Source organism: Populus nigra, chromosome 11, assembly GCF_951802175.1.
Source record: "Populus nigra chromosome 11, ddPopNigr1.1, whole genome shotgun sequence".
NCBI classification, from domain to species: Eukaryota; Viridiplantae; Streptophyta; class Magnoliopsida; order Malpighiales; family Salicaceae; genus Populus; species Populus nigra.
In genome coordinates, this window is record NC_084862.1 from 15,515,035 (window position 1) to 15,803,392 (window position 288,358).

Sequence of the window (288,358 nt, forward strand, 5' to 3'; positions counted from 1 at the left end):
GAAAAAAAAAATGATTGCATTGCTAATAATTTGCAAGAGAGAATTCTTTCACTGAATAGAAAAATATTATTTTTAAAATAACAAGAAGTAAATTTAAAAATTAGTATTTTTTAAATAAAAAACTAGAAATTCCTGATAATATTGAATAAAAAATAAAATAAAAAAATTATTCTTTTCAAGTAGAAAAAATTATAAAAGTTTAATAAAACTGAATAGAAATAAATACAATTTCCAAACTAAATAATGAGGTGTATATTTTGAAACTACATGATTTTCTTTTTTAATTATATCCTTTAAAGTTATTTATTTTTTTTTAAAAAAAACTCGTTAGTTTGCAAGTCCACTGCATCAAATTTGCAAAATCATATGGCCCATTGATAGAAGGTGTGTTGAAGCAAAATCTGTTTTATTGATCATTAAAAAAAAATGATTGCATTGCTAATAATTTTTTTGGATTGCACGATGTAATTTATGTATTTGCACAATAGTCGTGTGATTTACATATATTTTATTTATATTGAATGATATTTTTCCATCCTACATTAACCATAATTCTATAGGTAGAATCACCTTCGAAGTGACTAAATCTGCTTTAATATATTTGAGATTCACGCAATGCCACTCTCATCGGTATTCTAAAAGCGAAGAGAAGAGTAGAAGCAATGTGATAACTATAGAGGTGGGAATTGATAATTTGTGGTAATAATTGTTTTTTAAAATATTTTTTTATTTAAAAATGTATTAATTTAATGTAAAATAATAAATAAAATTTAAAATTTTTTAATTGTTTTTTAAAATGTAAAAACAAAGAGGATATAGTCAACCTCTTGATGTCACTATTAATTATTGATGTCGATTGATGCAAATGCTAACACCAGCGAAGAATTAAGAGGCCAATAAGCCAAAGAAAGAAGACTCAACTGTACGTGGAAAATTATGCCATTTGATTTGATATTGCAATTCAACTGCCAAGACACCACGGCTGATAGATGTAGACAGCTAGCAGTAATGAACAGGAAAAGTTAAAAAAATTAAAATATTTCATGTCTTCACAGTCGTTTAGAAAAGAAACAAGATCAAACCTTGGTTTCATTTTGTCAGTTGACTCCAAGTCAATGTCTAAATCTCCTCTAAATTCCAAACTGGGTCACCCAGCTCCAAAGAACACTCATACTCCAATATCAGCAAGCACCACGAAAGTTACCACTCTAAATTCCAGCTCAATAATTTATTCTTTGACAATTATTGCATTGCTAATAATTTGCAAGGAAACATACTCGCAATAAATAAAGCCAGCAAAGGCAGATGTGTTTGTCTATATATACATGAACCGCTGATTCGATTTGAACACCCCATTTCTCCTATTCAATAACTTCAGTTGCAAAACTTCTATCTCCGATTGCGGCAATTTCATAGCTAACTCTTTGTTATACACAGGTATATACGGCTAACTCTTCTTTGGTTCTTTCTTGTTTTAATTTCTCTCTAGTGTTTCACTCTCTTCTCTCCACACATAATAGCATAAGCTCAGCTTGCTATTTATACACGAATTCAAAACAAGAAAATTCAACCTTCAAGTGTGAAAACGGCTGGCAGTTGTGGCGACAAACAGCTGGTGGCTGGTAGCTGACAACTGGACGGTTGGTGGCTGGGCAGTGACAACTGGTGGCTGCCTTCCTTGATCTTCTAGATAGATTGAGTTTAATACAATGTAACTTCAGTTGCTATTGTCTTATGCTCTCTCATTATTAAGCTTAAATTGCTGTATTATCTTCGATGATCACTTCACATGTATCAGCAATTGCTAATTGATTGTTCCTTAAATTCTGCAGCTGAAATGACAGAGCCAGAGTCTTCTCGTAGTAGACCAGAAGGGGCCTATGATGTCGTCCTGAGTTTTAGAGGAGAAGATACTCGCAAGACATTTGTAGATCATCTATATACTGCCTTAGTCCAAGCAGGAATCCACACTTTTCGAGATGATGATCAACTTCCTAGAGGAGAAGAAATCTCCGAGAATCTTCTCGAGGCAATTCGAGAATCAAAGATATCCATAGTTGTCTTCTCAAAAGGATATGCTTCATCTAGATGGTGTCTCAATGAACTTGTAGAGATTCTGAAGTGCAAAAGGAAGAAAACCGGTCAGATTGTTCTTCCTATATTCTATGACATTGATCCTTCAGATGTGAGAAAACAGACTGGCAGTTTTGCAGAGGCATTTGATAAGCATGAAGAGCGTTTTGAAGAGAAGTTGGTGAAGGAGTGGAGAAAAGCTCTTGAGGAGGCTGGAAATCTATCTGGATGGAATCTCAATGATATGGCAAATGGGTATGCCTTTTTTCCAAATTTATGGAGTCACTATACTTTACATTTTTCAATGTGAAACAATAAAATACTTAATTGACTTGCTATCGATGACTTGCTTTTGTCTATGAGCAGGCATGAAGCAAAATTTATCAAAGAGATCATCAAGGACGTGTTGAAGAAATTAGAACCCAAGTACTTATATGTTCCTGAGCACCTAGTAGGTATGGATCGGCTTGCTCGCAATATTTTTGACTTTCTAAGTACTGCAACAGATGATGTACGCATTGTGGGCATACATGGGATGCCAGGAATAGGAAAGACAACTATAGCACAAGTTGTATTTAATCAACTCTGCTATGAATTCGAGGGAAGCTGTTTTCTTTCGGATATAAATGAAAGATCAAAACAATTTAATGGTGGTCTTGTTGATTTACAAAAGCAACTTCTTCGTGACATTTTAAATCAATATGTTGCAAACTTCGATTGTGTTGATAGAGGAAAGGTTCTGATCAAAGAACGACTTCGTCGCAAAAGAGTTCTTGTTGTCGCTGATGATGTGGCTCATCCGGACCAGCGAAATGCATTGATGGGAGATCGAAGTTGGTTTGGTCCCGGAAGTAGAGTAATTATTACAACAAGAGATTCAGATCTTCTTCGTGAAGCAGATCTAACATGTCAGATCGAAGAATTGGAACCAGACGAGTCCCTTCAGCTTTTCAGCAGGCATGCCTTTAAGGACACCAAGCCAGCAGAAGATTACATTGAGCTTTCGACGAAAGCCGTTGGTTACTGTGGAGGACTTCCTTTAGCTCTTAAGGTTATAGGAGCTTGTCTGTACGGGAAAAACAAAGATAGATGGGAAAGTGAAATTGACAACTTGAGCAGAATTCCAAACCAAGATATTCAAGGAAAGCTTCTAATAAGTTATCACGCACTTGATGGTGAACTACAAAGAGCATTCCTTGATATTGCATGCTTCTTTATTGGTATAGAGAAAGAATACGTCGCAAAAGTGCTAGGAGCCCGTTGCCGCCTCAATCCAGAAGTTGTTTTGGAAACTCTCCGTGAAAGGTCTCTGATTCAATTTCATGGGTGTAACATTAAAGATAAAAAGCAGTTGTTTGGAGAGATGGTAGCCATGCATGATCTATTACGAGACATGGGAAGGGAGGTCGTTTGTAAAGCGTCTCCCTTGCTTCCAGGAAAAAGGACCAGAATTTGGAATAAAGACGATGCATGGAATGTACTTGACCACCAGAAGGTAAGAGCTAAATGCATACACGAAAGCATAGTCATGCGTATTTTCTAGTCAAACTTATTACAAATAATTGTATTAAAGCTGTATTGTTTTTTTTTAGGGTACGGAAGTTGTAGAGGGTCTTGCACTGGATGTCAGAGCATCAGAAGCTAAATCACTTAGCGCAGGATCATTTGCAGAAATGAAATTCTTAAATTTACTCCAAATCAATGGAGTATATCTCACCGGATCCTTCGAACTGCTTTCTAAAGAGTTGATGTGGATTTGTTGGCATGAATGTCCTTTGAAATATTTTCCATCTGATTTTACCGGAGACTATCTAGTTGTTCTTGATATGCAGTACAGTAACCTCAAAGAACTATGGAAGGGAAAAAAGGTGCGAAACATGCTGGAATCCCCAAAATTTCTTCAGCATGTAATTTATATTTACATGTTATGACTTTCTATGATTAATTGTCATTATTTTACTCTCTATTATGACAGATTCTCGACAAGCTAAAAATCCTTAATCTCAGTCATTCTCAGCACCTTATTAAAACACCAAACTTGCACAGTTCAAGCCTAGAGAAACTAATTCTAAAAGGTTGCTCAAGTTTAGTTGAGGTGCATCAATCAATTGGACATTCGACGAGCCTCGTTTTCTTGAATCTCGAGGGATGTCGGAGTCTGAAGACTCTCCCTGAAAGCATTGGTAATGTAAAGTCTCTTCAAACTCTGAATATTTCTGGATGTTCACAACTTGAGAAATTGCCAGAACGCATGGGTGATATGGAATCCTTAACTGAGCTGCTAGCCGATGGGATTAAAACTGAGCAATTTCTCTCTTCAATTGGGCAATTAAAGTATGTTAGAAGGTTATCATTGCGTGGATGCAGTCCGACTCCACCAAGTTGTTCTTTGATTTCAGCAGGTGTTTCAAATTTGAAACGTTGGCTGCCAACATCTTTCACTGAATGGAGATTACTGAAACGTCTTAAGCTTTTTAATGGTAATTTGTCTGATCGCGCAACTAACTGTGTTGATTTTAGGTGTTTGTCTGCTCTAGAAGAATTGGATCTAGATGGAAACGAATTCTCTAGCCTGCCTTCTGGGATCGGCTTCCTTCCCAAGCTAGGGATCTTGACAGTCCGTTTTTGCAGCAATCTTGTATCAATCCCAGATCTTCCCTCAAGTTTAGACTGTTTGGTTGCATGTGATTGCAAATCATTGGAAAGAGTAAGAATACCAATCCAGTCAAAAAAAGAACTACTTATAAATCTATATAACAGTCATTCGTTAGAAGAAATTCAGGGCATTGAAGGTCTAAATAATAGTTTCTGGAGTTTAGAAGTTGATAGGAGGAGCGGGCATTCACCAAAGAAATTACAGAAGAGCGTTTTTGAGGTACTATTTCTTTCGGTCTCTCTTTCGCACAACAATAAACACACACAATTGGCACATGCATTGATTAATGTCTAAAATCTCAGCATTCCTTGAAATCAATATGTATACAGGCAATAATCATTATTATTATTATTTTATTTTAAAAAATAAATATCATGTTTAATAATATTTTTTATTTTTCTTATTTAATCTAAAAAATTAAATATTATCTTTAATAATATTTTTTATTAAATATTTAAAGTCTGATTGGTTTTATTTTTTATTTCTTGATTTTATGATAATATATTTATACAGGCAATGTGCAACGGTCGTCACTCATATCGTATTTGCCCCCTTTCTGGTAAGATGCCAAATTGGATGAGCTACAGTGGAGAAGGATGCTCATTGTCATTCCATATACCTCCAGTCTTCCATGGCTTAGTTGTTGGGTTTGTCTGTCCAGACCCAAATTATTATCCCATGGAGACTCGCGTTATTATTATTATAAGAAATAAAAGCAATGGTATTCAATTGTTTGACGATAAAGAAATAGCAGAAACTCTCCCATCAACAGGTGTGGGATGGATAAGATACATAAGTAGAAGTGAAATGGCAATGGAAAATTACTGTGGAGATGACGAATTGGAACTATGCATTTCTTCAGTGCCATCACTGTATGCGGTGTACAACGGTTTGCAAGTCAAACCCGTACACGTTGAAGAATGTGGGGTCCATGTGATCGCAGGGAAGTCAGATTCATTTGAAGAAGCGGAAGTGGGAAGAGATACAGTGATGCTTTCACCACCGCTGTGTCATCTGCTTCCTCATCCCCATTGTGGTTCAATTACAGCGTCTACACCTAAGCAATGGAGTGACTTTTTATTTGCGAAGCTGCAAGAACTTTCCTTCGATATGTGGATTTCTGGTAAGAGCAAATATTTCCTTTATTTATTTTTATTCTATTATATTTAATTTATGAGATTAAATATTATCTTTAATGATTTTATTATTATTATGTAATATAAAAAATTAAATATCATCTTTACTAAAAACAAATATTAAAAATTTAAGGCTTTTTGGTAGGAATACATATTTCCTTTAGTTATTTCTATTTTATTCTATTTAATTTAAGAGATTAAATATTATATTTAATAATGTTTTTATTAAATATTTAAAGTCTGATTGGTTTATTTTTTATCTCTTGATTTTATGATAATATTTTTCTTTTTTAATTTTAAAAAATAAATATTATCGTTAATAATTAGATCTATCCAATATCACTCAAAAAATAAATTATATCTTTAATAATTATTTTTTGAAAAACAAAAAGCCAACAATCACTAACATATTTTATTAAAATCACTTTAGTTTATTTAGAAAATATTGAAAACTGATTTTTGCTTTTTTACATTTAAATAAAAAATTGAATAATGTTTTAATATTTTATTTCAAATTCAATATTTTAAAACAAAAATGAAAACAATATGATATTAACCTTTTTTTATTACAAAGTAAGTTTCTTAATTAAAAGTGAAGGGGAATTGTTTTTAATAACAAAATGCATATATAATCATGCACGGTTAACTTTATTTCCAAACTTGAAAGTTCTACTGAATTTGTTGGTTTTATAGGTATTAAGGACCTGGATGGATGAGATATCACAAGATCATTTTACATAGAGATGCTTGAAGTTACTTCAAATTAGTACGGTACTTCTATCTGATGTATTGATATATATTTATTGGCTTGAAGATCATTTTTCAAGCTTGAAAGTTTTATTGAACGCTCTTTGAAATCTTTTCCATCCGCTTTTATATTGGACATCCTAGTTGTTAATTATTATCCATGATGTAATTTATATTTTCAAGTTATAAATTTTGATGAATATTGTTTCATTTTTTTTCCTCACTTCAAAAGATGAAAATCCTTGATGTTAGTTAGAAATAAATTGGTTTTCTAGGAAGAGATTATTGATTGGAAACAAGAGCAAAAGGAAACCACCCCCATCTTTCTTGTTCCCATTCCCTTCTTTACATGGCTTACTCAATGAAAAAGCAAACACCCCATTTGATTTTCATTCAGTATGAGAGTGAGAGAGAGAGAGGTAATTTCGACTATACAAAGAACTCGACAGGACAGAAGACTTAAAGATAAAATAGCATTGATTTACATCAATGGCTTCAAGGGCCTGGAATAGGACCAGGAAAAATTCATGTATCTATTAGTTGGCAGCAGTTATCATTCGGTCCTTGCTTCCCACGAAATCCCTTTATCCTGCTGTTAATTTTTTAATGACGCGTATCAGGTGTTTGATAAAATTCCTCAACTGGAAAAAAAATAAAACCTTGTTTAGAATGCTTTAGTCATTTTCGAGTGGAAACTGATGTGAAAGTGGGAAGTACTATGAGAGCTTTATGCCACTTTCTGTCTTAGATGTAATGGCTTTGGCAAAAAAAATGTAACAAAAAAAATTCCACACAAAGATGTGATTAACAGATTAAAAAGATGATGGACATTTTTTAGTAAATTAATTTCAATTCAAAATAACAAAATAAGGTTTGTTGAGGCTTATTGTGAAACCTCTCTTTGGAATGAATTGATCACGAGAATAAGAAATCATGTGCAAATTATACAAAATATATTATTAATCATCAAGATTTATTATTGATTATCAATATTTATTTTATTGAATTATGTTTAAAATGAAATTGATAAAATTAAAACACAATTAATGATGAGATCGTATATTTTGAGACTATATTGAGGTTTTTGAATTACCTTCAAAGATAACATGATTTTAATAGGTGAACGGTACATCTTTTAAATTTATTAAAATGAACGTGTAATAAATATAGTATGAAGCACATACCATTAACTAGCGTTTTCAATTGGATCTTTTATTTAAATGAAAAATAAAATTTATTTTATCATGAAAAATATTTATCTTTTTTGATATATCTTATAATAATAAATTAAATGATAGTAACAAGAAAATAAGAATTAGATCGAATAAGTGAAACCAGTTTATATTATGATATATCTAGTGAAAGAAAGTAATATAGTATTAATAAAAAAGAAAAAAATGTTTTAATAAATATAAAAGATGAATGAAAATATTAGAGAATAAGAAAGAGATGTAGAATCTATTTGTAAGATTTCTAAAAACTTAATTACAATTACATTATAATTTCTTCCTTAGAATTATTCAAAATATAGTATTAGAATTACATAATGCTAGGTTTTAATATATAATTAAAGAGTCTCTCCTTAACCGAATAATGAAAATATAATAATGTATAATATAACTTTCTTGAATGAATTGTTAACGTAGGGATTGTTTTGGGTATCCAACTTGGCTGATTTAATTTGAATATATTATTTGTTAGTCTTTGACTGATTTGATTTGAATTGAATTTGATTAGTCCAATTATAGGTTGACTTTACTATTGCTGTTTTGCATTGACTCGAAATTTATAGTATTTTACATAGAATTGTTTTTCTAGTGCTTTCTACTTAACAATGAATTGAAGAACTATCATTGACTGAGTTCTTGCAAAGTATTCGCAAAAAGCTAAAGAATTAAAGTTTGTTAATTTCTAAAATAAATAATACCTTCGTTCTTCTCTTCTCTATCGTAACAAGTTTTTTTTTTTATTATTATTATACTTATAACAATCACATTAAAATTAATTAAATCACGGGATAATAAGATAAATCTATATACCATTATAAGTCAATATAATTAAACAGCATGTAATGTTACAAATTAAAAAATATATATATATTATTTTAATATATTTTTACATAAAAAATATTTAAAAAATTGACTATAACCATACTTATACAGTCCAATAATGGAGGGGAATCAAAATCTTTGTTAGCGGTAACCTGTTCGACTTGGGTGATGTTAACGCGTGGACCCCAGTTCTTGTGGAAATTTTGCATAGGATCTCGAGGAAGAAAAATGATTGCATTGCTAATAATTTGCAACATAGAATTCTTTCACTGAATAGAAAAAAATATTATTTTTAAAATAAAAACAAGTAAATATAAAAATTATTTTTTAAAATAAAGAAACTAGAAAGTTTTTATCTGTTAAAATTATGAGTTAACTCATAAAATTTTATGAGTCAATATATATTAACATATTCCATCGGATTAAAAACTCAAAACCAGTAAAATCAGACGTAACTCCTGTAAAATTAGTAAAATCAGTAAACTCAATAAAATTGGTCCTATTTTACAAGTTTACTAAATTTATAATATGAATCAATTTAAGTTCAAAGTCTTAAAATGTTTGCTGACTAGTTTTGCGAAATTAAACATATCTTTCAAACTATATATTAGATAAAGCTGAAATTTTACAGGGAAATATTAGATACATGAAAATATTTTGTGGTAAATTTTTATGTCAAATAAAATTAGTGAACATAATATTTTAGAGGGTCAAAGTTTATAAACTAATATTGTCAAATATGTAAAACAAGATTTGAAATAAAATTGATAAAAGACATGGTAATTAATGATGGCATTGGATATAAAAATGAGTAAATTAAAAATTTTCAATTATCTTTAAACATATCATGGACTGTGCATACAAATTATAAAAAAAAATATTTTTCTAATATAGATAGTATTAATATAGTTTTAGAATTACATAATGCTAGGTTTTAATATATAATTAAAGAGTCTTTCCTGAACCAAATAATAAAAATATTGTATAACTCTTTTGAATGAATTCTTAATGTAGGGACTGTTTTGGGTCCCTGACTTGGCTGATTTTATTTGAATATATTATTTGATTAGTTTATTTATAGGTTTACTCTATTATTGCTGCCTTGCATTGGCTGGAACTGGAAATTTGACTCGAAATTTCCAGTAATATACGTACACAGGAAATTTCCTGGTGGTAAACTTTAAAGAATTTCCTGGACTGATTTAATTGCAAAGTATTTGCAAGAAAGCTAAAAAAGTTACGAGTTTTTCAAAATCATTGATAGAATGGTGTGTTGAAGCAAAATCTGTTTCTAGCAGTAGCCTCTTCGACCTCAATAATGTGAACGCGTGGGATCCAATTGCTGCAACCACCACGAAATTACCGCTCCAAATTCCTTGTTCTTTCTCCGTATATTATTTTTGAAAAACTGCCGTGGAGGCGTGAACTAAAGTATTTGCAACAAAGCTAAAAGAATTGGAGTTCTTCGATTCCTAAAATTCTAATTTTAATTTTAAATTGTAAAAAAAATCAATTATTTTTAAATTGTTTTAGAAAATAGAACATCAACTATTTATATAATAGCTAAATAAATCTATTAAAATAAATCGAGAATAACTAGGAAAATCAAGCAAATAATCCAAAAATAACAAGAAAATAAATATATTTCCTAGATTTGAGTATATTTTTTTATCTTGATTGACTGACTTGTCAAGTCTTGATAAGCATAAACAAACTTTACTCTAAAAATCTGTTTGATATTTCTTTACTTATCAATAAAATATTACTTTTACTGTACAGAATATAAATAATTTGGTTAACCGTCGACGCTTATGTCACTTTACTCTTCAGCTCGTCGTAATTTCATAGCTTCTCCCAGCTGGTGGGATCCAACTAATTTCATAAATCATAATTCTTCCCAAGGGGATGCCAAATAGGTGCTAAGAGCCTACCGAATTAAGCGAAAACATGTTGTGTCCATAGTCTTACAGCTTGAAAAAGTTGAGAAGCTTGATAATATTGAGTAAGAAATAAAATATAAGAGTTTAATAGTACTGGATAGAAAAAAAAATAGAATTTCTAAACTAAATAAAAGTAACTGAAAAAAGTATTTATTATTCCACACAAATTGATGTTAAAATCTCATTTATCATATTTTATATCTATAAAAAACTAATTTGTCATGTGGAATAAGTCTATATGCTAAAATCAGAAAAAACAAATGTAACAAAAAAAACAAATTCCACCCGAGGCTGTGATTAGCAGATTATCTGATGGAAAGATGATGAGCATTTTTTAGTGAGTTAAGTTCAATTAAAAAAAAACAAAATAAGGTTAAATTGATGATTAATAATGAATTTTGTATACTTTGCACAAGATTTTCTTATTCTCGTCAATTAATCTTAAAGCGAGGTTCCAAGATAAGCCTAAAAAATATTTATTATTGATCAACAATGTTGAATAATGGCTTATTTTCTAGTATAAATTATGTTTGAGATAAAATTGATAAAAGAGTACATGATACACAATTAATGATGGAATCGTATATTTTGAGACTAAATTAAGATTTTTCAATTACCTTTAAATATATTATGGTTTTAATAGGTGGACAATGCATCCTTTGAATTTATTACAAGTAATGTGTAATTTAAATTATAAAAAAAATATTTATTTTTCTGATAAACATGATAATAATAAATTAGAAAATAGGAATTGGTTTGAATGAATTGTACTAGTTCATATTATGGTATATCTGGCGAAGAAGTTCGAAGAATAGAATGAAAAAGAACAGAAAAGAAAACACAAAAAGAAATAAAATATGTTTTTAATAAATATAAAAGATGGATAAAATTAGAGAACAAGAAAGAGATATATAATCTCTTTGTAAAACTTCTATAAACTTCCTCTTCTATCATGCTGTAATTTCATAGCTTCTATAATCTGATCTACAAATATAGAGGTAACTCATATTTTATTCTGAGGGGATGCCGAATAGATCTACAAATCAAAATGATTTAAAATAATTAAGAGTGCAGCCATAGTCTTACAGCTAGTACTAAAGTTTTTTTTTTTCTAAATTAAAGATGAATATTTTTTGCTGGCATCAAATAATTTAAAATGAGAATTACAGAGCAAAGGGTTTAATCAAATATTAAAAGAGAAGGTTTTGTGTAATTATTAGATAATTGAAATCATCAGTAATCTCCTTTTTTCAATTTTTTTTTTTATTATCCCTAGCATGCACGAAACATTGAAACACCGCAATTTTTCATTTATTAATGCTTGATGAATTGTTAGAAGAGTGAGGTCTTCACAAACATTGAAACACCGCAATTTTTCATGATAAAATCCAAAGAATTGGTACTTTGGTGTTTGTGGGGCTGGTAAATGGAAGAACACGTGTTTGTGGGGCTGTTATTTCTTTCAAGGTGCGCACTTTGGTGTGTATCACGTGTTTGTTGCATTTACTGAATATGATAGTGGGAACTTATTTATCAAGATTTAAAGCAGTAGTTGCTTATGGATAATTAGCTCTTCCATCCAGCATTAATTCTATTATCAATTGTAGTTTAGTCACTGGTTGCGTAGATAAAAGATTTTAAGATATTATCAAGTTTTATTTTTATCATTTAAATTTATAATTAATTCTATTATGTATTTAAATGTGTTTAGTTACCTTGTAAACCGTATGGTAGAGTCCCTCAAATATTCTGGCCACAGCAACCACTATATTTTATGCGAAGCAGTATTTTGTCCTCGAACCCTTGGCCCTCTAAATTACCCAAAAAGGACAATAATTGAGCACAAGTGGTACAGGTCAGGGTTAAACTCAGCTTGCTAGAGCCAGTTCTCAATTTTAGGCGCCAGTTCTCAATTTTAGGTCGAATTTTAGCAAAATCTGGGCTAGGATTTGGAACAAATGTAGCTATTTTTTCTCCTTTTATTATTAAAAAATAATATTCATGGATTAATTTTCGTATAATTTAAGAAAGTAAGTCCTTTAATCAAATTTTAGAGTGTTGCAATTACTACGAAAGGAACGCAAAAAGACATAAAGTTTTTCGAAGAGAGAAATAAAAAGGAAAAGGAAAAGGAAACAACCCCCACTCCATCTTTCCCTTCTTTCCATGAAAAAAGCAAATATCAATTATATGATTTTGATTTTCAATCAGTATGAGTGAGAAAGAAAGAGAGGACAAGCCGACAATTCAAAGGTCCTCTCTCTCTTTCCTTGCTTTTTTTAACGCGTGGAGCCAGCAGTTGTTGCCACCAAATTCCTCTACGTACTATTACCTTTTACCTCTTTTATAATTATTATGATTATTGCATTGCTAATAATTTGCAATAAAGATGATGAATATTTTTTAGTCAATTCAAAATAACAAGATAAGGTTTGTCTTACCTAAAAATTCTAAAAATATTTATTATCCTAAAAATTCTTATATTAAAATCTTAATTTATCACATGAACTGAGCATATACCAAAAATAAAAAATGTAACAAAAAAAATTCTACACAATACAATTAATTATAGGATAGTATATTTTGAGACTAAATTGAGGTTTTTGAATTATCTTTAAACATAACATGATTTTAATAGGTGCACTGTATATCCTTTGAATTTATTAGAAGTAACGTGTAATGTAAAGTAAGAACCGCTTACCATTAATTAGCTTTTTCAATTGGATTTTTTTATTTAAATGAAAAGGAAAATTTATTTTATTATGAAAAAAATATTTCTTTTTCTGATATATCTAATAATAATAAATTAGAGATAGTAACAAGAAAATAGAAAGTAGATTGAATAAATGGTATCAGTTCCTATTATGATACATCTAGTGAAAAAGAATAGAATGAATTAAAATATTCTTAATAAAAAAACATAAAAAAATATTCTTAATAAATATAAAAGATGGGTGAAATTAGATAACACGAAACTATCAATAAGTAAATTTCAATCTGTAATTGTGTAGGTTTTGATTAAAAGGGCTTTAATTTAGGAAGTATATTAAAAAATAATATAAATTATATTCTAGAATTTATTTTAATAGTTTAAATTTTGAGATGAATTAATAAGTCTTTACAAATAAAAGATATAGTTTTACAATAAAATGCATTTTTAGAAATGAAATTATATTAAATTAAGCTTGCTCGAGATTGTTCAAATTATTAATTAATTATAATTAACTTTATGTCTTCAGAGGAAACAAAAGGAAAGGACAAAATTATCTTCCCCTCAACGATAGACCATCATTCTATTTACCTTCTCATAAATTGCTTTTTTTCTTTCCAGCTCGTCAAGCAGTTTGGTCTCCCTCACTGGAAAATCTCCTTCTTCCCTGCCTCTGCGCACGTAGGGGAAGAAGGAGAATAGTATTGTTCAAAACATCATTGTTTTAATTTTTTTTTGAAAAAAAAAAAATAAATTTAAGAATAATCTAAAAATAGGTTATGATATTTTCCATCACTTTTTCTTATCATCAACTTCAATATGTTGCTTCTTTTTTAAAGGTTTAACACTAGAAAGCCTTTTTTTTTGTTTCATTCTTCAAATCTTAATAACAAACGTATGTAATAGACAATTGATAGTGAAATGAAAAGGTTAAGAAAGATGAAATTGTAAAAAAAGAAAATTAATTTAAAATATTTTTATGAAAAAAACAAATAACAATAAAAAATATAGACCAAAACTTGATAGATAAAAAAATTAGAGGTGAAATTGAAAAATAATTATAGTTTTATAAATTATTAAAAAAAGATTTCAAATATTTAAGGATGAAATCAAAAAATATTAACTTTAAAAATTAGCCAGAAAAATTCAATAAATAATAAAAAAACAAACTCAAGAAAATCTAAATCATTTATAAAATTAGGAAAAACTTCCACACTAAGTAAACAAATAAAAACAAAACAAATAGAAAGAAGGAAGTAAAGTCTGTAATTAAATATATACGCGGAGACAAAAACATGGGCATGTGACAGGAGACAAAAGGCCAAAGGAAGGTCTATATCTAACTTCCTTTTCCTTTTTCTTAGAAAAAAAGTGACAAAAGCTGATAGAACACAGATTCCATCTCTTTTTCATTGGTTTTTTTTTTTTAAAATGTTTATGCATGTGGCTCAACCTTTCTCAGTAATTGCAACATGTTTCTTTGTTGAATAAACTGCAATACTGGTCTCCCTCACTGGACCCCTTTAGAATGAGAATCACACGAGGAAATTTAAAAGTAATTTGAAGTATCATTAAAGCCTATAAAAATGAAACTGATAATAATATAGTTGGGATTTAAAAAAAAAAATTGATAAAAAACCATATAAAAAGAAATTTGAAACCAAGTAATCTTAAAAAACCAAAATAAACATGCCATGAAAACAAATTTAAAATAAACAAAATACTTGAAAAAAATTTAATTCAGCCATTTCTTCATAAAAAAACAGTAATTGGGTATTACTTTATGGTCAAAAAGTACAATAATGCAAAAAAAGAAGAAGAAGAAGCATTAAATAGCTAGTATGTTATACTATGCTCAAATTATAATATTTGATATTTAGAATATTCCTCAACTTACTTCCTCCATTCGTTGAAAGGAAAAGCCACCTTTAAAATTTACGAGGGAATTTTTTTTTTATTTCATTGCGGGTCAACTTCGGCATTTTAGAATATTAATTAGAGCAACTTGCAAGTGTACATACAATATCCATAATATCTTTGCACAACTTGAAAAGTTTCAGGCACTACCATTGAGGCCAGGGGTTCTTTGGTCTTTACCTATTTTCGTTTTGGCCACCGAATTTTATATTTTTTTTTCAATAAAAGAGAAGGTTTTGTGTAATTATCAGATAATTGAAATCATCACTAACTCCTTTGTTCATTTTCATCTTTTTTTATTACCCTTAGCATGATACACAGAAAAGAAGAACGGTCAAGAAAGAAGAATAATGGAGGGGAATCAAAATCTTTGCTTTGATTTTCTGTTGTGTTTTCAGTACAATGGTCAACAATAGCTTGCAAGAGTTTGATAGCAGTAACCTTTTCGACCTCAATAATGTTAACGCGTGGACCCAGTTGCTCTGGAAAGTATGCAGAGGAAGAAAAATGATAGCAGTGACCTTTTCTACCTAATAATTTGCAAGAGAGAATTCTTTCTCTGAATATATAGAAAAAAACTATTATTTTTAAAATAAAAACAACTATATAGAAAAATTATTACTTTTTAGGTAGAAAAACCTCATGATATTGAATAAAAAAATAAAATAGAAAAATTATTCTTTTGAAGTAGAAAAAAATATAAAAGTTTAGTAATATTGAATAGAAATAAATATTAAAATTTCTAAACTAAATATAAATAACAGAGAAAAATATATATTATCCTAAAAATTCTTATATTAAAATATTAAAAAGAACTGAGTTTACATGCTTTAAACAGAAAAACAACAAAAAAAACAAATGTAACAAGAAAAATTCCAAGCAACATAATATATATGATATAAATTGAGGTTTTTAAATTACCTATAAACATATCATAATATATATGGTACATCCTTTGAATTTATTAGAAAGAAGCCATTAACTAGCCTTTTCAATTGGATCTTTTATTTAAATGAAAAGGAATATTTATTTTAATATGAAAAAAATATTTATTTTTTATATATATCTAGTGATAATAAATTAGAGGATAGTAACAAGAAAATAGAAATTAGATCAAATAAATGGTACCAATTTTTATTCTATATATCTAGCTAAAGAATAGAATGAATTAAAACATTCTTAATAAAAAAAAACAGAAAGAAATAAAAAAATATTCTTAATAAATATTAAAGATAGGTGAAATCAGAGAACAAGAAAGAAATAAAGAATCTCTTTCTAAGATTTCTTGTTCCCTTTCCCTTCTTTACACGGCCTCCTCAATAAAAAAGCAAACACCCCATTTGATTTTCATTCAGTATGAGAGTGAGAATGAGAGAGAGGTAATTTCGACTATACATAGAACTCGACAGGACAGAAGACTTAAAGATAAAATAGCTTTGATTTACAACCATGGCTTCAAGGGCCTGGAAGAGGACCAGGTACAAGTTTGTTTCTATCTAAGAAAGCAAGAAGCTCCCACTAATGCATGCTCTCAACAAACTACCCCCAATTTCGCCACTACAGCTCAAGTAGCTTTGAGTCATTCCAACAAGTAGGAATTGAATTCAAAGGAATAAATCATTAAATGCGGAGTTGGTGTTCTCCTGTTTGTGGTTCTGATAAATGTAAGAACGGACAGAGAGATGAAATAGGAAAAATCCATGTATCTATTAGTTGGCAGCAGTTATCATTCGGCCCTTGCCGCCCACGAAATAATTTTTTTAAAGACGCGTATCAGGTGTTTGATAAAATTCCTCAACTGGAAAAAAAAAAAAAAAACCATGTTTAGAATGCTTGAGTCCTTTACGAGTGGAAAGTGGGAACTATCCACTTTCCCATTCTCCACCGAGCGTGAAAGAGGGAACTACTGTGAGAGCTTTATGCCACTTTCTATCTTAGATGTAATGGCTTTGGCAAAAAGAAACAAATAAAAGTTAGTGTTCGCACTGTTTTAGCCCAGGAGTCTTTCATGGTTGCCGTGGATTGATTGACAGGAAGAAGTCTGAATGTTTTTAGAAAGAAGCAGTTTTCATTGCCTTTCCAAACCAATCTGTATCTATTAACAAAAACTCTAAATCGCGAGTACTAGACACAATTAATTATTTTTTTTGTAATTATTAGATAATTGAAATCATCACTAACTCCTTTGTTCATTTTCTTCTTTTTTTATTACCCTTAGCATGATACACAGAAAAGAAGAACGGTTAAGAGAGAACAATAATGGAGGGTAATCAAAATCTTTGTTTGATTTTATGTTGATCAACAATAGCTTGGAAGAGCCTTTTCGACCTCAATAATTAATGTTAATGCGTGGATCCAGTTGTTATGGAAACTTTGCAAAGGATCTGCAGGAAGAAAAATGAAAAGCTTTTCAAACCTACAATATAGAGAGAGAAATAAATAAATAAAAAGCTTTTCAAAACCAATCCCATGCCAGATTGGTTTGTCTGTCCAGTACTTGAGCTTGCACACTTCGTTTATATTCAAACAATATTCTACCGTTGCTTTTATTATTTATAATAATGTGATAGGAATAACATTATTATAAAGAATATGTTATACTCGCTCATGCCAAATTGGATGACAATGAGCATCCTTCTCCACGTTAGCTCGTACCATATTGGATGAGCTACCGTGGAGAAGGAAAAATGTTCATTATTAGAAAAACTGTCATTGAATGATTTAATTGCAAAGTATTTCCAAGAAAGCTATATCAATTACAGTGTTTTAATTTCTAAAATTATAATTTTAAATTGTAAAAAAAATTCAATTATTTTTAAAATTGTTTATTGAAAATTTTGCTTCAGGAGCTGTCAAGATTAAGTTAAGTTAATCTTTATTTTCAGTAACAATAAATAGCTAAATAAATCTATTAAAATAAATAAAAAAATAACAAGTAAAATTAAGCAAATAATCCAAAAATAACAAGAAACTAGGTCTGATTTCAGTATGTTTTTTTATCTTGATTGATACTTGCTAAGTATTTTCTAAGTATTTGCTAAGCATAAATAGCATTAACGAACTTCAGAGTCCGTTTGATATTTTTCTAACTTTTACTATTTTACGTATTCCCGCAATAAATAAAGCCAGCAAAGGCAGATGTGTGCGTCTATATATACATGAACTGCTGATTCGATTTGAACACCCCATTTCTACGATTCAATAACTTCAGGTGCAATAATTTCTCTCTCCGATTGCTGCAATTTCATAGCTAACTCTTCTTTGCTTCTTTCTTGTTTTAATTTCATGTCTTTACCAATAACAACAATGTGAAAGCTTTGTTTGTTTCATGTTTAACTTCAGTTGCTATTGTCTTATGCTCTCTCATTATTAAGCTTAAATTGCTGTATTTTCTTCGATGATCACTTCACATGTATCAGCAATTGCTAATTGATTGTTCCTTAATTTCTGCAGCTTCCATGACAGAGCCAGAGTCTTCTCGCAGTAGACCGGTAGGGGCCTATGAAGTCTTCTTGAGTTTTAGAGGAGAAGACACTCGCAAGACATTTACAGATCATCTATATGCTGCCTTAGATCAAGCAGGAATCCGCGCTTTTCGAGATGATGATGAACTTCCGAGAGGAGAAGAAATCTCCGATCATCTCCTCAGGGCAATTCAAGAATCAAAGATATCCATAGTTGTCTTCTCAAAAGGATATGCTTCTTCTAGATGGTGTCTCAATGAACTTGTAGAGATTCTTGAGTGCAAAAAGAGGAAAACCGGTCAGATTGTTCTTCCTATATTCTATGACATTGATCCTTCAGATGTGAGAAAACAGAACGGCAGTTTTGCAGAAGCATTTGTTAAACATGAAGAGCGTTTTGAAGAGAAGTTGGTGAAGGAGTGGAGAAAAGCTCTTGAGGAGGCTGGAAATCTATCTGGATGGAATCTCAATGATATTGCAAATGGGTATGCCTTTTTTCCAAATTTATGGAGTCAATATACTTTATATTTTTCAATGTGAAACAATAAAATACTTAATTGACTGGCTATCAATGACTGGCTTTTGTCTATGAGCAGGCATGAAGCAAAATTTATCAAAGAGATTATCAAGGATGTGTTGAATAAATTAGATCCCAAGTACTTAGATGTTCCTGAGCTCCTAGTAGGTATGGATCGGCTTTCTCGCAATATTTTTTACTTTCTAACTACTGCAACACATGATGTACGCATTGTGGGCATACATGGGATGCCAGGAATAGGAAAGACAACTATAGCAAAAGTTGTATTTAATCAACTCCGCTATAGATTCGAGGGAAGCTGCTTTCTTTCGAATATCAATGAAACAACAAAACAATTCAATGGTCTGGCTCTTTTACAAGAGCAACTTCTTCTTGATATTTTAAAACAAGATGTTGCTAACATCAATTGTGTCGATAGAGGAAAGGTTCTGATCAAAGAACGACTTCGTCGCAAAAGAGTTCTTGTTGTTGCTGATGATGTGACTCATCAGGACCAGCTAAATGCTTTGATGGGAGAGCGAGGTTGGTTTGGTCGCGGAAGTAGAGTAATTATTACAACAAGAGATTCAAGTTTTCTACATAAAGCGGATCAAACATATCAAATCGAAGAAATGAAACCAGATGAGTCCTTTCAACTTTTCAGCTGGCATGCCTTGCGGGACACCAAGCCAGCAGAAGATTATATTGAGCTTTCGAAGGATGTAGTTGATTACTGTGGAGGAATTCCTTTGGCTCTTGAGGTTATGGGTGCTTGTCTGTCCGGGAAAAACAGAGATGGTTGGAAATCTGTAATTGACAAATTGAGAAGAATTCCAAACCGCGATATTCAAGAAAAGCTTAGAATAAGTTTTGACGCACTGGACGGTGAAGAACTACAAAATGCATTCCTTGACATCGCTTGCTTCTTTATTGATAGAAAGAAAGAGTACGTCGCAAAAGTGCTAGGAGCCCGTTGCGGTTACAATCCAGAAGTTGATTTGCAAACTCTCCATGAAAGGTCTCTGATTAAAGTATTGGGAGAGACGGTAACCATGCATGATCTATTACGAGACATGGGAAGGGAGGTCGTTCGTGAAAAGTTTCCAAAACAACCTGGAAAGAGGACCAGAATTTGGAATCAAAAGGATGCATGGAATGTACTTGAGCAGCAGAAGGTAAGAGCTCAATGCATACATGAAAGCATAGTCATGCGTATTTTCTAGTCAAACTTATTACAAGTAATTGTATGAAAGTTGTATTGATTTATTTTTTAGGGTACGGATGTCGTAGAGGGTCTTGCACTGGATGTCAGAGCATCAGAAGCTAAATCACTTAGCGCAGGATCATTTGCAGAAATGAAATGCTTAAATTTACTCCAAATCAATGGAGTTCATCTCACCGGATCCTTCAAACTGCTTTCTAAAGAGTTGATGTGGATTTGTTGGCTTCAATGTCCTTTGAAATATTTTCCATCTGATTTTACCTTGGATAATTTAGCTGTTCTTGATATGCAGTACAGTAACCTCAAAGAACTATGGAAGGGAAAAAAGGTGAGAAACATGCTGCAATCCCCAAAATTTCTCTATTATGTAATTTATATTTACATGTTACAACTTCTTAAGATTAATTTTCATTATTTTGCGCTCTATTATACAGATTCTCAACAGGCTAAAAATCCTTAATCTCAGTCATTCTCAGCACCTTATTAAAACACCAAACTTACACAGTTCAAGTCTAGAGAAAGTAATTCTGAAAGGTTGCTCGAGTTTAGTTGAGGTGCATCAATCAATTGAAAATTTGACGAGCCTCGTTTTCTTGAATCTCAAGGGATGTTGGAGGCTGAAGAATCTCCCTGAAAGGATTGACAATGTAAAGTCTCTTAAAACCCTGAATATTTCTGGGTGTTCACAACTTGAGAAATTGCCGGAACGCATGGGTGATGTGGAATCCTTAACCGAGCTGCTAGCTGATGGGATTGAAAATGAGCAATTTCTCTCTTCAATTGAACAATTAAAGCATTGCAGAAGGTTATCATGGCGTGGAGACAGTTCGACGCCACCAAGTTCTTCTTTGATTTCAACAGGTGTTTTGAATTTGAAACGTTGGCTGCCAGCATCTTGCATTGAATGGATATCAGTGAAACGTCTTGAGCTTTCTAATAGTGGTTTGTCTGATCGCGCAACTAACTGTGTTGATTTCAGTGGTTTGTCTGCTCTAGAAGAATTGGATCTAACAGGAAACAAATTCTCTAGGCTGCCTTATGGGATCTGCTTCCTTCCCAAGCTAAGTGATTTGTCTGTTGAGGGATGCAAAAATATTGTATCAATCCCAGATCTTCCCTCAAGTTTAACGCGTTTGGGTGCATCTTATTGCAAATCATTGAAAAGAGTAAGAATACCAAGCGAGCCAAAAAAAGAACTATTTATATTCCTAGATGAAAGTCATTCATTAGAAGAGTTTCAGGACATCGAAGGTCTAAGTAATAGTTTCTGGTATATTTTTGTTGATGACCGCAGTCATTCACCAAGTAAATTACAGAAGAGCGTTGTAGAGGTACTATTTCTTTCTGTCTCTCTTTCGCACAAAAAGAAACACACATAATTGGCACATACATTGATTAATGTCTAAGATCCTAGCATTTCTTGAAATCAATATGTATATAGGCAATAATCATTATTATTATTATTTTATTTTAAAAAATAAGTATCATCTTTAATAATATTTTTTATTTTTCTTATTTAATCTAAAAAATTAAATATTATCTTTAATAATATGTTTTTATTAAATATTTAAAGTCTGATTGGTTTTATTTTTTATTTCTTGATTTTATGATAATATATTTATACAGGCAATGTGCAACGGTCGTCACGGGTATTTTATTCGCCACACTCCTGGTCAGATGCCAAACTGGTTGAGCTACAGTGGAGAAGGATGCTCATTGTCATTCCATATACCTCCAGTCTTCCATGGCTTAGTTCTTTGGTTTCATAAGGATGATAAGGACACTTACGATAAAGTTATTATAAGAAATAATAGCAATGGAAGATTACTGTTTAAATCTACGACATGGTATTATCATCCAAAAACTGGATGTATAAGATACATAAGTAGAAGTAAAATGGCAATGAAAAATTACTGTGCAGATGACGAATTTGAACTATACATTTCTTCATCACTGGAAGCATGGCGCATCGGTCATTCATTTGAACCCGCACCCATTAAAGAATGTGGGGTCCATGTGATTGCAGGGAAGTCAGATTCATTTGAAGAGTCAGAAGTGGAAAGAGATACAGTGATGCCTTCACCATCGCTGTATCATCTGCTTCCTCATCCTCATTGTGGTTCGATTACAGCGTCTACACCTAAGCAATGGATTGACTTTTTATTTGCGAAGCTGCAAGAACATAGCATCAGTTTATCGCTTTATGGTAAGAATACATATTTCATTTAGTTATTTCTATTTTAATATTCTATTTACTTTAAGAGATTAAATATCATCTTTAATTATTACATTTTTCTTATTTAATCTAAAAAAATAAATATTATCTTTAACAATATTTTTTATTAAATATTTAGAGTCTGCTTGGTTTTATTTCTTTTCTTGATTTTATGATAATATTTTTCTTATTTAATATAAAAAATAAATATTATCTTTAACAATTAGATCTATCGAATATCACTTAAAAAATAAATTATAAATTTAATAATTATTTTTGAAAAACAAAAGGCCAACAATCACTAACATATTTTATTAAAATCACTTTAGTTTATTTAGAAAATATTGAAATTGATTTTTGTTTTTTTACATTAAAGTAAAAAAAAAATAATGTTTTTATATTTTATTTCAAACTCGATATTTTAAAACAAAAATGAAAAAGATGTGATAATGACCTTTTTTATTATAAAGTAAGTTTTTTAATTAAAAGTAATGGGAATTTGTTCGTAATAACAAATGCATGTACAATCATCATGCACATTTAACTTTCTTTTCAAATTTAGAAACTCTATTGAATTTTATGGTTTTTTAGGGGAAGGTAGAGGAGGCCTTAATTGACATGAGAGTACAAGATCAGTTTACATAGAGATGCTTGAAGTTACTTCAAATCAGTACGATACTTCCATCTGACATGTTGATATGTATTTGTTGGTTTGAAGATCATTTTCCATCCGCTTTTATACTGGACGACCTAGTTGTTAATTATTATCCATGATGTAATTTATATTTTCAAGTTATAAATTTTGATGAATATTGTCGCACGTCAAAAAATCCGCGCGGCATCGGCTGGCGATTTTTCATTGTTGTGCGTTTGCTTGAATTGGTTTGTTGGAGTCGCCACCTAGCAATTTATTGAAGGCTACTAGGAAACTGGATGTACTGGTCTTGTTAGAGATTCGCGGGTAAGGGACTGGTTGTGGTTAGGGAAGGTATTAGCACCCCTAACGCACCCTACCTGAGGTAAGCTGCTTCGTGGCTTTGACGTGTTAAAGAAGTTTTAATAATTGTCTTTTCATCGGATATTAGAAATACAACTTACATGTAAGTTAATAAATCTTGACCGTGATCCAATCAAAATATTAAATTCTTCAATAATCTTTGCAATTTTATTTATAAAAAAATAATACATAAAACAAATACAAACAACACACATACACTTTCACTATATCTTTTCTTTTCTTTTCTTTTCTTTTTTTTTTGCTTCCATATTTACAAAATACAATTTCTAAATAAACTAAACAAAAATTACAATAATATTACAATAACATAATCTAAAAATTACAAAAACAGTCCCTAAAACTCCAGAAATTGCAAGGAAGCCCTTCTGCACTGGTATTGGACGCAGGAACACTGGCGGCGCGTGAACCCACGTGCCGCCGTTGGAACTCCAAAACAGCAGGGGGCCAGTCACGGTTTCCCCTCTTCTTCCCCTCACCGGTGGTGACCTGCAACAAACAAAGAAAACGCACACAATTGATTTTAGTTGTTTTATTTTTGTTTTCAGATCGGTCTTCCTCCTCTCTTTTCAAATCTGCCGCATCTGGAGCTGGGCCTTACACGCGCCGCCGGCGACGAGCCAGGCATGTGGACGGCAGGATCAACAACTTCCCTCTGCCTCCTTCATTTCCACACCGGCGGTGTCGTCCACCGCTGCCACGGTTGGGAGATCGACTGGCTGAGAAGAGGTGGGGCTGCCAACTGGAGGAATTGGGTTGATGGTCTTCCTTCACTGCTGTTGTTCGTGGGTTTTGCTGCTGGAGCTGGGTCGGAGCTGCGGGCGCAGCCGTGCGTGGAGGAGGAGCTGGAGACGGCGCCGCTGTGATGAGGAGACGCTGCTGCTGGTGGCAGATCTGTGGAGGAAAGGGAGGGGCGCTACTGGCCGGTGAGGAGATGACGAAGAGAGTGGGGGCTGTTGCTGGGTTCGGCTGGAAAAGAAAAATGGTGGAACCGACTGAAGAAGAAAAACAAAGGAGAATGGGGTGGCTTGGTTTCTTTGGCCGGCCAGCAGAAGGGAGAGCTGTGGCTTGTGCCGGCTGGGTGAGGGAGAAGAAAAAAAATGTAGCCAGCGGGAGGGGGCTGTCTGTCCAGTTGCGGGAGAAGAGAAAAAAAATTCAAAGGGGAGGGCCGGCTGTGCAGTTGAGGGAGCAGGAGGTGTAGCGGCTGCTGACTTCTATGGATGAAGAAGGAGAACAAGCCGGTTGGGAGAGGAGAGGATAATCAACCGGCTGTGTGGGGAAGAAAGTTTCCAACCAGGGGGGCTGCTGTTTTGGGTGAGGCGGCTGGTGTGGAAAAAATCAAAGGCAAAGGGTGGGGCGGCGGCTCTCCTTGAAAGAAAGATGGGTTTAGGGTTAGGGTTTTTTGTATTTTTTTTTTTTAAGTTGTCAAAATTGCCCCCCCCCCTTCTGAAAATTCAGTGTAGCATGGTATTTATAGGAAAAGTTTTGCTAGGTTTTCAAATTAGTCCCTTAACTTTTCCTTTCCTTCTCTTTTCCTCTTTTTTTTGTAAATTTTGATTTTTTTTATTTTTTTTGTATTTTTAAAAGCGAGCAAATATCAACGTCGACTCAATGTGGAAAATCAATGATTTTAAAAATAACGCGTTAAAAGTTGAACGCGTTCCAAATGTCTTTGAAAATTTAAATTCTTTTGAGACGATGCTAAAAAATGCTAAAAACGATGCAAATGTATTAAAAATGTATTTTTTTGGATTTTCAATGTTTTTTGCTATTTTTTATTTTTTCTGAAAATTTATCAAAACATGGGTCAAAAATTGGGTAGCAACAGATGCCCCCTCTTTACAATGCTTACGAAGCAAAACTCCTCAATGTTTTGCGTAGTAAGTTTTGTAAAGAAAAACTTGTCTTTCTGTCTGCTTAACTTGCTCAACATCCACTCATCTAAAGACCTTGCTCTTTTTTCTTTTTCTATATATTTTTTTTCTTCGTTAACCTGAGATCCCATCTGGCGACCTCCTTGAACCAAAACCAAAATCTGTGTGGTTGGGCTAACCTGAGATCTCGTCCGACGATCCCCTTTAACCAGAACCAATATCCTGTGTGGTTGGGCTAACCTGAGATCCCATCTGGCGATCCCCTTTAACCAGAACCAAAATCCTGCGTGTGGTTGGGCTAACCTGAGATCCCATCCGGCGATCCCCTTTAACCAGAACCATTATCATGTGTGTGGTTGGGCTAACCTGAGATCCCATCTGGCGATCCCCTTTAACCAGAACCATATCCTGTGTGTGGTTGGGCTAACCTGAGATCCCGTCCGGCGATCCCCTTTAACCAGAACCAATAACCTGTGTGGTTGGGCTAACCTGAGATCCCGTCCGGCGATCCCCTTTAACCAGAACCAATATCCTGTGTGTGGTTGGGCTAACCTGAGATCCCGTCTGGCGATCCCCTTTAACCAGAACCATTATCCTGTGTGTGGTTGGGCTAACCTGAGATCCCATCTGGCGATCCCCTTTAACCAGAACCAATAACTTGTGTGGTTGGGCTAACCTGAGATCCCGTCCGGCGATCCCCTTTAACCAGAACCAATATCTTGTGTGTGGTTGGGCTAACCTGAGATCCCGTCCGGCGATCCCCTTTAACCAGAACCAATATCCTGTGTGTGGTTGGGCTAACCTGAGATCCCGTCTGGCGATCCCCTTTAACCAGAACCATTATCCTGTGTGTGGTTGGGCTAACCTGAGATCCCATCTGGCGATCCCCTTTAACCAGAACCAATAACTTGTGTGGTTGGGCTAACCTGAGATCCCGTCCGGCGATCCCCTTTAACCAGAACCAATATCTTGTGTGTGGTTGGGCTAACCTGAGATCCCGTCCGGCGATCCCCTTTAACCAGAACCATTATCTTGTGTGTGGTTGGGCTAACCTGAGATCCCATCCGGCGATCCCCTTTAACCAGAACCAACATGAGATCCCATCTGGCGACCTCATTAAACCAAAACTAAAAAATGTGTGGTAGCTCGGTCAACCTGAAATCCCATCTGGCGATTCCCTTTAACCAAAGCTACATGAGATCCCATCTGGCGACCTCATTCAAGTGGAACTAAAAAAATGTGTAAAAAGTGGTCTCATTGTAATGGGTAACCTACCCAGGTGGAAAGAATATGGAAAGCGGTCTCATTATGATGGGTGACCTACCCAAATGGAAAGAATGTGAAGTGTGGTCTTATTATAATGGGTGACCTACCCAGATGGAAGATAGAAAAAATATGAAGTGGTCTCATTGTAATGGGTGACCTACCCAGATGGAAGATGAGAAAGATATGAAGTGGTCTCATTATTATGGCTGACCTACCCAGGTGGAGGATAGAAAAAATATGAAGTGGTCTCATTGTTATGGGTGACCTACCCAGGTGGAAGATAGAAAAAATATGAAGTGGTCTCATTGTAATGGGTGACCTACCCAAGTGGAAGATAGGAAAAAATGTGAAGTGGTCGCGTTATAATGGGTGACCTACCCAAATGGAAGATGGTGGTCTCATTGTGATGGGTGACCTACCCAAGTGGAAGAATGACCTCATTGTAATGGGTGACCTACCCAGATAAAAAACATGGAGAATGGTCTCATTGTAATGGGTGACCTACCCAAATGAAAGATGTGATGTGACAAGTGTGAAAAATGGGACTTACCTGGCGAAGTCCTGAAGGGATGATAGAAGAAGGGCCGAAAAACTTGGTGCTTCTTGATAATTCTTGATCGCAGGGTTTGAAAACTCGATGCTTCCTGATTGCAAGGTTGATCTTTTCATTTCTTTGAGATTTTCCTAACAGAGAGGTTTATCTCATCTTCTTCCCGTTTCAAGGTCACAACCATGATTATCTGTTATTATCAGCTCAATGATTCTCCCCCCTTTTTTTTTTTTTTTGGTCCCCAATCTTGCTAAACTACATTGAGGATTTTTCCTGCAACAAAATAAAAAAATATGTACAATGTTTTAACGTTAGCTGACATGCATGCATTCTTACCTGATTCGAAATATAGGTCCCCGCCTCTTCGATGTTCCATCATCACAAGGTGCCTTTGTTTGCATTCCAAAGCTTTATTTGTTCTTTCGATGCATTGGCTCATTCATGTGCTAGCCATCCACTTAGTTGTAAGTGCAGTGCCCATCCATAATGGTTCTGGTTAAAGGGGATCGCCGGACGGGATCTCAGGTTAGCCCAACCACACACAGGATATTGGTTCTGGTTAAAGGGGATCGCCGGACGGGATCTCAGGTTAGCCCAACCACACAGGTTATTGGTTCTGGTTAAAGGGGATCGCCGGACGGGATCTCAGGTTAGCCCAACCACACACAGGATATGGTTCTGGTTAAAGGGGATCGCCAGATGGGATCTCAAGTTAGCCCAACCACACACATGATAATGGTTCTGGTTAAAGGGGATCGCCGGATGGGATCTCAGGTTAGCCCAACCACACGCAGGATTTTGGTTCTGGTTAAAGGGGATCGCCAGATGGGATCTCAGGTTAGCCCAACCACACAGGATATTGGTTCTGGTTAAAGGGGATCGTCGGACGAGATCTCAGGTTAGCCCAACCACACAGATTTTGGTTTTGGTTCAAGGAGGTCGCCAGATGGGATCTCAGGTTAACGAAGAAAAAAAATATATAGAAATGTTTTATTTTTGTTTTCAGATCGGTCTTCCTCCTCTCTTTTCAAATCTGCCGCATCTGGAGCTGGGCCTTACACGCGCCGCCGGCGACGAGCCAGGCATGTGGACGGCAGGATCAACAACTTCCCTCTGCCTCCTTCATTTCCACACCGGCGGTGTCGTCCACCGCTGCCACGGTTGGGAGATCGACTGGCTGAGAAGAGGTGGGGCTGCCAACTGGAGGAATCGGGTTGATGGTCTTCCTTCACTGCTGTTGTTCGTGGGTTTTGCTGCTGGAGCTGGGTCGGAGCTGCGGGCGCAGCCGTGCGTGGAGGAGGAGCTGGAGACGGCGCCGCTGTGATGAGGAGACGCTGCTGCTGGTGGCAGATCTGTGGAGGAAAGGGAGGGGTGCTACTGGCCGGTGAGGAGATGACGAAGAGAGTGGGGGCTGTTGCTGGGTTCGGCTGGAAAAGAAAAATGGTGGAACCGACTGAAGAAGAAAAACAAAGGAGAATGGGGTGGCTTGGTTTCTTTGGCCGGCCAGCAGAAGGGAGAGCTGTGGCTTGTGCCGGCTGGGTGAGGGAGAAGAAAAAAAATGTAGCCAGCGGGAGGGGGCTGTCTGTCCAGTTGCGGGAGAAGAGAAAAAAAATTCAAAGGGGAGGGCCGGCTGTGCAGTTGAGGGAGCAGGAGGTGTAGCGGCTGCTGACTTCTATGGATGAAGAAGGAGAACAAGCCGGTTGGGAGAGGAGAGGATAATCAACCGGCTGTGTGGGGAAGAAAGTTTCCAACCAGGGGGGCTGCTGTTTTGGGTGAGGCAGCTGGTGTGGAAAAAATCAAAGGCAAAGGGTGGGGCGGCGGCTCTCCTTGAAAGAAAGATGGGTTTAGGGTTAGGGTTTTTTGTATTTTTTTTTTTTAAGTTGTCAAAATTGCCCCCCTCTGAAAATTCAGTGTAGCATGGTATTTATAGGAAAAGTTTTGCTAGGTTTTCAAATTAGTCCCTCAACTTTTCCTTTTCTTCTCTTTTCCTCTTTTTTTTGTAAATTTTGATTTTTCTTATTTTTTTTGTATTTTTGAAAGCGAGCAAATATCAACGTCGACTCAATGTGGAAAATCAATGATTTTAAAAATAACGCGTTAAAAGTTGAACGCGTTCCAAATGTCTTTGAAAATTTAAATTCTTTTGAGACGATGCTAAAAAATGCTAAAAACGATGCAAATGTATTAAAAATGTATTTTTTTGGATTTTCAATGTTTTTCGCTATTTTTTATTTTTTCTGAAAATTTATCAAAACATGGGTCAAAAATTGGATAGCAACAAATATTGTTTCATTTTTTTCCTCGCTTCAACAAAATAAAAATCCTTGATGTTAATTAGAAATAAATTGGTTTTCTAGGAAGAGATTATTGATTGGGATATAGTATTTGAGTTGGTTCTTCATCATTAAAATAATTGATGAAAATTACCGATACACAAAAAAGTTCTGAGAGCATCTTAATTAGTCTAATAAATTAAGTGTTGTTAGTTTTGACAATAAGATCTTGCTATTTATTATTGCATGGTTTTTACTATTTTTTACTAATTAGTCTAATAAGATCTTCTTTTTGATAAAAGATATTATACATAATTAATTATGGGATTGACTAAATTAAGGTTTTTCCATTATCTTTAAACATATTATAATTTTAATAGATGTACATCATGTAAATTATTAAAAAATATTTATTTTTCTGATATATATATATATATATAAAAAAAATAATAATAACAAATTAGATCATACTAACAAGAAAATAGAAATTAGTTTGAATAAATGATACTAGTTATATATCTAGAGAACAAGTTCGAAGAATAGAATGAAGTCAAATATTCTTAATTAAAAAGAAAAAAACATATGAAGAAATAAAATATGTTTGTAATAAATATAAAAGATGGATAAAAATATTAGAGAATAAGAAAGAGATATAGAATCTCTTTGTGAAATTTCTAAGAACTTAATTATAATTATATTATAATTTCTTTCCTAAAATTATTCAAAATATAGTATTAGAATTACATAATGCTAGGTTTTAATATATAATTAAAAAGTTTTCCATGAACCAAATAATAAAAATATTGTATAACTCTTTTGAATGAATTATTACCATAGGGACTGTCTTAGGTCTCTGACTTGGCTGATTTTATTTGATTAGTCCATTTATAAGTTGACTCTATTATTCCTGCCTTGCATTGCTTTGACAGGAAATTTCACTAGAAATTTCAAGTAATTTACACAGGAAATTTCCTGGTGATAAACCTGGGATATGATTTTCAACTTTCGTAGGCATGCGCGCAGCTGCATCAATGATAAAAACGTTTCAGATGCGAAAAATAAAGATAAAAGTGAAAAATAGAAGCGGAAAAAAAATCTCAAATATCGACAAACATCCCAAATAAAGATATCCTTAAATTTAACCCATTCTATTTTACATAAATAAATGATAAGATTAGGTGAAGAATTATTTGATGTTTCCATGGAACTTTGAAAGAATAACACTTTTGAGAGATTAAGATTAATTTTCAAATTAGACATAACACTACAACATTATCCAGTTTTACCGACGGACTCATTCTGTCGGTAACAGCAATGCAATCCGTCGGTGAAAATAATACCGACGGACTCACCGACGGAACACGTCCGTCGGTAAAACAGTCGTCGGTAAATCCCAATTTCGTCGCTAATTCTGTCGCAAATAAAAAAAACCACCTACCGACGGAAACACCGACGGTTTACAGACGGATACGCGCGCGCCAAAAAAAAAATTTCCCGCGGGAACATTACCGACGGAATAAATCCGTCGGTAATTTCAAGGGTAATTACCGACGGAAAATTCGTCCGTAATTATGGCATGGCTGGTAATTTTGTTGCAACTCTCTGTGTAATACCGACGGATATTATCCGTCGGTAATTCCGTCGGAATTTAGTCACCGACGGATAATATCCGTCGGTGATGCCGTCGGTAAGGATGGCATGGATGGTAATTATTCGGCAACTCTCTGTTAAATACCGACGGATAGTATCCGTCGGTATATCCGTCGGTAGGTATTTAAAATATATTCATATTGGAACATAATAGTCATCTCGCAAATCCATAATTCAATTGATCATATAAATAATTGTTGATTACTTAAATAAACAATTATATAATTAAATACTTAATTATAAATTAAAGAGATGGACAACTATATATTTCTAAAATCTTAATTACAATTATATTATAATTTCTTTCCTAAAATTATTCAAAATACAGTATTAGAATTACATAATAAAATACAGTATTATAATTTCTCATCTAAAGGTCCAACATATCCTGGGAATCTGATCGGGTCAAGCTACGACCAATTAGGAGGCACGACCATCACCCACATGTAGCTTTGCAATATAATCCGGGACTTGCTAATAATATATTACGTACGGTTGTCAAAATTAATTATTATTAGCAAAAACTTATTTTATTTGTGAATCTCTCAACCGTTGGATTTGGATATGAGGATAAGAGATTGCGGGCACCTCTTTTTTTTTTAAATAACTAAAATCTAGATCACTTACAAAATAAATTTTTATAGCAGTTAAGTTTGAAAATCCAATTTAGATTTAATTAAAAAGATTAATATTTTAAAAAATAAAATTTAATTTTTATCAAATTAATTAATTAAAATCAGGATGCAAAATCACAACAAATTGAAGTTTAGCTTTTATCATTTCAAATTAATTATATTATTTTAAAAAAAAATCTAATGTCTTACCATTATATTATAATTATTTAGGAGGATAGTTGAACCATACTTTTTTTAAAAAATTAATTTTTGACGAGTAAAATAATCTGGAACCAATTGCAATAAATAAAGCCAAAAAAGGCAGACGAGTGTGTCTAATTCATGACTTGCATTGACTAAAAATTACCACTAGAAATTCCTAGGTTTATCCTCTATAAAGAATACAAAAAAGGCAGACGAGTGTCTTTCGTGGTGCTTTCTCGATGCTTGCATTGACTCAAAATCAATGACTTGCATTGACTCAATGACTTGCATTGACTAAAAATTAGCACTAGAAATTCCTAGTTTCGTGGTGCTTTCTCGGCCTGCAAATGAATAGAAAGCATATCCTTTTATCCTTATTAAAGAATACAATTAACAAAGCATATTTCAATATCCTTGCTTTACTCTCCAGCTAGCCTGATACATATGAGTCTCAAAACAGATGGCCATTGATAGAAAGGTGTGTTGAAGCAAAATCTTTTTTTATCTGTAGCGACCTCAATAATGTTATATATCGCGTGGACCCAGTTATTGCAACCACCACGAAATTACCACTCCAAATTCCTTTTTCTCTGTATATTATTAGAAAAACTATCATTCACTGATTTAATTGGAACTTATTTGCGAGAAAGCTACAAAGAATTAGAATTTTTTAATTTATAAAATTATAATTCTTAATTCTAAAAAAAATTCAATTATTTTAAAAAATAAAACATCAACTATTTATATAATAGCTAAATAAATCTATTAAAATAAATCAAGAATAACTAGTAAAATCAAGCAAATAATCCAAAAATAACAAAAAAATAAATATATTTCCTAGATCTGATTTGAGTATATTTTTTTATCTTGATTGACTGACTTTCTAAGTCTTCACTAAGCATAAATGAACTTTACTTTAAGAGTCTGTTTGATATTTTTTCATTTATTAATGAAATATTACTTCTACTATATAGTTATTGGGTTTCGAGTTGATCCATCCGGTCAATAGGTGAACAGTATATTTTTTGAATTTATTAGAAGAAAAGTGTAATGTAAATTATAAAAAAATATTTATTTTACTGATATAAATAATAATAATAAATTAGATGGTAATAACAAGAAAATAAAAATTAATTTGAATAAATGGTACGAGTTCCTATTCTAATATATCCAGGGAAGAAGTTCGAAGAATAGAATGAAGTTAAATATTCTTAATAAAAAAAAGAAAGAAAATATATTTTTAATAAATATAAAAGATGGATAAAATTAGAGAACAAGAAAGAGATATATAATCGCTTTGTAAAATCCTATTATATATGAATCAAGACAACAGTAGAATAACTTTTACATATTTTTCAAGTTTACTTAGAATAGTTGTGGAATAATTCTTTTAATATTTAAAAATAATAATAAAAATATTGTGTAGCTGTTTTGTATAAATTCTAAAGTTAAGGATAATAGAACAAAGAGAAGAATGGTTCAAGAGAGAAGAATAATGGAGGGGAATCAAAATCTTTGTTTGATTTTCTGTTGTGTTTTTGGCACACTGATCAACAATAGCTTGGAAGAGTTTGATAGCAGTAACCTGTTCGGCCTCAATAATGTTAACGCGTGGACCCAGTTGCTGTGGAAACTTTGCAGAGGAAGAAAAATGATTGCATTGCTAATAATTTGCAAGAGAGAATTCTTTATCTGAATAGAAAAAACTATTATTTTTAAAATAAAAACAACTATATAGAAAAATTATTACTTTTTAGGTAGAAAAACCTCATGATATTGAATAAAAAAATAAAATAGAAAAATTATTCTTTTCAAGTAGAAAAAAAATATAAAAGTTTAATAATATTGAATATAAATAAATAAAGTTTCTAAACTAAATAAAAAAAAATTTATCCTAAAATTTTTTATATTAAAATCTTAATTTGTCACCTGAGTTTACATGCTTAAAACAGAAAAACAACAAAAAAAACAAATGTAACAATAAAAATTCCACACACCATAATATGATGGGATGGAATCTTATATTTTGAAACTAAATTGAGGTTTTTAAATTACCTATAAATATATCATGATTTTAATAGATGTATGGTACATCCTTTGAATTTATTAGAAAGAAGCCATTAACAAGCCTTTTCAATTGGATCTTTTATTTAAATGGAAAGGAATATTTATTTTAATATGAAAAAAATATTTATTTTTTTGATATATCTGGTGATAATAAATTAGAGGATAGTAACAAGAAAATAGGAATTAGATTGAATAAATGGTACCAATTTCTATTCTGATATTTCTGGCCAAAGAATAGAATGAATTAAAACATTCTTAATAAAAAAAAAACACAAAAAGAAATAAAAAAATATTCTTAATAAATATAAAAAATAGATGAAATCAGAGAACAAGAAAGAAATATAGAATCTCTTTCTAAGATTTCTAAAACCTTAATTACAATTACATTATAATTTTTTCCTTAAAATTATTCAAACTATAGTATTAGAATTGCATAATGCTACGTTTTAATATATAATTTTTTATAATGTTGAAGAGTCTCTCCTAAAACAAATAATAAAAATATTGTACACCTCTTTTGAATGAATTGTTAATGCACGGACTGTTTTGGGTCCTGACTTGTCTGATTTAATTTGAATATATTATTTGATTGGTCCAAATAAAGGTCGACTCGAAATTTCTATTAATTTACAAAAAAAAATTTCCTAGTACTTTATACTGTATATAATTTGAAAAATTGTGACTGACCGACTTGCTTGCGAAATATTTGCAAGAAAGTTAAAGAATTAGAGTTTTTTAATATTTTAAATTATAATTTTAAATTCTAAAAAAAAATCAATTATAGAGTTTCATAGCCATAACATAATCATGAAATCTTCTTATATCAGAATGTAAACTTTAGATCTTCTGGATTAAAAAAATTATCCATCAAATAGTTAATCTTTCCCTTTTCCTTTCAGAATATATATATATATATATATATATATATAGTAATAACAAATTAAATGATAGTAACAAGAAAATAGGAATTAGTTTGAATAAATGATAGCAGTTCCTATCATGATATATCTAGGAAGAAGTTCGAATAATAGAATAAAGTCAAATATTCTTAATAAAAAAGAAAAAAAAACAGAGAATACAGAAAGAAATAAAAAATGTTTGTAATAAATATAATTACAATTATATTATAATTTCTTCCCTAAAATTATTCAAAATATAGTATTAGAATTATACAACGTTTAATTAATTAAGAATATAATTAATAAAAAAAAATTAAAACATTAAAACAAGATTCGTTTGAAAAAAATAATTAAAACAGTATTAAAATTAATATATTTTAACTAGGTGAAGATTGAACTCATCAAATTAACCAAATTAAATTGGATCAATTCTGGATTGATTTATTTAGACCAGGATATTGAATCAATTGAATCCTAATTTGATCCACTGCTGGGTAGAACAGATTGAATTTAATAATAGTGATTATTATCAGTAGCCTTCACTAGAAAGTAGAAACTGTCCCACCACTCCACTTCTGATTTTGCACACAGCATTAGCAAATTCATAGAAATAGGGTTAATTACTGATGTTTGTTCTCTCACATCCGAGAGTAACTCTGACAAGAGGCATTGTGGGATTTCAAATCAGGAAACTTTGGGGATATGTTTATATTATAATGCTAGGTTTTAATATATAATTAAAGAGTCTCTCCTGAACCAAATAATAAAAATATTGTATAACTCTTTTGGATGAATTGTTAATGTAGGGACTGTTTGGGGTCCTGACATGTCTGATTTTATTTGAATATATTATTTGATTAGTGTTGACTCTACTATTGCTGCATTGACTGGAAATTTCAGCATTCAATATCCTTGCTTTACTCTGCAGCTAACTTCTCTGTCCCATTGCTGCCATTTCATAGCTTACTCTTTGTTCTACTGAACTTGCTCTTCTTTGCTTCTTTGCTCATAACGATAACTTGAAAGCCTTCCGTTCAGATAGATAATCATTTACCAGCTCATCCTATATCATTCTATTCAATTTAGAAATGCAGAAAGAAAAACGCAAGCAATCCAAAGATGAAGAAAACGATTCATCCTCGCGAAAGAGAAGAAAAGCTGACCTCAGTAAGCCTGTCAGTTTTGTCTCCACAGGTAAGGCAGATGCCAATATGTTATTTGATTAGTCTGATCATAGGATAGGTTGAGTCTACTACTTCTGCCTTGCTTTGACTCGACATTCCTGGTGTTTCTGCTGCAAATGAATAGAAATCACATCCTTTCTCTTTCTCCTATACAAAGAATACAATTAACCTCATTTCAATATCATAGCTTTGGAATTTCATAGCTAACTCTTTGTTATATTGCTCCATTGGTAATTGATTGTGCCTTCACTTCTGCAGCTGCCATGACAGAGCCAGAGTCTTCTCGATCTAGACCAGAAGGGGCCTATGATATCTTCTTGAGTTTTAGAGGAGAAGACACTCGCAAGACATTTACAGATCATCTATATACTGCCTTGGTCCAAGCAGGAATCCACACTTTTCGAGATGATGATGAACTTCCGAGAGGAGAAGAAATCTCGCATCATCTCCTCAGGGCAATTCAAGAATCAAAGATGTCCATAGTTGTCTTCTCAAAAGGATATGCTTCTTCTAGATGGTGTCTCAATGAACTAGTAGAGATTCTTAAGTGCAAAAATGGGAAAACCGGTCAGATTGTTCTTCCTATATTCTATGACATTGATCCTTCAGATGTGAGAAAACAGACTGCCAGTTTTGCAGAAGCATTTGTTAAACATGAAGAGCGTTCTCAAGAGAAGTTGGTGAAGGAGTGGAGAAAAGCTCTTGAGGAGGCTGGAAATCTATCTGGATGGAATCTCAATGATATGGCAAATGGGTATGCCTTTTTTCCAAATTTGTGGAGTCAATATACTTTACATTTTTCAATGTGAAACAATAAAATGCTTAATTGACTCGCTATGAATGTCTGGCTTTTGTCTATGAGCAGGCATGAAGCAAAATTTATCAAAGAGATTATCAAGGATGTGCTGAATAAATTAGATCCCAAGTACTTATATGTTCCTGAGCACCTCGTAGGTATGGATCGGCTTGCTCGCAATATTTTTGACTTTCTAAGTACTGCAACAGATGATGTACGCATTATGGGCATACATGGGATGCCAGGAATAGGAAAGACAACTATAGCAAAAGTTGTATTTAATCAACTCTGCTATAGATTCGAGGGAAGCTGCTTTCTTTCGAATATCAATGAAACATCAAAACAATTCAATGGTCTGGCTCTTTTACAAAAGCAACTTCTTCATGATATTTTAAAACAAGATGTTGCTAACATCAATTATGTCGATAGAGGAAAGGTTCTGATCAAAGAGCGACTTTGTCGCAAAAGAGTTCTTGTTGTTGCTGATGATGTGGCTCGTCAGGACCAGCTAAATGCTTTGATGGGAGAGCGAAGTTGGTTTGGTCCCGGAAGTAGAGTGATTATTACAACAAGAGATTCTAGTGTTCTACTTAAAGCAGATCAAACATATCAGATCGAAGAATTGAAACCATATGAGTCCCTTCAGCTTTTCCGATGGCATGCCTTGAGGGACACAAAGCCAACAGAAGATTATATTGAGCTTTCGAAGGATGCAGTTGATTACTGTGGAGGACTTCCTTTAGCTCTTGAGGTTATGGGTGCTTGTCTGTCCGGGAAAAACAGAGATGGTTGGAAATGTGTAATTGAAAAATTGAGAAGAATTCCACACCACGATATTCAAGGAAAGCTTAGAATAAGTTTTGACGCACTGGACGGTGAAGAACTACAAAATGCATTCCTTGACATCGCTTGCTTCTTTATTGATAGAAAGAAAGAGTACGTCGCAAAAGTGCTAGGAGCCCGTTGCGGTTACAATCCAGAAGTTGATTTGCAAACTCTCCATGAAAGGTCTCTGATTAAAGTTAATGCCATTGGGGAGATAACCATGCATGATCTATTACGAGACATGGGAAGGGAGGTCGTTTGTAAAACGTCTCCAAAAGAACCTGGAAAGAGGACCAGAATTTGGAATCAAGAGGATGCATGGAATGTACTTGAGCAGCAGAAGGTAAGAGCTCAATGCATACATGAAAGCATAGTCATGCGTATTTTCTAGTCAAACTTATTACAAATAATTGAATGAAAGTTGTATTGATTTTTTGTTTTAGGGTACGGATGTTGTAGAGGGTCTTGCACTGGATGTCAGAGCATCAGAAGCTAAATCACTTAGCGCAGGATCATTTGCAAAAATGAAATGTTTAAATTTACTCCAAATCAACGGAGCACATCTCACCGGATCCTTCAAACTGCTTTCTAAAGAGTTGATGTGGATTTGTTGGCTTCAATGTCCTTTGAAATATTTGCCATCTGATTTTACCTTGGACAATCTAGCTGTTCTTGATATACAGTATAGTAACCTCAAAGAACTATGGAAGGGAAAAAAGGTGTGAAACATCTTACAATCCCCAAAAATTTCTCCATTATGTAATTTATATTTACATGTTATGACTTTCTATGATTAATTTTCATTATTTTGCTCTTTATTATGACAGATTCTCAACAGGCTAAAAATCCTTAATCTCAGTCATTCTCAGAATCTTATTAAAACACCAAACTTGCACAGTTCAAGTCTAGAGAAACTAATTCTGGAAGGTTGCTCGAGTTTAGTTGAGGTGCATCAATCAATTGGAAATTTGACGAGCCTCGATTTCTTGAATCTGGAGGGATGTTGGAGGCTGAAGTATCTCCCTGAAAGCATTGCCAATATAAAATCTCTTGAAATTCTGAATATTTCTGGATGTTCACAACTTGAGAAATTGCCAGAACGCATGGGTGACATGGAATCCTTAACTGAGCTACTAGCCGATGGGATTGAAAATGAGCAATTTCTCTCTTCAATTGGACAATTAAAGTATGTCAGGAGGTTATCATTGCGTGGATACAGTTCGACTCCACCAAGTTCTTCTTTGATTTCAGCAGGTGTTTTGAATTGGAAACGTTGGCTGCCAACATCTTTCATTGAATGGATATTAGTGAAACGTCTTGAGCTTTCTAATAGTGGTTTGTCTGATCGCGCAACTAACTGTGTTGATTTTAGGGGTTTGTCCGCTCTAGAGTTTTTGGATCTAGATGGAAACAAATTCTCTAGCCTGCCTTCTGGGATCGGCTTCCTCCCCAAGCTAGAGTTCTTGTCTGTTCGGGCATGCAAATATCTTGTATCAATCCCAGATCTTCCCTCAAGTTTAGACTGTTTGGGTGCAGCTTATTGCAAATCATTGAAAAGAGTAAGAATACCAATCGAGCCAAAAAAAGAACTACATATAGAACTAGATAACAGTCATTTGTTAGAAGAGATTCAGGGCATCGAAGGTCTAAGTAATAGCTTCTGGTATATTCGTGTTGATGAGGACAGTCATTCACCAAATAAATTCTCGAAGAGCGTTGTTGAGGTACTATTTCTTTCAGTCTTTCTTGCACAAAAGTAAACACACAATTAGCACATACATCGATATTTATTATAGGTCATTGATATTGAATAATGATTTATTTTCTAGCATAAATTATGTTTGAAATAAAATTGATAAAAAAAACATGAATAATTATTTAGTTTCTCTTTCGCACAAAAAGTAAACACACACAATTGGCACATACATTGATTAATGTCTAAAATCTCAGCATTCCTTGAAATCAATATGTATACAGGCAATAATCATCATTATTATTATTTTATTTAAAAAACTAAATATCATCTTTAATAATATTTTTTATTTTTCTTATTTAATCAAAAAAATTAAATATTATCTTTAATAATATTTTTTATTTCTTAAATTTAAAGTCTATTGGTTTTATTTTTTATTTCTTGATTTTATGATAATATATTTATACAGGCAATGTGCAACGGTCGTCACCCGTATCTTATTGAGTGCATTCCTGGTGAGATGCCAAAATGGTTGAGCTACAGGGGAGAAGGATGCTCATTGTCATTCCATATACCTCCAGTCTTCCATGGCTTAGTTCTTTGGTTTGTCTGTCCACTTGATCATGATTACTCACGGTCTCGCATTATTATTATTATAAGAAATAAAAGCAACGGTATTCAATTGTTCGAATGTCAGCAATGGTATCCACCAGAAACTCTCTCACCAAGAACTGAGGGATGGATTTCGGGATGGATAAGACACATAAGTAGAAGTGAAATGGCAATGGAAGATTACTGTGGAGATGACGAATTGGAACTATACATTTCTTCAGAGCCAACAGAGAATGCGGTGCACATCATTAAAGAATGTGGGGTCCATGTGATCGCAGGGAAGTCAGATTCATTTGAAGAGTCGGAAGTGGGAAGAGATACAGTGATGCCTTCACCACCGTCATATTATCTACTTTCTCATCCCCATTGTGGTTCAATCACAGCGTCTACACCTAAGCAATGGAGTGACTATTTATTTGCGAAGCTGCAAGGACATAGCCTCAGTTTAACACTTGATGGTAAGAACAAATATTTCATTTAGTTATTTTTATTCTATTATATTTAATTTATGAGATTAAATATTATCTTTAATGATTTTATTATTATTATTTAATATAAAAAATCAAATATCATATTTAATAAAAAAAATATTAAATATTTAAGGCTTTTTGGTAAGAATACATATTTCCTTTAGTTATTTCTATTTTATTCTATTTAATTTAAGAGATTAAATATCATCTTTAATTATTACATTTTTCTTATTTAATCTAATAAATTAAGTATTATCTTTAATAATATTTTTTTATTAAATAATTAGAGTCTGATTGGTTTTATTTTTATTTCTTGATTTTATGATAAAATGTATCTTATTTAATTTAAAAAATAAATATTATCTTTAATAATTAGATCTATTCGAATATCACTTAACTATATCATTATTTTATTGGTAGGAACTTATGAGTCTTTTAAGCCAAAAGAACAGTAGGAAGAGCTAAAATTAGCAAGGAATATTTAGAGTCTGTTTGATTTTATTCTTTGATTTCTTGATAAAAAATTTAAATTCTTGAAAGCAAAAATTAAATACTTATAAGTGTTGATTTTGATTTTATTTTTTTTGAAAAACAAAAAGCCAACAATCACTAACATAATTTTTTAAAATCACTTTAGTTTATTTAGAAAATATTGAAAACTGTTTTTTGTTTTTTACATTAAAATAAAAAATTAAATAATGTTTTTATATTTTATTTCAAATTCGATATTTCGAAACAAAAATGAAAATGATGTGATATTAACCTTTTTGTTTATAATAACAAAATGCATATACAATCACGCATGTCTAACTTTCTTTTCAAACTTGAAAGTTCTACTGAATTTTGTTGGTTTTTTAGGGAAAAGAAGAGATAACCGGAAATGAGGGCATTAAAAGATAAATGACTGAGCACAAGATCATTTTCAGAGAGACACTTGAAGCCACTCCAAATTAGTAGGGTACATCTCTTTCTGCCGAGTTGATATGTATTCGTTGGCCTGATGAAAACTACAGAAAATTCTGAAAGCATCTTTAATTAGTATAATAAGTAAAGTCTTGTTAGTTTTGGCTATAAGATCTTGCTATGTATTATTTCATGGTTTTTACTATTTTTTGACCCTTCTTTTTTTGTATATACAACTTTTATTTTTATTGTTGGTTTGTCATTAGCTTTATGGCACTAACACCAATTAATAAAAAATCTTGGACTATTATTAAATAAAGGAAAAACAAAAACATTGATAAAACACCAAACTTGCATAGTTCAAACTTAGAGAAACCCGATGACAATAATCCAATTTAGAAAATAATTAATTTGTCCTTGTAGTCTTAGAAAATAGTATTTAATCCTTATATTTTCATATTCATCTATGATTTAATCTCTTACATCCATTTTATTTTCTTATTATTTTAATCCAAAAAAAACTAAAAATCACATATCATGAAATACCAATTCAAAATAAATAAAATGTTTAAAAAATCTTTTAGTATTGCACCTTTTTTTAAAAAGAAAATAAAACTACAATATATTTGATCAACTTAAATTTCATGGCCTTACCACACTATGACAATCATGTAAAAATTAAATTTCAAAATATCAACCTCCTAGAAAAAAATACATTCCGAAGATAAATTTAAAATAAACCAAATGATTAAAAAAAAAGTTCAATCAAACATATCTTGTAAAAATATATACAAACAATAAAATATTGAATTGACAAAGACATTGTGGAATAATTTATCAAATTTATAATTCGCTTGAGTTTAATGATTTTTTTATTAAATTTATTTTTTATCTAAATATAAAATAGTAAAATTAAAAAAAGAAAAAGCAAAAAGAAGTCTAAATGAGTGGGTTTGGTGGCCCAGCATTCCTAAGCCTTCTTTTAAAAAAAGAAAACCTAGATGCGCAGACCTTGTAGTCTAGCCCACGCCCTTGAGCTTGGTTTTGTTTTTTTAAAAGTTTTAACCAATGCATCATTGGTTGTTTGTAGAATCTAGCCATGAAGGGTTGCTGGAAAAACAAGACTTTGATTTAAAAAAAATATATATTTTTCAATCCACAACACGTAAAAAATATAATAAATACATTGATGAATTTATTTATGGTCTTAAACAACCTAAAAAAAACTAAAAGATCTAAAATCAACTCAAACCTGAAAATCTTCCTGTTAAGAGGTTTACTTCATCAATTAAGAAAAAAAAAAAAAATCTAGGTAAAATTTTTTAATAAAACAAAATCTATTAATACTAAATGACAATTTTGGTAGTACGAATAGAAGTCAATATTCATTTGAGGAGCCAGAAGTGGGAAAAAATACAATGATGCATTCACCACCGTCATATCATCTGCTTCCTCATCCCTAATGTGGTTCAATAACAGCGTCTACACCAAAGCAATGAAGTGACTATTTATTTGCGAAGCTGCAAAAACATAGCCTCAGTTTAATACTTGAAGGTAAGAACAAATATATCATTTAGTTATTTTTATTCTATTATATTTAATTTATGAGATTAAATATTATCTTTAATGATTTCATTATTATTATTTAATAAAAAAAATTAAATATCATCTTTAATAATAAAAAAAAAAATATTTAAGGCTTTTTGGTAAGAATACATATTTCCTTTAGTTATTTCTATTTTAATATTCTATTTAATTTAAGAGATTAAATATTATCTTTAATTGTTACATTTTTCTTATTTAATCTAATAAATTAAGTATTATCTTTAATAATAGTTTTTATTAAATAATTAGAGTCTGATTGGTTTTATTTTTATTTCTTGATTTTATGATAAAATGTTTCTTATTTAATTTAAAAAATAAATATTATCTTTAATAATTAGATCTATCAAATATCATTTAAAAAATAAATTATAACTTTAATAACTATATTTTGAAAAACAAAACGCCAACAATCACTAAATATTTTATTAAAATCACTTTAGTTTTTTTAGAAAATATTGAAAATTGATTTTTGGTTTTTTACATTAAAATAAAAAAATTGAATAATGTTTTTATATTTTATTGCAAACACGGTATTTTAAAACAAAAATGAAAAAGATGTGATATTAACTTTTTTTATTATAAAGTAAGTTTTTTAATTAAAAGTGATGGGAATTTATTTGTAATAACAAAATGCATGTACAATCATGCACGTTTAACTTTTTTTTCAAATTTGGAAGTTCTACTGAATTTAATGGTTTTTATGGGTGCTAAGGATATGGATGGACGAGATAGCACAAGATCATTTTACAGAGAGATGCTTGAACTTACTCCAAATCAGTATGGTATTTCTGTCTTACAAGTTGAATTTGAAGATCATTTTTTAAATTTGGAAGTTTATTGAATGCTCTTTGAAATCTTTTCCATCCGTTTTCAAATTGGACGACCTAGTTGTTATTATCCATGATGTAATTTATACTTTTAATGAATATTGTTTCATTTTTTTTCTCACTTCTTCTATGTATTCTCCAAAAAATGAAAATCTTCTAGAAAATAATTAATTTATCCTTATGTTTTCATATTCATCTATGATTTAATGTGTTAATTGAAACTGGCAAGTGAGTTTAATTACTCAAGTATTGTTATATTGGTTTTGAGTTTAAATAAACATTTAAAAAGAGAGTTTTTCATGAATGAAACCCTTCATGTATTCAATATGAATGATGGAAGATTTTAATGTCTTGTGAATGCATTCATTTATATATGGATATGATTTTGCTAAGAATTGGTTGGTTAAAAACTTAATTTCGTTATATAAAAACCGAAGAGAGAACAATAAATAGCTAATAATTGATATGAAATAAATAATTTATATGTGTGTATAAGCTAATTCAAATGAAGATTAAAATAAAAAAGAAAAAAAGAAAAAAAGAAAAAAAAAGAAAAAATAATTTATATGTCTTCTTGGCATTGTTCAAAGGAACGCAAAAAGACATTCCAAGCGTCAAAGTGTATTATTGTAATAAAGTTTTTCAAACTTCCAATATAGAGAGCGAAATAAAGAGCAAAAGGAAACATCTTTCTTGTTCCCTTCCCCTTCTTTACATGGCTTACTCAATGAAAAAAGCAAACACCCCATTTGATTTTCAATCAGTATGAGAGTGAGAAAGAGAGAGGCCAAGGGGGTCCTTGAATATTTTGTTCTTTTATGTCTCGCTCACTGGGGCAAACCATTTTTTTCAAAATTTTGAATAGCATGCCATAAAAAAGAATTTTGTTCAATCCCAATCCCACATTGTCTGTAGAAGTATTTACTTTTGACTGTACACTTTGTTATTTTCCAATCCCTCCCCAGTTCTGCAACCATTTCTCTACTTTCTATGCTCTTGGCTTGCTAAAAACTAAAGAAAACACATTGTTCTAGCTGCCTGCCTTCACTCTTCAGATTGCTCAACAAATCCCTTGAGACCTTCTCCATAGTTAACACATCACATAATGGCTAAACATATCATAGTTTTAATAGGTGGACGACACATCTTTTGAATTTATTAGAAAAAACATGTAATGTAAATTATAAAAAATATTTATTTTTCTGATATACATGGTAATAATAAATTAGATGATAGTAACTAGAAAATAGAAATTAGTTTAAGTAAGTGGTACTAATTTCTATTCTATATATCGAGGGAAGAAGTTCAAAGAATAGAATGAAATCAAATATTCTTAATAAAAGAGAAAAAAAAACACAAAAGAAATAAAATATGGATAAAATTATAGAACAAGAAAGAGAAGTTAGATATCTCAAATTTTAGTAAGGATCCAATTGGATTGTTTAAAAGAGGAAAACTGTCATCGACTGATTTAATTGGAAAGTATTTACAAGAAAGTTAAAAGAATTAAAATTTTTTAATTTTAAAATGGCAAGAAAAAAATCAATTATTTTTAAAATTGTTTTAAAAAATAAAACGTCAACAATTTATATAATAGCTAAATAAATCTATTAAAATAAATTGAGAATAACTAGTAAAATCAAGCAAATAATTCAAAACTAACAAGAAAATTAATATTAACAAAATAATTGTATTCAATTATTTGAAGTTAAACAAAAATTGATATATTCCATCATAAAATTAGAAAAAAAAAATGAATTCATGAAATTCATGATATAAGTTATAAGACCATGATAATTTTATAAAAAAATAAACCAAGAAACATATATTTAACAAAAATCAAAGGAAAAAAACTATTAAATCTTATTTTAGTATTTTTATAAGACATGTAAAATAATAAAAATGGTAAAATAACATTTTATTTAGTACTCTTTTTAAAACAAACATACAAAATAAAATTTTATTATTATTATTATTGTTATTTTGAACTTTCCATTCAGCATCTAAATGGAGTATTGAACACGTACTAGCTCATAATGGAGCGCAGCATGGAATCTTGAACTTCCTTTTATCTACCCTGGTGACGTAAAAAGTTAGCAGAGACCTTCATTTTATGCTGTACTGTAGTACGTGGGCGAGGCTCCGTAGACATATTATTAGCTAGAAATTTGGAAGCTTTAATTTACTTGTTTATGAAGTTTAGGAACAAAGACTCCCTATTCTGAGCCAACAGAGTTTGCCGCCCACGAAATCCTTTTATCCCTCTGTTAATTTTTTAATGACGCGTATCAGGTGTTTGATAAAATTCCTCAACTGAAAAAAAAACAAAAAAACCTTGTTTAGAATGCTTTAGTCCTTTACAAGTGGAAGGTGGGAACTATCCACTTTCCCACTTTCCGCTGAGCGTGAAAGAGGGAACTACTGTGAGAGCTTTATGCCACTTTCTATCTTTAGATGTAAAAGAAACAAATAAAAGTTAGTGTTCGCACTGCTTTAGCTCAAGAGTCTTTCATGATTGCCTTGGATTGATTGACAGGAAGAAGTCTAAATGTTTTTAGAGAAAAGCAGTCTTCAATGCTTTTCAAAACCAATCTCTGTATCTATTAACAAAAACTCTATAATCGCGAGTAAAGTTTTACAAGAGTACTAGACACAATTAATTATACATTGCTGTAATAAAATTACGTATTTATTTTTAAGTGGGAAAAAATTAAGCCATGAGGCCAGGGGTTCTTTGGTCTTTACCTATTTTCGTTTTGGCCACCGAATTTCATTTTTTTTTCAATAAAAAAGAAGGTTTTGTGTAATTATCAGATAATTGAAATCATCGCTAATCTCGATCCTCTGTTCATTTTCTTCTTTTTTTATTACCCTTGTGAAAACCCAATTTTTAAATAAATATTAAAAAATAAATATATTTGAGAATGGGGTTAAAACAACATAAATTCAAAGTTCATGAATGAAATTATCAGATTTAAGAGTAAATTGGTCAGAAATTGAAGAATTAATAAGTTTGGAAATTTAGTTAAAATTTGGATTAGTTTAATTAATTAAATTAGAAGAATTAATAAGTTTGTGGACTTAATTAAACTTTGATTTAATTAATTAAATAAATTCAAGGATTTAATTGAAATTAATCCGAGGGTAAAATTAAAAATTTATTGATTAAAGGACCCAATTGATACATTTCAAACAGAAAGGGACCAATCCATAATCTGTCATTTTTTTCATGCCAAATGACGCCGTTTTGATCCCACCGTTCACCATCCCTTTCGTTTCGCACGGAGAAGACCGATTCAACAGGGAAAAATCCAGCAACTCAAGGCCACTACACCACGATCTCTTGCCCACGATCCCGCTCATGGATTGATTAACAGGGGAACGGGTTTCTGCATGCTCTCTAGCTCTATAAAAGGCAGAGCAGAGCAGAGAAAAAGGAGGAGGGGAAGAACACTGGGGAAAAGACCAGAGAGCCGAAAAATCAACCCAGAAAAACAGAGTTAAGAAAAAAAAAGGCAGAGAAAACAGAGCACAAATCCAAATACAGAGAGAAAGAGAGAACAAGAGGGCAGGAAACAGTGAGGAGAATTATCCTTGAAATTGTCTTCGGACCTGCAAACAAAGAAAAACCCGGATTCAGCCAAAGAACACTCACAACAAGCCGGAATCTTCTTTGTAGATTTAGAAGTTACAGAGAAATCAAGAAAGAAAGCACAGACAAGTGGTCACAGAAGGAAAACCAGAGGAGCAGTAGGCGAGAATCATCAGCAACGCTGCAAGCATCTTCGGTCTCCAGAAGCAGGTATGACTTCGTCCCCTTTGCATGTTCATTTCAAAAAGTAATTCAGTGTTACAAGAACACTGTGTGAAGGTAATTTAATTACCTTCACCAGTGTTCGTGCACGCGTGAACAAGTCACGCGTGCCTTTAGTTTTTGCCCAGCCCATGTGGGCTGAACTGGGCCCAGCCCAAAAATATAAATAAAAAAATAAAAAATATATATAATAAAAATTGTGTAAAAAAAATATTTTTTTATTTATTCATTGACGTCAGAGTCAGAATAAAATACCAATTCAAATTTATTTCATTGTATTTTATTTAGTTATATAAAAATAAAAAATGTGCGTGCAAAAAAAAAACATAAGATAAAATAAAATAAATTTATTTGGTATATTCACTGACGTCGGAGTCAGGAATAAAAAATACTAATGTAAATTTATTTTATTTCATTTTGTTTTGTTTTTATTTAGCTACATAAAAATAAAAATAATGCGTATGCGTAAAAAATAAATTGATTTTATTTGTTCATTCACTGACGCCAGAGTCAGGAATAAAAAAAATATTGATCTAATTTCTTTTGTAGCTACGTAATATTTACCAACGCCAGAGTTGGAGATATTCGTAGTTGAACATTCACTGACGCCAGAGTCAGGAATATTATAAGCAAATTATCATAGCATAAACTAATAAACATTTAGCAATTTAAGACAAAACCAGCAATGCAGTCTGTCTCAGGCAGAACGTTTAAGGGGTGATAATATCTTCCCTTTTACGTAACCAGTCTCGTACCATATAATTTCTGTTGATCAGTTAGGGTTCCTAGTGACCATAATACTAGGTGACGACTCCTTAAACAAGACCATTTCCCATTAAAAAACAAGATGCCAGAAATCTGTTCTTTTCCATGAAATAAGATTTTTAAGGCCACCGCGATGTCGGGTGCGACAACCCTTAGCATGATACACAGAAAAGAAGAACGCGTGGTTCAAGAGAAAACAAGAATGGAGGGGAATCAAAATCTTTGTTTGATTTTATGTTGTGTTTTTGGTACATTGATCAACAATAGCTTGGAAGAGCTTGATAGCAATAACCTTTTCGATCTCGATAAATAATGTTAACGCGTGGATCCAGTTGTTGTGGAAACTTTGCAAAGGATCTGCAGGAAGAAAAATGAAATTTGCTATTCCTATCACACATTATTATAAAGAATAAAAGCAACGGAAGAATATTGTTTGAAGATGAACGAATAGCAGCAACTGTGGTCCACTTGGGAATTGGAACTATGCATATATTCAGTGCATCGTATTCGGTTCCTTCCTGGTGAGATGCCAAAATGGTTGAGCAGTGGAGAATAAAAGCAACGGTTGGGATTCATTTGAACTCGTCCCCAAAAGACGTAGTGTGATAGTAAAGAGTTTGAGATCTGCATGGTAAGTCTCGAGTTCGAGTCAGGGCGTGCACCACTTGTAAGAGTCTAGGATAGCCGAGGTTTTACTCGCTCACCTGAACCTACAAAGTGCGCTTTCTGAAGAGTAAGATTTTCTCGAATCCAAAAAAAAAAAGTTAAAGAATAGTATTGACCTTGATATTAGTTAGAAATTAATTGGTTTTTCAGGGAGATATTGTTTTAAGTTTATTTCTTTATATAAGCTTGTTGAATTCTAGGCCTTATATGATATTAGTTGATGTGATTTTGATTTATTCTTGAGTTAATTTGTGTGTGGGTAGTAATAAGTGTATATGAATATGAATTGAAGTAAGTACCTTAACAAATGTGATGGGTTGGTGTGAAGCTTTGATTAATTGATATATTTTGATGTAATGAGCAAATACCTTAAGAAATTTGAATATTTGAAAGATAATAGGTAAATATTGAAGAATTGTATAGAAAGAATCGTATTGAAATTATGGAAAATATGATTTTGTCCCTAAATACTAAAAAATAATTATAGTTTGGTCACTGGTTGTAAATAACAATTTTTAAAATATTTTTTGATAAATATTGATGATTTATTATCAATTTTTATTGTTATCTTTTAAATTTAAAATTAATTATATTTTGTATTTAAATGTGTTTCGTTTCTTTGGAAACTGTATGCTAGAGTCTCTCAATATATTAAAAGGGCTAACTAGAAGGTAAAATAATGATCAGTTTTAGTTAGTTCCTGCAGGACTTTGCATTCTATATTTTATGCTATGCAATATTTTTTCATAGAACCTTTGGCCCTCTAAATTACCCAAAAAGGACAATAATTAAGCTTGGTGATCTACGAGCACAAGTGGTACAGTTCTCAATCGAATTTTAGCAAAATCAAGGATCCAAGAATTGGCCTCTGTAACATGGTTTGTATTCGAGCCAATCTGGGCTAGGATTCGAAACAAATGTAGCTATTTTTTCTCCTTTTATTATTCAAAATAATATTCATGGATTAATTTTCGTATAATTTAAGAAAGTACGTCCTTTAAACAAATGTTGCTGCAATTACTACGGAAGGAGCTATCAAAAAGACATTCCCTTTCTTGTCATAAAGTTTTTCAAACTTTCCAGAGAGAGAAATAAAAATAAAAATAAAAAGCAAAAGGAAACAACCCCAACTCCATCTTGCTTGTGCGCTTTCCCTTCTTTACATGGCTTCCTCGATCGATGTAAAAAAGCAAACGCCCCATTTGATTAGCACTATGAGTGAGAAAGAAAGAGAGGACAAGGGCGTCCTCTCTCTCTTTCCTTGCTTTTTTTAACGCGTGGACCCAGCAGTTGTTGCCACCAAATTCCTTCCTCAATATTTACCAGTACTACACGCTTGAGAAATTTCCTTGCTTTTTTTTCCTCTTACGTACGTGTTACCTTTTACCTCTTTTATAATTATTATGACTATTGCATTGCTAATAATATAGTTAAGAAGATAAAACATTGTTTAAAAAGCAATTTGAAACCAATTAATCTTTAAAAAAAAAACATGCAATGAAAACTAATTCAAAATAAATAAAATGTTCAAAGGAACGCAAAAATGCATTCCAAGTATGAAGTTAAAAAAAATAAATAAAAAAAGAGCCAAAGGAAACAGCACCCATCTTTCATGTTCCCTTCCCCTTCTTTACACGGCCTACTCAATGAAAAAGCAAACACCCCATTAGATTTTCTTTCAGTATGAGAGTGAGAATGAGAGAGAGGTAATTTCGACTATACTCGACAGGACAGAAGACTTAAAGATAAAATAGCTTTGATTTACAACCATGGCTTCAAGGGCCTGGAATAGAGTTTTTTGGCAAGAAGGTCCCACTAATGCATGCTCTCCACAAACTACCATGAAAAACATCTCATGAAGCAAAATCTTTTTTAGCAAAGCCTGTTCGAACTCAATAATGTTAACGCGCGGATCCAGTTGTTGCAACCACCATGAAATTACCGCTCCAAATACACGCTTGAGAAATTTCCTTGCTTTTTTTCCTTTACGTGTTACCTTTTACCTTTTATAATTATGATTATTGCATTGCTAATAATCTGCAACAAAGATGATGAATATTTTTTCAGTGAATTCAAAATAACAAAAAATAAGGTTTGTTGAGGCTTTTCTTGGAACCTCGTTCTGGGATTAATTAGCGAGAATAAGAAAATCCTGTGCAAATTATACAAAATTTATTATTAATAATAAATATTTATTCTTCATCATCAATATTGAATAATGGCTTATTTTCTAGTATAAAAATAAATAAATTAAGGTTTTTCAATTACCTTTACACATATCATAGTTTTGGACGGTACATCTTTTGAATTTATTAAAAAAAAAACATGTAATGTAAATTATAAAAAATATTTATTTTTTTGATATACATAGTAATAATAAATTAGATGATAGTAACTAGAAAATAGGAATTAGTTTGATAAGTTGAACTCCACGATCAGTGGAGATATCAAGTGTTTTTGTTATATAATTGTTGCTTAATTTTGCAAGTGCACGAATCGTAACAAGTAATAAAGTGATGAGTAGAGTATCGTTCCACGAGAATTTGTAAAAAGTACTACTAATTACCAAAGTCTTTTTAATTATAATCTATTTGAGTCTTTTTAATTATAATCTATTTGAGGAATTGAATGAGATAGTTTATGAAACAAAAATTAATGATAAAAAAAACAAACAATCAAATGATTAAATATTAATGAATTCAATTGTACTGGTTCTAGGATTTTTGACTTACCGTAACTATTCCTATGTGAACTTTCTCAATTGAATTAATTACTCCTAACTTTGATAATCAGGTTTTTCTAATTTAAACATTAATCTCTCTCGAGTATCAATGAATTATTTCGACAAGTAAATTTCATATACTCTACAAAAGTTCTGAACTTGTCGAAATTTATTAAGTACCGTAAAACCTGTAACGATTACAAAAGTTCCTATGATATCTCTATCCTATAGATTTCTTAAGGTATTTCAAATAATAGCTAAAACAATTATCACTTCTCAGTCTCAAATTGAATTCTAAATCATGCAGATGTTGGTCAAACATACAGAAGCATTACATATAGAATGAAATACTCAACAACTTAATGTAATAATTCAATCAAAGAAATTGTTCACAAATTCATAGTAAGGTTACATCAAAAATCTCAGAATAAAAGTCTACTCCATAGTTAAATTAAAGAGAAACAAACTTGATACGATGAACATCACTCAAAAGCAGAGAATTGCAGTGGAATAGATAGGTGTCCTCCAAATCTTATATCTTTTTGCCTTTGTTTTTCATCCCTCTTTTGTGCCGCCTCTTTCCCTCTTCTTTAGTTTCTTTTAGAGTTTCTCTATGTATATCTTCCTCCTTTCCAGACCTCGTTTCTTTTCTTTTATATTGTGGCTTTTCTACCCCTGCAGTAATGAGGATAGTTTCCTTTTCTGCATTGAATTCTTTCCTACCCAGACATTGCGGGCCAGATTTGAGGTAGGAAACGTGTGAATTCAAATATCTCTATTTCTAGAGAAATTGTAGAAAATCAAATCTTCTTTCCAACCGACACTGATCTTGCAATTTTTGGACCTCTGAGACTTGAGATAAAGGCCATAAACCGAAACAGTCTTTGCAGTGCAGGAATTTCAGGTTGATTCAATCCTTGTTTTTCAACTCGCCTTTTGGGCTTCGAAACAACAAAACTAAGTTATATGCCCTTTATATGTTTTGTAGACCTTCATCTCAGCTGTTTGAAAATGGTGACAAACATCTGGAACTAAGTTTTATAGCTTTATTTTCAGCACATAATGAATCACTGTCCAATTTTACTGTTGGGCTCTGCCTGCTCAGTAACCTAGTATCTGAAAACATATTAATTTCCCACGAGGTCAATAATTCAAAAAGGGATTCAAAATTCTAATTATCTTGTGCAAAATATCCAAAATATTTCAAAATCAAGCATGAATAGTGAAAATTATGCATGCTAAAAATTCCCTTATCAATAATATTATAGTTTTATTGATGAAGTGAGACGAGTTTAAATTTATAATTTTTACACTTATACTATACTATAGGAATGCGGTTATGTGGAAAAAAAAAATAAAGTTTAGTGATAACTGCTTTAGGCCAAGAGCCTTTCATGGTTGCCACAGGTTAATTATTTAATCTCATGCTCATTGCCTGCAGCTAAGCTTCGGCAGCCAGCAGCTAAGCTTCCGTAGCCACCAAGTTGCTATTAAGGTAGGTTCTCCACCTGCATGTTCTTCTTTTCAAGCTAAGCGTGGGCATCTTTGGCTACATTTACTTAGTCCCTGTTATTTGTAAAGCTTATAATGTAGTTCAAGTCAATAAAAGCTTAGCAGTTTGATACAAAAGCTCATGGCCAAGTAAAAGATGTTTATTTTGGATGTAATAAATATTCATATTGGAACATAATATTCATCTCTCAAATCCATAATCCAATTGATCATATAAATAATTGTTTTAATTAATAACTATAAGAAATAAAATTCCTTACTAGTTGATTACTTAGATAAAAACTCATGATTTGAGCAAAGTAAATAAATTACTTAACTAGGGTTGCCAAAGGAGTTATTTGAAGATTGAGTTACATAACAGTTTATAAATCATGCTATCATCTCCATCAACATATATAGAACTCTACAAGATAGGATAAGACAAGATTAAATTTAGTTTTACGGTTAAATCGTGTTTTTTTTTAAATGAATCGTTTTAATATACTAATATTAAAAATAAATTTAAAAAATATTATTTTTAATACACTACTATTTAAAAAGCATTTTAAAAAATAATTTTCACCTTCGAGACATGTTAAGGTTTTCCTAATACATGAATTGATGTACATGACACTTCTAGTCAATTTTGAGAATTTTGAATCCAAACAAGTGAACTTATATACATGCTTGTAAAGCTTGATTTTCTCTTTAATTTAATCAACAATAATTTGAGAGGTGTAGTTTAATTGGCCAGGTTTTATCTGAATTTGCTCCTTAGAGATCACAAATTCAAGTCTCACAAACCTCAAAGCCACTACAAGTTTATATGGTTATTAACTTTAAGATCCATGAGATTAGTCGAGGAACGCACAAGCTGACCCGGACACGTACGTTAATTAAAAAGAATAAAAGAGACAACATTATCATTCAAAAGTTAGTAATACAATAACCCTTACTTATTTTTCAAGTTTCATAGAATAATAGTGGAATAATTTTCTTGTAATTGGTAAAATACCTCATGCTAAAGCTAACAAATAATTAATAACACAAGAAAGGACCGAAGTTAACTACAATAAATTTTTTTTTTTTGAAAAACGGAGCCACAATACGAGGAAATCTCTTCACTTATCAATGAAATATTACTTCTTCTGTAAATGAATAGAAATAATTTCATTGATTACTGATTACTTGGAAGAAGAAAGCGTATCCCTTCTCACTTTTAAAAGTAGTTTGAAGTATGATTAAACCGGACAAAAATAAACAACCGATAATAATAATATAGTTAAGATGATAAAAAAATTGTTTAAAAAGCAATTTGAAACCAATTAATCTTAAAAAAACCAAAAATACCATGAAAACCAATTCAAAATAAATAAAATGCTTGAAAAAAATTAATCCATTCTTTTCTTCATAAAAAAGTAATTGGGTATTAATTTAGGCTAAAAGGATGAAATAATAAAAGAAAAAAGAGTTTGGGGTATTCATTTCATTGTTCAAAGGAACGCAAAAATGCATTCTAAGTATGAATGAAGTGTTTTATTGTTATAAAGTTTTTCAAACTTACAATATAGAGAGAGAGAGAAAAAAAAAAGAGCAAAAGGAAACAGCCCCCATCTTTCTTGTTCCCTTTCCCTTACTCAATGAAAAAGCAAACACCCCATTAGATTTTCATTCAGTATGAGAGTGAGAATGAGAGAGAGCTAATTTCGACTATACATAGAACTCGACAGGACAGAAGACTAAAAGATAAAATAGCATTGATTTACAACCATGGCTTCAAGGGCCTGGAATAGGACCAGGTAAAAGTTTGTTTCCATCTAAGAAAGCAAGAAGGTCTCCACAAACTACCCCCAATTTCGCCACTACAGCCCAAGTAGCTTTGAGTCATTCCAACAAAAAGGAATTGAATTCAAATGAATAAATCATTAAATGCGGAGTTGATGTTGTCGTGTTTGTGGTGCTTATAAATGTAAGAACGGACAGAGAGATGAAATAGGAAAAATTCATGTATCTATTAGTTGGTAGCAGTTATCATTCGGCCCTTGCCGCCCACGAAATCCCTTTATGCTGCTGTTAATTTTTTAAAAACGCGTAAGTGTTTGATAAAATTCCTCAACTGGAAAAAAGAAAAAACCATGTTTAGAATGCTTTAGTCCTTTTCGAGTGGCAAGTGGGAGCTACTGTGAGAGCTTTATGCCACTTTCTATCTTTGATGAAATGGCTTTGGCAAAAAGAAACAAAAATTTTAGTGTTCGCACTGCTTTAGCCCAAGAGTCTTTCATGGTTGCCTTAGATTGATTGACAGGAAGAAGTCTGAATGTTGTTAGAAAGAAGCAGTTTTCTTTGTTTTTCAAAACCAATCTCTAGATCTATTAACAAAAACTCTAAATCGCGTGAAGTTTTACTAGACACAATTAATATTATTTTAATATATTTTTAAATAAAAAATAATTTAAAAAACAAACACAACATCGGTTCGACTTCAGTAATGTTGTTGTGGAAACTTTACAAAGGATCTCGAGGAAGAAAAATGATTGCATTGCTAATCATTTGCAAGAGAGAATTCTTTCACTGAATAGAAAAAAAATATTATTTTTAAAATAATAACAAGTAAATTTAAAAATTAGTATTTTTTAAATAAAAAAATAGAAATTCCTAATAATATTCAATATTCAATAAAATATAAAAATTATTCTTTTCAAGTAGAAAAAATTATAAAAGTTTAATAATTCTGAATAGAAATAAACCAAATTTCTAAACTAAATAAAAATATTTGATAAAAATATTTTCTATCCCAAAAATTCTTATATCAAAACCTCATTTATCATATTTTATATCTATAAAAAAACTAATTTGTCATATGTACTGGGTCTATATGCTAAAACCAGAAAAAAATGTAACAAAAAAAATTCCATACAAGGCTGTGATTAACAAATTAAAAAGATGATAGCCATTTTTTAATAAATTAATTTCAATTTAAAATAACAAAATAAGGTTTCTTGAGGGTTATTGTGAAACCTCGCTTTGGAATGAATTGATCACGAGAATAAGAAATTATATGTAAATTATACAAAATTTATTATTAATCATCCAGATTTATTATTTATTATTAATATTGAATAATAGTTTATTTTATAATATAAATTATGTTTAAAATAAAATTAATAAAATTAAAATACATGAAACACAATTAATGATGAGGTCGTATATTTTGAGACTAAATTAAGATCATTTTCTTTCTCAATTATATTATTTATTTTTTTAATTAATAATTTAAGTATGTTTTTTTATCTTAATTGACCGATTTACTAAGTATTTACTCAGCATAAATAACATAAAACGAACTTTATTCTAATAATATAATATGTTTGATATTTTTTATAAAAAACTTTAAGATCTTATTAGGGGTTGTGATGCAACCCACTTTTTATTATAATTATAATTTTATTTATTTAAAAATAATTTTTTATGTTTTTTTATTTTTATATATTGATATTAAAAATTTTAATATCTATATATTATTTTAATATATTTTTAAACAAAAAATATTTTTAAAAATAATCATTACATACATCCTTTAACTATTTTACTTGAAAGTGTCAATTATTTCCTAAACAGTGGCCTAGCCTACCTGGCCTCCTCTAGGTATCAACAACATTTTACATCAGTCTTACCACTAAATTATAATTATAAATTATAATTATACACGAAATTAAAAATATTGCATTTTTACCTGTCATCTATTATACCTCCTTTGTCGCTCAAATAGCCAATTCTTTATTTCTTGGTCCTTGAGATCTTTACTTATTTTGGTTTTGGTCACCAAACTTCATTTTTTTCAACTACATCCTTGCAAGTTCTATTGGCATGCTTCTATTTTTTGTTATCTACTTCGATATCATATATCTTTAAATATGCCTGCATTGAATTAGAAATCAATCTTCTGAATGAATTGTTAACGGAGAGACCGTTTTGGGTCCCTGATTGACTGATTTTATTTGAATATATTATTTGATTAGTTTATTTATAAGTTGATCCTACTATTGCTGCCTTGTAATGACTGGAAATTTCACTCGAAATTTCTAGTATTATACAAAGGAAATTTCTACTTGCAAAGAAATGAAGAACTGTCATTGACTTGCAAAGTATTCGCAAGAAAGGCAGACGAGTGTGTCTATATATGTAGGAACTGCTGATTCGATTTCTACTACTTCTGCAAATGAATAGAAAGCATATCATTTCTCTTTCTCCTATTAAAGAACACAATTACAAACCTCAATTCAATACCCTTTCTTTACTCTGCAGCTAACTTCTCCTAAATTCCTTTGTTCATCCTCGCGAACGAGAAGAAAAGCTGACCTCAGTAAGCCTGTCAGTTTTGTCTAAACAGGTAAGGCAGATGCGTGTGTCTATACATGTAGGAACTGCTGATTCGATTTGAAAATGTTATTTGATTAGTCTGATCATAGGATAGGTTGAGTCTACTACTACTTCTGCCTTGCATTGACTCTAAATTCCTGGTGCTTTCTCCTGCAAATGAATAGAAATCACATCCTTTCTCTTTCTCCTATATAAAGAATACAATTAACCTCATTTCAATATCATACCTTTGGAATTTCATAGCTAACTCTTTGTTATATTGCTCCATTGCGAATTGATTGTGCCTTAATTTCTGCAGCTACCATGACAGAGCCAGAGTCTTCTCGATCTAGACCAGAAGGGGCCTATGATGTCTTCTTGAGTTTTAGAGGAGAAGACACTCGCAAGACATTTACAGATCATCTATATACTGCCTTGGTACAAGCAGGAATCCACACTTTTCGAGGTGGTGATAAACATCGTAGAGGAGAAGAAATCTCCGAGCACCTCCTCAAGGCAATTCAAGAATCAAAGATATCCATAGTTTTCTTCTCAAAGGGTTATGCTTCTTCTAGATGGTGTCTCAATGAACTTGTAGAGATTCTTAAGTGCAAAAATAGAAAAACCGGTCAGATTGTTCTTCCTATATTCTATGACATTGATCCTTCAGATGTGAGAAAACAGACTGGCAGTTTTGCAGAAGCATTTGTTAAACATGAAGAGCGTTTTGAAGAGAAGTTGGTGAAGGAGTGGAGAAAAGCTCTTGAGGAGGCTGGAAATCTATCTGGATGGAATCTCAATGATATGGCAAATGGGTATGCCTTTTTTTCTCTTAAGATTCACTTGCACACATTTAGGGAGTCAATATACTTTACTTTTTTCAATGTGAAACAATAAAATACTTAACTGACTCGCTATCAATGACTTGCTTTTGTGTATGAGCAGGCATGAAGCAAAATTTATCAAAGAGATTATCAAGGATGTGTTGAATAAATTAGATTTTGAGTACTTATATGTTCCTGAGCACCTAGTAGGTTTGGATCCCCTTGTCCATAGTATTAGTGACTTCATAAGTACTGCCACAGATGAGGTTTGCATTGTGGGCATACATGGGATGCCAGGAATAGGAAAGACGACTATAGCAGAAGTTGTATTTAATAAACTTCGCAATAGATTCGAGGGAAGCTGTTTTCTTTCGAATATCAATGAAACATCAAAACAATTTAATGGTCTGGCTCTTTTACAAATGGAACTTCTTCGTGATATTTTAAAACAAGATGCTGCGAACATCAATTGTGATGATAGAGGAAAGGTTCGGATCAAAGAGCGACTTTGTCGCAAAAGAGTTCTTCTTGTTGCTGATGACGTGGCTTGTCAGGACCAGCTAAATGCTTTGATGGGAGAGCGAAGTTCGTTTGGTCCCGGGAGTAGAGTAATTATCACAACAAGAGATTCAAATCTTCTTCGTGAAGCAGATCTAACATATCAGATAGAAAAATTGACACGAGATCAGTCCCTTCAGCTTTTCAGCTGGCATGCCTTTAAGGACACCAAGCCAGCAGAAGATTATATTGAGCTTTCGAAGAAAGCCGTTGATTTCTGTGGAGGACTTCCTTTAGCTCTTGAGGTTATAGGAGCTCTTCTGTACAGGAAAAACAGAGGTAGATGGGAAAGTGAAATTGACAACTTGAGCAGAATTCCAAACCAAGATATTCAAGGAAAGCTTCTAATAAGTTATCACGCACTTGATGGTGAACTAAAAAGAGCATTCCTTGATATTGCATGCTTCTTTATTGGTATAGAGAAAGAATACGTCGCAAAAGTGCTAGGAGCCCGTTGCCATCTCAATCCAGAAGTTGTTTTGGAAACTCTCCGTGAAAGGTCTCTGATTGAAGTTAATTCCATTGGAAAGATAACCATGCATCATCTATTACGAGACATGGGAAGGGGGGTCGTTCGTGAATCGTCTCCCTTGCTTCTTGGAAAAAGGACCAGAATTTGGAATCAAGAGGATGCATGGAATGTACTTGAGCAGCAGAAGGTACGTAAGAGCTCAATGCATACATGAAAGAATAGCCATGCGTATTTTCTAGTCAGACTTATTACAAATAATTGTATGAAAGTTGTATTGATTTTTTTTTAGGGCACGAATGTTGTTGAGGGGCTTGCACTGGATGTGAGTGCATCAGAAGCTAAATCACTTAGCGCAGGATCATTTGCAGAAATGAAATTCTTAAATTTACTCCAAATCAATGGAGTACATCTCACCGGATCCTTCAAATTGCTTTCTAAAGAGTTGATGTGGATTTGTTGGCATGAATGTCCTTTGAAATATTTTCCATCTGATTTTACCTTGGACAATCTAGCTGTTCTTGATATGCAGTACAGTAACCTCAAAAAACTATGGAAGGGAAAAAAGGTACGAAACATGCTACAATCCCCAAAATTTCTTCAATATATAATTTATATTTACATGTTATGACTTTCCATAATTAATTTTCTATGTTACAGATTCTCAACAGGCTAAAAATCCTTGATCTCAGTCATTCTCAGCACCTTATTAAAACACCAAACTTGCACAGTTCAAGTTTAGAGAAACTAATTCTGGAAGGTTGCTCGAGTTTAGTTAAGATGCATCAATCTATTGGAAATTTAACGAGCCTTGTTTTCTTGAATCTAGAGGGATGTTGGAGTCTGAAGATTCTTCCAGGAAGCATTGGCAATGTAAAGTCTCTTGAAACTCTGAATATTTCTGGGTGTTCACAACTTGAGAAATTGCCAGAACGCACGAGTGATATTGAATCCTTAACTGAGCTGCTAGCCGATGGGATTGAAAATGAGCAATTTCTCTCTTCAATTGGACAATTAAAGCATGTCAGAAGGTTATCATTGCGTGGATACAGTTCGGGTCCATCAAGTTCTTCTTTGATTTCAGCAGGTGTTTTGGATTGGAAACGTTTCCTGCCAGCACCTTTCATTGAATGTATATCAGTGAAACGTCTTCAGCTTTCTAATGGTAGTTTGTCTGATTGCGCTACTAATTGTGTTGATTTTAGGGGATTGTCCGCTCTAGAAGTATTGGATCTAACAGGAAACAAATTCTCTAGCCTGCCTTCTGGGATCAGCTTCCTTCCCAAGCTAAGGTTCTTGTCTGTTCATGAATGCAAATATCTTGTATCAATCCCAGATCTTCCCTCAAGATTAGATTGTCTGGATGTGTCTTATTGCAAATCATTGGAAAGAGTAAGAATGCCAGAGCAGTCAAAAGAAGAACTATATATAGAACTACAAGAAAGTCATTCGTTAGAAGAGGTTCAGGGCATCGAAGGTCATAGTAATATTTTCTGGCATATTCGTGTTTATAATAGCAATCATTCACCAAATAAATTACAGAAGAGCGTTGTTGAGGTACTATTTCTTTCAGTCTTTCTTGTACACAAATAAACACACAATTAGCACAATTATTGATTAATGTCTACAATCTCAGCATTTCTTAAAATCAATATGTATACAGGCAATGTGCAACGGTCGTCACCGGTATTGTATTAAGCACATTCCTGGTGAGATGCCAAACTGGTTGAGCTACAGTGGAGAAGGATGCTCATTGTCTTTCCATATACCTCCAGTCTTCCAAGGCTTAATTGTTTGGTTTGTCTGTCCATATTACTTACAGACTAACATTATTATTATTATAAGAAATAAAAGCAAAGGTATTCAATTGTTTGAATATAAACGAATAGCAGAAGCTGGGGGATGGATAAGATACATAAGTAGAAGTGAAATGGCAATGGAAGATTACAATGGAGATGACGAATTGGAACTATACATATATTCAAAGCCCATCAGTTTTCCATCTCAAGTCAAACTCATTAAAGAATGAGATCAGATTCATTTGAAGAGTTAGAAGTTCACCACCGCCCGCCATATCATCTGCTTCTTCATTCCTATTGTGGTTCAATTACAGCGTCTATATATATCAAATCAATGGTGTGACTATTTATTTTCGAAGCTGCAAAAATATAACCTCAATTTAAGGCTTGATGGTAAGAACAAATATTTCATTTAGTTATTTTTTTTATTCTATTTAATTTATGAGATTAAATATTATCTTTAATGATTTTATTATTATTATTATTATTATTATTATTTAATTTTAAAAAATAAATATCATCTTTAATAATAATTTTTTATTAAATATTTATAATCTGATTGGTTTTATTTTTTATTTCTTGATTTTATGATAATATTATTCTTATTTAATTTAAAAAATAAATATTATCTTTAATAATTATATCTATTGAATATCACTTAGTTATATCATTTTTTTTATTGGTAGTAACTTATGAGTCTTTTAAGCCAAAACGAGTAGCAGCTAGGACGAGCTAAAATTAGTAAGGATATCTAGAGTTTGTTTGATTTTATTGTTTATTCTTTGATTTCTTGATTAAAATTTTAAATTCTTCAAAACAAAAATTGAAAACTTATATGTTTTGATTATTTTTGTTTGAAAAAAAAAAGAAAAAGCCAACAATCACTAACATATTTTCTTAAAATCACTTTAGTTTATTTAGAAAATATTGAAAACTGATTTTGTTTGTTTACATTAAAAACTAAAAGTGAACAATGTTCTTATAAATTGTTTTTCAAATTCGATATTTTAAAACAAAAATGAAAACGATGTGATATTAACCCTTTTTCTATTATTATTATAAAGTAAGTTTTTTAATTAAAAGTGAAGGGGATTTGTTTGTAATAACAAAATGCATATATAATCATGCACGGTTAACTTTATTTCCAAACTTGAAAGTTCTACTGAATTTGATGGTTTTATAGGTATTAAGGACCTGGATGGATGAGATAGCACGAGATCATTTTACCTAGAGATGTTTGAAGTTACTCCAAATTAGTATGGTACTTCTGTTGAATTTGAAGATCATTTTCTAAACTTGAAAGTTCTATTGAATGCGCTTCGAAATCTTTTTCATCCGATTTGTAATTAAACAACCTAGTTGTTATTATCCATGATGAAATTTATATTTTCGAGTTACAACTTTTGATGAATATTGTTTTATTTTTTTCTCACTTTTTCAACATATTCTCTAAAAGATAAAAACTACTTATCCACAAGAAAGTTCAAGTTCAGAAAGCATTCTTAATTGGTCTAATAAGTAAAGTCTTGTTAGTTTTGACTATAAGATCTTGCTATGTATTATTACATGGTTTTTACTACTTTTTTGCCCTTTTTTTGTATATATAACTTTTATTTTTCTTATTTGTTTGTCATTAGCTTTATGACACTAGCACCAATTAATAATAAATCTTGAACTATTATTAAATAAAGAAAAAATATTAACATTGTTAAAACACCAAACTTGTATAGTTCAAACCTGAGAAACCCTACCACAATAATCTAATTTAGAAAATAATTAATTTGTCCTTGTAGTCTTAGAAAATAGTATTTAATCCTTATGTTTTTATATTCATTTATGATTTAATCTTTTACATCCATTTCATCTTCTTATTATTTTAATCCTAAAAAAACTAAAAAACAAACGAATATCATGAATACCTTAATAGCATGCCATCAAAAAGAATTTTGTTCAATCCCAATCCCACATTGTCTGTAGAAGTATTTACTTTTGACTGTACACTTTGTTATTTTCCAATCCCTCCCCAGTTCTGCATCCATTTCTCTACTTTCTATGCTCTTGGCTTGCTAAAAACTAAAGAAAACACATTGCTCTAGTTGCCTGCCTTCACTCTTCAGATTGCTCAACAAATCCCTTGAGACCTTCTCCATAGTTAACACATCATCACATAATGACTACTCTAAAAAATTTAGCCATAAATATTGAACACCTTAAGCAATCAACGGGCCTTCCTTTACAATATGCATCACCCATAAATCTTTCTTTTGGGATGTCGCCGGGAGTTTAATTTCCGAGTGTTAAAAATTATGTATAAATTTCTATTCTTTCCTTCCATCCATTACTTGTCCTCTATGAAGATTCTATGTATGAAATCTCGGAATGTTTTCGAGTACAACTTGGGATCAACAGCTGAGATAGACGTGGGATCCACTTTTAAGGACTTGTATGCATGCTCTAGCTTTTTGCTGATATCATAATCACATTAATAATTTATATTTGATCGCCTAAAAGAGCCTGGAATAGAACCAGGTAAAAGTTTGTTTCTATCTAAGAAAGCAAGAAGGTCCCACTAATGCATGTTCTCCACAAACTACCCCCAATGACCAAGTAGCTTTGAGTCATTCCAACAAATAGGAATTGAATTCAAAGGAATAAATCATTAAATGCGGGCTCCTATGTGGGAAAGGGAAAATGATTCACTATTAAAAAAGAAAAAGAAAAGCTCAAACACAAATTATAGCTTCGCCTTTTGTGAATCATATCTCAAATGTCATTGGCTGGATGATTTATTGATATTTTAAGAAAGAAGCAGTCTTCATTGCTTTTCAAAACCAAACTATGGGTCCATAGGCAACTAAAGTTAAACATGGGGCACATGCCTAGTAGAAAAGAAGATGCCACACCACTTCAGGGCCCCAACATTTTAGACTTTTGATGGCAACCAAAGCTAAATTTAAAAACAGGTCAAAGATCCAATTTCCAAAAATAGACTATGTATCATGTAGTTTAACATCTCTAAGCATAATTTTTGCAATAATCATCTATGCTTGACCATTCATATCTTTCACCACAGTTCTCTGTCACCACTTCACATGCACACATTCCCAAAAAAGAGATAGCATGGAAAAATGTCTTTGCGTGTCGTAAAAAATACCAGGGCTAAAACCTAACATAAGGAAAATAGATTGGGAAAAGGAAAGCAGAACCAAAGCAAGGCACTAACAATTAGGAGGGGCAAAAACATGAATTCTGCTGTTATTTTTTTCAAGGTGCGTATCAGGTGTTTGAAAAACTTCCTCAACTGAAAATAAAAAGGTTTTGCTTACAATGTTTTAGTGCTTTTCAAGTCTTCCAATGTGTTGCATTTTACTGAATATGATAGTGGGAACTTATGTATCACCTACTATCAAGAATTAACTACTCAGAAGATGTCTTCTAAGACGCATCTCTGTCTCCTCTTCTCTTCTTCTCTATAAAATTCCTTTTTAGTTCTCTGATGTACTTAATGTCCCGGAGGTGTGGCTTCTTCATATGAAGAATATGTTAAGATTCAATTATGATTTTAGATTTTAGATTCCATTGTCTACAAATTTGAACCATGATAATGTAGCATACGGACCAGTCAGTAGACAACATGTTTATTATATATGATAGAGGTCCTCAATGTATTTCACGTTTCTATGAGAAATTTCACGAGACTATGAGTACTCGAATTGATCTTAGTACAACATTTCATTCTCAAAATAATGGTTAATAAAAAAGAACCATTCAAATACTTGAAGATATGTTGATAGCATGCATACTTAAGTGGAGTTTGCTCGAACAAATATGTACCATTGGTGGAGTTTGGTAAGAGAGGGGAACTAAATCCTCGATATATTAGGCCTATGGAAATTTTGAAGAGAATTGGTGCAGTTGCTTATGGATTAGCTCTTCCACCCAGCTTTTTCATCTAAACATCCAGTATTCCATGTATCCATCACATGTATTGGAGCCATAAACCGTAGCATTTTGAAGAAGATATGTCATGTAATATCCGACTGGAGAGAATTGAAGATAGACAAATTAGAAAACTTCGTTCTAAAGATTGCTTTAGTGAAAGTAATGTGAGAAGGTCATACCTGAGAAGATGATACGTAATAAATATCGTGATTTCTTCATTCAATCAAGCTAGCAAGTTTTCTAATTAAATTTCGAGGGTGAATTTATTTTAACAGAGGAGGAAATGTCAACCCCACCCATAATATATAACCCATTATTTTTTTATTGGTCCATTTAGCTAGCCCATTTGTTATATACAGAAGGAGAGAGGTAAGGACATTGTTAGTCATTTTCTTCTTTCTCTCTTACGGGGAATGTTCTTCCTTCTCCCTTTTACTGCAAATATTCCCCCACAATCCTAAACCACCAATTGACCATATAACTCCCTTGTTTTGAGTAGGTTTACTTCAACTTTATCTAAGTGTTTATAATATTGTTTTAGGTTTATTTCTTTATATAAGCTTGTTGAACTCTAGGCCTTATATGATATTAGTTGATGTGATTTGGATTTATTTTTAAGTTAATTTGTGTGTGGGTAGTAATAAGTGTATATGAATATGAATTGAAGTAAGGTCAGGGATGGGTTGGTGTGAAGCTTTGATTAATTGATATATTTTGATGTAATGAGTAAATACCTTAACAAATTTGAATATCTGAAACATAATAGGTAAGAATTGTAAAGAAAGAATCGTATTGAAATTATGGAAAATATGATTTTGTCCCTAAATTCTAAAAAACAATTATAGTTTGGTCACTGGTTGTAAATAACAATTTTTAAAATATTTTTTTAATAAATATCGATGATTTATGATCAATTTTTATTGTTATCATTTAAATTTAAATTTAATTATATTATGTATTTAAATGTGTTTTGTTTATTTGGAAACCGTATGCTAGAGTCTCTCAAATATTCTGGCCAAAGCTAGGGCATACATGGCTCGAAATAATGGTCAGTTTTTTTTTTTTTTGAAAGAAATCTATATATTAAAAGGGCTAACTAGAAGGTAAAATAATTATCAGTTTTAGTTAGCTCCTGCAGGACTTTGCATTCTATTTTAGGTGGATTATACTTGCAAGTTGCAACCACTATAATTTATGCTATGCAATATTTTGTCCTAGAACCTTTGCCCTCTAAACTACCCAAAAAGGACAATAATTGAGCTTGGTGATCTACGAGCACAAGTGGTACAGGTCAGGGTTAAACTCAGCTTGCTAGAGCCTACTAAATTTTAGGCACCAGTTCTCAATCGAATTTTAGCAAAATCAAGGATCCAAGAATTGGCATCTGTAACATGGTTTGCATTCTGAGCCAATCTGGGCTCGGATTTGAAACAAATGTTGTATGCTGTTTGGACTGTCACTTTGCCTATCTATATTAATTAGAATAGGCCTTTTTTTCCTTTGTGAGATAAAGCGAGTTCAAAAAAAGAAAAAGAGCAGAAATTTGAAAAAAAGAAGATAAAAAAGAAAATGCTTTACTTTCTGTTTTTAAGTAGCTTTTTTTCGCTTTTCTTCACCTATATTGGCGCTATAAAGTTTTTTTGATTAAGGTTTGGTTAACAAACACTTATTTCATCCTTACTGGCGCTATAAAGCTATTGCTGTTTTTTCTGGGGGAGGATCTCAAGCAGTAAGATCTCAGCAGAGGTGATCCGAGCTTTGTCTGCTCTTTGTCCTGTTCTTGCATTCTTCGTAGCAGACTCCGATGTTCATAGCTTTCCTGGAGCTTACCTCCAGTTTAGACAGATTATTGTTTTCAGTTTATCTTTCTGTGTGATGTTATGTTAGGTTTTCATGTGATGGCAGAACAAACTCATGTTCTGATTAATTATATCAGCTCCTTCAAAAAAATAAAATAATAAAGCTATTGCTGTTGGTAGCTTTTGCTGGGTTGATCTCTTTGGTTTATCTCTATCTTTCTGGACCTCGTTATGGCCGTTTGATTGGAATTGATAATGCTACAAGCACTTTTACAAATTTGACAGCAGCAAGGGTGTTAATCTGCACAACTCGGAAGGAGAATATTCTTTCCGACGAGAATAGTATTGACCATGTTTTTGTTTCATTGTCTGGGAAAGTACTTAGGGAGTTGCCAGCCCTAGAGGATATTCAACACAATATGCAGCCTTTTGAAGGTGTCAAAGATGATGGTGATTCAGGTAATTTTGATGATGCTTCTTATTTCTTTAATGAATGCACTGCAAGAATGAATTCTGCAATGATATCGGACTGTGAGTATGGATCCCTGATTTGGGTGAATTTGAGTGAATTGTTAACTTAGGGACTCTTTTGGGTCCCTGATTTGGCTTATTTGATTTGAATATATTATTTGATTAGTCTATTTATAGGTTTAGTCTATTATTGCTGCCTTGCATTGACTGGAACTCGAAATTTCCTGTAATATACACAGGAAATTTCCTGGTGCTAAACTTCAAAGAATTTATTTTCTTTTCCTTTTGTATTTTCTCATTTTCTTGGCATGCGCGCAGCTGCATCAAGGAAAAAACGTTTCAGAAAGAATCCAATCGATGAATTAGATATATTCTCATTGGTCACAGCCATCTATGTTGTTTGCAGAATTCAAATGGTTAGACAGAAAGGATCATTAACAAAAAGAATGGACCTTGAGTGATTAATTGGAACCTCGCTCAGTGATTAATTGACGAGAATAAAAAATTCATGTGCAAATTATACAAAATTTATTATTAATCATCGATATTTTATTATTGATCATTAATATTGAGTAATGGCTTATTTTCTAGTAATGTTATGAGAAGCAGCAGAGTCAAGAGGTCATTTCTGATCTTGTGGACTGGAAGTTCTTAGTTGCACAGTTAGTCGTAACCTCTGAACAATGGAGTCGTGGGCAAGACTTGGCTATGTGGCCTATTTGATCACGAAATTGGCATTTCGGTTGATAACGCATTTGAGTGTATCGATTGGTTGAAGACTTATGATTGTCTTTGAATGGACCGACCTTGAGGGATTTTATTGTGGCCTGGAGACAGAGATTACACATGATTTCAATGGAAAAACCATCACAGATTACTACTGAGGGAAATATATACAAGAACATAACCTATTTATTACATATGGATGTTTGCTATAATTTTGCAAGAATATAATTTGCAATGAATGAAAAGATTCGTACTAGCTGAGATGATGAACTTGGATAGTAATCTGTAGCTTAACTGTGCAGAATTGATACAAAATTGATGCAGTCTTCCATGATACTTTCAACCTCTTACACTGATCGAGTCCTCTAGAAAACTATTAGATGCTATAAAGCAAGAGAGGAATATATTTTGGAGTGCCATAGATATTATGTTTTAAAATCCTTTTTATTTATAAATGTATTAAAATTTATTTTTAATATTAACACATCAAAGTAATATAAAAATATTAAAAAAATAATTTAAAACAATAAAACATTCAGCAACCACCATGAAATTACCACTCTAAATTCCAGCTCAATAATTTATTCTTTAGCGATTATTGCTTGCTCTTTGACAATTATTGCATTTCTAATAATTTGCAAGAAAACGTACTTTCTCAATTTGCAAGACAATTATTGCATTTCTAATAATCTGCACCTGCCACGAAATTACCAATAAGTAAATTCCAGCTCAATATTTTCCAATACGAGCTTGAGAAATTTCCTTGCTTTTTTCTTTCCCTGTGCGTGTAACCTTTTTTTTATCTTTTACAATTATAATTATTGCATTTCTAATAATTTGCAAGAAAGAATATTCTTTCTCTGAAAAGGGCTTGAGAAAACCCTAAGCATAGTAGATAATCTCTTATAGGAATCTCTTTATTAAATCATCAAACTATCAAAGTCTGTTTCCAGAAACAACTAAATAGAAAAATTATTATTTTTTAAATAGAAAAACCAGAAGAGCTCGATAATATTTAATAAAAAAAATAGAATATAAAAATTATTCCTTTTTAAGTAGAAACAAAATTATAAAGATTTAATAATACTGAATAAGAAAAATTAAAATTTCTAAGCTAAATTAAAAAAATAAAAATAACTAAGAAAATATTTATTATCCCAATAGTTCTTATCTTAAAATCTCATTTATCATATGTTATATCTATCAAATAATAATAATAATTTGTGACGTGAAAAAACAAATGTATGAAAAACAAATTCAGCTGTGATTAACAGATTAACGATGGAAAGATGATGAATTTTTTTTGTAAATTAATTTCAATTTAAAATAACTACAAAGAAGTTAATTAGGATTTCTTCCATAAAATTATTAAAAATATAGTATTGGAATTATATGATGCTAGGTTTTAATATATAATTTTTAATATTGTTAAAGAGTCTCTCCTGAACCAAATAATAAAAATGCTATATAACTCTTTTGTATGAATTGTAAATCTAGGAACAGTTTTGGGTTTTCCAATCAGAACTTTGGACTAAAATTAATAGCACAATAAGGACCAAAGATAATGGTATGTAAATTTAGGGATCAAAGATTTCTTGTGTTTTTTCATGTACTTGTATTGAAAAACTATCATTGATTGACCGACTTGCATTGACTGACTTGTTAAATAATTGCTGCTCCAAATGAGAAATGAGCAATCTTGTTTTTTCAATGCTGCCATTTAGCAAGTCCACGTGTCATGAGTCTACACGGCATCAAATTTGCAAAATCATATAGCCCATTGATAGAAATCATATAGCCCAGTTGTTGCAATACACGCTTGAGAAATTTCCTCTACGTACGTGTTACCTTTTACCTCTTTTATAATTATTATGATTATTGCATTCCTAATAATTTGCAAGAAAGATGATGAACACTTTTTACTCAATTCAAAATAACAAAATAACGTTTGTTGAGGCTTTAATTTCTCGATCAGGTATTAATTAACGAGAATAAGAAAATCCCCTTCAAATTATACAAAATTTATTATTAATCATCTATATTTATTATTAATCATCTATATTGAATAATGGCTTATTTTATAGTATAAACAATGTTTGAAATAAAATTAATAAAAGATATTATACATAATTAATGATGGGATCGTTTATAAAGTTTTTCAATTATCTTTAGACATATTATAATTTTAATAAATGGGCTGTACATCATCTAAATTATAAAAGAATATTTATTTTTCTGATATATATATAATAATAATAATAACAAATTAGATGATACTAACAAGAAAATAGTAATTAGTTTGAATAAATGGTACCAGTTCCCATGATATATCTAGAGAATAAGTTCGAAGAATAGAATGAAGTCAAATATTCTTAATAAAAAAGAAAAAACCACAGAAAGAAATAAAAATATGTTTGTAATGAATATAAAAGATGGATAAAAATATTAGAGAATAAAAAAGAGATATAGAATCTCTTTGTGAAATTTCTAAGAACTTAATTACAATTATATTATAATTTCTTCCCTAAAATTATTCAAAATATAATATTAGAATTACATAATGCTAGGTTTTAATTTATAATTAAAAAGTTTCCCATGAACCAAATAATAAAAATATTGTATAACTCTTTTGAATGAATTATTAACATAGGGACTGTTTGGGGTCTCTGACTTGGCTGATTTTATTTGAATATATTATTTGATTAGTCCATTTATAGGTTGACTCTAGCATTCCTGCCTTGATTGCCAGGAAATTTCACTAAAAATTTCAAGTAATTTACACAGGAAATTTCCTGGTGATAAACCTGGGATATGATTTTCAACTTTCGTAGGCATGCGCGCAGCTGCATCAAGGAAAAAACGTTTCAGATGCGAAAAATAAAGATAAAAGTGGAAAATAGAAGCAGAAAAAAAATTCCAGATATCGACAAACATCCCAAATACAGATATCCTTAAATTTAACCCATTCTATTTTACATAAATAAATGATAAGATTAGGTGAAGAATTATTTGATGTTTCCATGGAACTTTGAAAGAATAATAAGGAATAACACTTTTGAGAGATTAAGATTAATTTTCAAATCAGACATAATCAATTGAGAGATTAATACAAACTAAAAGATGATAAATAAATAAATAAATATCAATCAATTTGATACAAATACAAGTGGACGCTATCAGTGCATTCTTATGGCTTTCAGTTGTTTTCCTCCCTGAATTAAGTCAGTGTGTCTCCCACGGCAAAAACATTAATGCAATCAGTCAGTGCCTGCTGGAAAATTACTCCAAGAAACTTCATGGAACCACCAAAATAAGGAAGAAAACAAAAACGTTAATAATGGTGAAAATAACCTGACATTATCGGTCGAGATGATTTATGTTTTTTTTTAAAAAAAAATAATTACCTCTCAGATATTATATAATTGTGTTAATTTAAGGATTATTTTTTAGTTGTATTAATTTAGAAAATATTTTTTTTATATTGAATGATATTTTTCCATCCTACATTAACCATAATTCTATAGGTAGAATCACCTTCGAAATGACTAAATCTGCTTTAATATATTTGAGATTCACGCAATGCCACTCTCATCGGTATTCTAAAAGCGAAGAGAAAAGTAGAAGCAATGTGATAGCTATACAGGCGAGACTTAATAATTTACAGGTGATAATTTTTTTAAAAAATATTTTTTTATTTGAAAATGTATTAATTTAATGTAAAATAATAAATAAAATTTAAATTTTTTTAATTGTTTTTTAAAATGTAAGAACGAAGAGGATATTTTAATGTATTAATATTAAAAAAATAAAAAAATATATTATTTTAATATATTTTTAAATAAAAAATATTTAACGTACACGTACACAGATAATAGCGGTTAACAATAATGGAAGGGAATCAAAATCTTTATTAGCAGTAACCTGTTCGACTTCAGTAATGTTAACAAGTGGACCCACTAGTTGTTGTGGAAACTTTGCAAAGGATCTCGAGGAAGAATAATGATTGCATTGCTAATAATTTGCAACAGAGAATTCTTTCACTGAATAGAAAAAAAATATTATTTTTAAAATAAAAACAAGTAAATATAAAATTTATTATTTTTTAAATAGAAAAACTAAAAAATCCTGATAATGTTGAATAAAAAATAAAATAGAAAAATTATTCTTTTGTAGTTGGTAAAATATTTTTAATATTTAAAAAGTAAAAAAATACTGTGTAACTGTTTTGTATAAATTATAGAGTTAAGGACTCTTTTGTAGTTGGTAAAATACCTCACACTAAAGTTAATAAATAATAACACAAGAAAGGACCAAAGTTAACTACAATACGAGGAAGTTTCTTCACTTTTCAATGAAACATTACTTCTCCTGTACATGAATATAAATAATTTCGTTGACCGATTCATATTTCATTAATTATTGATTATTTGGAAGAAGAAAGCGTATCCCTTCTCACTTTTAGAGCGTATTAAGGGTATTTAAGAACGCATTATAAATCATGTTTTTTTATTTTAATTTTTTTAAAAAAAGTTATATAATTTTTTATAATTTTAAATTATTTTGATGTGTTGATATCAAAAATATTTTTTAAAAAATAAAAAATATTATTTTTATATTATTTTGATATGTTCACTTGACTGGAAATTTCGCTTCAAATTTACATAGGGTTGTTTTCCTGGTACTTTCTACTTAACATGAATTGAAAAACTGTCATTGACTGACTTATTAGCAAAGTATTTACAAGAAAGCTAAAAAATTAGAGTTTTTTAATTTCTAAAATAAATAATACTTTTGTTCTTCTCTAACATAACAAGTTTTTTTTAATTATACTTATAAAAATTACATTAAAATTAATTAAATATCAAGATAATAAGATAAATTTCTATACCATAATAAGTCAATATATAATTAAGCAGTTTGTAATGTTACAAATTAAATATTAGTTTTTTTTTTTGCAAGGTGATATCTCTTATTAAATCAGAGTTATTCTCTATCATTTACATGCAATATAGTCACCGAATAATTAAATAATTTACAAAATAAATGATTTTTTATTGTAGAATAAGTAAATACTAATATCTATAACTAGAAGTAACTATAATTATAATATTTTTTAAAAAAGCATAATAAAAAACCTGTATGTTAAATAAGAAACCACTTTTGTTTTCCCCTACGTGAAGTACACTTAATTTGGTGGAGTAATCATATTTATCGAATTGGTCTTATTTGGAACTCACAGCACGGTATGCTCATCTAACGGTCCAGCTTATTCTGGGAATCTGATCGGTCAAGCTACGAACAATCAGGAGGCATAATGCTATATATGAGGCGTGATGTGGGAATTGTTAATATACAACGGTTGTCAAAATTAATCATGATACCACTAGCTGTCCGCTCGCAGTGATCTTTTTAACACTTTCATTTTCACATCATGATCAATTTATCTGAATTAATTTAAAAATTAGATAAGATTCAAACCCAGGGGATTAAAGTGTAAAATAAAAAAAACACCCTTGGCAATCTAAAATAATTAAAGTAATGAGTACATGCATGAAGCAAGATAATTAGTTGATATTAAATTTGTCGATATTGTGACTATTCAAGATAATTATAATCTATAGGTAATTGTATACCATAAATTAATATCAACAAAATAATTGTATTCAATTGTTTGAAGTTAAACAAAAAAAATACATTCCACCAGGAAATAAAAAGTGAGTGAACTAACAAAACTCGTGATACATTCAACATTTTATTTTAGTATTTTTAACAATAATTTTGTGAAAAACAAACCAAGACACATATATTTAACAAAAATCAAAGGAAAACAACTAGTGAAAAAAAACTATTAAATCTTATTTCTGTTCCCTTTCCCACGGCCTCCTCAATGAAAAAGCAAACACCCCATTAGATTTTCTTTCAGTGTGAGAGTGAGAATGAGAGAGAGGTAATTTCGACTATACTCGACAGGACAGAAGACTTAAAGATAAAATAGCTTTGATTTACAACCACAAAATCCTTTTATCCGGCTGCTAATTTTTTAATGACGTGTATCAGGTCTTTGATAAAATTGTTAGGAAATGTTTGAAGAAGTCTTGCAGAATAAATGTTATCCCGATTTGTTAGGGATTGTGGCAGTCAAAGAAGACCACTTCTCCAGCCACAATATGCGTGATGTAATCCACGTATTAGCAGTAGCTAGTTTTTCTCAATTTCAGTTTGTAAGAAGCTGTATTTAAGCAGCATTGATTTCCAAAATAAACATCAAGCATTTTTCCCCAATTTTGTGAGCTTTATTATTTTGTTCTTAAGGTTCCAACAGTGGTATCAGAGCCCCTACTGGGTTACCTGACTGTAAGAGACTTAGGCAAAATCAAAGGGTACAGCTCGATAACAAGGAGTGAAGAAAATGAGTGAGGATAAGAGCCTGACGAAGATCCCTCATTTCGATGGTCAACATTATGATCATTGGAGTGAGTTGATGGAGAATTTGTTGCGAGCAAAAGGACTATGGAGTCTTGTGGAAATCGGTATTCAGGAGCCGATTATTGGGAGTGCATTGAGCACCACGCAGCAGGCACAACATGATGATGCAAAGATGAAAGATCATCAAGTGAAACACTATCTATATCAAGCAATAGATAGGGTTACATTTGAACAGATCTTAGACAGGTGCACTTCAAAAATCGTGTGGGATTCCTTGAAGAGCAAATTTGGAGGAAATGCAAAAGTGAAGAAATCTCTTCTCAACACACTGAGAAGAGACTTTGAAATTTTGCAGATGAAGCAAAGTGAGTCCATCACCGAATACTTTGCTAAAGTGACCTCAGTGGCTAATCAAATGAGGAGTAATGGGGAGATTATGCCAGACACTAAGGTAGTCGAAAAGGTACTCAAAACCTTGATAGAAAGGTTTACTTATGTGGTGGTTTCGATAGAAGAATCCAAAGATGTGAGCACAATGACAATTGATGAATTGCAAAGTTCTCTTGTCGTGCATGAAGCCAAATTCAAGAGGCTGGACAAATCTCGAGAAGAGGAGCAAGCACTGCATGCTTCAATTGGAGAAGGCAGAATCAACAGGGGCAGAGGAGGTGTCCATTTCAGAGGACTAGGCAGAGGGAGAGGAAGACAAACATTTGGCAGAACTACGGCAACATGTTACAAATGCCATAAACCAGGGCATCTTCAGTTTGAATGCCCCACCTGGGAAAGGAATGCACATTACGTGGAACTGGATGATGAAGAAGAGCTTCTCCTCATGGCTCATGTTGATCTGGAACTGGATGATGAAGAAGAGCTTCTCCTCATGGCTCATGTGCAGGGGGGATCCAGCAGAGAAGACGTTTGGTTCATCGACTCAGGATGTTCCAATCACATGACAGGCAACAAGAAGTGGTTCATTAGCTTGGATGAGAATTTTTCACATGCTGTGAAGTTGGGAAATAATGCCCGGATGCAAGTTATGGGACAAGGAAGCGTGAAGCTTAGAGTACAAGGAAGAACACAGATTGTGAGTAATGTTTTCTATGTGCCAGACTTAACAAACAATCTGTTAAGTGTTGGGCAGCTACTAGAAAAAGGATTGAAAGTGGTAATGCAGAAGGGAACCTGCAAGATTTTTCATCCAATGAAGGGGCTGATTGTGCACACTCACATGACTACAAACCGGATGTTTGTTATGCTGGCTGAACAACACAGCGATGCCTGTCTGCAAGTGACACAAGAGGACCTCACAGGACTGTGGCATAGACGTTTTGGTCACCTACACCAGAAGGGACTCCAGTGCTTGGAACACAAGGAAATGGTTGAAGGGTTGCCGAAAATTAAAGAGACAAACAAAGTATGTGAAGTATGCAGTAAAGGGAAGCAGCACAGGGACGAAATGCCTAAGAAAGCTAACTGGAGAGCATCAAAAAAATTACAGCTCATCCACAGTGATCTTTGTGGACCAATCACTCCAACCACCATGAGTAACAAGAGGTATATTCTAACTTTCATCGATGACTTCAGCAGAAAAACATGGATTTATCTGCTTGCCGAAAAAGGAGAAACTTTTGAGAAGTTTAGGCACTTTAAAACCAAAGTTGAAAAAGAGACAGGATTGAGCATCAAGTGTCTCAGGAGCGACCGATGAGGGGAATACACTTCCCAAATTTTTCTGGATTTTTGCAGCAATCAGGGAATAAAAAGGCAGCTCAGCGCATCATACACTCCTCAGCAAAACGGAGTTGCTGAACGTAAGAATCGAACTCTCATGAACATGGTTCGTTGTTTGCTTGTGGAAGGAAGAATGCCAAGGAGTTTTTGGGCAGAAGCAGCAACCTGGTCTGTGCACATCATCAACCGAAGCCCTACTGCAGCAGTTACAAATAAAACCCCCGAAGAATGTTGGACTGGACACAAACCAAATGTAGCACATTTCAGGATTTTTGGATGTGTTACATACGTGCATGTACCAAATGAGAGGAGGATCAAGCTAGAAGATAAAAGCTATAAATGTGTATTCTTGGGAGTTAGTGAAGAATCCAAAGCCTATAGGCTTTATGATCCTGAGAACAAGAAGATTGTCACCAGTAGAGACGTAATTTTTGCTGAGGAAGAGACATGGAATTGGGGGAGGACAAATGATGAAGAATTAACATGGGATGATGCAGACTCTTTCCATGAAACGGACAAAGAAGAAGGAGACGGGGGAGATGGCATTATAACGGATAGAGATGAAGAAGAAATACCAAGTGAACAAACTGCTGCACAAACCGAGGAAACAAGGAGACCAGCCTTTATCCCATCATCTCAAGAAAATCGTAGGGAGCAGACAAGAAGAATCAGCATACCTCCAAGACACCTACAGGATTATGTAACTGGTGAAGACCTTGCAGAGCAAGAAGAAGAAGAGCAATACTTGGTGCTCTATGCTGCTGAAGAAGATCCAGTGAAGTATGATGAAGCCGTGAAGGACATCAAATGGAGAAAAGCCATGGATGCCGAAATACAAGCAATTGAAAAAAACAATACATGGGAGTTAGTAGCGCTGCCTAAAGGGATGAAGAAGATCGGAGTGAAGTGGGTTTTTAAAACTAAGCTGAATGAAAAAGGCAAAGTCGACAAACACAAGGCGAGACTAGTTGTGAAGGGCTATGCGCAAAGGCAAGGAATAGACTACAGCGAAGTATTTTTGCCAGTCGCTAGATGGGACACCATCAGAATGCTATTATCTCTTGCTGCGCTGCGAGGTTGGGAAGTATTCCAGTTGGATGTAAAGAGCGCATTTCTTCACGGAGAACTCAAGGAGGTTGTTTATATTGAACAACCTAAAGGATACATTCGCAAGGGGGAAGAGCAGAAGGTATATCAGCTGAAGAAGGCATTATATGGGCTGAAACAAGCTTCTAGAGCTTGGTACAGCCGGCTAGAGGACTACTTTGCTGGTGAAGGTTTCGAAAAATGCAGCTATGAACACACTTTGTTCATGAAAAAGGAAGGAGGAAGATTTTTGGTGGTAAGCCTTTATGTGGATGATTTAATATTTACCGGTAATGACTTGAAGTTGTGTGCAGAATTTAAGGCTTCCATGCAATCAGAATTTGATATGACTAATCTAGGCAGAATTAAGTATTTTTTGGGCGTTGAAATACATCAAACAGAGGCTGGGATTTTCTTATGTCAAGGGAAATATGCAAGTGAAATACTTGCAAGGTTCGGAATGGGCAGCTGTAATGCAGTTAATAATCCAATGGTTCCAGGAACTAAGCTATCATCTCAAGAGAAAGGAGAAGAAATTGACAGCACCGAATACAAACAATTGATTGGCAGCCTTATATACATCACAACAACTCGACCTGATATAATGTATGCGGTAAGTTTTTTAAGCAGATTCATGGCTGCACCGAAGGAAGGACACTTACTAGCCGCAAAAAGAATCCTCAGGTATTTGAAAGGTACAATGAATTTCGGTATTTTCTACAAAAGAAGCTCGGATTACACTCTTAAAGGATATACGGACAGTGATTTTGCGGGTGACCTAGATGGAGGAAAAAGTACATCCGGATATGTATTCATGATGGGAGATGGTGCGGTGGCATGGAGCTCTAAAAAGCAACCGATAGTTACTCTATCAACTACTGAGGCAGAATATGTAGCAGCCACAGCTTGTGCATGTCAAAGTATCTGGATGAAGGAAGTCTTAAACAGCATTGAAGAAGATCGCTGCAAATGTGTTACGGTGTTCTGCGATAATAGTTCATCCATCAAATTATCCAAGAATCCAGTATTTCACGGGAGGACAAAGCATATCAACGTCAAATTTCATTTCATTCGCGATCTTATCAAGAAGGGAGATGTAGAGCTCATTTACTGTGGAACTAAGGAGCAGCTAGCAGACATCATGACAAAACCACTCAAACTCGAAGATTTTGTAAAACTTCGATTACTCTTAGGAGTACAAGAGAAGAAGAATTTAAACTGAGCATTCACACAGCATGCTCAGTTTAGGGAGGATATGTTAGGAAATGTTTGAAGAAGTCTTGCAGAATAAATGTTATCCCGATTTGTTAGGGATTGTGGCAGTCAAAGAAGACCACTTCTCCAGCCACAATATGCGTGATGTAATCCACGTATTAGCAGTAGCTAGTTTTTCTCAATTTCAGTTTGTAAGAAGCTGTATTTAAGCAACATTGATTTCCAAAATAAACATCAAGCATTTTTCCCCAATCTTGTGAGCTTTATTATTTTGTTCTTAAGGTTCCAACAAAAATTCCTTGACTGGAAAAAAAAAACCATGTTTAGAATGCTTTAATCCTTTTCGAGTGGAAAGTGGAAATTCCTTTTCCACTTTCCAGTCAGTGTGAAAGGGGGAACTACAATGAGAGCTTCATGTCACTTTCTATCTTAGATGTAATTGCTTTGGCAAAAAAAACGAATGAAAGTTAGTGTATGCACTGCTTTAGCCTAAGAGTTTTTCATGATTGCCTTGGATTGATTACAAGAAGAAGTTTGAATGTTTTTATGAAGAAGCAGTCTTCATTGTTTTTCAAAACCAATCTCTAGATCTATTAACAAAAACTCTAAATCGCGAGTGAAGTTTTACTAGAGTACTTTCCACTCAGTGTGAAAGTGGGAACTATTATGAGAGCTTTATACCACTTTCCCACTCAGTGTAATGGCTTTGGCAAAAAGAAGCAAATAAAAGTTAGTGTTCGCACTGCTTTAGCCCAAGAGTCCTTCATGGTTGCCTTGGATTGGATTGATTGATAGGAAGAAGTCTGAATGTTTTTAGAAAGAAGCAGTCTTCATTGCTTTTCAAAACCAATCTCTGGATCTATTAACAAAAACTCTAAATCGCGAGTGAAGTTTTACTTGAGTACTTTCCACTCAGTGTGAAAGTGGGAACTACTATGAGAGCTTTATACCACTTTCCCACTCAGTGTTCGCACTGCTTTAGCCCAAGAGTCTTTCATGGTTGCCTTGGATTGAATTGATTGATAGGAAGAAGTCTGAATGTTTTTAGAAAGAAGCAGTCTTCATTGCTTTTCAAAACCAATCTCTGGATCTATTAACAAAAACTCTAAATCGCGAGTGAAGTTTTACTTGAGTACTTTCCACTCAGTGTGAAAGTGGGAACTACTATGAGAGCTTTATACCACTTTCCCACTCAGTGTTCGCACTGCTTTAGCCCAAGAGTCTTTCATGGTTGCCTTGGATTGAATTGATTGATAGGAAGAAGTCTGAATGTTTTTAGAAAGAAGCAGTCTTCATTGCTTTTCAAAACCAATCTCTGGATCTATTAACAAAAACTCTAAATCGCGAGTGAAGTTTTACTTGAGTACTTTCCACTCAGTGTGAAAGTGGGAACTACTATGAGAGCTTTATACCACTTTCCCACTCAGTGTAATGGCTTTGGCAAAAAGAAACAAATAAAAGTTAGTGTTCGCACTGCTTTAGCCCAAGAGTCTTTCATGGTTGCCTTGGATTGGATTGATTGATAGGAAGAAGTCTGAATGTTTTTAGAAAGAAGCAGTCTTCATTGCTTTTCAAAACCAATCTCTGGATCTATTAACAAAAACTCTAAATCGCGAGTGAAGTTTTACTAGAGTACTTTCCACTCAGTGTGAAAGTGGGAACTACTATGAGAGCTTTATACCACTTTCCCACTCAGTGTAATGGCTTTGGCAAAAAGAAGCAAATAAAACTTAGTGTTCGCACTGCTTTAGCCCAAGAGTCTTTCATGGTTGCCTTGGATTGGATTGATTGATAGGAAGAAGTCTGAATGTTTTTAGAAAGAAGCAGTCTTCATTGCTTTTCAAAACCAATCTCTGGATCTATTAACAAAAACTCTAAATCGCGAGTGAAGTTTTACTTGAGTACTTTCCACTCAGTGTGAAAGTGGGAACTATTATGAGAGCTTTATACCACTTTCCCACTCAGTGTAATGGCTTTGGCAAAAAGAAGCAAATAAAAGTTAGTGTTCGCACTGCTTTAGCCCAAGAGTCTTTCATGGTTGCCTTGGATTGGATTGATTGATAGGAAGAAGTCTGAATGTTTTTAGAAAGAAGCAGTCTTCATTGCTTTTCAAAACCAATCTCTGGATCTATTAACAAAAAATCTAAATCGCGAGTGAAGTTTTACTAGGGTACTAGACACAATTAATTATGCATTGTTATAATAAAATTACGTATTTATTTTTAAGTGGGAAAAAATTAAGCCATGAGGCCAGGAGTTCTTTGGTCTTTACCTATTTTCGTTTTGGCCACCGAATTTTATTTTATTTTCAATAAAAGAGAAGGTTTTGTGTAATTATCAGAAAATTGAAATCATCGCTAATCTCCTGTGTTCATTTTCTTTTTTTTTTTTTACCCTTAGCATGATACACAGAAAAGAAGAACGCGTGGTTCAAGAGAAAACAAGAATGGAGGGGAATCAAAATCTTTGTTTGATTTTATGCTGTGTTTTTGGTACATTGATCAACAATAGCCAGCTTGGAAGAGCTTGATAGCAATAACCTTTTCGACCTCAATAAATAATGTTAACGCGTGGATCCAGTTGTTGTGGAAACTTTGCAAAGGATCTGCATTATTATAAAGAATAAGAGCAACGGAAGAATATTGTTTGAAGATGAACGAATAGCAGCAACTGTAGTCCACTTGGGAATTGGAACTATGCATATATTCATGCCTGCTCATAGACAAAAGCAAGTCATCGATAGCAAGTACCTTGAAATTACCACTCCAAATTCCAGCTCAATACCAATACGCGCTTGAGAAATTTCCTTGCTTTTTTTTCCTGCATGTGTTACATTTTTATCTTTTATAATTATAATTATTGCATTGCTAATAATTTGCAAGAAATAATCTCTTATAGGAATATAATCTCAGGTTTCTCTGAAAAGGGCTTGAGAAAACCTAAGCATAGCATATAATCTCTTATAGGAATCTCTTTATTAAATCATCAAAATATCAGAGTATATTTCCAAAAACTATTACTACAGTTTATATATATATATATATATATATATATATATATATATATATATATATGTAGAAACAACTAAGCAGAGAAATTATCTTTTATTTTCTTGTTCTTTAGCTTCCGTTTCGGCTTTGGCTTCTGATTCTTTGGCTTTAGGTACAACCTAAGTAGGTAAAGCTTCTGTTTCTTTGTTCTTGTTCCTTGATATATATACATTCTCAATTTCATAAAAAAAAAATTAATTAGTCCTTGAAATCTTAAAAAATAGTATTTAATCCTTATGTTATTATATTCATTTCTAATTTAATTTTTTTTCATCCATTCATCTTTTTATTTATTTAATAGCTTAAGTTCTTAGATAAAAGATAAATAGTTTTACTATTAAAGGCATTTTTTTTTAAATAAAATAATATTAAATTAAGCATGCTCAACATTGTTCAAATTATTAATTAATTATAATTAACTTGAGGTTTAGAAGAAATAAAAGGGAAGGACAAAATTATCTTCCCCACAACCATAGACCTAACCCCTTTCCAGACCAGTCCCCTGGTAAATGGAATGATGGTCCCATAAATAGCTTCTTTTTTTTTTCCAGTCCGCCAAGCAGTTTGGTCTTCCTCGCCGGACCACCTTTGCACGAGAATCACACTGTTTGAAGTATCATTAAACTTGATAAAAATGAATAACTGGCAATAATATAATTGGGATTTAAAAAAAATCATAAAAAAATAGCTTGAAAAAAACCAAAAATTAAACAACCGATAATAATATAGTTAAAATGATAAAAAAATGTTTAAAAAGCAATTTGAAACCAATTAATCTTAAAAAAAAACAAAATGAAACATGCAATGAAAACCAATTCATGAAAAAGTAATTGGATATTAATTTAGACTAAAAGGATAAATAATAAAAACAAAAAAAGAGTTTGAGGGTATTCATTTTATTGTTCACAGGAACGCAAAAATGCATTCCAAGTATGAAGTGTTTTATTGTTATAAAGTTTTCCAAACTTACAATATATAGAGAGAGAGAAATAAAAAGAAAAAAGAGCAAAAGGAAACCGCCCATTAGATTTTCATGTTCCCTTTCCCACGGCCTACTCAATGAAAAAGCATTGATTTACAACCATGGCTTCAAGGGCCTGGAATAGGACCAGGTAAAATTCATGTATCTATTAGGTGGCAGCAGTTATCATTCGGCCCTTGCCGTCCATGAAATCCCTTTATCCTGCTGTTAATTTTTTAATGACGCGTATCAGGTGTTTGATAAAATTCCTCAGCTGGGAAAAAAAAAAAAACCATGTTTATAATGCTTTAGTACTTTTCGAGTGGAAAGTGGAAATCCCTTTCCCACTTTCCACTCAGTGTGAAAGCGGGAACTACCATGAGAGCTATATGCCACTTTCTATCTTTAGATGTAACGGCTTTGACAAAAAAGAATCAAATAAAAGTCAGTTTTCGCATTGCTTTAAAATATTATTTTAATATATTTTTTTAAAAAAAGTTTAAAAAATAAACCCGACATGTCTCCTACGTTTTCAAAAAGAACGGTTCAAGGCAGAATAATAATAGAGGGGAATGCACTTGAGGGTCTAGCTCAGTGGTCAACCGTGTGGCTTTATTAAATATTTAAAGTCTGATTGGTTTTATTTTTTATTTCTTGATTTAATGATAATATATTTATACAGGCAATGTGCAACGGTCGTCACCGGTATTGTATTGACTACAATTGTGGTCCTCACCGGTATCATATTTCCTCCTTTCCTGGTGAGATGCCAAATTGGATGAGCTACAGGGGAGAAGGAGGCTCATTGTCATTCCATATACCTCCAGTCTTCCATGGCTTAGTTCTTTGGGTTGTCCATCCACTTGAGAAGGAAGATCGTTATTACTTCCACAATAGCATTATTATTATTATAAGAAATAAAAGCAACGGTATTCAATTGTTTAAAGGTCATGGATCACCAGGAACTGCGGGATGGATAAGATACATAAGTAGAAGTGATATGGGAATGGAAGATTACTGTGGAGATGACGAATTGGAACTATACATTTCTTCAGAGCCAACAAAGCATTACATTTCTTCATATCACAAATTGCACATCATTAAAGAATGTGGGGTCCATGTGATCGCAGGGAAGTCAGATTCATTTGAAGAGTCAGAAGTGGGAAGAGATACAGTAATGCCTTCACCACCGCTGTATCATCTGCTTCCTCATCCTCATTGTGGTTCAATCACAGCGTCTACACCTAAGCAATGGAGTGACTATTTATTTGCGAAGCTGCAAGGACATAGCCTCGATTTAACACTTGATGGTAAGAACAAATATTTCATTTAGTTATTTTTATTCTATTATATTTAATTTATGAGATTAAATATTATCTTTAATGATTTTATTATTATTATTTAATCTAAAAAATTAAATATCATCTTTAATAAAAAAATATTAAATATTTAAGGCTTTTTGGTAAGAATACATATTTCCTTTAGTTGTTTTTATTTTATTCTATTTAATTTAAGAGATTAAATATCATCTTTAATTATTACATTTTTCTTATTTAATCTAAAAAATTAAATATTATCTTTAACAAAAAAATTTATTAAATATTTAGAGTCTGCTTGGTTTTATTTCTTTTCTTGATTTTATGATAATATTTTTCTTATTTAATATAAAAAATAAATATTATCTTTAATAATTAGATCTATCGAATATCACTTAAAAATAAATTATAACTTTAATAATTATTTTTTGAAAAAAAAGCCAACAGTCACTAACATATTTTATTAAAATCACTTTAGTTTATTTAGAAAATATTGAAAACTTATTTTTGTTTTTTTACTTCAAAATAAAAAAAATTGAATAATGTTTTTATATTTTATTTCAAACTCGATATTTTAAAACAAAAATGAAAAAGATGTGATAATGACCTTTTTTTATTATAAAGTAAGTTTTTTAATTAAAAGTGATGGGAATTTGTTCCTGATAACAAAATGCATGTACAATCATGCACATTTAACTTTCTTTTCAAATTTAAAAGTTCTATTGAATTTTATGGTTTTTTTAGGGTGGGAAATGTGGAGAAGGCTTTTCAATTTACATAGAGATGCTTGAAGTTGCTCCAAATCAGTACGATACTTCCATCTGACATGTTGATATGTATCTGTTGGCTTGAAGATTATTTTCCAAGCTTGGAAGTTTTATTCAATGATCATTCAAGTTGTTAATTATTATGCATGATGTAATTTATATTTTCAAGTTATAAATTTTGATGAATATTGTTTTATTTTTTTCCTCACTTCAAAAGATGAAAATCCTTGATGTTAGTTAGCTTATTGATTGGATTATTGATTGGGATATAGTGTTTAAGTTGGTTCTTCATCATTTAATGTTATAATTTAAAATAATTGATGAAAATTACTAATACACAAGAAAATTCTGAGAGCTTCCTTAATTATTCTAATAAGTAAAGTGTTGTTAGTTTTGACTATAAGATCTTGCTATGTATTATTGCATGATTTTTACTATTGTTTTGCATTTCTTCTTTTCTGTATACACCTTTTGTTTTTCTAATTTAGAAAATAATTAATTTATCCTTGTAGTTTTAGAAAATAGTATTTAATCCTTATATTTTCATATTCATCTATGACTTAATGTGTTGATTGAAATTGACAATTGAGTTCACTCACGTATTGTTATATTGGTTTTGAGTTCAAAGAGACGTTTTAAAAGGGAGTTTTTCATGAATGCAACCCTTCATGTATTCAATATGAATGATGAGAGATTTTAATGTCTTGTAAATGCATTCATTTATATATGGATGATTTTGCTAAGAATTGGTTGGTTAAAAACTTAATTTCGTTATATAAAAACCGAAGAGAAAACAATAAATAGCTAATAATTGATGTGATAAAAATGATTTATATGCGTGTATAAGCTAATTCAAATGAAGATTAAAATAAAAAAGACAAAAAAAAAAGAAAAAAGAAAGACTCGATAAGATTTTATGTTAGTGTTCAACATATTTTTTCTTATTTTATTTTTTTAATTGGATTACCTTTGTCTTTCATGTCAAGTAAAATTCTGGTATATAACACTAAATTAAAAAAAAATAAGAGGTGAAGTAAAGGTCTAACTAAATGAAATACAAGTACAAAGACTACATCAAATACATTTCATATACTCAACTCTCAGCAAATTGACATTTCAAGGATATTTTTTTTTCTTCTTTGGATCAAAAGGGTCTTATTGAATTATTATTTGTTAGGTAACTAAGATTTGTTGATGTGGAAACTAGCACTAAGAAACACAAAAACAGCAGCAATCCATTAAGATCATCACCATCCTATCGCTTTGCCGTATTGTTTATCTTCTTGGCATTGTTCAAAGGAACGCAAAAAGACATTCCAGGCGTGAGTGTATTATTGTAATAAAGTTTTTCAAACTTCCAATATAGAGAGTGAAATAAAGAGCAAGAGCAAAAGGAAACATCTTTCATGTTCCCTTCCCCTTCTTTACATGCTTACTCAATGAAAAAGCAAACACCCTATTTGATTTTCAATCAGTATGAGAGTGAGAAAGAGAGAGGCCAAGGTGGTCCTCGAATATTTTCTTCTTTTATGTCTCGCTCACTGGGGCAAACAATCTTTTTCAAAATTTTGAATAGCATGCCATCAAAAAGAATTTTGTTCAATCCCAATCCCACATTGTCTGTAGAAGTATTTACTTTTGACTGTACACTTTGTTATTTTCCAATCCCTCCCCAGTTTTGCAACCATTTCTCTACTTTCTATGCTCTTGGCTTGCTAAAAACTAAAGAAAACACATTGCTCGAGTTGCCTGCCTTCACTCTTCAGATTACTCAACAAATCCCTTGAGACCTTCTCCATAGTTAACACATCACATAATGGCTACTCTAAAAAATTTAGCCATAAACATTGAACACCTTAAGCAATCAACGTGCCTTCCTTCACAATATGCATCACCCATAAATCTTTGTTTTGGGATGTCGCCGGGAGTTTAATTTCCGAGTGTAAAAATTATGTATAAATTTCTACTCTTTCCTTCCATCCATTACTTGTCCTCTATGAAGATTCTATGTAGGAAATCTCGGAATCTTTTCGAGTACAACTTGGGATCAACAGCTGAGATAGACGTGGGATCCACTTGTAAGGACTTGTATGCATGCTCTAGCTTTTTGCTGATATCATAATCCTGGAGGATGTCAATGATACCAAAGTGAAGAACTACATCGAAGATCTCATTACCATTATGTGAAGGTGTTGAATTGTTACTTCCACCCCCCATGCACTGATCCATTTCAGTAGTCCTCATTACACGCTCGGCTCTTGCAGGCACATTTGCCCCCAGCCGGATGAATGGCCCCCTGGAACAGATTTCATATGAATACTACAAGCATGCAGCGCCAGATAAAATCTTGACATTGCATCACACAATCACCAAAATTCAAAGTAACAAAACGAAGAACAAAATGTGATAACAATGACAATGATCACTCAACCACAGCCGAATCTTACGCTTTGAAGACACTTTTCATCATTAATTTTCCTTTTCACATTGATTTTCAATGTTCCAGACAGATAAAATAGCATTGATTTACAACCATGGTTTTAAGGCATCATTATTGGCAAAAACATTGTAGGACAGAGCAGACTTAAAGATCAATGCTTCAGTTGTCAATCACATTAATAATTTATATTTGATCGTCTAAAAGGGCCTGGAATAGGACCAGGTAAAAGTTTGTTTCTATCTAAGAAAGCAAGGTCTCCACAAACTACCCCCAATTTCACCACTACAGCCTAAGCCACTTTGAGTCATTCCAACAAATAGGAATTGAATTCAAAGGAATAAATCATTAAATGCAGGGCTCCTATGTGGGAAAGGGAAAATGATTCACTATTAAAAAAGAAAAGCTCAAACACAAATTATAGCTTCACTTTTTGTGAATTATATCTCATATTTCATTGGCTATATGTGGATGATTTATTGATATTTTAAGAAAGAAGCAGTCTTCATTGCTTTTCAAAACCAAACTATGGGTCCATAGGCAACTAAAGTTAAACATGGAGCACATGCTTAGTAGAAAAGAAGATGCCACACCACTTAAGGGCCCCAACATTTAGACTTTTGATGGCAACCAAAGCTAAATTTAAAAACAGGACCATCTGAGAAGCCGGCATACAACAACAGGTCAAAGATCCAATTTCCAAAAATAGACTATGTATCATGTAGTTTAAGATCTCTAGGCATAATTTGTGCAATAATCATCTATGCTTGACCATTCATATCTTTCACCACAGTTCTCTGTCACCACTTCACATGCACACATTCCCAAAAAACAGATAGCATGGAAAAATGTCTTTGCTTGTCGTAAAAATACAAGGGCTAAAACCTAACATAAGGAAAATAGATTTGGGAAAAGGAAAGCAGAAACAAAGCAAGGCACTAACAATTAGGAGGGGCAAAAACATGAATTCAGAAAAGGAAAATACATACCGGCCTTCCATGACCCAATCCATATTTGGCAGCAAATGATAACCCCGCATCGATGTTTCCTCGTGATGTGAATTTCTTTTTTCTGATACAGAAACACAAAACCAAATTACCTCAAGGTCGATTGTTGTAAATTTTTAAGGTAGCAGAATTACAGGATAAAAGAAATTTACCAAAATGCTTGTCATTTGGTGACATCATCTCCTCACTAAAGTAATCATCACGGAAGTGAAGACCAATTAGAAGACTATAATCCATAATTCTCTCTGCTTCTAAGAATTCACAGTCCCTATAAATTTGACTGAGAAAGAAAGAACAGAAGACAAACACATGTTAACCTCTCAAGATTAGTGCCTCACCAAAGAACAAGATAAAGGATGCAAAACTTGGAACAAAATGAAAAAAGTGCAATGCTGTGGAATCTACCTAATGAGTTCATTAAACCATGACCGTTCCAGGCGAAATACAAAGTTTAGATCGAGGTCCTTAAGTGTGGTTGTTTCATCAATTTCACCCTCAAGCTTGTCAGTCGTGCGTCCATGAGAAGAACCTTTCAAGTCAAAGCGTTTATGGATACGGTACTCGGAACAAAACAGGTTTCCCATTACAACAAAACGAGTCTGGAATTACATTGCATTGTGAACAGTAATTAGAATATGATTATACATTATGTAGAAAGAACATGTCAATGAAAACTGCACCATCGTGATTATACCTTTTGACCTCCCACTGGTTTAACACAATGTACACCAAAGAACTTCGTTACCAAGGAGTTCTTGTACTGGCAAACATGTTGGTAGTAACTTGGAAGCATCTTAATAAGAACCTGAATATGGTTCACAATAGGTTGTGAAAATCTATCCACATGATAAAAATTAAAAATAAGTGTCTAAGACTTAAATTGGTATATAGAACCAAATTACTCGCCCTACGTATTGCTACTTGAGTAATAATCACTTTCATACATTTGCTGCTTTGTAACATGTTGAATTGAGAATTTAGGGTAGCTAAATTACTAACCTTGACTTCAGATTTTTTCACAGTTTTGATCATGAAACGATCATCTTGAGTTAGATAAAAGAAGCTTCCACTCTTCCCAGGGGAAGAAAATTCTCTAAGTGCATCACTTCCACAAATCGCTAGCATGTAATTCACTGGATCTATTGCAAACAATTCCCTCAGATGTCTAAATACCAAACAAACCAACCACCGCCATAACATAGGAAATCAGAGACAGATTCAATATCTCCTTTCTTGGACATTCAACAGAAGATTAAAAATGAAGTAATAAAACATTATAAGTTCCAAAAATCCGCAAAAAAAATAAAAATTCCTGAAAACAATACCTGAATACCATGGGACAGTAATCCTTCCATCTGAAATCCACAGATTGATGTGGAGGCGTAGACTTTGATCCTTCCGGTGGAAACCTTGTCCAGAACTTTTCTTTAGGATCAAAATCACTGTGTCTTAGTTCCCTCATTATTGCATCATGCTTCCCCACAGAATGCCTACCAAAAAAAAAAGGAGACAAATTATTAATCCAAACTCTATAAAATCCCACCAAAAAACCCCATATTGACCAGTAAGAGAGTACCTGATACCCAGTTGAAGATTAAGCATCAAATCATAATTCTTGTGCCCTTTCGAAATCGTTTGTCCTTGTTTCTTATTAACCTCACCATCAACAGAACTACAAGGACTTCTACCTGGCTGCAGCTGCTGCTGCACATTACCCTCACATCCACCTCCATTATCATCATTACCATCTCTATAAAACATAGAAGCCTCCACATTATCAACAATATCACAAGTAATATCACCAGCCTCCCCATCCAACTCCCAAATACAAATCCGAGGAAAATTCCCATCCACTGATGACCTCTTCCTCCCTCCCCCAGCCCCAACTACTGGATCCAATGCCACCCCTTTAAAATCCTCTCCACCACCACCAAGAACTCTCCCGTTCACATTCCCACTACCAAATGTAAACATTCCTTTCCCTTTAGGCACCCCATTTTCCCAGTACCCTTCATACCTCTTCCCATTAGCCCAAACTAATACCCCTTTCCCAGATATCACCCCATGTTTCCACTCACCAACATACTCATTCCCATTACACCACCTATACTTCCCTTCCCCATCTTGCAAATTAAACTTCCACAAACCTTGATAAACATCCCCATTGGCGTACCTTTTCTCACCAAGGCCATGCTTTTTATCACTCACCCAATTTCCACTATAAACTTCACCATCTACACCAATAAAAGTACCGTAACCATCCATTCTCCCTAACTTAAACTGACCTTCATAAGTAGCTCCTGATGGCCAAGAAAACTTCCCACCTCCATTAGCCTTCCCTCTCTTCCACTCTCCTTCATACATACACCCATCACACCACAAATACTTCCCCTTCCCATGTGGCACACCATCCACCAACCCCCCAGTATAAATATCCCCATTGGGCAGCACCTTCTCCACCAAGGAACAGCCGGTGTCAATACGAGAAGTGATGGTGGTGGTCGTCGCGTCACGCGTGGGAGTCACGCGCCGGTAGTTGGGCTGGGATCGGGTTCTTGTGGTCACTAGATGGCACGGTGAGGGGACTAGCAGAGACACATCTTTGCTGTTTTTGGCTTTGATTTTGGGGTTTTCTGATAGTGTGGCCAGAAGGGTCTCCTGCATTTTGCTTTTTAAGCCGGTAAATGCACCGGCGGAAACATTTCCGGCGACTGTGCTATATTCTTAAACGGTTTTCTTGCTCTTTTGTGAGTCAAAAAACAAAAAAAAAATGTAGCTTTCCTGTTGCTTTGAAGAATGGCCGAGAGAAATGGCAGAAAAAAACAGCGTAAGGGAAGAGAAAAAGCAAAAGACCAAAGACAGAGAGAGAGAGGGAATGGGCCGTCTTTTGTTGTTGTTTTTGGTGCCTGTCTAGGGAAGGTTGTCAGCAGGCTTTGTTGCAGAGAGGGATCATTTTTTTGTGTTTTAAGAAATATAGTGACTAAAATGGGATTAGGCTTTGGGTATTTTTAGTAAAACCTACACTGTTCAGGTCGGGTAATAAAACAATATTATTTTAATAAAAAAAATCAATAAATTGAGAGTTGGTTAAATAACCCGTGAGCCATTTCAGATTTTATAACGGTGATTTCAGGTGTGAGGTATTGTTGAGGAATTTAGGGTTTAGTTGGGGGTATTTTAGGGATATTTGGGAGAAAGGGAAGAAATAATCAAGGTGGGAAGAACATTTCTTGATTTATGTAAATTGATTAATTAAAAGATGGTTTGATTGATAATGCAACCCACAAACATATGTAGAACGTAATTGACTCAAAAAAAAAAAAATGAAAGAGATCATGAACAAATCATTCCTTATTATTTAATAGATTTGTCAAAGTTTCTATTTTTATTTTAAAACTTGTTTCAATTGGCTTTTTTTATATTTTATATATTTTTATAAAAAAATAAAGTAATTATTATTGTATATATTTAAATTAAACTAGATATGATAATTAACAATCAAATTAAAATTTATATGATTTTAGTGATTTGTATATTTTAAAAATAGATTAAAATGAAAAAAAACATATACAAATACAAATCGTATCAATTTAATATGGGATATTAATAAGTATATGTGAGTAGTTTAGTTTAATAGATGGTGTACACAATGGTAGGTGTTCCAAGGTTTTTTTTTCTTTTTGTATATTCTCTCTTTTTTTTCACTTTTTGTGATACTAAATCAAATATATTATTACTAGATATAAAATAATTTATTCATTACTTAATTAATATATTCATAAAAAAATTATTTTTTTACCAATTTAAGATTTTTTTTATTTAAAATTTGAGATGATAATGTAGAATAATTTTGCTTGGACCGACAACATCTCCAGTATATACACAATACTTTTTAAATTTTTTTAGTAAGGCAGTGCATCTTAGGTGTACAAGACAATGCATGGTTTATCCAAGCAAAATAATTTACTTAGACTTTTCTTAAATTCTTCAAACCCTAAACATGATTTGCATCTCAAATTATTCTTTAATGAAGTTGATTAGAATTTGATCAATTTCACCAAAGAAGAGAAAAAAAACTATTATTATGCTCCCAATCTCTCCCTCAACTATAATTATAAAACTCTATTTAATCATCAATTTAGAATAAAATTCAAATTACATGTTAAAAAAATTAATCTAAATTAATCAGAATTGATTTTATTTTTTTAAAATACAAAAAATAGTCAATAAATTAAGAATTAAGTTTTATTCTTTATAACTTGGTTTTTTGACCAAATTAAGGTATATTATTTTTATTTATTTTTAATTTATCCTCTAAAGGTTTGAACATTGCTCTGTTTTTTTTTTCTTTTTGTATTTTCCATTTTATTTCTCAAAGCTACAGTGGTATATAAATTTCTCTAGCTGGTGTTAAATCTTCTGTCCAGACTTTAAACAATGGCGTGTGGGAAGAAGACAAGAGAAGTGTCAGCCAGTAATTACCATGTATACAGAAACTGTCACAATTAATAAGGTATACAGAACCATTATAAAAGCTAATTTTTAATGGCAGTTTCCTTGGTGGATAATCCATACAAGAAAGGGCATCAATTAGAGTAGGTGTCTTAGTTATAGGTATATGCCCTAACTATTCTTCAAGTGTCTATTTACACCATTGTCATTGTAAATATTTTCTTTAAAAATATTTATGGATGGCAATAGATAATAACTTGGCACAAGAATTGTGTCAAAGGTTAAGTGAATTGATCGAGTTAATTTAAAATATTATAAATAATAAATTTATTTAATTCTTTTCTGTTCATGATTTAGTTCAAAATCTTATATAATTTTAAGAAAAAAATTATAAGTTTGAGAGAAGAAATTTGTTAATGAATAATAATTTCACCAAAATCCAATTGATACCAACCAGAATGGTTAGAGAATTTTTAGACCTAATCAATAAAACTCGAAGGTAAAAATCCGAGTGTTGGGTTGGGTATGAATAATAATTTACCTAACCTAACCTGAAATAAATAAATAGCTTTAAGATTTGAGAAAATTACATATACATCAAGATAATTATATATTAAATAATTATAAACTATAGCATTCGAGATTGGGTTAAGAATATTCATTAAATACCTGAAATCTTATTGGGTTGGTTTTTAATACAAAAAATCCATACACAATCGGGTTTTGTGTTCGAGTGGAGTTTGAGGGAACGTTTGGGAACGCTGCTGCGGCTGCGTTTCTAAAAAAATTGAATTTTTTTTTGCTAAAATTTAATATGGTTTGTATGTTTTGGATCCTTTTGATGTGCTGATGTCAAAAATAATTTTTAAAAAATAAAAAAAAATTATTGGCATGTATTTTGGCATAAAAAATTATTTGAAAAGCATCCGCAATCATACTGCCAAACATGCTCAGAGTAGGAAAAAACTTGACCAACTAGTATCCATAGCCATCCCTGTAAACAAATGCATGTATATCCATGGGAGTGAGTTTTCGAAGATGTTCAAAGGGCAAGCAGAGAGAGAGTGCTCTCAAAAAATAGAGGGACCAATGCTTGAGAACATGCATTGCTGAACTTCTTGCTTGATTTCGCCATGTTATGGAAGCATAAAAACTTCACAATTCTGCTTCACAACTCCTTTTCTATGCTATCATGCCATGAGCATCTGATGACAACAGGCCTTGGAAGGACACATCAAGGTGATGCTTGTTTTTTTTTGTTTTTTTTTTGCCTCTTTCCATGGCAGGGAGGTGCCCTCGAGGGCGCGGCATGGTCTGTACATGTACAATACTTCCTCTATCTATACAAGTATGTCCTATGTAAGAGACTTCGATTGTTTTTTTTTTCTCTTTTTTAACAGTAGATGAAGGACTAGCAGGTGTTGATTTTATTTTATCTGGTGGATATTTGAAGTTATTTGATTTGATTAAATTGGATTTTTTATCCGATTTAACTAGAGATGGAGACAAAGGCAGACTAGGACTTCAATTGAAGTAAGCCCCTACCCGGCCTAGCCCGATTTATTTACTATTTTTAATATAAATATATTTTAAATATAACACATGATTTATAATTCTTATGTTTAGGATTTTAATGTATAGATTTGAAATTTAAACTTCATATTTTTATGATTTATAAATTAATTTTTAAACCTGATAGTTTTAATTTTGAGAAATTAATGAAAAAACATAAAAATAATATAATAGATAACATGTCTATGAAAATTTTTTAATCTGTTAAAATTGAATCAAAGTAATGGATGTGAATGTTCTAAATTAAAGCAATTAAATTGAAATAATGTATGTGAATGTTCTAAATTAAAACCCGTTTGATTTTGTGGCTGAATATCACTTAAAAAAATAATTAATTTTTTTTATTTTAAATTAATATTTTTATGTTTTTAGAATGTTTTAATGTTAAAAATAAATTTTATAAAATAAAAATATATCATTTTAATTTATTTCTAAATAAAAAATATTTTAAAAAATAACAATTACAAAACATTATCTTAGTGTATTAGAAGAAGCAAAATCCAACTCTATTATGATATAAAAGTGACCAACCCAAACTTAGCACCTGGAAACTAAGAGCACATTTGACAAAAAAAGAAATTTTATTTCTTTAAGTTCTTAAGGGTTTTTTTTTTTTTTCCCTAATCTTCCAAGGCTAATGAACAAAACATTTTATAAAATTCCTAAAACCAAGTTTTTGAGATTTGAAATTAACATGAAATCATTTGAACATATATTATCAAATACTTTTACCATCATAACTACAACCACAACTAAAAGCCTAGGCCCTAAGCCTTTTTTTCTTCTTCAGGTTCGCAATCAAACGAATAAATTCATCGACAATTTCCTTCTCTGTCTCGACATTAAAATCCAAAACGATAATATAAAAATTAAACTCTCATCCTAGATGAGCTAAATATTTCGATCCAGACTCAGACAAGAACTAGATGTATTTCTAGGGTATGCAGAACCATCATTACATTGTTGTTGTATACTGTAAACGTCAGTTGATCCTTGCAGTACTTCTGGAAACAATTTTTTTTTTCTTTTTTCCTTTGAAACAAATTTATTTTTCTCTTTGAATATATTCAGGAAAGAGGAAATAAAGAATGGTGTAAATCAAAAGAAAAGAAAGGTGCAGATTATGCTGCTAGTCAAAATTTTGATCAGGGGATACTTGGCCAAAGATATCAGGACATGATTCCCAGTTGCCCCTTTCCTTGGCATCCCAGTAACCACCAACATAGCTATAAGTTTCACCACCTTTCTCCTTCACAAACCACCGAGGCTTCCAGCCTCTCTCTTGCATCTTCCGTGCCTGTCATTGTTGAAAAGAATTCTTATTATCCTCTAATTTACTACATTTCATAAACAGTAGTCGGTAGAAGTGTATTGCAAGTGTGTGTACACATGCATTGGTGTAAATACAGCAAGATCACTCCTTGATGCATGTATGTACCTGTCGTTGCCGCTGCTCTAGTCGTAACTTCTCTTCATTGGCCTTTGTATACTCTCCATTTTCCAAGCATCTCTGATCAGGTCTCAGCCTGGAGTCTGTTGATGGCAGTTTCTCCTGCGTATAAATTTAATGTATGTCAGCAGCTACGAATGGATACCTTGTTCTCTACTGCAGAGGAGCAGTGAGACATGGCATTTCTTGTAAAGAAAGATATTTATCATATTCAAATCTTTCACCAACCTTAAGCTCCGGTGTGAGCTCATTCAGAGTTATAGCAAAGCGTGTTAGATTATATCTGGTCAGATGCTTTGATGGTTTGCTCCGCTTCCAGAGCAAATGGGGCTCTGATCCGTTTGCATTCCTTGAATCACCATTAATTTTATAGTGCATGCTATCATCCCATTTGCCAAATAAACTTGCCACTGTTTTACCATTCTTATCTTGAACACCACCTAGTACCTAGAGAACAAATAGTATTGCTGCAATTAATGGTAATGCCTAATCATGATTCATTCACAAAATGAGATAATGCAATAAGAACCTGATATGAGGGAAAACATCAACAGACAAATATTAATAGTCTTATGGGTGACAAGCTAATGGTCAAATGATTTTTCACCAAGCAAGCTTGATATCATTAAAAAAAATGTGTTGGAAATTGTTGCATGAAAGGGCAGAACCTCTAAAGTAATGTGCACGGGTATACAAATTTGACTATACAACCAACAGAAAAGAATAAGCCAGGAATCAAACTATCATTAGAACAAAAAACCTGAGCTTAGCCTGTAGGATACAAGTTTAACAAACTTAAAAAGCAAAAGAGACCTTGGAGACAAAACATAAGCGAAATATTATACAGCATGATGTGGACCTTAAGTGGACCTGGAAAAAAGAAATTTTTAGAAAAAGAGATATTTTCTAGTAAATCTACGAGGATAGAAACTCCCAATATATTCCAGGAACACTAGCGTCACTATTCTTTCAAGCAGTCAAGTGCTTCAGTAGTACAATGACTACACCTTAGTTGCTTTATTAAAATGCAATTCAAGATGGATCATTTACTTTGATGAAAAATATGGAAATGGGGATATTGGAACCTGGTGGGGATTCCTGTCAATGAGTGACTGCTCTTTGAATTTTAGCTTGCAGGAGTATTTCTGATTCCCCTGTATCTTCATTGTACCATAATGATCACAGTATAATTTCCCTAAAATAAGGTTGTAAATGGATGTTGTCACCTGATAAGAGAAAGACAGCTTAGCAGGAATCTTATAGAGAATGGTAAGAGCTGTAAAATGCCAAAACAAACCTTACTCCACTGGAAAATTTCTCCATCATCAAACTCTAGTGTTAAGGTGCCAACAGGATCAAGTTGAATTGAACGACCCCAAAATTTACTTTTTAAATCACTTTCACCCCAAAATTTCCAGCCTCGACCCTCACAATGGCAGGCAACAACCATTGGGTGATGACTAACCTGTTTCAAGATGAGCCACATTGATATGTTAAAAATCAATAGTGGCATTTGCTACTTACTGACAATGTGTAAATGTGTGCAAATACGCTTTCAATTACATAATATTTTTCTTTTCAGAAGCAACCATAAAAAGGCATGTCATATTAGATCGTGTACAAATAAAGAATAACAATTGCTTAAGGTGCTTCTAGCAGTGACAGAGACACCTTCTCAGAGATAAAGCGAATGCCTTTATCAGGATAATCAGCCTCGTATGTTTCCCCTAGTAGTGGATTGAATGGCTTGCAATGTCTTCCATCAGTAGAGGCATATCCTGATACTGCAAACGCTGCCACATTGAGTGCTCTCATAAGGCTATTACCCTACAAAAAATATGCCAAGATCGTAAGCACATTTATTAAGAGAACAGTATAGGGTGAGAGGGTGATTTGTCCAAAATTCTTCCAAGAAAACTAAAATACTGCACACTTGGCACTGAGAGCACTAGGATTTAGGACCACACTTCCACACACAAGCACAGAGACCATGCAGCAGCAACAGTCTGATTAATAGTAGTTCACAACAGAGCATTTAAAGTATAACTTCCATCTCCATAGCTTCTTAAGAAATCATGTGATGGCTGTAATAAAACAATAATAGGTGCAAGCAACAAGTCTCTTTGTTAGACACTAGTTTCAAGTAGGCAAAATCATAACTTTGCTTTTGCAAGACAAGTAAAACCAGCATGGTTTCAAAAATAGTAAACGATAGTGGCAGGCATACCCCAAAAAGTTTGTAACCAGCAACGGTACATTGACTAAATGACAAGTATGTGGTTTTTTAAAAATCAACTATCAGAAAAGGATAAGAAACAACAAGAAAGGATGAACCTACCATTTTACCAAATTCATAGGCTCGATCTAGAAGGAACGAGTATTCCAAATCCTCAAAACATTTCTGTAAAGAAGAGATGGGCTCATTGAAATAAACTGGAAGACAAACTCTAGTAAGATCCTTCCCGATATTATCTTTAATCATTGACCAAAGACTGACCCCCTTCTCCTTCTCAACTGGGTCAGGCAGTTTCTTTCGCCTCATAACACAAGGGTAGTTAGATCCAACAAATTTGATACAGGAATCCATGCCATCTTCAATATCAAGCGGCCCTTCGTCTTCATCAGAATCATATGGTGTTTTCTGAAATTCAGATTCAGCACTTTTAAACGAACTTGATGAAAGAAAATCTTGAGTATCAAGGAATTCATCATCATCATCTTCATCATCTGTTTCCTCCTCTGCAGCATCATGTCTGTCATGATCATCATCGGAGCCACTTGCACTTCCCTCTACATAAATTCCACACAAAGAGGGTCAAAAGATAAAGTTAAAATGGATGACACAGTTCAAAAGGAAAACAGAGAAAGAGGCTAAATATTGAAGACACAAGCAAGAGATAGAGGGCGAGAGCCAGGTGTTGGTTTTCAATTATCCATGAGAAATCAATTAGAAATAGGTATGCATGTAAATGAGTTTGATTTAAAACATATATGGCAAATTGTGCAACAGTAACAATGGATGAATATAGCTACTAGTATGGCAATGAACTTGGGAATTTTGAAGCAGAGAAACTTCAGACAAGGCTAAAGTAACAGGCCACGGGAATTCATCATAAAAGCAGATAGACGCGCCTCATTTAACCCATTCACAGACAGCTCATCATTCGCATACAAGGCGCCATGCAAGGCAGCTGAAAGTATTTCATAGCATCCATTTTCAGAACAAAGGAACTTCTAACTAAGCAAAACTATAATTCAACCAAACAAAAGTTAACTATAGAATCCATGGCTGGTCCTCCAAAACATTTCTTTTTCCATATAATCAGCTGCTAAAACAAATAAACATGCACAAGTCTTGCATTCAAATTTCAATCTAACATGAAGGATTAACAAACACGTCAGCTTTAATTATTCCATAACCCACTATTAATCTATCATCATTACACAACGCAAATTAAGTTGTTTCACATTCAAACAGACAAACACTAAGTTCCAAGGTTCAGTGTCTGTTAGGGACCAGCGCCAATTGGCTGACAAGACATAATGTTAATTGTAACCATATGAAACTAAGTTTTATCAAAACATACCGGCGGATTTCTGTTGCCTTAATCCAGACATATTTTCATGCTGCCTTTGGCTTTCATCAACAACCGTGTCCTCCAAATCTACTTTCTCCGACTAAAAAAATATACAGCCATACACGAATTAAAGAAATAACAAACAAAATCACTTTAATACTGAAATGGGTTTTCTGATTGTACTTTATACCTCTAATTGGCGCAATGTGTCGACAAGCAGAGCCTGTTTCTGCTTGAGGACCACAAGGTGGTTATGAAGAAGTGAAAATTCATCCCTCATTATTTGTTCACTTTCTTTTATAGCCTCTTCACTCAATCCTTCATCCATCAATCTTTGCCTCAACCTTTTCGTCGAAACCACCACCAGCCCCCCATTTCCCGTCAGCTCACCACTATTTGGTACCCGCGGATACAAATCCTTCACCGCCTGCAAGGCCTCCATCCATTCCACTCTCTCCTCCCTGCTCCCCGCCCTCAAATGCAACGTTTTTGTCCCCGTAAATATCGAAAACCTCTTGTCATCCGATCTACTCTCCTTGATAGAAGAAACCTAAAAACCCCATAAAAAACAATCACCAAATCATCAAAAATTCAGTTAATTTTTCTATTTCTGAGCACTACTAAGCAATTTGATTATAAACGTTTTTTAAAATTCACCTTGAGATGAATTTCCCCAATGGGATTTCCAAGGCGAGAGATCCAACGTGAAATATCTTCTCCAGGGGGAGTATTTTTCTTACGGTGGTGGTGGTGGTGACGACCATTGGTTTTGTAGTAAGATAAGACCCCATCATCGAGAAGGAAAAAACGAGGACGCCAACCTTTACCATAATTCACCCACTTCTGTAAAATGCCTGAGATTTCTTTATTTTGAAGGGATAATAAAAATTGGGTTTCTCTTATTGATGGTAATCGAGAGATTGATTCGATGGCGGAGGATGATCGGACACTACGGTGGCGGTTGTTGCGGTGGGGGTTGAGTGATGATGATGACGAAGAAGACGACGAGGACTCCTCATGGCTGTGGCAACGGTTTGAGAAAGAACGGAAGGATGTCGCCGTTGATGATGACGACGACGACGACGACGACGATGGTGGTGGCGGCATGGTAGTGATTTGAGTATTTTTTTTTTTGTGTGTGCGCTTTGTAAATTTAAAATGAAAAAAAGAAAGAAAGATATTTTTGGGTTTTTTTATAGTTGTTTTTTCCTAGGATTTTTGTGCTTTGTGTTAATTAATTTTTTTTTTTTTGGAATAAGAAATTTTTAAATTGAATTTTGAGAAAATAATTAGTGAGGAAAATGGAGAGGTGGAGACAGCTGGGTTTGGAGTTTTATGGGAGAGGTATATTTTAGTGTAGTGGGGGTGTACAAAATGGAAGATAGACAAATGTCATGATCACGTATTTTCTTTTTCTATTTTAGAGTGATGAAAATAAAAATCGGTTGATCATATAATATAATGTTTTTGGGAATTATTTAAATTTGATTAAGTGTATTTGGTAATATAATGTAAGGTATTTTTCAAAAATATGTTAAAACAATTTTTTTATATTACTATATTAAAATCATAAAAAAAACATATAAAATGATCAATTAAATATTTTTAAAAGTAAAAAATAATTTAAAAAATATTTAAAAAATTAGATTCAATCACAAAAACAAAACAAGTATTCTTTTAGTTTGATGTGCTAATTTGAAAACTCATTGATTCAAAATCTAATTTAGAGTAAACTTGAAATAAATTAAATAAAAAGTTAATATTGTTAGACTTTCTCAACCTAATTAAAATTATATTAATTTGATAATTCTTTTCAATAGATTAATTGTGAGATATAAAAAAATTAAAATAATATTATTTTAAATTTATATTAAAAAAATAATAAATAAATAATGAGTTCAACTAGTGACCTTTTGATCCAATAATTAAATAATTGAAACTATTTCATAACGTGAATAAGCAAATTTAGAAATTGAGAGTTTTCTGGATGTGTCTTCCCTTTACAAAAAGAACAAATTTCCTTCCAAAAAAACCTTTGCAAAAAACCAATTTCTTGAGAGATTTTGATTGATATGTGTAATAATAATAATAATCAAAGTTTATGATTATATTTCAACAAATGAGAAGAAATCTCAAGAGATCTCATATTAGAGTCTTTTTATTATAATAATAAAAAAACTAATATATATATATATATATATATATATATTTTATTCACATGAAGTATTCAGATGAATTTATACATATTTTAACTAAACATGTATCTTTTAATGGGCCGAGAAGTCTATTAACCTTATAGTACAAAATGAAGGGAAACTCCTTGCCAATCATCTCCCCTAATCCTTTTAGTTTTCTTTTACGAGGATGTTAGTTCTAAAACTATTTAGTTGTTTGATTTTAAATATAGTACATGCATAATTACACACATAATTTTTGTGAGAAGAATTTGAAAAAATATTATTAAGAATTATTTTCAATATAATCTTTCCTTGCCTACACAAAAATAGGACCACCTTGATAATTAAAAATGAAATCTAAAGTACCATGTTTTTGTAAGATTGATTGAGTAAAAAATACACTAGAAAATCTTATTTATTAATTAAGGAATTTATTATTTAAATTCTTAATCTCAAATAAAAAATGATTTGTCTCTTAAAATAACCATAGAAAGCTTAATAAAAACGCAAGTTTAAATTATAGAAAAAACCTCTGTTCTACAATACTAAAAAGCAAACGTTGACCCCTCTCCCTTTGTTCCCTCCCTCGGGCCAAATCTCAAATGTCGCACGGTGAGAACAAACACCAATGCATGTGAAAATTTAGTATTTAATAATGTATAATGCCTAACGGTTAGGATAATTGCCTTCCAAGCAATAGACCCGGGTTCGATTCCCGGCAGACGCAACTATATTTTTTGGAGGATGTATTTTTTTTAGTTCCCGGTTTGGATTATAAAACAAATATGATAACAACAATATAATTATAAAACAAATATTATAAAAAATATACATAGGAATGATTATAAAAAATATATAAAAAAATATGATATTTCCTAATCAATAATAATAAAAAAAGTATTTCACGACAACAATAAAAATAAATAAAATAAAATTTTATGCACATAAATATAGGTAGACATATGTGTGTTAAGTTTAAATAAACTGGGAGATGCGCTCCATGCTCATAAATGTTAAACACCTACTTTTATAAGTCAAACCTTTTCTTCCTATATATAGAAACTTGTATAAAAAGATTTGAGATAAAAGATTTTTTGTTTTTCAGGGCACCACAAAAATGTTGCTCTGAATCAAAAAGCCATTCTTGGACATTTGGCTGCTGTTGTTGATGAGTGGAGACATGAGCTTGTGCTTTTCAACGAGGAGGTAGTGGTAAGAACAGAGGATTATCATAACATTTATAGCATTTAGATGCAGTGTGTGTCCAGACTTGTCCAAGTTTCAAAATTACAATGTGAAGCACTACCGCTACCAAAACCACGACATTGGTTACTAAAATGACACCCCTTGCAACCATCTAGGTGGTGGTCTAGTGATAAGAGCTTGGGACTAAGGGGTTTGCTCCCTCTTAGGTCTCAGGTTCAAACCCTATGGCTGCTCATATGATGGCCACTGAAGGCTTACATGGTCGTTAACTTCAGGCCCGGTGGGATTAGTCGAGGTGCGCGCAAGCTGACCCGGACACCCACGATAATAATAAAAAAAAAAAATGACACCCCTTGCCATTTGTTTGAAAGAAATTTCCTTGGCCACAGTTTGCACAGACAGATGGTTGTCGTGAAGCAACATGAACTAACTAATGCAGGAGAGAAAGGAGCAGCCTGTGGGTGGTGCTGAATTCGTGCCTCACAAGTAAGTAATATAGAGTAAACATCTTCCAGTGGGAGTGAATCATCACGGGCATAGATTGTAGTTACAAGAGACTCATATTTTGGTCTTCAAAGAGAAAAATATGGCAGAGGAAGAGAACAATGCAGCAGAGGATGGTGGTGAATTAATTCTCTTCTTTTTGGTATAAAGGAATAAAACGTGAGTACAGTCTGTTTCACATACATTGTATTTCGAAAACTTTTTTGAAAAAAATTTGAATTTTTTTTATTTTTACTTTAAATTAATAGTTTTTTATATTTTTAGATTATTTTGATGTGCTGATGTCAAAAATAATTTTTTAAAAATAAAAAAATATATTATTTTAATGTGTTTTAGAATAAAAAATACTTTGAAAAACAACCATTACCACACGCAGGATGTAACTATATATAAAAAAAACTTTCCATAATTGTATTTGTTTTTATAGTTATAGGATTTCTAAATTATGAAGGCTGATTTGTCTTTTATTTACATCCAACTATAATTTTCATATATGATGGGTTATTATTTTGAAGTGCAGTAATTGTTGGAGTATTTTTCCTATAATATTTGATGTTAGCGTTACATGAATCGATCAAGATTTGGTCCGGAGATGCTGTGATGATGTTGTTGCTGCTCCTCTGCTCCTGTGATGCTGCTTTAATCCAACAAGCCAGTCCAAGTTTTATAACACTCCTTCAATGTGATTCTATGTCAATCCTCCATTGTTATCTCTGTAACTCAACTACAACTCAAGTTAATCAATGATATGCATTATTTCAGTGCAATTATTGATTTGATTAATTTGGATAGACCAAAAGAAAGGGTTGGTTTGTTGAAATAATTTATTCCATTTCTAATCTTAAATTATTGTTAGGCACATCATGTGTGAATCAATTACACCTCAACTAGTTAAATTATTTCTCTAAAATCACGAAGTTTGCAAGTTCATATAAAGCGGCAGGAATTAATTATAATCAACATGATAAACATGAATCCCATGCCTAAGAACAAAGCAAATTAAAATAAGATTAAGAAAAACCTTGTGATCACACTTAATTAATTAATTATCAATATTCAAGCATTCCTGTAATTGACTGAAACCTTCTATTGTTATATATTATGTCTGGGATCAATTAAAGAGTTGTTTTTATATTTATATATATATGTCAGGTCAATTAGTGGGAAGCCATCAATCCCCAGGTACTCTTCAAACAAAATACTGCCATATCTACATATTAATTGATTTTAAAAGAATATTGGAAAATAATCCATAAAAAAATTAGAAATCTTTTGCTAGTGAAACGTGCTTTCAATGAACAAAATTTAAAGACTTCTAGAAGGCTTGACTATCTTGTATGAACACACTACATGTTATAGTTGTTAAAAAATTTGGTTGTATCTAATGGATGGCTCCAAGAAATCCTAAATCTGGAATCCAAATCTAATTAATTTTTTATTAATTAAATTAACCAGATTAAATTCAATTTAAATCTAATTAAAAAAATATTAAAAAAATTAATAACAAAACAATATTATTTTAATAAAAATAATTTACTCAGTAACTCGTGAGTTGCAGCTTGAAAACTATATATGTTTGGCAAGCGAAAGGAGAGAGATCCACAACTACAAATATACAAAGAGTGAAATCTGCTGCTCTTTGAGAGGTTATAGTTAATTTCAAGCATATGATAAAATTAAAGTTATTTATATACAATTTTTTATTTTTTTTAAATAAAAATAAAAGAAACCTCCAGTGCACAAGCCATCCACAGATGAAACCCAACAAACTAACTTGAGGGATTGGTATATGATTAAGAATTTTTTTTTTTTTGTCATTGATGATCAAAATACCAATAATAGTAATAATCTTTTCATGAATTTATTAAATCTTGATGCTCAACAAAAAAAAGATTATTATAATTCACCCATAATTAATATTTTCCATAATATTATGATCACAACAGAAAGAACACGATTATCATGCATGAGTGCCATCCACTGGCATTAATTTAATACATCAGGGCAGCCAACATCTCTAAAATGACATCGTAATTATAACAAGCCCTCGTTATTATTATTATTATTATTATTGAAAATTAATTGTCGGACTACTGGGGGAGATGATTGAGTTTACAGTACATGTAATCCTCGAATTTTTTGGCCTTGAACTTTGGAGGATTGTCTTCGTTGATGAGGTGAGGAAGAGGACCGACCACGAGCTCGCCTGGAGGCTCCAAGAAAACTGGCCATGACATCCTTGCCTTATCTTTAGCCACCGTGGTTCTGTGCAAAACAGCCTTGTACTTACCATTGCTAAGGATCTGCATGCCAGTAATTGCCGATTTTATAATATTTGAAAAACTATTATAAGCACAAATAAGTCAAGAGAATTTAGATCGATAGCCTGTAAAACAACACTGCCCGTGCATGGTCTAACGCAATGCAATGAATATTTTTTTTCCCTAAAATGTTTTTGTGAAGAATTAATTATATACAAATTTGAAACCGGTAATAACTACGTTGTTTTTAAGATATTAATACTCTTACCACATAAAAAAAATTATAATATTCTTTTATAGTTAGCTTCATGAGTATATGGTTCTTGGAGCTTGAATTTGAAGATTTAATAAGAATTTATAGCTATATAGAAAAGTTTTTAAATCCATCTCGATTTATAATTAATTAATTTGATCCAAAATTTAATTTGAAAATTGAATAAGTTAATCCAAAATAATATATTTTTTAAATTGACATATTAGGTTAATCAAATCGATTATTTGGTGGGTTAATTTTAAATTAAAATTTTAAAATAACTTAACCTAAACTAAAAGTCAAAAGGATGAAATTGTTTGTTTTTACGTTTCAAAAATGTTTTTGAAAAAAATTAAATTAAATTTATTTTTTATTTTATTTCAAATTAATATTTTTTTAGTGTTTTTAGATCATTTTGATGCGCTGTTATTCAAAATAAATTTTTAAAATAAAAAAATTATTTTAATGTATTTTCAAGAAAAAAAAACATTATAAAAAATAATTACTATCGTACTCATACTCCGAAACACACAGCAACCTCATATTATTGAATTGTCTGAATTTATAGCGAAGGTATTATCACACATTTTAGGTTTCAGCTAAGTCAGGATTGGATATGCACGTAGAGATAAACATTAATTTATACAAAAAAAAAAAAGAAGAGCCAAATATCAGTAATAGATAATTTCTGGTAAAACATAGCCATGTTAGGTATGCCACGAGCTTTGTGCCGACGTCCTCCTTTTTTCATAAATGAACTACTCTTAAGTAAATAACAGCGTCATTAATTAGTAATTATACTCTTAAGTAAACAACAGCTTTCATTATTAATTAGTAATTACCCCTCTAAATGTCAACTGGTTGTGAGTAATAAATTGCTATTAAGGCATCCGTTTCTGTGAGGAATTAATACATGGTCAAACTAAACTACTTTCAACACTTTTAATTAATTTGTTTATTATTTCATTAAACTAAGATGTAAAATAAAATCCAATATATTGGTTAAATATTGATTTATTGGCAAATTGCTGATCTAATTAATATTGTCAATGAACTAGTATTTATATCCTCCTCCGTTCAAAATCGAATCTTAGTTGGTTTATAATCTGAATTGGAAAAGAAAGAAGAAATTATATAAAATAGGTCAAATTGTCCCATAAAACTAATCAAACAAGTAAAAACGGCAAAATGTAATGAAAGAGAAATTGAGAGAAATTAAATTGACTGAAAAATAGATAAATTAAGGACCAAGAAAATGACCTCAATTTGATCGCCAATGTGAATGATCAAGGCATTAGGAATGTACTTAGCTTCAAACCAGTTCCCGTCCTTGAAGATCTGCAATCCGGGGACCTCGTTAGGCACAAGAATGGTGAGGGCAGACAGATCAGTATGGGCCGCCACCCCCAGTGTGAGGTCAGGACGTGGGCATGGCGGATAGTAATTTATTTTGAGCATGTATTCGATTTCTTCACCACCGGCACCTTCTTTCAATGCATGGCCTTCAAGCCCTAACCCTAAAGAGAGGGCTGTGAAGAGTTTATCTGTCACCTCCCTCATATACTTTGCATACTCCTCATTGACTTCCCTGCACATATATAGTAAACCATTATCATGGCTAGGAAAACTGAAAAATCAAAATATCTATAGCCTTAGTGTGTGAATATTGTTAATGCTTAATTAGAAACCATCGTGTAGAGAGAAACATGCTTAATCAGAAACATGGTTTGATCTTCACTATCGTCGAGTAGTATTCCAAAATCGTTTATATATGGTATCAAGTTGCTGTTCCAGAGAAATTAACCACAGATGCTCAAAGCTCATGAATGTTTTTTAAAAAATTATAGTAAAATAAGGAAACAATTCTAAAGAAAAGAAACGAAGAAATTAAGAAAAGGGGAAAGAGTTTAAGAGGGTAGCTAGCGAGCAGACCTGTAAGAAGGGGGGTTATTAGGCCAGAACTGGTAATTGATGGAAGAAGGAGGCCAAATGATATGAAAGAGATGATCAACCCAAGATTTCTTTACTTGAGGATTATTCTGCAATTTCGATCCATACCCTTCAATGCTCTTTGAATCATGAGGCTTAGCATACACCTCTTTCTCTTCTTGAGGGAGTTCAAAGAATTTCTTACCAACATCTTGTAGTTTGGCAATGAGATCGCTTGGGATTCCATGGTTCACAACTTGGAAGATCCCCCATTCCTTGCTAGCATCGGCAATCAAACGCACCAAGTTTTCTGGATTAGGATCATTGAGATCAATGGTGGGAATTTCAGGGACTGGGCCATGAAATGTGGTTGCTGCTGGCTGCTCCTTCTCTGGCCGAATGAACTCTTCAGGAATTGTTTCTTTGTCAAATGACAAGGAAGCAATGGCTTGAACTCTATCAAACTCCATGCTCTCTTCTTGTTAATTTCTTAATTTTTATATAGAAATATAAATAGAAAAAAAAAACTTGCCCTCAATAAATAGAGAGACCTAAGGTATGATCAGCACATTACAAAGGGTTACGAAAGTAAAATTCTTGTGATTCACCAATTGAGTTACATTAATTAATTGTATGGTAATAAAGGGTACATTTTGATTCTTTGCATCTTGTGTTTGGCAGAAAATTAGTCCTAGCTAGTTTTGCAATTATATTGAAATTTATAATTAATGAATTATAGGTTAATAATTCGAAGTCTCAATTTAAATATTTATTTATAACAAAGAAATATTAAGAATAATTGTACAAATTAATAACTCAATCACAACCATCTCAAGGAAATGAATACCTAATTTCAAGATGGATGGAGGGGAGAGTAACCAAAATCAAGCTTTCATTTTTTAAGTGAAGAATGCCATGTGGGATAAACTTGATAGTGTTAATACTATACCACAGAAATGACGTGACTCCATCCCTCAATACTTCACCTAATCTAGCCCCAACCCGGATTTTTTATTTTTTATTTATTTTAAGAGTTTTATTATCACTTCTTTTTATTATCAAATTGCGATTCTATTAAAAAGCCATAAGAAGATTAAAAATTACCAAATAGAAGGTCATCCATATGGGCGTAGCCTCGCATGCTCACGCGTTTAGTCAGTTATCTATCTGCCAAGCTCTAGCTTTTTTATATATTTTTATTTAGAATTAAATGCAGTATAAAAACCTTGACATTAATTTTTTAATTATTATTAAATTTTGTCAAGTTTTTAAAATAATATTAAAGGTTTTCAAATAAATATGAATATTTTTTTCCGATTATTTTGTGCCTAACTTAAAAAAAAATGTCATGAATAATCAATTAACATAAAATTTATGTTTTTTGTTAAATGTTTTTAGTATATTATTTTTATATAATTTTATTGCATTGATCATTTTTTTTTAAATCTTCAATCATATATAAAATACCAAGGTTTTGCTTTAACATATAGATTTTTTAAAATTTGCATTTAAGGACATGAAGTATTTTTGTTTAGAAAGCAATGCTTGTAATTTATAAAGCGTCATAATATTAGGTTGATCTTTAATTTTAAAAGTATTTATTTTTTATTATATTATTAAATAAAAAATTAATTTAAAAATACAATGTAATTAAGGCTAGTCAGATTCATAACATGAGTAATAGGTTTGGCATATTAAATTAGATTAGCCCGTGTCTATAAAAAATGTCATCATCTGATACTTTAATTATTTTTGTACTTATTGCACATTAAATATTGTGTTTATAATTAAAAATTTTCTTGTAAATAGAAATTACATTAACAACTCTTACATATTTTTTTTATTTAATAAAAATAATATTATAAAATTGAACGATATAACTTAATCTCAATTTAAAACCTCTTTAATAGAAAAAAAAAAAACCTACTTTTAAGATAGATGAGGGATGAACATGATGGTTATGGGTGCCCGCAAGTCAGGTTTTATAATATTCAAGTATTCAATAAGTATTCTTATTTATTAATCAATAAAAAATAAAATAGTTAATATATATATATATATATATATAATTAATGTTAATATTGAAATATGTATATATCATATTGTGTTTTAAAAAAATTCTAAAATTTATATAAATATACCCATATAATATAAATATATATTTAGAGTTAAGTTCATGAGAGTTTCGAATCTAGTTTAATAATATTTATTTTTTATTTTTTATTTACCAATTAATATAATTATTCAAAAAATAGCTATTTATTTGTATTAGATCATTTCAATATTCATCTGTTTTTAAAATAAAAAAGCAATGCGGGTAAATTGTTGTTGACATGGCAGTGTTACCTAACCACATAAAGTACTTGACCCCATCAATTAATATTATCTTCCCATTTTGTTTTCTGCCACATTAATAACAGCTTTAGCTTTGTATCAAAGAAGCTAGGAAATTATACGTTTCAATGGAATGGCAATTTCATGGATATTTAGTGTCATATGATCCGGTTCATCTAATATTTATATTTATTAGGGTCAAATTTTAGATAGAAATTTTTTTATTTAATTTGATACTCCGTTAACAATATAAATTAACTTGTGATTTAATAAAAAATCTAGTCAAAACTAAATCAAAACTTGATAATTTTTTTTAAATTTTTTCTAAATGATTCTATTTTTTTCTTTTTTTAAATAAAAAAAACTGAATTTTGATTTAAGTCAACCCACTTCATTCATTATTTAAAACTTGTCCAAATCAACCCGAATTAAATTAAAAACTATGATTTTACTTGTATGCAAATCCATCCAGAACTTGTTTTTTTTTTCATCCAGAATTTGTTGAAAGTACTGATGAAGCTTAGAATAACGAGGATGAAAATTACTATTTGTAGCATTTTTTTTTCTACTCATTTTTGGAATGATGAAGCACCATCCAAAAGCAAGGTACAAAAATAGAACACAATACAACCATGCTGCAAGAAGCTAGAACATAAACTGTTAAAGCACTAGGAACAAAATATTTTCCCGAGGAAAAAAAACAGAGACAGATACATTTTTGTACAGAGGCATGCTAAAAAAGCATGGATCCTTCAGTGTTATCTAGGACCAGAAAGCTGTTGTGCAGACAAGTAAGACATTGAGGTGTAAGAACTACTGGTGCCACTAGTGAGGTTTGCTCGAGGGAACAAACCAAACTCATTTCGCTCATTAGACCCTTCAATTCTAGACGCCTCACTGAACCTCCTGCCATAGAATCTCAAGAAATTTAATGATTCCTGCCTTGGCTCAGCCAAAGGAGTTACACCTTCCAACATGCTAACAACATTAACCATTGTTGGCCTCAGCATAGGATCTTCATGTAAACAGCACAAGGCCACCTTCACTAGCTTCTCAACCTCCTCGTTCGGCACCCGTCTTTCTAGCCTGGAGTCTGCAAGCTCCAAGTACCTTTTTTTCTCATGCATTTCTAGCGCGTGTAGGGGGAAATACGCAGGCCTAGGTTCCCAACCTGAAGAGGATGAAGACGTGCCATTTCCTTCGCTGCTATCGTTTTCTATGCTTCGGCTTTGTGGCTGTGCTGCGCTGTTTTTCCTTCCCCTTACAATTTCTAGCAATACCATTCCATAACTATAAACATCAGCTTTATCTGAGATCGTAACGCCCGTTAGCCATTCTGGTGCAAGATAGCCTCGTGTCCCTCTCATTGTAGTGAAGAGACTGGATTGTTCAGGGGTTAGCAGCTTCGAAAGCCCGAAATCGGAGATTTTAACCTGTAAATTGTCATGCAAAAGAATGTTCTCTGGCTTCACATCACAATGGATGATCTTGCGCTCACAATAACTATGCAAGTAAGCAAGTCCCCTTGCGGTTCCAAGAGCAATCTCAAACCTTTCTTGCCACTCCAAAACAGGTCCATTACCAAACAGCGTTCTGTCCAGTGAGCCTCTGTTCATGTACTCATATACCAGAAACCTCTGTCTCCCTTGTGCGCAAAACCCTTTCAATTTAACAAGATTAACATGACGAGTACTTCCTATAATTGCAATTTCGGTGCAGAATTCCTTCTTTCCTTGCACGCCAACATTGGTAATCTTCTTGACTGCCACAACGGACTTGTCAGGCAGAGTGCCTTTGTACACGGTTCCAAAGCCTCCACTACCAATTTGAGTGCTAAAACTTTCTGTTGCAGCCACAAGGTCTTCATAATTAAACCTTACTGGCAAACCCGGGATAGAAATTATCTCAAGCTCAGATGAAGAAGAATCGCCACGGCCTAATTTCAACTTAGCAGTTCTATACGGTCTATTCCTTCTCCAACAAATGAACCCTAAAACAACAATGATAATCAAAAGGATTCCAGATGAAGGTAATAGAACCAAACCTACAATTGGAAATTTTGCAGATTCATTCACTTTGTTTGTACGCGAAGATACAACTATAGTCTTCACGTAGCCTAACCGTTTGCTGTTGGAGCTAGAGGCTTCCATGATAGACCCCAAAGGGTTTTCAAGAAGATAACAAGAACCTGAGGAATTTCCATAGAAGATGCCTAAACAAGAACAATTTCGGGTGCAAAGATCTTGGCAAGCTAATAAATTGATATCCCGTTTAGCAGGAGCCATAAAACCATTAGCAAAATAATCTAATTCAGAGCCTAAATTGACATAGAAAACAGAAGAATTCAATTCTTTTCCATTACTACAACCTGAAGGCAAAGCAAGTGAAGCATCTGTAGGCGTGCAGCCACTTTTTGACAAAGGATCACCATGGAAATTTGGTGGACAAGAGCATCTTCCTGAAGTGCATAACCCCATTTTGTTACAACTGAGAGGAATCTGACATTCATCAGCAGGGCTCACAAATTCCTGCACCCAATTTTCATCAACAAATTTTCTAACACTAAACTTCCCATCAAACCCTAACTTGGCAACTCTAAAATCTGCAGGGCCCAAAGTAAGCTTAATCACAACAGTTGATCTATCACTTCCAAGCAAAAACAAACCTGTATCATTCAAGGCCAAAAATGAGACAGGCACCTTTGAATCCTGTGAACCTTTTGGCTCCATTGATAGCTTCCAATAACTCATTCCATTCCACTGCAAAACAGCATCACCACCAGTCACTACAAGCCTGTAGTCACCAACTGACCTGTCATTCTCAGCGTTATAACACTCCACTGATGTCCCAACAGCCAAACTCTGTCCCATGACAATAGTATCAGTTGGATGATCAAAACTCTCCCATAAAGAAACATTGTTCCTGTCAAGTAGTACAAGGTTTCCTGAATCCCGAAGCTCCATAGCAGAAACCTGAGAGCTTGGGCTTAGTCCTTCCGTTGACCAAACTACAGATGTAGTACTAGAATTATAAGTACTATTAATGGCAAGACCATTTGTAGTCAAGTATAGCTTATCAGAATCTGAAATGGGGTGGTTCCTGTTAGCTATCCAAATGATAGCATTGGACTTAACATGAGTGATAAAGAAATAATATGGAGGATTCTCTTCGGAATTGGATATGGAGGCTGTGAAGTTGCGATTAGAGGAGATCAAGAAAACACCAGACTGGTCAATGAATAGAAAATGTGAAGCAGTGAAGGGTTGTTTGATGGTTTGAACAGTGATGGGGCCTGAGATGCAGAGATAAGGAAGCAGTGTGGAAGAAAAGAAGAGGAACAAGAAGGAGGAGCCCATAAAGACAGAGAAACCAAGAGAAGATTATAGAATGGGATTCGAGATTTGATAATCATTTGTTTTTTTGAGGTGTTAGGAAAAATTTAGATTTTGAGAGTTCAGTGTTCACATTTGACAAAGGTTTACTGTTTGAGAGATGTGTGTTGACCCCGTGAGAGAGGAGAATTTCTCCGCCAAGTTGCGGTGGAGGTGGGCTGGCTGGTCAATGGTGGGTGGCTGGCGGATGATAAATAAAGGCAGCAAACATGGAGGCATAGGACAAGGTGAATGTCATTGAGTTGACCAAAGGGGATGTATTCTCATGCCTCCACTTGACAATAATTAGTTGTTTATTGGGTAATTAATTTCCAAAATTATATGTTAGTCAACTTAAAATTAATTTTTTATTTCTGTAAAACATTTCATTTGCTAAATAAAAAATGCAACTAAGAAATTAACTATTAGTTGTATCACACTAAGCTTCAATTGATTGTTTTAGAGTTTATAAAATATATTTTCTCTCTTGATTTTTAGAATTCATATTTTAGGATTAAAATTTATTAAATTTATTTGAATGCATCACTCCAACATAAATACATTTTTAACCATCTTTGACCTATGAACAGAGCTTTGAATCAAGTGATGACAGGCCAAGTTCAATAACTTTATTTCAAAAAGCTTAGCAAATTGATCTGGCTAGGCTAAGGCTAGGGCATGGAGCACATGGATAGTGCTGAGAGCCGACAATTCTTTACGCGAAGAAGGAAAGTTTGACTAATGTTTTTGGTTCACATAGTTTTGAGATTTCTGTGTCCTCCTCTCCAACTTGCAGAAAACATTAACTCTGCTGCTAGAAGATCACAGATGCAATAAGGTCTAAACAGCTACCATAACATTGACTTTTGTTTCGCTCATTAATGAGAGGATTTCTTATGATTGAATTCATTAATGACCATCATGAACTGTCCTTCAATATGGGCCCAAAGACTAAATTAGAAAAATATGACTTTGTTTTTTTTTTTTTTTTGAAATTGATGTCTTTTTTTATTTCATTTCTATTTTGTTTTTAGTATATTAAGAAGCTGTTGTATAATATTCTTGAACTGCAAGAGAATTATGCAATGTGATTGTTATTTTGAGTAAGTCTTTAATTTCATCTTCTCATCGTTTTCCATGATCTTCTCACTAATTTATTTATTCCTTAATAACTCTGAAGTTGATTTCATGAAAAGTCATTGCATTTAGTTTTATCATATATGATACTATATATATTTTTTATTGATTTTTTTGTCTGACTTAATATTAATAAAGTATATTAATTATGTATAGAGCGAATGTAATTTGAGATTGTTAAAAAATAAATAGATCCATAATAAAAATAATTATATTTATTAACTTGTTTTGGTTAAGCAAATATATAAAATAATAATAATAATAGTTTATAATTTGATAATTAAGTAGTATTTGTATAATCACAATACACTATACATGTATTAACCACAATATTTTGAAAAAAGAAAGAAAGCATACTTTGATATTTAAACCAATCCCAGATGTCAACAAGCATGAAAACAGAGAAGAAAAGATGGGAGCCTCAAGACACAAGATTTCTTAAACATCATGGGGACCAGAATATGGGATGTCTTAGGGGTTCTGGTGACAAGTATGCAGCTTCATAACCATTGTACATAGGCTCAAAGCCATTACAGCCACTAAAGAAACCAGAAGATGTGAACTAGAAGTCAAGTTTTTATTGGGAGATGATATTGATCGAAGCCATCATGACCATATATGACCATGAATGTGTGAGCACAACTAAAATGGAAGACAGCCTTGTATGTGCATAAGAAAGTGTGTCCAAGAAAAACAAGCTAAAAGACAGGCTTGACAAAAAACCATACATCAAAACGCATTTCCCTCCTCCTCCCCAACCGCAAGTACTAATTGCTAAAATCATCGCGCCGCCAATAAAATGAAGACAACTAGAGTAGTACTTAGAACCAAACCCAGCCAACCATATCACTATCAGTTCAATAATCACCAAGCATCCATTACTATGCACAGACCGGGGCTAAAGTGGAACCAAGGGAAACAATCATGTAAGTGAACTGGAAGAAGAACATAGTTGCCGGTGTTCATGTATTTTGCTTTGGCTATGGTCTTTTCAATAAACTTTTTATGATTATCCAAAAAAAGCATAGTTGCCAGTGTTCATGTAAGATGTTCAGCAACAGAACAAAGAGCCAGTCACTTGGCACATATCAGATATTTGATATTTTTTTCTCGGAATGTAATGATTTGAAGGAATGAAGGGGATAATGCAGAATCATATTGCGCAGGATACATTGTTGCGGCTAAGCATGAAGATGAGAATATTTACTCATCAGTTGTCTTAGCTGCGGAGAGCGCACCTGCAGAATACCCTTGTCAGGTTAGTGAGCAGGTATTACTGAAGCCACTTGGTCTATCAGAAGAAGCATTTGATAAACAGAGGAATCAATAAGAAAGGAAGTCTTAAGAAAGGAAGCATTAAATGCTTATGGTTGAGGCTAATAATTAATTAAAATTAAATTAAAGGCAGGCAGAGAGATTCAGACAAAGAGAAATACAATCTAATATTATATCCTCCTACCAAAACTCGACAAAGGGACTCAGGACATCATTGGCATTAGGATTCTCCCACTCCACCACTGACTCCCACCATTATTTTGGTTTTATTTTCGTTCTTCTAAGAGAAGTGGGAGGAGATGGTTGCCCTCTCTATGCATGAGACCAAGTGAATCACAAGCCTGAAAAACACCAACGATAGTCCTTATCAACTTAGCAGCCTCTCTATCACCATAAGCAGAACAGAGGGCATAACTGAAACAGCGCAAGAGTGATTCAGAGTATGCTTTCTTTCCTACCCTTATTCATTCATAAATAAGAGGCTTGTCATTCTTCACCATCCTCCTACAAAAAGATCACCAAGTAATTAAAAGCCATAAACTTTGAAACCAATCAAACTCTCAAAATTAATTAACTTCGATTTTTTGCGGGTTCACTCAAAAATACTATCCATCAAGCATATCTGGAATATTCATACAAATCAATCAGAATTAAGACTAATAATTCAAAACTAAAACATATATAATGCTTACCAAGCCGTAAGGGATCTACCTTAATGATGTCCCACAACCATGCAAGGCCATGAAGGACATCCTTAGCATCAGGACGCTCCCACTCCACTACTGATTCGCACCATTCTTTTGCTTCCTTGTGGATCAAACTTAATGCAGACAATAAGGCTTGAATAAGGAAGAGAATTGGTTATAAGTAGACAGAAAGATTCAGAGAGACAGAAAGAGGTTATGTACCCAGATATCCCACAACAATTAAAAGGAATCATTCCAAATCCACCATAATCATCGATCTCAGAAGAATGTCAAGCGATCAAACTCTTATTTTATTTAAAAAATGTTTTAATTGCCTTTATTTTCAATACAAAAAACTTTCTATTAATAAAAAAAATTGTTTCGGTAAAAAATTCATTTATTAGAAAAAAATAATTCGTTAAATTAAAAATTTAAATCATATCCTTCTCTAGAAATATATATTTTAATTGTAAAAGATTTTAAAAACTATCTCATTACGTGTAACTAAATTAAAGGCATATTGAGAGAATGAGAGAGAGAGAGAGGGATTAAAAAAAGGGTGCGCACCTGTAATTCAATATTATATTATATTATATTAAAGGCAGAGAGCAGAGTTCGTCTCCTACAAAAACTTTACGAAGGGATGAAGGACGTTCTTAGCATTAGGATGATCCCACTCCACTACATATTCCCACCATTCTCTTGGATATATAAAGATATTTTGAAGAGAAGGGAGAGCAGATGGCTGACCATTTTCAAGCAACGGAAGACAAATTGGCATCCTCTTCAGCTTCTGACAATTTGCTATCCAAATATGTTGGAGAGAATCACAAACCAGTTTTGCACTACAAATGCTTTTCAGTTCTGGTAATCCCCTCAATTCCAGATTTCTTAACTTAGAAAGTTTGAATTCGGTGCTGCTACTGCTGCTTTCTTCACCCATAACCCTTTCTTCATCTGATCTTGTCCCTACTATCTCCTCCATCTTCTCACAATAAAAAACTCTAATCACTTCCAAGTTTACGAGGTATGGCAGCAAGAGAATAGGGAACAACTTCTTCATACTTCTACATCCACAGCAATTAAACTCCTTAAGACCAGAAAATATACCATTATAAGATGGCAATGGTAAGGGAGCAGAGCAGAACCAAGAAGATGAAACCAAGCTCTCGATGCTATTGCTATCCCATATCTTGATAACCTCCAGATCAGTTGCATACTTTATTAGAGAGGAAACATCACATGAACATTTATAAATAACCAGTTCTTGAATGTCATTTGGGAACATGACCTGAAAATCTCCATCCCTATTGATACTCAAATTACACAAGGCAATTGTTTTACTTGTGTGATAATCATCCATCATTCTACTATAATCATCTTCATCCAGCAGTCCTACAAAGATTTGGTATGTGCTTAGTGACTGGGTCTTATCCCGAGAATTAAGATACTCCACAAAGTCAGATTGACCTTCAAAATGGCATACCACAGTTTCCAACTCCTTCAAGCATCCTACTTCCTTTCCTTTGACTATTATTGGACAAGTAAGAAACGCATCCTCTAATACAAAGACTTGTAGGTGAGAGAGTTTAGGTAATATCCCATTAGGAAACTCCATTTCTCCAAATCCATTCATCCTGAGATATCTCAGGTTGGATAGACATTCCATGCCTTGAGGCATCTTTTCAAGTGCAGTACGAGAGAGGTCTAACCTCTTCAGCGCCTTGAGCTTTTTTAATGATGGTACAAGCCTTAAGTTCACACACCCTTTGAGCAATAATGCAGTAAGACTCACCAATTCAGAAACAGAATCAGGCAAATTTATGATATTTGTATGAGACAGATTAAGAACCTTGAGTCCGTGCAATTGCTCAAAAAAAGAAGCTGCAATAAATTCCAACCCTTCATTATTGCGTAACAATAGAGTTGACAGATTGGGACACCTTGGTGAATGGCTGGATGGAATTTCCTTGAAATAACAATCCTTCAAAGAGACTCTCACTAGATCTTCTTTCCACATATCCACATCTGGTATTTCTTCCTCATATTCCCTGACCATAACTGGAGAGTTCATTTGGAGTATTTGGAGGGTCATGTCCCTAATCAAGTCGTGCATCTTGACACATCTACGATGATAACGATCAAAACAACTTTCCAGTAAACAAACATTTTCAAGTTTATTAAGCATCGTGTGGCCCTCGTCAAATGCTACTTGTCTGCTCCTCGTTCCTTCAACTATTCCCTCATCAATCAAATAACATATCAACTCCTCTCTTTCAATCTTATGATCTTCAGGATATAATGCACAATACAAGAGACATTGTTGTAGTGCTAAATCATTTTCTAGCCGATCATAACTCAACCTCAACAACTGGAATACCTCATCTTCCATGTCTCTAAATTTTGATTCTTTCAATTTCTTCAATGTATTTCTCCACTCATGTAGGTCATCCACTCCCCTCATGCTTCCTGCCATTGTAATAATTCCCAATGGCAAACCGGCACATTCCCTTATAACATCTACTGCAATTCGTTCCACTTCTGGAGAAAGTGCTATGTCATTTCCAAGCCTCTCAATAAACAAAATCCAAGCTTCTTCCTTCAAAATAGGCTGCACTTTGATTCTGTGTTGGGTTTTCATCTGTTGACAAATTCTTCCTGATCGAGTTGTAATAATCAACTTGCATCCCTTAACTTGGTCAGGAATTCCCAGCTTTTGTAAGTCAAAAGCCTTCCACAGATCATCTAAAATCAAAACCCATTTCTTTTTCTTCATTAATTCTTTTCTCAATATGACCGCTCTGTGCAGCTCCTCATCTTCATTAGAAAGATCTAAACCAATACATCTTGCGAAACTTTTCTGCAATCTGTTAATGCTGGTATCTTGTGAAACAGTAATCCAGAAAACATGATTGAAAGTGTCTGGTCTTTCTAGAAGCTGATTATATATGTGTGTCACCAACGTCGTCTTACCCACTCCGCCCATCCCATAGATGCTAATTCTTGAAACTTTATCATGCATTAACCAAGACCAGATAGTCTTCTTGTGGTCTTCGAATGCTTGACCCACCAGCTTTCTCGTTGGTAGTGCATCTCCTTTAATCTCATTTGTGTTGCTTGCAAACCCTCCAGAAGAGCTAGCTGCTGCGCCAGGCTGCACTAATCTTCCACTATTCTTCTCCACATCCTTCTTCTCCTCCTTCTCCTCCACTGGTTCTGTCCTCACTCTAACCATGTCCTCCACAAGATTCATAATTACATCATTGTTTACTAATGGAGCACGGGGTCGATCATAATATCTTCCATGGTCAAGACACATTGGGTCTGTTGGCTGGGATGAATCTCCTCGAGGCTCATCAGCTTGATTAATTGATGTTCTCTCATGAAAGATACCTCTCAGAAGCTCAATGTCTTCATCAGTGAAGCTACTCAGCCAATGTTCGCGCTCTCCAACGAAAAGAGCATCTCCTTCTTGTGCCATCATTTCATCATTGTTTTGTTCTTGGACAGAAGCTAAAATTGTATAGGTGACCTCGTTATTGCTTGAGCCTGCTACGGATTTAAGTTTTTTTTCTGGAGGGCCATCCATTGCTGCACGGACTACATTTTGAACTTCTTCAGGAACTTTCTCACATATTTTAACACCACGCCCTTTCACTCCTGACAAATGCCATTTGATCCTCGAAATGGAAGTATTCTCGGCAAATAAATGCCCACAAAATTTACACTTCATGCCACCATTATTCATATCTTCAACATCATTCCAAAATGGATCATTTGATCGAACCATTTTTTCCTATAGAAAATAAAAGTCAAAGTATTGAAAAAAATTTAATTATGGAAGTTAAATTAATTGAAAAAAGAAAGTGTAAAACTAAACTAATTAAGCAAAAACAGCAGAGAATAATAGTTACAACCTTTTCTTTACTTTAAAAGACTCAAACAATAGTTACATGTGAAAAACAGAAACACCAGCAGAATGAAGAAGATGAAGTTTAAGTACTTTACCTTGAAGATGTTCTGCAAGAGCTGATTTGCTTAAGCAGTAACCAGAAAAGAAGAGCAGAAAGCACAGATGAGAGAAGAGTATGTGGCTAACAATAGTTTGGAAGAGTTTGATAGCTGTAACCTGTTCAACCTCAACAATGTCATCTTGTGGACCCAGTTGTCGTGGAAACTTTGAAAACTTATATAATTCAGAATGACTGTAACCTGTCAATGTTCGAACTTAGAAATTACATATCAATTCTTCAACTTTACATGCAGAGTGCTAAGTAATTATGTTACACTTTCAAATTTACTTTTTATTACAGTATAAACTAAAAGATGCGGTTATTCTACTATTCACTATCATATGAAATAGTGTTTTTATTTTTTATTTTTTTATCTAATTTCTAATTTCGATATTTAGTTTATTAAAGATTGAGTTTCATAATTTATTATAATTTATTTTATTTGTGGTTAACACGGTCTCATAATCCGTATCACAGGTTTGACAGGTTGACTTGAATTTTTCTTGTCTTTTTATAATTGATTTTTAAAAAAATATTTATCCTTTAATATTGGATTGATTGAGAATTACATTTCATGATTTATTTTGGTTTGGTGGGTTAACTCAGTTGGCTATAGTTTTTTTTATCTTTTTGAATTGATGTTTTTTTAAAAAACAAAAATCCATCTTTCAACATTGGATTGATTAGGAGTTAAGTTTCATCATTTATTTTGATTTGCTTTCTATATATAAGGTTATCTCAATCTCATGACTTGAATCATAGGTTTGACAGATTAACCCAGTTGACTTGAGTTTTTCTTGTCTTTTTTTAATAGACATATATTTTTCAATTTCATCCTTTAGAATTGAGTTGATTATGAATCAAGCTTCATGATTTATTTTTGTTTGCTTTCTATGAAATTTATCTCCGTCTTATGACTCGGGTCACGTGTTTTACGAGTTAACCCGTGTAGACTTATATCATTTTATTGTGTAATGTTTTTAGATTGAAACTTTTTCAATTTCAACCTTCAACAGTAAGTTTATTGAAAATTAAGTTTCATAATTTATTTTGATTTATTTCTATGGGGTTATCACAATCTCGTGACATTGGTTGTGGATTTGACAGGTTAACCCATGTTAACTCAAGTCATTTTTTTTTATTTTCTATGAGGTTATCTCAATCTCATGACCTGGGTCATGAGTTTGGTAGATTAACTCAGATTTTTTTTTTATTTTTTTTTCAACTTCATCCTTCAATATTATGTTGATTGAAAATTGAGCTTTATGATTTGTTTTGATTTGTTTTATATGAGGTTATCATGGTCTCATGATTCGGGTTGTAAATTTGACAGACTAAATCAAGTTGGTCTGTATCAATCTAATAAGTTTTCATTTCAATATTATTTAAAAAAAGAAGATATTGTCTTGAATTTTTGTAAATAAAACTAAGTTTTTACTAGTCATTCAGATTGTTTTTTGACTCATTAAACTGGTCAGCTCATATCAAGTCAAACTCCACATATATAAAAACATTATTTACTAGAAAAATGCTAACAATATGCGGATGTTTCTTTTGTATATTATTAATTTTTTATTTTACCCATAGTATTATTTATATATAGGAGAGTGTATTGGACACCACCAAAGACAAAAACTCCAAGCTCATAAATGTATTTTTTTATATATATAGGATAGTGTATATGGGAGGGAGATCAACAAATCAAATTGGAGCTTAAATTGAAGTCCTGAATGAAGCTCATGTTAATGTATTTTTTTTTTCACTCTTGTGACTTTGCTGTGGAAATTCTAGCTTTAGAATTTGCTATGAGCTCTAAGGATGTGAATTTCATTTCTTAACTTTCTAGGTTCAAATTTTGAGGTTAGAAGAAGTTTATGAAATTTATTTGAATATACCAGACAAATGTAGGGAATATATGTTACCATTTAATAAATTTACTATGAGCCAAAGGTTGGGTTTTGTTTTACCTGTAATTATTATTCTTGGGAGTGTTTGGTAAGATGAATAAATTATACAAAAATCTAAAACAGCGCAGACATTAAATATTCATACACTCACATTACATTATTTTATCCTTAGTTGGCCTTGTAATATGACAACTATTGCAAGAAAACAAAAAAGTCTAGTTATTTATTTGTTGATTTAAATTAGATTTTTATTTTTTTAATATAATGTTTTTGGTTTTGAGTTTTTTATTACGTTATTTTTTTTCAATTTCATCCCTATACATTTGTTTTTTATATTAGATTTGGTACTCATTCTTTTAATTGCAATATGTTTGGTTTTAAATCCTTTATTGATTTTTTTTTTCAATTTCATCTCTTGACATTTCATTTTTATATCAAATTTAGTCATCATTATTTTTATTGTTATTTTTAGTTTTTCTTATTATTTTTTTAATTGAAATTGTTTTCAATTTCACCTCTAATTATTTTTATGTCAATTTTTTTAATTTGTTTTTTCAAATTTATATGTAATTATTTTGGTTGGTTGAGAATTTTACTTTTTTATTTTTTTTCAAGTTTGCCTTTTATGTCATGATCCGACCACATGATTTGTGTTACAAGTTTTGAAGGTTGGATTAGATTGGCTTCGGTCATTTTTTTTTTTAATTTCATCCATCATTAGTGAGTTTGTTGAAAATTGATATTCTTTGTTTTTTTTTTTTACCTTTTCTTTTTGTAGAGTTATTCCCATATCATATCTTGGGTCATGGATTCAACAGGTTCACCAAGTTTGACTTGAGCATTTATTTTATTTTATTTAAATTTGTCCCCTCAATATTAGGTTGGTTTAAGAATTGAGTTTCGTGATTTTATTCAGTTTACTTTTTATACAGTTATTTCGGTCATGTAACTAGGTTATAGATTTGATTTGATTTTTGCTATAGCTAGATGATAAAAGATTATCATGTTCGGTTCTTTTGGAAGATATATTTTTAAAATTCACCTATGTGATGGCTCAGATAGACTTGGGTCAATTTCTATTTTTTTTTATAATTTTTTATTTATTGAGAATTGAGATTCATATTTTTTTCATCTTTCTTTCTATGCAATCATCCCATTCTAATTTGATTTTTTTTTTTACTTTGTTAACTAATAAGATCATTAAGACATTTTAGAATATTGTGAAGATATATTTTCATGATATTAACAAGCATTCATCTTTTGTATCAAATCATTTTTTTTGCTTTATTTGTTATCAATATCTTATTTTCTAATCATATTATTAAATTAATCTAGTTTATTAAATTCATTTAGTCAATAACTAGAATCTTATATTTTGTTTTTGTTTTTTTTTACAATATATTTTTTTAAAAAAATAGATAGACCGTGGCATAGCACATGCCACCTATCTAGTATTGACTACACCGGGTAATTGTTTTTGAAATTTTTGGTGCATCTTTGAACAATACAAAAATCAATTTGTCATGTCAAGATGGTTCTAGAAGAGAAATTTTTTGTCCCAATACAAGGAGTAGAACAAGCTTGTCAAATTTTCGGCATAAAGATTATGATTTAGAAAATAATTACACTCCCTTTCATATAAAATATAACATGGTAGAACATTGGTTATCTTTTCTTTGTTTCTCTCTCTGTTGTAGGGTAAAAAAAGTAGCTTAAATTGAAGTCCGAAGCTCATATAATTTAATTGCAGTAATTACTGGCTTTTGTATCACAAATATTTTCATCTTAGAAAAAACTACAAATCAATTCTCAAACTAAGCCAATCCTCGCTGTTGTGCGGGAATGTAAGGACTATATTAGAGGAGCTTTTAATTTATTAGATGAACAGTTTGATTGTCATGTTAGTGAAACATTATGGCTGCCCCCACATGAGCAAACATTATGGAGATTGAAATATTTTGAGGCCTCATATTGGTTATTGAAACAAATGGTTTTGTATGCAAGAAAGCAAACCATTCAGAGGGGTCAGCTATTTAAAAAACAGTATTGGTATTAAATTACTTTTTATTGATAAAAAATTATCTTTTAATAAATAGTTGGTGAATTATGTGTTAAAATGGACATTCATTTTGAAAAGGAAGTTGAAAAAATCAACTGAATTGAAAAATAAAATAAAATGAAAAAGCATACCTATTCATCAATTTACATATAAGTTGAGTTGATGGTGAAAATCAAATCGTAAATATTTATTCTCTCATAATAATGTTTTTACTGATGAAGTGTACACAAAGCCCAGAATTCAAGATAGGACTTGGCTTGGACTTTGAGAGTAGACCCAAACCTTGGTTGGGTCTAAGCTGGTCCAGAAAATATAAGTTGATTTTAGACCTATTCCATTAACAACAATTTTGGATAGGAATGTCTTTATTTTTATTTTTTAAAAAAGCTTAGTTTATTTTCAAGTCCCTAAATTTATAGTGAAATTTAAATTCTAATTTACAATCTTTTTTAAAATGTACATATTGATATCTATAATATATTTTTTAAGCTTGACTTGAGGGTCAATTTAAGACAAGTCCTTGTTCACGAGTTAGGTGGGTTAACTCGAGTTAACCCAGTCAATCTAATTTTTTTTATATAAAAAAAAATATATTTTTTAAAAAAATTAAAAAGAAAGATATCAACAGATTTTAATTAAGTTTTTCTCAGGATTGATCAGGTTGAATCACAAGTTAACTTGTTGGATCAGACCAAATTTTAAAACGGTGCTCTATAGCCCATGTAGTATGCTTTTTTACTAAGAATGATGTATGAGTAGAATAAAGTTTTAAAATTTGAACAATTTTATAAATTTTGAAAACTGGAGAAATGAAGTCCAAAACCTTCACCTATTTTAAGTGCCAGTCCTGTGTTTGCAATGTGCGTATGTATCGAGTGAGTCTTGAAATTAATTTTGTATAATCCGATTTAGCAGTGAAGAATTTGTCATCCTTGTTTGATTATTGGGTTTAAGTCCATCCATTAGTTTATTTGTGGCTTATAGTGCTCAAAAGTATATAATAAGTGTTGGTTTGAGATTGGGGTGCATTGTTTTTTTTAAAAAAATAATTTTTTATTTAAAAATATATTATAATTGTTTTTTTTTTCAGATTTTATTTTGTTATTGATATTACATTTAAAACTATAAAAAATATTAAAAAATTAATTTAATATTTTTTCAAACAAAAAATATTTTTAAAAAACACCAAAAAAACAAAAGTCTTCCATGACACCTTTAAGTTTATAAATTTTGAGTTTCGCATAGATTTAATAGAAATCTTAGTGAACAGGTAACTCTAATGTTTTATTATACAACTCAATAATATAAATATTTTTAGACCAGCTCTCAAATTAAATTTTATTAGGATGTAAACTATATATATATATATATATATATATATATATATATATATATAGTTTACATCCTAATAAAATTTAATTTGAGAACTGGTCTTGAATCCATCTCCAAACTAGTACGGAATTCATGCTTACAACAGGTAAGCTCTTGCTTGTGATTAAGAGGATGGTTAAAATTTAATTTTAAAAAAATAGATATTTTTTTATATTTTATTTAAAAAATCAGTTTTTTTTAAATATTTTAATATATTTTTAAAAAAATTAAAAAACAAAAATCACCTGACACACAAGGAATTTTTTAGTGTTTTAAATAATTTTAATGTGTTGATATTAAAAATTATTTTTAAAAAGTAAAATAAAAATATTATTTTAATATATTTTAAAATAAAAATATTTTAAAAATAACTGATATTAAATATACAATAATCAAACATTATCAACATTGTTGATGGATTAAATCAGTGACAAAACCGTGAAAGAAAAAAAAAAAAAAACACGACCGTGAAAAAACGCGCCAAAGAAGGGCACGAGAAAAACGAGGAGCGTGATATAACTGTGCGGTAAAAGAGGACAGTTTGCCTGCCAATATGAACGAGGGCGTGGTCCTAAGAGAAAATAGAACACTAGCTGGAGGACGTACGTGCACCCTATCGAAGGGAATAATGTTGATAGACGGTACAGATCTGTTTGTTATTCATGATGTAATGCACTGTTGATTGATTGGGTCCCATTAGAAAGCATGGTAGAAGCATGAAAGTAGCGGTTATGATTTGTTACCGCAATCCTAAACAACCCTATAAAACCTAAACCAAGGATGGCATTGGATCAATTCCAAGACACAAGGAAAGAGAATCAATCCGAGTTAATCTATAATATTTTTTAAATACTAAAAAAAATCATTTCAATTAGTTTTTTTTTATAAATAAAATAAAAAAAAATAACAACAGAGTAGTGATTAGGTTAAACTCAAGTTCACCGAGTTATATCTCAACCTAAATTTTAACCACATCAACAGAGTAGTGATTAGGTTAAAAAAAAATAACAACAGAGTAGTGATTTTATAACTGTGTTTTATAATAACAGTGCTGAGTTTTTTTTAGTCAAATTACGAATTTACATTTTTGAACAAAAATATTTTTTAAAGTATAATTCTTGTTGTGTCCGTATGTATCTAAGTGAAAAAACATTTTCTCTTGCCGAGCTGATTGGGTAAAATCCCTTGATTGAGAAAAATCCGAGCTGAATCAAGCTAAATTAATACATACAATTATCTAGTTTATTAAACTCAAAAAAAAATTTAAATTACGATATGTTTAAAGGACATTCGTGAAGAAAAAAATAACTTGATTTTGTCATGTTTTCTTTATCCCTCGTTTTTAAGAGGATAAACACATTGACTAGCTAAAGATTAATATTATCGGGGCATAGATAAAAATCATCTTCACAATTAGATGTATGTTTATTGTTATAGCCCTTCTGACTAAACTCGCGTAATTTTATGGTTTTTATAAAGTAATCAATATATTTTATTAATTATTTTATTGATCTGCTTTGAAGAAATAAAGAGATACAACCAGGAAATAAAAAATACTAGATAGAAATATTTTTATATTATTTTTTCTTTTTATGTCTTTTTTTTTTCAAAATAGATTCTAAAAAATAACTAAAAGAATCATAAATTTTTTCGAGTAAACACCGTGGACTACGACACTGATCCAGGTGAATTTTTTTGTCATTCAAAACTGTACATCTTGGTACTTTAATTTTTTTTTAAATATGATAATTTTACATTGCAGTAATACGGGTTTGGTCTTGGCAAATTATTTTGTCTACCTATGAACGCAAATGTAAAGGAAATATTTTATATGGTCAGCTTGAAAAAATAAATTTAAATTGTGTAAATCTGCTATCACATGGTCAGATGCACCACTATCAAGTAACCATGCTGGAGTGGTAGATGGGGTGTTGGCTACAAAGTTAACACGTGGCTGCCAAGGGGAAGTTGAATTTTGTGCTGTTGAAGGCTTAATATTGGAGGACTGAATCGGTATCAGTTGAAAGGAGGGACATCGTTTGGCTTTTTGGCCTTGAATGCCACATATTTGGCAAAAACCTTGATATTGTCTCGATGGAGGTCGGGTATGACAATAGTGAGGGCGAGTGTCTGAGATGAAGGGAGGCCTGGAAGTGGTGTTAGTGAGAGAACGCCAATATTAAGGATTTGCAGGGGAGGAATAAGGGGGGCGATAATTGGTGTTTGGTTGGGGTCCACGCCATGCATGAGTTGTTTTTTGCGTAGAATTGGCTGTAATGGGGAGGGGGTGTTGAATTGGATGCTCATGTTGATGCATGCTTCAAAAGAAAGAAGCTTTTCATGAAAGGAAATGGGTGTGTCACGAGCTTGGACTGCACGAACAAGTTTTTTGTAGTCATCATTTAGGCCATCCAGAATTTTGTCAGTGAGATCTTCTAGATCTAGTGGTGCACCTAATATAGCCAAGTCATTAGCATGGGCTTTAACATAGTCGAGATATTCAGTTATGGTCCGAGTTCCTTTGGTTGGGTTTTTGAGATGGTTTTTGACTTGTTTGATGCGACCACGTGAAGGTTTAGCATCCGTGTTGACAAGTATGGTCCATGCTTCTTGAGCAATCCCTGCACAAGCAATAAAAGGAATAATGGTAAGAGAGAGAGAGAGAGCCAATTAAAGCATTAAGCAGTAGTTTATCCTAACGAATCCATAGTTTGTGTAAACCTCGGGAAAAAAAAGTGAAGAAATTCATGCATATGATTAAATAAAAACAGGAATTTAGAAATTTTTAAATATAAATTTCCGGGCAAAATAATTCGAGACATTATAATAAACCCGGTACTGTTGAGGGTTGGATTTAATTGAAGAGAATAATACACTTAAAGGAAATGAGGCCTAAATGCAAATAAGGGAAATTATAGAGTATAAATACCCTCTCCTCACCAAAAATCTGCAAGAACCATAAGGAAAGAAAATAGAGAGTTTTGTATCTATTCTTGCAAAATCAAGAGAGAAACACTAAAATTTCAAGAACCCATCCAAGATTAAGGATTTATAGATGGGATAAACACTTATGTGCAAGGGATTAACAAGAAAATTGAACAAGACGAAAAGAAAGGAGGGAGTTGAAAATCTTCAACTGGTTGAAGATCAAAATCTTAATTCGTACCGGGTAAGGTGTTCTAAACATGATCTTAAAAATTTATTTCAAAATCGATAATGAATTGATGCCTTGATATTGAATTATAGGTTAGGGTTCTTAGACATGAATTAGGGAAAAAATATTTGTTGTTAAAATTAAGTTAATTAATGTTTGGTATGTAGTTTATGAAAGTATTGTGTGAAGGGAAGGGGGTGACGAATCTGGACAGACTCGTCTCCTGACTTTCGGTGACATTTCCAGTAGGAGGATGAGGAAATTAGGATCGTGTTCCTCATAGAAATTATAGATTTGAATGTTAGCTAACCAATCAAACTAGTTTTGCTCAATTTAGAGATGTAGAACTCCAGTTATGGGTTACCAATCGAGACTGAGTCGTGACTGATTATGTAAGGCAGTAGGACTGATTAGTTTATAAGCAATTTTGACTATCTTTGAGGCAGAACTGGGTTCTCCTTCCTTCAGAGAACTTGTAGCCTCATGTCTTAACTTTCTAACGAGATCAATCTCACTTAAAATAGAGTTTTAGAACTCTAGATATAGTTAAAAATTTGATGAGTGTTCAGACAGTAACAGTTCAATGTCTAGACGGTAAGAGTTGGACAATAAGAGTTCAAATGTCTAAACAGTAACAATTGGACAGTAACAGTTCAATGTCTAGATGATAATGGTTGGACAATAATAGTTGGACAGTAACAGTTCAATATCTAGACAGTAATAGTTGGACAATAACATTTCAAATGTCTGGACAGTAACAGTTCAATGTCTAGATAGTAACAGTTGAACAATAATAGTTCAATGTCTAGACAGTAACGGTTGGACAGTAACAGTTCAATGTCTAGACAGTAATAGTTGGATAGTAACAATTGCAAATTGGACAATAACAGTTCAAAGTTAGACAGTAACAATAGACTTTCACGTGAATACTATATGTAATAATATAAAAGAATTGAGTCATATGAACACTTGCACATTAAGATACTAACTCTGAAAATATACATGATATATGTATGTATGTTATTATGAGGAAATGAACATGCATAGAAAGTAACATATGAGTAATAGATGAATATGGATTCTCTATAATATCGGCTTGAAAGAATCATAACAAAAAACTTACTTGTGATTCAGGAGGAGCAACCAGGATTGGATCTTCTGTTAGGGGAGGTCGCGAGACAGGCGGAGCAGGTGCGTGATTTTCCCTCATATTTGCATTTATATAATTTAAAATTCTTCTGGTGAATGCAATTATAATAAATATCATGTTCAATGTAAATAAAGTCTAGTGTATTTACAAGATTAGCTTCGGCTAATGGCATCCGTGATAGGATCATCGGGAGATGAATTGCAAGATTAGCTTCGGCTAATGGCATCCGTGATAGGATCACCGGGAAATGAATTACAAGGTTAGACTTTGCAAGGTCACCCGGTTCATGCAAGTAAATAAGAGTATTCAAATTAAGAATATGCAAATGAGTGTTAATTGGGTTTAAAAGGTTTACAAGCAAAATATAAGTTGTCTGTTAGAATTCTTATGGATCCGATAGAAAATGAATACTTCATTCGTATACATTACATGAGCATATATATATATTTCTTTTATCAACATAATGGTATGTTTATTTATGTAACAGGTCCATCAAACACCCAGGGAGATCATTAGTTTAGGACTCTACTTTGTCAAGTTTATGTAAATATTTAACTTAAATAAAAGGGAATTAATGTGTTTATGCAATATTCTTTTGTGTAAACCTTGATGTACTTGTAAAAATTCAGCTTAGCATGTAGTATTTTAGTTATCTTGTAATTAACCATTTTCAAATGTTTAAGAACACTTATTATGTTGTAAATGCTTTCTTTGCATGTAAGTATTCCTTTTTCTTTTAAATTTTATGATATGATATGTGGGCTATGTTCATATTAAACTTATTCGTGTATATATATATATGTGTGTGTATGTGTGTGTTGGATTATGATGTTGATACAATGTCCGGAATTATGGACCTTGTTGTTAAATTAATTGAGATCAAATAGAGAAAGGAGGCTAGAATTCTGAATAATCTGTATATTATGAATGCTTAGTCTTAACCTAAATACAAATAGAGTATATATAGGTCAAACTGAAAGTACTATTCTACCCTTAATAAATAAAACCACATAAATATTATTTAACATCTCCCCTCAAACTCACGATGCGGCAGCTACAAGCATCGAGAGTTTGCCAACCAGAAAACGAAAACGAGAGATGGAATGCGCCTTAGTAAAGAAATCTGCAATCTGCAAGGAAGAAGGAACAAAAGGCAAAGCAATGGTGCCATGTTTGAGATGATGACGAGTAAGATGACAATCGATCTCAATGTGCTTAGTGCGCTCATGAAAAACCGAGTTATGAGCAATCTGAATAGAACTCTGGTTGTCACAATACATAGGAGTAGGATGAGAAAAGGAAATTCCCATATCAGCAAGTAACCAACGTAACCAAACAATCTCTTTGGTAGTAGATGCCATGGCACGATATTCTGCTTCGGTGGATGATTGAGAAACAATAGATTGTTTCTTGCTCTTCCAAGAAATAAGAGAATCACCTAAAAAGATACAGAACCCGGTAACAGACTTGCGATCTGTGGGATCACTACCATGATCAGCATCAGAGTATGCACACAACTCCAAGGAAGAGGTGGATGAAAGTAAAAGACTCTGAAAAACTGTACCCCGAAGATATCGCAAAATACGAAGAACAACTGCCCAGTGAACAGTAGTAGGAGAAGCAACAAACTAACTAACAACATGAACAACATATGCAATATTTGGACGAGTAATGGTGAGATATACCAAACTCCCAACAATAGTGCGGTATAAAGTAGGATCTGTCAAAGGTAAACCATCAGAAGAAGAGTATCTTGCGTTAACCTCAATAGGAGTATCTACAGTTTTGTTATCAGTAAGTCTAGCCCGCTCAAGAATATCTGCAACATATTTCGACTGAGAAAGAAGGTAACCTCTAGGTGAGTATGCTACCTCAATACCCAGGAAATATCGAAGATAACCCAAATCCTTCATTTCAAATCGTCTAGCCAACTCAGTCTTTAAAACTGAAATACCATCAATATCATCACCAGTAATAATCATGTCATCAACATATAAAGACAGAATGATACGACCTGCATCAGTGCACTTAATAAAAAGAGCAGAATCATAATTGCTAGAAACAAAGCCAAGAGACGAGATCACAATAGAGAATTTCTCAAACCAAGCACGAGGTGCTTGTTTGAGACCATATAATGCTTTCTTAAGCTTACAAACATATCCAGAGTCATGTGAAATACCAGGAGGGGGTGCCATATAAACTTCTTCTTGAAGATCTCCATTCAAGAATGCATTTTTAACATCAAGCTGAGAAATATGCCACTGACAAACCGAAGCTACGACAATAAGAGTGCGAATAGTAGTCATTTTTGCAACCGGGGCAAATGTCTCCTCATAGTCCATACAATACTGTTGAGAGTATCCTTTTGCAAGCAGCCTAGCTTTGTATCGCTCAATAGACCTATCAGAATTAGTCTTGATCTTATACACCCAACGACACTCTTACCAGGAGGTAGAGGAACCAGATCCCAAATATCTGTCTTATGCAAAGCAGAAAGTTCCTCATCCATAGCTTGCTGCCAAAGCGGATCAAGAATTGCCTCTTTATAGGAAGAGGGCTCAAAGAGACAATGAATAGAAGCTAAAAAGGAAGTAAATGATGAAGAATAACAAGAATAAGCAAAATCTGGTAGTTTTGTGGACTTACAAATGCGGATGGACTGACGTGGAGGTGGATCCACAATCTCAGATGAAGCTTGAGGGGCTGTAGATGAGAATGGAGCTTCAGATGTGCTAGAGAGTAAAGTACCAGTACCTGCAGAGTTATGAGTACAAATTGATCGAACATAGGGAGAGGTATCATTACCAGAATCCTCAGAAAAAGGATCTATATGAATAAGATCAGATTTTGTCAGGCTATGAGTAGTGGATGGAATAGAAAAGAAAGGTATATGCTCAAGGAAGACAACATGACGAGACACATAAAGTTTCTGAGTTATTGGATCAAAACAACGATACCCCTTTTTACCTTCACCATAACCTAGAAAGACACAAATAGCGGATCGAGAGGATAGCTCACTGCGTTCTACATGAGGACGAAGAACGAAACAAGTACAACCAAAAACTCTAAATGAGGAATAATCAGGGACATACCCATATAACTTTTCAAAAGGAGATAGACCCAAACTATGAGAAGATGGAATTGTATTAATCAAACTTACAGCAGTAAGAACAGCTTCTCCCTAAAACTCACTAGGAACAAAGGCAGACAACAAGAGAGAACGAGCAGTTTCAACAATGTGCCTATGTTTTCTTTCAGCTACATCATTTTGCTCAGGAGTATCTGTACATGAAGTTTAGTGGATGGTTCCATCTAAAGCAAGCATTTGACAAAATTTATTAGAGGTGTATTCCCCACCCAAATCACATCTAAAGCATTTGATCACAGCAGAATGTTGAGTTTTGATAAGAGCTCGAAAAGCTGCATATATCTCAAAGAATTCAGAACGATGTTTCATTAAATAAACCCAACAATAACGAGTATGATCATCAATAAAAGAGACATAATATCGAGACCCTCCTTTTGTGGAAACAGGAGAAGGTCCCCATACATCAGAATGAATCAAATCAAATGGTGAAGATGAAACAGAAATACTTCGATTAAAAGGTAAAGCAGAAAATTTTGCCAGTTTACATCCACTACAATCAGAAATGTCACAAGTTTTCAAATTTCCTAAAGCTCCTGTGGATGCCAAAAATCTCAAACGAGAAGATGAAACATGACCTAGACGGGAATGCCATAAATAAAAACTAGAAGATGAAAGACTCAAACGAAAAGAAGACAAATCAGCAGTAGTAGCAGCAGCGGGAGTAGCAGCAACTGGCACTTTTAACTCATCCAAAATATATAGTCCATTCTCCCTACGGCCTGTCCCAATCAGCTTCTGAGACTGCAGATCCTGTACACAACAAAAAGAACCAGAAAACATGACTAAATAATCACCAGAATCACATATTTGACCAACAGACGCAAGATTCAATTTGAGTTTTGGAATAAGATAAACATTAGGGAGAGACAGGTGAGGTGTGACAACAGAACCAACACCTGCTAAGGGCATGGGAGTGCCATCAGCAGTCATAACAGGAATGAAGGACAAAGGGGACACTGAGGTAAAAGATGAGGAATCTGGAGACATATGATGGGAAGCACCAGAATCCAAGACCCATTCAGAGTGTGACATACCTGAGGAATTATGAGGCAACTGACCTATGGAAGAAGCGGACATTGCTTATGGCTGCAAGGAGAGAAACTTCTGAAATTGCTCAGCCAAAGTATTAGGATCGGTAATAGAGCCTGGGGAAGCTACTGCTGCAGTATTGTGGTGTGGTGGTTTATAACCATGAGGTGGTCAATGAGCATTAGATTGTGACTGACTGCTAGACTTCCAAGCTTGATTCTGCTGTCTCAACTTAGGACACTGAGCCTTCCAATGACCTTTCTGCTTACAGAAACTGCACTCATCAAAGCCAACCCTTGTGTAAGGCTTGTTCTGATGATTAGAGAATGGCTTAGAAGGTACTGCTAGTACAGAAGGATTTGAAGCAGAAAGAATTCCCTTTTCAGAATAAGACTGAAGACGTATTTCTTCAGCCAATAACTCACTGACAACAGAGTCAACAGAAGGCAGTGGAGTACGATGCAGAATTGAACCTCTAAGTCCTTCGAAGTCACTACGAAGTGCTGTTAAAAACTGTACCAATCGTTGCTGCTCTCTACGCTCAATATAGGCACCACATGCCTTTAATTCTGCTGATTCTGTAAGAGCCAATTGATCCCAAAGATCTGTCATAGTAGAATAAAACTCTTGAATACTCATATTCTTCTGATGAAGAGCTCGTATGTCATTCTCTAATTGGTACTGTTTTGCAAAATTTGATTGCGTGAATAACCTTTGCAGATGATCCCAAACCTCTTTTGCTGTCTCATACTTCGCCAACTGCGTACCTATCGAATGCTCAACATAATTGTTGATCCAAGTAATGATCTTTGCATTATTTGCTTCCCATGTATCTATCAAAACAACATCCCCCTCCTCAATATTCTTAGGTATTATATAAGTTCCACTAACATACCCCCACATCTTCTTACCCTTAAGAAAATTTCGCATTACATAGCTCCAATACGAATAGTTCTTCCCATCCAACCTCACGCTCACAGACTGAAGCGAATCATCTCTTTCAGTAGCCATAATTAACAATCACAGAGAACCAGAATGCAAAAGCAGCGGAAAACAAAATATCAAACTGCAAAAACTGAATAGAAATTGCAGAAACTAAACAAATATCTTCTTGACAAAGTACCGAAATAATTGCAGAAACTGAATGCAAATACCAAATTGTAGAAATTGAATGGAAGACGAAATACCAAAACAATTGCAGAAACTGAATACAAATATCAAATTGCAGAGGCTGAAGGAAAGACGACATACCAAATTTTTGCAAAAGCGGAAGACAAAATCTCACTCCAAAATATTTTGTGTTCGGGATTAAGCCTCGTTCTATAAAACCAGCTCTGATACCATGTTAAAATAATTAAGATCAAACACAAGAAGTAGGCTATAATTCTAGATAATCTGTATATGATGAATGCTTAGTCTTAACTTAAATACAAATAAAATATATATAGGTTAAACTGAAAGTATTATTCTACCCTTAATAAATAAAACTACATAAATATTATTTAATAACTATGATATAATATTCTTGTATTGCATGAGAATTATGTAATATGATTGTTGTCTTGAGTAAATCTTTGCACAAGACAAACTTTAAGTACATCGTCTTCAATTTTATCTTCGGTTTTTTTTCATGGTATTCTCAATAATTTGCTTATCCATCGACAACTCTGGAGTTGATTTCTCTATATCTTTGAGATGAGAAGTCATTGTATTTAGTTTTATCATATATGATATTATATTTTCTTAATTGATTTTTTTTGTTTGACTTAATATTAATGATAAAAGTATATTAATTATGTATAGAACGAATGTAATTTTAGATTGTTAAAAAATGAATAGATCCATAACTTGTATTTAATAAGAATAATTACATTTATGAACTTGTTTTGGTTAAGCAAATATATAAAATAATATATAATAATAATTTATAATTCGATAATTAGATAGTATTTTTATAATTACAATGCACAATACATGTATTAACACAATATTTTGAAAAAAAGAAAGAAAGAATACCTTGGTATTTAAACCAAGCCCAGATGCCAACAAGCATGAAAACAGAGAAGAAAAGATGGGAGCCTCAAGACACAAGATTTCTTAAACATCATAGGAACCCAGAATATGGGATATCTTAGGGGTTCTGGTGACAAGTATGCAGCTTCGCAACCAAACTATATATTTTTGTATTTTAAAAATATTTTTAAAAGAATTTGAATTTTTTTTATTTTTTTATTTGCTTCAAATTAATATTTTTTGGTGTTTTTGGATTATTTTGATGCGATAATGTTAAAAATAATTTTAAAAAAATAAAATAAAAATTATTTTAATACATTTCCAAATAAAAAACACTTTATAAAATAACTGCAACTATACTTTCAACTCATAATACATAGGCTCAAAGCCATTACAGCCACTAAAGAAACCCGAAGATGATATTGATCGAAGCCATCATGACCATATATGACCATAAATTTGTGAGCACAACTAAAATGGAAGACGGCCCTGCATGTGCATGCCCAGTTTGCTCAAGAAACTGTGTACAAGAAAAAAACAAGCTAAAAGGCACTAAGTTTTCATGTTTTATGGTAGTCTTCGACTTCACAAAAAACCATACATCAAAACGCATTTCCCTCCTCCTCCCCAACCGCTAGCACTAATGGCTAAAGCCATGCATAGTTCATCATAATATCTTCCATGGCCAAGACACAATGGATCCGTTGGCTGGGATGAATCTCCTCGAGGTTCCTCAGCTTGATTAATTGATGGCCTCTCATGAAAGCTACCTACCAGAAGTTCAATCTCTTCATCAGTGATGCTACTCAACCAATGTCCAGACGCTCCAAAGGAAAGAACATCTTCTTGTTGTGCCATCACTTCACTGTTCTGTTCTTGCGCAGAAGCTGAAATTGCATTAGTGACCTCGTCATTGCTTGAGCCTGCCACAGTTTTAAGTGACTTTTTTTTCCTTTTCTGAAGGACCATCAATTGCTGCAAGGGCTGCATCTTGGACATCTTTAGGCACTTGTCCGCTAAATTTAAAAACAAAAAACAACGAATTCAAGGTTGAGGGTCAATCTAGTCCATAAGGCATGGATTATAAAAACTGAGAAAGATCAATTTATTTATTTTTGGAAACCGTTGATGATCCTGAACTCCAAAGTTTCTCAACAAAGTTTCTACAACTTGTGTTTTACTTAAAAGATTCAAACAACAGGTACATGTGAAAAGAAGAAACACCAACAAAATGAAGATTAGTCGAGAATTACTTCCTTCCAAATAAAGGGAATGAAGTGAGTGTTGATGCCTGCTTTCTCAAACTCTGCCCTTGCATCTGGACCGTCATTAGCATTTGAGGAGGCAATTAGCAAGACGAAACTAAAAGAAGAGAGAGCATTTCTGATCACACAATTAACAAGAAGCACCAGCCATTTTAGCAAGAGTGTCAAGCATAATTACTTAAAATATCCAAGAGTCTCTTTAATTATCAAAATAAGATTTCTTACAAGTAATTGGCTTCCCACATCAAGCTATTTGTCGTTTTAATTTTTCATATCAAACTACCGCTAAAATGAGTGAATGAATTAAATTACAATAACTAAATAATTAAACAACAATCCATCCATAAAAAACCCTATTTATAATCACTTGAATTTTTAAACCTCATCAAAAAATACCTCTCAGAAGCTCAAAGTCTTCATCAGGGAAGCTGGGCAGCCAATGTTCAGGGCTCACCAACGAAAAGAGCATCTCCTTCTTGTGCCATCACTTCATCATTGTTTTGTTCTTGGACAGAAGCTAAAATTGTATTGGTGACCTCGTTATTGCTTGAGCCTCCTACGGTCTTAAGTTTTTTTTTTTTTTCTGGAGTGTCATCCATTGCAGCACGCACTACATTTTGAACTTTTTCAGGAACTTTCTCACATATTTTAACACCACGCCCTTTCACTCCTGACAAATGCCATTTGATTCTAGAAATGGAAGTATTCTCGGAAAATAAATGCCCACAAAATTTACACTTCATGCCACCATTATTCATATCTTCAACATCATTCCAAAATAGATCGTTTGATCGAACCATTTTTCCTATAGAAAAAGAAAGTCACAGTATTAAATAAGAATTAATGGAAGTTACATTAATTGGAAAAAGAAAGGTTAAAACAGAAAAATAATTATAAAAAGCTCAAGGTTAAGGGTCAATATAGTGCGAACTCCATAAGACATGGATTATAAAAACTGAGAAAGATCAATTGATTTATTTTTGCAAACTATTGATGAAGTTGAAGCAGAATCTCTGTTTTGATTTTTCTTTTTTGTGTTTTTGGTACATTGGTCAACAATAGCTTGGAAGACTTTTTAGGCTACTCTTCTACTTAAAATATTAATAATTCTATTCTAAATTCCAATCTTATACACCATTTTTATTGGGAACTGCCGCAAGGAAGTTACCCATCTTGCATGCATTTTATTTCTGATTCTTTTCTGATTATTTTAAAATTTCATCACCTCATGATACAATATAATACCCATCATATAGTGCTCCCACTTCTTAAGAGTCTCAAAAACTTGGAACGCTTTCATCTATCAAATTATTTGATATTTAGGACTTGTTCTACGTTTGTATTTGTAAAGGGACCAAGGGCAAACCAGTTTTGATCGCTGCACAAGGAAATCGCTGCATGTCCTTTATTTGAAGAAATCACATTTTGTTCTGCCAAATCTTTCTTTGCTTTAGAATCTACTAAGAGCCAATAGGTTGGGATTTGTTTTGCCTGTATGCAAATTTTTATTTGCTTTTGTCTCCCTAAGGTTTTCATTTTAGAAAAGTCTTGATATATAGCATAATTTGAGCAAAATGTGATAAAGATATGAACTCCAAAAAAAATCACTGTTGAAATCTTGATATATAGCATTTTAGAAATAACTGTTGAAATCTTTTTTTTTATCAGTGATATGAATAAAAGAACCCAATGTTGGTGATAAAATCTGGGCAAAGAATGTGAAAAAATAGAAAAGAGAAAACAGAAGGGAATGAATTCTTGGAAGGAAGAAGAAGAATTCTATACGTCTGAATAATCTGCATGCAGCATTTTCTCTTGTATTTTTCTTATTCTTCTCAGAGTACATGAATACATATATATACACATATTCTAACTAACTTTCTCAACTAACTTAACAGTTATAACTAACTTTGTAACTGCAATTACATATATACAAAGAAAACAGAATAAAAACAGAATGGCTGATCTCTAGTCTTCTATAGACGTTGGTTCTTCTGCAGGCTTGCTTTTCTCTGCAGCCTTGATGTGTTTTATGTTTTCCTTGTGCATGTTGATAGATTGCTGTAGATTCCAATATCCCCCCTCAAGATGAGAATGAATATTTACCATTCCCATCTTGCTAATGATAAGATGAAGTGTGAGATAACCAAGCGGTTTGGTGAGTGCGTCAGCTAATTGAAATCTGGAAGGGATGTGAATGATTTTAAGCAATCCCTCCTGCAATTTTTCGCGGACAAGATGACAGTCAAGTTGTATATGTTTAGTGCGTTCATGATGGACTGGATTTGAGGCAATTTCTGAAGCAGGTTTGCTGTCAGTGTACAGTAAGGCAGGCTGAGAGTGTGGTATGTGGAAATCGGCCATCAAATAAATCAGCCATTGAAGTTCACACGATGTTGTTGCCAAAGCTCGATATTCAGCTTCTGCTGAGGACCTGCTGACAGTAGGTTGTTTCTTGGATTTCCAGGAAATGAGTGAATCTCCAAGAAAGATTAAATATCCAGTTACACTTCTTCTAGTATCAATGCAACCTCCCCAATCACTGTTAGAATAGACTTTTAAATGGAAGGTAGAATTAGCTTGGAGAAGTAATCCTTGACCTGGTGTTGCTTTAAGATACCGAAGGACTCTCTCTGCAGCTTGCAGATGCATTGTGTGAGGATTGGACATGAACTAGCTGAGTGTTTGGATGGCATATGATAAGTCTGGGCGTGTGAGTGTGAGATAGAGGAGTCTGCCAATTAGTCTACGATAAGATGCAGGATCGGACAAGGGAGGGCTAGCATCATGGGCACTAAGTTTCAGTGTGGATTCCATAGGAAAACTGATTGGTTTAGCTCCAGAAAATCCACTGTCTGCTAGTATATCTAAGGCATACTTTCTCTGACAAATAACAATGCCTTTGGAAGATCTAGAAACCTCAATGCCTAGAAAATATTTCAGCTTTCCCAAATCTTTGATAAGGAAGGTCGTGCGAAGATACTGTTTAACTTTGTTGATTGCTGTAAGAGTGTTGGAAGCAATGATTACATCACCAACATAGATTAACACTGCGATGAAGTCGTTGGGGGTTTTTCTGATGAAGAGGCTGGAATCTGATTTTGCTTGTAGAAATCCAAAATGTAATAAAGAGGTAGATAGCTTGGAGAACCATTGTCTGGAAGCTTGTTTCAAGCCATATATGCTCTTTTTGAGGTTGCAGACTCGAGGATCATTAGGATTGGAGTAACCAGGTGGCAATTGCATATATACTTCCTCATGTAAGTCGCCATGCAAGAAAGCATTGTCCACATCAAGTTGATGTAAATGCCAATTGTTGACAGCAGCTATAGTGAGAAAAACCCTGATTGTTGTGATTTTTGCAACAGGAGAATAAGTGTCAAAGAAATCGATTCCCTCTTGTTGTGTGTATCCCTTAGCTACCAATCTGGCCTTGTATCGTTCAACCTGTCCATCAGCTTGGAACTTCACTTTGTATACCCACTTACATCCAGTGGCAGATTTATTCTGAGGCAGAAGTACCAAATCCCAAGTTTGGTTTTGCTCAAGAGCTATAATTTCATTAGTCATAGCATGTTGCCAATGAGGAATAGAGCTAGCTTGTTTGTAAGTCGTTGGTTCAAAGACAGATGAAACAGAAGAAGTGAAAGCACGTTGTGGTAAAGATAATTTGGAATGAGATAAGAAAGAGAAGATCGAGTATGGCTTACCAGGAAGGGAGCAATCAGAAGAGCTTGGAGCTGCTGAAGGAATCTGAGCCATATTGCCACAGTAATACTGCTTTAAGTAATTGGGTGGATGTTTAGTCCTTTCAGACCTTCTGAGTTGTGAAACATTGTTTTGAGTTAAGGGAGGAACATAAGTTTGTGAAGGCACGGTTGCAGGAATAACAGAATTGTTAGTAGTGGAAGGGGGTGGTATACAAGCTAATGAATCAAAATTTTGAGGATAATCAGGAAACACAAGGGGTGTATGGACTGTGTTTGGAATAGATGGGAATGTGGATTCATAAAAAACAACATTGCGGGACATAAAGGTTTTGCATGTTGACAAGTCAAGCACTTTGTAACCTTTAGTGTGGGGAGGATACCCAAGAAAAATGCATTTCTTTGCTCGTGGTTGAAATTTTCCTCTGTTTTGTGTGAGTGTGCTAGCAAAACATAAACAACCGAACACCCTGAAGTGATTGTAAGTCGGTGGTTTGTTAAAAAGAACCTGATATGGTGTTTGATTTTGGAGAGTGAGTGAAGGAGTGCGATTGATTAGATGAGTGGCTGTCAGAATGCAATCCGTCCAGTAAGTTAATGGTAGTTGGGATTGAAACATGAGAGATCTAGCTACATTTAGTAGGTGTTGATGTTTCCTTTCAACCCTTCCATTCTGTTCAGGTGTTTCAACGCAGGTTAATTGATGAATGATGCCATGTTCTTGATAAAAGGTAGGCATATTAAACTCTTGTCCATTGTCTGATTTGAGAGTCTTAATCTTGGTGTTGAATTGAGTATGAACATAGGCTAGGAAGTTGCTAAGAAGACTTCTAGTTTCAGATTTGGATTTCATTAAAAATAACCAAGTGAATCGACTGTAATCGTCTACAATGGTGAGGAAATACTGATAACCAGAATATGAAGTAACAGAGAAGGGTCCCCAAATGTCAATATGAATTAAGTGGAAAGCCTGCATGGATTTATTCATAGACAAGGAAAAGGGTAGCCGTTTTTGTTTAGCTAAGGGGCAAATTTCACAAATAGAATTGCTGGTAATGGTTACTGAAGGATCAATTTTGCTCAGAAGAGTGATTTTGGAAGTAGGAATGTGGCCTAAACGTGAATGCCAAAGATTAGTGGCAACAGTACATGACTTGATCAATGATCTAGGAGGTAAGCATTTGGTAGATTGATCAGGAGGTTTGTGAAGATGGTATAGGCCAGATTCAGCTTCAGCAAGCCTAATCATCCTCCACGTGCTTAGATCCTGCAAGATACATTTCGTGTGAAGAAAAAACAAGCCAACAGTGTTATCAGCAGTTAATCTTGAAACAGAAATAAGATTGATATTAAAAGATGGAACATAAAGGGCTTTGTGTAAAATGATGTCAGGAGAGAATTTAACCGTTCCAGTGAAAACAACTGGTACATTTTCACCATTTGGCAGATGAACTTTGGACTGAGTTTTAGGCAGAACAATGGATTCGAAAAGTAGGGGGCTACAGATCATGTGGTCTGTTGCTCCTGTATCAAGGATCCAAGTAAATTTGTTCTGGGGTGAAGAAATGGTATGACATGAAAAGGATATACCTGATGTAGACACTTCCTGAGTAATGTTGTTTAGCTTTGAGTTGGAAATGCTATTTGTAAGAGTGAGTAGATTCTGCATTTGCTCTTGAGAGAAAACAATGTTGGGAGTGTCAAGATGTTGCTCCAAGACAGCAGTATTATGTGCACTGGGTAGCTTTTGAAGAGTTCTGTTGGCATGCGGCATGGTAGCAAATATTTTCCCTCTTGGCCCCTTCCATCCAGGAGGATATCCAATAATCTGGAAACATTTATCAACAAGATGTCCTGGATATCCACAGTGGGAGCAGGTTACCTCAGTTTTGCCTTTTTGTTTAGCAAAACGTGTAGCATATGTTGAACCTTATCTGGAGTTTGGATTATGGTATTGTTCAGCAACCATTGCTTGTGAGTCAATGGGAATCCCTATCGCATTTGTCGGGGACCTCTGACTCTCTTCTTGTAGAAGTAAAGAAAAGACTCTGCCCATAGATGGCAAAGGAGTTTGGAGTAATAACTGGCTTCTTACTGCTGAGTAAGAATCATGGAGTCCTACCAGAAATTTCATGACATAATCTGATTGTTGTCGATCTGTTAGGTGCTTTAGAATGTTGCATGAGCATGAATCAAGATTTCCACATTTGCAGTTTGGGATTGGACGATAACTGATGTATTCATTCCATAAAGCTTTGAATTCACTGAAATATTCTGTGACAGATTTTGAATTCTGAGAAATGGAACTTAAAGATTTCTCCAAACTAAAGACCCTTGGTCCATCACTTCTCAGGTATCTAACTCGTAATTCTTCCCAAATGTCGAAGGCTGTTGTGAAATAAAGAAGACTGCTGTGAATATCTTTAGCAATGGAATTCATCAGCCATGACAAAACCAGATTATTTGATCTTAGCCATGCCACACGAAGAGATTGATTGGTGGTGATTGCTTGAACCAAAGAACCATCAATGAAGGCAATCTTGTTTTTCACTGTTAAGGCAATTGTCATGGATCTACTCCATGCAATATAATTTTCACCAGTGAAAATTTCAGAAACAAGAAGTGCACCAGGGTTATCAGAAGGGTGCAGGTAGTAGCAACTGGAAGAATCGTCAGAAAGATTCAGAGTAGTGGTATTGAATGAAGCATTATGTGCCGTAGAAGCATTTTCTTCAAGATGATCAGTCATTTTGAGGTTTTTGGAAGAAACAAGATGATGATGGAAGGAAGGTTTTAGACCTCAAGAATCTTGAATTTTTCTGTTGATGATGAATCTTGAAGAGAAGAAAAAAAAGTTGAAACCAAAAAAATTTGAATTTTCAGCAATTAAGCTCTGATACCATGATAAAATCTGGGCAAAGAATGTGAAAAAATAGAAAAGAGAAAACAGAAGGGAATGAACTCTAGTCTTCTATAGACGTTGGTTCTTCTGCAGGCTTGCTTTTCTCTGCAGCCTTGATGTGTTTTATGTTTTCCTTGTGCATGTTGATAGATTGCTGTAGATTCCAATAGTTGGTTTAGATTAATTGTTTGTTTAGATTAATTTCAAGGTAAAGCATATAAATTCTATATCTTATGTCTTTCATCGATGATCTCATGAATTTTGCTGATGGATCTCGTTAGAGTTTGAAAAGCAAATAATTGTTCATGCTTCTAACTTGTTAAGAAAGAGGGAGAGATACTTGGAGGAAGACAATTCTTTTTATTCATCAATCTCATTACATATGGGGAGAAAAAGATTACAGAGTAATTAAAATCTAATTCATGATTAGTCTAAAGAGAACTTGAAGTCATTTTAACTACTCATGAACTCATTCATCTTTCTAGGCAAGCTCATCCATCTCTCCAAAGGATTAATATTCAGCAGATCTGTATTGGTTTCCCAGCCTATTTCATCTATCAATTATCTGGTTTATACAAGGCGTAATCCAGCAAAATGCGAGGGCTTTTGTGCTGGTATGGAATAAATATGGCTTCTCAATTATGGAAAATCTCTTAGTTCCAGTTGGGTAGATATCTTGGTGTGCCTGTCATTAGTGGAAAGCTAAATGATGTTGATTGCATGCTGCTCCTGAAAAATAATCATTAGTAGACTTCAACATTCGGTAACTAAGCTTCAGTAGATTACTGTTCATTTCTTACGGGCTTGATACTAAATTCATTGGGAAATGCAGAGCTAATTTCAACCCAAAAATTTGCTTATCATTTTTAGTGAATAATGAACAAGATGATGATTAACACAGATGATGATTGACAGTGATCATTGAAATAATAAAGAAGGTTACAATCAAAACACACCCAGAGCGATACAGGATGAACAAAAAAGGACAGAATATACGAGTCCATCCCAGCTTGAAACAATCAAGTTGAACAGTAGGTGCTTCAAAGTCTAGACAACACTAATGGAAGGAAGTCTGACGCAGGAGATTCTAGAGGAGCTGAGCTATCATATACGTAGCTGATAGCTTTGAACTACCTTGACATGGCAGACCAGTGCAGGGATGGAAGGACACAAGAGTGCGGGTCCGATTTGAGGATGTTTTTGCACACTTTTTAGTTTTAAATCTGTTGTTATCTTATCCATCTGTGATTACTTAAAACTAAATAACACTTTTTGTACACTTCTCTTCTATGACTATTTAATTTTCTTTATATTAAAATATTGTAATTTAAAGTTCAATATTACATATCCATTTTCAAAAGTCTTCCCCATCTTTTACCTGCAAACGTGGAGACAAACGAGAGAACACAGTGAATGAACACGTGAAATCCATTAATCAAAATAAAAATTCATTCAATCTGTGACACCAAAACAAGCGTACAAGGTACCATACATGGCGTATAGATTATTACAGAGAGCTCAAAATCTGTGGCCTTAGGAGGAGCATCCTACTCACGTACACTACGAAACAGTAAGTTGTCAGGCTTAATATCTCTATGCATGAGACCAAGTGAAGGACATCCTCAGCATCAGGATGCTCCCACTCCACTACTGACTCACGCCATTCTTTTGCTTCCTTGTGGATGGAACTTAATGCAGACAACAAGGCTTGAATCAGGAAGAGAATTGGTTATAAGTAGACAGAAAGATTCAGAGAGACAGAGAGAGGCTATGTACCCAGATATCCCACAGCAATAATAAATTTGATACTCAATTCCAAAGCATTTTATGAAATTGTCTGACATGAGACTAGAGAAAGTAGGATTCCTGGAGAATCCACCGCATCTTGTGCCAGGGGGTCTCCATGCCCGAAGCTATGCAGAGTGTGGATCCCCTTAGCTTCCCCAAATGCATCATCTCTCCTTGAAATGCCTTAACAACAAACATTCTGCAGGTTTGGAATCCTTCACCGGCTGTCAAATTATCTACAAAAAGATTATCAAATTATTATAAAGGAACAAACTTTAAAGCTAATCAAATTCTCATTTAAAATCTCGTCTTTAAAAAGACGAGTTATCCAATCCCACATAAACAAATTAATCATCTTCCTATAAATAATAAATAGAAAGAGGAATTTTAGATAATATTTAATTAGTGTCTCAAAATTAAAGGGACAAATATAAAAGGTGTTACGATTGGGGATGATAAAATAAAATCATTAGGTTAATTAAACTTGTGGGTCAAATTTAATATAAACACACAGCAATGGATGTGGTTGAGGCTAATAATTCGTTCAAATTAAATTAAGATTGTGAGAGAAAGAGAGGAATTCAATATCTATTATATTATATTGAAGGCGGAGTCGTTTCCTACCATTGGCTCGGCCCAAAACACTATAAAGGGACGAAGGACTTCCTTAGCGTTAGGATCCTCCCACTCCACTTCTGACTCCCACCATTCTTTTGGATGTATATATATTTTTTCAATAGAAGGAAACGACTATTGAAAATAAATTGCCATCCTCATCAGCTTCTCACATGTGTGTACGTCAATAATTCGGAGAGAATCACAAATCAGTTTTGCACTACAAATTCTTTTCAGTTCTGGTAAATCAATCAAGCCCAATTCTCTTAACTTTGGGAGTTTGAATTCGGTGCTGTTGCTGCTGCTTTCTTCATCTGATCTTGTTCCACCTATTATCTCCTCCATCTTCTCACATCCTCTAACTGTAATCTTTTCTAGGTTTACGAGGGAAATCCAAGAAGATGGAACCAAGCTCTCCATGCTATTGCAATTCCTTACTTCAATTTGTTGGAGAGAATCGCACCTCAGTTTTGCACTCCATTTGCTTTTCAATTGTGGTAAATTAAACAATGCCAGAGATCTTAACTTTGGGAGTTTGAATTCGGTGATGCTGCTGCTGCTTTTTTCATCTGATCTTGTTCCGCCTATTATCTCCTCTATTTTCTCGCATCCTCTAACTGTAATCTTTTCTAGGTTTACGAGGCAAATCCAAGAAGATGGAACCAAGCTCTCCATGTTGTTGCAATTCCTTACTTCAATTTGTCGGAGAGAATCGCAAATAAGCTTTGAACTACAAATTCTTTTCAGTTCTGGTAAATCTTCCAATGCCAGAGATCTCAATTTTGGGAGCTTGAATTCGGTGCTACTGCTGCTGCTTTCTTCATCTGATCTTGTTCCGCCTATTATCTCCTCCATCTTCTCACATTCTTCTACTCTAATCTCTTCCAGGTTTACAAGGCAAATCCAAGAAGATGGAACCAAGCTCTCCATGCTGTTGCAGTTCCGTACTACAATTTGTTGGAGAGAATCGCACCTCAGTTTTGCACTACAAATTCTTTTCAGTTCTGGTAAATTAAACAATGCCAGAGATCTCAACTTTGGGAGCTTGAATTCGGAGCTGCTGCTGCTGCTTTCTTCATCTGATCTTGTTCCGCCTATTATCTCCTCCATTTTCTCACATTCTCCAACTGTAATCTTTTCTAGGTTTACGAGGCAAATCCAAGAAGATGGAACCAAGCTCTCCATGCTGTTGCAGTTCCGTACTTCAATTTCTCGAAGAGAATCGGAAATAAGCTTTGCACTACAAATTCTTTTCAGTTCTGGTAAATCTTCCAATGCCAGATATCTCAACTTTGGGAGCTTGAATTCGGAGCTGCTGCTGCTGCTTTCTTCATCTGATCTTGTTCCGCCTATTATCTCCTCCATTTTCTCACATTCTCCAACTGTATTCTTTTCTAGGTTTACGAGGCAAATCCAAGAAGATGGAACCAAGCTCTCCATGCTGTTGCAGTTCCATACTTCAATTTCTCGGACAGAATCGCAAATAAGCTTTGCACTACAAATTCTTTTCAGTTCTGGTAAATCTTCCAATGCCAGATATCTCAACTTTGGGAGCTTGAATTCAGAGCTGCTGCTGCTGCTTTCTTCATCTGATCTTGTTCCGCCTATTATCTCCTCCATTTTCTCACATTCTCCAATTGTAATCTTTTCTAGGTTTACGAGGCAAATCCAAGAAGATGGAACCAAGCTCTCCATGCTATTGCAGTTCCGTACTACAATTTGTTGGAGAGAATCGCACCTCAGTTTTGCACTACAAATTCTTTTCAGTTCTGGTAAATTAAACAATGCCAGAGATCTCAACTTTGGGAGCTTGAATTCGGAGCTGCTGCTGCTGCTTTCTTCATCTGATCTTGTTCCGCCTATTATCTCCTCCATTTTCTCACATTCTCTAACTGTAATCTTTTCTAGGTTTACGAGGCAAATCCAAGAAGATGGAACCAAGCTCTCCATGCTGTTGCAGTTCCGTACTTCAATTTCTCGGAGAGAATCGCAAATAAGCTGTGCACTACAAATTCTTTTCAGTTCTGGTAAATCTTCCAATGCCAGAGTTCTCAACTTTGGGAGCTTGAATTCGGAGCTGCTGCTGCTGCTTTCTTCATCTGATCTTGTTCCACCTATTATCTCCTTCATTTTCTCACATTCTCTAACTGTAATCTTTTCTAGGTTTACGAGGTTTGGCAGCAAGACAAGAGGGAACAACTTCTTCATACTACTACATCCAGAGCAATTGAACACTTTAAGACTAGAAAATACACCATTATAAGATGGAAATGGTGTTGGAGAAGGGCAAAACCAAGAAGATGAAATCAAGCTCTCCATGCTATTGCAATCCTCAATGTGGATGACCTCCAGTTCTATTGAATGCTCTATTCGAGACGAAACATCACATGAACATTTATAAATAAACAGTTCTTGAATGTCATTGGGGAACATGACTTGAAAATCTCCATCTCCATTGTTACACAAATTACCCAACCAAACTGTTTTACTTCCGCCATAATCAGCTATTTCATTACAATGATCTTCATCCAGCGGTCCTACGAAAATACTGTATGTACTTAGTGATCGAGTCTTATCCCGAGAATTGAGATACTCCACAAAGTCAGATTGACCTTCAAAATGGCATACCAAATTTTCCAACTCCCTCAAGCATCCTACTTCCTTTCCTTTAACTGTTACTGGAACGTAGTGATAATCAATCTCCTCCTCTAATATGAAGACTTGCAGGTGAGAGAGTTTTGGTAATATCCCACTAGGAAACTCCTTTTCACCACATCCAGTCATCCTCAGATACCTTAGGTTGGATAGACATTGCATGCCTTGAGGTATCTTTTTAAGTGCCCAAGTACCAGAGAGATCTAGCCTCTTCAGTGCTCTGAGCTTTTCTAATGATGGTACATGTCTTAAATATTCACATTGTTTGAGCAATAATGCAGTGAGACTCACCAGTTCAGAGACAGAATCAGGCAATTTTATGATTCTTGTACGAGACAGATCAAGAACCTTGAGCCCATGCAATTGTTGGAAAAAATTATCTGCAATAAATTGCAACACTTCATTACCACAGATCAATAGAGTTGAAAGATTGGGACAACTTGGTGAATGGCTAGAAGGAATTTCCTCGAAATAACAATCCTTCAGAGAGACTCTCACTAGATTCTCTTTCCACATATCCACATCTGGTAATTCATCATTATATTCCCCAACCATGACTGGAGAGTTTGTTCGGAGTATTTGGTGGGCCATGTCCCTAATCAAGTCATGCATCTTGACACATCTATAATAATCACCATAATCAGCTCTTTCCATTAAACGGACTTTTTCAAGTTTATCAAGCATCGTGTGGCCCTCGTCAAATGCTGCTTGCAAGCTCCTCATTTCTTCAATTATTCCCTCATCGATCAAATAACCTATCAACTCCTCCCTTTTAATCTCATGGTCTTCAGGATACAATGCACAATACAAGAGACATTGTTGTAGTGCTAAATCATTTAACCGGAATACCTCATCTTTCATTTCCCTACATTTTAATTCTTTCAATTTCTTCAATGTATTCCTCCACTCATGTGGCTCCTCCACTCCCCTCATGCTTCCTGCCATTGTAATAATTCCCAATGGCAAACCAGCACATTCCCTTACAATATCCTCAGCAATTCGTTCTACTTCTGGAGAAAATGTTATGTCATGTCCAAGTCTCTCAGTAAACAAAGTCCAAGCTTCTCTCTCCGAAATAGGGTGCACTTTGATTGTGTGTTGGGTTTTCATGTATTGACAAACCTTTTCTGATCGAGTTGTAAGAATCAGCTTGCATCCCTCAACTTGGTCAGGAACTCCCAGCTTTTGTAGGTCAAAAGCCTTCCACAAATCATCTAATATCAGAACCCATTTTTGTTTTTTTTTTTTAATTCTTCTTTCAACGCGGCCGCTCTATGCAGCTCCTCATCTTCACTGGAAAGATCTAAACCAATACGTCTTGCGATACTTGTCTGCAATCTATTAATGCTGGTATCCTGTGAAACAGTAACCCAGTAAACATGATCAGTGTCTGGTCTTTCTAGAAGCTGATTATAAATGTGCGTCACCAATGTGGTCTTTCCCACTCCGCCCATCCCATAGATACCAATACTTGAAACTTCATTGCGCATCAACAAAGATGAGATGGTCTTCTTATGTTTTTCGAATGCTTGACCCACCATTTTTCTCGTTGGGAGTGCATATCCTTTATTCTTATTTGTGTTGCATGCAGCCCCTCCAGAAGAGCAAGCTCCTGCTCCAGGCTGCACTAATCTTCCATGATTGTTCTCCACGTCCTCCTCCCCCATTAAAAAAGCAGAGATGGCAATCTGATCCCAAGGTTTCCCTTCTAATTGTTGCATCAGATCTATTCTTTGTGTAGCTTCCCCTGTATTATCATGTGCATCAATTATGAGTCTCCTGGAATGCTGACTAGATCCATCACCAGTGTTTTCCATGCTATTTGCCACTAAGTTCGGACAAATTCTCTCTTCCTCCGCACCTAGTTCCATGCCATGTACTCCCACTTGTATCCTCCCAGCATGCCCTGCCAAACTGTCAAGTTCTGCATTGCTTTGTTCCAACACTTGAACCAGTACTGGTTCTGTCCTGACTGCAACTGTCACAGTGTCAAATGTGCACGAGGTGCACGCTTTGGCTGGCTGGCCAAAACAAGGCCTAAGGGTGCTGGCAGCCATGCCATCAGTGCGAGAAATCGGCAACGCAGATTTATGCGGCTGTAGGTTCGTCAAGGGAAAATCGGCAGCGAAGATTGTTGACGAACATGGGCTGGACGAGGGACTGTCCAAGCCTCGTCAGGAGGAAGGCTGACGAGAATTGGGGCTATCGCAGAATTCGGCAGCGTAGGCAGGAGCAGCCTGCACGCAGATGCGAATTCGGCAGCGCAGAGATTGGCAGCCTGCACGCATATGCGAATTCGGCAGCGCAGGAATTGGCAACCTGCACGCAGATGCGGATTCGGCAGCGCGCAGCAACTTGTGCAAGTCAGGGGCTCGACTTGGCACGATTGGAAACTTGGGCGAAGGACTGTCCAAGGCATGAAAGAGCTCTAGGCGCTGGGACGCGTCAACAAAGGCACACTGCCTAGAATTCGGCAGCGATGGATTGCGGCAGCCTTGCATAGGCAGAAATGAATTCGGCAGGCAGCATGCAAAGGTCTATGCGAGTCTTTGAGCTTGTGACTTGGCATGGACGTGGGACTTAGGTGATGGACCTTCTAAGTCAGCAGCTGACGCAGCAGAAACTGGCAGCTGGGGCTGGCAAGCAGACAGCCCGAAAATGGGGGAAGTGGCAGCTTCATGGGAGGCAGAATGTGGGAGCATAACTTGGGTGCTGGCCGGGCCACTATGTCCCGAAAACATGAGATAATGGGTGTGAGGTAGTGCTCCACCATGTCCTGAAAACATGGGAGCGTGGGGGAGAGGTAGTGCTCCACTAGTTCCCGAAAATGGGGGATAATGGGGAGGAGCCTTTGCAGCTCCTTTGCTTGTCTATAAATACAAGATGCAGCTCTTGTGTGTGGAAGAGCATTCGGGGGGAGAGTGTTCCAAATGTAAAGAGCGTTCGGGTGGGAATGTTCACAATGTAAGGGCATTCGGGTGGGGATGTCCAGCATGTAGGGGCATGCAAGAACACTAGTTAGAGTTAGCTTGTGTAGCATGTAATCTTTGTGCATAGCACACATACGGATTTGTGTATAGTTTCCTTTGTGTATGAGATTAATAAAGGTTGGGAAAGAGTTCCTGTAAAGCTTGTTGTGCACTATGATTGTTATTCTTGCTTGTGTATTCCGCTTGCTTAGGACTAGGCAAACACGAGTGGGAGTGGCGAGAGAAGGTTGAGTCTAGTGAGGGACTAGGCTGCCGCACGGGTGAATTTCGTTGCGAAAAATTACCCCCGTGACAGCAACCATGTTCTGCACATCGTTCATATTGGCATCATTGTTTACTGATGGAGAACAGAGTTGAGCATCTGTTGGTCGGGATAAATCTCCTCGAGGCTCATCTGCTTGATTAATCCATGGCCTCTCACGAGAGCTACCTCTCTCCAGCTGCACAAGTTCAGCCCTTCCAATCAAATCATTTGCCCATGCAAGTTCTCCAGTGAAAAAAGGTCCTCCTTGTTGTGCCATCTCTACATGCGTCACTTCATTGTTCTGTTCTTGCGTTGAAGCTGAAATTGCATTAGCGACCTCGTTACTGCTTGAGCCCGCAACAGTTTTAAGTTTCTTATCTGGAGGGACATCAATTGCTTCACAAGCTGCATCTCGAACTTCATGTGGAACATTTTTACAAATTTTCACACCACGCCCTTTCACGTTTGCCAAATGCAATTTGATCCTCGTAACGGAAGTACCTTGGGAAAAACAATGCCCACAAAACATACACGTCATGCTACCACCACCATCCATCTTTTCAACATATTCCCAAAAAGGATCATTTGGTCGACTCATTTTGATCAGTGGCTCTATAGAAAAGAAAAAAGAAAGAGATATGTCAACACGATGCCCTATTAAAAAATAGAAATTCAAAGGAACATTGAATAAAAATCAAAGGAAGTTACTCTTAATGGACGGAGTTACAGTAATAGCACAGAGAGAAGAGCGGTTCAGGAGAAAACAATAATGGAGGGGAAGCAAAATCTCTGTTTGATTTTTTCTTTTTTGTGTTTTCAGTACAATGGTCAACAATAGCTTGGAAGAGTTTGTTAGCAGTAACCTGTTTGACCTCAATAATGTTAACGCGTGGATCCCAGTTGTTGTGGAAACTTTGGAATGATTTTTTTTATATTAATATATTAGAATGATTTGAAATAAAAAATGTTAACGCTTGGACCCGTCAATGTTTATCAATTTTCCAGCATAGTCATGACATATTGAATTGCGTGTTTAATATTTAAATATAAATTAATTAATTTATTAAATTGATAATAAATTAAATTATTTAATTTAATTTAATTTAATTTAATTTAATTATAATTTATATATAAACAAACATATTAAAAACTTAATGAATCTCATATATTAAGAATTATTTGTACAAAATTAAAATATAATGATTAATAAAATATAATTTTATTATAAATAAGTTTTAGAAATTAAAGAATAGAATATAATTAATAAAGGAAATTAAGATTCTAATATATTTCATATTTTAAGCTTCTTTACTTAAAGGAGAATATAATGATTAATAAAATATAATTTTAAAAAAGTATTTTTCATATTTTAAGCTTCTTAAAAATTGTAAGCACGCATAATCTTTATATTGTTAGGAATAAACTCCTCATCTATGTCTATATGTCACGACGTGAGTCTCTCTCTCTATATATTTATACCTCATAATCTTTATAATATTGTTAGGAATAAACACAAGAAAATGATTTATTAATAAGTGTAATGGAAATATAATTAACATGAAGCGCCTTTGGGCTTCATATAAATTTTAACTCTCAAAATTATTCCAATATATATAAAAGAAGAAAAACTTGCCACTAAGACAGACAGACAGACGACAAAAGAAAAAACTTGGTGGATCATGACATAGTTTTCCTTAAAAGAAAAGGGAACTTGAAATACAAAGTCCTTGGCGTTTATAGGAGGAGAAAAATAAAAGGTTATGTTTATTTCTTTCCACAGATGATGAAATACTTATTTTAATTAGGCACTTTCCTTCACTATTTTCTCGAGATCTTTTAGTCATAATTAATAGAAATTTTAATTAATTTTACTAATTAGTAGGGAATAAATTTTGGTGGATCATGACTTCCTATGATGAAAATACTTAATTAAATAATATGCAAAAATTACAACCCTTGGTAATTTAATAACCTGTTTTACTTGAATGAATCAAGCACCAAAAAGATAAATAGTTTACCTGAATGTTTCTGGCAGCAAAATGAGGTTCTTCAAGTGTCTGGTTACTGGTTTGCTTAAGCAATTAGTAAAGAAGAGGGATCTGAGAGAGAAGAATGGATTAGAAAAGAGTATGGAAGAATCGAGCAATAAAAAACAAAATATAAATAGTTTACCTGCAAAAATGGGGTTCTCCAAGTGTTTGGTTAAAGGTTAGCTTAAGCAATTAAAAAGAAAAGGGATCTGAAAGAGAAGAATGGCTTAGAAAAGAATGGTAGCAGGGAGAATATGGAAGAGATTGAATGTTAAAAGGAGGTTCTGCAGCTGCTTTGTTGGCTTAAGCAGACAGAAAAGGGATATAATAGGCACAGAGATAAATAGGAATCATCAAACTGTTAAATATTTCACATGTCAATTGCTACCCACCACGCATCTGTAGTAATATAAAGAACAACCTTATGTTTGCTGATAAAAGAGAAAAGAACAAAGAACTAAGTCCACGATGGAAAGAACTAAAACAGCAAGAACACAGAACTTGGTATTTAAGTATAAAGAACAAAGAGCAGAATTGAGTTGTTGGTTACTGCCATCCCATGCCCTTTTATTTATAGGAAAAGAAAACAGAATTATAAAGAAAAACAAACTCTAGAAACGTACCAGCCAACTTCTCCTTTATTTTAAGGAGATGTTTACAAGTTAGTTTAATCCTAGATAAACTTAACAAAAGAATTAAAACATATCCTAATCTAGATAGTAATCTCAGCTAACAACTAGATAATCATGCAGTAGATTACTGCTAAGTAATCTGTTCTAGCTTAGGTACCAAACTTCAACACTCCTCCTTGGTTCCAAAGCTAGTCATTCCAATTCTTGTCCTCAGATCTTCAAACCTGGTTTTAGCCAACGGTTTGGTGAAAAAATCTGCTAGTTGATCTTCAGAAGTGCAGTAGCATAGTTCCAGTTCTCCTTCTTGCTGAAACTGCCTGATTGCATGATATTTGATTTTCATGTGCTTGGTTCTATCATGACAAACAGAATTTTTAGAAATGGCTATAGCTGATGTGTTGTCACAAAACAATGTTGTGGGATTTTGTTGATTGCAATCTAAGTCACTTAGCATCTTCCTCAGCCATATAAGTTGTTTTGCTGCTACATAAGCAGCTATATATTCAGCCTCTGCTGTAGAATGTGCCACCACCGATTGTTTCTTTGAATTCCAGCAAAACACACTCTTTCCCACAGCAAAACAGTAGCCTGAAGTACTCATCATTCCTTCATCACTTCCTCCCCAGTCACTGTCTGAAAATCCAACAAGATTGATTGAGCTGGACTTCACAAAATGTATGCCAAAACCTGCAGTCCCTCTCAAATATCTTAATACTCTCTTAGCTGCTACAAAGTGGTTTTGACTTGGCTCTTGCATGAACCTGGAAAGATAATTCACAGCAAATTGAATGTCAGGACGTGTGGCTGTTAAATATAGCAAACTCCCAATTAGACTCCTGTAGACTTTCCCATCAGCTTTTGGAGATCCATCTTCTTTCATTAGCTTCTGCCCCTGTATCATAGGTGTGCTTACTGGCTTGCATTTGCTCATTGCAAAATTGTCCAGTATTTTCAAGGAAAAACATTTTTGACAAAGAAAGTAACCTTGATCAGACTGAGTTACTTCCATTCCTAAAAAATATGTCAACAAACCAAGTTCATTCATCTCAAACATCTCTTTCATATTGGTTTTGAATTCCTCTACTAGCTACTCCTTGTCCCCTGTGATTAGCAAATAATCAACATAAACTGATACAATGAGTTTATGTCCATCAGCATGCTTCACATATAAAGTTACCTCATTCATGCTCCTGTTAAATCCCAGGCTTAAAAGATGATTATCCAACCTGCTATACCAAGCTTTAAGAGCTTGTTTCAATCCATACAATGCCTTCTTCAGTAAATAAACTTTGTTTGTTGAATTTGATTTTTCAAAACCAGCAGGTTGCTCAACATAAATCTCTTCATTTAGCACACCATTCAAAAATGCAGATTTAACATCCAATTGAAATATATACCAACCGTTTTGTGCTGCTAGAGCAAGCAGGAGCTTCATTGTTTCATGTCTGGAAACTGGAGCAAAAGTTTCTGTGAAGTCGATCCCTGCCTCTTGTGAATATCCTTTCACTACAAGTCTGGCTTTATGCTTGTTGATCTTACCATCTGCATTTAATTTTGTTTTGAAAATCCATTTCACTCCAATTACCTTCTTATGAGTTGGTCTGTCAACTAGCATCCATGTTTGATTTTTGTCAATCATTGCAAGCTCCTCCTTCATTGCTGCTATCCAAACTTGAGAATTCATAGCTTCTTCAACATCTACAGGTTCTGCCTCAGCTACATTGCACCTGCTATAGATATCTGATAGAGATCTTGTCCCCTTTACTGGTTGATCATCAATATTCTCTGCAGCATCCCACTCAGTTTGTTGAATCTGTTTTGATCCTTCACCTGATGAATTTTTCCAATCCCAAGTAGCATTTTCTACAACTTTGACATTTCTAGCAACCACAACTTTGTTAAAATTCATATCATAAATTTTATAAGCCTTAGATGTTGTACTATAGCCTATAAAGATCCCTATATCAGCCTTTTGATCAAGTTTTCTTCTTCCAACTTCAGGTTTCAAAACATAACAAATACTACCAAACACCTTTAAATGATCAATACTAGGTTTAAAACCATACCAGAGTTCATAAGGAGTTTTATCTGCTAAAACTCTTGAAGCCATTCGGTTTATAAGATATGATGCTGTGTTTACTGCTTCTGCCCAGAAATTCAATGGCAGCTTCTTCTCATATAACAAACATCTTGCCATCTCCATCAATGTTCGGTTTCTTCTTTCACTTACACCATTCTGCTGTGGTGTGTAGGGAATAGTCAGCTGGTGTTTAATCCCTTCTTTAGCAAGGTATGCTTCAAATTGTCGAGAGGTATACTCTCCTCCATTGTCAGATCTCAATATCTTCAATTTGTTTCCTGTTTCTAGTTCAACTGCTGCCTTGAACTTAACAAACTCAGCAAACACATCAGCTTTGGATTTTAGAAAGTAAACCCAGCAGTACCTACTAAAGTCATCAATAAATAGAAGAAAATACTTTGAACCATTTAATGATTCATTATGCATAGGTCCACACACATCTGTGTGTACAAGCTGAAGTTTTGACACTGCCCTATATGCATTGTCAGGAAACACAGTTCTGGTTTGCTTTCCCAGCTGACAAGCTTCACAAATAATTTGTTGTTCTTGAATATCTGGTAACCCGTGAGTTATCTGCTGGTCAGCCATTCTTTTTAGAGTTGCATAGTTGAAGTGTCCCAGCCTTTTGTGCCAAAGAACAGAATCATTGTTCTCATAGGTATTGGCACTTAAACATACTTCCTTCCAGTTAACATTAAAACTTCGGTTCATCATTTTTGCAGAAAGTAAAAGTACTCCATTTTTATCTTTAATGTCACACACTCCATCATTAAAGACTATTGAATAGCCAGATTCAATCAATTGACCCACACTAACTAAATTTTGGTTGATCTTAGGCACATAAAGAACATTTTTAAGAATTTTTGTACCTGACAGTGTTTCTACTGCAATTGCTCCTTTTCCTTCAACCTTCACAAAGTCTCCATTGCCAATTCTGACTTTAGATAGGTAGCTTTTATCCAAGTCTTTGAATAAGCTTAAGTCTGCTGTCATATGGTTAGTGCAGCCGCTATCAATGAGCCATGATGAGTCCTTTTGCTCTGCTGAATTACACATGTCCTGAATTGTGACCATGAATAAAAGATCTTCTTTGACTTCTGAACAATCAGCTACTTGAACTTGTTGTCCAGCTTCTGTTTTATTTTTGCAAAATCTTTGGATGTGCCCAAATTGCTTGCAGTTTCGGCATTGAGCATTCTTGAGCCAACACCATGCTTCAAGATGATTAGTTTTCTGACAGTATTTGCAAGCAGGAAAATGCTCTTTCTTCTCTTTCCCCCTTATGAAGCTGTTATTGATGTTCTGTTGCCAGTTAGCAGATTTCCAGTTCCTTCCTTTTTCTCTTTTTCCTTCTTGATTATTTCTGAAATTGTTCTTAACCCGACTCTTATCCTTGTAAACTGCTACAAGAGCTCCTTCACTTGATCCTTCTTGTCTATATGCTTGCCTTTGCTCCACAGCTTGCAATGCATTTACCAGTTCTTGCAAGCTAATTTCAGAAAAATCTTTAGAATTTTCTAAAGAACAGATTTTATGTTCAAATTTTTCTGGCAGACTCACTAGGACTTTCTCTACAATTCTAGAGTCTGGAAAATCTTCTCCCAAAAGTCTTACTTGATTCACAAGTTTTGAAATTTGAGAAGAGAAATCTTTGATGCTCTCATTTTCTTTCATCTTCAGACCTTCGAATTGTCTTCTCAGATTCAGAATCTGCATCCTTCTTGACTTCTCATCACCATGGAACTCTGCTTTTAATTTATCCCATGTTTCCTTGGCAGATTTGCATGCCATGATCCTTGTGAAGATGTCTTCACTTACAGCACTATGAAGACAAGAAAGAGCTTTGAATCTCTTTGCCTTTTCTTCATTAAAGAACTTCATCTGTGCAATTGTGAGATTGTTACCTAAAGGAGTAGGTTGCCTATCACTTTCCACTATCTCCCATAAATCAAGAGCTTTGAGATAGGTTTCCATTTTTACAGCCCACACACCAAAATTCTGTCCCGTAAACAATGGTGTTTTTGGTGAAAAGCTTGCAGAATCCATTAAAAAAAAACTCACTTTATTCTCTCGTGTTTTTCACTCACCAACCCTCAAAGTAAAACTTTGATTTATCCTTACTGTACTCTCGTGTTTCTCACTCACAAAAAACCCTTCAAAGATCCTAAGGATGCTCTGATACCAATTGTAGTAATATAAAGAACAACCTTATGTTTGCTGATAAAAGAGAAAAGAACAAAGAACTAAGTCCACGATGGAAAGAACTAAAACAGCAAGAACACAGAACTTGGTATTTAAGTATAAAGAACAAAGAGCAGAATTGAGTTGTTGGTTACTGCCATCCCATGCCCTTTTATTTATAGGAAAAGAAAACAGAATTATAAAGAAAAACAAACTCTAGAAACGTACCAGCCAACTTCTCCTTTATTTTAAGGAGATGTTTACAAGTTAGTTTAATCCTAGATAAACTTAACAAAAGAATTAAAACATATCCTAATCTAGATAGTAATCTCAGCTAACAACTAGATAATCATGCAGTAGATTACTGCTAAGTAATCTGTTCTAGCTTTGGTACCAAACTTCAACAGCGTCACGTGGGAACCCATTTGTTGTTAAAACTTCGAAAACCCAAATATTGTGGATATTATATGATTTAGAATGGCTGTAACCTGTTCGAATGTTAACGAGTGGAAATTCAGAAGGACTGTAACCTGTTCGAATGTTAATTGTATAATTAAGAAAGGCTGGAGACCTCAATAACGTTCAAACTTGGAAACTACAAATCAATTACCTAATTATATATATATATATATATATATATATATATATATATATATATATATATATATATATACACATATATAGTACAGTTTAGTGGACACCACCAAAAAGGCAGCAGTGATCATTCGGCCCTAGCCGCCCACGAACTCTCCCATTCCCATTCCCACTGCCAAAAGCAAATTGTATAATTAAGAAAAGCTAAATTGCTAAATTTAAAAACAGGACCATCTGAGAAGCCGGCATACAACAACAGGTCAAAGATCCCATTTCCAAAAATAGACTATGTATCATTTAGTTTAACATCTCTAAGCATAATTTTTGCGATCAATCTCTTCAACAGTGAAGCTAGCTATCCAATATTCGAGCGCTTCAAGGGAAAGAGCATCTCCTTGTTGTGCAATCACTTCATTGTTTTGTTCTTGCGCAGAAGCTGAAATTGCATTAGTGACCTCGTTATTGCTTGAGCCTGCTACAGTCTTAAGTTTTTTTTTCTGGAGGGCCATCAATTGCTGCATCGTGAACTTCTTCTGGAACATGTTTACAAATCTTAACACCACGGCCTGTCACTCCTGATAAATGCAATTTGATCCTCGAAATGGAAGTACGTTTCCCAAATAAATGCCCACAAAACTTGCACGTCATGCCACCACCATCCATATTTTCAGCATATGCCCTAAAAGATCTGTTGACCTGATCCCGAAATTGATCACTTGGTCGAATCATTTTGATCAGTGTCTCTGTAGCAAAGAGAAAAGAAAAATCTTGTCAACACGATGAGAAAAAAGGGCCAAACATTCCATAAGAATTAAAGGAAGTTACATTAATTGAAAAGGTAAAGGTTGAAACTAAAATTACAAGTTAAAGAGAGCAAAGAAATTAAAAAGCAAACACAATGAATTCAAGGTTTAGGGTCAATTTATTATGAACACCATAAGGTATGGATTATAAGAACTAAGAAAGATATTGATTTATTTATAGAAACTATTGATGATCCTAACTCCAAAGTTTCTAAATAAAATTTCTACAACCTGTCCTTTACTTAAAAAGATTCAAGCAGTAGTTGCAGGTGAAAAGGAGAAACACCAACAAGACGAAGAAGATGAAGTATAAATACTTTACCTGGATTCAAGATGTCCTGCAAGAGCTGCTTTGCTTAAGCAGTATTCAGAAAAAAAGAGCAGAAAGCACAGGCACGAGAATAGTGTATGGTTTTAAGAAATAATTTACTTGGAACAGAGAATGGTACAATGAGATGAGATGTGGGAAAGATTGTTACAGTAATAGCACAGAGAGAAGAACGGTTCAAGAAAAAACAATAATGGAGGTGAATCAAAATCTTTTCGTTTTTTTGTTCTTTGTGTTTTCAGTAACAGAGCTTTGAATCAAGTGGTGACAGACCAAGTTCAATAACTTTATTTAAAAGCTTAGCAAATTGATCTGGCTAGGCTAAGGCCAGGGCATGGAGCACATATCAGATTGTTTGATATTTTTCTCTCAGAATGTAATGATTTGAAGGAATGAAGGGGATAATGCAGAATCATATTGCGCAGGATACATTGTTGCGGCTGAGCATGAAGATGAGAATATTGACTCATCAGTTGTCTTAGCAGCGGAGAGCGCACCTGCAGAATACCCTTGTCAGGTTAGTGACTCATCAGTTGTATTACTGAAGCCACTTGGACTATCACAAGAAGCATTTGATAAACAGAGGAATCAATAAGAAAGGAAGTCTTAAGAAAGGAAGCATTAAATGGTTGTGGTTGAGGCTAATAATTCATTAAAATTAAATTAAAGGCAGACAGAGAGATTCAGAGAAAGAAATACAATCCAAATATTATATTCTCCTACCACAACTCGACGAAGGGATTAGGGACATCCTTGGCATTAGGATTCTTCCAGCAATTAACTTCTCTTCTAGTACAGAGAATATCCCACCACAACTCGACTTGCAGGCTAGAGAGTTGAGCCAATATCCCACCACAAAACTCCTTTTCATCATTCTAAGAAACCTCAGGTTGGATAGAGATTCCATGCCTTGAGGCATCTTTTCAAGTGCACAAGTATGAGACAAATCTAACCTTTTCAATGCCCTGAGCTTTTTTCATGATGGTAAATGCCTCAAGTTCAAACTTCATGTGAGCAACAATGCAGTGAGACTCACCAAACCAGAGAAAGAATCAATAAGGTGAATGGCTGGAGGGAATTTCTTTAATTTGGTTTTATACTAGAGAAACTCCCACAAGATTTTTCGTTAATTTCTTTAACCGTGCCTTGAGAGTTCTCTTGCATCATGTTGCCCTCGTCAATTGTTGCTTGCCTGCTCCTCATCCCTTCCATTATTCCCTCCTTCCTTTCAATCACATGGTATAGTTACGGTTAGTGCAGGCTCAATGATTAGCTGACATGTTTTAGGAGGTTGTTAGAGTCAGTCAGTTAGAGTTAGTTAACAATAGAATAAATCGTGTAATGCATGTTGGGGTTGCTAGCAGGATTACGTAGAGGGCATGCAAGAAATAACAGAATCGTTTCTTCTGTCAACTCTCTGTTTCCTTCTTCTCCTCCCCTGTTATCCTTGTCTTCTGCTCCCCATGTTAAGCCAAGCAATCAAGCTCAATGCAACAAGAGTGAGGTTAATTAATCGAACTAATGATTGGGTCAAATTTATCCATCAAGATAATAAGATGCAATTTGTAATTTTTCTGAATCAGCAACCTCTTCTATCTCAAAATACTGTGTGCATTTAAATAGCCATTTGTGCACATCTTCTCCATTGAAAGTAGGGAAAAAATGTTTGGGTCGGTGTACCTTATAAGTCGACATTCTATCCTCACGAGGCTCCTTGTCCCTGAATTCAGCTCCCTCTGGACTTGGAACTGGCCTCTCAGTGTTGTAACTTGAGCTTCCTGGAGCTTGAGAGAGTTTCAACAGGGTAAACTCTATTTGTTGTGCCATGGTGCCCATCATGTGCCTTATATCATTAATCTGGGTCCCCTGGTTCTCAATGGTTTGATCAAGCTTTAGACTCTGTCCCTTTAGTATGTCCACCAGCTGTTCATACTTTTGGCCACTGTCCTGCTTGACTGCTATGATGGCGTCTTCCATGCGTTTGATCTCAGTGTTTCTAGTGTCCGGTGGCATGGTCGTAATATATGGATTGTCAGCTCTGATACCACTTGTTATATGTGAAAAACTTAGTGATCCAAACCGTATTAGGTCTGCCTGGCTGGTTTGGAAGGGAGAAAACATAGCAGGGAAGAAGGGGTAGGGATCAGTGTGTAAACATGGAGGAGGTGTGAGTAAGTTGGTGACAGTAGTAAGTTTGTTAACCTTCCTAAATTGAAGGAGAGTCATTCATTTCTCATTTCTTTTCACGTGAAAATTCATGCAGTCTGTTACAGGTATATATAGGCTGAAACTGTTCTAGATTACCCCCCCAGCTGCTCTTGATGGTTTTATTACATTTAACTAAACGATGCGTTTAAAGGAAATTATAAAACGGTGCAGTTTAGATACTTAATGAAACGGTGCGTTTCCAGTAGCGGTTACTTAAATTTGAATCTCTTATCAATCCTCTTCTTCTCCATCTTCAGGTGTTAACATAATTGTTCAAGCTTCTAACTTGTTAAGAAAGAGGGAGAGATACTTGGAGGAAGACAATTCTTTTTATTCATCATTCTCATTACATGCGGGGAGAAAAGATTACAAAGTAATTAAAATCTAATTCACGAATAGTCTAAAGAGAACTTGAAGTCATTTTAACTATTCATGAACTCATACATCTTTCTAGGCAAGGTTTATTGTTCAGCAGATCTGTATTGGTTTCCCAGCCTATTTCATCTATCAGTTATCTGGTTTATACAAGGCGCAATCCAGCAAAATGTGCGCGTTTTTGTGCTGGAATGGAATAGATATGGCTTCTCAATTATAGGAAATCTCTGAGTTCCAGTTGGGTAGATATCTTGGTGTGCCTCTCATTAGTGGAAAGCTAAATGATGTTGATTGCATGCTGCTCCTGGAAAAAAATAAAAAAATCATTTGTGGACTTCAACATTCGGTAACTAAGCTTCAGTAGATTGCTGTTCATTTCTTACGGGCTTGATACTAAATTCATTGGGAAATGCAGAGCTAATTCAACCCAAAAATTTGCTTATCATTTTTAGTGAATAATGAGGAAGATGATGATTAACACAGATGATGATTGACAGTGATCATTGAAATAACGAAGAAGGTTACAATCAAAACACACCCAGAGTGATACATGATGAACACAAAAGGACAGAACATTCGAGTCCATCCCAGCTTGAAACAATCAAGTTGAACAGTTGGTGATTCTTGAGGAGCTGAGCAGACCAGAGTGATATTTTTGCACACTATGAAACAATCAAGTCAGGCTTAGGATCCCTTTGCATGATGAGAACAATTGAATCACAAGCCTCAAGGACCCCAACGATAGTACTTATCAATTTAGCAGGCTCTCTTTCACCATGAGCAGAACAGAGGGCATAACTGAAACAGTGTAAGAATGATACAGAGCATGCTTTCTTTCCTACCCTTATTCATTCATAAATAAGAGGTTTGTCGTCCTGCAAAAAGATAACCAAGTAATTAAAAGCCACAAACTTTGAAACCAATCAAATTCTAAAAATTACTTAACTTCCATTTTTTTTGTGGGTCACTCAAAAATACTATCCATCTAAACCAATCAATTCCTACCCTTACTTTTTTTGTGGCATATCTGGAATATTCATACAAATCGATCAGAACTAAAGCCAATAATTCAAAACTAAAACGTATATAATGCTTACCAAGCCGCAAGGGGTCTACCTTAATGATGTCCCACAACCATGCAAGGCCATGAAGGACATCCTTAGCATCAGGATGCTCCCACTGCACTACTGACTCACACCATTCTTTTGCTTCCTTGTGGATCAAACTTAATGCAGACAACAAGGCTTGAATCAGGAAGAGAATTGGTTATAAGTAGACAGAAAGATTCAGAGAGAAGCTATGTACCCAAATATCCCACAGCAATAATAAATTTGGTGCTCAACTCAAAAGCATTATATGAAATTGTCTGACATGAGACTAAAGAAATTAGGATTACTGGAGAATCCACCTCTTCTTGCGCCATACCCAAAGCTATGCAGAGTGTGGATCCCCTTAGCGTCCCCCAATGCATCATCTCTCCTTGAAATGCCTTAACAACAAACATTCTGCAGGTTTGGAATCCTTCAGCGGCCGTCAAATTATCTACAAAAAGATTATCAAATTATTAAAAAGGCACAAACTTTAAAGCTAATTTGAAATCTGTCTTCGAAAAGACGAGAGTTATCCAATCCCACATAAACAAATTAAGAATCTTCCTATAAATAATAAATAAAAAGAGAAATTTTAGATAATATTTAATTAGTGTCTCAAAATTAAAGGGACAAATATAAAAGGTGTTACGATTGGGGATGATAAAATAAAATCATTACGTGGATGTGGTTGAGGCTAATAATTCATTCAAATTAAATTAAGATTGTGAGAGAAAGAGAGGAATTACCTGTAATTAATTCAATATATATTATCTTATAAAGGGACGAAGGACATCCTTAGCGTTAGGATGCTCCCACTCTACTACTGACTCCCACCATTCTCTTGGTCTTAAAAACATTATTTGAAGATGAGGGGGAGGAGATGGTTGGCCATTTTCAAGTAACGGAAGATAAATAGGCATCCTCTTCAGCTTCTCACATGTGTTTACATGAATTTGTTGGAGAGAATCGCAAATCAGTTTTGCACTACAAATGCTTTTCAGTTCTGGTAAATTAAACAATGTCAAAAATCTCAACTTTGGGAGTTTGAATTCGGTGTTGCTGCTGTTGCTGCTTTCGCTTTCTTCGTCTGATCTTGTTCCACCTATTATCTCCTTCATCTTCTTACATCCTGAAACAATAATCTCTTCTAGGTTTGCGAGGCAAATCCAAGAAGATGGAACCAAGCTCTCCATGTTGTTGCAATTTCGTACTTCAATTTGTTGGAGAGAATCGAAAATCAGTTTTGCACTACAAATTCTTTTCAGTCCTGGTAAATTAAACAATGCCAGAGATCTTAACTTTGGGAGTTTGAATTCATTGTTGCTGCTGCTGCTTTCTTCATCTGATCTTGTTCCGCCAATTATCTCCTCCATTTTCCCACATCCTCTAACTGTAATGTTTTCTAGGTTTACGAGGCAAATCCAAAAAGATGAAACCAAGCTCTCCATGCTATCACAATAACTTACTTTAATTTGTTGGAGAGAATCGCAAATCAGTTTTGCACTACAAATTCTTTTCAGTTCTCGTAACCTACTCAATTCCACATATCTTAACTTTGGGAGTTTGAATTCGATGTTGTTGCTGCTGCTTTCTTCATCTGATCTTGTTCCACCTATTATCTCCTCCATTTTCTCACAGTCTTCAACTGTAATCTTTACTAGGTTTACGAGGTTTGGCAGCAAGACAAGAGGGAACAACTTCTTCATACTACTACATCGAGAGCAATTGAACTCTATAAGACTAGAAAATACACCATTATAAGATGGCAATGTTGCTGGAGAAGGGCAAAACCAAGAAGATGAAACCAAGCTCTCCATGCTATTGCAATCTTTAATGTGGATGACCTCCAGTTCAATTGAATGCTCTATTAGAGAGGAAACATCACAGGAACAATTATAAATAAACAGTTGTTGAATGTCATTTGGGAATATGACTTGAAAATCTCCATATCCATTGTTACACAAATTACCCAACCAAACTGTTTTACTTTTGTCATGACCCATCTCTTTCATCTCAAAATAATTTCTATCCCATAGTCCTACACAAATACGGTATGTACTTAGTGATCGGGTCTTATCTCGAGAATTGAGATACTCCACAAAGTCAGATTGACCTTCAAAATAGCATTCCAAATTTTCCAACTCCCCCAAGCATCCTACTTCCTTTCCTTTAACTGTTACTGATCTAGAAATATCCTCTAATATGAAGACGTGCAGGTGAGAGAGTTTTGGTAATATCCCCCTAGGAAACTCCTTTTCACCACTACCATTCAACCTTAGATACCTCAGGTTGGATAAACTTTCCATGCCTTGAGGTATCTTTTCAAGCGTCCAAGTATTAGAGAGATCTAGCCTCTTCAGTGCTCCAAGCTTTTCTAATGATGGTACATGGCTTAAATTTCTGCATTCTTTGAGCAATAATGCAGTGAGACTCACCAGTTCAGAGACAGATTTAGGCAATTCCGTGATGTATGTGCGAGACAGATCAAGAAGCTTGAGCCCATGCAATTGTGTGAAAAACGAATCTGCAATAAATTGCAACGCTTTATTATCACATAGCAATAGAGTTGAGAGATTGGGACATCTCGGTGAATGCCTAGAAGGAATTTCATTGAAATAACAACCCTTCAGATAGACTCTCACTAGATTCTCTTTCCACATATCAACATCTGGTAATTCATCATTATATCGCCCAACCATGACTGGAGAGTTTGTTTGGAGTATTTGGTGGGTCATGTCCCTAATCAAGTCATGCATTTTAACATATTTACGAAAATCAGCTCTTTCCAATAAACAAACTTTTTCAAGTTTATCAAGCATCGTGTGGCCCTCGTCAAATGCTGCTTGCCTACTCCTCATTTCTTCAATTATTCCCTCATCGATCAAATAACCTATCAGCTCCTCCCTTTCAATCATATAATCTTCGGGATACAATGCACAATACAAGAGACATTGTTGTAATGCTAAATCATTTAACTGATCGTAACTAAACCTCAATAACCGGAATACCTCATCTTCCATTTCCCTACATTTTGATTCTTTCAATTTCTTCAATGTATTCCTCCACTCATGTGGCTCCTCCACTCCTCTCATGCTTCCTGCCATTGTAATAATTCCCAATGGCAAACCAGCACATTCCCTTACAACTTCCACAGCAATTTGTTTCACTTCCGGAGAAAGTTCTTTGTCATGTCCAAGTCTCTCAGTAAACAAAGTCCAAGCTTCTCTCTCTAAAATAGGCTGCACTTTGATTGTGTGTTGAGTTTTCATTTGTTGACAAACTTTTTCTGATCGAGATGTAAGAATCAGCTTGCATCCCTCAACTTGGTCAGGAACTCCCAGCTTTTGTAGGTCAAAAGCCTTCCACAAATCATCTAAAATCAAAACCCATTTCTGTTTCTTTGTTAATTCTTTTGACAATTTGGAAGCTCTATACAACTCCTCATCTTCAGTAGAAAGATCTAAATCAATCCGTCTTGCCAAACTTGTCTGCAATTTATTAATGCTGGTATCTTGTGAAACAGTAATCCAGTAAACAGGAGTGTCTGCTCTTTTTAAAAGCTGATTATGTAGATGTGTCAACAATGTGGTCTTACCCACCCCACCCATACCATAGATGCCAATGCTTGAAAATTCATTGCGCATCAACAAAGATGAGATAGTCTTCTTATGTTCTTCGAATGCTTGACCCACCATTTTTCTCGTTGGAAGTGCATATCCTTTAATCTCATTTGTGTTGCATGCAACCCCTCCAGAAGAGCTAGCTCCTGTGCCAGGCTGCACTAATCTTCCACGATTGTTCTCCACGTCCTCCTCCCCCATTAAAAAAGCAGAGATTGCATTCATCTGACCCCAAGTTTCCCCTTCTAATCGTTGCACTAGATCTATTCTTTGTGTAGCTTCCCCTGTACTATCATGTGCATCAATCATTAGTCTCCTGGAATGATAACTAGATCCATCACCAGTGTTTTCCATGCCATTTGCCGCTGAGTTCGGACAAATTCTCTCTTCCTCCGCACCTTGTTCCATGCCATGAACTCCCACTTGTATCCTTCCAGCATGCCCTGCCAAACTGTCAACTTCTGCATTGCTTTGTTCCAACACTTGAACCGGTACTGGTTCTATCCTGAATGCAACCATGTTCTGCACATCGTTCATATTGGCATCATTGTTTACGGATGGAGAACAGAGTTGATCATCTGTTGGTCGGGATGAATCTCCTCGAGGCTCATCTGTTTGATTAATTGATGGCCTCTCAGGAGAACTACCTCTCTCCAGCTGCACAAGTTCAGCCGCTCCAATCAAATCATTTGCCCGTGCAAGTTCTCCAGTGAAAAAAGGTCCTCCTTGTTGTGCCATCTCTACATGTGTCACTTCAATGTTCCGTTCTTGCGTTGAAGCTGAAATTGCATTAGCGACCTCGTTAGTGCTTGAGCCTGCAACAGTTTTAAGTTTCTTTTCTGGGGGGCCATCAATTGCTTCACAAGCTGCATCTCGAACTTCTGGTGGAACATTTTCACAAATTTTAACACCACGCCCTTTCACTTTTGCCAAATGCAATTTGATCCTCGTAACGGAAGTACCTTGGGAAAAACAATGCCCACAAAACGTACACGTCATGCTACCACCATCCATCTTTTCAACATATTCCCAAAAACGATCATTTGGTCGACTCATTTTGATCACTGGCTCTATAGAAAAGAAAACAGAAAAAGATATTTCAACACGATGCCCTATAAAAAAAAATAGAAATTCAAAGGAACATTGAATAAAAATCAAAGGAAGTTACTCTTAATGGAGGGAGTTAACATCAGAAAGTTGTATAAATAAGAAATAATTTTAATTTTTCAACAACAAATCAAAACGGTTTTAATGAGGGACATAATGGAAATTGAACTGAATCCAAGCCTTTTTTTTTCCTTACAAAAGTTTTAGATTTTTTTTTTATAAAATTAGCACATTAAATTAAAAATATTAACCATTTTTCCTTAAATTTATATTCAACCTTAAACCTGTAATTGGATCATAAACTCAACCAAGTTCAATATTTTTTCACCTTAAATAAAAATAAAAAACAAAGTGAACAGTGCTACTCACAGTAAAACATGTGAAGTGAATCCAGACTATGAACTCAACTAGATTTAATATTTGTTTTTTCATAAATTTATATTCAATCATAATAATAAAAACTCATAATCTAAAACATAAACTCAACTGGATTTAATATTTATTTTCCATAAAATTTATAGCAAATCTTAAAAAAATAAACAATATTATCCATAGTAAAATATAAAGGGATAAACAGTAAAACTGCATAATTTTCTACAAACATATTTTAGTTTATATAGTAATAAATTATTATATATATTATTTAGTATATAAAGAAAAAATTGGAAAAATACTGTAGACTTGCATAGTGTTTCCCACGTGGTTTAAATTATCGGTAATTAGTTATGTAATATATATGCTTCATATAATTTCGTAAGAGCACATAAAATCATCATATTTATCTCTTTAACATTAAGTTTTTTGTACAGAAATAATCTTAATTTTCACCATAAACCCTATGGCTTGCAAACATTTTTTTTATTCTTAAAGTTAAAATTAGTACATAAAAATTTAAAGCAACAGTTCATCTCAAAATATACTAAAATTATTTTTAACTTTCAAATACTATATGCTAAGAAAGTCCTATTTATATTCAACCTCAATATTCATACAAAATCTATAGCCTAATTTAACAGTTGATATTATATGATTCTAAAACTTGATTTATTAAAAGGGTTTCAATTAGTTTTTTTTTTCTATGTGATTCATAATATAATTTTTAATATATCGAATCAATAATCTATATATATAAAAAATACAATCCGTAAATTTTATGGAAAATAAACAATTAATTCTACTAATTTATTTAATATCTAAACTATTTTATTTTAATATCTATCCAAATATATACACATGATCTCCTTGGGTGTTTTTATATCATTTTAATAATTTCTTGAAATTAATGTAAAGGAATTAGACTTCATTCTCTTTTTCCCATATTGCAAGCCTTTGTGTATCTAAACATCTTACATTACAAATAACGTTCGACCTGTTTGATTTTTTTCTTTTTTGTGTTTTCAGTACATTGGAAGAGTTTGTTAGCAGTAACCTGTTTGACCTCAATAATGTTAACGCGTGGACCCAGTTGTTGTGGAAACTTTGCAAAGGATCTGCAGAAAGAAATATATTATTAGAATGATTTTTTTTATATTAATATATTAAAATAAAAAATGTTAACGCTTGGACCCGTCAATGTTTATCAATTTTCCAGTATAGTCATGACATATTGTCTTGCGTGTTTAATATTTAAATATAAATTAATTATTTTATTGAGTTGATAATAAGTTAAATAATTTAATGTATTTAATTTTATTTTTATTAAAATTATAATTTATATGTAAGCCAACATGTTAAAAACTTAACGGATCTCACATATTAAGAATTATTTGTACAAAATTAAAATATGATGATTAATAAAATATAACTTTATTATAAATAAGTTTTAGAAATTAAGGAGGTAGAATATAATTAATAAAGGAGATTAAGAGTCTAGATCTAGAAAAATCAAGTAAAGACTTGATTGTATAAATTTCTAAAACTATTATGAAATAATATATATGATATTTTTTAGGAGATAAAATGATATTTTACCACTAATAGAGTTGACAAGTTTTTCATTATGTTAGATCTCATATTTGCTTTTATATTCATATGAAGTGATAAAACATCTAAAAACATAAAAAAATAAAAAATAAACACTAAAAGCATAACAACCCTAACCTTTGTGGTGGATAATCGTTTTTTTTTTATGTATTTTTCATATTTTAAGCTTTTTTAAAATTGTAGCACTCATAATCTCTATATTGTTAGGAATAATTCTTATATTTTCATATATCTAAATGTCACTATGTGAGTCTCTCTCTCTCTCTCTCTCTCTCTCTCTCTCTATATATATATATATATATATATATATATATATATATATATAGTCGTGAAGTTTTTCACTATTTGTCCCCTTCCAGTGTTACAAATAACTTAAAGCTAAAATATTTTGTTCTTTGTTATATCCTATTTAGTAAGGTTATATATATCATTCTTCTAAAAAATTCACTAAGCTATAATATGGGGTACTATGGCAACAAACGTGGACCCATAGAAAAATAAAGTTTTACTTATGTTTTGCATGAGGACATTAAAAAACTGATTTATCAATTAGTGTAATGGAATTGTAATTAAAATGAAGCGCCTTTCGGCTTCGTATAAATTCTTAACTCTCAAAATTATTCCAATATATATATAAAAGGAAGAAATACATGTATAGTTTTACTTAAAAGAAAAGGGAACTTGAAATACAAAGTCCTTGTGTTTATAGGAGGAGAAAAAAAATAAAAGGTTGTGTTTATTTCTTTCCACAGATGATGAAATACTTACTTTAATTAGGCACTTTCCTTCACTATTTTCTCGAGATCTTTTAGTCACAATTAATAGCAATTTTAATTAATTTTACTAATTAGTAGGCAATAAATTTTGGTGGATCATGACTTCGTAGATCAAAATACTTTAATTAAATAATATGCAAAAATTACGACCCTTGGTAATTTAATAACCAGCATACTGTTTTACTTGGATGAATCAAACAATAAAAACAAAAAAAATGATATATAGTTTACCTCAATGTTTATGGCAGCAAAAAAAAAATTCACCAAGTGTCTGGTTGCTAGTTCGTTTAAGCAATTAGTAAAGAACAGATATATGAGAGACAAAAATGATTTAGAAAAGAAACAACCTATATGGTAGCAAAGAATCGAGCAATAAAAAACAAAATATAAATAGTTTACCTGCAAAAATAGGATTCTCTAAGTGTCTGGTTACAGGTTAGCTTAAGCAATCAGAAAAAAAAAATAAGGATACGAGAGAGAAGAATGGCTTAGAAAGGAATGGTGGAAGAGAGAGCGTGGAAGAGATTGAATGTCAAGAGGAGGGTCTGCAGCTGCTTCGTTGGCTTAAGCAGACAGAAGAGGATATAATAGCACAGAGAGAAGAGTGATTCAAGTAAACAAATCAATAATGTAAACAATTGCTTGGATGAGTTTTACAGGAATCAACAAACTGTTAAATATTTCACATGTCAATTGCTACCCACCTCGCATCACGTGGGAACCCATTTGTTGTTAAAACTTCAAAAACCCAAATATTGTGGATATTATATGATTTAGAATGGCTGTGACCTGTTCGAATGTTAACGAGTGGAAATTCAGAATGGCTGTAACCTGTTCGAATGTTAACGTGTCGATACTTTGAAAACCTGTTCGAGTGGTAATTGTATAATTAAGAAAGGCTGGCGACCTCAAACTTGGAAACTACAAATCAAAGGATTATATATATATATATATAGTACAGTGTAGTGGACACCACCAAAAAAAGGCAGCAGTGATCATTCGGCCCTAGCCGCCCACGAACTCTCCCATTCCCATTCCCACTACCAAAAGTAAACATTCCTTTCCCTTTAGGCCAAACATGGGGCGCATGCCTAGTAGAAAAGAAGATGCCACGTTATTTAGACTTTTGATGGCAACCAAAGCTAAATTGCTAAATTTAAAAACAGGACCATCTGAGAAGCCGGCATACAACAACAGGTCAGATCCCTTTTCCAAAAATAGACTATGTATCAAGTAGTTTAACATCTCTAAGCATAATTTTTGCGATCAATCTCTTCAACAGTGAAGCTAGCTATCCACTATTCGAGCGCTTCAAGGGAAAGAGCATCTCCTTGTTGTGCCATCACTTCATTGTTTTGTTCTTGCGCAGAAGCTGAAATTGCATTAGCGACCTCGTTATTGCTTGAGCCCGCTACAGTCTTAAGTTTTTTTTTTTTTTCTAGAGGACCATCAATTGCTGCACGGGCTGCATCTTGAACTTCTTCTGGAATATGTTTACAAATCTTAACACCACGGCTGTCACTCCTGATAAATGCAATTTGATCCTCGAAATGGAAGTACGTTTCCCAAATAAATGCCCACAAAACTTGCACGTCATGCCACCACCATCCATATTTTCAACATATGCCCTAAAAGATCTGTCAACCTGATCCCTAAATTGATCACTTGGTCGAATCATTTTGATCAGTGTCTCTGTCGCAAAGAGAAAAGATAAAACTTGTCAACACGATGAGAAAAAAGGGCCAAACATTCCATAAGAATTAAAGGAAGTTACATTAATTGAAAAGGGAAAGGTTGAAACTAAAATTACAAGTTAAAGAGAGCAAAGAAATTAAAAAGCAAACACAATGAATTCAAGGTTTAGGGTCAATTTAGTATGAACACCATAAGGTATGGATTATAAGACCTAAGAAAGATATTGATTTATTTATAGAAACTATTCATGATCCTAACTCCAAAGTTTCTAAATAAAATTTCTACAACCTGTCCTTTACTTAAAAAGATTCAAGCAGTAGTTGCAGGTGAAAAAGAGAAACACCAACAAGACGAAGAAGATGAAGTATAAATACTTTACCTGGATTCAAGATGTCCTGCAAGAGCTGCTTTGCTTAAGCAGTATTCAGAAAAAAAGAGCAGAAAGCACAGGCACGAGAATAGTATATGGTTTTAAAAACTAATTTACTGGGAACAGAGAATGGTACAATTAATGAGATGAGATGTGGGAGAGATTGTTACAGTAATAGCACAGAGAGAAGAACGGTTCAAGAAAAAACAATAATGGAGGTGAATCAAAATCTTTTTGTCTTTTTGTTCTTTGTGTTTTCAGTAACAGAGCTTTGAATCAAGTGGTGACAGACCAAGTTCAATAACTTTATTTAAAAGCTTAGCAAATTGATCTGGCTAGGCTAAGGCCAGGGCATGGAGCACATGGATGGTGCTGAGAGGCAGAGCCGGCAATCTTTACGCGAACAAGGAAAGTTTGGCTGATGTTTTTGGTTCACATAGTTTTGAGATTTCTCTGTCCTACTCTCCAACTTGCAGAAAACATTAACTCTGCTGCTAGAAGATCATTAACAATGACCATTGACTTTTGTTTCGCTCAAGAATGAGAGGATTTCTTATGATAGCATTCATTAATGACCATTATGAACAGTCCTTACATATGGGACACTTTGTCCAAAAGGCATGGTAATACAATCCTTAAAGAGCCCTCTTTAGGGCTTTTATTTCAGTCCCAACTATGATGGTAGGAGGTCAGATCTTCTCTTCTATAGTGCCGTTAAGCAAAATGAGTGGAGGCCTTGTACTAGAATGCCCACATGTAACAACCCTAATAGATGTTTTCTGATCAATTTTCATAAACAAACACTAAGCTTTTCACTTCCATCATTTCGGGCAAATATAAAGGACACAAGTTTTGTTATAAGTTAATACTTTATAAATTAATAATATTTTTTTTATCCGTCGACCAATATATTAATAATTTACTAAGGCTCTGTTTGTTTGCAGGAAAATTGTTTCCTTTTGGAAAGTGAATTCTGAGGAAAGTGAATTTCGGAAAAGTATTTTCCGATATTTGGCAGTGTTATGGAAAATGAACTGGAAAACACTTTCCAGTGTTTGTTTATGTTATGGAAAATAAACTGGAAAATAATTTATTAATGAATTAATTTTTTTTTTCAAATTTATCTAATATATATAAAATATTTAATCACTTACAATAAAAAAATGAAATCTAAAAAGTATAATGATGAATTTTTTTTATTATATCCTATATTCATACATAGCTTATTTTATAAAATATTTTGATGGGTATTTTGGATAAATATTTTTTTTACGGGTAAAGGCAATTATCCCTTTAATATATATCAAATAAACATCATGAAATAAATATAAATATCTAACATCAAACATAGTCATGCATAAATATTAAGTTTCGATGTCATATACATACATATTAGTTCAAATTACAAACATAAACATGCTAGACCGAATTAAACAAGTAAACATACTCGTCAAATAACAAACATAGTCTGAACTCAAATTTTGAATATAGTCAAACCATCTTAGCAAGCAGGCCTGTAGTAGTGTTGGTTCATAAAATTCTGAACCCAAATTTTCCTCAAATTAGCATTTTTTTGCCATAAATGCTTTTGCCAACATTTCATTTTGGACCAAATGATCAAATGCATCCCCAAGAGTGATCTCATCAAAGCCTTCAATTTTCATCACTTCCGTATACAGCGCATTAACATCAAGTTGATTTTTGTTGAGGCTTTGAATTGCAAATGCTACATCTCCAATCTGTTTAGACAACTTTTCAATACCATCATCTTCATACATGCGATTTCTCTTCCTATGTTGCCTCTTTTGTGTACTAGAGGAAGATGTTTCTTTTCCCTTATAAGTTTCTTCATATTCACCTTCATTTTCAATTGAAATTGATTGCTCTTCAGTGTTCTCTTCCAAGTTGACATCAGCATATGATTTGGCATAATTTCCGGTTGCCATGTCTTTTCCAACAACAATTGTCATTGCCTCGTACATATCAAGTTTTTTGTTGAGAAACTTGTCATGATTGGGGTGTGCCTGTTCATAAAGTTTAGAATATGCAATTTTTTAGTTCATTGTATAACATTTTAGAAACAAAAGTAAATATAAATATTACAAAGAGTATAATATTTATCATACCTTTACTTCTTCATCATATACATCTTTCGAAACTGTAATCATCTTCAAACAATCATCCCAGCCAAAGCCACTTTTATTTTTAAGTTTGGTTATTATTCCCCATTCTTTTTTCACGGTCTTGAGATGATTGTCCACATGCTTAGGCTCGCATTGGACGTTGAACTTTTGACTGAATCTGTAGCCACCTTAACAAAAGATTATGCTTTAAAGGTAGAAGAAGGTTTGCTTCCTTTAAGTGCCTCCTCAACTAATATCTCAAGCAACATGTGAGACATAGGCTTAGACCATGTGAAGTGCTTGCCCTTGCATTTTTGATTCTGCGTGGAACTCATTTCTACAAAAAAAAAATTACAAATTTATACAAAATAAAATCATACAATATTTAGATTTAATAAATTTCATATAAAAACTACAATTAATAATTAAAAGAGAAACTATAATAAAGTCAACATCTACTCTAAATATATAACAAAGTTAATACAAACTCAAGCAAGACATAATAAAAACAAACATATATAATTAACACTCAATTACTAGTTTCTTTAAGTGTTATAGTCATTCCACATGGTTGATGCAATCATTTCTCTTTTTGTTATCCACTTCCTATTCTCTTCCCTTTCCTCCCGTTGACTTAAGTTGATTGTTCGTCTAATTGGTTTACTATCCGAACATATTTCTTCCATAAGAAAGTCATATGGATCAACCCCCATTATGTGATTATGAATAATACAACATGCAAGCACAACATCTACTTGTGTTTCATAAGACCAAAAAGATTTTCCATCAATTGATCTAAAACGACTCTTCAAAATACCAAATCCTCGCTCAATAGCGGTTCTCAATGAAGAGTGTCGAAGATTAAATAGCTCCTTTTCATTTTCTGGTGCACGTTCTGTAAACTCATTCAAGTGATATCGAACTCCACGAAAAGGAGAAATGATTCCTTTTCGAATACCGTAACCAGCATCACCAAGATAATATTTCCCTACAAATTAAAAAAATAAAACCTATTACTATCTTTATCTGATAAGACATTTTATATGTTTATTGCATATAATACAATACTTTATTATATACCTTCTGAAATTTTTAGACCACTAGGTCTTGATAATGCATCACCTAAAACCCGTGAATCATGTGCACTTCCTTCCCAGCCAGCTAAAACATATATAAACTTCAAATCAAAAGTTATAGCTGCTAAAACATTTTGTGTTGTTCCTTCTTTTCGACCTCGAAACTTTTCTTGAATCTCAACAAGAACATTTGCAGGAACATGGGTATCATCAATTGCTCCCACACAATCCTATATAAACATGAAAAAATGATTTATAAACTTTTCTTGTAGATGTAATTAATTAATGTATAAAAATATTGGTATTGTTCTCATACCTTAAAATAAGGATAGAATCTTCGATTATTCATTATCTCAGCTGGAACTGTATCCTCTGGATCTTTAATAAGGTGTTTGTATAGCTTAAGAATTGCTTTTAAAACAATTCTAAAGTAACGATGTATAGTTTCAACAGACCTATAATATATACCACTAATAACCCGAAATCTTTGGTTTTGGCCTACAATTTGTAAGAACACAATTACTTGCTCCCTAATAGACACATTTTGAGTTGATCATAATAGGTCACGACTTGTGAGAACATCACACAATCTATATAAGACAACAGGTTTCATACGAATTTGTTCAACGCAATGTCTATCACCTCGATTCAAAATGCTGTCCATATAGAATTCTCGTTGAGCAATTGCATTTATACGTGGTTCTCTTGGTATATAATTTCTATTTCTTTCTTGTTCAATAATAGCAACCCCTGTAGCTATCACAGTTACAGCTGCTCCCATACATGCTGCATGAATAATCTTACTATCCATAACAACAAAGTGAAGTTTTCTGCTAACAAAACCTAAACATTTAAAAAGCATATAAGATACTTACATAATCAATACAATAAATTATGCTCAAAATTATGCGCAAAGAAGCTGATTCCCAACACAAACAATGCCTTAAAGGAAATAATTATATAATGAATTCTGTTTCCCATAGCAAACAATACAATAACTTATTAATGAATTCTGTATAAAAATATTAAAGGACTCAAATTTTCTACCGAAATCATTTCATTTTTTTTAACTGTGTATAATCATCATCATCAACGCACATAATATTTCATTGTCTAATATTTCTACCCATATCAATTCTTGAACAATTACTGTGCAGCATCATCAGCCGTTCACTAATGCCTTCTAATTAATTAATACCTGGCTTAACCACTATCAATTCGGTTCTCAATTACTGTGCAGCATCATCAACTATTCAGTAATGCCTTCTAATTAATTAATACCCGACTTATAACCAAATAAGGAACCACTGATTCTACCCAAACCAATCTACTGTGCAGCATCATCTACCATTCAGTAATGCCTTAATTAATTAATACCCGACTTATAACCACTAATAAGGAACCATTGCCTATTTCTATTTTCTACCCAAACCAATCTACTGTGCAGCATCATCAACATCAACGGGCCTCTTCACAGTCAAGATTTCTACCGAAATCAATTCCGCCTTTCATCATCAACGCAGCATCATCAACGCATCATCATCAACGCACACACATCACGCCAACAATGTCACGACCCGATCCCCGGATCCATGACCGGCACATAGGCAAGGTTCCCCTTCAAGGTTCCATACCTATGCGAACCCAAACTTACACACAAACTTATCCTAACTCAATCAGAGTTCAACGCAGTATTTATAACAAAATCAACTTCATAATATAATTGAATTGTCTTAATACAAGAGTTTATATAAGTTCAGAGTTTTGGAGCACTAACTAGACATAAAGGAAGGTACAAATTACTACCAAAAGAGCAGGTTCTGAAGGTCCAACAAAATGACCTGCTATCAAGCTATAAGCCTGAAAAGGATAAATAATGAGATGGTGAGTTCAACAACTCAGTGAGTAGATAACGTTCAATATACACACACGAGGTAATACAACAATGAGAAATATATATACAAGTATGGATTTAGGTTCTTATGGAAGTGTTCTCAAATTGGCCATAACAAGAAGATCATATGGTAAAACTCGTCAGAAAATCAAAATGCAATGAGCATGAGGCTCCGTACTGTGGGATGATCAGTCCACACAGGTTGGTGACTCCCCCGACCAACTAGGGTTCAGATACGATGTGCACAAAGACTAACACTACCCTGTTAGCATGGGTATTCTGACTTACATACCATAGGTTCATAATCATAATCTAACAAACATATTCATATCTCAAAACTCAACTCATGACATCAATCAAATGAGGAGCTATCAATTCAGAAGTCAATTCAAAATATATGTTGGTTCATATCAAGAATTCAGATTCAATAATTGATCATGCTTTATCATAACAAGGATAATAATCAACATATATATTATCAAGAAGCATGATTCAATTCATATTAACAAATCAAATATTTATACTATTTCTCATGCATATGGAAAATTATCCACTCACCTGACTCAAAAGCAAACAGAAGTCAAAAGCAGACACCGAAGAAAATCCTACTGACGTCCCGCCGGTAGAATATCAGGATTATCTGAATATAAAGGAGACATATTCAAGAATGACTCAAGAGAATATATAACCTATTTAATATACTTATCTAAGGGTATATTCCATAACCCTATATGTTTTTAGACTAAACTAGTTATTTTCCCAAAAACCCAAAATCTAACGGTTTTCCCGAAATCTAATCCATAATAAAGCAAATAATAAAACTTCATAATAATTCACTAAATAACCCTCAATTATTCATCAAACTAATCTGAAAAAGCTAATATTACAGCTAGGGACTAATCTGTAATTTATCATATTCTTAAGGGTTAAATTGCAACTTTTGTCAAATTGGAGGACCAAACTAAAATTTATCATAAATCCATGAATATACTGAAATTCTGACCATAATTAGTCCTCATTTCTGTCCAGATCATCTCATTATACTCCAAGGACCATTCTGGAATTTTACCAAATTTTTAGGGTCAAATTGTAATTTTTGTCAAATTGGAGGACCAAATTGAAAGTGTTAAATTCTCTTATCTATACAACAATTCTGTCCATAATTCATATGTTATTCTGTTCAGATTCTCGGAATAGGCTCTAGGGACCAATTTGTAATTTTCCAAAGTTCGGGGACTAAACTGTAATTTTCGTAAATTGAGGGACCAAATTGAATTTTCATCATCTTCAACCTCCAATCCAGAATTTTAACAGAAACCTACTGTTCTCCCCTGATTTTTAACTCAAAATTCACCATTCAAACAAAACTATAACTCAAAATCATCACAATCTTCCATAATCAACTAAATCATCAATTAACCACAACAATCAACCCCTAACATTCAATTTAATTCATCAATTAAACTCAAAACACAAATTTCATAACCCTAACATTCATCAAAATCGAAATTAAAGCTTAATTAACATATATTTATACATAATCTTACCTTTAAACTTATTTCCTTCAACTCCTTTCTACTTCCTTTCTAATTTCCCTCTTTTCTCTTCTTCTTCTTTCTCCCTTCTCTCTCCTGCCGATTCTCTCTCAAATTTTCAGATCCCTCTTTTGTTTTTTTTTCTTCTATTTATATATATTATGCTTATCTAATTACCACACTACCCCTCATACATTTATACCCACACTTTAAGCCACCAAGGGCTTTGTTGTATTTTCCAATTCATTAATTCAAAACGTTACAAACAAAGCACAGGAAATGCACAAAACACAGGAAACGTATATCAGCAACAGAGAAGGAAAATCACATCGGGTGGAGAAATAGAGCATGGGTTTGCTGTGTTTTTTTCACAGAAACCAAACAAATTGTTTTGTTTGGTTTCTGTGAAAAAAACACAGCAAACCCGATTTCTGGGAAAAATGGGTTTGGGTTTGCTGTGTATGGGTTGTTGTGTATGGGTTTGCAGTGTTTGGTTTATGGGAAAAATGCAGGGGTTGTGGTTTTCTATGGATGGTTTGCCTAGCGAAGAGATTGGGAAGGAAACGGGCCCGAAGGGCGCCTTCGGCTTCAGAAAAGAATGGTGATTCTTTGCTATGACAGTGGTAATTCTTTGCTATGATAGCAACAATGGCGAAAGGAAATAATTTTGCCGTGTATGTGTATGGGTCTGTGTTTGGTTTCTGGGTTCAATTTTTGGGTTTGTTGTGGTTGAGTTTTCCCAGGGGTTTGGGTTTGCTGTGGTTGAATGGGTTGCCTTCCCATGGGTTTCGGTTTACAGAGCATGGGAGCTTTTGGTTGCAGTGAAATTAACAGAGCATGGGAGCTTTTGGTTGCAGTGAAATACCCGGCTTATAACCACTAACAGAGCATGGTTGCAGTGAAATAACAGATAAACAAGGGAAAAAACGCAGCACAAGATTTATGCCATAATAATAACAACAAATTAAAAATAAAGAGGATGAAAACAAGATAAATAAAGACATTTGAGAAAAAAAAAATTACCTGGAAGATGAAAGATGCTTGCAATTGATCTGCGTAAATTATTTGGGAGAGAAAGAGAGTTTTTAGGGATTTGTTTTTTTAGGACTGGGGACACTTTTTGTTAATAAAGAAAAGGAAAGTGTTTTCCTTAGAATAAAGAAAGGAAAACACTTTCCTGCTCTAACGTTTCATTTTTTCTGTTGACTGGAATTAAGTTTCTTTTGACCGATTTTCCTTATGCTTATCAAACATGGGAAAGTGGGGAAAATGGTTTTCACGAAAATGAATTCCTGGAAACAAACAAGGCATAAATTTATAAGATAATATATTCTAAAAAACACACAAATCTCACTAGATGTATAATTTAACACACAAATCTTACTTAATTAGAAGATACTTTATATATATATATATATATATATATAAATGATGTCTCATTGTACCTTATTTCTAACTTTTTTTAGTGTATTAAAAAGCTATGATGTAGTTTTCTTGTATTGCAAGATAATTATGCAATGTGATACAAAAAGAATACTCTGATAAATTAATTTTATTATTAATTAATGTATAAAGTAATAAATTATTAATTTATCAAATATCTTGATTAATTAATAAATTTTCATAATCCCAAAATGTATTAATTGACATAGATTTAACTGTACATGGGAATTTGCATGTGGCTGGATTGAACCCAAACAAGCTTTAAGAGCTTAAGAAAAACCCTCAAATGGCCCATCTTCCCACAATTTAATTTTCTTTTGCTGTTGGTGTTTGCATAAACAATCCAGGGAAGCACTGATTTATATGTCAACCCAACTTCACAATGGACAGCAGCAACCCATTCTTGAAACAATGCCCAGATGCCAACAAGCATGAAAACAGAGAAGAAAAGATGGGAGCCTCAAGACACAAGATTTCTTAAACATCATGGGAACCCAGAATATGGGATATCTTACGGGTTCTGCAGGTGATAAGAATGCAGCTTCATAACCAAGCTATATATATTTTATACATAGTACATAGGCTCAAAGCCATTACAGCCACTAAAGAAACCCGAAGATGTGAACAAGAAGTCAAGTTTTTATTGGGAGATGATATTGATCGAAGCCATCATGACCATATATGACCATGAATGTGTGAGCACAGCTAAAATGGAAGACAGCCCAGTTTGCTCAAGAAACTGACATACACAATTTGCTCAAGAAACTGTGTACAAGAAAAAAACAAGCTAAGATAAAAGGCAGTCAAGTTTTCATGTTTATGGTAGTCTTCGACTTCACAAAAGACCATACATCAAAACGCATTTCCCTCCTCCTCCCCAACCGCTAGTACTAATGGCTAAAATCATCGCGCCGCCGATAAAATGAAGACAACTAGAGTAGTACTTAGAACCAAACCCAGCCAACCATAACACTATCAGTTCAATAATCACCAAGCATCCATTACTATGCATATACCGGGGCTAAAGTGGAACCAAGTGAAACAATCATGTATGTGAACTTGGAAGAAGAGCATAGTTGCCAGTGTTCATGTCAGATGTTCAGCAACAGAGCAAAGAGCCAGTTACTTGGCACATATCAGATTATTTGATATTTTTCTCTCAGAATGTAATGATTTGAAGGAATGAAGGGGATAATGCAGAATCATATTGCGCAGGATACATTGTTGCGGCTGAGCATGAAGCTCAAAATATTGACTCATCAGGTTAGTGACCAGGTATTACTGAAGCCACTTGGACTATCAGAAGAAGCATTTGATAAACAGAGGAATCAATAAGAAAGGAAGTCTTAAGGTTGGTATTATGATAACAAAATCATTAGGTTGGTCAAATCTACACACACACATTAATCATTAAATGGTTATGGTTGAGGCTAATAATTCATTAAAATTAAATTAAAGGCAGACAGAGAGATTCAGAGAAAGAAATACAATCCAATATTATATTCTCCTACCACAACTCGAAGAAGGGATTAGGGACATCCTTGGCATTAGGATTCTCCCACTCCACCACTGACTCCCACCATTATTTTGGTTTTATTTTCATTCTTCTAAGAGAAGGGGGAGGAGATGGCTGCCCATTTTCAAGCAACAGAACACAAATTTTCTTCTCCTCTAACTGTTATCGGAGCATCTTCCAGCAATTAACTTCTCCTCTAGTACAAAGACTTGCAGGCTAGAGTGTTGAGCCAATATCCCACCACAAAACTCCTTTTCATCATTCTAAGAAACCTCAGGTTGGATAGAGATTCCATACCTTGAGGCATCTTTTCAAGTGCACAAGTATGAGAGAGATCTAACCTTTTCAATGCCCTCAGCTTTTTTTAATGATGGTAAATGCCTCAAGTTCAAACACCATGTGAGCAACAAAGCAGTGAGACTCACCAAATCAGAGAAAGAATCAATAAGGTTGACAGATTTGGACACCTCGGTGAATGGCTGGAGGGAATTTCTTTAATTTGGTTTTATAATAGAGAAACTCCAACAAGATTTTTCTTTAATTTATATAAACGTGCCTTGAGAGTTCTCTTGCATCATGTCGCCATCGTCAATTGTTGCTTGCCTGCTCCTCATTCCTTCCATTATTCCCTCCTTCCTTTCAATCACATGATCTTCAGGAAATAATTCACAACATAATCAACTTCTTCCTTTCAATCACATCTGGACCGTCGAAAATTATTGCTCATAATCATCAATCTGTGTTTGAAGTGTTACAGCTGATATAGTTACGGTTAGTGCAGGTTCAATGATTAGCTGGCAGATGCATGGACATGTTTTAGGAAGTTGTTAGAGTCAGTTAGAGCTAGTTAATAATAGAAAAAATATTATTGCGCGATTTTTCTCTCTAAAAATAATTACTTAAATATCTAAAAGTCTTTTTAATTATCAAAAAAGATTTTTTATAAATACTTGAATTAATTAAATTAATGATTAAACAACAATCCACCCGTAAAAAACCCTATTTATAATTACTTGAATTTTAAACCTCATAAAAAATACCTCTCAGAAGCTCAAAGTCTTCATCAGGGAAGCTGGTCAGCCAAAGTTCAGGCTCTCCAACGAAAAGAGAATCTCCTTCTTGTGCCATCACTTCATCATTGTTTTGTTCTTGGACAGAAGCTAAAATTGTATTGGTGACCTCGTTACTGCTTGAGCCTCCTACGATTTTAAGTTTTTTTTTCTGGAATGTCATCCATTGCTGCAGGAATTGCACGACATTTTGAACTTCTTCAGGAATTGAATAAGAATTAATGGAAGTGACATTAATTGGAAAAAGAAAGTTTAAACAGAAAAATAATTATAAAAAGCTCAAGGTTAAGGGTCAATATAGTGCGAACTCCATAAGACATGGATTATAAAAACTGAGAACGATCAATTGATTTATTTTTGGAAACTATTGATGATACTTGTCCTTTACTTAAAAAGAATCAAGAAATAGTTGCAGGTGAAAAACAGAAACACCAACAAGACGAAGAAGATGAAGTATAAATAGTTTACCTGGATTCAAGATGTCCTGCGAGAGCTGCCTTGCCTGAGCAGTAATCAGAAAAAAGAGCAGAAAGCACAGGCAAGAGAAGAGTATATGGTTTTAAGAAATAATTTACTGGGAACAGAGAATGGTATAATGTGGAAGAGATTGTTACAGTAATAGCACAGAGAGAAGAACGGTTCAAGAAAAAACTATAATGAAGTTGAAGCAGAATCTCTGTTTGATTTTTTCTTTTTGGTACAGTGGTCAGCAATAGCTTGGAAGACTTTTTAGGCTACTCTTCTACTTGAAATATTAATAATTCTATTCTAAATTCCAATCTTATACACCATTTTTATTGGGAACTGCCGCAAGGAAGTTACCCATCTTGCATGCATTTTATTTCTGATTCTTTTCTGATTATTTTAAAATTTCATCACCTCATGATAGAATATATATAATACACACTCCTTTCATCTATCAGATAGTGCTCCCACTTCTACATTTGTATTTGTAAAGGGATCAAGGGCAGCCAGTTTTGATCACTGTACAAGGAAATCGCGGCATTTCCTTTATGGCCTTTAAATATCCGAGAAGAAATCACATTTTGTTCTGCCAAATCTTTCGTTGCTTTAGAATCTACTAAGACCCAATAGGTTGGGATTTGTTTTGCGTGTATGCAAATTTTTATTGGCTTTCGTCTCCCTAAGGTTTTCATTTTAGAAAAATCTTGATATATATGATAATTTGAGAGAAAGGGGAGCAAAATGTTGAACAATTTCAATATCCAAGATCCATCAGAAAAATCTCATCCATGAGAGAATGTGATAAAGATATGAACATCAAAGAAAATCACTTCATGATATGAATAAAAGAACCCAATGTTGGTTTAGATTAATTGTTTATTTAGAGCATATAAATTCTATATCACATGTCTTTCATCGATGACCACATGACTTTTGCTGATGGATCTCGGATATTGAAATTGTTCAATCTTCTGACTTGTTAAGAAAGGGGGAGAGATACTTGGAGGAAGACAATTCTTTTTATTCATCAATCTCATTACATATGGGGAGAAAAGATTACAGAGTAATTAAAATCTAATTCATGAGTAGTCTAAAGAGAACTTGAAGTCATTTTAACTACTCATGAACTCATTCATCTTTCTAGGCAAGTTCATACATCTCTCCAAAGGATCAATTTTCAACCAAATTCATTCATCTTTCAAAATTGGTTCAATGTCAAACCAAATTCATTGATACTTCAAAAAGGTTTAATGTTCAGCAGATCTTTATTGGTTTCCCAGCCTATTTCATCTATCAGTTATCTGGTTTATACAAGGCGTAATGCAGCAAAATGTGAGCGTTTTTGTGCTGGAATGGAATAGATATGGCTTCTCAATTATAGAAAATCTCTGAGTTCCAGTTGGGTAGATATCTTGGTGTGCCTCTCATTAGTGGAAAGCTAAATGATGTTGATTGCATGCTGCTCCTGGAAAAAAATAAAAAAATCATTAGTAGACTTCAACGTTCGGCAACTAAGCTTGAGTATATTACTGTTCATTTCTTACGGGTTTGATACTAAATTCATTGGGAAATGCAGAGCTAATTTCAACCCAAAAATTTGCTTATCATTTTTAGTGAATAATGAACAAGATGATGATTAACACAGTGATCATTGAAATAATGAAGAAGGTTACAATCAAAACACACCCAGTGATACAGGATGAACAAAAAAGGACAGAATATACGAGTCCATCCCAGCTTGAAACAATCAAGTTGAACAGTAGGTGCTTCAAAGTCTAGACAACACTAATGGAAGGAAGTCTGTGTTGGGTTTCTTGCCATTAATGTGCAGCAATTATATTAATGGACGGCATCGTCCATTGACAAATACAAATTAGCCCATCACACATGTCAAAGTTTGCAGTCACTATTATTGAAGATGAGCTGGAGCTGGTGGCACTATCCCTGCCTAAAAATAGACACCAAGAGAGTAGAACAAAGTGAGTAGAGAAGAGTGAGTAGAGATAGAGAGAAGGGCTGCAAGGGCAGCAGCTACAAGTGCAGCAATGAGAGGTGGGAGTTGAGTTGAGTGAAGTGATCCTCCTCCTCCTCCATGTATTTGTATTGTATACTTTCTCTATTACTAATAATATGGAACTCTCCCGTGGAAGTAGGTGATTTGCCGAATCACGTTAAATATTGTGTGCCAATGTGCTTAGCCTCCAATGGGCAACTATCAGAACACCATCAGTCAGAATTCCCAACAGTCTGACGGAGGAGATTCTAGAGGAGTTGAGCTAACATAAGAGAAAAATACGGCAGAGGAAGAGAACAAAGCAGCGAAAATGTAAGCACACTACATAAATATGTGCAGGATGTAAATATATATAAATAAGAAACAAAATAACTATTGACTTTTCATAGTTGTATTTGTTTCTATAGTTACAGGATTTCCTGATTATGGACGCTGATTTGTTTCTGATTTGTTGCCATTGTGGAGTGTAGTAGCCGTTGGAGTATTTTCTTGATTATGGTGGCTGATTTGTTTCTGATTTGCATACAGCTATAGTTTCCATGTATGATGAGTTGCCATTCTGGAGTGTAGTTGTCACGACCTGAATCCCGGATCCATGACCGGCACATAGGCAAGGTTCCCCTCCAAGGTTCCATACCTATGTGAACCCAAACTTACACACAAACTTATCCTAACTCAATCAGAGTTCAACGCAACATTAATAACAAAATCAACTTCATAATATAATTGAATTGTCTTAATACAAGAGTTAATATAATTCATAGTTTTGGAGCACTAACTTGACATAAAAGGAAGATACAAATTACAACCAAAAAGCAGGTTCGGAAGGTTCAACAAAAGTAACCTGCTATCAAGCTATAAGCCTGAAAAGAATAATAATGAGAGGGTGAGTTCAACAACTCAGTGAGTAGATAACGTTCAATATACACACACGAGGTAATACAGAAATGAGAAATATATATACAAGTAAGGCTCTAGGTTCTTATAGAAAGGTTTCTTAAATAGGCCATAACAAGAATATCATATGGTAAAGCTCGTCAGAAAATCAAAATGCAATGAGCATGAGGCTCCGTACTGTGGGATGATCAGTCCACACAGGTTGGTGACTCCCCCGACCAACTAGGGTTCAAATACGATGTGCACAAAGACTAACACTACCCTGTTAGCATGGGTATTCTGACTGACATACCATAGGCTCATAATCATATTCAAACAGACATATTCATATCTCAAGGCTCAACTCATGACATCAATCAAATGAGAAGCTATCAATTCAGAAGTCAATCCCAAATATATCCAAAATATATACTGGTTCATATCAAGAATTCAGATTCAACAATTGATCATGCTTTATCAAAACAAGGATAATAATCAACATATATATTATCAAGAAGCATGATCCAATTCATATTAACAAATCAAATATTTATAATATTTCTCATGCATATGGAAAATTATCCACTCACCTGACTCAAAAGCAACAAAACTCAAAGCTGATATCGAAGGAAATCCTACTAACGTCCCGCCGGTAGAATATCAGGATTATCTGAATATAAAGGAGACATATTCAAGAATAACTCAAAGGAATATTTAACTTATTTAATACACTTAACTAAGAATGTATTCCGTAATCCTATATGTTTTTGAACTAACTAGTCAATTTTCTCAAAAACCCAAAAATCTAACGGTTTTTCCGAAATCTAATCTATAATAAAACAAATAATAAAATTGATAATAATTCACTAAATAACCCTCAATTATTCATCAAACCAATCTGAAAAATCTAATATTACAACTAGGGACTAATCTGTAATTTATCATATTTTTAAGGGTCAAATTGCAACTTTTGTCAAATTAGAGGAACAAACTAAACATATCATAAATTCATGAATATAGTGGAATTATGTCCATAATTCATATGTTATTCTGTTCAGAATCTCGGAATAGGCTCCAGGGACCAATCTGTAAATTTTCCAAAGTTTGGGGACTAAACTGTAATTTTCCAAAATTGAGGGACCAAATTGAATTTTCATCATCTTCAACCTCCAATCCAGAATTTCAACAGAAAACCCACTGTTCTCTCCAAATTTCTAACACAAATTCACCATTCAAACAAAAATCATAACTCAAAATCATCATCTTTCAATTCAATCTCTCAAAACAACCAAATAATCAAATACCCACAACAATTAACCCATAACATTCAACTTAATTCATCAATTAACCCAAAACACAAATTTTCAAAACCCTAACATTCATCAAAACTGAAATTAAAGCTTAATTAACACATATTTATACATAATCTTACCTTTAAACTTATTTCCTTCATCTCCTTTCTATTTCCCTTCTAATTTCCCTCTTTTCTCTTCTTCTTCTTCTTTCTCCCTTCTCCCTTCTCTCTCACGGTTTACTACTCAAGAATTCAGCTCCCTCTTTTGTTTTATTTTTTTTTTCCTTCTATTTTTATTTATCATCTCTTTATACAATTACTACAATACCTCTCATTTAATTCAAAACATTACAGTAGTAGCTGTTGGAGTATTTTCCCTACAATCTTGGATATTGGCGTGACAGGAGTTGATCAAGATTTGATCAGGAGATGCTGTGATGCTGCTGCTGCTGCTGCTTCGGTGATGCTGCTACTGTTGCTGCTCCTGTGATGTTGCTGCTGTATTATTGCTAATATCATATACGTAGTTGATAGCTTTGAACTACCTTGACATGGCAGACCAGTGCAGGGATGGAAGGACACAAGAGTTTGGGTCCGATTTGAGGATGTTTTTGCACGCTATGAAACAATAAGTTGTCAGGCTTAAGATCTCTATGCATGAGAACAAGTGAATCACAAGCCTCAAAAACCCCAACGATAGTACTTATCAACTTAGAAGCCTCTCTATCACCATAAGCAGAACAGAGGGCATAACTGAAACAGTATAAGAATGATTCAGAGCATGCTTTCTTTCCTACCCTTATTCATTCATAAATTAGAGGCTTGTCGTCCTTCACCATCGTCCTGCAAAAAGATAACCAAGTAATTAAAAGCCTTAAACTTTGAAACCAATCAAATTCTAAAAATTAATTAACTTACATTTTTTTTGTGGGTTCACTCAAAAATACTATCCATCTAAACCAATCAATTCCTACCCTTATTTTTTTTGTGGCATATCTGAAATATTCATACAAATCAATCAGAAGTAAAGCCAATAATTCAAAACTTAAACATATATAATGCTTACCAATCCGCAAGGTGTCTATCTTAATGATGTCCCCCAACCATGCAAGGCCATGAAGGACATCCTTAGCATCAGGATGCTCCCACTGCACTACTGACTCACGCCATTCTTTTGCTTCCTTGTGGATCAAACTTAAGGCAGACAACAAGGCTTGAATCAGGAAGAGAATTGGTTATAAGCAGACAGAAAGATTCAGAGAGACAGAGAGAGGCTATGTACCCAAATAACCCACAGCAATAGTAAATTTGATGCTCAATTCAAAAGCATTAAATGAAATTGTCTGACATGAGACTAGAGGAATTAGGATTACTGGAGAATCCACCGCTTCTTGTGCCATACCCAAAGCTATGCAGAGTGTGGATCCCCTTAGCTTCCCCAAATGCATCATCTCTCCTTGAAATGCCTTAACAACAAACATTCTGCAGCTTTGGAATCCTTCACCGGCTGTCAAATTATCTACAAAAAGATTATCAAATTATTAAAAAGGCACAAACTTCAAAGCTAATCAAATTCTCATTTAAAATCTCGTCTTTAAAAAGACAAGAGTTATCCAATCCCACATAAACAAATTAAGAATCTTCGTATTAATAATAAATAAAAAGAGGAATTTTAGATAATATTTAATTAGTGTCTCAAAATTAAAGGGACAAATATAAAAGGTGTTACGATTGGGGATGATAAAATAAAATCATTAGGTTAATCAAACTTGTGAGTCAAATTTAATATAAATCATTAGGTTAATCATTACGTGGATGTGGTTGAGGCTAATAATTCATTCAAATTAAATTAAGACTGTGAGAGAAAGAGAGGAATTACCTGTAATTAATTCAATATATATTATATTATATTGAAGGCGGAGTCGTTTCCTACCAAAACTCTATAAAGGGATGAAGGACATCCTTAGCGTTAGGATGCTCCCACTCTGCTACTGACTCCCACCATTCTTTTGGTCTTATATACATTTTTCTAATAGAAGAGGGAGATGGAAGACAAATTGCCATCCTCTTCAGCTTCTCACATGTGTCTACTTCAATTTTTTGGAGAGAATCGCAAATCAGTTTTGCACTACAAATTCTTTTCAGTTCTGGTAACAAACTCAATTCCAGTTCTCTTAACTTTGGGAGTTTGAATTCGGTGCTGTTGCTGCTGCTTTCTTCATCTGATCTTGTTCCACCTATAATCTCCTTCATCTTCTTACATCCTACAACTGTGATCTTTTCTATGTTTACGAGGGAAATCCAAGAAGATGAAACCAAGATCTCCATGCTATCGCAATTCCATACTTCAATTTGTTGGGAAATCCAACAACAATCCATCCATAAAAAACCCTATTTATAATTACTTGAATTTTTAAACCTCATCAAAAAATACCTCTCAGAAGCTGAAAGTCTTCATCAGGGAAGCTGGTCAGCCAAAGTTCAGGCTCTCCAACGAAAAGAGCATCTCCTTCTTGTGCCATCACTTCATCATTGTTTTGTTCTTGGACAGAAGCTAAAACTGTATTGGTGACCTCGTTACTGCTTGAGCCTGCTACGATTTTAAGTTTTTTTTTCTGGAGTGTCATCCATTGCAGCACGCACTACATTTTGAACTTCTTCAGGAACTTTCTCACATATTTTAACACCACGCCCTTTCACTCCTGACAAATGCCATTTGATCCTAGAAATGGAAGTATTCTCGGAAAAAGAATTAATGGAAGTTACATTAATTGGAAAAAGAAACAGGAAAAAATTATAAAAAAGCTCAAGGTTAAGGGTCAATTTAGTGTGCACTCCATAAGACATGGATTATAAAAACTGAGAAAGATCAATTGATTATTTTTGGAAACTATTGATGATACTTGTCCTTTACTTAAGAAGATTCAAGCAATAGTTGCAGGTAAAAAACAGAAACACCAACAAGACGAAGCAGATGAAGTATAAATGCTTTACCTGGATTCAAGATGTCCTGCAAGAGCTGCCTTGCCTGAGCAGTAATCAGAAAAAAAGAGCAGAAAGCACAGGCAAGAGAAGAGTATATGGTTTTAAGAAATAATTTACTGGGAACAGAGAATGGTATAATGAGATGATATGTGGAAGAGATTGTTACAGTTATAGCACAGAGAGAAGAAAGGTTCAAGAAAAAACTATAATGAAGTTGAAGCAGAATCTCTGTTGGATTTTTTCTTTTTGGTACATTGGTCAACAATAGTTTGGAAGACTTTTTAGGCTACTCTTCCACTTCAAATATTAATAATTCTATTCTAAATTCCAATCTTATACACCATTTTTATTGGGAATTGCCGCAAGGAAGTTACCCATGTTGGGGATTCCGACTCCCCTAGTTGTCCATTGGAGGCTTAGCACACTGAGATATAATATTTAGCATGGTTCGGCAAAACCACCTACATCCACGGGAGAGGTCCATATTATTAGAGATAGAAAAAGGATACAATACAAATACATGGAGGAGGAGGATCACTTCACTCAACTCTACTCTCAACTCTCACACACTGCTGCACATGGCAGCAGGGCTGTTGTCCATGGCAGCAGCTCCTCTTTCTCTGTTCTTCTCTTCACTCTCTACACTCAGAATCTCCCTCAATTTGCTCTCAAATAATGCCTCTATTTATAGGCAATAATGGCAGACAAGAGGCCATAAATCATGACACTAATGGAGGGACAAAAGCCATGAGACATGGCACAAATGGTGGCACTAAATATTCCACTAAGCATAGTGGTGGGGTATTGCCACAAAATAGCAATTTCCTAACAATCACCCCCTTTGCCATTTGTGTGGGCAATTGTCCCCTTGCTTCTTCAGCACAAGCTTGCAATCTGCAGCTCTTCTAAGTTTACCATTCTGAGAGCGTCTTCAACACAACATTCCCCTTTGAGCGTATCAACCATGCTCGGTTCAGAATGATTTATCAAGCCTTACATCAAGGCTTGCAACACCCCTTTAAACAGATATTTCCAAGTGTGACAGTCATTATCTGAGTATCTCAATATGATCACAAGCTCACCACTCTTCCAAGAGTCTACTCATCCAGGAGTTGCGTCTGCCCTCTGTTTCATCCTAGGAACCACGCCTTACTTCTCCGTGAGTTTCTCGCTCTTAGTCTTAAGAGTCCAGGTAGCTCTCCACCTTTAACCTTAGGGGGCAACCCATTAAAGGTTGATCCATATATGTCTTGATACTCTGAGTATTACAATGCCTTCACCGAGCTCACCACCTTGACAACAGTCAACTTGTTCCAGAAACCTGCGCATGCCCTCTGCTCCTACATAGCAGCCGCGTCTTAATGCTCCACAAGTCACCCACTTATTGTCCAAGGCAAATGTCTTCTAGCTCATTGATCTTTAGCATGAGGGCAATATCCATAAAAGTAAATCTTGCATTTGTGTCCATACTCATCATAGCCACTTCATTGGCTATACACCTGTCCACTCATATCCAGCCATCACATTGGCTTTGGGGCGTTCTGAACTTGGGCTCTTTTCATGGCCCTCACACCTTCTCTAAAGTGTCTTTGCCTGTTGTCACAAGGCGGTTTGAACTGGGGCTCATATCGTGGCCCTCACACTTTCTCTAAGGTGTCTTCACCGTTCATAGGTGGTCGCATTTTCCTTTAGCTAAGATGCTTCAAAGTGGCTCCAAAAAAATTCTCTACCACCATGTGGACTTGGGAGAGATTACTGCCACTGATCACATAGAAAGAGAAAGTTGTGGTATACTCCTCGCAATCCTCCACCTCAATTTCTATGTTTGGAGCTTCTACGTCTTTCATCATTGCTCTTAAGAGCTCCAACTACACCAACTCTCTTTGGTGTCTTCGCCTTTCATCATAGGCGGTCGCCTTTTATCACAGGCGTTTGCATCCCCTCAATTAGATGCCTCTGCAACAACTCATCTTTTTATTTTGCACTTTCTACACTCTGTACTACTTCTTTGTAGGTGTAGGGGATTCCATCATCAATCACCGGAAGTGCATAAGCTACCATATTACAATACCGAGCAGGTTTCTTGATAACTCTTTTTGGTTTACTCGTTGCAATGGATTCTTGTTGTGTGGTTGCTGGAGTTGTTGCATCCTCTTCATCTGAACTTTCATCTGAATCTCCTTCAGTAGGGATTGTCTGAACACTCTTTATAGGAATGACTGAAGTCTCCAACTCTACCTGTTGTGCATCACCAGACTGTTTTTCCTTCTCCTGTGATTTCTCTTGTTGTAACATGCCAGACTCATCAAAAGTGACATGTTTCACTCTTACACTCGGTGTTTCTCTCAAATCTGCTCACAACTCTCAAAGTTGCACTTACTCACTACACTCTCTCCTCTCCCCTCTTTGCTCTCCAAAATTATGCACAACAACCCATCTTGCATGCATTTTATTTCTGATTCTTTTCTGATTAGTTTAAAATTTCATCGCCTCATGATAGAATATAATACACACTCCTTTCCTATCATATAGTGCTCCCACTTCTTAAGAGTCTCAAAAACTTGGAACGCTTTCATCTATCAAATTATTTGATATTTAGGACTTGTTCTACGTTTGTATTTGTAAAGGGACCAAGGGCAAACCAGTTTTGATCGCTGCACAAGGAAATCGCTGCATGTCCTTTATTTGAAGAAATCACATTTTGTTCTGCCAAATCTTTCGTTGCTTTAGAATCTACTAAGAGCCAATGGGTTGAGATTTGTTTTGCCTGTATGCAAATTTTTATTGGCTTTTGTCTCCCTAAGGTTTTCATTTTAGAAAAATCTTGATATATTGCATAATTTGAGCAAAATGTGATAAAGATATGAACTCCAAAAAAAATCACTGTTGAAATCTTGATATATAGCATTTTAGAAATAACTGTTGAAATCTTTTTTTTATCAGTGATATGAATAAAAGAACCCAATGTTGGTTTAGATTAATTGTTTGTTTAGTTTAATTACAAGGTAAAGCATATAAATTCTATATCATATGTCTTTCATCGATGATCTCATGAATTTTGCTGATGGATCTCGTTAGAGTTTGAAAAGCAAATAATTGTTCAAGCTTCTAACTTGTTAAGAAAGAGGGAGAGATACTTGGAGGAAGACAATTCTTTTTATTCATCAATCTCATTACATATGGGGAGAAAAAGATTGCAGAGTAATTAAAATCTAATTCATGATTAGTCTAAAGAGAACTTGAAGTCATTTTAACTACTCATGAACTCATTCATCTTTCTAGGCAAGTTCATCCATCTCTCCAAAGGATTAATGTTCAGCAGATCTGTATTGGTTTCCCAGCCTATTTCATCTATCAGTTATCTGGTTTATACAAGGCGTAATCCAGCAAAATGCGAGCACTTTTGTGCTGGTATGGAATAAATATGGCTTCTCAATTATAGAAAATCTCTTAGTTCCAGTTGGGTAGATATCTTGGTGTGCCTCTCATTAGTGGAAAGCTAAATGATGTTGATTGCATGCTGCTCCTGGAAAATAATCATTAGTAGACTTCAACGTTCGGCAACTAAGCTTGAGTATATTACTGTTCATTTCTTACGGGTTTGATACTAAATTCATTGGGAAATGCAGAGCTAATTTCAACCCAAAAATTTGCTTATCATTTTTAGTGAATAATGAACAAGATGATGGTTAACACAGTGATCATTGAAATAATGAAGAAGGTTACAATCAAAACACACCCAGTGATACAGGATGAACAAAAAAGGACAGAATATACGAGTCCATCCCAGCTTGAAACAATCAAGTTGAACAGTAGGTGCTTCAAAGCCTAGACAACACTAATGGAAGGAAGTCTATGTTGGGTTTATTGCCATTAATGTGAAGCAACCATTAATGGACGGTACCGTCCATTAACAAATACAACAGCCCATCACACATATCAAAGTTTGCAGCCACCATTGTTGAAGATGAGCTGGAGCTGGTGACACCATCCCTGCCTATAAATAGGCACCAAGATAGCAGAACAAAGTGAGTAGAAAAGAGTGAGAAGAGAGATAGAGAGAAGGGCTGCAATGGCAGCAGCCTTGCTGTCATTGCAGCAGCAATGAGAGGTGGGAGTTGAGTTGAGTGAAGTGATCCTCCTCCTCCATGTATTTATATTGTATACTTTCTCTATCACTAATAATATGGAACTCTCTCGTGGATGTAGGCGATTTGCCGAACCATATTAAATATTGTGTACCAGTGTGCTTAGCCTCTAATGGACAACTATCAGAATACCACTGGTTGAAATTCCCAATAGTCTGACGCAGGAGATTCTAGAGGAGCTGAGCTATCATAAGAGAAAAATATGGCAGAGGAAGAGAACAAAGCAGCGAAGATGGTAGTTGAATTAATTCTCTTCTTCTTTTATTTGTATAACAAAACAAGGCGTAAGCACACTACATAAATATGTGCAGGATGTAAATATATATAAATAAGAAACAGAGTAACTATTAACTTTCCATAGTTGTATTTGTTTTTATAGTTACAGTTGTTTTTATAATAGTAGTGGAACCCTTACCTTATGAACCCTATTCCCCCTGCAAACATGCTCCCAACCAAAAAGCCTTCGCTCACCCCTGCAAACCAAACCCTAGCAACGTTATTCAAACCTCACCTGAATAATCTAGCCTCTCAAACACCTGCAAACACAACCTTCAAGCTCACAGATCCTCCCCCTCCCCCTCCTAAACACCTACAACAACCTTCCATTCTCCTTGTTACACTAAGCCTACCAAGACCTGTGCACCACACAAGAAACATCCAGAACAACAAACCTCCTTCTAACACAACCTTCCCGACCTTTGCCCCTTCTAAGTTCTTTTTCAAACATTTCCCATCATGGTTAGATTATCATGACCTCAAAAAGACACTTTCAAAGATTGGTCCTGTTACCAATCTTTTTGTCTCCAGGAAAAAAACATCACGAGAGAGACGGTTTGGTTTTGTTTCCTTCCTCTCCACTTTAAAAGAATCAGACATTTGTGACAGCTTGAACCTTATCTGGTTTGATTCATACAAAATTCGTGCAAACCCAGTCAGATTTCAAAAACCTCCAGAAAAAAAAATATCAGACCTTGTTTTAAAACCACAACCAAAAACCATGCCCAAACTCACCTTCAGGGACACCTGGACCTTTGCTGAAGCTCTCTTTGTCACAAAGCATCCAAAGAAGACGGTGGTGTATGAGTCTATCCCCGATGACAAGGAATGGCTTCTGAGAAGTTTAGTGGGATTCATAGCCACAGACGTGGACTATGCTCACCTTGAGCATATGGTTCTAAAAAATGTCAAGCAGACAGTTGGCTTTCGTTTTCTGGGAGCAAGCCAAGCAGTCATCACCTTTACAAATAGAGAATCTATGGAGAAAGAGCTGGTAAATGGATCCTCTGTTTTGGAAACATCATTCTTTCATCTGAAACCATGGGAAAAGGGAGCTAAAGCCATAGACAGATTTGTGTGGGTGTCTATACTAGGATTACCTTTGATAGGATGGAACCGCAGATGTATTGAATCCATTATTGAGAAAGCAGGGAAGATGGTTGGATATGACATTACCAGCTCGGGAGTAAAAGTGTTGCTGAGCAAAACCTCATTTGAGACTCTAAATGAAAGTGTTTTGCTGGTTTTAGATGGCGACGAATTTGAAATCTCAATCATGAAAATGAAACCGGATTTTAGTCCCATGCTGTCTACAATCAAACATTCAATGGATGCAACAGGCATTCAAACATTAGATGAAGAGTCATGCAGCGAATTTGCAGCTTCAGATGAGGTTACGGCAGCGGGCACAAAGATTACTGACCCTGGTGGTGACCGTGGTGCAACGGATATTACTTTAACAGAGCAACAGAAGGCGGGTACGGATAGCGATTTCTCTCTCATCCTCTGTCAAGGGCACTCTAGACCAACAAACAATTTAGATCATACTGACACAAGTTCAAAAACCGCCTGCCTTTTTCCTGAAACAACGGAAACACGTAACCTCCTGACGAAAGATCAGCAACTACACTCTGCCACATATCAGCCGCCCTCTGCCATGGCACATGATAACAAATTAAAGGAAAACACGCAAGAGGCAGCCAACAATGATAGCAGTACAGATGTCTCAGCACATTCAGTTACAGGAGTGGGCCTTGTAAAAAAAGGCATCATAGGCCAGGTGAAAGGAACAAGGCTAATCAACAAGGCAATAAACCCATGTGTAATAGGGCTTAACACTTCTCCAGCCCAGGTTTTAAGGCCCTCCTCCAAAACAGGCAGAGCCTTGAATTTAGACCAGAACCAATTGCAGAACTCCTTCTCTGATTTCATACGTGACCTGGCAGAGCCCCAAGAAGTAGTGGAAATGGAACTAAAGGAAAGAAAAAGGAAGAAGCTTAGACGAACCAGAAGACTTGGCCCTAAATATACATACAGAAAAAGGAAGAAAGGGAAGAAAGTGAAGAAAGACAGACCTGCTTTGGCTCACAACGGCATATCAGATGTTGTACCTGACTCTTACATAAGCACATCTCTAAAAGACAACGGCTCATCCCCTGCTATTAAGTCATATACTGATAAACATGAAGATATTACCTTTAAACATGCATCCATGGATACCGAGACCAGTGATACACAGGCTCGTCTACCAACCCCCTTGAGCTCTCAGTGCAGCCAGCAGGCCTCCTCAGAAGCGGTCAACGAAAACAACAGGAATGCTGGAAGCAAAACAAGAAAACTGAAACTGTTGCAAGCTAGTGGTAGTGTAGCTAACACTACTGAGAAAGGTGTCTCTTCTGATTCCCTCAATTCAGGAATTAAGCAAGGAAATGTTCGGTTCCAAACAGCCTGTGAGAATAATCAAGCTGATGGTTTTGATAGAGAAAAGGAGACCCAAGAAATGTTACATGATGCAGCGGCTCTGGGCTTGGGCATATTCCAAGATCTTATAGGGTATGAAGAGGGAGTTCGAGGGAACATTGACAGAGAAGTAGACGAGTGGACATCAGCCAATCAGTTGTAAGTTCCTCACCCTGCTAAGTTTTGATCTGTCATGGTTTTGCTCTATCTATTAATATTTTTGCTTGGAACAGTTGTGGGTTGGGTATGTTGAACAAACGATATTCCATCCGGAATAGGTTGCTTAACAGTAATGTTGATATCTGCTTTCTATTAGAAACAAAAAAAGATAACTGCTGTGATTCCTACATTAGAAATTTGTGGAATGTTGTAACTGTTAAATGGGCTTTTCTACAGTCTGTAGGCAAATCAGGAGGGATCATAGTGATGTGGGATAGTTCTATCTTTGAGGTTAGTTCCATTGAATTTGGGGGGCAATGGATCAGCCTATGCAGCAAACATGTTACTTCTTCCTTTAACTGCATCGTAGTTGGTGTATATGCTGCATCTTTTGTGCAAGATCGTGCTAAGCTTTGGGAAGACATCACCACTCTGAAGTTTGCCTTTGAATTACCAATGGTGGTGATAGGTGATTTCAATGAAACTCTTCATGCTTCTAAGAGAAGTAGCAGCTACATTAACCATTCAGGGTCAGCTGCTCTCCGTAATTTCCTATCCGATTGTGCTCTGATTGAATTCAAACTGCAGGGCAGCCGTTTCACTTGGTTTAGGGGGGGTTCTATGAGCTGTATCGACAGGGCCTTTGCATCTCCAGAGTTCCACCTTCAGTTTCCATTCTTATCACTCTGCCGCTACCCTAGGGGGATGTCTGATCACTGTCAATTGCTTCTTCAGACACCAAAGATAGATTGGGGATGGAAGCCTTTCCGCTTCATAAATAGTTGGTTGTCACACCCTTCATTCTCAGCTTATTTTGAGATCTTCTGGTCTGATAGCTACAAGGAATTTCCAGGTGACTATAGATTGGTAAAGAAACTAGGAACTCTGGGGAAAAGACTGAGACAATGGAACTAATCCACCTTCGGTAATCAAAATTCAAAACTTGCAGACATTCAGAACTCCATCACAACCATTGAAGATTTAAGCGAGGTGCGCCTCTTGTCTGAAACTGAAAAAACAAAGCTCAAGAATCTAAATTCTGAGCTTTGGGAGGTTAGCAGGAAGGTTGAGGATATTTGGAGGCAGAAATCCCGCCAAAACTGGTGCAAAATGGGGGATAAAAACACTCGTTTCTTCCACCTTTCGGCAAGTTTGAGGAATGGTCGCAACCACATCAGCAAGATTAAGCAGAACGACAGATTTTTAGTCTCTCCAAATGACATCAAAGAGGGTGCTGTCAACTTCTTCTCAACTCTGTTTGCCAAGCCACAATGCAGAAGAATTGAAATGGGAGGCTCGGGGTTCTCTAAAATTTCAGAAGCAAGATCAGTTTGGTTAGAAAGACTGCCTTCAATGGAGGAAGTGAAGCAAGCCGTATGGGATTGTGACGGTTCAAAAGCTCCCGATCCTGACGGGTTCACCTTCTCCTTCTATAAAAAGGCATGGAATCTTATCAGCTCCGACATCTTTGTGATGGTCAAAGAATTTTTCAGAACAGGTAAATTACCAAAGGGGATCGGCTCGTCCTTCGTGACTTTGATCCCGAAGACTAAGAGGCCGAGCAGATTCTCCCAATTTTGATTCATGGGTTATATAAAATAGTGGCAAAACTCTTGTCCACTAGGCTCCGAAGCATTCTACCAGATGTGATAAGTGTAAACCAATCTGCTTTCATTGATGGGCGTCAGATTCTAGATGGGTTCATGATAGCAAACGAGGTTGTCCATGGTATTCGTAGCAAGAAGGACCACGGGTTTTTGCTAAAGGTAGATTTTCATAAAGCCTTCGACTCGATTTTGTGGGAGCATATCGATTCTACCATGGGCTATATGGGTTTTGGCTCTCATTGGAGGAAACTGATTTTTGAATGTTTGTCCACATCTAAATTGGTCATCCTGTGATTAACGGCTCTCCTAGCAGAGAATTCAGTATGGAGAGGGGTCTCAGGCAAAGGGACCCCCTCTCTCCTTTTCTTTTTGACATAGCAGTTCAAGGGCTAACAGTTTTATTCAACAGGGCATCAGATTCGGGTTACTTTAAAGGCTTGCAGACTTTTCAAGGACATCACATAACCCATTTGCAATATGCAGATGACACTCTGATTTTCCTGCCAAATGATTATTCCTCTCTACTCCATGCCAAGAGGATCCTTCGCTGGTTTGAGATCATTTCAGGACTAAAAGTTAATTTCTATAGAAGCTCACTTATAAAAATTAATTTGGATAGTGAATACACTTCAGGTCTGGCTAACGCAATTTTCTGTCACAATGACACCTTCCCAGTCAGATACCTTGGGCTGCCTCTTGGTGCTAACCCAAATAGGCTCTCCACTTGGAAACTGGTATTGTCCACAATCAGAGCAAAGTTAAGCAATTGGAAAGGGAAGTTTTTAAGCATGGCTGAGAGGATATGTCTTATTAAATCTGTCTTAAACTCTCTACCTCTATACTACATGTCGGTTTTTACTATGCCAAAGGGCATTACAAAAGCTATATCCTCCATCAACCGTTGTTTTCTCTGGAAGGGCACCTCAAATTCTCATGGTATTTGTAAGGTTGCTTGGCACAAGGTAATTAAGAGTAAGCCACTTGGAGGTCTCGGGCTGAGTTCTATTCATGGCAAAAATCTGGCTCTAATGTTTAAATAGCTTTGGAACCTTGATAAAGGAGTGGTAGGAGGTTGGCAAGAACTTATCCTACGAAAGTACCGACCACATTTTGCAAATGGCCTTCCTGTGTTTGCGGGTTCTCTATCTCCAACTTGGCGTGGCATGGTATCTGCAATTTCCTTAAATCACAGCATAGCCACTCCCCTCCAATCCAATGTTGGGTTCAAGGTGGGTGATGGGAGAAACATCAGGTTCTGGTCTGATTCCTGGCTAGGCTACGCAGCCCCTCTCCAGTTCATGTTTCCTAGGCTTTACAATCTCTCCCTGCAGCAATCTTTAAGCGTTGCAGAAGTTCATAACCCAACTGATAACTCAATCAATCTTTCTTGGAGAAGGCCCCTTCGATCCCGAGAGCTCTGCATGCGTGAAAGCTTGATAGCAGAAGTGGAACGTGGTCTAGTCTTCTCTGATGGTGAAGACAACAAGATTTGGAAATCCCACAGCTCCAACGTTTACACAGTCTCCTCCGGGTGCCATCTTTTTGATGGTTTTAATGTTTCAGCAAATCTTCACTCCCCTGCTCTGCTTTGGAAACGGTTCGCGCCTCCGAAAATAGATGTGTTCATATGGCTTCTCTTAAACGGCAGTATCTGCACAAAAGGTTTCTTAGTTGAGAGGAGAATCATCAATTATGAGGAAGCTCTTTGTCCTTTCTGCTGCAAGGAGATTGAGACTATACATCATCTCTTCCATCTTTGTCCTACATCATGGTCTCTCTGGGGTAAACTCTTTAGTTGGTTTGGGTGTGTAGGCTATCTGCCAAAAGACCCAAATCATAACCTTCAGGAATGGTCTGGCCTAGTAAAAGGAAAATTTCAGCGTCAGGCAATTACCCTTCTCTGTAAAGGATTATACTGGTCAATTTGGATAGCGCACAACCATATGATCTTTGACACCAAAACTCCAGACTGGGATGTGATTTTTTACCTCACCTTTCATCGGTTGGCCTTTTGGTTGAAGTCCTCTGTTAAAAATTTCAGCTATACAGGCTCTGAACTTTATAGGAATCCTGAATGTATCATGAACTGGACTAATTAGTCGGGGCTATAGATTCCTCGCTCTATTTATGTTTGTGTTTTTTGATTCCCCATGTAATCATCCTTAGCAGCCCCCATCTTCTTAATGGGGATGCCTTTTTATAATATTCTCGATTACTATAAAAAAAAAAACAGTTGTTTCTATAGTTACAGGATTTCCTGATTATGGATGCTGATTTGTCTTTGATTTGTTGCCATTCTAGAGTGTAGAAGCCGTTGGAGTATTTTCCCTATAATCTTGGATGTTGGCGTGACAGGAGTTGATCAAGATTTGGTCAGGAGATGCTGTGATGCTGCTGCTGCTGCTGCTTCGGTGCTGCTGCTGCTGTTGCTGCTCCTGTGATGTTGCTTCAGGGGATGCATTGATGCAGCTGCAGCTGCTGCTACTACTTCGGTGATGCTGCTGCTCCTGTGATGTTGCTGCTGTATTATTGCTAATATCATATACGTAGTTGATAGCTTTGAACTACCTTGACATGGCAGACCAGTGCAGGGATGGAAGGACACAAGAGTTTGGGTCCGATTTGAGGATATTTTTGCACACTATGAAACAATAATTTGTCAGACTTAGGATCCCTATGCATGATGAGAACAAGTGAATCACAAGCCTCAAAAACCCGAACGATAGTACTTATCAACTTAGCAGCCTCTCTTTCACCATAAGCAGTGTAAGGATGATACAGAGCATGCTTTCTTTCCTACCCTTATTCATTCATAAATTAGAGGCTTGTTGTCCTTCACCATCGTCTTGCAAAAAGATAACCAAGTAATTAAAAGCCTTAAACTTTGAAACCAATCAAACTCTCAAAATTAATTAACTTCGATTTTTTGCCAGTTCACTCAAAAATACTATCCATCAAGCATATCTGGAATATTCATACAAATCAATCAGAATTAAAGCCAATAATTCAAAACTAAAACATATATAATGCTTACCAAGCCATAAGGGATCTACCTTAATGATGTCCCACAACCATGCAAGGCCATGTAGGACATCCTTAGCATCAGGATGCATGCTCCCACTCCACTACTGACTCACGCCATTCTTTTGCTTCCTTGTGGATCAAACTTAATGTAGACAACATGGCTTGAATCAGGAAGAGAATTGGTAATAAGCAGACAGAGAGATTCAGAGAGACAGAGAGAGGCTATGTACCCCGATATCCCACAGCAATAATAAATTTGGTGCTCAATTCAAAAGCATTATATGAATTTGTCTGCCATGAGACTAGAGGAATTAGGATTACTGGAGAATCCACCTCTTCTTGTGCCATACCCAAAGCTATGCAGAGTGTGGATCCCCTTAGCTTCCCCAAATACATCATCTCTCCTTGAAATGCCTTAACAACAAACATTCTGCAGCTTTGGAATCCTTCACCGGCTGTCAAATTATCTACAAAAAGATATGCTTAAATTAAAATTAAAGGGACACAAATATTAAAGGTGTTACGATTGGAGATGATAAAATAAAATCATTACGTTAATCAAATTTGTGGGTCAAATTTAATATAAACACACAGCAATCATTACGTGGATGTGGTTGAGGCTAATAATTCATTCAAATTAAATTAAGATTGTGAGAGAAAGAGAGGAATTACCTGTAATTAATTCAATATCTATTATATTATATTGAAGGCGGAGTCATTTCATAATGATAGGTCCAAAACTCTATAAAGGGACGAAGGACATCCTTAGCGTTAGGATCCTCCCACTCCACTACTGACTCCCACCATTCTTTTGGTCTTATATACTTTAATTCCTTGGAGAGAATCGCAAATCAGTTTTGCACTACAAATTCTTTTCAGTTCTGGTAACCAACTCAATTCCACTCTCGTAACTTTGGAAGTTTGAATTTGATGTTGCTGCTGCTGCTTTCTTCATCTGATCTTGTTCCACCTATTATCTCCTTCATTTTCTTATAGTGTGTAACTGTAATCTTTTCTAGGTTCACAAGGCAAATCCAAGAAGATGGAACCAAACTCTCCATGCCATGGCAAGATCTTACTTCAATTTCTTGGAGAGAATCGCAAATCAGTTTTGCACTACAAATTCTTTTCAGTTTTGGTAACCAACTCAATTCCAATTCTCTTAACTTCGGGAGTTTGAATTCGGTGCTGGTGCTGCTGCTTTCTTCATCTGATCTTGTTCCACCTATAATCTCCTTCATCTTCTTACATCTTACAACTGTAATCTTTTCTAGGTTTACGAGGGAAATCCAAGAAGATGGAAACAAGCTCTCCATGCTGTTGCAATTCCATACTTTAATTTGTTGGAGAGAATCGCAAATCAGTTTTGCACTACAAATTCTTTTCAGTTCTGGTAACAAACTCAATTCCAGTTCTCTTAACTTTGGGAGTTTGAATTCGGTGCTGGTGCTGCTGCTTTCTTCATCTGATCTTGTTCCACCTATAATCTCCTTCATCTTCGTACATCCTCCAACTGAAATCTTTTCTAGGTTTACGAGGGAAATCCAAGAAGATGGAACCAAGCTCTCCATGCTGTTGCAATTCCATACTTTAATTTGTTGGAGAAAATCGCAAATCAGTTTTGCACTACAAATTCTTTTCAGTTCTGGTAAATCTTTCAATTCCACATATCTTAACTTTGGGAGTTTGAATTCGGTGCTAGTGTTGCTGCTTTCTTCATCTGATCTTGTTCCACCTATAATCTCCTTCATCTTCTTACATCGTACAACTGTAATCTTTTCTAGGTTTACGAGGGAAATCCAAGAAGATGGAACCAAGATCACCATGCTATCGCAATTCCTTACTTCAATTTGTTGGAGAGAATCGCAAATCAGTTTTGCACTACAAATTCTTTTCAGTTCTGGCAAATCTTTCAATTCCACATATCTTAACTTTGGGAGTTTGAATTCGGTGTTGTTGCTGCCGCTTTCTTCACCCATAAGCTGTTCTTCATTTGATCTTGTTCCACAAATTATCTCCTTCATATTATGACATCTTGCAACTGTAATCTTTTCTAGGTTGAAGAGGTTTGGCAGCATGGCAAGAGGAAACAACTTCCTCATACTACTACATCCATAGCAACTGAACACTTTAAGACCAGAAAATACACCATTATAAGATGGCAATGGTGTTGGAGAAGGGCAGAACCAAGAAGATGAAATCACGCTCTCTATGTTTTGGCAATTTGCAATGCGGATGACCTCCAGTTCAATTGAATGCTCTATCAGAGAGGAAACATCATAATTATACCACTCCTCTAACATGAAGACTTGCAGGTGAGAAAATTTAGGTAATATCCCACTAGGAAAATCCTTTTCACCACATCCATTCATCCTTAAATACCTCAGGTTGGATAGACATTGCATGCCTTGAGGTATCTCTTCAAGTGCCTTAGTACCAGAGAGATCTAGCCTCTTCAGTGCTCTGAGCTTTTCTAATGATGGTACATGCCTTAAATTCTTACATTCTTCGAGTAATAATGCAGTGAGACTCACCAGTTCAGAGACAGAATCAGGCAATTTCGTGATGCCTGTACGAGACAGATCAAGAACCTTGAGCCCATGCAAATGTCTGAAAAAAGAATCTGCAATACATTGCAACCCTTTATTATCACATAGCAATAGAGTTGAAAGATTGGGATATCTTGGTGAGTGACTAGAAGGAATTTCCTTTAAATAACGACCTTTCAGATAGACTCTCGCTAGATTCTCTTTCCACGTATCCACATCTGGTAATCCTCTAAAAAATTCCCCAACCATGACTGGAGAGTTCGTTTGGAGAATTTGGTGGGCCATGTCCCTAATCAAGTCATGCATCTTGACACATTTATGTTGATGATAATAATCAAAACAACTTCCCAGTAAACAGACTTTTTCAAGTTTATCAAGCATCGTGTGGCCCTCGTCAAATGCTGCTTGCCTGCTCCTCATTCCTTCAATTATTTCCTCGTCAATCAAATAACCTATCAGCTCCTCCCTTTTAATCCTATGATCTTCAGGATACAATGCACAGTACAAGAGACATTGTTGTAATGCTAAATCATTTAGCTGATCATAACTAAACCTCAATAACCGGAATACCTCATCTTCCATTTCCCTACATTTTGATTCTTTTAATTTCTTCAATGTATTCCTCCACTCATGTGGCTCCTCCACTCCTCTCATGCTTCCTGTCATTGTAATAATTCCCAATGGCAAACCAGCACATTCCCTTACAACTTTCACAGCAATTTGTTTCACTTCTGGAGAAAGTTCTTTGTCATGTCCAAGTCTCTCGGTAAACAAAGTCCAAGCTTCTCTCTCCGAAATAGGCTGCAATTTGATTGTGTGTTGAGTTTTCATCTGTTGACAAACCTTTTCTGATCGAGATGTAAGAATCAGCTTGCATCCCTCAACTTGGTCAGGAACTCCCAGCTTTTGTAGGTCAAAAGCCTTCCACAAATCATCTAAAATCAAAACCCATTTCTGTTTCTTTGTTAATTCTTTTGACAATTTGGAAGCTCTATACAACTCCTCATCTTCAGTAGAAAGATCTAAATCAATCCGTCTTGCCAAACTTGTCTGCAATTTATTAATGCTGGTATCTTGTGAAACAGTAATCCAGTAAACAGGAGTGTCTGCTCTTTTTAGAAGCTGATTATGTAGATGTGTCACCAATGTGGTCTTACCCACCCCACCCATACCATAGATGCCAATGCTTGAAAATTCATTGCGCATCAACAAAGATGAGATAGTCTTCTTATGTTCTTCGAATGCTTGACCCACCATTTTTCTCGTTGGCAGTGCATATCCTTTAATCTCATTTGTGTTGCATGCAACCCCTCCAGAAGAGCTAGCTCCTGTGCCGGGCTGCACTAATCTTCCACGATTGTTCTCCACGTCCTCCTCCCCCATTAAAAAAGCAGAGATTGCATTCATCTGACCCCAAGTTTCCCCTTCTAATCGTTGCACTAGATCTATTCTTTGTGTAGCTTCCCCTGTATTATCATGTGCATCAATCATGAGTCTCCTGGAATGCTGACTAGATCCATCACCAGTGTTTTCCATGCCATTTGCCGCTGAGTTCGGACAAATTCTCTCTTCCTCCGCACCTTGTTCCATGCCATGAACTCCCACTTGTATCCTTCCAGCATGCCCTGCCAAACTGTCAACTTCTGCATTGCTTTGTTCCAACACTTGAACCGGTACTGGTTCTGTCCTGACTCCAACCATGTTCTGCACATCGTTCATATTGGCATCATTGTTTACTGATGGAGAACAGAGTTGATCATCTGTTGGTCGGGATGAATCTCCTCGAGGCTCATCTGCTTGATTAATTGATTTCCTCTCATGAGAGCCACCTCTCTCCAGCTGCACAAGTTCAGCCTCTCCAATCAAATCATTTGCCCATGCAAGTTCTCCAGTGAAAAAAGGTCCTCCTTGTTGTGCCATCTCTACATATGTCACTTCATTAGTGACCTCGTTATTGCTTGAGCCTGCTGCAGTCTAGAGTTTTTTTTCTGGAGGGCCATTATTAACTGCTTCCCAAGCTACATCTCGAACTTCTTGTGGAACATTTTTACAAGTTTTAACACCACGCCCTTTCAGTCCTGCCAAATGCAATTTGATCCTCGTAACGGAAGTACCTTGGGAAAAACAATGCCCACAAAACGTACACGTCATGCTACCACCATCCATCTTTTCAACATATTCCCAAAAAGGATCATTTGGTCGACTCATTTTGATCAGTGGCTCTATAGAAAAGAAAAAAGAAAGAGATATGTCAACACGATGCCTTATAAAAAAATAGAAATTCAAAGGAACATTTAATAAAAATCAAAGGAAGTTACTCTTAATGGAGGGAGTTAACATCAGAAAGTTGTATGTTCAATTAATAGAACGAAAAAACCAATGAAGGACCAATCAAAACAAAAGTTTAAATAAGAAATAATTTTAATTTTTCAACAACAAATCAAAACGGTTTTAATGATAGACATAATGGAAATTGAACTGAATCCAAGCCTCTTTTTTTTCCTTACAAATGTTTTAGATTTTTTTTTATAAAATTAGCACATTAAATTAAAAATATTAACCAGGTTCAATATTATTTTCCCTTAAATTTATATTCAACCTTAAAAAAAAACTCGTAATTGAATCATAAACTCAATCAAGTTCAATATTTTCTCACTTTAAATTTATAACAAACCTTAAATAAAAATAAAAAACAAAGTGAACAGTGATACTTACAATAAAACATGTGAAGTGAATCCAAACCATGAACTCAACTGAATTCAATATTTATTTTCCATTAAATTTATAATAAACCTTAAAAAAATAAACAATATTATCCATAGTAAAATATAAAGGGATAAACAGTACAACTGCATAATTTTCAACAATCATATTTTAGTTTATATAGTAATAAATTATTATATATATTATTTAGTATATAAAGAAAAAATTGAAAAAATACTGTAGACTTACATAGTGTTTCCCACGTGGTTTAAATTATCGGTAATTAGTTATGTAATATATATGCTTCATATAATTTCGTAAGAGCACATAAAATCATCATATTTATCTCTTTAATATTAAGTTTTTTGTACAGAAATAATCTTAATTTTCACCATAAACCCTATGGCTTGCAAACATTTTTTTTTAATTCTTAAAGTTAAAATTAGTACAAAAAAATTTAAAGCAACAGTTCATCTCAAAATATACTAAAATTATTTTTAACTTTCAAATACTATATGCTAAGAAAGTCCTATTTATATTCAACCTCAATATTCATACAAAATCTATAGCCTAATTTAACAGTTGATATTATATGATTCTAAAACTTGATTTATTAAAAGGGTTTCAATTAGTTTTTTTTTTCTATGTGATTCATAATATAATTTTTAATAAATCTAATCAATAATCTATATATAAAAAATACAATCCGTAAATTTTATGGAAAATCAACAATTAATTCTACTAATTTATTTAATATCTAAACTATTTTATTTTAATATCTATCCAAATATATACACATGATCTCCTTGGGTGTTTTTATATCATTTTAATAATTTCTTGAAATTAATGTAAAGGAATTAGACTTCATTCTCTTTTTCCCATATTGCAAGCCTTTGATATATCTAAACATCTTACATTAAAAATTTTCTTATGAGTAAAAAATTCTATTTTTTTCCCATATTGCTATCCTACAATAACGGAGGGGAAACAAAATCTCTGTTTGATTTGTTCTTTTTTGTGTTTTCAGTACATTTTGGATTTTTGTGTACCCGTCAATGTTTGTCAATTTTCCAGTATTGTCATGACATATTGAATTGCGTGTTTAATATTTAAATATAAATTAATTAATTTATTAAATTGATAATAAATTAAATTATTTTATTTATTTTATTTTATTTTAATTAGAATTATAATTTATATATAAGTAAACATATTAAAAACTTAATTAATCTCAGATATTAAGAATTATTTGTATAAAATTAAAATATAATGATTAATAAAATATAATTTTATTATAAATAAGTTTTAGAAATTAAAGAATAGAATATAATTAATAAAGAAGATTAAGAATCTAGACCTAGAAAAATCAAGTAAGAACTTGATTATTTAAATTTCTAGAACTATTATAAAATAATATATATGATATTTTTTAGGAGATAAAATGATATTTTACCACTAATAGGATTGCCAAGTTTTTCATATAAAAATAATGTTAGATCTCATATTTGCTTTTATATTCTTACGAAGTGATAAAATATCTAAAAACATAAAAATAAAAAATAAAAAAATTAACACTAACGTAGCAATCCCTTTATCCTAAACCTTATCGGTGGATAACTGGGTTTTTTTTTAAGTATTTTTTTATATTTTAAGCTTCTTAAAAATTGTAGCACTCATAATCTCTATATTGTTAGGAATAATTCTTATATTTTCATATATCTATAAGTCACTATGTGGGTCTCTCTCTATATATATATATAGTCGTGCAGTTTTTCACTATTTGTCCCCTTCCAGTGTTACAAATAACCTCAAGCTAAAATATTTTGTTCTTTGTTATATCCTATTTAGTAAGGTTATATATATCATTCTTCTAAAAAATTCACTAAGCTATAATATGGGGTACGATGGCAACAAACTGATTTATCAATTAGTGTAATGAGGACCCATAGAAAAATAAAGTCTTACTTACGTTTTGCATGAGGACATTAAAAAACTGATTTATCAATTAGTGTAATGGAAATTGTAATTAAAATGAAGCGCCTTTCGGCTTCATATAAATTCTTAACTCTAAATTATTCCAATATATATATATATAAAAGGAAGAAAAACATATATAGTTTTACTTAAAAGAAAAGGGAACTTGAAATACAAAGTCCTTGGCGTTTATAGGAGGAGAAAAAACAAAAGGTTATGTTTATTTTTTTTCCACAGATGATGAAATACTTATTTTAATTAGGCGCTTTCCTTCACTATTTTCTCGAGATCTTTTATTCACAATTAATAGCAATTTTAATTAATTTTACTAATTAGTAGGGAATAAATTTTGATGGATCATGACTTCCTCGATCAAAATACTTTAATTAAATAACATGCAAAAATTACGACTCTTGATAATTTAATAACCAGCATACTGTTTTACTTGGATGAATCAAGCAATAAAAACAAAAAATATATATATAGTTTACCTCAATGTTTATGGCAGCAAAAAGAAATTCTTCAAGTGTCTGGTTGCTGGTTCGCTTAAGCAATTAGTAAAGAACAGATATATGAGAGAGAAAAACCGACATGGAAGAATCGAGCAATAAAAAAAATATAAATAGTTTACCTGCAAAAATAGAATTCTTGAAGTGTCTAGTTAAAGGTTAGCTTAAGCAATCAGAAAAAAAAAAAATAGGGATATGAGAAAGAAGAATGGCTTAGAAAAGAATGGTAGCAGAGAGAGTGTGGAAGAGATTGAATGTTAAAAGGAGGTTATGCAGCTGCTTCGTTGGCTTAAGCAGACAGAAAAGGGATATAATAGGCACAGAGATAAGAGTGATTCAAGAAAACAAATCAATAATGTAAACAATTGCTTGGAAGAGTTTTATAGTAATCAACAAACTGTTAAATATTTCACATGTCAGTTGCTACCCACCTCGCATCACGTGGCAACCCATTTGTTGTTAAAACTTCGAAAACCCCCAAATATTGTGGATATTATATAATTTAGATTGGCTGTGACCTGTTCGAATTTTAACGAGTGGAAATTCAGAATGGCTGTAACCTGTTCGAATGTTAACGTGTCGATACTTTGAAAACCTGTTCGAGTGGTAATTGTATAATTAAGAAAGGCTGGCGACCTCAAACTTGGAAACTACAAATCCATTACCTAAGGATTATATATATATATATAGAGTGCAGTGTAGTGGACACCACCAAAAAAAGGCAGCAGTGATCATTCGGCCCTAGCCGCCCACGAACTCTCCTGTCCCCATTCCCACTACCAAAAGTAAACATTCCTTTCCCTTTAGGCCAAACCAATACCCCTTTCCCAGATATCACCACCTATACTTCCCTTCCCCATCTTGCAAATTAAAGTAGAAAAGAAGATGCCACGTTATTTAGACTTTTGATGGCAACCAAAGCTAAATTGCTAAATTTAAAAACAGGACCATCTGAGAAGCCGGCATACAACAACAGGTCAGATCCCTTTCCCAAAAATAGACTATGTATCAAGTAGTTTAACATCTCTAAGCTTAATTTTTGCGATCAATCTCTTCAACAGTGAAGCTAGCTATCCAATAATCGAGCGCTTCAAGGGAAAGAGCATCTCCTTGTTGTACCATCACTTCATTGTTTTGTTCTTGCGCAGAAGCTGAAATTGCATTAGTGACCTCGTTATTGCTTGAGCCTGCTACAGTCTTAAGTTTTTTTTTCTGGAGGGCCATCAATTGCTGCACGGGTCTTAAGTTTTTTTTCTGGAGGACCATCAATTGCTGCACGGGCTGCATCTTGAACTTCTTCTGGAACATGGTTACAAATCTTAACACCACGGCCTGTCACTTTAGTATGAACACCATAAGGTATGGATTATAAGAACTAAGAAAGATATTGATTTATTTATAGAAACTACTGATGATCCTAACTCCAAAGTTTCTAAATAAAATTTCTACAACCTGTCCTTTACTTCAAAAGATTCAAGCAGTAGTTGCAGGTGAAAAAGAGAAACACCAACAAGACGAAGAAGATGAAGTATAATTACTTTACTGGATTCAAGATGTCCTGCAAGAGCTGCTTTGCTTAAGCAGTATTCAGAAAAAAAGAGCAGAAGCACAGGCACGAGAATAGTTTATGGTTTTAAAAAATAATTTACTTGGAACTGAGAATGGTACAATGAGATGAGATGTGGAAGAGATTGTTACAGTAATAGCACAGAGAGAAGAGCGGTTCAAGAAAAAACAATAATGGAGGTGAATCAAAATCTTTTTGTTTTTTTGTTCTTTGTGTTTTCAGTAACAGAGCTTTGAATCAAGTGGTGACAGACCAAGTTCAATAACTTTATTTAAAAGCTTAGCAAATTGATCTGGCTAGCCAAGGCCAGGTCATGGAGCACACGGATGGTGCTGAGAGGCAGAGCCGGCATTCTTTACGCGAACAAGGAAAGTTTGGCTGATGTTTTTTTGCTTCACATAGTTTTGAGATTTCTCTGTCCTCCTCTCCAACTTGCAGAAAACATTAACTCTGCTGCTAGAAGATCATTAACAATGACCATTGACTTTTATTTCGCTCATTAATGAGAGGATTTCTTATGATAGCATTCATTAATGACCATTATGAACAGTCCTTAAATACGGGCCACTTTGTCCAAAAGGCATGGTAGTACAATCCTTAATGAACAGTCCTTAAATATGGGCCACTTTGTCCAAAAGCATGGTAGTACAATCCTTAAAGAGACCTCTTTAGGGTTTTTATTTCAGTCCCAACAAGGATGGTAGGAGGTCAGATCTTCTCTTCAAGGAAGAGAGATTCGGGAATTGATTCATTAAATAATAACTTCTCAATTAATGGATCACATCCCAACTTCACAATGCCAAGACGCCAACAAGCATGAAAACAGAGAAGAAAACATGGGAGCCTCAGGACACATGATTTCTCAATAATTTGCTTGTCCCTCAGCAACTTGCAGCTGATTTCTCTATATCCTCGAGATAACAAATTATTGTGTTTAGTTTTATCATATATGATACTATATTTTTTTTATTGATTTTTTTGTTTGACGTAATATTCATGAAATATCTTAATTATACATAGAGCGAATGTAATATTAGTTTGTTAAAAAATAATAGATCTATGACTTGTATTTAATAAGAATAATTATACTCTTATATTCATGAACTTATTTTGGTTAATAATAATAATAATAATAATTTTGCATGTGTACGGCGTCACGACAAGAACATTCACCTTCAATATTTGATATCTAATGTCTATGTGACAAATGTATGGGGAGATAAGGAATTCTTGTCTTTTATTAGTGGAAAAATAGAATGGGAGTCGCCACCTAATATTTTGGTCACTAGAAACTCTAAATGGTCTTAGAGAACGAGTACGGGGACTGGTTACGTAAAGGGAAAGTATTAGCACCCCAAATACGTCCTACCTAAAGTAAGCTGCATTGTTTTATTGTCTGATAAAATTTAAAGTCTTGTTATATTTTCTAATTGTTAATCTGTCTATGATTTAAGAAAAGTTCTCTTTGGTAAAAAAATTCTTATCTTATTGGGTAAAACCTAACCATTCTAACGTCAAGAAATAATTTAATATCCGGAATACGTCTTACGTACAAGGTCGTAACCCCCGGATATTAAAAAAAAACAAAATAATTTTTTTAGAATTTTTGAAATATTGGCTAATTCTCGTAACTTTAATAAACTAGTCATTAAAGTCAAAATGCATGCTAAAACTTTTTTTTTTTAATGAAGATACAATATGATTTTTTTATTTATATTTTTTTTAGAAAGACTTGGCGGTATCCATGAAAACAAAACATTTTATTTTATATTTTTATGTTTTGACAAAAACTAGGTATTTCAATACCGGATTTATATCTTTACAGTATAAAAATACAAACCAATATTGATCAAAATACAGTAAATTTTTTTCAGAAAATCACATATTTTTAAAAGGTTTTTTCTATGAAAATTTTTTGGGATAGGCCCAGCCCGGCCCATGTGGCTGGGCTGGACCCAGCAGGCCTGGCTGGGTCACTGGCCCAAACCAGTGACCTGGCTAAACAACCTAAAGCACGCGTGAATTTCTTCACGCGTGCATGAACTGTGCGAAGGTAATTAAATTACCTTCGCACAGTAACATGCATCATTTTTTTGCAGAGGCGGAGAATGGAAGAGAAACAAACCTGGTTTTGGAGAAAGGAGGCCGATGGTTGTGCTGGCCTACTCTGCTGGCTTCGTGATTCTGGAGAAGGAAAAGCCTATGGTGATGCTGGCTTCCTCTGCTGGTTCCCTGGTTCTGAAGAAAGTGAAGCCGATGGTGATGGTGGCTTCCTCTGTTATTTCCTTCGTTCCGGAGACTGGTTTTGGAGGAAGGAGGCCGATGGTTGTGCTGACCTCCTCTGCTGGCTTCGTGATTCTGGAGAAGGAAAAGCCTATGATGATGCTGGTCTCCTCTGCTGGTTCCCTGGTTCTGAAGAAAATGGAGCCGATGGTGATGGTGGCTTCCTCTGTTATTTCCTTCGTTCTGGAAAAGAAAGAGCAGGTGATGGCTCAACTCCTCTGTTGGTGTCGCGTTTTCTGACGGTCACTCGGCTTCTCTGATGGTTTCGCTTTCTCTTTGTTTTCTCTCTTATCCTGCTCACTCCCTCTGCCTCTCTCTTCTTTACACTCTCTTCTCTCTGTTTTTTTTTCTTTATGTCTCGTTGCCTTGTCCTCCTCCTTTTGTTCTCTTTTTCCCTATGCTGCCCAGTTCTCCTTCATGTCTCCCTCTGTTTCTGTTTATTCTCCCTTTCTGCCCCCTTCTCATTCATCGTCTTTCTCTGGCTTTTATAAGCCAAAGAATGCCCTGCGGTGCAACGTTCGGCTTGGTAACGGCATGTAGAGAAATAGTAGCCGTGAAACATTCCCCATAATTGAAGCAATCTGCTATTTTTGTTGCTGAAATGGCTCCACTGTCTGCTGAAACGACTGTGAAGAAAGGTCTTCCTATCAAAAATGGATATTTCTGATTTGTTCCTTAATGTTCTTACAATTTTGTAATCAAGCCCTCCGGATAAATTGTAATTGGATCCCTTGATTTTAGTATCTTTTCTAGTTTGGTCCTTTGTTTAAGATTGTTTCAATCAAGTCTCTAATTGACCATCAAACTTTAATAATTATACAATTAAGCCCCTGATTTGACCAAATAAACTCTTCAAAATTATAATTAGACTCCAGAACTTTAATTTCTTTTAATAAAAGCCTAAATTGACTTAAAAATCAATTTTTTCTTGTAATTTAACCCTCCATAAATTCAATTAAACCTTAGGTAAAATTTAATTGAGTCCATAACATCTGATTTTAGACTTTTCTTTCTCAACTTGAATTTTTTTTATCAACAGGGCTCTCATCAGTAAAAAATATACTGTTAAATTTCAACATTTTGCATTTTTGAACCTTCTCAGCCAATTTTATCTTTTTTTCAGTATTCCAGCATTCTTTTCTCGCTCCTATTATTTTGTGGATTTTTTTTGAATATTTTTTGATATTTTTTCATTTTTTTTTTGTTTTGTTTTGTGGGAACCCAAAAATAGGTAACAACAACAATAATAATAGTAATAATGATCATTTATAATTCAATATTAAGTAGTATTTGTATAATCACAATACAAGATACATGTATTAACCATAATATTTTGAAAAAAGAAAGAAAGAATACTTCGATATTTTAAACCAAGCCCATATGCCAACAAGCATGAAAACAGAGAAGAAAAGATGGGAGCCTCAAGACACAAGATTTCTTAAACATAATGGGAACCCAGAATATGGGATATCTTAGGGGTTCTGGTGATAACTATGAAGCTTCATAACCAAGCTATATATTTTATACATAGTACATAGGCTCAAAGCCATTACAGCCACTAAAAAAACGTGAACTGTCAATACTTTTAAAATTAAATTATTTTAAGATGATAGATGAATTTTTTTAAAAAAAAAATCAATAAAAAATTCAAGACAAAATACATTACAATTAAAAAAAGAATGATCTAATCTAATATCAAAATCAAATATAAAATGATGAAATTAAAAAAAAAAATTAACTCAATAAAGGACTCAAGACCACATGTTATCTAATTTTTGACCTAATGTTTGATAAACTTTTGAAAAAAAAATAGAAAAAACAATGAAATTATTTTTCAATTTCATCTTTTATGATTTTTTATATCAAATTTAGGTCTTATTCTTTTCAAAAACAATTTATATTTTTTTAAAAAAAAATTTCAAATTTATCTCTAATTATTTTGGTTTGCTGGGAATTTTATATTATTATTTTTTCGAGTTTGTCTTTTTTGCAATGATCCGGTTGCATGATCCATGTCCCAAGTTTTAAAGGTTGGACTGAGGTTGACTTTGGTCCTTTTTTTTTAATTTCATCCATTATAATTGGATTTGTTGGAAATTGATATTATTTGTTTTTTGACCTTTTTTCTATAGAGTTATCCTGATATAATATCTTTTATCATGAACTCAATAAGTTTACCAGATTTGACATGAACCTTTTTTTTATTACGTTTTTTTTTTAATTTGACCCTTCAATATTAGATTGGTTTAAGAATTGACCTTCATGATTTTATTTAGTCTACTTTCCATACAGTTATGTTGGTCCCACGACTAGGTTATAGGTTTGATTTGATTTTTACTAAAATTAGATGATAAAAGATTATCATGTTTGGTTTTCTTGGGGATAAAAAAACTCACCTATGTGATAACTCAAATAGACTCGGGTCAATTTTTTTATATATAATTTTTTTTAATTTTGTTACTCTTTATTTTATTTATTGAGAATTGAGATTTTTAATGTTTTTATTTTTCTTTTTGTGCAATCATCTCATTCTAATTTTATTTTTTACTTTATTAACAAATAACATCATTAAGACATTTTAGAAATATTATAAAAATATATGTTCATAATATTGACAATCACTTATATTTTGAATTGAATTGTTGTTGTTTTTTATTTATTTATTTATTGTTAATATTTTATTTTCTAATTATATTATTAAATTAATTAAGTTTATTAAACTCATTTAAGTCAATGACTAGAATCTTATATTTTTTTCTTTAAAATATCATCATTATTTAGATATCTTTTCTATGATAAAAAAAAAAATAGATAGATCTATGACGTAACGAGGGCTACCTATTTAGTAATGACTAGACTGAATAATTTTTTTAAAAAAATAAAATTGTTTGGTGTATCTATTAATCGACTAGATCTATAGCGTGAGGGCTACCTATTTAGTATTGACTAGACTGTATCTTTGAACAATACAAGAATCAATTTGTCTAAAGAAGAATGTTTTTTGTCCCACTACAGGGAGTAGAATAAGTTTGTCAAATTCTGGGCATAAAAGATTATGATTTATAAAATAATTATACTTCCTTTCATATAAAATATAACATGGTAGAACATTGGTTATCTTTTCTTTATTTCTCTCTCTGTTGTAGGGAAAAAAATCCCTAATTTATCTCCAAAAATAGGTTAAACTGAAGTCCGACGCTCATATAATTTAATTGCAGTAATTACTGGGTTTTGTATCCCAAATATTTTCATTTTAGAAAAAAACTACAAATCAATTTTCAAACTACATATATGGCTAAGCCAATCCTCGCTGTTGTGCGGGAGTGCAAGGACTATATTATATGTATGTTGCTTGTGTGTGCTAGAAAATTAATTAAAGCAGAAGATGTAAATTAATGCAGGTGACAAGAAGAAAGAGGAGCTTTTAAAGATAAATATACTTTAAAAATGTATCTAAGAACATAAGTTACCACATTTTTAAATAATTTCATAGGAAAAGAACTACATGAGGTAGAGGAGAAGTTTGTCATGTCAATGAAGCAAAAGAAAGATTCCAAGATGAGAAAATTTTGAAGACTCATCATGATTTTATTAGTGGGTTTGTTTACGAGACAAACGGACTTAATATCAATGTTATTAAATTTAGTCTAGATGGATTGACTTGGTACTTAAACGACCTAGGAGCTAACATGAGTCGAGTTAAAAAAAAAATGAGTAAAAGATGTATTAGAGACCTAGTCAAACCCACTAACAATACAGTTAATCTCAGCTTATCCACTACTGCAGAAGGAGATAAGGATCAGGCTAAGATCACTTCAAGTGTATCTCAACTTTCATAGTGTATCCCTTACCCGTTTGTATATAATTATCTCCTACTATAAATACAAGAACAACGCCTGTGTTATTGCATCGCAGTGAACATATTATAAATTTTACATGGTATCAGAGCCCACCTGACTTGCGTCAAAATCTTCCTCTTCTTCCTCCATCATCATGTCTGCAGTAGCAACCCTCTCCTCCACTCAAACCCCTCCTTTGATCACCTTCACCAACTTCAATCCTGTTAAACTCACTCGGGACAACTATCCCTTATGGCTCCCTCAAATTGTTCCTCATCTTAGAGGTGGAAATCTCTTCGGGTACGTAGATGGCACTACTCCCCCCCCACCATCCATTGTTTCTTCCACCATTGATGGTGTTACTATCACTTCTCCGAACCCTGCCTTCTTACATTGGACCATGCAAGATCAAATCATTCTTGGTGCCATAAATTCCACTCTCACCGAAAAAATGCTCACTCATGTTACACGCTGCACCACCTCCAGATCTGCCTGGACAACATTGGAGACACTATTCATGTCCCAATCTCGTGCACGCACCATGCAGGTTCACTATCAATTAGCCACCTTAAAAAAAGGAAGCTCCTCTGTTGCTGACTACTTTCAACGGTTCCAGTCTCTCACTGACTCCTTGGCTACCGTGGGTCAGCCTGTTAATGATTTTGAAATGGTGGCTTTCCTACTTGCTGGGTTAGGACCCGATTATAATCCCTTCGTAACGTCAGTTACAACTCGTGTTGAACCCCTGTCTGTGGAAGAAATCTATGGCCATCTCCTTTCTCATGAACTCAGACTTGAGCACCATCACTCATCCATTGACCTCATCGTAGTGGCTACAACTCCATCCTTGGTGCCCCACCTTCTGGAAGGGGACCTTCACGACCATATTCCAACCGACAGTCACTTGGCAGGGGGCGTAACACTCACTTCTTTCCTGGCCGTGGCTCTTCTCCTCGCCCTGTTTGCCAAGTCTGTAACCGTGTGGGACACATCGCTCTTGATTGTTCCAACCGCTACAACGAGTCCTTCTCTAGAGACTCCCCTCAGCCACCACAGGCCTACCTTTCAGCTCCTTCTCATGGTCCTGATCTCAATTGGTATCCAGACTCCGGTGCAACTCATCATGTCACTTCTGACATGAAAAACCTTAACCTCAAGTCTGAAGAATTCCATGGCCCTGATCAGATACGAATTGGCAATGGTAAAGGGCTATCCATTCATCATATTGGACACACCCGTCTCTTTTCTCCAACTCTTCACTTTGACCTTCTTAATGTTCTTCATGTTCCTCAAATTTCCAAGAATTTATTATCGGTTCATAAATTCACATCTGATACTAACACCTTCTTTGAATTTCACCCAAATTATTTTCTTTTGAAGGATCGATGTTCGAAGAAGTTGCTGCTTCACGGCCCGAATAGTCATGGTCTCTATAAATTTCCATCTTTTCATCATCAAACATCCCCTTCCGCTTTAATTGGTGAGCGTGTCTCTCTTCCTCAGTGGCACTCACGGCTTGGCCACCCTTCCAGTTTCCAATTCCACAATCATTGATCCATGCTCCGCGTGCCTCAACTCCAAGTCCAAACAATTACCATTCTCTGCGTCTCTCTCTCGCTCCACCTGTCCTTTAGAGCTCATCCATACCGATCTTTGGGGTCCTGCTCCCATATGCTCTAAATCTGGTTTTAAATATTATGTTTCCTTTTTAGATGATTTTAGTCGATACACTTGGTTGTATCCCATTTATTGTAAGGGTGATGTCACTAGAATTTTTCAAAAATTTAAAAATTATGTTGAATGCTTTTTCAAAGAAAAAATTCATACAGTCCAATCTGATTGAGGTGGTGAATACCGTCCCTTTCACACACTCCTTCAATCTCTCGGTATCTCCCATCGTGTCTCTTGCCCACACACACATCAACAAAATGGCAAAATTGAACGCAAACATCGACACATTGTCGAAACAGGCCTAGCCTTACTTTCTCAAGCCAAAGTTCCTCTCCAATTTTGGGAAGATGCATTTTCTACAGCATGTTATCTTATTAATCGCTTGCCCACCCCTGTGCTCCGAAATAATTCACCTTTTCACACTCTCTTTCATTATGAACCTGATTATTCTTTCTTAAGCACTTTTGGTTGTGCATGTTGGCCAAATTTACGTCCTTACAATAAAAATAAACTCCAACCACGGTCTCTACCGTGTCTTTTTTTAGGGTATAGTCCCTTTCATAAAGGGTACAAATGTCTTCACTTACCATCAAATAGAGTTTATATTTCCCGGGATGTAGTATTTAATGAAAACTCTTTTCCGTGCACGTCTGCTTCTCCTACATCTTCTTTGTCTCCTAACATATCTGTGCAGGTATTCAACAATCCAAGTCCATTACTCATTCCTCATGACTATCAGCCCATGGCAGCATCTTCTTTGGACATTCCATCATCAACAGAAAATATCATCCAACGGACTCTTGACACAACACCATCACCAAATCACTCATTATCCATTTCAGATTCCTTACACCCCCTCCCCCACCTGATCCTTCCTACCCAACTATCCCAGACACCAGCTCACAGACAGCCCTCCCCTCATCAACTCACCCCATGACCACACGTGCAAAGAACCTCATCACCAAACCAAAAATTCATACAGATGGCACTGTCCGTTATCCCTTACCCCGAGCTCTTCTTACTGAATCTACTCAACCAGCCATGGAACCCACTTGTTACTCCACTGCCATGCAACACCCATGTTGGAGAAAAGCAATGAATACTGAGTTTGATGCACTCCTGCAGAATCAAACATGGACTTTAGTCCCCCCTTCAAAAGCATCAAATGTCGTTGGCTGTAAATGGGTGTTCCGGTTAAAACGAAAAGCAGATGGCTCCATTGATCGCTACAAAGCACGACTTGTAGCAAAAGGTTTTCACCAACAACCTGGACTAGATTATGGTGAAACTTACAGCCCTGTGATAAAACCAACTACGGTACGTCTGGTTCTCTCTCTTGCTCTTTGCAGTGGCTGGCCTATACATCAGATTGACATACAAAATGCATTCCTACATGGAAAGTTAACTAAGGTTGTCTAAATGACACAACCGCCTGGCTTCATTCATCCCCAACACCAGTCTCATGTCTGCAAGCTGCACAAAGCCTTATATGGCTTAAAACAAGCCCCACGGGCTTGGTTTTCACGGTTAAGCTCCAAGTTGATTCAACTTGGTTTCATCAACTCACGGTCAAACACTTCTTTGTTTATTTCTCGCTCCACTAATTATCTCATGTTGGTATTAATTTACATAGATGACATCATTATCACATGCTCCAGTCATGCTGCTATTCAGTCACTACTCCGAGAATTACATAATGACTTTGCAGTCAAAGACTTAGGCCCACTGAACTATTTCCTTGGTATTCAAGTTATGCCATGCAATCAGGGAATCATACTCTCACAGCAGCGATATATTATGGACATTCTCAAACGAACAAAAATGGCAGACGCAAAGCCGATCAGCTCTCCAATGGCTTCCTCTACTCATCTCTCTAGTTTTGAAGGTGATCTTCTCTTGGATCCGACTCTGTACAGAAGTGCCGTTGGCGCCCTTCAATATGTCTGCATCACATGCCCAGATATTTCCTTTTGTGTAAATAAACTATCACAGTTTATGCACAAACCAACCGACCTTCATTGGCAGTCTGTCAAACGTCTACTTCGATATCTCAAGCAAACCATCCAACATGGACTTCACTTTTATGCTTCCACATCCACTAATCTCCAGGCATTCTCTAACGCTGACTGGGCAGGAAGTCGTGATGATCGACGATCCACTAGGGGTTACTGCATTTTTCTTGGCATGAACTTAATATCATGGAGCTGTCGCAAACAGCAAACAGTTGCCCGATCAAGCACTGAAGCCGAATACAAATCACTAGCAAACACTGCTGCAGAATTGTCTTGGCTATGTCATTATGTTCTGAAATTGGCATTCGTATGTCTCAACCTCCAGTATTATGGTGTGACAACATCGGCACCACCTATCTATCTGCAAATCCAGTATTTCATGCCAGAACAAAACATGTGGAAATTGACTTCCACTTTGTACGTGATATGATAGCCAAGAAACTTCTCTCCATCAAGTTCATCTCCAGCAAAGATCAACTCGCTGACATCTTCACCAAGCCACTCTTTTCCTCACGTTTTGGTGTTCTGTGTTCCAATCTCAACATTCTTCCCATACCGTTGTGCTTGAAGGGGCGTATTAGAAACCTAGTCAAACCCACTAACAATACAGTTAATCTCAGCTTATCCACTACTGCAGAAGGAGATAAGGATCAGGCTAAGATCACTTCAAGTGTATCTCAACTTTCATAGTGTATCCCTTACCCGTTTGTATATAATTATCTCCTACTATAAATACAAGAACAACGCCTGTGTTATGGCATCGCAGTGAACATATTATAAATTCTACAAGATGATTATGCCAAAACTTGATTTGGTGAAATTGGATGATATTTTTTTATTTTTATTTGGATATTCTTATATTATTTTAAAAGGTAATACTAGTTTTATTCGAGGTTCTTGATTGTCCCTTTCAATAAGTATATTTTTTGAAGATTGAATATGTATTTTCATCTTTGTAGGAATATAACGGTACCTTAATTGCTAGAAATTCAGATAATTTAAGTGTGTCAACTTAGTTAGTTCAATAAAAATTCAGATTGGTTTTTTAAGAAAATATTATTTTAAAAAGAACAAATATAAAAAATATAGAATTAAAGTGTTTGGCAGAAGTATAAAGATGAAAACGTAAAAAAATCTTTTATGACAGTTTTAGATTGATTTCATATTCATTCAAAATAGAAAGGACATAGAAACATGCCTCCTGTATTTCAATTGTTTCCGTCTTTTTTTTTTTTTATCGTGACAGTAACCTTATGACAAGAGAAATCAAGCAAAAACCCAATAAACAGAGAAATCAGAGTTATTTTCTCCAATTTCATTTTTTTTTTTTCTCCGATTTCATTTTTTTTTTCTGTTTGCCCATTTTACACAAGCACCAAACAAAAACAGAGAAATCAAGTAAGAAAATAAACACCCCAAGTTCAAAAATCAGAGTTATCTAAACCAATCCAAAACCCTATAAATTAGACAAAAACATAAAAAGAAAAAAGAAAAAAAGGAAAGAGGCGGGTTCTGAAATTCACCAGCTGTAACCAAACACGAAGGCAGTGCAAGTCATTTCTGTAACGCCTATCCGACTCAAAACTCTCTGTGCATTTTTGCGAAAAACGACGCAGCTTTTGAAAGAGTATACTGTATACCTATTCATCAATTTACATATAAGTTGAGTTAATTTACATATAAGTTGAGTTGATGGTGAAAATCAAATGGTAAATATTTATTCTCTCACAATTTTTTTATTGATGAATTATATACGAGGTTCAAAATTCAAGATAGGACTTAGCTTGGACTTTGAGAGTAGACCCAAACATCGGTTGGGTCCAAGCTGGTTTAGGAAATATAAGTTGACTTTGGACCTAGTAGTCCATTAACAATTTTGGATAGGAGTGTTTTTATTTTTTTTAAGAAAAGGCATAGTTTATTTTCAAGTTCCTAGATTTGCAGTGAAATTTAAATTCTAATATACAAGCTTTTAAACTCTATATATGATATATAACATAGTTCTTAAGCTGATATATAACCTAGTTCTTAAGCTTGACTCTATATATGATATATAACATAGTTCTTAAGCTGATATATAATATAGTTCTTAAGCTTGACCTGAAGGTCAATCTAAGGCAAGTTGATAATAAGTCACGTGAGTTGACATGAGTTAATTTGATTAATTTAATGTTTTTATTATATAAAAAAATAAAAAGAAATTAAAAAAAAATCAACATGTTTTGACTAAATTTTTCTTGGAGTTGACCAGGTCGTAGGTCAACTCATGTGTATATCCAAGTTATACCTAATTAATTCTTCTTTTATTTTTATTGAAACACGACTCGTCTTAGATCCCGGATCACAAGTTAACTTGTTGAATCGGGTTAAATTTTAAAATAGTGCTCTATAGTCCATGGAGCTTTTTTTTTTTTTTTTACTAAAGCTTAAGTATGAGTAGAATAGAGTTCTAAAATTTGAACAATTTTATAAAATTTGAAAATTGGAGAAATGAAGTCCAAAACCTTCACTTATTTTATAAAATTTGAATACAGTTTTCATCAACCTTTCTATGCAATCATCTCATTCTAATTTAATTTTTTATTTTGTTAACAAATAAAATCATTATGACATTTTAAAAATATTATAAAAATATATTTGTATAATATTAACAAGCTTTTATTTTTTGCATTGAATTATTGTTGCTTTTTTTTGTTTTATTTGTTATCGATATCTTATTTTTATTTATATTATTAAATTAATCAAGTTTATTAAACTCATTAATTTGAGTCAATGACCATAATCTTATATTTTTTTTTAATATTTGCATTGTTTTGATATTTTTTATAGTAAAAACAATAGGTAGACTCGTTGCATAATACGTGCCATCTATCTAATATTGACTTAGACCGGATTTTTTTTTTAATTTAAAAATCAATTTATCATGTCCAAGGTGGTTCTACATGAGAATGTTTTTTTGTCCCCCTACACAAGGAGAAGAAGAAGAAGCTTGTCAAATTCTGGGCATAAGGAATATGATTTATAAAATAATTATACTGCATTTCATATAAAATATAACATGGTAGAACATTGGTTATCTTTTCTTTGTTTCTCTCTCTGTTGTAGGAAAAAAAAATCCCTAATTTATCTCCAAAAATAGCTTAAATTGAAGTCCGAAGCTCATATAATTTAATTGCAGTAATTACTGGCTTTTGTATCCCAACGATTTTCATTTTAGAAAAAACTACAAATCAAGTCTCAAACTAAGCCAGTCCTCGCTGTTGTGCGGTAATGCAAGGACTATATTAGAGGAGCTCATGTTAGTGAAATCCACATGAGCAAACATTGTATATAATATTATGGAAATTGAAATATTTTGAGGCATCATTTTGGTTATTGAAACAAATGGGTGTGGCAGCGTGTGTCAATGAGGATCACCAGATTATGGTTTTGTATGCTAAGAAAGCAAACCATTCAGAGGGGTCAACTATTTAAAAAATAGTATTATTGGTATTAAATTACTTTTTATTGATAAAAAATTATCTTTTAATAAATAGATAATAAGTGTGGGTTGGAGATTGGGGTTGATTGTATTTTTCTTAAATAATTTTTTACTTGATAATATATTACAATCATTTTTTTTATTTTTTGTTTAGATTTTATGTTGTTCTTCATATTATTCTATGAAAATATTAAAAAAATTAATTTAATATTTTTTAAAGCAAAAAATATTTTTAAAAAATACTAAAAAAACAAAAGTCTTCCATCACACCCTTAAGTTTATAAATTTTGAGTTTCGCATAGATTTAATAGAAATCTTAGTGAACAGGTAACTCTAATGTTTTATTATACAACTCAACAATATAAATATTTTTAGACCAGCTCTCAAATTAATTTTTATTAGGATGTAAACTATACATGATAATATATATATATATATATATATATATATATATATATATATTAAATAAATTGAACAAAATCAAAAATAAAAACTAATCTTAAAATGAAAATTTAGAAGAAATTATTATTTTAAACACCATCAAAATATTTCATTGATGTTTATTAATTTTATGGTATTTTCATGATATATTGTTAGATGTTGCATTTGATATTCAAATATGAACCAATCAATTTGTTCAACTAATAATGAGTTAAATGATTTAATTTATTTAATTTAATTTTAATTAGGATTATAATTTATATTTAAACCAACATATGTCTCACACATTAGGAATCATTTATATAAAATTAAACTTTATTGTAAATAAGTTTTAGAAATTGAGAAGTAGAGTATAATTAATATAGGAGCTTAAAATTCTAGACTTGAAAAAATCAAGTAAGGATTTGATTGTATAAATTTCTAAAATTATCATGAGATAATATATGTGATATTTTTTTAGGAGATAAAGTGATACTTTACTATTAATAGGGTTACCAAGTTTTTCATATGAATAGAATACTAGGCTTCCTAATTTTTTTTATATAATTATATTGTAACAGCCCAGCCCAACTTGGAGATAAAAAGACAACACTCTTATGTCAACCGAAAATAGAGTATTTTTTTTAATATATATTCATGGTTTCCATATTAAAATTTACCAAAATTTTAACGGAGTCCCCCTATACCGGGAGGTCCCAAGTTATTGATATGCAGCCTGTTTACATTTCTAATAACTCGCATTTCATAACTTAAACCCGACCCAATCGTCTTGGGTTTTAATTTCCTCAATATTCTCACACCTATTACCCACGATATTCATAATATGCATTATATAACACAATCTCATTATGGATGAAAATAAAAGTAAATACTTAGACATGAAAGATGGTTACATGAACTACAGAGATTAAGTTCATTAAATCAAGTTTAAACATTAATTACACAAATTAAGTTATACAAACATTTTCATGTTTACAAAATATAAGGGTATACCCTATAACCTAAATTATAAGAAGGGAAACATAAACTAGGATCTACTCCTGTCGTGCATGTGATGTTCCTGAAACAAAATACATATAATTGAAAGGTGACTATCACATAAACAGAAATAACAAAATGAAATCAAGCAATTTTAAAAGGGTAACATGCATTCATATTTTGTTCCCTTCTCCTTTCTGGTTTTCGTTAGAATCTCTTCCTTATTCAAATTATTAATAACCGTTCCCTCTTTCACTATTAACCTCCATTCCAAACTTTATAAGATCAATCATGTTTATCTTCGTTTAACCCATTTTCGATACCCCTTTCACTGGTATCATCATCATCATCATCCCATAGGAGTCGATGTAGGGTGATCCCCTTACCCGGGATCCTAACATACACTAAATGTATGCTAGCCTGAAACATGGCGATCCCCTTACCCGGGATCCTAACATACACTGAATGTATGCTAGTCCAACCATGACGATCCCCTTACTCGGGATCCTAACATACACTAAATGTATGCTAGCCCAAAACATGGCGATCCCCTTACCCATGCTGTCCAAACATGGCGATCCCCTTACCCGTGATCCTAACATACACTAAATGTATGCTAATCCAAACATGACGATCCCCTTATCCGGGATCCTAACATACACTAAATGTATGCTAGTTTATGCCTCAAATCACACTTCTCATATTTCATTTGTCAGTGATAATTTCATCACTTAGCAATTCACACAACAACCTTTCCCCTTGAGTACACATACATTCGGTAATTCACATTTCACATCAGTAGTATATATTAAAAACATGGAATTTACGTAGAAGGTAAAGGTGTGATTCACCTACCTGCAATAGAAGCTCTACTCGTGCTCCCTTGCTGCTGCTGTTGCACCACGCCTGTGGTCCCTCCTTCAAATCACAGGTTTATCTCATAAATTTTCCTCACTAAAGGATATGTGTTATAATAACCATATCAACAACCAATAAGTTTTTCTTTCAGTCATTTCTTAGTACTTTATGCTTTTCTCATTTCACTCATTATTACTGTCGTTCTTTGTCCAATCCTAGTTATCATTCCTTTCTTTATATTTGGACTGTCATTGTCCAACTATTACTGTCTTGTTTTTGAACTGTTACTGTCTGACCTCTCCTCAGGTTTTTAACTATATCTGGAGTTACAGAACTCCGATTCAAGCGAAATTTGTGTTGTTAGAAAGATAAGACATGAGGCTACAAGTTCTATGTTTTGAGGAGAACCCAGTTCTGCCTCTAAGATAGTGAAAATCGCTCATCAACAAACACTTGGACTGTTACTGTCCAACTGTTACTGTCCATTTTTGAACTGTTACTGTCTGACCTCTCCTCAGATTTTTAACTATATCTGGAGTTATAGAACTTCAATTCAAGCAAACTTAGTGTAGTTGGAAAGGTAAGATATGACGCTACAAGTTCTATGTTTTGAGGAGAACCCAGTTCTGCCTCTAAGATAGTGAAAATCGCTCATCAACAAACACTTGGACTGTTACTGTCCAACTGTTACTGTCCATTTTTGAACTATTACTGTCTGACCTCTCCTCAGATTTTTAACTATATCTGGAGTTATAGAACTCCAATTCAAGAAAACTTAGTGTAGTTGGAAAGGTAAGACATGAGGCTACAAGCTCTATGTTTTGAGGAGAACCCAGTTCTATCTCTAAGATAGTCAAAATCGCTCATCTATAAACACTTGGACTGTTACTGTCCAACTGTTACTGTCCGTTTTTGAACTGTTACTGTCTGACCTCTCCTCAGATTTTTAACTATATCTGGAGTTATAGAACTTCAATTCAAGCAAACTTTATGTCATTGGAAAAGTAAGACATGAGGCTACAAGTTCTATGTTTTGAGGAGAACCTAGTTCTATCTCTAAGATAGTCAAAATCGCTCATCTATAAACACTTGGACTGTTACTGTCCAACTGTTACTGTCCGTTTTTGAACTGTTATTGTCTGACCTCTCCTCAGATTTTTAACTATATCTGGAGTTATAGAACTCCAATTCAAGCAAACTTTGTGTCATTGGAAAGGTAAGACATGAGGCTATAAGTTATATGTTTAAGGAGAACCTAGTTCTATCTCTAAGATAGTCAAAATCACTCATCAACAAACACTTGGACTGTTACTGTCCAACTGTTACTGTCCGTTTTTGAACTGTTACTGTCTGACCTCTCCTCAGATTTTTAACTATATCTGGAGTTATAGAACTTCAATTCAAGCAAACTTTATGTCATTGGAAAGGTAAGACATGAGGCTACAAGTTCTATGTTTTGAGGAGAACCTAGTTCTATCTCTAAGATAGTCAAAATCGCTCATCTATAAACACTTGGACTGTTACTGTCCAACTGTTACTGTCCGTTTTTGAACTGTTACTGTCTGACCTCTCCTCAGATTTTTAACTATATCTGGAGTTATAGAACTTCAATTCAAGAAAACTTTGTGTCATTGGAAAGGTAAGACATGAGGCTACAAGTTCTATGTTTTGAGGAGAACCCAGTTCTATCTCTAAGATAGTCAAAATCACTCATCAACAAACACTTGGACTGTTAGTGTCCGTTTTTGAACTGTTACTGTCTGACCTCTCCTCATATTTTTAACTATATCTGGAGTTATAGAACTCCAATCTATAATTTAACATTCAGGAATCAATTCATAATCAACTTTAAAACAACTCATAAGACCATGTTCAGAATATCTTACCCGATACGAATCAAGGTCTCGATCCCTCCTTTTCTTTCCAATGACAGCCGACCCTCCCCTCTTCTCTTCTTATTCATTTTTTTTCTTGTTAATCCCTTGCCTACCAGTGTTTATTTTTTTGTTTTACCTATAACCCTAAATCTTGGATGGGTTCTTGAAATTTGGTGTTTCTCTCTTGATCTGTAAAAATAGATACCAAAACTTCCTCTCTTCTTTCTTTATGATAGTTACCGATCTGTTTTTGGTAAGAAGAGTAGTATTTATTCTCTATAATTATTCTTATTTGCATTTAGACCCCATTTTCTTTAAATGTATTCGTTTTGCCCCCACTTCTTATTAATTTAGTTTATTTTCTTTAATTTAATCCAGCCTTGATTATCTCGGGATTTACATATATAAAGTGGGAAAACATCTAAAAACACACAAAAAAAAATAAATTAAAAGTTCCCTCTCTTTTAAACCTCCATGGTGAATAACAATTTTTTTTTAAGTATTTTTCATATTTTAAGCTTCTTAAAAATTGTAAGCGCGCATAATTTTTATATTGTTAGGAATAAACACCTCATATATGTCTATATGTCACTATGTGAGTCTCTCTCTCTCTCTTTATATTGTTAGGAATTAACACATAAACTGATTTATTAATATGTGTAATGGAAATATGATTAAGATGAAGCAAGAAATTTTAACTCTCAAGATTATTCCTATATATATATATATAAGGAAGAAAAACTTGCAGCTGATAAGACAGACAGACAGGAAAAAAAAAAAACCTTGGTGGATCATGACATAGTTTTAAAGAAAAGGTCAGTTGAAATACATAGTTTTCCTTAAAAGAAAAGGGAACATGAAATACAAAGTCCTTGTGTTTATAGGAGGAGAAAAAAATAAAAGGTTATGTTTACTTTTTTTTACAGATGATGAAATACTTATTTTAATTGGGCACTTTCCTTCATTATTTTCTCGAGATCTTTTAGTCATAATTAATAGCAATTTTAATTAATTTTACTACTTAGCAGGGAATAAATTTTGGTGGATCATGACTTCCTATATAGGAGGAAAATACTTAATTAAATAACATGCAAAAATTACCAGCCTCGGTAATTTAATAACCAGCATGTTGTTTTACTGAGATGAATCAAGCAATAAAAACAAAAAAGATATATAGTTTACCTGAACTTTTCTGCCAGCAAAAAAAGTTTCTTCAAATATATACTTACTGGTTTGCTTAAGTAATCAGAAAAAAGAAGAGAAATCTGAGATAGAAGAATGGTTTAGAAAAGAAATAACCAACATGGAAGAATCAAGCAATAAAAAAAACAAAATATATATAGTTTACATGCAAAAATGAGGTTTTTCAAGTGTCTGGTTACAAGTTAGCTTAAGCAATTAGAAAAAAACAGGGAGCTAAAAGAGAAGAATGGTTAAGGACAGAATGGTAGCAGAGAGAGTGCGGAAGAAATTGAATATTAAGAGGAGATTCTGCAGCTGCTTCGTTGGCTTAAGCAGACAGAAAAGGATATAATAGCACAGAGAGAATTGTGATTCAAGAAAACAAATCAATAGTGTAAACGTGCTGAAACAGAGTACTAACCAATAGCCGACCTCAATAACGTCCAAACTTGGAAACTGCGAATCAATTCATGTAGCCATTTTAAAAAAAGGGTGCTAATTAATTATGTTCCACTTGCAAATTTACCTCAGGAAAGTTCGACTAATGTTTTGAGATTTCTCTGTCCGACTTGCAGAAAACATCGACTCTGCTGCTAGAAGATCACGGATGCAATCAGGCCTAAACAACTACCATAACATTGACTTTTGTTTAGCTCATTAATGAGAGGATTTCTTATGATTAATTCATTAATGACCATTATGAACCGTCCTTAAATATGAGCCCAAAGACTTAATTACAAGTTCTTTGTAAAATATATAACTCTAATATTACTTGTTTTTTTTTTTAAATTGATGTTTTATTGGATCTCATTTCTAACTTTTTTTAGTATATTAAGAAGCTATGATATGATATTCTTGTATTGCAAGAGAATTATGCAATGTGATTGTTGTTTTGAGTAAATCTTTGCTCAGGACGAACTTTAAGTATATCATCTTTAATTTTATCTTCGGTTGTTTTTCATGGTATTTTCAATAATTTGCTTGTCCCTCGACAACTCTAAAGTTGATTTCTCTGTATCTTTGAGATGAGAAGTCATTGTATTTAGTTTTATCATATATGATACTATATTTTTTTTTATTGATTTTTTTTGTTTGACTTAATATTAATGAAGTGTATTAATTATGTATAGAACGAATGCAATTTTAGATTGTTAAAAAATGAATAGATCCATAACTTGTATTTAATAAGAATAATTACATTTATGAACTTGTTTTGGTTAAGCAAATATATAAAATAATAATAATAATTTATAATTCGATAATTAGATAGTATTTTTATAATTACAATGCACAATACATGTATTAACACAATATATTGAAAAAAAAAGAAGAAAGAATGCCTTGACATTTAAACCAAGCCCAGATGCCAACAAACATGAAAACAGAGAAGAAAAGATGGGAGCCTCAAGACACAAGATTTCTTAAACATCATGGGAACCCAGAATATGGGATATCTTAGGGGTTCTGGTGACAAGTATGCAGCTTCATAACCAAGCTATATATTTTATACATAGTACATAGGCTCAAAGCCATTACAGCCACTAAAGAAACCCGAAGATGATATTGATCGAAGCCATCATGACCATATATGACCATAAATTTGTGAGCACAACTAAAATGGAAGACGGCCCTGCATGTGCATGCCCAGTTTGCTCAAGAAACGGTGTACAAGAAAAAAACAAGCTAAAAGGCAGTAAGTTTTCATGTTTTAAGGTAGTCTTCGACTTCACAAAAAACCATGCATCAAAACGCATTTCCCTCCTCCTCCCCAACCGCTAGCACTAATCGCTAAAGCCATGCATAGTTCATCATAATATCTTCCATGGCCGAGACACAATGGATCCGTTGGCTGGGATGAATCTCCTCGAGGTTCCTCAGCTTGATTAATTGATGGCCTCTCATGAAAGCTACCTACCAGAAGTTCAATCTCTTCATCAGTGATGCTACTCAACCAATGTCCAGACGCTCCAAAGGAAAGAACATCTTCTTGTTGTGCCATCACTTCACTGTTCTGTTCTTGCGCAGAAGCTAAAATTGCATTAGTGACCTCGTCATTGCTTGAGCCTGCCACAGTTTTAAGTGTCTTTTTTTTCCTTTTCTGAAGGACCATCAATTGCTGCAAGGGCTGCATCTTGGACATCTTTAGGCACTTGTCCGCTAAATTTAAAAACAAAAAACAACGAATTCAAGGTTGAGGGTCAATCTAGTACGAATTCCATAAGGCATGGATTATAAAAACTGAGAAAGATCAATTTATTTATTTTTGGAAACCGTTGATGATCCTGAACTCCAAAGTTTCTCAACAAAGTTTCTACAACTTGTGTTTTACTTAAAAGATTCTGTAATGTTTTGAATATAAATAGATAGGAAAAGGCTATAGAGCCCTTGGTGGTTTAGAAGTGGATATAATTAAATGAAGGGTATTGTAGTAATTGTATAAATGCATGATAAATATAAATAGAAGGAAGAAAAAAAAAAAAAAGAAGAGGTCTGAATATTTTGAGAGAGAAACGGCAGGAGAGAAGGGAAAAGAAGAGGAAGAAGAGAAAAGAGGGAATTAGAAGGGAAATAGAAAGGAGTTGAAGAGAATAAGTTTAAAGGTAAGATTTAGGTTGTTAAATGTATAAATATGTGTTATTGAGTTTTAATTTCAGTTTTGATGAATGTTAGGGTTTTGAAAATTTATGTTTTGGGTTTAATTGATGAATTAAATTGAATGTTATGGAGTTGATTGTTGTGGGTATTTGATTATTTGGTTGATTTTGAGAGATTGAATTGAAAGATGATGATTTTGAGTTATGAATTGTGTAAATGGTGAATGTTGAGTTAGAAATTTGGCAAGAACAGTAGGTAACCTGTGAGAATTCTGAGTTGGAGGTTGAAGATGACGAAAATTCAATTTGGTCCCTCAATTTTGGAAAATTACAGTTTAGTCCCCAAACTTTGGAAAAATTTGCAGAATGGTCCCTGGAGCCTATTCCGAGATTCTGAACAGAATAACATATGAATTATGGACAGAATTACTGTATAGATAAGAGAATTTAACACTTTCAATTTGGTCCTCCGATTTGACAAAAATTACAATTTGATCCTAAAAATTTGGTAAAATTCCAGAATGGTCCCCGGAGTATAATGAGATGATCTGGACAGAAATGAGGATGAATTATGGACATAATTTCAGTATATTCATGGATTTATGATAAATTTTAGTTTGGTCCTCCAATTTGACAAAAGTTGCAATTTAACCCTTAAGAATATGATAAATTACAGATTAGTCCCTAGCTGTAATATTACTTTTTTCAGATTATTTTGATGAATAATTGAGGGTTATTTAGTGAATTATTACCAATTTTATTAATTGTTTTATTATGGATTAGATTTCGGGAAAACCGTTAAATGTTGGGTTTTTAGGAAAGATAACTAGTTAGTTCAAAAATATATAGGGTTATGGAATACACCCTTAGATAAGTGTATTAAATAGGTTATATATATTCTTTTGAGTCATTCTTAAATATGTCTCCTTTATATTCAGATAATCCTGATATTCTACCGGCGGGACGTCAGTAGGATTTTCTTCGATATCAGCTTTGAGTTTTGTTGCTTTTGAGTCAGGTGAGTGGATAATTTTCCATATGCATTAGAAATATTATAAATATTTGATTTGCTAATATGAATTGGATCATGCTTCTTGATAATATATATGTTAATTATTATCCTTGTTTTGATAAAGCATGATCAATTATTGAATCTGAATTCTTGATATGAACCAACATATATTTTGAATTGACTTCTGAATTGATAGCTCCTCATTTGATTGATGTCATGAGTTGAGTTTTGAGATATGAATATGTTTGTTAGATTATGATTATGAACCTATGGTATGTCAGTCAGAATACCCATGCTAATAGGGTAGTGTTAGTCTTTGTGCACATCGTATCTGAACCCTAGTTGGTCGGGGGAGTCACCAACCTGTGTGGACTGATCATCCCACAGTACGGAGCCTCATGCTCATTGCATTTTGATTTTCTGACGAGTTTTACCATATGATCTTCTTGTTATGGCCAATTTGAGAACACTTCCATAAGAACCTAAATCCATACTTGTATATATATTTCTCATTGCTGTATTACCTCGTGTGTGTATATTGAACGTTATCTACTCACTGAGTTGTTGAACTCACCATCTCATTATTTATCCTTTTCAGGCTTATAGCTTGATAGCAGGTCATTTTGTTGGACCTTCAGAACCTGCTCTTTTGGTAGTAATTTGTACCTTTCCTTTATGTCTAGTTAGTGCTCCAAAACTCTGAACTTTTATAAACTTTTGTATTAAGACAATTCAATTATATTATGAAGTTGATTTTGTTATTAATGCTGCGTTGAACTCTGATTGAGTTAGGATAAGTTGTGTGTAAGTTTGGGTTCGCATAGGTATGGAACCTTGGAGGGGAACCTTGCCTATGTGCCGGTCATGGATCCGGGACTCGGGTCGTGACAGATTCAAACAACAGGTACATGTGAAAAGAAGAAACACCAACAAAATGAAGATTAGTCGAGAATTACTTCCTTCCAAATAAAGGGAATGAAGCGAGTGTTGATGCCTGCTTTCTCAAACTCTGCCCTTGCATCTGGACCGTCATTAGCATTTGAGGAGGCAATTAGCAAGACGAAACTAAAAGAAGAGAGCATTTCTGATCACACAATTAACAAGAAGCACCAGCCATTTTAGCAAGAGTTTCAAGCATAATTACTTAAAATATCCAAGAGTCTCTTTAATTATCAAAATAAGATTTCTTACAAGTAATTGGCTTCCCACATCAAGCTATTTGTCGTTTTAATTTTTCATATCAAACTACCACTAAAATGAGTCAATGAATTAAATTACAATAACTAAATAATTAAACAACAATCCATCCATAAAAAACCCTATTTATAATCACTTGAATTTTTAAACCTCATCAAAAAATACCTCTCAGAAGCTCAAAGTCTTCATCAGGGAAGCTGGGCAGCCAATGTTCAGGGCGCACCAGCGAAAAGAGCATCTCCTTCTTGTGCCATCACTTCATCATTGTTTTGTTCTTGGACAGAAGCTAAAATTGTATTGGTGACCTCGTTATTGCTTGAGCCTCCTACGGTCTTAAGTTTTTTTTTTTCTGGAGTGTCATCCATTGCAGCACGCACTGCATTTTGAACTTTTTCAGGAACTTTCTCACATATTTTAACACCACGCCCTTTCACTCCTGACAAATGCCATTTGATTCTAGAAATGGAAGTATTCTCGGAAAATAAATGCCCACAAAATTTACACTTCATGCCACCATTATTCATATCTTCAACATCATTCCAAAATAGATCGTTTGATCGAACCATTTTTCCTATAGAAAAAGAAAGTCACAGTATTAAATAAGAATTAATGGAAGTTACATTAATTGGAAAAAGAAAGGTTAAAACAGAAAAATAATTATAAAAAGCTCAAGGTTAAGGGTCAATATAGTGCGAACTCCATAAGACATGGATTATAAAAACTGAGAAAGATCAATTGATTTATTTTTGCAAACTATTGATGAAGTTGAAGCAGAATCTCTGTTTTGATTTTTCTTTTTTGTGTTTTTGGTACATTGGTCAACAATAGCTTGGAAGACTTTTTAGGCTACTCTTCTACTTAAAATATTAATAATTCTATTCTAAATTCCAATCTTATACACCATTTTTATTGGGAACTGCCGCAAGGAAGTTACCCATCTTGCATGCATTTTATTTCTGATTCTTTTCTGATTATTTTAAAATTTCATCACCTCATGATACAATATAATACCCATCATATAGTGCTCCCACTTCTTAAGAGTCTCAAAAACTTGGAACGCTTTCATCTATCAAATTATTTGATATTTAGGACTTGTTCTACGTTTGTATTTGTAAAGGGACCAAGGGCAAACCAGTTTTGATCGCTGCACAAGGAAATCGCTGCATGTCCTTTATTTGAAGAAATCACATTTTGTTCTGCCAAATCTTTCTTTGCTTTAGAATCTACTAAGAGCCAATAGGTTGGGATTTGTTTTGCCTGTATGCAAATTTTTATAAGGTTTTCATTTTAGAAAAGTCTTGATATATAGCATAATTTGAGCAAAATGTGATAAAGATATGAACTCCAAAAAAAATCACTGTTGAAATCTTGATATATAGCATTTTAGAAATAACTGTTGAAATCTTTTTTTTTTATCAGTGATATGAATAAAAGAACCCAATGTTGGTTTAGATTAATTGTTTGTTTAGTTTAATTTCAAGGTAAAGCATATAAACTCTATATCTTATGTCTTTCATCGATGATCTCATGAATTTTGCTGATGGATCTCGTTAGAGTTTGAAAAGCAAATAATTGTTCATGCTTCTAACTTGTTAAGAAAGAGGGAGAGATACATGGAGGAAGACAATTCTTTTTATTCATCAATCTCATTACATATGGGGAGAAAAAGATTACAGAGTAATTAAAATCTAATTCATGATTAGACTAAAGAGAACTTGAAGTCATTTTAACTACTCATGAACTCATTCATCTTTCTAGGCAAGCTCATCCATCTCTCCAAAGGATTAATATTCAGCAGATCTGTATTGGTTTCCCAGCCTATTTCATCTATCAGTTATCTGGTTTATACAAGGCGTAATCCAGCAAAATGCGAGCGCTTTTGTGCTGGTATGGAATAAATATGGCTTCTCAATTATGGAAAATCTCTTAGTTCCAGTTGGGTAGATATCTTGGTGTGCCTTTCATTAGTGGAAAGCTAAATGATGTTGATTGCATGCTGCTCCTGGAAAATAATCATTAGTAGACTTCAACATTCGGTAACTGAGCTTCAGTAGATTACTGTTCATTTCTTACGGGCTTGATACTAAATTCATTGGGAAATGCAGAGCTAATTTCAACCCAAAAATTTGCTTATCATTTTTAGTGAATAATGAACAAGATGATGATTAACACAGTGATCATTGAAATAATGAAGAAGGTTACAATCAAAACACACCCAGAGCGATACAGGATGAACAAAAAAGGACAGAATATACGAGTCCATCCCAGCTTGAAACAATCAAGTTGAACAGTAGGTGCTTCAAAGTCTAGACAACACTAATGGAAGGAAGTCTGACGCAGGAGATTCTAGAGGAGCTGAGCTATCATATACGTAGCTGATAGCTTTGAACTACCTTGACATGGCAGACCAGTGCAGGGATGGAAGGACACAAGAGTGCGGGTCCGATTTGAGGATGTTTTTGCACACTTTTTAGTTTTAAATCTGTTGTTATCTTATCCATCTGTGATTACTTAAAACTAAATAACACTTTTTGTACACTTCTCTTCTATGACTATTTAATTTTCTTTATATTAAAATATTATAATTTAAAGTTTAATATTACATATCCATTTTCAAAAGTCTTCCCCATCTTTTACCTGCAAACGTGGAGACAAACGAGAGAACACAGTGAATGAACACGTGAAATCCATTGATGAAAATAAAAATTCATTCAATCTGTGACACCAAAACAAGCTTACAAGGTACCATACATGGCGTATAGATTATTACAGAGAGCTCAAAATCTGTGGCCTTAGGAGGAGCATCCTACTCACGTACACTACGAAACAGTAAGTTGTCAGGCTTAATATCTCTATGCATGAGACCAAGTGAAGGACATCCTCAGCATCAGGATGCTCCCACTCCACTACTGACTCACGCCATTCTTTTGCTTCCTTGTGGATGGAACTTAATGCAGACAACAAGGCTTGAATCAGGAAGAGAATTGGTTATAAGTAGACAGAAAGATTCAGAGAGACAGAGAGAGGCTATGTACCCAGATATCCCACAGCAATAATAAATTTGGTACTCAATTCAAAAGCATTATATGAAATTGTCTGACATGAGACTAGAGAAAGTAGGATTCCTGGAGAATCCACCGCATCTTGTGCCAGGGGGTCTCCATGCCCGAAGCTATGCAGAGTGTGGATCCCCTTTAGCTTCCCCAGATGCATCATCTCTCCTTGAAATGCCTTAACAACAAACATTCTGCAGCTTTGGAATCCTTCACCGGCTGTCAAATTATCTACAAAAAGATTATCAAATTATTATAAAGGAACAAACTTTAAAGCTAATCAAATTCTCATTTAAAATCTAGCCTTTAAAAAGACAATAGTTATCCAATCCCACATAAACAAATTAAGCATCTTCCTATAAATAATAAATAAAAAGAGGAATTTTAGATAATATTTAATTAGTGTCTCAAAATTAAAGGGACAAATATAAAAGGTGCTACGATTGGGAATGATAAAATAAAATCATTAGGTTAATCATACTTGTGGGTCAAATTTAATATAAACACACAGCAATGGATGTTGTTGAGGCTAATAATTCATTCAAATTAAATTAAGATTGTGAGAGAAAGAGAGGAATTCAATATCTATTATATTATATTGAAGGCGGAGTCGTTTCCTACCAGTGGCTCGGCCCAAAACACTATAAAGGGACGAAGGACTTCCTTAGCGTTAGGATCCTCCCACTCCACTTCTGACTCCCACCATTCTTTTGGATGTATATATATTTTTTCAATAGAAGGGGGAGATAGAAGACAAATTGAGCTTCTCACATGTGTGTACGTCAATAATTCGGAGAGAATCACAAATCAGTTTTGCACTACAAATTCTTTTCAGTTCTGGTAAATCAATCAAGCCCAATTCTCTTAACTTTGGGAGTTTGAATTCGGTGCTGTTGCTGCTGCTTTCTTCATCTGATCTTGTTCCACCTATTATCTCCTCCATCTTCTCACATCCTCTAACTGTAATCTTTTCTAGGTTTACGAGGGAAATCCAAGAAGATGGAACCAAGCTCTCCATGCTATTGCAATTCCTTACTTCAATTTGTTGGAGAGAATCGCACCTCAGTTTTGCACTCCATTTGCTTTTCAATTCTCGTAAATTAAACAATGCCAGAGATCTTAACTTTGGGAGTTTGAATTCGGTGATGCTGCTGCTGCTTTCTTCATCTGATCTTGTTCCGCCTATTATCTCCTCCATCTTCTCACATTCTCCAACTGTAATCTTTTCTAGGTTTACGAGGCAAATCCAAGAAGATGGAACCAAGCTCTCCATGCTGTTGCAATTCCTTACTTCAATTTCTCGGAGAGAATCGCACCTCAGTTTTGCACTACAAATTCTTTTCAGTTCTGGTAAATTAAACAATGCCAGAGTTCTCAACTTTGGGAGCTTGAATTCGGAGCTGCTGCTGCTGCTTTCTTCATCTGATCTTGTTCCGCCTATTATCTCCTCCATCTTCTCACATTCTTCTACTCTAATCTCTACCAGGTTTACGAGGCAAATCCAAGAAGATGTAACCAAGCTCTCCATGCTGTTGCAGTTCCGTACTACAATTTGTTGCAGAGAATCGCACCTCAGTTTTGCACTACAAATTCTTTTCAGTTCTGGTAAATTAAACAATGCCAGAGTTCTCAACTTTGGGAGCTTGAATTCGGAGCTGCTGCTGCTGCTTTCTTCATCTGATCTTGTTCCGCCTATTATCTCCTCCATCTTCTCACATTCTTCTACTCTAATCTCTACCAGGTTTACGAGGCAAATCCAAGAAGATGTAACCAAGCTCTCCATGCTGTTGCAGTTCCGTACTACAATTTGTTGGAGAGAATCGCACCTCAGTTTTGCACTACAAATTCTTTTCAGTTCTGGTAAATTAAACAATGCCAGAGTTCTCAACTTTGGGAGCTTGAATTCGGAGCTGCTGCTGCTGCTTTCTTCATCTGATCTTGTTCCGCCTATTATCTCCTCCATCTTCTCACATTCTTCTACTCTAATCTCTACCAGGTTTACGAGGCAAATCCAAGAAGATGTAACCAAGCTCTCCATGCTGTTGCAGTTCCGTACTACAATTTGTTGGAGAGAATCGCACCTCAGTTTTGCACTCCATTTGCTTTTCAATTCTCGTAAATTAAACAATGCCAGAGATCTTAACTTTGGGAGTTTGAATTCGGTGATGCTGCTGCTGCTTTCTTCATCTGATCTTGTTCCGCCTATTATCTCCTCCATCTTCTCACATTCTCCAACTGTAATCTTTTCTAGGTTTACGAGGCAAATCCAAGAAGATGGAACCAAGCTCTCCATGCTGTTGCAATTCCTTACTTCAATTTCTCGGAGAGAATCGCACCTCAGTTTTGCACTACAAATTCTTTTCAGTTCTGGTAATTTAATCAATACCAGAGTTCTCAACTTTGGGAGCTTGAATTCGGAGCTGCTGCTGCTGCTTTCTTCATCTGATCTTGTTCCACCTATTATCTCCTCCATCTTCTCACATCCTCTAACTGTAATCTTTTCTAGGTTTACGAGGGAAATCCAAGAAGATGGAACCAAGCTCTCCATGCTGTTGCAGTTCACTACTACAATTATTTGGAGAGAATCGCACCTCAGTTTTGCACTACAAATTCTTTTCAGTTCTGGTAAATTCAACAATGCCAGATATCTCAACTTTGGGAGCTTGAATTCGGAGCTGCTGCTGCTGCTTTCTTCATCTGATCTTGTTCCGCCTATTATCTCCTCCATCTTCTCACATTTTCCAACTATAATCATTCCTAGGTTTACGAGGGAAATCCAAGAAGATGGAACCAAGCTCTCCATGCTGTTGCAATTCCTTACTTCAATTTTTTGGAGAGAATCGCACCTCAGTTTTGCACTCCATTTGCTTTTCAATTCTGGTAAATTAAACAATGCCAGAGTTCTCAACTTTGGGAGCTTGAATTCGGAGCTGCTGCTGCTGCTTTCTTCATCTGATCTTGTTCCGCCTATTATCTCCTCCATCTTCTCACATTCTCCAACTGTAATCTTTTCTAGGTTTACGAGGCAAATCCAAGAAGATGGAACCAAGCTCTCCATGCTGTTGCAATTCCTTACTTCAATTTCTCGGAGAGAATCGCACCTCAGTTTTGCACTACAAATTCTTTTCAGTTCTGGTAAATTAAACAATGCCAGAGTTCTCAACTTTGGGAGCTTGAATTCGGAGCTGCTGCTGCTGCTTTCTTCATCTGATCTTGTTCCGCCTATTATCTCCTCCATCTTCTCACATTCTTCTACTCTAATCTCTACCAGGTTTACGAGGCAAATCCAAGAAGATGGAACCAAGCTCTCCATGCTGTTGCAATTCCTTACTTCAATTTTTTGGAGAGAATCGCACCTCAGTTTTGCACTCCATTTGCTTTTCAATTCTGGTAAATTAAACAATGCCAGAGTTCTCAACTTTGGGAGCTTGAATTCGGAGCTGCTGCTGCTGCTTTCTTCATCTGATCTTGTTCCGCCTATTATCTCCTCCATCTTCTCACATTCTCCAACTGTAATCTTTTCTAGGTTTACGAGGCAAATCCAAGAAGATGGAACCAAGCTCTCCATGCTGTTGCAATTCCTTACTTCAATTTCTCGGAGAGAATCGCACCTCAGTTTTGCACTACAAATTCTTTTCAGTTCTGGTAATTTAATCAATACCAGAGTTCTCAACTTTGGGAGCTTGAATTCGGAGCTGCTGCTGCTGCTTTCTTCATCTGATCTTGTTCCACCTATTATCTCCTTCATTTTCTCACATTCTCTAACTGTAATCTTTTCTAGGTTTACGAGGTTTGGCAGCAAGACAAGAGGGAACAACTTCTTCATACTACTACATCCAGAGCAATTGAACACTTTAAGACTAGAAAATACACCATTATAAGATGGAAATGGTGTTGGAGAAGGGCAAAACCAAGAAGATGAAATCAAGCTCTCCATGCTATTGCAATCCTCAATGTGGATGACCTCCAGTTCTATTGAATGCTCTATTCCAGACGAAACATCACATGAACATTTATAAATAAAAAGTTCTTGAATGTCATTAGGGAACATGACTTGAAAATCTCCATCTCCATTGTTACACAAATTACCCAACCAAACTGTTTTACTTCCGCCATAATCAGTTATTTCATTATAATAATCTTCATCCAGTGGTCCTATGAAAATTCTGTATGTACTTAGTGATCGAGTCTTATCCCGAGAATTGAGATACTCCACAAAGTCAGATTGACCTTCAAAATGGCATACCAAATTTTCCAACTCCCTCAAGCATCCTACTTCCTTTCCTTTAACTGTTACTGGAACGTAGTGATAATCAATCTCCTCCTCTAATATGAAGACTTGCAGGTGAGAGAGTTTTGGTAATATCCCACTAGGAAACTCCTTTTCACCACATCCATTCATCCTCAGATACCTCAGGTTGGATAGTATTGAAGATACTGCAGAAAATACAACAGATATTGAAGAAGAAATTCCAGCTGCAACTATTGATACAGATATTCCAGTATTATAATATTCCCTAATGTAATTTATTTGTTACCTAGATTAGACATGATTTTATGCTCTGTTATTATTAGTCTGAAATCCTAGCGAGATTCTTGGAGAAATTATGTGCAAGATTGTCTTTCCTTGCCACATAATTTCCTGCTATATATACATGTATAGAACAACAGAATAGGTATACGATTGAAGTTTTCTTTATGTAAAACACTGTCTTAAATTTCTTTATGGTATCAGAGCAGGTTCTCTGAATTTTTTTGTTTACCATAGGCAGAGTCAGTTGTGCTGCCATGGAAGGCCACTTGAAAGAAGCCATTGACGTTGGCTCCAAATTCTCCACACCAGTTAGTTACTCAGACGACACAAACACCTCCCACAAATTAACCTCTGTATTGTTGAATGAGTTCAACTACCTTCCTTGGTCAAGGGCTGTAACCATTGCCCTTGGTGGAAGATCTAAATTGAGCTTTATCAATGGTTCAACTGTTTCTCCTGAAGTGAACGATCCGGAATATGAAGCATGGTTGTCCAAAGACCAACTGGTTATGTCATGGATTCTCAACTCCATGGAAAGAAACCTTGCAGAAATATTTAGTTTCTCAGAATCATCTTCTGATCTATGGGATGCTATTCGTGACATGTATGGGAATCAAAACAATTCTGCCAGGATTTTCCAGATCCATCGTGAAGTTGCCAGCCTTCACCAAGAAGACAAACCTTTTGTTCAATTGTTGGGTAGTTTTAAAAACTTGTGGAATGAATTGGAAATGTACAGACCTCACACTACAGATGCCACCATACTACGAAAAAGGACTGAGGAGGACAAAATTTTTCAGCTATTGGCGAGCCTCAGTCCAGATTTTGAAGATCTGCGAAGCCACATTCTAATGAACCCAGAACTGCCCACTTTTAAATCAGTGTGTGCCACTATTCAACGTGAAGAAATACGCAGAAAAGTAATGACTCGGGAAGCTGGTGTATCGGATACTCGTGCTTATCAAACCAAGTTGCTGTCACAAGACATGAGTTCTAGAAATGCTGATCATGGTCAGTACAGGTCACTATCTGAGAATAAAGCTTACAAAGGGAAACGACCTGATTCCAAGTGCCAATACTGTCACAATATTGGTCATCATATGGATCGTTGCTGGCTTCTACACCCCGAACTCAAGCCTAAATTTGCAAAGGATTTCAGGAGGCAACCAAGACGTGCAAACAATTTTAAGTCATACCTTGCCCACAATAATTCTAACCACACCGAGATTTTTCCTGCTACTCCGGGAACCTTGATATCTGATTTTGCAAATTATTTGCAAGACAAGCAAGTCCAGGGCAAGTCACCTGATCAACAAACTAGTCAGGACCAGAAGCAATCAGCTGCACTCCTTAGCCACTTTGCTGATTTTCTAGCAGAGACAGACCCGAAAAACAGTCAAGGTAAACTGCTTGCTTTCATGACTGCGTTAGAACTTGTAAATTTGCATGATCTTTGGATAATTGATTCTGGTGCCACTGATCATATGTCAAATAAGTTAACCAGCATCCATGATTTTAAATCATTCATTCGTCCCACTTTTGTGTCTGTTGCTAACGGAAAAAATGCTTATGTTAAGGGAAAAGGTAAGATCAACCTACTGTCTAATAAGATAGAATCAGATGTCCTTTTCTTACCTTCTTTCCCATTTCAATTGCTTTCTGTTAGTAAAATTACAGCTACTCTCAACTGTGAAGTAATTTTTACCTCATCCAAGGTTGTGTTTCAGGATCTTGTCACCAAGAAGATGATTGGTGAAGGATTTTTTCTACATGGTCTCTATTATATCTCTCATAAATCTCCAGCTCCCAGGAGTTTTCAAGCAACCATTAATCATTCACATGAGCACCTCTTATGGCATCGTCGGCTAGCGCACCCTTCAGAGTTTGTCCTCAATAAAATAAAATCCGTCCCAATACAAGAACCTCTCAATTGTGAGATTTGTCATTTTTCGAAATCTACACGACTTCCTTTTTCCCTTTCGAAGTCGAAAACCACTCATGTTTTTGAACTTATTCATTCAGATGTATGGGGACCCTTTTATGCTTCTATTGATGGTTTTAAGTATTTTGTCTCTTTCATCGATGATTTCTCTAGAGTCACTTGGGTGTATCTGCTGAAAACTAAACATGATGTATTTGATTGCTTTAAGGATTTTCATTCATTCATCCTTAATCAGTATTCTGCTCATATTAAAATCCTTCGATCTGATAATGGCACCGAATATATGTCCAAAAACATGTCAAAATATTTACATTCTAACGGAATTGTGCATCAGACTAGTTGTGTTGGTACACCTCAACAGAATGGGGTATCTGAACGCAAAAATCGTGATCTGCTTGAAAAAACTCGTGCCATCATGCTTCAAATGAATGTTCCAAAACACTTCTGGTCATATGGAATCCTTACTGCTGTTTATCTTGTCAATCGCTTACCCAGTCGAGTGCTGGAATTTAAATCTCCTCTTGAAGTTTTGCAGAATAAGGTTCCGGATATATCACACATCAAGGTGTTTGGTTGCACTTGTTTCATGCATTTATCAGCTACTCACCGGGATAAATTAGATCCTAGAGCAAGCAAGTGTATTTTTTTGGGCTATTCCACAACCCAAAAAGGATACAAATGTTATGACCCGTTATTGAAGAAATTGTATGTGTCCAGAGATGTTAGATTTATTGAAGGCACACCATATTTTACTGCAGGAAAACAGGGAGAAGTTTTGTCAAATTTTTTTCCTTTGCCCAGTATTGAGAACACTAATAATCTTCTGTCTATTGTTCCTAGTATTGATTGTGTTCTTCCCAATCCGGACCAACACACTCAGTCTTCCACTAGATTCACATCCAACAATGATGGTCTGGGACAACATCAACTTCCAGCTGCAACTCATCCTGCATCTAATCCTAGCAATGATATTCTGCAGATTGACCAACAGATTCACCTCCAGTCTGCCATTGATTCCAGCAATTCCACAATTGACCATATCAGTAACTCAGAACTGCCTGGTACTCTTGATGCTCTGCCAGTCACTAGAAGAGTTTCTATTCGAACACGTCAACCGCCATCACGCATGCAAGACTATGTCACCTACAACGTGAGGTACCCTATTTCCAAATTTATGTCTTATCATCGACTGTCTCCAACACATAATGCATTCCTTACCTCTATATCCAATGTTCATGAACCGAAAAACTTTAAAGAAGCTCAATCACAGCCCGTATGGCAGCAGGCCATGCATGAAGAATTAAAGGCTCTTACTGAAAATCACACATGGACTATAGTCTCTTTACCTGCTGGAAAGGAAGCTGTTGGATGTCGTTGGATATTCAAGACAAAGTTTAAATCAGATGGGACAGTTGATCGCCACAAAGCTCGTCTAGTGGCCCAAGGTTTCACTCAAAAATTTGGTGTTGATTACAAGGAGACATTTGCTCCTGTGGCCAAGATGACCACTGTTAGAGTTTTACTTTCAATTGCTATCAACCAGGGGTGGCCTCTCTTCCAAATGGATGTCAGCAATGCATTTTTACATGGAGATCTTGAAGAGGAAGTGTTCATGAAACTTCCTCCCGGACATCCTCACAGTGGAAACTCTATGTTGGTTTGCAAGCTTCACAAATCTATTTATGGCTTGAAGCAGAGCTCTCGTGCTTGGCATACAAAATTAAGCATTGCTCTTGAGAGTCTCAGTTTTACAAGAAGCTCAGCAGATTCCTCCTTGTTCATTAAAATTGTTTCTGATCATACACTGGTTGTACTGATATATGTCGATGATCTTATTATAACAGGGAGTAATGAAGCTTCCATAGCCCAGCTTAAACGGTCTCTCCAGCAGCAATTTCCGATCAAAGATCTTGGTTCATTGAAATATTTCTTAGGCATTGAAATGGCAACCTCCCGTAAAGGATTTTTTCTCAATCAGCGTAAATACATAATTGATTTATTGCAGGATGTTGATATGCTGCACACGAAGCCTGTTGCCAACCCTTTAGACAGCAAATTAACATTGGACTCTTCCAGTGAATCTCTTGTTTCTTGCACTTACTATCAACAAATTGTTGGAAAACTCATTTACTTAACAATCACTCGACCGGATATTACATTTACTGTCAGTCTTGTCAGTGGTTATATGCATGCTCCAACAGTTCAACATCTTGGTATGGTCAAACGTATCTTGCGATATCTGAAAGGCACCATTGGTCGTGGCATAGTTATGACTCGCAATGGTCATAACAACATCATGGGATATGCTGATTCTGACTGGGCAGGAAACTCTCTTGATCGTCGATCTACTACTGGCTATTGTATGTTTGTTGGTGGTAATTTGGTGTCCTGGAAAAGTAAGAAACAATCTGTCGTCGCTCGGTCAAGTGCTGAAGCAGAATATCGTGCTATGGCCTCTGCTGCCTGCGAATTGATATGGCTTAAACAACTTCTTGCTGATTTCGGTTTTCATGGGGTTACTCCCATGACATTGTTTTGTGACAATCAAGCTGCCATGCATATTACGTCCACTCCGGTATTTCATGAACGTACAAAGCACATCGAAGTTGATTGTCACTACATTCGTCAACAGGTTCAAGCCAAACTTATTCAACCCCAGTATGTTCGTTCTCATGATCAATTAGCTGATGTGCTCACAAAAGCGTTGTCATCTACTCAATTTCACCGGTTGTTGAGCAAGCTTGGATCTACCAATCCGCTCGATCCAGCTTGAGGGGGAGTATTGAAGATACTGCAGAAAATACAACAGATATTGAAGAAGAAATTCCAGCTGCAACTATTGATACAGATATTCCAGTATTATAATATTCCCTAATGTAATTTATTTGTTACCTAGATTAGACATGATTTTATGCTCTGTTATTATTAGTCTGAAATCCTAGCGAGATTCTTGGAGAAATTATGTGCAAGATTGTCTTTCCTTGCCACATAATTTCCTGCTATATATACATGTATAGAACAACAGAATAGGTATACGATTGAAGTTTTCTTTATGTAAAACACTGTCTTAAATTTCTTTAGATAGACATTGCATGCCTTGAGGTATCTTTTTAAGTGCCGAAGTACCAGAGAGATCTAGCCTCTTCAGTGCTCCGAGCTTTTCTAATGATGGTACATGCCTTAAATTTCTGCATTCTTCGAGCAATAATGCAGTGAGACTCACCAGTTCAGAGACAGAATCAGGCAATTCTATGATTTCTGTACGAGACAGATCAAGAACCTTGAGCCCATGCAATTGCGTGAAAAAAGAATCTGCAATAAATTGCAAATAATGATTATCACACAGCAATAGAGTTGAGAGATTGGGACATCTCGGTGAATGACTAGAAGGAATTTCCTTGAAATAAAAATGCTTCAGAGAGACTCTCACTAGATTCTCTTTCCACATATCCACATCTGGTAATTCATCATTATATCCCCCAACCATGACTGAAGAGTTTGTTTGGAGTATTTGGTGGGCCATGTCCCTAATCAAGTCATGCATCTCGACACTTGTACTATGATCACCATACTCTTTAGCAGTTTCTAATAAACAGACTTTTTCAAGTTTATCAAGCATCGTGTAGCCCTCGTCAAATGCTGCTTGCCTGCTCATTTCTTCAATTATTCCCTCATCAATCAAATACCCTATCAGCTCCTCCCTTTCAATTATATAATCTTCAGGAAAGAATGCACAATACAAAAGACATTGTTGTAGTGCTAAATCATTTAACTGATCATAACTAAACCTCAATAACCGAAATACCTCATCTTCCATATCCCTACATTTTGATTCTTTTAATTTCTTCAATGTATTCCTCCACTCCCCTCATGCGGCTTGTCCACTCCCCTCATGCTTCCTGCCATTGTAATAATTCCTAATGGCAAACCATCACATTCCCTCACAACATCCACAGCAATTCGTTCCACTTCTAGAGAAAGTGTTATGTCATGTCCAAGTCTCTGAATAAACAAAGTCCAAGCATCTTCCTCCAAAATAGGCTGCACTTTGATCGCGTGTTGGGTTTTCATCTGTTGACAAACCTTTTCTGATCGAGTTGTAAGAATCAGCTTGCATCCCTCGACTTGGTCAGGAACTCCCAGCTTTTGGAGGTCAAAAGCCTTCCACAAATCATCTAAAATCAGAACCCATTTATGTTTCTTCTTTAATTCTTCTTCCAACACGGCCGCTCTATGCAGCTCCTCATCTTCACCGGAAAGATCTAAACCAATACGTCTTGCGAGACTTGTCTGCAATCTATTAATGCTGGTATCTTGTGAAACAGTAATCCAGTAAACAGGAGCCTCTGGTCTTTCTAGAAGCTGGTTATGTATATGTGTCACCAATGCCGTCTTTCCCACTCCGCCCATCCCATAGATGCCAATACTTGAAATTTCATTGCCCATCAACAAAGATGAGATAGTCTTCTTATGTTCTTCGAATGCTTGACTCACCATTTTTCTCGTTGGCAGTGCATATCCTTTATTCTTATTTGTGTTGCCTGCAACCCCTCCAGAAGAGCTAGCTCCAGTGCCAGGCTGCACTAATCTTCCACGATTGTTCTCCACGTCCTCCTCCTCCATCCATGAAGTAGTGATTGCTTTAATCGTAAGCCAATCTTCCCTTGCTAATCGTTGCACTAGATCTATTCTTTGTGTTGCTTCCCCTGTATTGTCTTGTGCATCAATTATGAGTCTCCTGGGATGCTGACTAGATCCATCACCAGTGTTTTCCATGCCATTTTCCGCTGAGTTCGGACAAATTCTCTCTTCCTCCGCACCTTCTTCCATGCCATGAACTCCCACTTGTATCCTTCCAGCATGCCCTGCCAAACTGTCAAGTTCTGCATTGCTTGGTTCCATCACTTGAACCGGTACTGGTTCTGTCCTGACTGCATCCATGTTCTGCACATTGTTCATATTGGCATCATTGTTTACTGATGGAGAACAGAGTTGAGTATCTGTTGGTCGGGATGAATCTCCTCGAGGCCCATCTGTTTGATTAATTGATGGCCTCTCATGAGAACTACCTCTCTCCAGCTGCACAAGTTCAGCCCCTCCAATCAAATCATTTGCCCATGCAAGTTCTCCAGTGAAACAAGTTCCTCCTTGTTGTGCCATCTCTACATGCATCACTTCATTGTTCTGTTCTTGCGTTGAAGCTGAAATTGCATTAGCGACCTCGTTACTGCTTGAGCCCGCAACAGTTTTAAGTTTCTTTTCTGGAGGGCTATTAATAACTGCTTCCCAAGCTGCATCTAGAACTTCTTGTGGAACATTTTTACAAGCTTTAACACCACGCCTTTTCGCTCCTGCCAAATGCGATTTGATCCTCGTAATGGAAGTACCTTGGGAAAAAAAATGCTCACAAAACGTACACGTCATGCCACCACCACCACCATCCATCTTTTCAACATATTCCCAAAAAGGATCATTTGGTCGACTCATTTTGATCAATGGCTCTATAGAAAAGAAAAAAGAAAAAGATATGTCAACACGATGCCCTATAAAAAAATAGAAATTCAAAGGAACATTGAATAAAAATCAAAGGAAGTTACTCCTAATGGAGGGAGTTAACGTCAGAAAGTTGTATGTTCAATTAATAGAAGGAAAAAACCAATGAATTATGGACCAATCAAAACAAATCAAAACGGTTTCAATGATAGACATAATGGAAATTGAACTGAATCCAAGCCTCTTTTTTTTCCTTACAAAAGTTTAAGATTTTTCTTTATAAAATTATCACATTAAATTAAAAATATTAACCGGGTTCAATATTGTTTTTCTTTAAATTTATATTCAACCTTAAAAAAAACTCGTAATTGAATCATAAACTCAACCAAGTTTAATATTTTTTTCACCTTAAATTTATAACAAACCTTAAATAAAAATAAAAAAACAAAGTGAACAGTGCTACTCACAATAAAACATGTGAGGTGAATCCAGACCATAAACTCAACTAGGTTTAATATTTATTTTTTCATAAATTTATATTCAACCATAACAATAAAAACCCATAACATAGAATATGAAGGATTCAATATTTATTTTTCATTAAATTTATAGCAAACCTTAAAAAAATAAATAATATTATCCACATTAAAATATAAAGGGATAAAAGTACAACTGCATAATTTTCAACAAACATATTTTAGTTTATTTAGTAATAAATTATTATATATATTATTATATAGGTATATAAAGAAAAAATTGGAAAAACACTGTAGACTTGCAAAGTGTTTCCCACGTGGTTTAAATTATCGGTAATTAGTTATTTCATGTGCATGACAACTTGATATATAATATATATGCTTCATATAATTTCGTAAGAGCACATAAAATCATCATATTTATCTCTTTAACATTAAGTATTTTTTACAGAAATAATCTTAATTTTCACCATAAACCCTATGGCTTGCAAACATTTTTTTTTATTCTTAATGTTAAAATTAGTACATAAAAATTTAAAGCAACAGTTCATCTCAAAATTAAATATACTAAAATTGTTTTTAAGTTTCAAATGCTAAATTGACATTCATTAAATACATGTTAAGAAAGTCCTATTTATATTCAACCTCAATATTCATACAAAATCTATAGCCTAATTTAACAGTTGATATTATATGATTCTAAAACTTGATTTATTAAAAGGGTTTCAATTAGTTTTTTTTTTCTATGTGATTCATAATATAATTTTTAATAAATCTAATAAATAATCTATATATAAAAAATACAATCCGTAAATTTTATGGAAAATCAACAATTAATTCTACTAATTTATTTAATATCTAAACTATTTTATTTTAATATCTATCCAAATATATACACATGATCTCCTTGGGTGTTTTTATATCATTTTAATAATTTTTTAAAAAAATTAATGTAAAGGAATTAGACTTCATTCTCTATTTTTCCCCATATTACAAGCCTTTGTGTATCTAAATATCTTACATTAAAATTTTTCTTATGAGTAAAAAATTCAATTATTCACCTTGTTATTGTTATCCTACAACAACCTGTCCTTTACTTAAAATGATTCAAGCAATAGTTGCAGGTGAAAAACAGGAACACGAACAATAATGGAGGGGAAGCAAAATCTCTGTTTGATTTTTTCTGTTCTGTGTTTTCAGTACAATGGTCAACAATAGCTTGGAAGAGTTTGTTAGCAGTAACCTGTTCGACCTCAATAATGTTAACGCGTGGATCCCAGTTGTTGTGGAAACTTTGCAAAGGATCTGCAGAAAGAAATATATTAGAATGATTTTTTTTATATTAATATATTGAAATAAAAAATGTTAACGCTTGGACCCGTCAATGTTTTATCAATTTTCCAGTAGAGTCATGACATATTGAATTGCGTGTTTAATATTTAAATATAAATTAATTTATTTATTTAATTAATAATAAATTAAATAATTTTATTCATTTTATTTTATTTTAATTAGAATTATAATTTATATGTAAGAAAACATATTAAAAACTTAATGAAGCTCGGATATTAAGAATTATTTGTACAAAATTAAAATATAATGATTAATAAAATATAATTTTATTATAAATAAGTTTTAGAAATTAAAGAATAGAATATAATTAATAAAAAAGATTAATATTCTAATATATTTCATATTTTAAGCTTTTTAAAAATAAAAAAAATATAATGATTAATAAAATACAATTTTAAAAAAGCATTTTTCATATTTTAAGCTTCTTAAAAATTGTAAGCACGCATAATCTTTATAATATTGTTAGGAATAAACACAAGAAAATGATTTATTAATTAAGATGAAGGGAACTTGAAATACAAAGTCCTTGGCGTTTATAGGAGGAGAAAAAAAATAAAAGGTTACGTTTATTTTTTTCCACAGATGATGAAATACTTATTTTAATTAGGCACTTTCCTTCACTACTTTCTCGAGATCATTTAGTCACAATTAATAGCAATTTTAATTAATTTTACTAATTAGTAGGCAATAAATTTTGGTGGATCATGACTTCCTAGATCAAAATACTTAATTAAATAACATGCAAAAATTATGACCCTTGGTAATTTAATAACCTGTTTTACTTGAATGAATCAAACAACAAAAAGATAAATAGTTTACCTGAACGCTTCTGGCAGCAAAATGAGGTTCTTTAAATGTCTGGTTACTGGTTCGCTTAAACAATCAGTAAAGAAAAGGGATCTGAGAGAAAAAAAATTATTATTATTCACCTTGTTATTGTTATCCTACAACCTGTCCTTTACTTAAAAAAGATTCAAGCAATAGTTGCAGGAGAAAAACAGGAACACCAACAGACGAAGAAGATGAAGTAAAAATACTTAACCTGGATTCAAGATGCCCTGCAAGAGCTGCCTTGCCCTGAGCAGTGATCAGAAAAAAAGAGCAGAAAGCACAGGCAAGAGAAGAGTATATGGAACAGAGAATGGTATAATATGGAAGAGATTGTTACAGTAATAGCACAGAGAGAAGAACGGTTCGAGGAAAAACAATAATGGAGTTGAAGCAAAAAATAATAATGGATATCCCTTGACTTGGAAGACTTTGGTAGCAGTAACCTGTTCGACCTCAATAATGTGAACGCGTGGACCCAGTTGTTTGTTAACGTGTGGACCCAGTTGTTGTGGAAATTTTGCAAAGGATATGGAGAAAGAAAAATATTAGAATGATTTTTTATATATTAAAATAATAAAAAGTATAAAGAAATAAAATAAATATATTTTTAAAAAGTATATAAAAACAAAAGTTACACATAGAGAGTATTTTTTTTCCGGACGTGGTTTTAATATTTTGAAAAAAGAATTGAAATGACGTGTGGAAGTTAAAGTAGTAGGGTAAAGAGGGATTATTTTCAATTTAGTTTGATTTTTATTAAATAAAATAATTAAACTAAAATTAAAAAAAAAAAATTGAATTCAAACCAGTTTAAATTGACCGATTTTGGTTCGATTATTTTAGAATAACAACCGGTTCAAATAGACTGGTTCTAGTTTGGCTCAATTTTTTTCCGTTTGACTCAGTTTTTTCCAGTTTGGCTGGGTTTTTTTCCGGTTTGGCTTGGTTTTTTGTAGTTTGGCTTGGTTTTTTTCCGGTTTGGCTCGGTTTTTTCTATTTGGGTTCGGTTCGATTCGTTTTTTCGGTTTCAGACTTATAAAACCGAAACAGAACCGGTTGGTTTTTTAAAAATTTTAATCGGTTTAATCAGTTTTTTTATGATTTGATTTTTTCAATTATCTATTTTATAATTTTTTCAGTTTAATTAGTTTCCAGTTTTTTTTTCACCTCTAATTTTGGTTGTTGTTTTTTTTTTTTTTTATCAGCACCAATAGTATTGACTACCTCGATCTCTGTATGCTCTACTGGGTGTCTAGTGATTTTCTCACCTCTGATTCATCCATCATTAGCTTTTTCTATAGCACACACAACAAAATTAACGATTGCCATCGTTATTGAAAATCTTCTCAACAACGAGAACGTCCTCTGTCTTATCTTCCTCGATTCACATTTTATTAACGATTTTCATCGTTCTTGAAAAATAATCTATAATTAATTCTCCTGATTTCATTCTAAGCATTTCAAACTCTGAACGAAGTGTTCGAAACTGCTGCCTCTTAGCCCTATTGTACCTTGATATTTCTTTTTCATGGAATCCCAAATATGCTCGACTGTGTCTTTGCAAAGGATGGTTTCCAAAATTGAGCAGTTGAAGCAAAATCTCTGTTCGATCTCTTTCTTTTTTGTGTTTTCAATACATTGGTCAACAATAGCTTGGAAGACTTCGGGATCAGTAACCTGTTCGACCTCAATAATGTGAACGCGTGGACCCCAGTTGTTGTGGAAACTTTGCACAGAATCTGGAGAAAGAAAATATCAGTTTGATATTTAAAAAATATATTTTTTTTAAAAAAATAAATTAGAATAATTTTTTTATCTTTTATATTAATATATTAAAATAATAAAAAGTATTAAGAAATAAAATAAATATATTTTTGAAAAGTATGTAAAAACAAAAGTTACACATGGATGAATTCTTGAGTATTTTTTCCCGGGCGACGCGATGAAAGTGAAAGTATTATGGCCAGCACCAATTGCATAGTTATTAGTCCCGCCTGGGATTGACCCGGTCTCTTTAATTTTATAGATTAACTCGGGCCAATACTAAAAATAAATAGTAATTATTTATCACCCGTCGAAAGTTATCTGTTCTGAATCTGATCGTTGCCCATCCATTATGAGGAACTCCAACTGTAGTCTCCTCAGGTGGATCAACAAGATTATATCTTGAAGGATCCTTAGGTCAAAATTCCCAGATCCCCATCCAACCACGTAAAAGCTATAGCCATGTAAATGGATGGGATGTTTATCAGCAGCTAATACATTTGTCCCTTGAAGAATGATCTCAACACTTGCATTGTACTCCAAAACCCTCACCTCAGTACCAAAACTTGGTGTCAAAAGGTGGGGTGGGAGATTCTCAGCAGTGTAATTGAACTCATTAGGAGGCTTACGAGGAAAATTCCTCCAGCAACCCCATAATAGTAAGCTTGAAGGATATCCAAAGATGGAGGAGTTACAAAGCTAATGTTATTCATACTAGCTGCAAACCTCTTACCAAAGGGACCCGCGCAAGATTTATCAGTACTACTGCAGTTAAGGAGGTTGACAGATATGGTAAAGAACAAACGAGTGTCAACTTTTTTACTGGACTCCGAAACTGCCTAGTGAAGTCTGTGGATGCTTGTGTTCCATTGTATGGAGGAAGAGGTGGAAAATAAGAGATTTCGGCGGGTGATAAACGCCATGGTGTGTGTATATATACCGGGTCTTGTCCGGGTTCGCCTGGGCCGCCCGGGTTAACTGGTTTTTACCGGGTTGTTGCACTGATTAGTTTTTTAATAAATCCGAACCGGTCCAACCATCGGGTCGACGGGATTCTGGATTGACCCGCGGGGCCGGGTTTGAAGACCGGAGCGGAGCCTATTTATATTTTTCACTTTGTTTTCTTAACTCTTTTTTTTTTTCAATTGAATCATTTGATTGCAAAATTAACTCCTAATTGTTTTAAATTTATTGGCTTGGAACAAAATTAAAAGATAGGACCAACTTAAAAAAGATACTGAAAATAGATTGTGTTTTTAAAGTTGATGTTAAAAATACACTTTAATCATCTAGTTTATAAATTTAGACTTTTTCGGTCCCTTATTTTTTCTAAATTATTTTCAAAGTTTTTGTTTAAATTATTTTATAACTCTTTTATTTGCATCTAGAATTAATTTGGTTTGTGGTCAATTAAGATCCAATAAAAGTCCAACCGGAAAAAAAATAAAAAAAGGACAAATCATTAGTTGGGTTAACTTATTATGATTGTATTCATTACATGTGTTAGTATATTTTGCATGTTAATTTATATGGATATAGTTTATCATCATCTTTTCATTTCACTTTTTCAGTTCTTTTTAATTCTTTGATAGTTTTTTGTTTTTATATTTAAACTGTGGTTATACAAGATTATAATGATGAAGGTGTTTTTTAAAAAAATCCAGATTGCTATTTGAGTGAGGCGTGCCCAGTTGTTGTGGAAACTTTGCAAAGGATCTGGAGAAAGAAAAATATTACAATGATTTTTTTATATTAAAATAATAAAAAGTATTAAGAAATAAAATAAATATATTTTTAAAAAGTATATAAAAACAAAAGTTACACATAGAGAGTATTTGTTTTCCGGACGTGGTTTTAATATTTTGAAAAAAGAATTGAAATGACGTATGGAAGTTAAAGTATTGTGGCAAGGAGAGGTTATTTTCAGTTTGGTTTGGTTTTTATCAAAAAAAATCAAACTAAAATTTGAAAAAAAAACAAAACTGAACTGAAACCGATTCAAACTAACCTGTTTTGGTTCGATTATTTTAGAATAAAAACCGGTTCGAACCGACCAGTTCCGGTTTGGCTCAATTTTTTTCGTTTGACTCGGTTTTCTCCAGTTTGGCTTGGTTTTTTCCGGTTTGGCTCGGTTTTTTCAACTTTTGCTTGGTTTTTTCCAGTTTGACTTGGTTTTTTCCGGTCAGACTTATAAAACAAAAACCGAACTGGTCGGTTTTTTAAAAATTCTAATCGATTTAATAAGTTTTTTTTTATGGTTTGGTTTTTTTAATTATTTATTTTATATTTTTTTCTAATTTAATTAGTTTTTCAATTTTTTAATAGTAAGCTTGAAGGATATCCAAAGATGGAGGAGTTACAAAGCTAATGTTATTCATACTAGCTGCAAGCCTATTACCAAAGGGACCCGCACAAGATTTATCTGTGTGTGTGTGTGTATAAAAACCAGGTGTTGTCCAAGTTTGCCTGGGCTGCCCGGATCGACCGGTTTTTACTGGGTTATTATACTGACCAGTTTTTTAATAAATCCGGATTGGTCCAGTCATCAAATCGACCGGGTCCCGAGTCAACTCGCGAGGTTGGGTTTGAAGACTGGAGTGGAGCCTTTTTAGATTTTTCACTTTGATTTCTTAACTCTTTTTTTTTTCAATTGAATCATTTGATTGCAAAATTAACTCCTAATTGTTTTAAATTTACTCGCTAGGAACAAAATTAAAAGAAAGGGACCAATTTAAAAAGGACACTGAAAATGGATTGTGGTTTTAAAGTTGACGTTAAAAATACACTTTAATCCTCCAGTTTATAAATTTAGACTTTTTCAGTCCCTTATTTTTTCTAAATTATTTTCAAAGTTTTTGTTTAAATTATTTTATAACTCTTTTATTTGCATCTAGAATTAATTTGATTTATGGTCAATTAAGATCCAATAAAAATCCAACTGGAAAGAGAATAAAAGAAGGACAAATTATTAGTTGGGTTAACTTATTATAGTTGTATTCATTACATGTGTTATATATTTTATATGTTAACTCATGTCGATATAGTTTGTCGTTATCTTTTCATTTCACTTTCTCATTTCTTTTTAGTTCTTTGATAATTTTTTGTTTTTATATTTAAAGTATGGTTAGACAAGAATATAATAATGAAAAACCCAGATTGCTATTTGAGTGAGGCAGAGTTTTTAGTGTGCCCACTTGGTCAAACATGTGACACCAATTTTTTGTTTTTTTAATTTATTAACAATTATAGTTGTCAATTAATTTATTTTAATATACCAGTCTAGTTTTCTTTTCAAATATCTCATTGCATACAGTAAAAAATAACATTGTTGATATTTTTAATGCAATTGTTTGCTTTTTATTTAACCCTCAGCAAAGCCCCAGGCTCAAAGCTTAGTAGTTTAGCTAAGGACTACGACTCCATTTAATATTTTTATCCATTTATGTTTTTAAATTTTTTAAATATTTTTTAGTTTCAAATTAATATTTTATTTTAAAAAGTAACATCTACTACACTCTGGTAATATTTAATATTGTAGCAATGGTTATTTTTTAAAATGTTTTTTATTTAAAAATACATCAAAATAATATTTTTTTAAAAAAAAATATTATTTTTAATATTAGTATATCAAAATAATTTAAAAATACTAAAATATTAATTTTAAAAAATTAATTTTTAAAAAAACATAATTAAACCGCGAAGCAAATAGTCTCTGCAACTCGCATCTATAGCTTTATACCGGGACCATTATTCCCAGCCCTCCTCCCTATTAGCAATCACAGGTGCCAAAAGATAAGGGCGATTTCATCTACAAGTATTAAAAGGATCCTCTCCTCGAGATTATGGAGCCAATTCAGGCTGCGTTTGTTTTCTACTGGTTTTTATATTTGTAATGAAACAAATATAATAAGGCATTTAGTAATAAATTAAATTATATTTTATATTATGATACCCACTAAAAAATTAAGTTTGAAACGTAGTTTTTGAATTTCTTCCTATTTGTTTTTGCGTTTCAAAAATAGTTTTGAAAAAAATTAATTTTTTTATTTTTTTATTTATTTTAAATTAATATTTTTTAGTGTTTTCAAATTATTTTGATGTGCTGATATAAAAAATAATTTTTAAAAAATAAAAAAATATTATTTTAATACATTTTCAAGTAAAAAGCATTCTGAAAAGTAACCACAACTATACTTTTAAACACAATTATACATGTTTTTTTTCTATATATAAATTTTAATAATAATTTTTACCAAACACCTATTTAAATCCAACTAACCACATTTAGCTATATTTGCCGCTAAGTTCGGACAAATTCTCTCTTCCTCCGCACCTAGTTCCATGCCATGAACTCCCCGCTTGTATCCTCCCAGCATGCCCTGCCAAACTGTCAAGTTCTGCATTGCTTTGTTCCATCACTTGAACCGCTACTGGTTCTGTCCTGACTGCATCCATGTTCTGCACATCGTTCATATTGGCATCATTGTTTACTGATGGAGAACAGAGTTGATCATCTGTTGGTCGGGATGAATCTCCTCGAGGCTCATCTGCTTGATTAATCCATGGCCTCTCACGAGAGCTACCTCTCTCCAGCTGCACAAGTTCAGCCCTTCCAATCAAATCATTTGCCCATGCAAGTTCTCCAGTGAAAAAAGGTCCTCCTTGTTGTGTCATCTCTACATGCGTCCCTTCATTGTTCTGTTCTTGCGTTGAAGCTGAAATTGCATTAGCGGCCTCGTTACTGCTTGCGCCCGCAACAGTTTTAAGTTTCTTTTCTGGAGGGCTATTATTAACTGCATCACAAGCTGCATCTCGAACTTCATGTGGAACTTTTTTACAAATTTTAACACCTTGCCTTTTCACTCCTGCCAAATGCAATTTGATCCTCGTAGTGGAAGTACCTTGGGAAAAACAATGCCCACAAAACGTACACCTCATGCTACCACCATCCATCTTTTCAACATATTCTCAAAAAGAGCACCGAGGCCCGGCGGTAGGAGGGGCTTCTCTCCTCCTGCTGCTCATGGGTTTGAGTTCTCATGTGCACGTCTGTCATTCCTGCAGTGTCTTATATGCTCACTGGGTTTGCAGGGTATTCAGTGGGCCGTGGAATTAGTCGTGGTGCGCGCAAACTGGCCCGGACACCCACGTAAATAAAAAAAAAACATATTCCCAAAAAGAAGGTTCATTTGGTCGACTCAGATCGGGCTCTATAGAAATGAAAAGAAAAAAAAAAAAACATGTCAACCAAAGGAACTACTCTTAATGGAGGGAGTTAGCATATGCTAATTAGAAAGTTGCATGTTCAATTAATAGAAGGGAAAAACCAATGAATTATCAAGGCTCTGATACCATGGCAACTCACACCACTTCTACTCCTCCAACACTTGCCATCCCCCTCACAACCACTATTTCCATCAAACTTGATGGTTCTAACAATTACCTGGCGTGGAAAATGCAGTTTCTTAATCTGCTCCGCGGTCATGATATGATAGGTTTCATTGATGGTACTGAAGCTTGCCCTCCCAGAAATCTCTCCACTGGTTCATTGAACCCTGCCTATGATGTTTGGCAGAAAAAGGATGTCTGTCTCCTTGGTTGGATACTTGCCTCTATTTCTGAAAGGCTGGTTTCCACCATTTATGGATTGACCACATCCAAGCAAGTCTGGACCACACTCCAGAATCGATTTTCATCACAATCAAGATCTCGCATCTCTCATCTTAAACGTCAACTGCAAATGCTGACTCAAGGAGGGAAAACTTGTTCTGCATATCTTGACTCTGCCAAAACTCTTGTTGATCAATTGGCAGCAGCTGGCAAACCTGTTGATGATCAAGACCTCATCAATTTTCTTCTGATTGGTCTCCACAGTTCTTATACTCCCTTTGTTACCTCTTTTAACTTTGCATCCCGTGACACTGAGTTCACATTTGAAGATTTTCAAACTGAACTTCTAGGCTTTGAAAACCTTCTAGAAATCACTCAGTCAACTGCTACTTCAGATAATGGTCACTTTGCCTTTGCTTCTCGTAAACCAAAATTGCCAGCCTCTATCAAAAAGACCAAACCATTCAATCCCCGTCCTCCACAAAATAATAGATCTCCTACTTCACTAATTCAGAACACTCGTTCTATCTGTCAAATTTGTGATAAACCTGGACATCTTGCTATTGATTGTTTTCATCGTTTTGACTATTCATTCCAGGGCAGGTATCCTCCTCAGGATCTAGCAGCTATGGTAAAAAATACTAATGTCAAATATGCCAATCCAGTGTGGTACATGGACAGTGGTGCCAATGCTCATATCACCTCTGATGCATCTAAACTCGCTGACCAGCAGCCTTTTCGTGATTCTGATTTTGTCACTGTTGGCAATGGTTCAGGTTTGCAAATTCAAAACATTGGCTCTTCATCCTTTCAAATCGGTCCCTCCTGTTTTCATCTCAATAAAATTCTTCATTGTCCACAAGCAACTTCCAATCTTATTTCTGTTAATCAATTTTGCTTAGATAATAATTGCTACTTTATACTAACTGCTAGTGATTTTATTGTAAAGGAGAACTTGACAGGCAGGATTCTATTGCAAGGTGTGGTTGAAAATGGCCTCTATCCACTAGCTGGGTTCAAGTCTTCTCAGGAAAACCTCACATGTCTGTCTGCTAACATCGGGGTTACTGCTACCATTGCAACTTGGCACTCCAGGCTAGGCCATCCTTCTACTGCTGTCTTAGATGTCTTGTGTCGTTCCAATAAACTTTCTATCATGACTCCTTCCAATAAATTAGATTTCTGTTCAGCTTGTCCACTTGGCAAGGCTACGCAACTCCCTTTTTCTGTCTCTCACCGTCAGTCCATGGTTCCTCTAGCATTAATCCATTCTGATGTATGGGTTTCTCCTGTTAAATCCATTGGTGGCTGTAAGTACTATGTTTTGTTTGTTGATGATTTTTCCCGCTATTCGTGGCTGTATCCTTTGCAACAAAAGTCTGATGTGTTTACAACCTTTGTTAAATTTAAAACCATTGCAGAAAATCTATTTTCTACCTCTATTAAACAGCTACAAACAGACAATGGTGGTGAATTCACCTCTAATCAGTTTAAAACATTTTTGATGACACATGGAATCCATCATAGACTTACGTGCCCCCACACATCTCAGCAAAATGGAATTGCAGAACGAAAACATCGACATATTCAAGAAATGGGACTCACGTTACTTGCACAATCTGCATTACCACCTCAGTATTGGGTTGATTCTTTTCTTACTTCTGTATTCTTGATAAACAGACTACCTACACCAGTTTTAAAGAACCAAACACCATACTTCTTACTTCACAACACTGAACCACAGTATATGGACTTACGTATCTTTGGTTGTGCATGTTATCCACTTCTAAAACCATATAATGCCCACAAACTAGATTTTCGTAGTAAGCAATGTCTCTTTCTTGGCTATTCCAACTGTCAAAAAGGGTATAGGTGTCTTGACTTAGCCACAAAACGTGTCTACATCTCCAGACATGTGGTGTTTGATGAGCACTGTTTCCCAGCTAAGGAATTGGAAGTGTTCAACTCACCTACAAATCAGAATTCTCCTGCAAGTAAGTCTTTGATAATCCCTACTTCAGTTATGTCAAGTTCGTTATTATCTCTGCCAAATTTTACAAATATCCAATCTCAACCTCCTACATCTGATCCTGCAAGTCTTCGTCCAGTTCTCCATCTACCTGACATCCCTCCACCTTCCCATCCTGAACCTTCACCTTCACATATTGAACCTATACCTGCCACTCATACTGAACAGCCTGTTGTCCCTACTGTCCAAACACGTTCTAAAACAGGCCATTCGCGACCAAAACAATACTCAGATTACCAATTATTCTACTCTACACGACACCCTTTACAAGCCTTCTCTGCATTCCATGCAATTGTTGAGCCAACCTGTTATACAAAAGCTACCTTGGATTCACAGTGGCGTGCTGCTATGGGCAGAGAATTTGATGCATTAATGGAGAATGGCACTTGGTCTTTATGCCCACGTCCACTGGGTAAGCATGTTGTGCGCAATAAGTGGGTCTACAAGGTGAAAAGAAAACCTGATGGTAGTGTTGAGCGCTTCAAAGCTCGATTGGTCGCCAAGGGTTATGATCAAAGGAGTGGAATTGATTTTCATGAAACTTTCTCTCCTGTGATAAAACCGACAACCATTCGGTTGGTTTTGGCCATAGCTGTTCATTTTCATTGGCCTATTCGGCAGTTGGATGTGTCCAATGCCTTCTTACATGGCTTTCTTGATGAAGAAGTGTTTATGGAACAGCCACAGGGCTTTATTGATGAAACCAAACCTGATTTTGTCTGCAGATTACATAAATCTTTGTATGGCCTCAAACAAGCTCCAAGAGCATGGTTTCAACGTTTATCACAGCAACTCATTGAACTTGGGTTCCAAGCATCCATCAATGACTACTCTCTGTTCACACTACATACTGACAACACCAAAATTTTTGTCTTGATTTATGTAGATGACATTTTGGTCACTGGCTCCAGCTCCACTCAAATTGCTACTCTAATCCGAAACCTGCAGAGCATTTTTCAAGTCAAAGATCTTGGTTCCTTATCTTATTTTTTAGGTGTGGAAGCTGATAGAACTTCACAAGGTCTTCATTTATGTCAAACCAAATATATTTGTGATCTATTACATCGCACCAAAATGGCTGGAGCCAAGCCTCTTGCCTCTCCTACTGTTACAGGTACAAAGCTATCTAGCTTTGATGGTGAAGTGCTCTCTGATCCCACAGATTATAGACATATTATAGGAGCTTTGCAGTATTGCACACTCACCAGACCTGATATTGCATATGCTGTCAACCAACTTTGTCAATACATGCATCAACCAAGGTCGTCACATTGGCAGGCTATGAAAAGGGTTCTACGTTATTTGAAAGGGACAGTAAATGATGGTTTGTACTACACTCCATCTTTCCTTGACATTCATACATACTGTGACTCCGATTGGGCAGGCAATCCTGATGACAGAAGGTCTACTAGCGGTTATGGAGTGTTCTTGGGTCGTAATCTGGTGTCTTGGAGTTCTAAGAAACAGCATGTTGTGTCTCGCTCCAGTACAGAGGCAGAATACCGTTCAATGGCTCTGGCTACCGCTGAACTATACTGGATACGAATGTTATTCAAAGAGTTGGGTATTGGTATATCATCTACACCGACTCTATGGTGTGATAACATTAGTGCCATTGCTTTGGCATCAAATCCAGTGTTCCATGCTCGAACAAAACATGTGGAAATAGATTACCACTTCATTCGAGAGAAAGTCTGCAATCGTGATGTCAAGGTGCAGCACATTTCAACACTTGATCAAGTAGCTGATATTTTTACGAAAGGACAATCTGCTCAACGATTTCAAGTTTTGAAGCACAAATTAATGGTTTGTTCACGCCCCATCAATTTGAAGGGGGCTGTTAGATCATCCGCTACCTTAGGAGAAAAGCAACATAATGGTATGCAGCAGCCGGATATGCAGCAGCAATATCTTGGAGGATATGCAGTGCAGTGATAACAGATATATCCATTCTGTTAGCAACTTGACCACGTCTCCTAAGATTGTGCCCTCTCTTTAGAATAAGTTTGTTTTGTATTTTACCAACTTACAGTTACAATGTATCCCTATAAATATAATACATTGACGTATGGCTAAAGTGACAGAGCCAAGCTTCATTTCATATTTCCTCTGTTCATATATTTACATTATGGACCAATCAAAACAAAAATTTAAATAAGAAATAATTTTAATTTTTCAACAACAAATCAAAACGGTTTTAATGATGGACATAATGGAAATAGAACTGAATCCAAGCCCTTTTTTTTTCCCTACAAAAGTTTTAGATTTTTTTTTAATAAAATTAGCATATTAAATTAAAAATATTAACCGGGTTTAATATTGTTTTTCTTTAAATTTATAGTAAATTTTAAAAAAATAAACAATATTATCCATAGTAAAATATAAAGTGATAAACAGTACAACTGCATAATTTTCAACAGACATATTTTAGTTTATTTAGTAATAAATTATTATATATATTATTATACAGGTATATAAAGAAAAAATTGAAAAAACACTGTAGACTTGCATAGTGTTTTCCACGTGGTTTAAATTATCGGTAATTAGTTATGTCACGTGCATGACAACTTGATATATAATATATATGCTTCATATAAAAAATACAATCCGTAAATTTTATGGAAAATCAACAATTAATTCTACTAATTTATTTAATATCTAAACTATTTTATTTTAATATCTATCCAAATATATACACATGATCTCCTTGGATGTTTTTATATCATTTTAATAATTGTCTTGAGTGTTTAATATTTAAATATAAATTAATTATTTTATTGAATTAATAATAAATTAAATAATTTATTTTATTTTATTTTATTTTGATTAGAATTATAATTTATATGTGAGTCAACATATTAAAAACTTAATGAATCTCACATATTAAGAATTATTTGTACAAAATTAAAATATGATGATTAATAAAGTACAACTTTATTATAAATAAGTTTTAAAAATTAAAGAATAGAATATAATTAATAAAAGAGATTAAGATTCTAATATATTTCATATTTTAAGCTTAAATAAAGAAGAATATAATGATTAATAAAATGTAATTTTAAAAAAGTATTTTTCATATTTTAAGCTTCTTAAAAATTGTAAGCACGCATAATCTTTATATTGTTAGCATAAACTCCTCATCTATGTCTATATGTCACGACGTGAGTCTCTCTCTCTATATATTTATACCTCATAATCTTTATAATATTGTTAGGAATAAACACAAGAAAATGATTTATTAATAAGTGTAATGGAAATATAATTAAGATGAAGCGCGAACACTTCTTTCTGTCAATCAATCCAAGGCAACCATGAAAGACTTTGGGATAAAGCAGTGTGAACACTAACTTTTATTTGTTTTTTTTTTACCAAAGCAATTACGTCTAAGATAGAAAATGGCATAAAGCTCTCACAGTAGTTCCCGCTTTCACACTAAGTGGAAAGTGAGAAAGTGGATATTTCCCACTTTCCACTCGGAAAGGACTAAAATTCTAAACATCTTAACTATACTATTTATTTTTTTCCGGTTTAATGATATTATTTTATTTTAAAAAAACGCCTTTAATAAATAGATTCCTATAAGAGATTATCTACAATGCTTAGGGTTTTCTTAAGCCCTTTTCAGAGAAACAATATTCTTTCTTGCAAATTATTAGCAATGCAATAATTATAATTATAAAAGAAAAAAATGTAACGCATGCAGGAAAAAAAAGCAAGGAAATTTGTATAATTTACACAGGATTTTCTTATTCTCGCTAATTAATCCCAAAGCGAAGTTCCAAGAAAAGCCTCAACAAACCTTATTTTTTTTATTTTGAATTCACTAAAAAATGTTCATCATCTTTCTTGGAAATTATTAGCGATGCAATAATCATAATTATAAAAGAGGTAAAAGGTAAACTATTGAGCTGGAGTTTCGTGCTGGTTGCAACAAATGGGTCCACGCGTTAACATTATTGTTCTGTCTTTATTAACTTTGGTCCTTTCTTCTGTTATTATTTATTGACTTTATTGTGACGTATATTACCAAGCACAAAAGACTCCTTAACTTTACAATTTATACAAAACAGCTACACAGTATTTTTTTAATTTTTAAATATTAAAAGAATTATTCCACTACTATTCTAGTACTAAACTTGAAAAGTATGTTAAAGTTATTTTATAATTAACATTTGAATGATACTGTTGTCTTGATCCATATATAATAGTATTTTAAAATATGGTTTGTCTTACCCTAATGATAAACCCAAATTTCTATTGAGTATGAGAAATTATTGTACAAGCATGCATATATAAATTCACTTGTTTGGATTCAAAATTCTCAAAACTGACTTGAGAGTGTCATTGATATATCAATTCATTTATTTGAAAATTTTTAATTTATTTGAAAGTATGGTGAAAATTGCTTTATAAAATATTTTTTGATTATAAATATATTAAAATAATATTTTTTAAAATTTATTTTTGACATCAACATATTAAAACAATCTAAAAACATATTAAAAAGCATGGTTCAATCATATTCTCAAATATATCCTAAAACTAAATTTAATCCCGTCTTATTCTATTTTGTCTAGCTTTATATATGGTGATGGAGATGATTGCATGATTTATAAACTGTTATATAACTCAATCATGAGTTTTTATTTTGGCAAATAACTCCTCTGGTGATTCTGATTAAGTAATTTATTTACTTTGCTCGACAATCATGAGTTTTTATTTAAGTAATGAACTAGCAAGGGAGTTTGTTTCTTATAGTTATTAATTAAAACAATTATTTATATGATCAATTGGATTAGGGATTTGAGAGATGAATGTTAGATTACACAGTTACTCTTTTGACAAAAAAAAACTTAGTGCTATTTTCCACATCAACGTATTAGATTACATAGTTACCTAACAAATAATAAAATCAATATCCTAAAACTCTTTTTTTTTTTTTGCATTATTGTACTTTTTTACCATAAAGTAATACCCAATTACTGTTTTTTATGAAGAAATGGTTGAATTATTTTTTTTTCAAGTATTTTGTTTATTTTAAATTTGTTTTCATGGCATGTTTATTTTGGTTTTTTTAGATTACTTGGTTTCAAATTTCTTTTTATATGGTTTTTTATTTTATTTTTTTAAATCTCAACTATATTATTATCAGTTTCATTTTTATAGGCTTTAATGATACTTCGAATTAATTTTAAATTTTCTAGTGTGATTCCCATTCTTTTTATATTTACCAGGGGACTGGTTAGGAAAGTGGGTTAGGTGATAGGTCTATCATTGAGGGGAAGATAATTTTGTCCTTCACTTTTGTTTCCTCTGAAGACACAAAGTTAATTATAATTAATTAATAATTTGAACAATCTCGAGCACGCTTAATTTAATATAATTTCATTTCTAAAAATGCATTTTATTGTAAAACTATATCTTTTATTTGTAAAGACCTATTAATTCATCTAAAAATTTAAATTATTAAAATAAATTCTAGAATATAATTTATATTATTTTTAATATATTTCCTAAAATAAAGCCCTTTTAATCGAAACCTACACAATTACATATTGAAATTTACTTATTGGTAGTTTCGTGTTATCTAATTTCAACCATCTTTTATATTTATTAAGAATATTTTTTTATGTTTTTTTATTAAAAATATTTTAATTCATTCTATTCTTTTTCACTATATGTATCATAATAGGAACTGATACCATTCATTCAATCTACTTTTAATTTTTTGGTTACTATCTCTAATTTATTATTATTAGATATATCAGAAAATAAATATTTTTTTCATAATAAAATAAAATTTCCTTTTCATTTAAATACAAAAATCCAATTGAAAATGCTAGTTAATGGTAAGCGGTTCATACTTTACATGACACGTTACTTCTAACAAATTCAAAGGTTATCTCGATCTCATGACTTGGATCATAGATTTGATAGATTAACTCAGTTAACTTAAGTTTTTCTTGTCTTTTTTAATGGACATTTGTTTTTTAATTTCATCATTTAGAATTGAGTTGATTATGAATCATGCTGCATGATTTATTTTTGTTTGCTTTCTATGAGATTTATCTCCGTTTTATGACTCGGGTCACATGTTTTGCGAGTTAACCCGTGTAGACTTATATCATTTTATTGTGTAATGTTTTTAGATTGAAACTTTTTCAATTTCAACCTTCAACAATGAGTTTAGTGAAAATTAAGCTTCATAATTTATTTTGATTTATTTCTATGGGGTTATTATAATCTCGTGACATTGGTTGTGGATTTGACAGGTTAACCCATGTTGACTCAAGTCATTTTTTGTTTATTTTCTATGAAGTTATCTCAATCTCATGACCTAGATCATGAGTTTGGTAGATTAACTCAGGTTAATTTTTTTTGTTATTTTTTAATTTATTTTTTTCAACTTCATCCTTCAATATTAGGTTGATTGAAAATTGAGTTTTATAATTTATTTTAATTTGTTTTATATAAGGTTATCAAGGATGTGAATTCTAGCTTTAGAATTTACTATGAGTTCTAAGGATGTGAATTTCATTTCTTAACTTTCTAGGTTCAAATTTTAAGGTTAGAAGAAGTTTATGAAATTTATTTGAATATACCAGACAAATGTAGGGGTTTTGTTTTACCTATAATTATTATACCTGGGAGTGTTTGGTAAGATGAATAAATTATACAAAAATCTAAAACAACGCAAATAATAACGGTTGATACACTCACATTATACTATTTTATCCTTAGTTGACATACTTGGAAAGCTTGGGCTTAGAGGTAGGAAAATCATTTTTATAAGATTTATTAGTCATTACAATATTTAAAAAAAGGTTAATTGGTATTTTTATATCTTTCATCCATATTGTAATTACTTAATCACCCTTAAAGGAAAAAAAAACATTTTTCTTAGGTCAAGGGACTTTTTAGGTTTTTCAAAATTTTTATCAAGTGCAATTACTTAAATGCCCATAAAAAAATAATATTTCTTAGCTTTGAATGCAATGACCTTTAGTTATTTAGTTATTTTTTTTTCATGTGGGGTTAGTGGTGATTAAATCTTTTAATAAATATAAAATTATATTTAAATTAAAAAATGGTTGGCATATATCTAGCACGCACTAGAAAGTGGGCATTGCTCGTGCCTTTTGGTTGGTGTGTGTGGCACCAAAACAACTCTGAACATCACCGTTCGAGATGGTGTTTGATGCGCCTCACCACCCCGTCACTGTCATGAGGCGTGTGCTGTCAGATGATCGGTGGCTGAGCTCCGACAACATGTTTTTTCTGCCCTCCCGCTTTCCTCTCTCTCCCTCATAGAAAAACATGATGTCCATTGCAAGAAAATAAAGAAGTCTAGTTATTTGTTTGTTGATTCAAATTAGACCCTCATTCTTTTTAATATAATATATTTGGTCTTGAGTCCTTTATTAAGTTTTTTTTTTCAATTTAATTCCTATACATTTGATTTTTATATTAGATTTGGTACTCATTCTTTTAATTGCAATGTATTTGGTCTCAAATCCTTTATTGAATTTTTTTTTCAATTTCATATCTTGACATTTGATTTTTATATCAAATTTAGTTATCATTATTTTTATTGTTATTTTTAGTTTTTCTTATCCTTTTCTTAATTGAAATTGTTTTCAATTTCACCTCTAATTATTTTTTATGTCAATTTTTTAATTTGTTTTTTTTCAAATTTATATGTAATTATTTTGGTTGGTTGAGAATTTTATTTTTTTATTTTTTTCAAGTTTGCCTTTTATGTCATGATCCGACCATATGATCTGTGTTACAAGTTTTGAAGGTTGGACTAGATTGGCTTCAATTATTTATTTTTTTAATTTCATCCATCATCACTAAGTTTGTTGAGAATTGATATTCTTTGTTTTTTTTTTACCTTTTCTTTCTGTAGAGTTATTCCGATATCATGTCTTGGGTCATAGATTCAACAGGTGCACCAGGTTTGACTTGGGTATTTATTTTATTTTATTTAAATTTTCACCTTCAATATTGTTGGTTTAAGGATTGAGTTTTGTGATTTTATTCAATTTACTTTCTATACAATTATCTCGGTCCCGTAACTAGGTTATAGATTTGATTTGATTTTTGCTATAACTAGATGATAAAAGATTATCATGTTCGGTTTTTTTGGAGGATATTTTTTTAGAATTCACCTATGTGATAGCACAGACATACTCGAGTCAATTTCTATTTTTCTTTTTATAATTTTTTATTTTTTGAGAATTGAGATTCATATTTTTTTCATCTTTCTTTCTATGCAATCATCCCATTCTAATTTAAATTTTTTTACTTTGTTAACTAATAAGATCATTAAGACATTTTAGGAATATTGTGAAGATATATTTTTATAATATTAACAAGCATTCATCTTTTGCATTGAATTGTTGTTTTTTTTGCTTTATTTGTTATCAATATCTTATTTTCTAATCATATTATTAAATTAACCGAGTTTATTAAATTCATTTGAGTTAATTAATGACTAGAATCTTATATTTTTTTGGTTTTTTTAGAATATATATTTTTTAGAAATAGATAGACCGTGGCATAGCACAAGCCACCTAACTAGTATTGACTAGACTGGGTAATTGTTTTTGAAATTTTTGGTGTATCTTTGCACAATACAAAAATTAATTTGTCATGTCCAAGGTGGTTCTAGAGGAGATTTTTTTTTGTTCCATTTCAAGGAGGAGAACAAGCTTGTCAAATTTTCGGCATAAGGATTATGATTTATAAAATAATTATACTGCCTTTCATGTAAAATATAACATGGTAGAACATTGGTTATCTTTTCTTTGTTTCTCTCTCTGTTGTAGGGGAAAAAAAGTAGCTTAAATTGAAGTCCGAAGCTCATATAATTTAATTGCAGTAATTACTGGATTTTGTATCACAAATATTTTCATTTTAGAAAAAACTACAAATCAATTCTCAAACTAAGCCAATCCTCGCTGTTGTGCGGGAATGTAAGGACTATATTAGAGGAGCTTTTAATACCCTAGAGATGAACAGTTTGATTGTCATGTTAGTGAAAACATTATGGCTGCCCCCACATGAGCAAACATTATGGAGATTGAAATATTTTGAGGCCTCATGTTGGTTATTGAAACAAATGGTTTTGTATGCAAGAAAGCAAACCATTCAGAGGGGTCAGCTATTTAAAAAACAGTATTGGTATTAAATTACTTTTTATTGATAAAAACTTATCTTTTAATAAATAGTTGGTGAATTATGTGTTAAAATGGACATTCATTTTGAAAAGGAAGTTGAAAAAATCAACTGAATTGAAAAATAAAATAAAATGAAAAAGCATACCTATTCATCAATTTACATATAAGTTGAGTTGATGGTGAAAATCAAATCGTAAATATTTATTCTCTCATAATAATGTTTTTACTGATGAAGTGTACACAAAGCCCAGAATTCAAGATAGGACTTGGCTTGGACTTTGAGAGTAGACCCAAACCTTGGTTGGGTCTAAGCTGGTCCAGAAAATATAAGTTGATTTTAGACCTATTCCATTAACAACAATTTTGGATAGGAATGTTTTTATTTTTTTAAAAAAGCTTAGTTTATTTTCAAGTCCCTAAATTTATAGTGAAATTTAAATTCTAATTTACAAGCTTTTAAAATGTATATATTGATATCTATAATATATTTTTTAAGCTTCACTAGAGGGTCAATCTAAGATAAGTCTTGGTTCATGAGTTAGGTAAGTTGACCCGAGTTAACCCAGTTAATCTAATTTTTTTTTATATAAAAAAATAACATCTTTTTTAAAAAAATTAAAAAGAAAAAAATCAACAGATCTTAACTAAGTTTTTTCGAGGTTGACCAGGTTATAGGTCAACTCATGTTTATGTCCAGGTCATATATAATCAATTTCTTTTTTATTTTTATTGAAATCTGGTCGGTTTAAATTTCAAATCACAAGTTAACTTGTTAGATCAGATCAAATTTTAAAACAATGCTCTATAGCCCATGGAGTATGCTTTTTTACTAAGAATGATGTATGAGTAGAATAAAGTTTTAAAATTTGAACAATTTTATAGATTTTGAAAACCGGAGAAATGAAGTCCAAAACCTTCACCTATTTTAAGGGAAAGTCCTGTGTTTGCAATGTGCGTATGTATCGAGTGAGTCTTGAAATTAAATTTTGTATAATCCGATTTAGCAGTGAAGAATTTGTCATCCTTGTTTGATTATTCGGTTTAAGTCCATCCATTAGTTTATTTGTGGCTTATAGTGCTCAAAAGTATATAACAAGTGTGGGTTTGAGATTGGGGTGCATTTTTTTTTTAATAATGTTTTATTTAAAAATATATTATAATTATTTTTTTTTTCAGATTTTATTTTGTTCTTGATATTACATATTAAAACTATCAAAAAATATCAAAAAATTAATTTAATATTTTTTCAAACAAAAAATATTTTTAAAAAACACCAAAAAAAACAAAAGTCTTCCATGACACCTTTAAGTTTATAAATTTTGAGTTTCGCATAGATTTAATAGAAATCTTAGTGAACAGGTAACTCTAATGTTTTATTATACAACTCAACAATATAAATATTTTTAGACCAGCTCTCAAATTAAATTTTATTAGGATGTAAACTATATATATATATATATATATATATATATATATATATAGTTTACATCCTAATAAAATTTAATTTGAGAGCTGGTCTTGAATCCATCTCCAAACTAGTACGGAATTCATGCTTACAACAGATAAGCTCTTGCTTGTGATCAAGAGGATGGTTAAAATTTAATTTAAAAAAAATAAATATTTTTTTATATTTTATTTAAAAAATCAGTTTTTTTTTAAATATTTTTAAAAAAATTAAAAAACAAAAATCACCTGACACACAAGGAATTTTTTAGTGTTTTAAATAATTTTAATGTGTTGATATTAAAAATTATTTTTAAAAAGTAAAATAAAAATATTATTTTAATATATTTTAAAATAAAAATATTTTAAAAATAACTGATATTAAATATACAATAATCAAACATTATCAACATTGTTGATGGATTAAATCAGTGACAAAACCGTGAAAGAAAAAAAAAAAAAAAACGACCGGGAAAAAACGCGCCAAAGAAGGGCACGAGAAAAACGAGGAGCGTGATATAACTGTGCGGTAAAAGAGGACAGTTTGCCTGCCAATATGAACGAGGGCGTGGTCCTAAAAGAAAACAGAACACCAGCTGGAGGACGTACGTGCAACCTATCGAAGGGAATAATGTGATAGACGGTACAGATCTGTTTGTTATTCATGATGTAATGCATTGTTGATTGATTGGGTCCCATTAGAAAGCATGGTAGAAGCATGAAAGTAGCAGTTATGATTTGTTAAAATCTGGATGAGACGTTTTTTTCGGGTAACTGTAGATGATGTCAGTTTACTATGCAATGCGTGGCAGAGGATAAACGGGGGGGAAGGCACTCCTGGTAGTGGCGGTATGGGACTGTAAAAATTAATTAATCTCACCCCATCACAGTCACTCCTTTTTTTTTTTCTATTAATAAGAGTGTTAGAGCACAATTAATTTTATGAATTTTAAAATTAATAATTATATGAACTTTTAATAATTTTAAAATTTATAGGACTTAAATTAATGACTTTTACAAAACAAATCCAGAATTTACCTAGTTAAGTTATACCCTCAAAATTCATCACAATCACTTTTATAACATAGTTATGGGTGTTTAAAATAGCTTCTTGTGTTTTTTAAAATTATTTTTTTAAAAAAATAACATAAAATTAAATAATGGTTTTTTTATGTATTTATATCAAAAATAAAAAATTTATTTTAATGTATTTTTAAATATAAAAATTATTTTAAAAGATATCTTGTACCGCAATCCTAAACAATCCTTAAAACCTAAATCAAGGTTGGCATTGGATCAATTCCAAGACACAAATAAAGAGGTTCAACTCGAGTTAATTCATAATATTTTTTAAATAATAAAAAAATATCATTTTAATTTTTTTTATAAATAAAGTAAAAAAAATAACAGCAGAGTAGTGATTAGGATAGACTCAAGTTTACCGAGTTATAGCTCAACTTAAATTTTAACCACATCAATAGAGTTTTTTTTTTCTTTATCTTTTTTCTTCCGCCTTGACTAATCTATGTCTTGGATCAACAGCATGCATTCTGATTTTATAACTGTGTTTTATAATAACAGTGCTGAGTTTTTTTAGTCAAATTACGAATTTACATTTTTGAACAAAAATATTTTTTAAAGTATAATTCTTGTTGTGTCCGTATGTATCTAAGTGAAAAAACATTTTCTCTTGCCAAGCTGATTGGGTAAAATCCCTTGATTGAGAAAAATCCGAGCTGAATCAAGCTAAATTAATACATACAATTATCTAGTTTATTAAACTCAAAAAATAATTTAAACTACGATATGTTTAAAGGACATTCGTGAAGAAAAAAATAACTTGATTTTGTCATGTTTTCTTTATCCCTCGTTTTTAAGAGGATAAACAAATTGACTAGCTAAAGATTAATATTATCGGGGCATAGATAAAAATCATCTTCACAATTAGATGTATGTTTATTGTTATAGCCCTTCTGACTAAACTCGCGTAATTTTATGGTTTTTATAAAGTAATCAATATATTTTATTAATTATTTTATTGATCTGCTTTGAAGAAATAAAGAGATACAACCAGGAAATAAAAAATACTAGATAGAAATATTTTTCTATTATTTTTTCTTTTTATGTCTTTTTTTTTCAAAGTAGATTCTAAAAAATAACTAAAAGAGTCATAAATTTTTTCGAGGAAACACCGTGGACTACAACACTGATCCAGGTGAATTTTTTTGTCATTCAAAACTGTACATCTTGGTACTTTAATTTTTTTTTAAATATGATAATTTTACATTGCAGTAATACGGGTTTGGTCTTGGCAAATTATTTTGTCTACCTATGAACGCAAATGTCAAGGAAATATTTTATATGGTCAGCTTGAAAAAATAAATTTAAATTGTGTAAATCTACTATCACATGGTCAGATGCACCACTGTCAAGTAACCATGCTGGAGTGGTAGATGGGGTGTTGACTACAAAGTTAACACGTGGCTGCCAAGGGGAAGTTGAATTTTGTGCTGTTGAAGGCTTAATATTGGAGGACTGAATCGGTATTAGTTGAAAGGAGGGACATCGTTTGACTATGTGGCCTTGAATGCCACAGATTTAGCAAAAACCTTGATATTGTCTCGATGGAGGTCGGGTATGACGATAGTGAGGGCGAGTGTCTGAGATGAAGGGAGGCCTGGAAGTGGTGTTAGTGGGAGAACGCCAATATTAAGGATTTGCAGGGGAGGAATAAGGGGGGCGATAATTGGTGTTTGGTTGGGGTCCACGCCATGCATGAGTTGTTTTTTGCGTAGAATTGGCTGTAATGGGGAGGGGTGTTGAATTGGATGCTGATGTAGATGCTTCAAAAGAAAGAAGCTTTTCATGAAGTTCATCAAAAGAAATGGGTGTGTTACGAGCTTGGACTGCACGAATAAAAAAAACAAAATATAAATAGTTTACCTGTAAAAATAGGGTTCTTCAAGTGTCTGGTTACAGGTTAGCTTAAGCAATTAGAAAAAAGCAGGAAGCTGAGAGAGAAGAATGGTTAAGGAAAGAATGGTAGCAGAGAGAGTGTGGAAGAGGGTATAAGAGGAGATTCGTTGGCTTAAGCAGACAGAAAAGGATATAATAGTGTTAACGTGCTGAAACAGGGTACTAACCACTACCCGACCTCAATAACGTCCAAACTTGGAAACTGCGAATCAATTCATATAGCAATTTTAAAAAAAGGGTGCTAATTAATTATGTTCCACTTGCAAATTTACCTCAGGAAAGTTCGACTAATGTTTTGAGATTTCTCTGTCCGACTTGTAGAAACATCGACTCTGCTGCTAGAAGATCACGGATGCAATCAGGCCTAAACAACTACCATAACATTGACTTTTGTTTTGCTCATTGATGAGAGGATTTCTTATTATTAATTCATTAATGACCATTATGAACCGTCCTTAAATATGAGCCCAAAGACTTAATTACAAGTTCTTTGTAAAATATATAACTCTAATATTACTTGTTTTTTTTTTAATTGATGTTTAATTGGATCTCATTTCAGAAATTTTTGAATATAAATTTCCGGGCGAAATAATTCGAGACATTATAATAAACCCGGTACTGTTGAGGGTTGGATTTAATTGAAGAGAATAATACACTTAAAGGAAATGGGGCCTAAATGCAAATAAAGGAAATTATAGAGTATAAATACCCTCTCCTCATCAAAAATCTGCAAGAACCATAAGGAAAGAAAATAGAGAGTTTTGTATCCATTCTTGCAAAATCAAGAGAGAAACACTAAAATTTCAAGAACCCATCCAAGATTAAGGATTTATAGATGGTATAAACACTTGTGTGCAAGGGATTAACAAGAAAATTGAACAAGACAAAGAAATGAGGGAGTTGAAAATCTTCAACTGGTTGAAGATCAAAATCTTAATTCGTACCGGGTAAGGTGCTCTAAACATGATCTTAAAAATTTATTTCAAAGTCGATAATGAATTGATGCCTTGATATTGAATTACAGGTTAGGGTTCTTAGACATGAATTAGGGAAAAAACTATTTGTTGTTAAAATTAAGTTAATTCATGTGTGGTATATAGTTTATGAAAGTATTGTGTGAAGGGAAGGGGGTGACGAATATGTACAGACTCGTCTCCTGACTTTCGGTGACATTTCGAGTAGGAGGATGAGGGAATTATGATCGTGTTTCTCATAGAAATTATATATTTGAATGTTAGCTAACCAATCAAACTGATCTTGCTCAATTTGGAGATATAAAACTCCAGTTATGGGTTATCAATCGAGACTGAGTCGTGACTGATTATGTAGGGCAGTAGAAATGATTAGTTTATGAGCAATTTTGACTATCTTTGAGGCATAATTAGGTTCTCTTCTTTCAGAGAACTTGTAGCCTCGTGTCTTAACTTTCTAACGAGATCAATCTCACTTAAAATAGAGTTTTAGAACTCTAGATATAGTTAAAAATCTAATGAGTGTTCAGATAATAACAGTCCAATGTCTAGACAGTAAGAGTTGGACAGTAAGAGTTCAAATGTTTAAACAGTAACAGTTGGACAATAACAGTTCAATGTCTAGACAGTAACGGTTGGACAGTAACAGTTCAATGTCTAGACAGTAATAGTTGGACAGTAACAGTTCAAATATCCAAACAGTTCAATGTCTAGACAGTAACAGTTGGACAATAACAGTTCAATGTCTAGACAGTAGCGGTTGGACAATAACAGTTCAATGTCTAGACAGTAACGGTTGGATATTAACAATTGGAAATTGGACAGTAACAGTTCAAAGTTAGACAGTAAGAGTAGACTTTCACGTGCATACTATATGTAAGAATATAAAAGAATTGAGTCATACGAACACTTGCACATTGAGATACTAACTCTGAAAATATACATGATATATGTATGTATGTTATTATGAGGAAATGAACATGCATAGAAAGCAACATATGAGTAATGAATGAATATGGATTCTCTATAATATCGGTTTGAAGGAATCATAACCAAAAACTTCCTTGTGATTCAGGAGGAGCAACTAGGATTGGATCTTCTGTTAGGGGAGGTCGCGAGACAGGCGAAGCAAGTGCATGATTTTCCCTCATATTTGCACTTATATAATTTAAAATTCTTCTGGTGAATGCAATTATAATAAATATCGTGTTCAATGTAAATAAAGTCTACTGTATTTACAAGATTAGTTTTGGCTAATGACATCCGTGATAGGATCGCCGGGAGATGAATTGCAAGATTAGCTTCTGCTAAGGGCATCCGTGATAGGATCACCGGGAAATGAATTACAAGGTTAGACTTTGCTAGGTCACCCGGTTCATGCAAGTAAATAAGAGTATTCAAATTAAGAATATGCAAATAAGTGTTAATTGGGTTTAAAAGGTTTACAAGCAAAATATAAGTTGTCTGTTAGAATTCTTATGGATCCGATAGAAAATGAATACTTTATTCATATATATATATATATATATATATATATATATATATATATATCAACATATATATATCAACATAATGGTATGTTTATTTATGTAACAGGTCCATCAAATACCCAGGGAGATCATTAGTTTAGGATTCTACTTTGTCAAGCTTATATAAATATTTAACTTAAATAAAAGGGAATTAACGTGTTTATGCAGTATGCTTTTGTGTAAACCTTGATGTACTTGTAAAAGTTCAGCTTAGCATGTAGTATTTTAGTTATCTTGTAATTAACCATTTTCAAATGTTTAAGAACACTTATTATGTTGTAAATGCTTTCTTTGTATGTTAGTATTTCTTTTTCTTTTAGATTTTATGATATGATATGTGGGCTATGTTAATATTAAACTTACTCGTATATATATGTGTGTGTGTGTTGAATTATGATGTTGATACAATGTCTGGAAGTATAGACCTTGTGATGATGAGTTGATTGAGTAAATTGATAGAAGTCGATAACTTGGGATATCTAAAATACAAATAAAACTCAGCTGAATTTTTGGTAGATTTCAAAAAAAAAATTTACTCTCAAATTAAGAGCATATGTTGGGATCTTTTAATATAGATCAAGTCATACAGTCAGACTGTTACAGTTTGTGAGATGGATTTGTGATTGTGATGTTCTCTGCAGTAATAGTGTATGGAGGGCAGGGTGTTGATCCATCGATATATCCAATGAGGTCATATCCAATGAATAAATTTTCAAATTGAAGCTTCGTGTAACCATTTCGTAACAGCTAATTTTGAACTTTTGGACTCAGCTACAAAGGAATCCCACCACTTGATTTTGAATTTGTGAATAAGTACTGGATGTCCGTTTTGAAAATTATAATCAAAGAACCATGAACATACCTACGGAACAAAAAATTTTGTACAAAAGATGAGGAGGGAAGAAAACTTTCTTTCAGAGGGAGCCAGTTGGAAATTGTTTTTGAAATGCAGATAACCATTTTCAACTAAAGGATGTTCTTTAAGGTAGTCAACATGACAACCATAAAAGTCCCACCATTGAAGGAACCAGAGGGGGAGATTTGTAGTATTCATGGTATTGTGAAAGTAGAAGAGCCAAGAATGGCTATGATTTTGATTTTGTATGAGGAAGGCATTAAACCATGCCTGTTGGTAATCCCAATATGTGTAGGTGGTATTGAAGTCTTGGGGGCTTGTGCGGTATTGTATGGGGAAGGAGACATGTTGATACAGAGGTTGTCCCCAATCTTTAGGGTGGATGACTTTGTGAATAATGCATGTAGAGTATACGGGTTCAGTGTGATCAGAATGTAATTTGAAGTGTTTGAATTTGACAGAATCGATAATTTCAAGGATAGTTGCATAATAGGATTGCGGTTGGGCTAAATTCCAAGGTTTATAGTGCCATTTTGGAGGGAATATTTTTGAAGCAGCAATGAAAGGGTTTTCATGGTAAAATCCTTCTTCCATAGTTAAAATATTTTGGAAAGCATTTTTGAAAATATATTTGGATTTGGTTTTTGGAAAACTAGTTTGTTGTAAAGAAAGGAGGGGTTTTGAAGTGGAAATGTCTCCTTGATGTTTTGAAAGTGGTTTAGAAATACTACCTGTTTGAGAGACAGAATCACCGGAGGTCTGTTGAGAAACTTTTTGTAGTGCCAGGAGTAATTCTGGGGATTTGGAAATGGTGTCGACCCAATGTTGGACGGCGTCTGCTTGGTCCTGTTGGGGTTTTGTAGCTTCTTGTTCTTCAATAACTGCCTCATACCAAGATTTGATTGGTTGAGCAGCTGAGATAGCTGAAGACATGAGTTTTGTAAAAGGTTTGGGGTTCTGTGGTTTTGGAGGCTGGGTTTGAGGGGCTTTCCTCTTGTCTTTGGCCTTTGCTTTCGGAGGCATCAAGACCTGTTTTGAAGGAATTCGCGGGTTAGGAAATCTGGAATGGAATTTGAATCTCCTTTAATGTACACAATATCAAAATAAAAAATGCTTAAAATAGCTTGCCATCGGGCAAAAATTTGTTTTGAAGCAAGATTTTGGACATCTTTTTGCAGAACTTCTTTTGCGGATTTACAATCAACACATAGAAGAAATTTTTGATTTAATAAATCACTTTGAAATTTTGTAATACAGAGAACAATTGAAAGAATCTCCTTTTTTATAGTAGAGTAATTTTTCTGGCAATCATTCCAGTGGGCAGATGTATATTGGAGGATCTGTTCTTTGTCATTGTGAACTTGTTTGAGAATTCCACCATAACCTATGTCAGAGGCATCAGTTTCAACTATCTTAGAAGCTAACGGGTTAGCTAGATGGAGGAGGGGAATGGTTTGGACCTGTTTCTTAATCTGTTTGACGAGGTTGGTATGAAGATCGGACCAAGGAATGGGGTTTGTTTTTAACCTATCATGTAAGAGTTTTGCTAGACGGCTAAGATTTGGGTAGTAATCCAGAACATAATTAAGACTGCCTAAAAACCTCTGCAATTGGGTTTTATCGGTGATCTTATCAGGAAATTTGTTTGTAAAGGTAAGGGACCTCTCTATTAGTGTTACAGTGCCTTGGCAAATATAATGGCGTAGGAATCGGACACGAGTTTGAAAGAGAGAAATTTTTGCTTTAGAAACAACGAGACCATTTTGTTTGGCAGTATGAAAGAAAATATGTAGATGATAGTAAACAAGATAAATAGTAACAAGATAAATAGTAAACAGTACGTGGCGTTGTTAGACCTGAGAATGATCTTAAAAGATCGGGTCACAGGTTTCCAGCCTATATACTGATTATAAAAAAGAACAAGAATAAAGAAAAGAACAATATACATAGATTTCTGATGTGAATGATCAAGGCAAGACCAACAATGTCAGGATCCTTGATTAAACACAGAGCATACTTAAATGTAACAAGAATAAAAGAACAACAACAGATATAACAAAAACGTAGATAAAAATAAGATTATCTTACTTAAATTTGTAACAAAATTAAGACAGGAGATATTGGTTACAGAGAAGAATGGAGATGGGTTACAAATTTTTAGGCGAGAATAAAATTTTCTAGGGAAAAGATTAGTCTGTCTTCTGAAGCATTTGGAGTCCTCTTTTATAGACGAGTTGGCATGGAAGAAGCCAAAATGCCTGGAGACAGAAAAGGAAGATGCCCATGTGATGACAAAAGAGGAAGATGCCCATGTGGTGACAGAAGATGCCCATGGATTATCACATCAATGCGCTGATCCATGGCAAAAAATTTCATTTACATGATTTACAAAACCATGTTTTTATTTGTCGTATAACTAAACAACTCCAAAACCCTGATTTACAAAAGAAAATCGTTAATTTACAAAATAAGATTGAGCAACAGATTTGTTCGGACCTACCTGATGCTTTTTGGAAAAGAAAACAACACATTGTTGATCTTCCTTATGAAGATAGAAGCTTAAAAATATGAAAAATATTTTAAAAAAACTGTTATTCACCATAGAGGTTTGAAAAAGAGGGATTGTTATTATTTTAGTGCTATTTTTTTTTGTGTTTTTAGATATTTTCTCACTTCATATAATTATATAAAAAATTATGAGGCCTAGTATTCTATTTATATGAAAAACTTGGTAACCCTATTAATGGTAAAATATCACTTTATCTTCTAAAAAATATTACATATATTATTTCATGATAATTTTAGAAATTTATGCAATTAAATCCTTACTTGATTTTCTAAGTCTAGAATTTTAATCTCTTATATTAATTATACTTTACTTCTCAATTTCTAAAACTTATTTACAATAAGGTTTTACTTTATTAATCATCATAGTTTAATTTTGTATAAATAATTTCTAATGTGTGAGACCTATTAAGTTTTTAATATCATAATGAAGATCAATAATTCATCTTTAAACTTTCTTGTATTCAGCAACAGATTGAGTCTTCCTTAAGACTAGGAATCTTCCTCGTATTCTTCCTTGTATCTAGGTGTTAATTAGTTTCTCTTAACTCTATATGTACAGCTTTGTTGATTAATGAAAACAGAGAGCCACATTATAGAAAGCTTCCATCTATCTTGGTATTAGAGCTGCCAAATTCTCTCCTTTATTAGTTTCTTTCTTCTTCCACAAACCACCTTCGACCTCCTTGTTCAAAACATAACATGACCACCCAAATCAACTCATCAGATACTATCTCTCCCGCCAGCCTTCAACACCATGAGGTTCCTCTCATTACAATAAATACCACCGCACAAACACCTCTCAAACTCACATCCACAAATTACATCTCCTGGAAGCTTTAATTGGATCTCATTTCTAACTTTTTTTAGTATATTAAGAAGCTATGATATAATATTCTTGTATTGCAAGAGAATTATGCAATGCGATTGTTGTTTTGAGTAAATCTTTGCTCAGGACGAACTTTAAGTATATCGTCTTCAATTTTATCTTCGGTTGTTTTTCACGGTATTCTCAATAATTTGCTTGTCCCTCGGCAACTCTGGAGTTAATTTCTCTATATCTTTGAGATGAGAAGTCATTGTATTTAGTTATATCAGATATGATATTATATTTTTTTTATTGATTTTTTTTGTTTGACTTAATATTAATGAAGTATATTAATTATGTATAGAACGAATGTAATTTTAGATTGTTAAAAAATGAATAGATCCATAACTTGTATTTAATAAGAATAATTACATTTATGAACTTGTTTTGGTTAAGCAAATATATAAAATAATAATAATAATTTATAATTCGATAATTAGATAGTATTTTTATAATTACAATGCACAATACATGTATTAACACAATATTTTGAAAAAAGAAGAAGAAAGAATGCCTTGACATTTAAACCAAGCCCAGATGCCAACAAGCATGAAAACAGAGAAGAAAAGATGAGAGCCTCAAGACACAAGATTTCTTAAACATAATGGGAACCCAGAATATGGGATATCTTAGGGGTTCTGGTGACAAGTATGCAGCTTCATAACCAAGCTATATATTTTATACATAGTACATAGGCTCAAAGCCATTACAGCCACTAAAGAAACCCGAAGATGATATTGATCGAAGCCATCATGACCATATATGACCATAAATTTGTGAGCACAACTAAAATGGAAGACGGCCCTGCATGTGCATGCCCAGTTTGCTCAAGAAACGGTGTACAAGAAAAAAACAAGCTAAAAGGCAGTAAGTTTTCATGTTTTAAGGTAGTCTTCGACTTCACAAAAAACCATGCATCAAAACGCATTTCCCTCCTCCTCCCCAACCGCTAGCACTAATCGCTAAAGCCATGCATAGTTCATCATAATATCTTCCATGGCCAAGACACAATGGATCCGTTGGCTGGGATGAATCTCCTCGAGGTTCCTCAGCTTGATTAATTGATGGCCTCTCATGAAAGCTACCTACCAGAAGCTCAATCTCTTCATCAGTGATGCTACTCAACCAATGTCCAGACGCTCCAAAGGAAAGAACATCTTCTTGTTGTGCCATCACTTCACTGTTCTGTTCTTGCGCAGAAGCTAAAATTGCATTAGTGACCTCGTCATTGCTTGAGCCTGCCACAGTTTTAAGTGTCTTTTTTTTCCTTTTCTGAAGGACCATCAATTGCTGCAAGGGCTGCATCTTGGACATCTTTAGGCACTTGTCCGCTAAATTTAAAAACAAAAAACAACGAATTCAAGGTTGAGGGTCAATCTAGTACGAATTCCATAAGGCATGGATTATAAAAACTGAGAAAGATCAATTTATTTATTTTTGGAAACCGTTGATGATCCTGAACTCCAAAGTTTCTCAACAAAGTTTCTACAACTTGTGTTTTACTTAAAAGATTCAAACAACAGGTACATGTGAAAAGAAGAAACACCAACAAAATGAAGATTAGTCGAGAATTACTTCCTTCCAAATAAAGGGAATGAAGCGAGTGTTGATGCCTGCTTTCTCAAACTCTGCCCTTGCATCTGGACCGTCATTAGCATTTGAGGAGGCAATTAGCAAGACGAAACTAAAAGAAGAGAGCATTTCTGATCACACAATTAACAAGAAGCACCAGCCATTTTAGCAAGAGTGTCAAGCATAATTACTTAAAATATCCAAGAGTCTCTTTAATTATCAAAATAAGATTTCTTACAAGTAATTGGCTTCCCACATCAAGCTATTTGTCGTTTTAATTTTTCATATCAAACTACCACTAAAATGAGTGAATGAATTAAATTACAATAACTAAATAATTAAACAACAATCCATCCATAAAAAACCCTATTTATAATCACTTGAATTTTTAAACCTCATCAAAAAATACCTCTCAGAAGCTCAAAGTCTTCATCAGGGAAGCTGGGCAGCCAATGTTCAGGGCGCACCAACGAAAAGAGCATCTCCTTCTTGTGCCATCACTTCATCATTGTTTTGTTCTTGGACAGAAGCTAAAATTGTATTGGTGACCTCGTTATTGCTTGAGCCTCCTACGGTCTTAAGTTTTTTTTTTTCTGGAGTGTCATCCATTGCAGCACGCACTACATTTTGAACTTTTTCAGGAACTTTCTCACATATTTTAACACCACGCCCTTTCACTCCTGACAAATGCCATTTGATTCTAGAAATGGAAGTATTCTCGGAAAATAAATGCCCACAAAATTTACACTTCATGCCACCATTATTCATATCTTCAACATCATTCCAAAATAGATCGTTTGATCGAACCATTTTTTCCTATAGAAAAAGAAAGTCACAGTATTAAATAAGAATTAATGGAAGTTACATTAATTGGAAAAAGAAAGGTTAAAACAGAAAAATAATTATAAAAAGCTCAAGGTTAAGGGTCAATATAGTGCGAACTCCATAAGACATGGATTATAAAAACTGAGAAAGATCAATTGATTTATTTTTGCAAACTATTGATGAAGTTGAAGCAGAATCTCTGTTTTGATTTTTCTTTTTTGTGTTTTTGGTACATTGGTCAACAATAGCTTGGAAGACTTTTTAGGCTACTCTTCTACTTAAAATATTAATAATTCTATTCTAAATTCCAATCTTATACACCATTTTTATTGGGAACTGCCGCAAGGAAGTTACCCATCTTGCATGCATTTTATTTCTGATTCTTTTCTGATTATTTTAAAATTTCATCACCTCATGATACAATATAATACCCATCATATAGTGCTCCCACTTCTTAAGAGTCTCAAAAACTTGGAACGCTTTCATCTATCAAATTATTTGATATTTAGGACTTGTTCTACGTTTGTATTTGTAAAGGGACCAAGGGCAAACCAGTTTTGATCGCTGCACAAGGAAATCGCTGCATGTCCTTTATTTGAAGAAATCACATTTTGTTCTGCCAAATCTTTCTTTGCTTTAGAATCTACTAAGAGCCAATAGGTTGGGATTTGTTTTGCCTGTATGCAAATTTTTATTTGCTTTTGTCTCCCTAAGGTTTTCATTTTAGAAAAGTCTTGATATATAGCATAATTTGAGCAAAATGTGATAAAGATATGAACTCCAAAAAAAATCACTGTTGAAATCTTGATATATAGCATTTTAGAAATAACTGTTGAAATCTTTTTTTTTTATCAGTGATATGAATAAAAGAACCCAATGTTGGTTTAGATTAATTGTTTGTTTAGTTTAATTTCAAGGTAAAGCATATAAACTCTATATCTTATGTCTTTCATCGATGATCTCATGAATTTTGCTGATGGATCTCGTTATAGTTTGAAAAGCAAATAATTGTTCATGCTTCTAACTTGTTAAGAAAGAGGGAGAGATACATGGAGGAAGACAATTCTTTTTATTCATCAATCTCATTACATATGGGGAGAAAAAGATTACAGAGTAATTAAAATCTAATTCATGATTAGACTAAAGAGAACTTGAAGTCATTTTAACTACTCATGAACTCATTCATCTTTCTAGGCAAGCTCATCCATCTCTCCAAAGGATTAATATTCAGCAGATCTGTATTGGTTTCCCAGCCTATTTCATCTATCAGTTATCTGGTTTATACAAGGCGTAATCCAGCAAAATGCGAGCGCTTTTGTGCTGGTATGGAATAAATATGGCTTCTCA

At 33.8% G+C, this 288,358-nt stretch overlaps 8 protein-coding genes, 6 long non-coding RNA genes and 3 pseudogenes across 30 annotated transcripts; 6 read left to right on the forward strand and 11 right to left on the reverse strand.

Moving 5' to 3' along the window:
- The first annotated feature begins 1,102 nt into the window (after nt 1–1,102).
- On the forward strand, nt 1,103–41,791 carry LOC133668352 (disease resistance protein RUN1-like). 7 transcript variants are annotated; one of them, XM_062088131.1, is made up of 8 exons: nt 1,103–1,437; nt 36,147–36,254; nt 36,503–36,998; nt 37,110–38,208; nt 38,309–38,584; nt 38,693–39,589; nt 40,028–40,628; nt 41,499–41,791. In XM_062088131.1, the coding sequence occupies exons 2-8, from the start codon at nt 36,149–36,151 to the stop codon at nt 41,522–41,524; spliced, it is 3,501 nt and encodes a 1,166-aa protein (XP_061944115.1). In that variant the 5' UTR covers nt 1,103–1,437; nt 36,147–36,148; the 3' UTR covers nt 41,525–41,791. The 7 variants fall into 7 exon arrangements, with proteins under 7 accessions (XP_061944115.1, XP_061944117.1, XP_061944122.1 ...); XM_062088133.1 differs by having other exon boundaries at nt 36,147–36,227; XM_062088135.1 differs by lacking the exons at nt 36,147–36,254; nt 36,503–36,998; nt 37,110–38,208; ... (2 more) ...; nt 40,028–40,628; nt 41,499–41,791 and adding exons at nt 1,521–1,711; nt 1,833–2,328; nt 2,440–3,568; ... (2 more) ...; nt 5,243–5,852; nt 6,559–6,822 and having other exon boundaries at nt 1,112–1,437.
- On the forward strand, nt 18,319–25,403 carry LOC133668351 (disease resistance protein RUN1-like). 3 transcript variants are annotated; one of them, XM_062088129.1, is made up of 7 exons: nt 18,319–18,441; nt 18,684–19,179; nt 19,291–20,386; nt 20,486–20,761; nt 20,868–21,764; nt 22,060–22,639; nt 24,212–25,403. In XM_062088129.1, the coding sequence occupies exons 2-7, from the start codon at nt 18,689–18,691 to the stop codon at nt 24,421–24,423; spliced, it is 3,552 nt and encodes a 1,183-aa protein (XP_061944113.1). In that variant the 5' UTR covers nt 18,319–18,441; nt 18,684–18,688; the 3' UTR covers nt 24,424–25,403. The 3 variants fall into 3 exon arrangements, with proteins under 3 accessions (XP_061944113.1, XP_061944112.1, XP_061944114.1); XM_062088128.1 differs by lacking the exon at nt 18,319–18,441 and having other exon boundaries at nt 18,448–19,179; XM_062088130.1 differs by lacking the exons at nt 18,319–18,441; nt 24,212–25,403 and adding an exon at nt 23,240–23,507 and having other exon boundaries at nt 18,448–19,179.
- A 5,325-nt stretch (nt 41,792–47,116) lies between the features above and the next one.
- On the reverse strand, nt 47,117–47,907 carry LOC133668309 (uncharacterized). The gene is made up of 2 exons (XR_009833668.1): nt 47,695–47,907; nt 47,117–47,587 (listed from the first exon to the last, which is right to left on the reverse strand). It is a non-coding gene; the product is annotated as an uncharacterized LOC133668309 (long non-coding RNA).
- A 9,502-nt stretch (nt 47,908–57,409) lies between these two features.
- Nucleotides 57,410–84,402, forward strand: LOC133668532 (disease resistance protein RUN1-like). Of its 3 annotated transcripts, XR_009833747.1 has the most exons (7): nt 57,413–57,823; nt 58,112–58,607; nt 58,738–59,833; nt 59,936–60,211; nt 60,304–61,200; nt 61,307–61,835; nt 62,626–62,853. XR_009833747.1 is itself a non-coding variant. In XM_062088449.1 (6 exons), exons 2-6 carry the CDS (start codon nt 58,117–58,119, stop codon nt 84,183–84,185), a joined length of 3,411 nt encoding a protein of 1,136 aa, XP_061944433.1. In that variant the 5' UTR covers nt 57,410–57,796; nt 58,112–58,116; the 3' UTR covers nt 84,186–84,402. The 3 variants fall into 3 exon arrangements, 2 of the variants coding, with proteins under 2 accessions (XP_061944433.1, XP_061944432.1); XM_062088449.1 differs by lacking the exons at nt 61,307–61,835; nt 62,626–62,853 and adding an exon at nt 83,535–84,402 and having other exon boundaries at nt 57,410–57,796; XM_062088448.1 differs by lacking the exons at nt 61,307–61,835; nt 62,626–62,853 and adding an exon at nt 83,535–84,401 and having other exon boundaries at nt 57,411–57,823.
- Nucleotides 57,654–58,179, reverse strand: LOC133668546 (uncharacterized). The gene is made up of 2 exons (XR_009833750.1): nt 58,041–58,179; nt 57,654–57,963 (listed from the first exon to the last, which is right to left on the reverse strand). It is a non-coding gene; the product is annotated as an uncharacterized LOC133668546 (long non-coding RNA).
- On the forward strand, nt 66,578–68,641 carry LOC133668547 (uncharacterized). The gene is made up of 2 exons (XR_009833751.1): nt 66,578–67,642; nt 68,246–68,641. It is a non-coding gene; the product is annotated as an uncharacterized LOC133668547 (long non-coding RNA).
- A 2,087-nt stretch (nt 84,403–86,489) lies between the features above and the next one.
- Nucleotides 86,490–91,286, reverse strand: LOC133667867 (phosphatidylinositol 4-phosphate 5-kinase 1-like). The gene is made up of 8 exons (XM_062087553.1): nt 89,956–91,286; nt 89,705–89,869; nt 89,379–89,544; nt 89,074–89,184; nt 88,785–88,978; nt 88,532–88,659; nt 88,362–88,443; nt 86,490–87,231 (listed from the first exon to the last, which is right to left on the reverse strand). Exons 1-8 carry the CDS (start codon nt 91,041–91,043, stop codon nt 86,919–86,921), a joined length of 2,247 nt encoding a protein of 748 aa, XP_061943537.1. The 5' UTR covers nt 91,044–91,286; the 3' UTR covers nt 86,490–86,918.
- A 3,953-nt stretch (nt 91,287–95,239) lies between these two features.
- LOC133668834 (oxysterol-binding protein-related protein 1B-like) lies at nt 95,240–100,602 on the reverse strand. The gene is made up of 10 exons (XM_062088850.1): nt 100,089–100,602; nt 99,622–99,981; nt 99,441–99,531; nt 98,192–98,643; nt 97,525–97,680; nt 97,151–97,318; nt 96,939–97,079; nt 96,082–96,300; nt 95,842–95,955; nt 95,240–95,700 (listed from the first exon to the last, which is right to left on the reverse strand). Exons 1-10 carry the CDS (start codon nt 100,536–100,538, stop codon nt 95,533–95,535), a joined length of 2,319 nt encoding a protein of 772 aa, XP_061944834.1. The 5' UTR covers nt 100,539–100,602; the 3' UTR covers nt 95,240–95,532.
- Nucleotides 100,603–105,367: 4,765 nt separating this feature from the next.
- On the reverse strand, nt 105,368–108,231 carry LOC133667861 (flavonol synthase/flavanone 3-hydroxylase-like). The gene is made up of 3 exons (XM_062087543.1): nt 107,765–108,231; nt 107,093–107,420; nt 105,368–105,621 (listed from the first exon to the last, which is right to left on the reverse strand). Exons 1-3 carry the CDS (start codon nt 108,229–108,231, stop codon nt 105,409–105,411), a joined length of 1,008 nt encoding a protein of 335 aa, XP_061943527.1. The 3' UTR covers nt 105,368–105,408.
- Nucleotides 108,232–110,621: 2,390 nt separating this feature from the next.
- LOC133668257 (G-type lectin S-receptor-like serine/threonine-protein kinase At5g35370) lies at nt 110,622–113,694 on the reverse strand. The gene has a single exon (XM_062088030.1). It carries the CDS (start codon nt 113,449–113,451, stop codon nt 110,854–110,856), a length of 2,598 nt encoding a protein of 865 aa, XP_061944014.1. The 5' UTR covers nt 113,452–113,694; the 3' UTR covers nt 110,622–110,853.
- Nucleotides 113,695–115,973: 2,279 nt separating this feature from the next.
- On the reverse strand, nt 115,974–120,731 carry LOC133668536 (probable disease resistance protein At4g27220). 6 transcript variants are annotated; one of them, XM_062088459.1, is made up of 5 exons: nt 120,573–120,731; nt 117,132–120,360; nt 116,590–116,717; nt 116,337–116,382; nt 115,974–116,219 (listed from the first exon to the last, which is right to left on the reverse strand). In XM_062088459.1, exon 2 carries the CDS (start codon nt 120,352–120,354, stop codon nt 117,187–117,189), a length of 3,168 nt encoding a protein of 1,055 aa, XP_061944443.1. In that variant the 5' UTR covers nt 120,355–120,360; nt 120,573–120,731; the 3' UTR covers nt 115,974–116,219; nt 116,337–116,382; nt 116,590–116,717; nt 117,132–117,186. The 6 variants fall into 6 exon arrangements, with proteins under 6 accessions (XP_061944443.1, XP_061944440.1, XP_061944442.1 ...); XM_062088456.1 differs by having other exon boundaries at nt 116,571–116,717; XM_062088458.1 differs by having other exon boundaries at nt 115,974–116,382; nt 116,590–116,698.
- Nucleotides 120,732–145,709: 24,978 nt separating this feature from the next.
- Nucleotides 145,710–147,902, reverse strand: LOC133668542 (probable disease resistance protein At4g27220; annotated as a pseudogene).
- Nucleotides 147,903–147,971: 69 nt separating this feature from the next.
- LOC133668140 (uncharacterized) lies at nt 147,972–208,882 on the reverse strand (annotated as a pseudogene).
- LOC133668545 (uncharacterized) lies at nt 190,835–191,979 on the reverse strand. The gene is made up of 3 exons (XR_009833749.1): nt 191,633–191,979; nt 191,036–191,272; nt 190,835–190,947 (listed from the first exon to the last, which is right to left on the reverse strand). It is a non-coding gene; the product is annotated as an uncharacterized LOC133668545 (long non-coding RNA).
- A 3,959-nt stretch (nt 208,883–212,841) lies between the features above and the next one.
- On the forward strand, nt 212,842–214,687 carry LOC133668544 (uncharacterized). Its single transcript, XR_009833748.1, has 2 exons — nt 212,842–213,123; nt 213,209–214,687. It is a non-coding gene; the product is annotated as an uncharacterized LOC133668544 (long non-coding RNA).
- A 19,982-nt stretch (nt 214,688–234,669) lies between these two features.
- Nucleotides 234,670–236,707, forward strand: LOC133668342 (uncharacterized). Of its 2 annotated transcripts, XR_009833683.1 has the most exons (3): nt 234,670–234,936; nt 235,869–235,948; nt 236,541–236,707. It is a non-coding gene; the product is annotated as an uncharacterized LOC133668342 (long non-coding RNA). The 2 variants fall into 2 exon arrangements; XR_009833682.1 differs by lacking the exon at nt 234,670–234,936 and having other exon boundaries at nt 234,943–235,948.
- A 3,439-nt stretch (nt 236,708–240,146) lies between these two features.
- On the reverse strand, nt 240,147–255,235 carry LOC133668543 (uncharacterized; annotated as a pseudogene).
- Nucleotides 255,236–288,358: the final 33,123 nt, after the last annotated feature.

What these genes read in the sequence shown, in the direction of transcription:
- LOC133668351 (XM_062088128.1), top strand. Translation starts at nt 18,641, where the DNA reads ATGTATCAGCAATTGCTAATTGATTGTTCCTTAATTTCTGCAGCTTCC. An exon ending in AACTATGGAAGGGAAAAAAG is followed by an intron (nt 20,762 to 20,867) that starts GTGAGAAACATG and finishes TCTATTATACAG; the next exon opens with ATTCTCAACAGGCTAAAAAT. An exon ending in TACAGAAGAGCGTTGTAGAG is followed by an intron (nt 21,765 to 22,059) that starts GTACTATTTCTT and finishes ATATTTATACAG; the next exon opens with GCAATGTGCAACGGTCGTCA.
- LOC133668352 (XM_062088131.1), top strand. Translation starts at nt 36,149, where the DNA reads ATGCAGAAAGAAAAACGCAAGCAATCCAAAGATGAAGAAAACGATTCA. An exon ending in TGTCAGTTTTGTCTCCACAG is followed by an intron (nt 36,255 to 36,502) that starts GTAAGGCAGATG and finishes TCACTTCTGCAG; the next exon opens with CTGCCATGACAGAGCCAGAG. An exon ending in CTCAATGATATGGCAAATGG is followed by an intron (nt 36,999 to 37,109) that starts GTATGCCTTTTT and finishes GTCTATGAGCAG; the next exon opens with GCATGAAGCAAAATTTATCA.
- LOC133668532 (XM_062088449.1), top strand. Translation starts at nt 58,117, where the DNA reads ATGACAGAGCCAGAGTCTTCTCGATCTAGACCAGAAGGGGCCTATGAT. An exon ending in AACTATGGAAGGGAAAAAAG is followed by an intron (nt 60,212 to 60,303) that starts GTACGAAACATG and finishes TCTATGTTACAG; the next exon opens with ATTCTCAACAGGCTAAAAAT. An exon ending in TACAGAAGAGCGTTGTTGAG is followed by an intron (nt 61,201 to 83,534) that starts GTACTATTTCTT and finishes ATATTTATACAG; the next exon opens with GCAATGTGCAACGGTCGTCA.
- LOC133667867 (XM_062087553.1), bottom strand. Translation starts at nt 91,043, where the DNA reads ATGCAGGAGACCCTTCTGGCCACACTATCAGAAAACCCCAAAATCAAA. An exon ending in TGAAAAAATCTGAAGTCAAG is followed by an intron (nt 89,185 to 89,378) that starts GTTAGTAATTTA and finishes AACCATATTCAG; the next exon opens with GTTCTTATTAAGATGCTTCC. An exon ending in GATTGGGTCATGGAAGGCCG is followed by an intron (nt 87,232 to 88,361) that starts GTATGTATTTTC and finishes AATCTGTTCCAG; the next exon opens with GGGGCCATTCATCCGGCTGG.
- LOC133668834 (XM_062088850.1), bottom strand. Translation starts at nt 100,538, where the DNA reads ATGCCGCCACCACCATCGTCGTCGTCGTCGTCGTCGTCATCATCAACG. An exon ending in ACACATTGCGCCAATTAGAG is followed by an intron (nt 99,532 to 99,621) that starts GTATAAAGTACA and finishes ATATTTTTTTAG; the next exon opens with TCGGAGAAAGTAGATTTGGA. An exon ending in TTCGCTTTATCTCTGAGAAG is followed by an intron (nt 97,319 to 97,524) that starts GTGTCTCTGTCA and finishes ATCTTGAAACAG; the next exon opens with GTTAGTCATCACCCAATGGT.
- LOC133667861 (XM_062087543.1), bottom strand. Translation starts at nt 108,231, where the DNA reads ATGGAGTTTGATAGAGTTCAAGCCATTGCTTCCTTGTCATTTGACAAA. An exon ending in AATAACCCCCCTTCTTACAG is followed by an intron (nt 107,421 to 107,764) that starts GTCTGCTCGCTA and finishes ATATATGTGCAG; the next exon opens with GGAAGTCAATGAGGAGTATG. An exon ending in ACATTGGCGATCAAATTGAG is followed by an intron (nt 105,622 to 107,092) that starts GTCATTTTCTTG and finishes ACTGGCATGCAG; the next exon opens with ATCCTTAGCAATGGTAAGTA.
- LOC133668257 (XM_062088030.1), bottom strand. Translation starts at nt 113,451, where the DNA reads ATGGGCTCCTCCTTCTTGTTCCTCTTCTTTTCTTCCACACTGCTTCCT.
- LOC133668536 (XM_062088458.1), bottom strand. Translation starts at nt 120,354, where the DNA reads ATGGTTCGATCAAATGATCCATTTTGGAATGATGTTGAAGATATGAAT.